General features: G+C 44.0%; 24 protein-coding genes and 2 long non-coding RNA genes across 52 annotated transcripts; 16 read left to right on the top strand and 10 right to left on the bottom strand.

The window, feature by feature from the left end:
• Positions 1–8233: 8233 nt before the first annotated feature.
• ntm (neurotrimin) lies at positions 8234–15969 on the top strand. 3 transcript variants are annotated; one of them, XM_085936235.1, is made up of 10 exons: positions 8234–8386; positions 12513–12606; positions 13145–13377; positions 13454–13579; positions 13643–13771; positions 13839–13959; positions 14035–14186; positions 14554–14589; positions 14788–14902; positions 14994–15969. In XM_085936235.1, the coding sequence occupies exons 1-9, from the start codon at positions 8326–8328 to the stop codon at positions 14874–14876; spliced, it is 1041 nt and encodes a 346-aa protein (XP_085792361.1). In that variant the 5' UTR covers positions 8234–8325; the 3' UTR covers positions 14877–14902; positions 14994–15969. The 3 variants fall into 3 exon arrangements, with proteins under 3 accessions (XP_085792361.1, XP_085792358.1, XP_085792359.1); XM_085936232.1 differs by lacking the exon at positions 8234–8386 and adding an exon at positions 9322–9524; XM_085936233.1 differs by lacking the exons at positions 8234–8386; positions 14554–14589 and adding an exon at positions 9322–9524.
• Positions 15970–17421: 1452 nt separating this feature from the next.
• opcml (opioid binding protein/cell adhesion molecule-like) lies at positions 17422–25492 on the bottom strand. Its single transcript, XM_085936236.1, has 7 exons — positions 25213–25492; positions 21750–21985; positions 20702–20827; positions 18770–18907; positions 18541–18661; positions 18304–18455; positions 17422–18014 (listed from the first exon to the last, which is right to left on the bottom strand). Exons 1-7 carry the CDS (start codon positions 25368–25370, stop codon positions 17905–17907), a joined length of 1041 nt encoding a protein of 346 aa, XP_085792362.1. The 5' UTR covers positions 25371–25492; the 3' UTR covers positions 17422–17904.
• A 1910-nt stretch (positions 25493–27402) lies between these two features.
• On the bottom strand, positions 27403–31021 carry LOC147042838 (pannexin-3-like). The gene is made up of 5 exons (XM_085935528.1): positions 30838–31021; positions 29460–29602; positions 29140–29354; positions 27831–28582; positions 27403–27622 (listed from the first exon to the last, which is right to left on the bottom strand). The coding sequence occupies exons 1-5, from the start codon at positions 31019–31021 to the stop codon at positions 27564–27566; spliced, it is 1353 nt and encodes a 450-aa protein (XP_085791654.1). The 3' UTR covers positions 27403–27563.
• Positions 31022–31487: 466 nt separating this feature from the next.
• Positions 31488–64575, bottom strand: LOC147042839 (homeobox protein PKNOX2-like). 4 transcript variants are annotated; one of them, XM_085935524.1, is made up of 13 exons: positions 53264–53925; positions 52234–52392; positions 45981–46062; positions 40178–40284; positions 38770–38906; positions 36402–36573; positions 35699–35887; positions 35508–35634; positions 34840–34937; positions 34336–34455; positions 34187–34263; positions 33462–33640; positions 31488–32997 (listed from the first exon to the last, which is right to left on the bottom strand). In XM_085935524.1, exons 4-13 carry the CDS (start codon positions 40262–40264, stop codon positions 32768–32770), a joined length of 1416 nt encoding a protein of 471 aa, XP_085791650.1. In that variant the 5' UTR covers positions 40265–40284; positions 45981–46062; positions 52234–52392; positions 53264–53925; the 3' UTR covers positions 31488–32767. The 4 variants fall into 4 exon arrangements, with proteins under 4 accessions (XP_085791650.1, XP_085791652.1, XP_085791653.1 ...); XM_085935526.1 differs by having other exon boundaries at positions 52234–52442; XM_085935527.1 differs by lacking the exons at positions 52234–52392; positions 53264–53925 and adding an exon at positions 64481–64575.
• tmem218 (transmembrane protein 218) lies at positions 53415–55630 on the top strand. Of its 2 annotated transcripts, none has more exons than XM_085935529.1 (3): positions 53415–53832; positions 54491–54593; positions 55201–55630. In XM_085935529.1, exons 1-3 carry the CDS (start codon positions 53723–53725, stop codon positions 55333–55335), a joined length of 348 nt encoding a protein of 115 aa, XP_085791655.1. In that variant the 5' UTR covers positions 53415–53722; the 3' UTR covers positions 55336–55630. The 2 variants fall into 2 exon arrangements, with proteins under 2 accessions (XP_085791655.1, XP_085791656.1); XM_085935530.1 differs by lacking the exon at positions 53415–53832 and adding an exon at positions 53889–54292.
• robo4 (roundabout, axon guidance receptor, homolog 4 (Drosophila)) lies at positions 56315–63570 on the top strand. 5 transcript variants are annotated; one of them, XM_085935519.1, is made up of 20 exons: positions 56315–56781; positions 57191–57319; positions 57958–58272; positions 58452–58609; positions 58777–58897; positions 58982–59120; positions 59241–59368; positions 59448–59563; positions 59732–59867; positions 59940–60061; positions 60163–60334; positions 60402–60599; positions 60679–60721; positions 60780–60874; positions 61008–61301; positions 61372–61476; positions 61546–61666; positions 61757–61960; positions 62028–62335; positions 62611–63570. In XM_085935519.1, the coding sequence occupies exons 1-20, from the start codon at positions 56550–56552 to the stop codon at positions 62781–62783; spliced, it is 3309 nt and encodes a 1102-aa protein (XP_085791645.1). In that variant the 5' UTR covers positions 56315–56549; the 3' UTR covers positions 62784–63570. The 5 variants fall into 5 exon arrangements, with proteins under 5 accessions (XP_085791645.1, XP_085791644.1, XP_085791646.1 ...); XM_085935518.1 differs by having other exon boundaries at positions 56316–56781; positions 59636–59867; XM_085935522.1 differs by having other exon boundaries at positions 56646–56781; positions 57207–57319; positions 59636–59867.
• Positions 64576–66705: 2130 nt separating the features above from the next.
• On the bottom strand, positions 66706–85119 carry robo3 (roundabout, axon guidance receptor, homolog 3 (Drosophila)). Of its 3 annotated transcripts, none has more exons than XM_085936243.1 (27): positions 84757–85119; positions 82845–83171; positions 77671–77828; positions 77479–77599; positions 76800–76938; positions 76577–76704; positions 75607–75731; positions 74928–75096; positions 74158–74363; positions 72903–72984; positions 72662–72830; positions 71838–72004; positions 71656–71777; positions 71366–71582; positions 71042–71166; positions 70784–70967; positions 70480–70719; positions 70334–70373; positions 69970–70109; positions 69651–69899; positions 69222–69366; positions 68944–69159; positions 68708–68811; positions 68508–68615; positions 68287–68427; positions 67905–68056; positions 66706–67459 (listed from the first exon to the last, which is right to left on the bottom strand). In XM_085936243.1, the coding sequence occupies exons 1-27, from the start codon at positions 84809–84811 to the stop codon at positions 67448–67450; spliced, it is 4041 nt and encodes a 1346-aa protein (XP_085792369.1). In that variant the 5' UTR covers positions 84812–85119; the 3' UTR covers positions 66706–67447. The 3 variants fall into 3 exon arrangements, with proteins under 3 accessions (XP_085792369.1, XP_085792367.1, XP_085792366.1); XM_085936241.1 differs by having other exon boundaries at positions 68708–68883; XM_085936240.1 differs by having other exon boundaries at positions 68708–68886.
• A 12092-nt stretch (positions 85120–97211) lies between these two features.
• Positions 97212–124718, bottom strand: LOC147042843 (uncharacterized). 2 transcript variants are annotated; one of them, XR_015068636.1, is made up of 4 exons: positions 124618–124718; positions 124378–124495; positions 109625–109799; positions 97212–97443 (listed from the first exon to the last, which is right to left on the bottom strand). It is a non-coding gene; the product is annotated as an uncharacterized LOC147042843 (long non-coding RNA). The 2 variants fall into 2 exon arrangements; XR_015068635.1 differs by lacking the exons at positions 97212–97443; positions 109625–109799 and adding an exon at positions 122810–123071.
• msantd2 (Myb/SANT DNA binding domain containing 2) lies at positions 102889–106905 on the top strand. Of its 5 annotated transcripts, none has more exons than XM_085935596.1 (6): positions 102889–103273; positions 103643–103781; positions 103877–104312; positions 104584–104842; positions 104926–104986; positions 105067–106904. In XM_085935596.1, exons 3-6 carry the CDS (start codon positions 103890–103892, stop codon positions 105941–105943), a joined length of 1620 nt encoding a protein of 539 aa, XP_085791722.1. In that variant the 5' UTR covers positions 102889–103273; positions 103643–103781; positions 103877–103889; the 3' UTR covers positions 105944–106904. The 5 variants fall into 5 exon arrangements, with proteins under 5 accessions (XP_085791722.1, XP_085791721.1, XP_085791723.1 ...); XM_085935595.1 differs by having other exon boundaries at positions 103883–104312; XM_085935597.1 differs by having other exon boundaries at positions 102889–103081; positions 103170–103273; positions 103643–104312.
• esama (endothelial cell adhesion molecule a) lies at positions 107307–124383 on the top strand. The gene is made up of 8 exons (XM_085935598.1): positions 107307–107515; positions 108229–108522; positions 120777–120931; positions 121008–121209; positions 121278–121433; positions 121493–121615; positions 121740–121875; positions 122164–124383. Exons 2-8 carry the CDS (start codon positions 108462–108464, stop codon positions 122681–122683), a joined length of 1353 nt encoding a protein of 450 aa, XP_085791724.1. The 5' UTR covers positions 107307–107515; positions 108229–108461; the 3' UTR covers positions 122684–124383.
• A 97-nt stretch (positions 124719–124815) lies between the features above and the next one.
• Positions 124816–130066, bottom strand: fez1 (fasciculation and elongation protein zeta 1 (zygin I)). The gene is made up of 10 exons (XM_085935599.1): positions 129930–130066; positions 128500–128851; positions 127416–127503; positions 127006–127092; positions 126760–126925; positions 126344–126675; positions 125815–125895; positions 125658–125733; positions 125521–125586; positions 124816–125444 (listed from the first exon to the last, which is right to left on the bottom strand). Exons 2-10 carry the CDS (start codon positions 128820–128822, stop codon positions 125428–125430), a joined length of 1236 nt encoding a protein of 411 aa, XP_085791725.1. The 5' UTR covers positions 128823–128851; positions 129930–130066; the 3' UTR covers positions 124816–125427.
• Positions 130067–130484: 418 nt separating this feature from the next.
• Positions 130485–135079, bottom strand: cfap58 (cilia and flagella associated protein 58). Its single transcript, XM_085935932.1, has 18 exons — positions 134828–135079; positions 134402–134684; positions 134187–134335; positions 133957–134107; positions 133694–133888; positions 133474–133611; positions 133234–133393; positions 133012–133094; positions 132758–132949; positions 132513–132674; positions 132296–132442; positions 132075–132215; positions 131789–132012; positions 131595–131703; positions 131388–131492; positions 131209–131328; positions 131021–131145; positions 130485–130944 (listed from the first exon to the last, which is right to left on the bottom strand). The coding sequence occupies exons 2-18, from the start codon at positions 134654–134656 to the stop codon at positions 130842–130844; spliced, it is 2559 nt and encodes an 852-aa protein (XP_085792058.1). The 5' UTR covers positions 134657–134684; positions 134828–135079; the 3' UTR covers positions 130485–130841.
• Positions 135080–137547: 2468 nt separating this feature from the next.
• On the bottom strand, positions 137548–153816 carry igsf9bb (immunoglobulin superfamily, member 9Bb). Of its 4 annotated transcripts, none has more exons than XM_085935929.1 (20): positions 153518–153816; positions 150798–150989; positions 149747–149893; positions 149521–149672; positions 149328–149445; positions 147491–147632; positions 146988–147133; positions 145513–145655; positions 145273–145413; positions 145088–145204; positions 144857–145007; positions 144671–144794; positions 143936–144111; positions 143586–143752; positions 143061–143145; positions 142807–142971; positions 142634–142679; positions 140575–142200; positions 138506–138633; positions 137548–138403 (listed from the first exon to the last, which is right to left on the bottom strand). In XM_085935929.1, the coding sequence occupies exons 1-20, from the start codon at positions 153612–153614 to the stop codon at positions 138189–138191; spliced, it is 4278 nt and encodes a 1425-aa protein (XP_085792055.1). In that variant the 5' UTR covers positions 153615–153816; the 3' UTR covers positions 137548–138188. The 4 variants fall into 4 exon arrangements, with proteins under 4 accessions (XP_085792055.1, XP_085792054.1, XP_085792056.1 ...); XM_085935928.1 differs by having other exon boundaries at positions 143586–143812; XM_085935930.1 differs by lacking the exon at positions 150798–150989 and having other exon boundaries at positions 143586–143812.
• Positions 153817–163134: 9318 nt separating this feature from the next.
• On the top strand, positions 163135–179965 carry jam3b (junctional adhesion molecule 3b). Its single transcript, XM_085935590.1, has 9 exons — positions 163135–163253; positions 175290–175358; positions 175424–175537; positions 175599–175751; positions 176299–176501; positions 177082–177181; positions 177522–177651; positions 177720–177774; positions 177900–179965. Exons 1-9 carry the CDS (start codon positions 163136–163138, stop codon positions 177933–177935), a joined length of 978 nt encoding a protein of 325 aa, XP_085791716.1. The 5' UTR covers position 163135; the 3' UTR covers positions 177936–179965.
• A 586-nt stretch (positions 179966–180551) lies between these two features.
• vps26bl (vacuolar protein sorting 26 homolog B, like) lies at positions 180552–183912 on the top strand. Its single transcript, XM_085935588.1, has 6 exons — positions 180552–180961; positions 181367–181523; positions 181654–181818; positions 181892–182067; positions 182137–182279; positions 182414–183912. The coding sequence occupies exons 1-6, from the start codon at positions 180739–180741 to the stop codon at positions 182540–182542; spliced, it is 993 nt and encodes a 330-aa protein (XP_085791714.1). The 5' UTR covers positions 180552–180738; the 3' UTR covers positions 182543–183912.
• A 378-nt stretch (positions 183913–184290) lies between these two features.
• arhgap32b (Rho GTPase activating protein 32b) lies at positions 184291–209863 on the top strand. Of its 2 annotated transcripts, none has more exons than XM_085935362.1 (25): positions 184291–184802; positions 187914–188200; positions 189492–189597; positions 191042–191139; positions 191294–191378; positions 195521–195607; positions 196642–196779; positions 197071–197163; positions 197297–197419; positions 197598–197675; positions 197883–197964; positions 198617–198667; positions 198904–198978; positions 203076–203225; positions 203310–203412; positions 203876–204020; positions 204144–204226; positions 204341–204448; positions 204523–204668; positions 204736–204937; positions 205019–205164; positions 205257–205331; positions 205443–206204; positions 206281–206885; positions 206993–209863. In XM_085935362.1, the coding sequence occupies exons 2-25, from the start codon at positions 188103–188105 to the stop codon at positions 209024–209026; spliced, it is 5673 nt and encodes a 1890-aa protein (XP_085791488.1). In that variant the 5' UTR covers positions 184291–184802; positions 187914–188102; the 3' UTR covers positions 209027–209863. The 2 variants fall into 2 exon arrangements, with proteins under 2 accessions (XP_085791488.1, XP_085791489.1); XM_085935363.1 differs by having other exon boundaries at positions 187918–188200.
• Positions 209864–210948: 1085 nt separating this feature from the next.
• On the top strand, positions 210949–214139 carry h3f3c (H3 histone, family 3C). 2 transcript variants are annotated; one of them, XM_085935364.1, is made up of 4 exons: positions 210949–211296; positions 212275–212419; positions 212546–212699; positions 213053–214139. In XM_085935364.1, exons 2-4 carry the CDS (start codon positions 212292–212294, stop codon positions 213179–213181), a joined length of 411 nt encoding a protein of 136 aa, XP_085791490.1. In that variant the 5' UTR covers positions 210949–211296; positions 212275–212291; the 3' UTR covers positions 213182–214139. The 2 variants fall into 2 exon arrangements, with proteins under 2 accessions (XP_085791490.1, XP_085791492.1); XM_085935366.1 differs by lacking the exon at positions 210949–211296 and adding an exon at positions 211644–212150.
• Positions 214140–216872: 2733 nt separating this feature from the next.
• On the bottom strand, positions 216873–219223 carry crx (cone-rod homeobox). The gene is made up of 3 exons (XM_085935733.1): positions 219127–219223; positions 217899–218050; positions 216873–217505 (listed from the first exon to the last, which is right to left on the bottom strand). Exons 1-3 carry the CDS (start codon positions 219221–219223, stop codon positions 216873–216875), a joined length of 882 nt encoding a protein of 293 aa, XP_085791859.1.
• A 3481-nt stretch (positions 219224–222704) lies between these two features.
• kptn (kaptin (actin binding protein)) lies at positions 222705–226432 on the top strand. Of its 2 annotated transcripts, none has more exons than XM_085936639.1 (12): positions 222705–223091; positions 223301–223383; positions 223452–223536; positions 223601–223655; positions 223728–223806; positions 223910–223983; positions 224055–224161; positions 224285–224389; positions 224626–224689; positions 224803–224938; positions 225078–225227; positions 225416–226432. In XM_085936639.1, the coding sequence occupies exons 1-12, from the start codon at positions 222902–222904 to the stop codon at positions 225560–225562; spliced, it is 1275 nt and encodes a 424-aa protein (XP_085792765.1). In that variant the 5' UTR covers positions 222705–222901; the 3' UTR covers positions 225563–226432. The 2 variants fall into 2 exon arrangements, with proteins under 2 accessions (XP_085792765.1, XP_085792764.1); XM_085936638.1 differs by having other exon boundaries at positions 225054–225227; positions 225416–226431.
• A 285-nt stretch (positions 226433–226717) lies between these two features.
• On the top strand, positions 226718–240700 carry nova1 (NOVA alternative splicing regulator 1). Of its 2 annotated transcripts, XM_085936636.1 has the most exons (5): positions 226718–226845; positions 226920–227099; positions 232695–232838; positions 236688–236854; positions 237539–240700. In XM_085936636.1, the coding sequence occupies exons 2-5, from the start codon at positions 226937–226939 to the stop codon at positions 238556–238558; spliced, it is 1494 nt and encodes a 497-aa protein (XP_085792762.1). In that variant the 5' UTR covers positions 226718–226845; positions 226920–226936; the 3' UTR covers positions 238559–240700. The 2 variants fall into 2 exon arrangements, with proteins under 2 accessions (XP_085792762.1, XP_085792763.1); XM_085936637.1 differs by lacking the exons at positions 226718–226845; positions 226920–227099 and adding an exon at positions 230048–230153.
• A 5868-nt stretch (positions 240701–246568) lies between these two features.
• Positions 246569–250227, top strand: capns1a (calpain, small subunit 1 a). Its single transcript, XM_085935417.1, has 11 exons — positions 246569–246738; positions 247540–247596; positions 247675–247711; positions 247795–247887; positions 248059–248116; positions 248187–248251; positions 248453–248525; positions 248802–248876; positions 248944–249060; positions 249137–249195; positions 249269–250227. The coding sequence occupies exons 2-11, from the start codon at positions 247550–247552 to the stop codon at positions 249293–249295; spliced, it is 651 nt and encodes a 216-aa protein (XP_085791543.1). The 5' UTR covers positions 246569–246738; positions 247540–247549; the 3' UTR covers positions 249296–250227.
• Positions 250228–250394: 167 nt separating this feature from the next.
• On the top strand, positions 250395–253651 carry LOC147042857 (uncharacterized). Of its 3 annotated transcripts, none has more exons than XM_085935414.1 (5): positions 250395–250640; positions 251394–251592; positions 251677–252099; positions 252190–252243; positions 252306–253651. In XM_085935414.1, the coding sequence occupies exons 2-5, from the start codon at positions 251466–251468 to the stop codon at positions 252725–252727; spliced, it is 1026 nt and encodes a 341-aa protein (XP_085791540.1). In that variant the 5' UTR covers positions 250395–250640; positions 251394–251465; the 3' UTR covers positions 252728–253651. The 3 variants fall into 3 exon arrangements, with proteins under 3 accessions (XP_085791540.1, XP_085791541.1, XP_085791542.1); XM_085935415.1 differs by lacking the exon at positions 250395–250640 and adding an exon at positions 250647–250894; XM_085935416.1 differs by lacking the exon at positions 250395–250640 and adding an exon at positions 250647–250837.
• Positions 253627–262750, top strand: dlb (deltaB). The gene is made up of 7 exons (XM_085935413.1): positions 253627–253995; positions 258965–259204; positions 259280–259337; positions 259407–259664; positions 260244–260605; positions 260721–260937; positions 261135–262750. Exons 1-7 carry the CDS (start codon positions 253627–253629, stop codon positions 261839–261841), a joined length of 2211 nt encoding a protein of 736 aa, XP_085791539.1. The 3' UTR covers positions 261842–262750.
• Positions 254796–256627, bottom strand: LOC147042859 (uncharacterized). The gene is made up of 3 exons (XR_015068616.1): positions 256272–256627; positions 256118–256201; positions 254796–256034 (listed from the first exon to the last, which is right to left on the bottom strand). It is a non-coding gene; the product is annotated as an uncharacterized LOC147042859 (long non-coding RNA).
• Positions 262751–262879: 129 nt separating the features above from the next.
• ppp1r14aa (protein phosphatase 1, regulatory (inhibitor) subunit 14Aa) lies at positions 262880–265371 on the top strand. Its single transcript, XM_085935418.1, has 4 exons — positions 262880–263173; positions 264334–264414; positions 264616–264648; positions 264891–265371. The coding sequence occupies exons 1-4, from the start codon at positions 262979–262981 to the stop codon at positions 265056–265058; spliced, it is 477 nt and encodes a 158-aa protein (XP_085791544.1). The 5' UTR covers positions 262880–262978; the 3' UTR covers positions 265059–265371.
• A 262-nt stretch (positions 265372–265633) lies between these two features.
• On the top strand, positions 265634–272855 carry exoc3l2a (exocyst complex component 3-like 2a). Its single transcript, XM_085936656.1, has 13 exons — positions 265634–265722; positions 266596–267151; positions 267591–267811; positions 268208–268955; positions 269026–269140; positions 269199–269309; positions 269393–269493; positions 269581–269691; positions 269768–269903; positions 269974–270096; positions 270169–270324; positions 271139–271260; positions 272139–272855. The coding sequence occupies exons 1-13, from the start codon at positions 265662–265664 to the stop codon at positions 272518–272520; spliced, it is 2943 nt and encodes a 980-aa protein (XP_085792782.1). The 5' UTR covers positions 265634–265661; the 3' UTR covers positions 272521–272855.
• Positions 272856–276043: the final 3188 nt, after the last annotated feature.

Raw genomic sequence — 276043 nt, forward strand, 5'->3', positions numbered from 1 at the left:
GAGGCAGGTCCAGAATTTGGGTCTCGTCTTTTTTAGAAAGGCACACGGCATCGATGAGCAGCCTGTAACTCACTTATGAATAGAGTGTGTGACATCGGCCAGTAAGAAGAAGCAAAAAAAAAGAGACATTTTGCTATTTCCCAGCTGTGCCATTTACGAAGCACAAGGCCAGAACAATGTTTAATGGGCTTCTAAAAATGATTGACATTAGTGAAGCAAATGCTTTATGTCACAGACATACTCTGCCTAATAGGTTAAATCAACTGGTCTGGATGGTGTTTTAAAGCCTTCAAATGACGAAATTTGTGCAGCAAGTGCTTTCACCCTTTCCTCCGTAAATGAATGGCAATTGTCACCCAGCTAGTGGATGCTGCCGCCGCCACCGCCGCCGCCGCCGCTGCCTCTCCTCATCCACCCATGAGACAGTTGTGGGGAGAAAAAGCTCTCCACTTAACTACTTAAATGAATATATCAAGAAACTAATTTAGCATTTTAATTGCATGCTTTAGGGAGACTCTACTTCACTCACTCGCCTTCCATCTCGCCTGATTTCCAGTGTGAGCGCACATTAGATTGATCTATGAAAGACTGCAGAAATCACAACACTTAAGCCTGTTTATTTTCTCTTCCTAATGAAATAATTGAAATTCTTGTCAGTGTCTGCACTTAAGGACGGGCGGGCGGGCAGGCGGGCGGGCTGGCTCTGCGGCTGGCTGGCCGTCCAGCTGAATGAATTTTCCAAAGCATGGATGTTTTCCCCTTTTATTGTTTGCGGCTTGTGCTTTTCTTTGTGTGATATGATTTCTAAAGTCTGCACAGGCCAGAAATGGTGCATGACTTTTCTTTTTTTTTTTTTTTTACCTTTACCTATTCCATTAAGTGATTGCTGGCAGAAATGGCAGGGGACTTTTCTTTTGATACGTTTTCAGAAAGAGTGCTGGCAGACATTAAGGACACATTATTGGGTCCCATTTTCTCTCAGCTACAAGGATATCCATTAGTGTGGCACATAGCCCTAAATTTTTCCATTTTCTCTCCCACCAAACTTGACTTTACACATCATTCCAGCTTGTGTTTTGTCATTTTCCTCCACAAATTATATCAAAGAAAAGCCATTTTGTTGTGTGTGTGTGGCCTGTTTGTTGTGACTCGATTCTGAAGAGTCAAAATGGGCCCATCGTTACGGATAATCATGATTGACACCAGAGGTGCTTGAAAGTCTTTTCAAGTTCACCGTAAACTTTGGTAGGTGGTGGAAAAAATCAATGTTAGCTTGCACAAATAGAGAACAGTGACACCTTTTCTGTTTGCTAAGAGGAGCTGCTTGTAATCTGCAGACATACTGTCAACTAGTCACAGTGTTTACAGTGTTATCAATAAAAGTGACATATCTAATGTTAGGAAATAGACAAAAACCTATGTGCACTTTTGCAGCAGATTTAGATGTTGTCCTGTTCATTCATGTGCGTTGTCCCTATTGTAAAATAAAAATAACGTGAAAAAACAAACAAAAAAAAAACATTCAATAAAGAAAGAAAGAAATGGGGAATACAAAACAGATGTGGTCATCTTTGGTCATTTTGCAAAGACATCAAAAACGCTGTAGGTTGGTTCGCTTGGAAAAAAAAAGGAAGTTTACAAAGCCATCATCAGATTCAGGTCAGAGAGAAAATGAAAGCATCCTTGTTCTCCAATCCAGTAAAAGCCAGCGTCCATGTTTGTTTGTCTGTCTCCGTAACGTAATGTCAGCTAATATCCCTCAACCGTTCCGAAAATCAGGTCAACTTGACCCCAAGTATGTTTTCCCACACGTTGAACAAGTCAACAATATTGCTCTATGAGCAGGACTTGTAAAATGCATTGAAGATCAGATCCAGCAAGAGGTCAAGCCTTTCTTTTCACAATGTTGTGCCGGGCACAATGGCAGAAGCGTCAGAAGGCAGCTTAAAGGCCACAGCGGCCCCATGCTGAGCTGACATTCTCATCGTGCCTTGCCCATTAATTCTGTCATTGTTGCTGCCCTGGCCTCCTGGAGTCCTATCAAAGACTCAATAACCACTGCTTAACCAAAGTCCATTGCCAATTCTCCTGATTGCTCTCTCTCTCTCTCTCTCTCTCTCTCTCTCTCTCTCTCTCTCTCTCTCTCTCTCTCTCTCTCTCTCTCTCTCTCTCTCTCTCTCTCTCTTTCTCTGCCCACCGCACATCGGCCGCACGGCTGCCTTTCACTGCAACGTGGCTTGGCTGAAAAGACCATTATTAGCCTGTAATTGTTGGAGTCAAACCCAATTAAGCAAATGCGTGTAGGGGCAGATGCTGCACCCCCCTTTTTTCGCTCACCACTTCATTGACTCTTTTCTCCCCGCTTACTGTTACTTCACGCACGCTGGCTTGATCTCTGATACCGGATGAACAAGTGGTGTTGTCTCTCCTCCGACTGACTCCCAGCTGGGTGGCGCATTGCTAATTGAGTTCTCGCTGCTCATTTGCTCCTACAAAGTGAGCAAGAAGAAAAAGAGAAAAAGAGCCTGCCGCCCTGTCTGCTCAGGCCATGGGAAGCAAAGCAAAAGCAAAAGCAAAAGCCATTTCATCTGCAGGGCTTATATGTTGGTTGGTTGACTTGCTGCAGCAGCAGGGATCCACGCTGGTCTCCAGCTCCAAAAGCAAATGCTCTCATTCAAGCATCACACCACCCCTGGGGTGTGACACTTCCTGTCTCTTGGAGGCTCACTTCTCAAATGAACAGAGTAGAAATAAACCCATGATCCACGCTTACATGGAGGGATCATATTTGTGGCGCTGCTTTCTTGCCTTTCAACCCAAATGAGCGTCTCGTAAGATAGACAGACGGTGGGTGGAGCCTGAGCCTTGATGAAAATTGCTAGAAATAGCTCTAGTTTTGAACAAGTTGCCGGCCAAATATAATCACACGTTGAGGCACAGACCAAGAACAAGATGGCGGCTAACGCTCAGCTTCCGATCTAAAGACATTCACAAGGACTGATTATGCGCCGGTGACATCATCACGGGTTCACTCTATGCTCCGTGTGCAAATTCACGTAATTGTCCTCTTTCTTTTTGCTCACTTGCCACCTGTTTTAGTCAAGACGTAATGGAAAGTGGGGAGCAAACGCAGCTCTCGAGGCCATCGGTCAGTAATTAAGCAGGCAATTTGACAAATGATCCTACAATGACTGAATGTTTTGATGACATTGGTAATAAGTCTGAATCCAACATGACAAATGTTCTCTTTAATGGAGCTTGTCAAATATCATTTTTAAATTCCTTCATGAGGTGAAGTGCCCACGTGGACCCTTTAAAATTTCCCGACAATTTACAAGAGGCTTTCAGCCACTTAAGCAACAAGAAACCAATTAGCAATTGGCATTTTATAAAGCATAGCAGTTAGAAAGCTCTGGCGCACCTTTCCTCTCAATGACCATTTGGAATAGATTGCCATGTTCTAGCTTATAACCTATAACAACAGTGGCTAGAAAGACAATGAAATCGTATTGTTGATAGAATTTGTCCGCGTTTGATACGTGCACTAAATATTGCTTTCTGCTACAAAATAATTGTTGCACATGATGAAGGAAGGCTTTACTTAGGCTATATCACATATTTACATTGCAGATTGATGTGAAAGGGACATTGGACTCTCATAAATAAATGAATAGATAGAAGAGCTTAACCGAGCTGTCATGAAAAAGGCACCCGTGCACCTCATTTCCCGTCCAAAAATCGATTGTGAATGCAAGCAAATATCAACATTTCCAAGTACTCTCAAACGATAAGGCTCCCAGTATGCTTTCAAATGCGGATAATGAAGAAATGGAAAATGGAATCCAAATTGACCCTTGCACAGCATGTTAAGTCCGTTTGTATGGGTACCTGGAGTGACTGTCCCCTTCCTATCAATAAAATAATTTAAGAACACATTAGACTCCTTTAAAAGGGCCCATTTGTCAGAGCAGGTGACTCTTAAAAGACCCTGTGGATTAGAGACGCCCTACGTCAGGTACTTTTAATTCTGCCACACACAATCGATATGACTTAGGCTGCTGCTGTTGTGTTCAGAGGCAATATTAAAAAAAATAAAAAATAAAATGTGTTTCCGGTAAAATACCGCTTGTCACAAATGGAGAGATCATTGTTGATTGAAATATACGAGCTGTTTCTTTGAAAACACATTCACAGTGGCACACTGTTGAAAGGAGGATACAAATGAGTATGCGATATACTCTTACTAAATATTGCAATTGTGCGGGGAGCTGTGTTTTATATGATTCCGATTATTCTAGTTTAGTGTCATTCGTGTCATTGAATTAAAAAAAAGGGAAACAAAGCAACAAAGCCCAAATTGTAAATCAATACAAGTCCAAAATCATAACAGTGAAGCGACCAATAGAAAAGAAAGTGACTCTTAAGCTTATTGCTTATTTGTTTGCTTGCTAATAGGCATGACGTGCTCTTCTGTCTTATGAGTGAAAGCTGATGTGGAAGCCAAGTACATGGTGATTTGGCATGTTAGCTAGTGTGTTGGGGCTAATCAGACAGAGGGGCCACTATAATGGACAGAATGTGGGCAGAATCACAGCTCCAGCCGCCGCAGTAATGCAGCTAATTTCGCCAGTGTCTCAGCCAGCGCATAGACACAAATGGGGTCAAGAAAGGTGCAGGCAGCGTGAAATGAACAGCTGTTGCCGTTCTCACTTCTCAGCGGCCAAGACACCTGTTCTTTGGAAATGCGCAAGAATGTATGGACAAATGAAGGGCAGGACCCATGCATATTGCTTTCAATTTTCACCCAAATATAGGTTACTCGTAGATTGCTTGGGCCTTTTTCCGTAATGGAAAGACAATTGGCTATTTTTAAGATGCCTCTTGTAGGGAAATGAGATCTTGCTGCGTACATGTACGTGCCTTCCAAAAAGAGGGAATATGTCTGCCTATGCATTCATGCAAATATTGGGCTGTTTACTTTCATCAAATCATAGACACCCTTCATTTAGGATGTGGCCGCCACATTTATTATCCATTCCAGAGATGGAATTCAGCTCTCATTTCACTGTATCGTCACTGTCCAATGAAGACTGTCACAGGCACAGTACGAATTTTAGCAGCGACGTATGGATTGTACCATTATTCCTCAAAATGTATCACCAGAAGTGTTCCTAGCCGTTTCATGGTTTGATGTATTGATTTATTAATGGATCATTTGATGACTCATTTCATGTCGATGTACATTTCGACTAGAAATTCCAACCGCTTTTAAGCATTTCAATAAAGAAAACATTTAAAAAAAAAAAAGTGCATCTGAAGTTTTAAAAAATAAATAAAAGGAAATAAAAATAAAAAAACGTATATAAAATGTACGGACATGCGCCTGCCTCAATATGCACAAAAATAACCCAAAACGCAATATTAAAAAAAATATACAGTTCCCAGATGTGATCAATGCAAATAATTGTTGACCGTTTTTCAATGCATCTTTCTAAACATAAGATCGTCAACTGCCACATGAAGTCCCATAATTGTCATATTTCCAGAAAGAAACCCAGCGAGTGAAATGTAGCGGCTTGGATGCATTAAAGCTTCCCCATTAGGAGAAGTCATGGATTAAAGGGTGCTGTGGCTCTGCAGTTTGCCAGTCAATGCTCTTTTGCTCCCCCCCCAATGCTTCCTACTCTGTTCTCTTCCTCCTGAAAGAAGTTGATTTGCCATCAATTGCCGTGGCCATTAATGCACACTCACAAAAGGATGACACATGGCATTATCACCTCAGTCCCTTTCAAATTAGAGCTGAGCGATGCCTGGGCGCAGCTTGTGACTGGTTAACAGTATCAGCTATTTGCCGGGATTGTTCTCTAATACGCAGTGTCTAAAGATTTCATCCGGCATTTCACCATGGAAATAAAGCGCTGCCCACAGGGAAATTGGCCTGATTAATGGAATTATGCTTTGCAGGGGAGTCAATATGAGCAGCAGACACTGGAATGACGATGACTACAGCTGTCTGTCTGTCAACACCAATTAGGACAATTCCTCACACCGCACTCCTACCTATGTATGTTGCTTAGCAGGAAAATGTTCTCATTTTCTTGGGGGAACAAACTTGCAATCCCAGCCACCTCTTTCCCTCATCTGCCCCCATGCAGGCAGGTTTTTTTTTTTTTGACTGCAAAAAAGACCTTCACTCATGATGTTTTCTTTACAAAAGGTCCAAAACGTTTCAAAGTCATGCGGCATTAAAGCTCAATTTTCAATGGTTGTGAAAAAAAGCCCATTGGTATATTAAGAGAGGACTACCGGCTTACTTTTTGTGTCATCTGACACATCCTTTTATTACACGAATCAATCAATCAATCAATCAATCAATCAATCAATCAATCAATGAACGAATCAATCAGTCAATAAATAAATAAATAAATAAATAAATAAATACGTGATCTTGCCAGGTAGCTGTTATTATTACCTTTAGCGATGCCACATTTCAATTCAACTATCATTTGGGGCAAGGCAATTTGGTTGGCACTGATACCACGGAATGTGATAGCTGCACATTTTTTTTCAAATAGTTTGACATCATAGCAGCATTGAAGGGTTTTTGCAATATCCCGAGAAAGAGAATTTTTCAAGCGAATCCTGTTACGAGGCCAAGCGTTTAACATGATTGAAGAGCAAGGCATCCCTCTAGTGGACGTAAGTTGAACTGATTCTGATGAACGGACTTCTTTGCGGTATCATCATCCATCCATCATCCTGAGGCACGTTCGGATGTGAATAGATTCAAATCATAGCACTGGTACAATATTAATAGTGCCGTAGGCCCAATATTAATGTATTCACCTAACTTGATTTTTTTTCATGTTGTAATTTCGAGCAATTTCTAATTATGTTCACATATTTACCAACTAAACTGAATGACATCAGTTTCAAAGGAAAAAGCCACTTTTGAAAATCGAATATAATTGGAAGCAATTAAAATAAAACATGCTTGTCTGTCCATGTAGTAAGGGGATAAGACATCTGTGATGTGCTTCACCCTAAAATCCCTTTGGTCACGCTTCTCTGTCGTAACCTGCTTTACTGCAGATCCGACTGGATTTCTCACTCAGAACCTTCATCCGCTGCTGCCCCCCTCAACCAACCAACCAACCAACCAACCAACCAACCAACCAACCAACCAACCAACCAACCAACCAACCAACCAACCAACCAACCAACCAACCAACCAACCAACCAACCAACCAACCAACCAACCAACCAACCAACCAACCAACCAACCACATGGGCACCCTGACCCTAGGTTTCAAGCTAGGGTTAGGAAACATGGATTTATCTCACAAAAGTGGTCCGCCCGCCGACCAAGTTGTTGACCACAGCCCCAAGCTCCCTTGCCGCTGAAAATGCATTCCCTTGAAATGTTCGTTCCCTTCCAAATCCTGTAATGTGATTACACGGAGCCACAGCGAAAGTCGACCAACACAAGCAGCACCGCTGATTTGATCGGATCGGACGGAGATAAAAGGATACAATAGTTTTTTTTTTTTTTTAAGAAAGATGATGGTGGTGGTGGTGGCCTGAGTCAAAATCCAATATGATTTAGTTTAAAAAATGCCAATTATGCATAGGGAAGACATCATCTTCATTTCGAAAGTAAATACAAATACAACATTTCATTGTTCGTTGCATTTGAATGTGTTGCCCGCATTATGCGCCCCAGTGGTCGCTGGTCAATAGAGGGCGCTAGAGCACTGCTCTTGGCCTGCCCCATAGCCACGGATTCAACTTGATTAAGGGAAAAATGTATTCCTAAAAAACTAAAATAATACGTCATCATATCTATTGGAAAGGTATGTTTGCAAATCCCTGTTCACATATCCCTTCGTGGTTGTGTTCGAACTTAACTCAAGGGGAAGTAGTCCGCTGCTTGATATCATGTGACAAATGTGAGCCATCTTGACACTATTTGAAATGGAAAAACATGATTGAAAAAATATAAATATGTCTTCGGGGAAACGTGCGAATCACACTGCAGTGCGTGTTCAGGTCATACTGCTGCATCAAGCTGCCAACACACATTCAGGAAATGCGGACGAGGTGGAAGCCGCAATTGCCTCATTCAACATTCTTGGTTTTACTTTGGAAAGAAACTCCGGAAGCAGTTTAGCGTTTGAACACCAAATCCAATTGCAGTACAGTTGAAGGAGACTTTGGAGCGTCGTCGCCGCGGCCGCCGCGGTGGATTGCCGACCCAAACAGGAGGACGCGACGCCTACGTGGGAAAAAAAAACACACACACAGAAGACAAACACATTCATAAAGATGACACAGCCAATATATTGGGCTATGCTGGTTGGGATGGCCGTCCTGTTGATAGGGCAAGGTCGGTAACAGTTTTTTCTTTTTTCTCACACTTGTCGCTCGCTCACTAACGCTTTGATTGGATGTCGCAGTAGCCGGCCAGCCGACCGATGGCACCTTCTCGCTCACTTATATACACTTCTCTTTTGTGGAATTAATTGACGCCTATTTGGGAATATTAGCAGACTGGTAGAATGTCAGCGGTTGCTTGGTGATTATTTGGACTCACGATAAAGCTCTTGTCTTGCCAAGGAGGTTCTCGCTGACAACTTAAGTCGTACTTCCTAATCCACACTGACTTCATGGTCAAGTCGTATCAAGTTAAGCCGTAGCAATGGGACTATTTGAATCCGGAGAAGGAGAATTCTGGACCTTCTCATTCTTAGACATGCAGTCAATTGTCAGTTGAGGCAAATGAGCGTCTTGGGGATGAGAAAGGCTTTCTAATCCGCCTTAATCAGTAACCCTTACTCCTTCCTAATGAAGCCATGATCCACTTTTCTGTCGGCATTTTCATCAGCACAAATGCCTCAAGGAAGTCCTCACGGAAGAGCAGAACATGCTCTAGAGGCCCAGGCAGGGCCACAGACGGACCGGTACCAGTCTGTGGATCATCAGCAGACACATTTCCCTCATGGTGTCGGTCTGCTTTCCTTCAGCACCACAAAGCATTGTTTTTATGGCCGCCCGCTGGTGTTGTTTTATTTTCTCGTATTTACCCGCCTCACCTTAAAAGCCAGGCGGTCCGGTCCTTGAGCTGTCGATATTTTTTTTTGCCCAAGTCTTGCGCTTTATTTGCATGTGAAAATGTCACTGAAATAATAACAAGTGGCTGCACAACATTTGTGAACTTACGTATCATTTACTGAGAGCTGGTTTCCATGGATATTCCACCTATGGCCTTGTGGCGACAGTGTCTACGTTTGCCTAACGACTACGCTGACTCAAATGTTGTGGTTGGTGAAAGGCAAATAAAATCCCTCCATTCACCCTTAAATAATCAATTCCGAGCATGATCCATGGGCAGCAGATGGCCGGCCTCCCCACCACGATGGACCTGAGGCAGAAGCCTCCCGTCCGTCTGAGAATGAAAGCACCCATTCATTTCACGTTCCATTCATTAGTGAAAATCATACGGGGCCACAACGAAGCCAAGAAAGGTGAGCCCTGCCCAGCATCCTCTTTTTCATTTATTAGACCTTGGTCTGGGAGGGAAAGTCCATTCTTTTTCATTTCATCCTTTTTTTGCCCTTTTGACATCACGTCGATAGTCGCGGCGATGCACCGGAGGATTAAAACATCCGCAGTGTGGCTCGAAGGTGAATTTGAGTGAAATGATTATCGCCCAGGTAACTGTACATTTATTAGGCCAGAAGGAAATGACTTCATTATTCATTAAGAGCAGAGTTCACTTTAGATTGGGATACTCCTTAGACTTGTTCATCACAAGAAAAGATTGTTTGAGAGGGAGAAAATTGGACATGTTGCTAATTGTCAAAATCATGTGGGGATGAAATGAAAATACCGTTACCATTTAAAATATATCTTTTCTCCACTAGGTGGCATTAGACTACTACTTAATCTACGTCATCTGGCTGCAAAAAAAAAAAAAAGCAAAATACATTGATGTGTTGCAAATACAAACGGCTCCATTGGGACTTGTGTCAGAATGTTACAGGTGCAGGAAAGAAAAGATGTTATGCAACATAAGAATGATTAGCATTTCCATTGGAATGACTGTAAAGTGATGGTGGTGTTGATTGCTGAACGCGTCTATTATTAGCCGAGCGTGACCCTGATGTAGGAAAAGTGAGCACAGTTAGGCAATTATAAAATCCACTCAATGTTCTTTAGAACTACGCTGGCCTCTGGCAATCAAAGAATATGTGAGTGGAAATGGGGAAGTATTTTGCTTGGTGGTGCATGAGGCACAGTCTCTCTCTCTCTCTCTCTCTCTCTCTCTCTCTCTCTCTCTCTCTCTCTCTCTCTCTCTCTCTCTCTCTCTCTCTCTCTCTCTCCCCCCCTCCCTCCTATGGCTCCAGCAGCACAGCACATTTCCTGTCCTGCTCCATCTTTCCAGTTGTCTCTGCTTTCATGATCCCAGCGCTGGTCCTTCAGCTCGTCGGTGATCGTTAGAGCAAAACCGCAAAGAATGGATTTAATGGCAAGATTGGCTCGATACAATAAATGCAGCAGTGCAGGGAAAGAAAAAGCTAGATCATGGACTGGCGTCAGACTCGGTCTGTCTGTCTGTCTGTCTGTCTGTCTGTCTCTGTCTGTCTGTCTGACTTTCCCACCTTCACACGGTTTATGCTGATTGATGTTCAATTCATTCCCTCCGCTAAGTGCCGTAAAGTGTCAGTGGGTAGTCATTGAGATGTTATTGCTTTTTGCCCTCACTCAGTTGAACAATTAAGGCGCACAGTTTGACTAGAACTCACCCCAGCCTGGCTGATGCAAAATAGCAGAAAAAGTTTCAAATGCCCCCTGCTAAAACTTTGTTTTTATTGTGGCTGGCTCTCCGCTGAAAAAAGAAAGTAAGGAGCTAAATATGAAGAGCACAATGCCCCAACTTCCCCTGGGTGACCAAAGTAAATATGGTGGCACCATATTGAGGTAATAAATCGTGTCACTCTACCAAGTTGTTTTTATTTTCTTTCTTTTATTCCGGCCGGCCGGCCGGCAGACAAGATGAGTGATGATGTCTCATCATCAGCTTTGGCATCATTGCCTTACTCCATCTTCCCGCTGGCAGTCGATTTGCAGCCACCGAAGTGTGAAGCTCTATAATGACGGCTTATTGACCCGTTTGCTGTTTGAGGCAGGAAAGGATTGTTCCTCTTTTTCTCCCAATATTTGTCCGCTGTGGGCAGTGGGACTAAACTTCATTGTTTGACGCCTCGGGAAACAAATTGAAAGCTTCATGGGATCCTCCGTTTTTAGGATTTCATTTGAGAAAAACACCAAATAATGTATTTGATTGGAACATTTTCTCTTTTATTCATGAATGATTTCATTGGATCAAAACACTTCAACTAAATAGTGGAACAATGTATTTGATTGAAACATGCGCCATGGTGGCCATTTTCTCCTTTTTTTTCATTGATGATTTCATTGGATTAAAACACTTCAAGGAAATCTTGCAACAATGTATTTGATTGAAACGCGCCATGTTGGCCATTTTCTCTTTTTTTTTTTCCATTGATGATTTCATGAGATAGAAACCCTTCAACTGAATATGCTAACAATGTATTGGATTGAAACATGGCGGCCATTTTCCATCAAAACAATCCACAGAGACATAACAATCTGGCCTTTCAGTAAGAAGCCATTTGATACGACTGAGCCAATGAGTGTGCGGATTCCCTAAACGAAAGAAGTTCCTCCCATCCAACAGATCTATGGGCCGGGGACGTGTCAATCTGTCAACCAGAGAGAGAGTCCATTCTATTGCCTGTGCTGAAATTGAATTTGCCTCTGGTGCCAACGGCATATCAAATGTCATGGCTTGTGCTCAGATGCACCATTTTTGTCTTTTTGGACAGTATATACAAAGAAAAGACAGATTGCCAACTGTTCAATTTTCTTTGAATATGTAAGTAAGTCAGCTGGGACCCAAATTAGAACAAGCAGTGTTGAAAAACTATCGCTATAAATCTCTCTGCATGAGCGTTTGATACTTATAGGGCACATACAAAAGGGCTTAGCGCTTTTCAAGTCAGCCTTCTGAGTAGAATTGTAGCAAACCTCATCCTAAATAGTGGTTGAATAACAATGTCAAATTGGAACAACGTCCTGGGTGGATCCAATTTTCAACACAGCAGTTGGAATGACGTTTACAAATCACGTTGGAATTCATTTCTTCACTATTAAGTGTGCTTAGTGAGACAGGTTGAAATAATAATCATTGATGGCTATACGTGGCTGCAATCTGTTGCTATTCTTAAAAAACAAAGTCCAGCTGGATCTGTGAGCCACAACTAAATGACAAGATTTGGATTAAGACCAATGAACAGGAGGCGGGCTGTAATAATCTCTTGTTCAGTGGGTCAACATGGACTCTTTGTTCACATGGGATCTAATGTGGGTGATTTTTTGCAAGTGCACGGCCCTTCTCTGTCTGAGGGCTTTGCTTCTTGTGCCCGCAGGCTTGCCCGCCGTCCGCAGTCAAGGCTATTCTCAATATGACAAACGTTTTATGGACAATATTACCGTCAGACAAGGAGAAACACTAACTCTCAGGTAAGTCAGCGCACTTCCAAATCGCAAAGAAATCAATCCGACATATTCTTTTATGAAGCTTTTTTCCAAAAGTGCTTTTGTAACTACAGCAGACAGAGATATGCGAGAATAAATGAAGATACCAGTGCAGGGGGCTGGAGCTTGCTTTTACGGATTGAAAAAAAAAAAAAAAAAAAGTTGTTATTGCACTGCCAATAGATCAGCAATTCTACTTTGTAGAAGAGATCGGTGACCTTTTCCCTCCTCTGTGCTTTCGGAGGCTTACGAGAGAGACACGGAGGAGGAGGAGGAGGAGGGATTTATGCCGCATTCAAATACCGTCGGTCGGGAAACTCGAACGTCGTTTTATGAAATGTAAAGGCTACCGTGTCAGTTTGTCTGGCATTTCTGTCTCGTCATCTGACCGTTAAATCATCCTGCGTGGACATTTAACCATTTGTTAAATGTGATTCACCACATCAACAATGGAATCATACTATGTATATCAAGTGATATATATTTGTGGTGGATGCGGCTGCTATTTTTCCACCTTGCGTAGGTGTGCACAGGGGGAAATTGTCACACACACGGCATGGCTAAACGGCTCCAGTATACTATATGCCGGAGATGAAAAATGGTCCGTGGATCCCAGGGTGAGCCTGGTGACACTTAATCAAGAGGAGTTTACCATCAAGATTGAAAATGTGGACGTGACAGATGAGGGCCAGTACGTCTGTGCCGTCCAGACCAGCAGGCAACCTACAACCAACGTTGTGCACGTCCTTGTTCAAGGTAACAAAAGAAAGTCACAATGAGCACATGCGCCAAGAATTTGACTACAGCTCAGCTCCTCTTTGAACTTCCACAGTGCCACCGAAAATCCTCAATCTATCAAGAGACATGGTGGTGAACGAAGGCTCCGACGTCAGCGTGCTGTGCCGAGCCGATGGGAAACCGGAACCTTCCGTTAGCTGGAAACTCATCTCACCTTCAGGTATACGTGCAAATGTTCATTTGAGTGCAAAGCAATACAGCTGAACAATGTCGCCGCGTGTAGCCGAGCGGGAAACAAACAGCGAGTACCTGGAAATTGCGTCCATCGGCAGACGCAGAGCGGGAACGTACCAATGCAGAGCTGTCAACGACATCGGCGCGGATACCCAAACGCTAGACATCACCGTCAACTGTGAGTGGGGAAAAGAAAATCCATGCTTTTGCTCTCAGCAGCAGACCATGAGTGCCTTTGGTTTCAGATGCTCCCACTGTGTCTGAGGGAAGAGATATTGGCGTTGGACTGGGACAAAGAGGCGTGCTGGAGTGTGAGGCTGATGCCGTGCCTGAAGCTGACTTTGAATGGTTTAAAAATGACAGAAGGTATTGGAAGGCCACCAACGGCAGCAGGATGTTGCTTCAAAAGCCAATTGGAAGTTTGTTTTTTTGAACCGTCAGATTCCTCAACGGCTTGGATGGCATGGAGATAGTAAACACTGGCTCGCTCTCCAAACTGACATTTTGGAATGTTTCCGACGGTGACTATGGCAATTACACCTGTGTTGCCGTCAACAAACTTGGCAGTTCAAATACTAATTTTATGATGTATGGTAAGTCTATGAATTTCCAATCGCTTGACCCAACAGATAACGTTTTAAAATCTCTTTCCTTTTCTTCCTAAAATGTTATTTTTCCTTGAGTCCCCTTCAAATGAGCTCCTGACTGTTTTTTTGTTGTTGTAATATTACACAAATTATGGATCCCATTGAGACTGGAGCAAAATCATCTCAGGAAAAAACCCCCATTAATAATATCATATGAATCATTTATTTGAAGAAATGTGCAATTGACCAGATGCAGCATCAATTGAAGAAAGGACCATCACATTGACTGATGTAGTCCTCGTATCTTAGCAACTCAAATTTGATGTCTTTGTTTCCCACGTGTTACTGTGTTTGATTTCTTCCCTCTTTGTAGTGGCAATTGAACCCACTAGCTCAACACTATTGCAAGGTTAGTATTGGATGGACACGGATGTGGCATTGTCCTTACAGCATCCTGCCATTTTCACTCATCTCACTTCCACGTCCTATTTGTGCAAATGATCAGTGTCAGCCCTTCTTGGTCTGAATGCCTTTTATCTTTCTTTTCATTTTTGCATGCTTTAAGTATCATTTGAATGATGTTCAAAGCACCATGTTCTGTGTTCAGTTCAGGATGGCAGCGGATCGGCATTGGGCGTGCACCTAGACACCTATCTCCTCTCCATGGTGTTTCTGCTCTTTCTGCTCAAACTTTGAAGAATGGATTTCACAAAGATACCTACGTACGTTTATTGGATACATATTTTCCTTTGAATTTGCAAAGTTGCACAGTTAATACACGTGATATCAATGTTCCATTTTGTTTCATTTTAGGTTGGCACAATTGAATTGGATTTTCTCCTAACTTTCAGAAGAATATTTGATGATACTCCAAATGACTGTGAATTAGATACATTGAATCATTTTTTTGTTGAAAATGAATCCTAAATACCTCAAGGTCAGCTGGAGAAGAAAAGTGAAATGGATTTAGCTTAGCCAGGAGTTGAAAATGCTTTCTTTTTTTTGTAAAATAATTTCATTGTATTTATTTATTTTTGAAAGTGGGGTTCAACATTTCAGTTGGAAATACAAAGTTGTATTTATATCGGCAAATATTTTTGGTTTTGCCAAGTCTTTGTTGTTCCTTTTGTTTTTACTAACAAGGATGTTTGCGGATGAAAATGGTGGAAAGCTCATTTCATCTCATTCAGCTCATCGATAAAGATGTCATTCAAGATAGAAAGAGACTGCTGGTATTTTTGGCTTTCAACTGTTGGAACACTAGACAACAATCATCACCCCTTACATACGAATGGATATGTTTGCTAATATGTACATTTTTAATTGAACTCAGTTATAAAAGGCTCTTTTTCATTCAACATTCCATGACTAAATATATCGTCTTGGTTATTTCTATAGCTACATTTGAAATGAAAATGTATTTTCTTCTCCTTCCAAGGCCGCTCGCGTTTGAGGCCGAATCACGTCACTTCCGGCGCATCCGGCCTTGAAACTGGCCTTTGTTTCCACGGCGACGGCGGCTTTATTTCTTATGATTCCTTTTTTCAATATTTACTTTGGAAGTCAGAACATACAAACACACTCTGTCCTAACCAGTGTTGGCCCAATCACTTCCAAAATGTAATTGGTTACAGTTACGTACTAGTTACCTTTCCATTCCTAGGGAAAGTCATTTTTGCATTGCTTTCTCAAAAACATTCAATCCAGTTGCATCCACCAATACTTTGTTTAACTTATTATTTATTGAACAACAATGTAAAATCAACATAAAATAAACAATAAAGTGTCACACTGCTTACTTTTTCATTTTTAAAGAAAAAAAAAGGTGCACAGAATGGCCGACAATTGGCTATATGCTAACGTAAACAGTACAGTCGACTGAAAAACGAACGAAACGACGTGATTGATGATGATGGTCGATCATATGACCATACATAATACAACTTGAGTTAATGCCAAAGCTAGTCGTCATTTAATGGCAAAAAAATTGACATCATACTTCTCATCAACACTATCTGAGATAAAAGGGGTCAGACCCATCGCTCACTTTGTAGGCTTTTGGATCTTCATGTCCAGTCGCAGTCTGGAGATTCACCGACACGACGAGCATATATCATCATCATCATCATCATGGTTGTCACAAGGAAAGCATTCCCACACACACACATCAGTCTCTTTGCTGTTGTTTTGTAATCGACACGTTACTCAATTTAAAGTGCACATGAGTTAACTGGACAACATCATATAACATGACTTCATAAATCACTTGTGCTGTACAATCTCATCAAATCAAATCAAATTCTTACCCAAGGCAAAAAAGGTGCTGTATTAAAATGCACCCAAATAAAGATCTACATCCAGATTGAAGTCCTAAGACACTCATCCATTCAAGTTTCCAAATCCACCTACATTCGTTGAAGATGACTGAAATCTTGTTTCTATCTTAAAGCCAGCAAATCAAATCTGAAAGTGCATATACAGTATCCCTTGTTTTGTTTTGCAATCTCTTCTCAATAACCTTGCCAGGATAATGACAGGTGAACAAACAACACTATTTGTCCCTTCTCTCAAAGAATAGAGGTGAAATGTATTTCTTCCACTATTTACGTATGTACTAACAATACTCATTCAAGATTACTATTTGTACACACAAGGCATTTTATTGACTGCAATTTTTCAATACCATACAGAATACGGGAAACACTGCTTGTTCAAAAATTCCCATACTGGTTGTTTTCTTGGTGGGTCTACAAAAAAAACATACTGTAATTCACATGGATAAAATGGATTCAATTCAAACTTTCATTGAAATTTCTTTCGAGCTTCTTTTGCGGATTGCATAAGTGAGTTGTGACTGACAAGTAAAAGAAGGACCTCATGTAGAAAATACACACACTGAGCACAATCATACAAACTGAGCGCATTTGCAGTACGTGTTCAATTCACACCCCAGCCAGCAGAGAGGGAAAAAAAAAAAAATTAATAAAAAAAAAAAGCTCATCAGTGCTTTTGTATGAATATGCAATGAAACTGCTGTGACACAAAGGGCAGTCTTTCTGTTTTATATCCTATACATAAACAAACAAACCAAATTATAACATGTTTCTCTTCTGTACAAGTCTATACATTTTTCTACACATTAATGTCAATACAATTTAGATGCATTATGTAGTAGGACTTGCCTGAGAATTCATTGTGTACTGTTTATTTTTTTTTTTTTTACTGCTTATCATGAAGTGTCATATTCTACTTTGCATATACTTAACTGTAAAAATACAGTCAGATTAAACTCAACAATCAATTTCCCTTTTATCGTTTACTTAAAAAAAGTTCAATTGTGTTGTACACGTAGACATTACACAATAATAATAATAATAATAATCAGAATGTGCACTCCAATATTGGGCAAGAAACAGTCAACCATCAACAGTTACATTTAATATTTTAATTTTTTTTTTTTCCACATACAAAAGTTTGGGGGATACACAAACTCAGGACCTTAACAGCATTAAATTAGTATGCACAATTGCGATTTTTTTCCCCCTTTCGTTCAGTTGAAGGCGCACATTGAAGCGGTTGACTCCGATGGCGACTAAAGAAATTGGATTGAGAAAAACTCAAAAGAAATAATAAACCACTGGTGCCTCTTGATTTTTTTTGTTGTTGTTCAATTGACATGACAACAGTCTGTTTTTTTCGACTTGTAATTTGTTCCAGTGGAACGTCAGAACTTCAGCAGCAGGTAGAGGAAGGTCATCAGCAGCAAGTTGCATAAGGAGAGTTGGGGCAAAGTAGCTGCCCTGTTGACATCATGCATTGCGCCAGCGCCAGGTCCTGATGGGCGAGGTGTAACTTGTGTAAAAAGTCACCTTAAACCTTGGGGACAGTCAGGCTGGAAGGGGCATATTTATAATATCCTACATCATTTCTAACAATATCTTGATACAATTCTAGAAAAATAGAGAATTACATGTCAGGGCCCCTTTCAATTTCTTCCAAGACTTAACCATCCTGATGAATTGAATCATTGGAGGAGGCAAACATCTCCAACGTGCAGGAGAGCGACACTCATACGCATGCCATTCAAAGAAATAGCAAATAGGAATGAATGAAATCAACTCACCATAAAGGATAATGCTGGCATTAGTGTTCCCCATGGTGTTCATGGCAACACAGGTATAGTTCCCATAGTCTTCTTCGGAAACATTGAAGAAGATGAGCATGGATTGTTTGCCTTGATTCTCGATTTTGATTCCATTTATTCCATTGAAAATCCTGAAAGAAAGACGGGAGCAACATTTTCCTAAAAAAGCAACGCCAAAGTGAGCCGTGGCCAAATTGCCAATGCAGCTCCACTCGCCTGCGATCTTCTTTGTACCACTCAAAATCTGCTCGAGGGACAGCAGAGGCTTCACACTGAAGAACTCCTTTTTGTCCAACTGCTGTGCCCGTAGCCCTTGCCTTAGAAATTAAGGGGGGATCTAGATGACACATGCAAAAATCCATCAACTGCATCGTGACGTGAATGATGCTAATTTGCATAGAATCAATTGTGTCAATATGCGGAATAATCTGCTGCTGCTGCTTACAGTTGACTGCAACCTGTACCGTCCTAACATCAGGGGCGGAAATGTCGTTTGAAGCGATGCACTCGTATGATCCGGATCGATCTTTGGTGATGGCGGCCAGCTCCAGATACTCTCCTTCTGTTACAAATGTGTGAGTGCCTGGAAAAGGGAGAGAAAAAAAAGACATCTACTGACCTTGACCATCAAAAAAGAGATATAGTTAAAGATCCACACAGATTCAGGCCATGGAAAATGCTTCTTCAATAGAATATGATCAGGACAGTTATCAGGCGGACGTCCACAGAACCTGCTGATGAGACAGCGCTCCCAATCATACTCCAATCATATAAGTAGGAAAAGAAACATCAAGTTTGTTTTTCTTAAGCTAGGTGTAATGTTGTTGCTAGGTTACTGTAAGATATTTCCCCTGTTACCATGGTATCTTACACGCCGAATAGAATAGGTGCCTGCAAAGGCCAGCCATTGTCGAAGAAAGCCCATCCAAATGAAGCCAAGAACAATTGGTGAGATTTTCCAATCATCACATCTGTTTTGTTCGATGACCACATCCTCACTTGGACATAACAACGGGATGCAAATCCTTCCAGAAATTCATCAAGTCATAAATAAGTGGCTTAGGTGTGTGGCTTCAGCCTGATAATTCCACTTGATGATAATTAATAACGAGCCACTAGCGACGCGTCGAGGCGTAGCATCTGCGGCACCCTTGTGGCATTTTCATTTTGCCTGCGTGAAGATGCCGCTTACACATGTGACTAACGTGATGTGAAGTGGGAATACAAATTGTTTTCAAGCTTGGACGGGTGCTTGGGATGCCTTCATAATACACCTTGTCAAATCAACTCAACTGGCGCCTTTGGAATGATTTCATGTCGGATCCAGTTGGCCGGCAGCGGCCATTAAGTGTAGCTTTAGGGACAACGGAACAAATGATTGCACACGTCATTCCGACTTTATGGATCAAATGTGAATATTGACTTCATGGGAATACTTCTTATTGTAGTGTGCGCCTCTGAATTTGAAAACGCATTCCCATTTACAAACATTGTCCTAATCACAGAGTTAAAAATGTCTCTGTGTAGATCTCAGGCTCCGAAATTGCTTTCTTCTCAAAGAGCCTGTTCACTGGCAACAAAGAAGACCCCCCCCCTCTTCCTGGCCCATTGTATAACATTTTGACAGAATGGGGGCAGTGCTTTTTTGATATATTGTGATAGTAAAAATTGCTTTCTCAGCACAGCAGAACAAATCAAATCATGTAAAATGATAACAGTAGCACAATATACTCCGTTTTTATCAAGGGGAAAAAAAATCGTACTGACTTACTGTGAACTATCTATTTTTTTTGCATTGAATACATCATTTGGGTCGAATGAAAACGTAGATGCGGATGAGAACACGAGCACTGATGAGCATGTGTAGCAGCAAAATGAAGTGACATATGCACAATTCCTTTGTGATCTCATTGAATAAATAGATTGGCTGACATCGGCCAGAGTGACCACCGCTTCCTTCCGTCGTCACATTCACGTCTTCATTCAATTTAGAATGGCATCCTTAAACTCAAAGTAGCATACAGAAATGATACAAAGCTGGCCAGTGTGGATAATGACAACACGGATAAAGAAAGAATTGATGTTGGAAGCACATCATCAGCTCAATTCGCAGCTGACAGACAAATTTAGAAGAGCACAAATCCTTTTTTAGCTCAACTTCAGGGTTGGAAGGTCTAAACAAAATAGAGCGGCCGAGTTTGCCAGCCAAATGAAGATTGATTAGACCTGAACGCACCGAGGCTGCATTTTGGAAAGCTTTGGGGAACGGACGTCGGGCTACGCAAGGTCTCGTCCGCAACGTTAGAAGTAAGATTTATTGTCATTCTTCATTTCTTTCTTCTTATCTGCATATATTGGAAGACAAAGGCAATCTTACCTCTTGGGGAGTGATGCCTCCATTTGATGCCGGCCTCTGGTCGACCCGTGGCCAAGCACACCAGGTTGACGTTGCTGCCCTCGTTGACTGTGACGTCCTTTGATATATTGGTGATCCTGGCAGGTACTGACAAGAACAATTAGACTTTGTGATTGACGGCCGGTTTGGGAGTCAATTAGCCGCCATTTGATGACAAATTCAGCGGCTCGTCGTATTACACACGACTGACTTGCTTCATTAGCAAAATGCTCTTTTGACAAGCATGCACAAATGTCATCTTGACAACTAATTGTTACTATATTTAAATTGGACGATTTCATGTGATTGAGCTGCTTGAGCTGACATTACTCTATATTGACTGAATGCATCATTTATTATACGCAAATTAAATTGCGCATGACCAAAAAAAAAAAAAAAAACGCCCTAACGTTTTCGGTTTGCGACAAGTAGGGCCTGACTCGCATGGTTTTTGAGTCGTCACCAATTCCGATATCTGCCAGATACACATTATTAAGCATATGACCTTTGCTATTCAATTCTCAAAGAGCTATTTTTAAACAGCAATCATATCTCACCTATTAACATTTTCACAACATTTTTGAGAACCTCAAGAAAGCCAAGAGTGAAAAAATGCACCCATTTATTGGCTAACCTAACACACCACAAATACAAAAGATGTCTTTGGGGCGGACACGAGGAAAATCCAAGCAGTCTAGAAGAAACACGCAAAGCCATTTCAAACAGCTGTTTGGTCACGTATAAATGATATTATCAATAATGCAGGCAGGTCACTGATTAGCCCCCCCCCCCCCAAGCAAGCAGACACTAGGAGTGGGAGTGTTTCCATTTCCATTCCAGTCTAGTGACAGGGAGCTGAAGATGGAGAGGCCAAAAAGAAATCTCTCAGGGGCACAAAAAACAACAAAAAAAGAAAGGGAGAAGGTGACAGACAGATTTTGCCAGGATGAATGAAAAAGAGCTTTTCAAAGTGCTTGAAAGAAAGTGGGTAAGTTTAGTCACATTCCATTTGAAAGAAAAACTCTTTTACCTTGAACAATGAGATGCACTTTTATGGATTTTGGTTTCTTATTGGAGAGGAAGGAGCAGACGTAGGGTCCCTCGTCATGTATGTCAACATTTTGGATCTGGATGCTGTATTCCGTCACGGCTGTATTTTCCAACAGAGTGACGCGAGGGTCCAGAGACCATCGATCTTTTCCGGCAAAAAGAATGGTGGTGCGATTCAGCCACGCCACCTTTGACACTTTACTGTCCAGACTGCATCTGGAAAAAAACAAATCAAGTCATTAGCAAAAGTCAAGTGCAGACCAAGAGTCCATCAAGTCTCCATCTTTTATTCATCTAGAGCCATTTCCAAAAAGGCCTCAATGATGATTGAAAAAAGACAACAAATCCCACACACACTCTTCCAGACTCACGGCCAAAGCAGCGATACAAATCATCTCGCGGCCTTCAATGGAACGGGGCGGCGTGGCTCAATGGTAGAGTGCTCACTCAGCTCCTACCTAACCCAGGGGTCAGCCATTGCAACCATGTCAAAGTGTCCTCCAGCAAGATCGTGTCATCAGTGGCTGAATGAAGTGCTCCATAGCATTTATTGTACCACATTGAACCGATAGGATGACTTGTGAAAAGAAATCAAAACTACATTGACAGTGTCGTAAGTGCAAAAGGATGAAGCTTAAAAAGACCCCCCAAAAAAAAAATTCCCCAGTGGTCAGTCGTGTCCCCAGCGTCAGGGAAGCGCCGCAAGGCTTCGGCGTATGACCGCGATGTGCCGTCGGCTCCCGGAGTGGCCCAAAGGATGAAACTGAGCTCTCCGTTGAGAACAAAAGAGTCCAGTGTCCAGCTTGCTCGATTTGCGAGGAACTACTTGTACGTATGTGTGGGCACGTAAGCGGAGGGAGATGAAGAAAAAAAAATCTAATAAAAAGCAAACACAAAATCCATGCACCGAATTTGAACCCACGACCTTTGCACTGTGGGACACACATGCATGAGAATAATGCAAGACTTGTAATAATTGGATCTTTTTAGCAAAGTCTGGAAATCATTTCACACCCAACCCCTGCCTGCCTGCCTGCCTGCCTGCACCATGTGTGACAGACTAACAAGATGTCTGAAACAGAAGGCACTCAGGAATCCAAATTGACAATTTGTCTGGGGCAGCGATAGCCAGATTCATATGATATAGCTGTCAATCACGCCACACAATGACTTTTTATCAATCTGAATGGGCAGAATCTGATAACGTGCAGAAAATCCTGGCTGCAGGCTACCAGGAATCCAAAGTCATGATTTGTTCAAGCATTGTGGAAAAGTCATCCAATGAAATGGATGGACAGGGACATGAAGAAACCTCCACACGGGAATGAAATACACCTTACAATATGGTATGAATACATCATTGAAAACAAGTAGGCTGTTCATCATTTTGCACATTGGGAAGGTGTTAGCAGCGAGCGCAACAACATTGGATGTTTTCTCGTCAGCTTCTTGGACTGCTTCCAGTGTTTCAGCAGATGCTTCTTTAAAATTTCACACACATCTGCTGCTAATTTGTAATGAAAAAACATCACTTTGTCCACATTCATCCGTAAATTAGCCATCCGTTAAAATAATGAAAAGGACTCTTTTCAATTAAGGGCGAACCAAACCCGGAGAATGTTTAAATACAAATACTTGTCACAGTATGAATTCATTTTGTGTTTAGGTAGGGCTGGCTGAAAAGGTCACAATTCATTTTTTCACATCATTGGATCTCAATAATTATGATGTTTTTTAATCTGTTTCCAAATAGCTAGCCTGTTTTCAAATATCTGCACTGAAAACTGACGAAAACACAAATCACTTCAACATATCAAATTGTACGCGCCCTCTAGCGGCCAGCGAGAAATACCGCGTGTTAATACACTGGTATCAAAATGTCCAAATAATGCATATATCGACTTTGCGGATTTCTGTTTTTGGCGGAGGGTTGTGGAATGCAAAAACCAGGCCACAAATAAAGCTCAGCTTGACTTTGGGTGGCATTTTTTCTTGTTGCTTGCTTTCTAAGAGAAGCCTCAGGGTGTTGTGACCACACTGCATGGGATTTGGAACCTTGATTTCATGAAGGCCTTTTCACATTGCACTTGGCAACATGCACCATGCTGCTGACAAAGCCATTCATTATGTATAGCCTGTGCTGTGCTGTGCTGGGAGGGCGCAAGGATGGAACACCATGTCAATGTGGGTGCTTGCTCCAAACGTTCCAAAAAATCTTACGTTGTTGTCAGGAAGTAGGAGAGAAAGAGAGAGGCTGCATGGCATGGCATGGCATGGCATGGCATGGCATGCCACGGCATGGCACGGCATGGCACGGCAGAGTGCTATCAGCAATGGAGTGGGGGAAATCCTCACTCCCTCCCACTTCCAAATATGGACAAGCTGTCAGAATGTCATTTTACCTGGATTTCAATGCAATAATGCCTTTGAGTTCATAAGACAACTTTTATGCTCCAAGAGGTCGCCATGTCAAAGTTGCACTAACTTTAGGGGACACTGCAGTGTTGACATACAGTAGCCTTAGTCAAGGTAGAAGAGAAACAGCTAGTCAACAGTGTTAGCACAAAACGTTCAGGCAAACTCAATATCGTTTTTAATTCCCCTCCCCTCAATGATCCCCTCAAACAAGGTTATGTAGACCACAAACAAGCATATTTAAGCAGGCAGGCAGGCAGGGGCGTGTTGACCTTTCATATCCACTGCATTTAGCGTCGGTCATTCTTCTTTTTTCCCCCCAACACAACAGAACACCACACGAAAACAACGCCTTAACGGGTTTATTGATTCCTTATACTGAGAGCAAAAGTCCATCTGGCCAATTTCAAACAAATACACCAAGCCAAAAGAAATTGCTGTGATTTGAACAAAAGATAGCACTAATAATATCCAATGGAAAAGCATGACAACACCTTCAAAGTGGATCTTTTTTCCAAAGTCCCTAACGCCTTGCCTAATCAAACGGCCCCTTTTCAATGAAAGGATTGGCCTGCCTGCCTACCTTGATATCACACGCACAAATCGATCTCAAGACCGACCACCCGTGCTGCTGCTGCTGCTGCTGCTGTTGGTGCTGATGCTGCTTAGGCTTTCTCAGCTCCTTGCATCCTCACCAAGCAAGACAATAACCAAGCGATCAATAACATTCAAGGGCAATGAACAAGGGAGGCTGACTTGTGTCCTTTGTCCGTGAACTTCCTTGCCAGTGATGCATGCAGAGCGTAAAACACCTATGTCGCATTCGTGTACGTTATGAATATCGTTTATATCTGCATGGAAGTGGCGTCATAGCTAACGCGTGCACGGTGTGGCTGGCTGCCTGGCTGGCTGGATGGATGGCCGCCTGCCCGCCTGGCTGCCTGGATGGCTGCACATGACAGACGGAAAGACAGCGGCTGTCCACGACAAGCAATGGAAGAAAAGAGACGCCACGCCACGCCACTCACTTTAACACGGCGCTGTCCCCTTGTCGCACGCTAATGTTGTCCATGAATGGAGAATCGGCGCTTCTGAGCGCAACTCCTGCAGGTACGAGGAATAACAATTGAAGTCCGAGCACGACGAGGCATTTCCCAGTCGCCGTCAAAGAGCCACAAATGCCCATCTTTTCCAGCACAACTCGAAACCTACTCCTTTCTTTTTTTTTTTTTTTTTTTTGGCGTCTTTAGCGCTGCGGTCGGTCCGCAAATTCCACTCGACAAATAAGATGCCTGCTAGAATTGGCGTCGGAGCTTCTCTCTCTCTCTCTCTCTCTCTCTCTCTCTCTCTCTCTCTCTCTCTCTCTCTCTCTCTCGCTCTCGCTCGCTCCAAGTAAACAGGCTTGTTATGAAACACCCGTGAGTCTATGTGTGAAGGAGAAAGAGCGTCAGCTGCTCGAGGAAACCGATTCCCGAGGTCGGACGAAGACAAGACAGAACAAGACAAGAGAGGAGAGGAAAGACAGCAGCGCGTCCTCAGCTTGAAATTGTCAAATGGATGCTCTTCCAAAGATGCATCCTCTTCCTCTTGTGGACTGAATGCGTGATGGCGTCAAAGGCAAGATAGGGTTTTGATTTTGGAATAAACAGGGAGCACCCCAAAGGCTATGTGGGAGCTTGCAATTCCTTCCCATTGTGGAAGTGTATTCCCAGTAAACACGGATCTCACTCCCAAAATCCATTCGTGATGCTAATGACAATTTGGATGGCATTTGAACTTGGGAGTTTCCTTCCCAATCAAAACAAGTAGTCAATGAATGACTACACCAGCCCTATCATTTCTTTCCACACAAGCCTGTACGCTGATGTATCTTTGGATCGTTGCTCCTACTTGAAAGATTCTTTAGCCTCCCGAAAATCCTTCCAAATTGTGACTTTTGCTGTTGCTATGGTTGCCAACCACAAAGATGATTATGGAATGGCTGCTCACTATATCCAACTTGTGAAGAAACCAATTTGTACCGTGATGAGCGACCCGGGATGCTGGGAATGACGTCATTGCTGGAGATTGCCCGACATTAGCATCTTGGTGGCTAAGCCCGTTGCTATGGATGTATTTTAGGACCTAGCTGAGAAGTACACAGGAGATCACAAGTTGACCTCACACTTGAACTCGAAGGGACTCGTATTGGAGCTTAATAAATACATTGTCTTGTTGTTTACTTTTCCAAACAATTGCGATGTGCTGGAGAAATCCGACAAAGATAAGACATAATTGGAACGATATCTCCATTGGACGCGCTACAGGTTCTTTTATTATGTGTGGTGCCGTAATGGTTTTTAAATGAACCTGACCTCAGCGAAATACAAGATATGTGCTCCTAATTACAGTCAAGAGTAAACACCACAAGCCAATAAGAACCATTTGGGGGGGAAACCAGCGCATTAAAAAGAGATGAAACAATATTTCATCATAATCACCTGCCTTTTCAACAACATAGGTATATTTAGTACAAAGCAATGACTTTTGGTACATCTGCTGACCTGGCCAAAACTCCACTTGAAGCAAAGGCCACAGACAATTAAGAAGGACGTTGTTTTGGGTACGCACACCTGACATATCAGAGAAACCAGGATAGAAACAGAGGTACAGGGAGAAAATTCTGGGCTTGCTTGCTTGCTTGAGATCCATTATGCATGCCCGAAAAGCAAATAGGCTGATATTGATTGTAAAATGCTCAATTCCGTTTCACTTCCATCAAGGTCTTTTGCAACATACCATACCATTCCATACCATACCAGAAGATTGTCTTTCATTTTGTCCACACGAGCAGTGACATTGGCATCATTTCCTGCCGCTACGCGTTAACATTGGCGCTTGATACGTCTAAACAATCACGGCTAATCTATATTCATATCATGCGAGCGGACGGAGCGCCAGACAATAGAGCGGCCTCTGACCGAGGCCGGCTAAAAAAACACGGACAGACTGAATAAAGAGCAGCCACTCAATAGAAGGCGAGGATTTACTGAGACGCAAACAATAAGCTTGTGTAACGTTTTCCATCAGATGAGCCACCATCTCAGTTGGTAAGGCAAAGTTGTGGCCACCCATTGCATTCATTCATTGCAATTGCTCTTAGAATTTGTCAAAGGGGGGAAAAAAAAGTCACATTTCAGGATTAAATTAGAGAATTTATTTGTAAATGATGGCAGAAAAGAAGTATTTGGTCAATAAGAGACACGCAAGGGCCGCTTTGGGAATCAATAACATGACCATCATCGCCATGGCTCGCTCCACCCATTTCACAAAGGTGACAGACACACTTAGCTCGACGGGATGATCCGTCCAGTGTTCTAACTTTCCCCATTGATTGGGCCTAATAATGACTAAATGGTGCAGTCTCCTTCAACTCATGGTACCCCAGATGGTTTGGCTCTGTGAAGAGACAGAGAGGCATTAGAATTTCTACAAATGCATCTCTTCCACATTCACCATGTAAGTGAGCAGAGCAATGGTACGTAAGCTTTTTATTTCTCGCTTGTTCACTTGTTGACTTAAAAAAACGTCTGCGCATCCCAAACGATGTAAGTGAAAATAGCCACGAGTAGAATGCGTTTGAGTGTGTAGATCAGTGTTGCGGTACCAAAACTCATCTTCTCCTCCACCAGCGGTCTTTGTTCACTGCTGTTTACAATCCTCCCCTGCGCCGCTCCCAGAATAGTCATGATATCCACAAGGTTGAACTTTCCTTCTTCTTTGGCTTCCCGCACCTCCTCGGCCAACTCCGCGGTGGCTTCGTCCCGCTCTTCCAGCTCCTCTTGGCTCAGCATTGCGTTTAGTCCTTGTCCTGCGCTTGTCTTACCAACCGTGGGTGGCGCCAGAGAGCACAAAGCCCTAACCTGCCCGTACGACTTGAGGTGCGAGACGTTGGCCCTCAAGAAAAGCAGGAGCACGTTGAGATCGTTCAGCGGACAGCCGAGCCTGCGTTTGTTGACCACGTCCAGGGCGGGGAGGACCTCATAGACGGAGATGAAGGTGGTGTCCCAAACAAAGAGTCGAATGATGCTGAAGAGCACAATTGGGGCCAAGAGAAGATAGATGGCGCCGTTGGCCACGCTTATAACCTGAAAGACCAACTGGCCGATCATTTTGCATTGAACCAGCTCAGGAATCCAGTTGTGATCGCGTAGCATACCGCTACGCACAAAGCAGCTGAACTCATCTTGCAGGAAGGCAGACAGGTGGAAGTAGGTCAGATAAAGACAGGCGGCCGTCATGAAGGTCAGCAGGAGGAAGCCGCGCAGGAAAAGCATGCTGACCAGGAAGTAGGAGTTTTGCTTGCACTGCATGTATCTCTCCAGTAGGGGGTACTCAAAGTAGCGCTTCCTCTTTGCTCTGCACGGCAACACAAGGAGAAGTAGTAGTAGGAGTTGCTTGCCACATAAATGTAAGCATGTCATGTAAAATGTCATGTAATGTTACCCTCATCGACTCAAGCCATTTTATTGATAGGATACTTTACAGAGGGGTTGCGCCTGTCCCAAATTTCGGAGTATTGTTTATGAAATTCAAAATAGCAGCATCGAATTTGAATAGGTCCCACATTGGCATCACTTCTTCTGTTTCTATGATTCTTACTTTTGATTGGAGGTATTACTGTGCCCCAATGCACCAAATGTGGTCCAGAAATACACGCTTGACTGAGTACTTGACCGCTTGGAACTTGTTGACCTGACCTCACCCTCATTATACAACTCGAGTAGTAATTGGGAGTCAGTCTAGGGTGGATGAATGGACAGAAAACCCCAAAGACACACTCCATAATCTTGGGGAAAAGTTTCTCTCTCTAAAAGCTTTTTGACAACGGCAAACCCGAGTCCATTTTTCCCCCCCATTTCTTTCTACCTTATTGGAAAGAAAGACAGCTGGTAATTGAAGAAATCATTTCTTACCTCTGCAGCTCTGCCTGAAATGTTAACGGGTTCTTGGTATTCTGACGCATATCCAGGATGCTCTGAGCCAATCGGATGGAGCGGTTGTACGACTTGTCCAGTTCGTCAATAATGAAGAGCAAGTCTGAGCCCAGTGAAGGCACAGCGAGCTGGCGCCAGATGAGAGCCGGCAGATACATTAACACCGCCATAGCCAGAAGAGAGTACGGGAACATCTGGGGGGGGACGCAAAAACAATGATGATCCAATTTCTTTCGACTTTTCAGGCCCGTCAGATTGCTAATAAATTGGCTTGATGGAATCAAATGAATGGCACTCACTTTGTGCACCCAAAGGGAGCGCTCCTCAAAGTTGCCATTGCTATCAAACTCGTGATGCATGAGGGAGTCCCAGCAGTATGTATCAACATAGCTGGCCTGCTTCACTGTGAAATTGCTGGGAGGAAAACAGCTGATCTGTGGGCCTGTGGGAAGGGGAGAGAAAAAAAAAAGATAGCAACACCATTAGCACCATCATCCGATAATATGGGGAATTTGAAATTGCTGTCAATTGTCTTGAAGCAAACCCATTGTCACCGGCTGACCTACATTGTGTTATCATTTGTAATATTGTCGCTCATCAAGCGCACACATACAAAGTCATTCTAAGGGGCTGCTGCCCTACATTCTAGAACATGCCCAAAACCTGCTGAACCAATTTCAAGAAAAACACAAGTGACTTTCAGAAAAGCGGACATGCTGAGCAGTCAGTCCCAGTGTGACTGACTTTGATCAAATGACACCACCAAAATGACTTTGTCAACATCAGATGCCCATTTTGGTATGGAAACGTCACACCACAAACAAGCAGGTGTGGAAAAAGTGCACACATCAAGTGCAGACTTTGGAAAGTTTGCCTTTGAAATCAGACAAAACGGCTTTCAACAACTACAAAAATAAAAAAAACATACGTGTGTGTGTGTGTGTGTGTGTGTGTGTGTGTGACTTCTTCCCAAATTTGGCCTTCTTCAACTTGTACTTTCTTTCACACAGCCACATATGTCATTTCACAAGTCGACTCCACCCAACTACAGCAAGGCAACACACACACACACACACACACACACACACACACACACACACACACACACACACACACACACACACACACACACACACGGGCTGTGCCCCATCACCACTGACTGAAGCTCAGAAGCAGAAAAATAGGGCTTCTATTTTTGAAACGCAGCCTCCACATCTGCTCTGTAAGAACTCTCTCATTATATCTTACGACGTCAGCTTGTCCAACTAATAAGAAGCAAATGTTACATCACGCTCCACAACACAGTTTCAATTTAAGCAACATTTTCAAATATATCTGACACCAGCTGGGAAAAATACAAATATACAAATATATATATATATATATATATATATATATATATATATATATATATATATATATATATATATATATATATATATATATATATATATATATATATATATATTCTGGCATTATTAGAAAACATAGTAGTTTTTTTTTATTTAAGAAGCTAGGCTCTCCTATTGTACTTTTGTGCACTGCAAAGTTTGGCAAGAATATGAGAGAGAGAAATTCAACCGCACTCTTTAATATTGATCAATTTCAGTACTTGTGTCTACGTCAATATATACTTACACCCTCGCAAATGGAGCGTAAACAAAGAGACTTTCTTACCGAGCGACACCTCCCGAGCAAAGGCCATGCAGACCAGCAAGAGAGGGAGGCCGACAGAGACGTATTTGATAACCCTGTCCAAAGGAAGTTCCAACTCCAGATGGCTGATCCGGTTGGGCACGCCACTGTTGGGCAACAGGGCGTCAGATAGCATGGCCCTTGCCGCTTCCTTGGCAATGGACATTTTCAACACCTGAAAAAAGTCCTGTTATTAGCGTGTTGTCTATTCCTCATCAAAATGCCACTTGACGGCAATGTAGAAGAAGCACCTACCTAGTGTATGTCTTCCAGCTGACTCCTGCAAAACAACAGCTTTGGACACCTTATGTACTTTGGGCGTGTTTCACTAAATGAGAGGTTGGATTTGGGTTGAACCAGAATAGGCCAGGTCCAAGTGTAATTACAGAGAAGACATTTGGGGAGCATGCAGCCACCCAAATGGCAGAGCTGTAGTACAACAAATGATACGGCTGTAATTCGGCATATTCCGCTTGCCTGACCACGCAGTGGTTTATTCAGCCTCTATCATTTAAGAGACTATTTCTACACTCTGCATGCATGTCAATTTACAGTACCAAGAAAAACCTATCAATTGGATTGACTGGATATGACATGCATAGAAGAAGAATACATCATCCACATCCGTCCATTTACATAGTTTAATTATTAAAATTGGTCTATTGAAACACAGTAGATTATGACAAGAAGTGTACAAATGAAATATAAATACTCCCCGTCGTCTATCAATTGCGCTGGAAGATCGAGTTTAAAAAAAAAAAAAAGCAGTGGAAAAAATAAGATTAATGAGCAACATACTTCACAGTCACCACTCAGAACATTAAATAGAACATGGGTTGTTTTTTTTCTTTTCTTTCGACTTTTTCACCATTGAAAGGAGTGAATCTCATTTGTAGTTTCGTACAAAACAGAATGAAAATTGTTTTCCACTTTCTTGAAAATGCTCGACTTTTCTTCTACAACTTGTTTGTCTTCTGCAAAATGGTTTTCTTCCTTGAAAAAGTCAGTTAGCAAATGATGATGGCTTAGTCAGTCCGATATTCCAAACAGTGTGATGAAGTTTGTGGGGGAGTTGCCATGTTCCAGCATCAAGCCATATCACGCAAAACAGCCAAGCAGGTCTGGAAGGACCGACCCGCCGACCTTCTGTCTGTCTGTCTGTCTGTCTGTCTGTCCGTCATGGCATCTTGCTTCAGCTGCCTTATGAGCCCGAGCAAAAACAAAAAAGCAAAAGAAAAACAAATTCTTCACCCATCAAGACACTTGCCTACCGTGTTCAAATTTCCAACAGAAAGTTCAAAGGTCAAGTTCAAGGATCATGCTTAATAGGCTTTCGGTAGCTCAAATATGTCGCGCGAGCGGAAGAAAAATGCTCAGTGTTTGTCCGACCTGAGAACCCATATTTTCAAAAGGTATTGTGCAGATATCGCCCCGTCCCGTCCCAGCCCACCCCCCTTTCTTTTGAAACCTTGAGTAACTACTGTTGGTACGCCATTTTTTGTCAAGCAAAAATATTGCATTTAGAAAACTTGTGTTTCTGTGCTCTGAGGAAATTGAAAATAGTCGAACACGTCAGGCTCTCCCAAGCATAAAGTTCTTTCACATTTGATGATTTGGAGCATTTTCTTTCGGAACTCGACTTTATTATGGAGCCCAGTGCGGTTGAAGTCAAATCGGGTCGTATTTGATTCTCAATAGAAGAAGTCCTGATTGTTTTGCATGCCGTCCAATGCATATTCAATATGGCAAGAGTGCAACGTGTCGGAATCCCAAATGAGCCACGTCAATGGATTTATTGTACGTCTTAGTCTAGTGTGTCCTTCCTTCCTTCCTTCCTTCCTTCCTTCCTTCCTTCCTTCCTTCCTTCCTTCCTTCCTTCCTTCCTTCCTTCCTTCCTTCCTTCCTCAGACTACTACTCCAGTTCCTCTCTGTGCTCTATGCTGCCATCTCTTCTTCCCCTATTGTTTTCATTCTCCTCCTCTTCCTCCTCCATTCCTTCCTCTTCCTCTTCCTCCAACTCCTCTTCCTCCTCCTCCTCGTCTGTGCCATCCATGGAGTCGTCAGCTCCCAGCATGGCTTGCTGCATGGCCAGAGTGGCAGAGTCCGATGACAGCGACTGGAGGCTGTCCAGGCTTAGCGGGTCTGAAAAAAAAAATAATAATAAAAAATCAAATAGTCGTAGCATTTCTACACACTTGAGAGAGAGCGCTGGCGCCCATCTCGGCTGACTTTGGGCAAAAGGCAGACGATACCCTGGACTGACTAACTGACTGACTGACTGACTAACTGATCGATTTGACAAGACAACAACATTACGGAAATCTTGTTGCCTGCATCTAAGATAAGTGAATATACTACAACATCAATGACCTATACTTCTTGCTTCTAATCAATCAATAGTGGCACCTAGTGGTGAAAATGCTGGCTTGATTTTTCATTCATTTGGTACAGTTCATTCATATACCTGGCCACATTTGGAATTTCTATTTTCATGATTGTCAAGAAAGATAATCCAACAAATCATTTCATTTTAGTACCTATGAATTTGAGATGGCAGGGAAATGTTTGGATTTGTTGATGAGATCATAGAAAGTATTTGGTAATACCGTCTGAATTGTTTCCCGTTTGAGATCTGTGTGTTTGCAAAACTCCAGCTACAATGGAGTCGGGCCAGAAACGCTGCGTGGGCCGATGCTGGGATTTCATTTTCTTTGCTTTAGGAGCTGGGTCAGGGTTACTGGCATCCAACATAGGCTGGAGGATACGCCGGCGAGCATTGATGAACCTGAAAACAGAGAGGTCAAATGAAGTTCCTGCTCCCCAAAAACTTTTCTCAACTGGACACTCAGCTGGCTTGCACTGTGTGGCACTTGCGCCACCTACAGGTCAGGTAGTAGAAAATATAGGCAAGCTCGCGAGTACCAGCTTCGGTTGGCCCGCTCGTACGGTACGATTAAACGCGTCGTTCTACATAGAAATGGTCAAGTCATGTCTTAACTAACTTAAGGCATAGGCGCTCATCACCAGCACCTCCCTGACCCAAATTTATTGAATAATACTGGTCAAGAAGTTTTGACTCAAATTTTCATTCGGAGATGCCGCCGTAAACTTCGGATTCTGAATTAGCATTGTTGTTTTTTTTTTCACTAGGGCATCAGTGATCGTGATTATAATAGGTTAAGTTGAATTTTTTGTTTTGTTTGAAATCAGCGTCCAAAATAAACAAAGGGACGACACAAAGGGCCTGATTCAAATTGGGCTCTTGACCAGTGCAGTAGAGACATTCCACAACCAGAAGATGGCAGCATAGGATAAGCACAGGACATCTTACCAGTTATTCACTTGCAAAAGCGTCAAGCTGGTCTGTGCTGCAATTTGCCTTTTCTCATCTTCTGTTGGGTACGGGTGCTGACAGACAAATGAGATGTTGTGGTCAGCCTCAACATCATGCCATTTGGACGTTTGGATTTCTTGCCTCACCATGAGATGCTGAAAGAGCCATGAGCGCATGATGTTGGTGGCTTGTTTGGGAAGGACCCCCCTCTTATTCCTGGACTTCTTGTCTTCGCTGTCCAATAGCGCCGACAGATCGACATTTAACTGTGGAACATTGACAAAAGGGGCAGTGCTGAGTCAAGATTGTCATATTTTAACACCAATGATACGATCTAGGTTTCCCTGCTTGAAACTGCATCCAAAATTCCTTTTTACGCTTGTCCTTGAATGCGACAGTCGGGCCGGCCAATCACCAACGTCGTTTCATGTTAGCCAATGACAAACAGCTGAGGGCGGGAGCAACCGCTGAGCCGTTTGGATGGAAAAAACGGAAAAGGGGGATGAAAAAACAAAAGACTGCCAAAATCTTGAGAACAATTGAAAAGAATTTAGGAATGCTGTCACTGCTCTGTCATTCCTATACGAGTCGACAAAATGCTCTATCAAGGAACAAATGTGTTGAGCAAACAAGCCACTGTCGTGCATTACTTGTGAATTCTGGATCTGAATGGTTCCCGGCGGCAGTGCCTGCGTTAACACTTGTCCTTGCGAAGTCACCATGGCAACCGGCTGATACAGCGTCCCTCCTGCCATGAGAAATGACTGGCATGAGAATCAAATTGCAGAGACATGCACACACAACTCATGGAGTGTCCCTACCTTTCAAATAAAATGCCTATATAGTGTCAATTATTCTATCAAATTGAATCAAAAGCAATAACAGTTGAATTCAGTGATTTTGTTCCTGGCTTGAATTAGCCTTGATCAAGACACAAAGTGTGTTGAAGCGCTTCAATGTACAGCGATCAAACGCTGACACATTGATTTATTTGAGGTTAAAAGGGAATTTCCAGAGGGCAGGATTAACATTTCACTCAACGCGCTTGACATTATGAGGCTCTGTCTGTCTGTCTGTCTGTCTGTCTGTCTGTCTGTCTGTCTGTCTGTCTGCCAGCCACGTACCCCGTGAAGGTTAATTAACACTCTTACTAAACCTGATTCAGAAAGCTAACAATGTGTGAACGCCAACCATTTGATGGAGTTGGAGATTGGAAACATTGGATACATTTCTCAATATTACGAATAATGATCATTGAGAAATAACAGCAATTTATTTCCAGCTTTAATCAGTCATTGAGATGAAAATTCCTTCCTACCTGCCACCACTTGAGAATTGATGGCGGTTACAGAAATATTGCCCTGTTGCAAAGCCCCGCTGGCTGTCACAATCCCCGTAGGGTTGGACACAGAGGTCATGGACGGAGACGAGGTCTGACTGAGTTCCTGAGAAATCAAACACAATCACAAGTCAAAACTAGTCAGAAGAGATATCGGCTGGAAAACTGACCTGGGCCATGGTGAGATTGGTGTGCGTGGGGGAATACGGCCCCCCCCCCAGGTCATTACGGAGGAGGTTGTCACTGTGCATCTTGGTTTTGAGGCAGGTGATGTATCGGTTGCAGAAATCCTTACAGAGTTCATTGACCTTCTCCAGCTCCAATAAGTGGATCCGCAACACTTGTATAGCTTTGACCATCTGGAAAAGCACATGGTCACCATCCAACTAGAATTTGGTCAACTCACACTTGTCTCTGCCATCAATCAGCCTTTTGATCCATTTTCTCATCCCTCGTCTGCAAAATGGCATTCTGGGAAGGACCGGCCGGCCGCCTTGTTTCAACATGCCACTAAGCTTTCCACGCTCTGTTACGAGGGAGGCCCTTTGGCTCTGCTCATATCTCATGTATGTGACTTGACACTCACTCGCTCACTCACTTATTTATTTCAGGCCAAATGCTGAGTATAGCTTTTGACCAGCTGTTGCCAGGTTACAGAGTCAGAACTTTGACTCAGTGCTGGCCAGCGGACTGCCCCGTTTGTTACGACAACGTTCACCTCGGGACAATCATTTGCCCGATGCAAAACTGGAGCTAAAACGCTATCAGAGGGGGGGGATGAGAAAAGTCGGGCTGATTTATCAAGTTTGCGGTCGTTGCAGCTAAGAAAATGGATGGAATACATCCGATATTTTGTGAAAGCATTGAACTCACCAAGTTGTCAAGCTCTGGATCTTCACTGAAGAAAGGCTTATGATCCCGCTCCTGCTGGTGAACAAAGTTTTCAATGTCCACGTCGAAGCTGGCGGACGTGATGCACTCGGATCCCTGCGTGGCCTGCTCGCATTTCTCAAACAATAATGCCAAAAGGGGGAACAACGGATGTCTGGGGACAAATACAGTGAGAGGGGGCCATCACATGTTATCTACAATTGGGATGTGCCAACCTGACAGGAATAAAAAGGGAGAAAAAAACAAAAACATGGATAGAAATGCTTTTTAAAGCAGCGTTGTCTTCCACTTGCACGGCTCGGCCCCTCCTCAGACCAAACCTGTGACTCTCATTTGCATCCTCTAATAGTGCTCTATATTATATTCTAATCTGCCTGATCCCAATTTCATGTCACTCCTTCAGTCAGACGTGGCCAGCATAGTAAGCAGGAGGCCTTACATGCACAGTAAAGAGCCTCAGCGTGTCTGGCGCTTTAATAACGTGTACTTGTGGAGAGAAAGGAGAACGGGGAAAAAAAAAATCACTTCTGGTGCTCTCCACATTGGTCAACATTAGCTGAGCTCCTCTGAAGGGTGTCAAAAATAGTGGATTGGAATGAATCAAATGTGTGATTTAACAAAATGAGCTTCATTGCAAAAAGGCATCAGAACTTTAGAGAACCTTGGAGCCCATCAAAAACAACATTGGAAATATTTCAATAAGTTTTACACACAAAGTCGCAATGAATACTGAGGAGATAAGCCGCGCAATTTCATCAATGCCAATAGAACTGCATGGCCATCAAAGTCCAATGAGCACTCGCTCGAGAACCCTGAGCCCTTCAACCCTAACCCCATCACGTCGGGCGCCATCAGCAGCTTGCTTCTATCTGCAGTGCGACAGAGTGAAGATCGCTGGCTAGGGGATCATTACAAGGGCCATAAAACAGCCATTTACAGGACAGCCAGCCAGCCAGCCAGCCGAGTCAGCACTATCCGCCGCCACCCTCTGGCATTGCGCTGGGTCACCCAGGAAAGAAAAGGTCCAAAACAGACAATCTCAGGTCAACGGGGTGGGTCGTCCGCCAGTATAGGTGTACGCCGCCGGCCAAACAAACCGCTCGCTATCAGTCCATATCAGTTGGAAACTATTGGCTGCAACCAGTTGGATGGAATGGCTCAGGAAGGATGACAATTTTGCTTTGGGAATCAAATGATGACACACATACATCATATTACAGGCTTTCCTTCCAGGGAGCGTTACATGGCAGCTGTGGAATACAAAACAATCTGTTCTTTTATGTTAGCTGGAGGCAGAAAAACAGAGATGGCTAAATTGTGCACATTGACACTTGCGAGGAAACCGAGAAGAAACGTGGATGTGAAAGAAACTACTAATAACCATTTGTCACAGTTTCTTGCAGCAGCAGCAGCAGCTGGAGACCAGCACCCCGTGACTTGCTGAAACAAAGAGGCATCGCCTATTTTGTGCCATGCAGCAACACATATTGCTAAAAATACTCAACGGTGCAGCTCAAATGCAGAAAAACGGGCGTACTTTCATTTGGCTATTCCATTCATTCAAAGCGTACTTATTGACATGGCTACACCAAAGCAGCCTTCATCAGCCACATCCTGCAACGGCAAGCTTGAAGAAAAGACAGGCTTTTCTTTTTTTTTTTAATAGGATGCACAGGCTCCAGAAGGATCTTTATAGTAAGTGCCACAACTCATTAGGCTAATTCCCCTATCACACATTTACTCGGCACCAAACAAAGGAGGAAAGAATGCAGCGAGGAATCCACATGCTCTGGTAAAAATGGCAAATCTAGTCATTAGTGGAAAAACAACAATAAATCCCACAAGAATTTGGGGGGAAAATGGGTTGACCTCTTTTCACTTTGATCAAATCTGAGGAGGGGAATGATTAGAACACAAAGTGCTCCGAAGATGGCTCCTCACATCAAAGCAAGCACCTGGCCTCAGGCCAGTGCGGTGCGGTGCTCGCAGCGGATACCCCGGCCGGGTGGGACCTGGGGAGCGGGTGCACTGTCATCATTATACAAGGCACCTCGCTTCTCATTTGCCCCCCCCCCCCTCCTAATTTAAATGTCTATACAGGAAGACAATCCAGCCTGATCAAAAAAACAAAAACAATTCTCAACATTATTTCATGCTAGAGGCTGATTATCAGGGTGCATCAATATTCGAGTGAATTTTGAATCAACCCACTTCAAATATGGATTGACGGCGAGAGGTGATTACTGCCATAGATTGGTGCCATACTTGGCGTCTAAGCGCATTGCTGAGGCCGTGCCATATTTGTGAAAAGACATTTTTCCTCACTGCTGGTGCAATGCGTTTTACCAACCTGTAAACAGCCCTCTTGTCAGACTCCAGTTGAGTCTGTGGGTCAAGGGTCACGCTGACAGAGTTATTTCCTCCCGCAGTGGCTGCCGGGATATGGACCTGTGGGGTCTTGTTGTTCTGCTGAGTTGTGCCCGTCATCTGTGAACATGTTTGTCAACATCGTCAAGCGTTATTCTTCCACTCGTGGCGCGGCTTTGAAGAATCACTTCCCAAACGCAATGGCATGCAGACTACAAATGAGAGGCAGCTCAAGAAAGTCAGTCAATCAAGTCATATTTAAGATTTGTGTCAATTGGCAAGCAACCTGAATTTGTTTACAGATGTTCATTTTCTCTTAAGGCGATGTGTGCATTCAGCACCCCACCCCCAGCCACTTTTCAGACAGGTTGGGGAGGGTGAAAGCTTCAAGTCTTAATCCCAGCACGGAATGGGAAATAAATGAGCTTCTTCACACTTAACTAGCTCTCATTTGCATTTTGCCAACATGCATAGCGCTTCTCTCCTCTCGCATTAATCCTCTGGGTGAAAGCAGACAGAGATGACGATGGAGGGGAGGATGAACCTGCCCTCGCGCTGTGGGACAATGGCTGGATCCGGATACATTCAGAGCTAATTCATTAACACTGACCTGTTGCTCACACAAAGCGTGACAGGCCATGCTGGTTGCTTGCTTCTTGAAGCAACATTTCAGACTATATATATATATATATCCATATATCCATATATATATATATATATATATATATATATATATATATATATATATATATATATAAATATATATATGTATATATATATAGTCTGAAATGTTGCTTCAAGAAGCAAGCAACCAGCATGGCCTGTCACGCTTTGTGTGAGCAACAGGTCAGTGTTAATGAATTATATATTATAATATATATATTATATATATAGATAGATAGATAGATAGATAGATAGATAGATAGATAGATAGATAGATAGATAGATAGATAGATAGATAGATAGAGAGAGAGAGAGAGAGAGAGAGAGAGAGAGAGAGAGAGAGAGAGAGAGAGAGAGAGAGAGAGAGAGAGAGAGAGAGAGAGAGAGAGAGAGAGAGATAGATAGATAGATAGATAGATAGATAGATAGATAGATAGATAGATAGATAGATAGATAGATAGATAGATAGATAGATAGATATATATATATATATATATATATATATATATATATATATATATATATATATATATATATATATATATATATATATATATATATATATATATATATATATATATGAGCCTTGCCTTGCTGTGGAAATTTCAAAGATGCGGGGGTCATGCATAATCACAGACCGATCTAGCAGTGGGATCAATGGACAGCCACATCCAGTGACCTTTTCAATGTCGAGTTCACGATTCACTTTTGGGTCTATTCCCACTAACCTGTTGGCTCTCCTGGTACGATGGTGGAGGAACGCGCTGGGTGGCCATCATTATCACTGCAGGTGCCGGAGACACATGTTGCATCATGGGATAGCGTCACATTGAGACTGAGAAAGACGGAAAAGATTTATTTGGGATACACATATAGCTATACCATTCCTAAAAGAAAGCGATAACCCGTCATCCTATTTAGCTAACTTTGTAGCGAGACAGCTGGCTTCATTGTTGAAGCGTTATCAAGCCAATCAAGAGGCTAATTAGGGCTGTTGCCAGTGGGCTAATTGCTATCGGCCAGGACCCCACACGGCTAAGTGCTTTACCCTGTGGAATGCCACTGTCACATTCACCCACACTGTAGGAGCTAATTGGTTCGGGGGTGCATTGCGACCGCGCGCGCACAAATAGGCCCCCTGCAATCAGCCCAACTTACTAGAGGCAAGCACAGCAGGCCAACTTTCCCCAAGCTACAGATAACCTATGTGCTTATGCCAGTGAATTTCAAGCTGAGGGGGAGTGGTCTTTTAGTAGAATAATAGGAATCACAAGAATCAATTCAATCCCAATAATAATGACGAGAACAATAAATCCTTAGACGCTTCAAGAAATCTAACAGCCAGCTTTAGTAAGGCTTAATTAAGAGATAAAAGCTATATGACATGGATTAAAGCTTGAAAAATCATTCCAAAAATAAATTCAACTTAAACACACTATAAGTACAGTCAAGAAGTCTTTTTGTTTTCAATCATTTTGTGTCTTGGTTTTTGTTGCTCTCATTCCAAGTGCTGAAAGGCATCTTCTCTGTTATCTCTTCTCATTTTAATTGCAAAATACAGCCAGTGTGTTAGTGATTGCAAATTGTGCATTCATTGATGAGACTGAAGATAAAGCAATTCCAATTATGGCACAGTATTTTAGAGGGGCTCTCAACTTTCACTATCCCTCCAAGGAACAAAACCGCAAAATAGCAATTTGGAGAAGAGAACAATGCCCGTCCATAAAAATACAAACACATAAAAACAGTATAGTACAAGCACGCTAGTCTCAAATTGAATACAAAAGTAACTTTTCTTTTAAGTGGTGAAATGACTTCATACATGACAGTATTACACAAATTGTACTATTTGAAAATTGCCTGTAGCAGCAATCAAAATTCACCAGTGAGCATTAAATGAAAAAGTCGGCATAAAAGTAACATCAAAGAGCTCTGTGAATTTGGATTGGAGGCAAACACGTCCTTTATGGATTTTACGCAGTACAGGGGGGGGGGGGGGGGATTCTCTTCAATATTCAACTTTCAGACAACTCCAAGGTGTAGACTTGAGGCTCTTGCCTAATAAATGCAAAATGAGTCATGATTGCCTCTGGCCTGTTACTTCAAACAAGCCGCCGTTATATAGCCGATCGGGTATTATGGATGGATGGATACAGCTTCATTCTTCTCAATGCTTCATTGAAACGCCAAGCAGGAGGCAACCACGCTGAAACCACGTCACGCCATTCAGACTGTCAGCTTTTAGCAAAATATCTTTTCGAGCACAAAGCGGCTTGAAAAACGGTAAAAAAAAAAAAAAGCCTAGGAAAGGGAGCCCACAATTACTGGCGACGTGTGCTACACACAAAACACCGAGGCTCATCCAAAATATTGTCCAAATTCACAGGTACATTGACAGCCAGAGGCAAATATCTTTGGGCCTCTCCAAGGTTAAGCTAGCTCAACATAAAGCCCCTTTTGGAATCCTGTTGCCACTCCCTAAGCACCTCATTAACCTGGACCTGTAGCAGCTTTCCATCGAGTCCACGTGTTCAACTACCTGCTCCTCAATAACCCACACTTAAAATTCATGCTGGTATGATTTATTTATCGGCCCGTGTTCACCGGAGCACTTTTTCAACACCAATTAGTTCCAGTGAGCTTTATGCTGAACACAAGCGGTGAGAGACTTAGCCCAACTATTTGATTGAATGTCTTTACACCGCATCATTTCATTTCAATCAAATAAAAACAATGCTTCGAAGATTTTTGCTTCATTTGGTGGTCTGTTTTCATTTCATACTTGAATTCAGTCAAACCTTCTTCACTTGATTTCTTTCTGCCAAACTTCTTGATGAATGTCCTTCATATTTTGAAATCCAGCAGTATTAAGACATCCATGGGTATTTCCCTGGGGTTTGCCAGATTCATGGTGTCCAATGGCATCAGTTGGCAATTGTTGTTGTCTTTTATGCAAATGTGGATATGACTGTTATATTGGGATTTTGCTTCTGAAAAGTCCATTCAAGTGAAACTACAATCGGCCAAAATTCATTGGAATTCCCAAATGACAAGAGGAATATATGCAGATAAACTCATTAACATCACTAAAAAGGCCTTATAATGAGATGCTTTTCCCTTTTCTTCGAAGAGGGAAACAAAGATAAAAATAATATTCAGATAGCACCACAAGCTTGATCAAGGACTACTGAATTGCCTACTCTGTTTAAAAAAAAAAAAAAAAAAAAAGAGACATCAAAGAGGAAAACATACTTCATTATGGCCAAATGGTTATATTCTGGGGTTTTTTAAGCACAAGTTTGCCTCCCAAAAGTTGGCTTTTGCTTCTTGGTATGCATGCATGGCTTAACCCCGCCCCTTCTCCTTTCAGATGGCAGGACATCTGGAGTTTATTTCAGCACCGACAGACATCGGATCTCCCCTAGGCGGCGGACTGGATGGGTGGCCGGCCGGCCGACCCGCTGCAGACCCCTTGAAGCTGGGCCCCGCTCCAATTTGATTGAAAGATACACACCTCAATTTGTACAACGGAACAATACAATCTACATTTCAGTGGAGGCTGAAATTGGCAAATCTATATTTGTGTGTTGGATTGACAGACAAGAAAGGAGAGGGGGTGTGGGTGGGGTGATAAATCCTCGCCAGAGAGTGGAGGAAAAAGTGAGAAAATGTGAACAAGTGTCCTTTGGAGTAAATGGCATCCATCTCCAATTATCTTTGCTTGCCATGCCACGGAGGAGCCTGACTTAATTAAAATGAGTTGAGAGGAAGGAGCTGGCGCTCGGTGATTGAGGGGGCAAGCGCTTGACATATCTGCAATAAAACACAAAAGCCGTATAATACGTCGCACGGGCTGACGACCGACCACTCTCCCTTTTCGATTGTTGACTTCAAAAGAGAGAAAGAAATGATTTGCACCAAATTGCTGGCAAATCTGGTGCTTTAATACAAAGGAATCATTCAAATGGCCATTGTTTTCATCTCGTCCAATTGTCTTGACACTGACCTTTTCACAGGTTTGTTTCGATGGAAACAACACACACAGCCCCAATTTATAGTGGGTGGTGCTTATTCCCCATTGGAGGGTACACAAATGAAAATCAGTCACCCATTTATTCAGGTCTGTCATGTCACATCAAAGTGCTTTTTTCTTTTCTTTTCAATTCAAAACAGCCTAAAACAATGGTGTCATGTGACACTTGTTGATTTTTCTGTGAATTTCCTTCCCCCTGGGATGAAAAAAAGATGGGTCTAGCTTTGCATCTGGATGCAAAGTTCAAGCCTCACTGACTTACTGCAGTGCAGTGCGCATGACTGAACGAGCAGGGTGTGCAGCCACTACGTCTCTGGGGTACACGGCTTTCTCCAAGTCCACAAAGCTCCACTTTTCACACACAAATCACACACATCCCTCTCTGTCACCTACTCAGCCAACACTCGTGTCACAGCTGTGCTTTTTGTCTTATTGTACAGTCCTGTATTTGGCGCTGAACATAACACAAAGTCAGACTGTTGAATCGAGCGTGTTTGCTTGCACAGAAGGTGGGTGGGTGCAAAAATGTCAACTTTAACACTGACAAATGCATTGTTTCTTAACGACTTCATACACCAAATATTTACATTAACAATTTTAGCAATAAATACATCTTTATAGAGTGCTTTGTCTATTTATGTAGATGATGAGGATGAAATATAATTATTGGGACAGCCATCCATCCATGCAATTTTTGCCCCTCTGTATTCCCCAAAAAATAAATTGGTGAAAAAGCAATTTGCAGGAACATAAAAAAGCTTGATGTAGATCGAGGAAAGGGAAGACTAACCTGTGCTTTTTGTGAGAATATTGGTGATTTAGCTCTGCCGCCCCCCTCCATCTGTTTTGTTTTCCTTCCATCTCTGTTTTTTGATGAGCTGTGTCTTCAGCCCCCATATAAAATCCCATTAGCTCTTAATGAAGTCGGGCTCCTAGCCTCTTGGCCTCACCTCATTTAGCACGATTGTCTTGCGGCCATTAGCATCCAGGCAATTACAGGCGTACGACAAGAGTAATTGGAAATGGCGACAGGAATGCTGAGAAATGAGAATAAATAAATAGAAAAAGATATTCCCACTAATAAGCTCCTATTCAAATGACACGGAGGGAGCCGCGTGTGTCTAAGTTAAATCAACATAATTACAATTAGGCTTGCTAGGGGTAAAGAGTGCCAGTGAGGCTAAGATTGATATGGATGGATTCTTACAGAAATGTGATGGGAAGAATTGTGAGCTCATACTGCGAACATAATAATGAAGAGCACAAGCGGAACCTTCAACTTTTGCGAGGTCAGGGAGGTCGTGTTTGCGAGCAGCGCAATATTGCTTCATTTGCATAGCCACGGTCAAAACTTTGGACAACTTTCTGGCTAATTGACTCATAATTGCTGGAGGGAGAACAAAGAGATTTTGGGGGGGGGATTGATCAAATGAAAATTCACTTTTGCGCTGCCTTTCCATCTGTTTTGACAAGAATATAGTGTCTATGCAAAAGAGCAATCTGTTTTAATTCTGGTCGAAACATGACTTGATTGTGTTAAGAGAATGGCGGCAAAATGTCAAAAGGTGATTGAAAATGTCTGGGTGACTAATGCAGGCTGGCCGCCAAATTGCAACGGCATCACTGGTGTTCTTCACTCGACTGCATTATCAAGCCAGCTTGGCCCCTACTTCATAAGCTGACTGACAGGTGGCAGAAACATGATCTGAAAAGACCTTCCATCGGGGAAGCTCCCCTACTTAAACGGAAATGCCGCTCTCTCGCTCGCTCTCTCGCCAGCCAACCAACCAACGGACAACAGCGCAGTGGTCTCTGCAGCTGAATGATGTAAGGGGGGCTGAAAATGGGGGACCTAGACTACAAAGGGAAAGACAGGGGGTGTAATGGAGTTTTTGGGCTGATAAATCAAGTACCAAAGCAAGACGCCAGTGTCCGAGGCTCAAACGGGAAATGCGAGGCCGGCTCCCACAATAGTGAGTCCCAAGTGGCTTGTCCACAATAGAACATCAACAGCAGCCAAGGTCTCATTGCTAAAGTAAGATGGAGCCACCCTGCTCGCTGCAGCTTTTTTTACACAGCTAATGCCGGCCGGGGGTAGTGCACCAAATGAAAATCTTGAAGAGGCACGCCAAGCACTTAAAAGCCCAGGGTTTGCGGACATTAGCTGTGTGATTAGTCTTTCCTTTATGGAGGAACACCAAAATGGCACAGTGTAACCAGACCTCCTCAAGCTTTCAGCTAAACATTGCCATGTGTGCAGCTGCCTCATAAGCTATCTTTTTTTTATTGTGTCTGCAGATGCCTTCTTTATATATACATTTATATTTACTGCGGTGTCATAGATCTAATTGTATTCAAGTCATTGACAAGATCAAGGTTTGGCAGCACAACATGAAAGCGTTGTCATAGCAAGTCAATGCTTGGTTTGAGTCCATTTGAAATGGCTATAGTATACTTTGAGTGATTCCGTTTTAACTGTGAGAGGATGTTTTACTTACAGTTAGCTGGCCCGCAGCATAACAGCAGCTTTGACTTGTGCTTGCGCCGTGGCGGCCCAGGGTCCAACTCTTCTCAAAGAGCCTGTCAACAGATGACCATGTTAAATACATCATCATTGGGGGAGAGATTTGCAAACAAACTAATTCGATGTGGTGAAGCGAAATGTGGTGAGGAGCAACTGACTGACGGGTCCTCATGAAGCGACACGCCACTAAAGTGGAGGTATGGCGCACATGCAAAACATTGAAGTTCAATCATGCATTCAGGGTAGGACACCTGATCTTTCGCTTAAAGCTCCCCCAGAACAGTGGGAGTACGGTCAGGGCTCACAACGGGCCTCCAGCACACACACACAGCCTCTGATGGGATGGTGTTTATTCACTTTAGCACTGCTCAGTGGGGACTACTGTGTGCTAGCTATGCGGGCACTACCAGAGGGTCTATGTCGACAAGTCTCTGTATTAGAGCGGCTAAGAAGAAGCTTTATTCTTCCCGTCATGTGCGCTGTGCAATGCTATGTCGCAGGCAATGACACCATCCCTTTCAAATCGAAACAATACCATTCAATAGAAACTCACCTTTGGTCCTTTACCTAATGCTGACATCCATTTGCACCAAAAGTAGTACATTGACCTTCCGTTTATTGAATTTTGCTTCATGCATAGGTTAGCTAGCGAGCAACGCACAATAGCGGGCACACAAAGGCAACCTATCCCCTTATGGGAGTGGTTGACTCATTGCATTTTTGCATTGTCTCATGGGAAGGCTCTTTAAGAGAAAGCCACTGTCTTAAAGATTCTCCTGTTTTGGGGTCAAAGTGGAAAAGAAGTGAGCCACCCACGAGACCGTTTTCCCACAATGTCTCTGCAGCTATGGCCCCCAGCTGTTCATGGACTTCCATAACAACAGCTGCACAGAGGTTTAGTGGTTCATGTTGCTATGACAACAGCAGGATCAATTGGCATGCACAGACTCGGCGCTAATAGCGAAAATGACATGATGCCATATCCCACCTCAATCAGACACTTTTTTTTTTTTTTTTTTTACTGCTTTGAGAGTTAATAGGCTTCTAAAGCAAGAAGATTCACCAGAATGACTCTTGGATAGTTTTGAGTATTGAACGTACATAGATCCCGAGCACAAAATACACAAAAGAACGTTACAATAGTTCAAACATTTATGCATCTTTTGTGTATATTTGCTGTTTTTTTCCCGCCAGCAGTCAATGCAGCATACAGGGCGTCAAAACAATGGCTTTAGCTAGGAGTCCCGCAGGGGTAACCAGAACCGGTGCAGCATCGCCACGGGAATAAGTCCAACATTTAACGAGCCTGCCACCGATAAGGACAGCTGTGCCAGACAAAACAAGTTCGCATAGTTCTCTGGTAAATTTCCAGCTTCAGCTGGAGGTGCCCTGACTTGAGGTATCATCACTTCAAAAGGTTATCTTGGCCTATCTTACTTAACAATAGGATGAAATGATATTTCTTTAGCCTAGATATGTGGCAAATTCATTCTAATTGAGATGAGTAGAAAGGAACTGCTCAGAGAAAATTGGCCACGCCACGCCACGCCGCTGTGTTCAAAGACATCTGTCCGTCTTCACATACTATGTCTTTTTACTTACACGTAACGGCACCATTGAACTGAGTCTGAGGAAGCTGGACTGTTCGAAGCTTGTCTGTTGAGTCGTTTTGCTGCGAGTGTGATTTTGCAAGAAGAAAAAATGTCAACTTTGTGACTGTTTGGGTAAGAAGAGAAAAGGAAAAAAAAGGAGAAGGAATTCTGGTGCTTGCCGCAGTGACCAACTTAACAGACGGCATCCTGCTGAGCCTGTCTTGTGATGTGTGGAAAAACATAGCGGTCAGGATGTCTTTGTTGAAACTCTTTCTCGCTCCACAAAGAAAAAGCTGTTCCAGATCTACTGATTTGTAATCACTAAGGTCTAGTGACGGTAGGTGTCCGAAGATTTTCCACACGCAAAAGTCTTACGTCCAAACAATGAAGCATAACATGACATGAAGCACAGCAGCAAATATAATACAGCAAGGCAGATTTTCAGAGACAAAAAAAAAAAAAAGACCCACTCCTTGTTTATTTTTCAGCATGTGCAATCAGAGCAGATGCAGCGGAAACAAACTGATTGATTACTCCAGAACAGTATTTTTTAATTGAATCCTACAGAAGTGAGGAAAACTACAAGAATTGAGTTGAGCGCATTCCAGCTGACACGCTGCGTCTGCCGCCACAAATGACACGACCTTTGTATACACAAATATTCACGCTTGCAAAAAAGGCTGACTATGAATATGTTTCGCAATTTTTTCAACCCTTGTGACAGCAAATCCCACAAAGAAAAAATATAAAACAATGAATGAATCCATTTTATGGTAATTGTTTGAAATTCCAACTTTCACGGTATGAATTGAAAAGCCAATGAGTTGCAAGTGCTCGTCCTGTAGAAACGCCTGTCAAAACAAATCAAGAAGACATTTTCTACCATCTGTGTCTACCAATGCTAATGCACTATGCAGTGGAAGTTACACAAAGCGTATCTGGAAAGTCTTTATCGAAATGGAACGACTTTAAACAGAAAATGCCGTGGTAAGGTGTCACCACGGAGAACTTGAGCAGTGAATTAGTTTTGACCCTGCAGCCTCTCCCTCCTAAATATTTCCTTTCAAAGCTACGTAAACAATCCAGATGGCAGCCGACACTATCCGATTTCCAACTTCCATTTGCACCACACTGACGATTAAGGTCGTCAGAGACAAGTACGTGCTTCCCACACGAGATTGAGGCAGAAAAATCAAGCGCTTTTGTCACATAACACCTCCAAGCTACTGTATTTATCCCTATGTGCTGCTCACCAACCTTTGGAGAAGAACCTTTAAATTAGAGCGAGTGAGCGAGCGAGCGAGTGGGAGGTGTGTGTGTGTGTGTGTGTGTGTGTGTGTGTGTGTGTGTGTGTGTGTGGTGCTCAGCTGCCATCTCTCTGCTCTTTAATTCAATAGTTTATTCGTTTATGAAAATGAAGTTAAGGATCATGACATAAAGCACCAAAAGCTCCCAACAATAAATAAAACTTTGGACTATTCTGAAGTTGCCTTCAATGGGCCATGACATCAATCCTATAAAAGACCAGCTAAAGCAATCTGTCCGTCCGTCTGTCTGTCTTCTCACGAGTGTGCTGGATGGAGCCCATCCCAGCTGAGTCATTTTTAATAGGGCGCACAAGAGGCAAACAGCTGACTTGTACCCAAATGACGTGCGAGTGAGCCCACGGGATTTCCTCACAACGCCGTGCTTTCTTTCAATCCATGAGCACATGATGTGAGCAGTTCTGTACCTTCTTTGCCGCAACTCCATACTGTAAATGTTTATATCCCCGGGAGACAAAAACCAATAGAGTAAAGTCATTATCAAAAGACATTCATTTAATGAGTTTGGAACTTCTGTTTACTTTGCAATAAAAGTAACAGTGGAGGAACAACAGAAACCCTGCTGCTGCTGCTGCCGACTATGAACACATCTCGGAACACAGACGAGCCAAGAGACGTTGCCGTCTGGATCGTGGAGTGACGTGACGGACAAACGCCAGCCGGAAACATCCGCGTGGGCCATCTACTTGTTGTCATTGTAACAAAAGCCATACTTGCCATGAGCCCTGCAACATGTGGAGCAACTAGCTCACGCACGGCATAAAAACACACCTAAAATGAGCTGACTTGAGGAAGACCACAAAACTCGACATCATTCTTAATCCCGGATGCTGCAAATAATCTTGTGAAGGATTTTAATTTTTTTTTCTAAATCTGCTTGCCAATGATCTGCTGTTCAATTGAATTCAAATATTTTGAACGTCACACATTTGGGCGGATTCTGGAGTAGAATAAATTGGGGATATACTGGAAGGCTTCATATTTGTGTGTGTAGAGCGCTCCTCATTTATTAGGATGATCTACATTCCACAAGAGATAAGAACCAATCATAAACTGTTGCTCATTTGATTTTGTGCTTGATCCTTGAATAAGAACTATTGATGTCTGGAAATAATATCCTTTTAAAAACACTCGACAACTGACGCCAAAGATTGGGAAATTGGCTTCAGTGTTTCACTTCTCGATCGTTCATTTGCATATTGACCGGCCCGTAGCTAAATCTCTCCGAACCGTGTGGCATACTTCGGATCATGCCAATGCAAGACTGACCAAAAGTAAAGCTCGCAGTCTGTCTTGAAGCGGAGGCGAGAGCCTTAAGCGGGCCAAAAACGTGCAACACAACCCAATTGACAAAACGTTTGCTGAACTATTGAACATAATAGAGCCAAACGCAAATGCTGACATGATCCCAAATGATCTCAATTTTGAACCAAAATAAAACCATTACTTTGGGAAAATAACAAGTTTGCCAATTTTCTGTCACCTTATATACACCGAGGTACTAACTGAATCCAAATGTATGCATGTTTGTGAACTATCAATTGAATAAAAATAACATCCTGTTTGTTCATAAAGGAATGGAATTGTCAACAATACATTCATTCATGGAAAACATCATTAACAGATTCAGTGAGTATTCAAATAATCATGAGATGCAGCCCGAATCAATATAATAATCGGCCCTTAAATGATTCCATGGCGATAGCTCAAAAAAAAAAAAAAAAAAAAAAAAAAAAAAAAAGCTACTCCCCATCAGAAATATGTAAATAGCGACAGAATACTTGCGGGCTGGGCTCTGCATGTCCAATGACACAAATCAATTAAGCTCTCAGCATGGTTGACAATGCAATGAACAAACATGGCCACGGGTGATTGCTGGGGATTCTTTTTAACTCGGGAATTTTGCAGTACGGTGCCACACTTTCATTTCTGTCGTGAAAAAGTAGTCACATGCTCATCCTCAGAAACATGTCAAATTTGTCTGACAGTAAAATTGAAATTTTCAAATGATTTGCTGTCATTGTTGTGATTCACCTGGCCTACCTATTTTACAACATACATTTAAGAGACATTTTCTAATTCCATTTCAGTTCACTTTGAGTTGCGAGTGTGTTTGTCATCTATTGGAGGTTAAAATTGCGGATGGATGAGCATGCTTCAAAGCTGACAATAAAGAATATAAAATCAATACTTTTTTTTTTAGTTCAAAGGACTAGCAGGTCAAAGTCAATCTGGGACTTGTAAACTTTCACAACATTTTGAATCCTAAGCAGACAGTGTTTACGTAAGTAGTCTAGTCTACCACTCCCTGACTTGGGCTCATCCGAGTCAATCAAACAAGGTTAAGACTAATGATGAGCATCCTAAACATGGTTATCAATAAAATCCATCCTCGGTGATATCAAGTGGTAAGCTCCCCGAAGACGGAGCATTTTCTTGGGAGTTTCTTTTAGTCCGGCACTGAATAGTAGTTTGATCATGTTCAAAAACTAGAAACTAAGCATACATTTACAACGGTGTGTTGAATGGCAGCAACAAAGACATGATGAAAAGATGTATATGGAAAAAAAAAACATCTAGAACAATTTTGTGTTGTTTCTTGGGTGTATAATATTTTGGGGGCAAATCAATGAAACACGGTCGAAATTAAATACTATTAGCTCGTGTCTATTTAGTATATTTTATAAATCAACAATTGCAAGTTTTCCTGTGACAAAAGCGTCCGAGCATTACTTTGGCGTTTCGTTGAATATTTGAATGATTTTGAAATATAAAGGATCTAACGCGCTGAAGACAAAAGGTTGAAATGCACAGCAATGACTCATTTGCAATCTGTTCTCCTGTTTAATTTGTTGGCGACAAATGCATTGAAAAGCAAACCAAAAACCAATCAGCCCGTCTACAACATATCAACAACAATAAAAGCCGTCGATAATACATCTGAAAAATCGCCGACACATAAATCCAGACGGAGGGGGGGGAAAAAAAAAAGAAAGAAAAAAATCCACTGGTCTGTCCCTCCAGCGCAAGAATACGTGTTCCCTCCTTTCCCTGTTTTCTTCCTCCCCTCCTCTACTTCCCCCTCCCTTGCTCTCTTCCTTCCTTCCTTCCTTCCTTCCTCCCTCCCTCGCTCGCTCGCTCGCTCGCTCTCTTCCTCCGGCCTGCCTGTCTGTCTGCCTGCCTGACTGCTGAGTCTATGAACAATGTCCTGCCTTTTGTAAGGAAGGGGGGTAATGGGGGGAAAGGGCCACTGAAATGTAAAGCGAGCCCAGCTCCCAAGCAGTGACATTGAAAATGAATGACAGCTTACCTGCATGCCAATCTTCATCAGACTGACACAAGCTTGACAGCACAGCCTATACTCCTCCACGCAGCGAGTGACGTCAGAGTTAGCAAGCCCCTCCCACTGAGCGCTCCGCTCCCCCATTTTCTCAGCGCATAACAGTCCGTCCGTCCGTCCCGCTGATGCCTTCAAGCGTCCATCGGAAAAACGCCGTTACTCGGTGGATGAACGATTTGCTGCACAATCATATCATCATCATAATAATAATCATATATTGTTGATCGTCATCGTAATAATAATACTCGGAACAGTGCTGGTGAGGTAGACGTCGTGAATATTCAATGTGTAAAATTTGACAAAGCAGCGACTCATTCATGCATGTTTTACAATTTTACAATCATGCATCTTCTCAGACTAATTTGTTACAGACAGTCAAATATATAAAGTTTCCCCCCCTTTCAAATAATTTCTTACGCTAATAATACGACAATGATTTGATTTATAAAATGATTTTTTTCATTTTGTTGCGATCATGTAAACGATATACAACTGATAAAGTAGAACGAAATGAACAATGGCGACGAATCGTAGTGAGAAAAACAAGACAATAATTCCATATACATGTTTGTGGGAGGAACAACTCGCTTTTCTTCCAGTTCATTCAAAAGCAAACTCTAGTCAGTTTCCCCAAACAAAAGCACATTTTGGAAGTTGATCAGGCAGGGCAGACCCGCCCCCTGCTGGCTCCATTCAACGACTACATGTCTTGAATTCGACATGAATTAGAACACTGCACTGTACTTGAGTGTACTATCATGTACTCGGAAGATGCAGCACGGCTTTGGATGGGAGTGGTGTCCCTTAAACAAACCTACAAATGTGTAATAAGAGTGCAGGGCCGTCTTTGTGTTCTCATCCCAAGTCATTTTGTTACCGACTTTATTCTACATGTATTATTATACATATCTTACGTATGCGTGCGTGCGCGATCGTGCGCGCGCCCGCCGCTTTGTATGCTGCTACACGTTTAGTTGACCGATTGCAATAGAATACGTACCGGACAAACAAAATGGAAGACCTCTGAGTTTAACCTTTGATGACTGTGGAAACAAGACCCTCAAAGCCAGAAGCTGATATTTCTCCAATCCCCACGAGGCTCGGGTATTTCAGCAACAACGAATTGGATAGGCTAGGCACGATTTGAGATAACCAATTACATTTGAGTTTGCTGTTACCAGGAAACGCTAGACGATTGGACGCGTTGGACGGGAGCTCAAATTTAGATACTGTCATGTATTTTCGTTTAGACTTAATTACTGGACGCACTAACATGAACAAGGCATATTTGCATCATCAAGACAGCACACTGGAAAGTATCGGAATGCGAATGTACCGTCGCCACTGTTCTGCAAGCCCCGATTTTTGCGTAAAGGCTAGCAGGCTCAGCTAACAGTTGTAATAGGACCGTAACAACGTTTCATAGTCAGAACGGATTTGGCCGACAAAGCGTCATCAAATGGCTACTACAGTCTTGGGAGTGGGCACAGGCGTTTTTGTCATCACTGCCGTTTGGATCGTGACTTTTGTGCTATGGTTGTTTCTGCTGAGGGCATCGGGATCATCAAAGTGAGTCACTCCTCCCAAATCTTGCGTGATGATAAACTAATGATCCAAGATAATCCAAGGTGCCTTTCCGAGCAATTCCGTCTGTGTTGTCAACCAAAGGAAAGATAAAGAAGTCAACTCTTGACGTATGTTCCACGGTGTTTTGTCGCGATGTATCCTCCCTCGTGTTGCGTGTAAACAAGGGAGCGAGCAGGTGACGATTTCTAGTGTGTGGCCGGCCTTCTACTTTTCCGTTTCATTTGGTTTACCAGTGGGAACAATACAGATGAGAGGTCGTGTCAAGATCATCATCAGTAATCAGTTAGAGATGAAGGAAATCGTTTGATAAGTGGCTTCCAAACTAAAGCAAAATGGATAGTCCGGTTCCCTGGGTTGGTCAAGGCATGTTCATAATTGCAGCGGTTCTTATCGTGACTCTCCTGCTTGGGTTTACACTGCAAAGAGCTACTGGATCACTTTTGTGAGAGCAGCATCAATACGCACGCACTCAATACAAAGCACAACTTACAAAGTACCATTACAAAGATGTGCCCTTTTATTTCATGATTGCTTAGTGTGATAAAAAAAAATGCAAATTGATATGACTTTAATTTGTTGTCTTCACAGTATGAAATGTATGTGTGTGCTTTTTATTTATTGATTCCCCCCCACCCTCCAGGCTAGGAGTTATTCCGGTCTTCCTGTTGGCTCTCATCATTACCCTGGCACTCGTGTTTTTCCCTCGAAGCTCAACGACCCCATCTGCTTTCAAAGAGAAAGAAGTATGCATTGCTTTGAAATGACATTTTCTGATGGCTCATTGTTATGGATGGATGGATGAATAAGAAGTATTTATTTGATGAAATTAATGTCTAAGATGCCATATCATATATGCCAGCCACCATTGCTAGAAAAGTGTCTCATTCATTTTTGGAGCGCACATTTCAATCATCTTTCATACTTCAATATATTCAATGAAATCATCCAAATGATTTTCATGCAAGAAACCCTAACCCTATGCATTGGCAGAGGGCAGTTATCTGAGCCTGTGGTAAATTGTTCAAATAAAGTCAAGGATCACAGTACTAATTAATTCTCATCCCAAGGGTAGTTGACCGGGCCAATTTCCTCTTTATGACATCCGCCCGCCTCACACACACACGCATGTGCTCAACAATCTATTAATAATGGCCCACACGTTGGCTTCCAACTTGCTGGCTATTGGCAAATTAAAAGGTGAGAAGCATTCAATGTCGCAAGCCCGCCTACCTCTTCAGTGTTGATTTATAAACGCACACTCACGTTGTCGTTCCAACATCTAACCTGGAAATGATTTTCTTTCTTGTATCTCATTTATGATTTTTTTTTCTTTTTTCCCCCCCTCCACAGATAGTGGACACTTTGTTCATCGCTCGCTACGCGCTGCTGGCTTTGGCGAGTGTGATCTTTCTCTGCGGGCTGTTCATGCTGCTCCCCTTTCATTTCTTGGAGCCTGTCTACGCTAAAGCTTTGAGAACGCACTAGAAGAATTGGCACTGCATCACAATGCCGCGAATGTCAACCACCCAAAAAAGAAGAAGAGAAGCCAAGGCCAGCGAGAGGCCCACTTTATCTTCATCACAGACTGTGGAACCCAAATAAGTGAAGAAACTTTCCCAGGCAGGGCCAAGTTCTCATTGGTTGGAGAGTGGCTTTTGCGTCAACATTTGTTATTTTCTAAAAGCCACGAGATAGAATAATGCCTTCACTGTCAATTGTGATCATTCCAATGTTCTATAAACGAGCAGATGCTTCTGCTCAATAAAACACTTGCCCTCTTCCTGTTTTGAAGCCTGACTGGAATTCCAACCAACCAGTATAATAAGAAGGAATCCAAAGCAATCCTATTAGTTCCGGCCCACATCTCTATACTGTGTGCAAAGCTATGCAGAACTTTTGACCTGGATGGGCTTTTTGTTTGGTTACATGGTTATCAGAGAGAAACCAACAAGAGTAAATGTCCATGTCTTGAAGACCGCAATCCCTAAAGAGCTGCTTTCCAATATCCAACGGTATCCCTTGGCTGACATTTTGTGTTCTTAGCATATGGCGGCCCCTTTTTGCTTCCCCCGTTTTCATTTTTGCGGCTGAGGAGTGGGAAAATGAGCAGAACAAAGCAAGTGGGGGGTTTGAGGGATCATTGCAAAGCGAGTCTTTGTGCCACGGCCAGCTGGACGTATAAAGAGACGTGGGCGGGAACATGGGAGAAAGTGAGGAGAGCGACGCGAGACGAAAAGCTGGAGAGTGTGAAGTTTGGAAAGTGCAAAGGGCTCTGCAGTAGATTGTGCATTCAGATGCACTCGAGCACAACTTCTTATTCTCCGCCATGTTGCCCTTGAATTGCGCTATGGACGCTACTAAGCCACCAAAATGCATTCATGTTTGGGGAGGACACAAATGTTTGTGCACTTATCCCAGAAGAATGACTCTCAGTTCATGTCCAATCAACCAGATAGCAATGTTTACCACTTTGCAGCATGGCTTCTTTTTTCTGGGGCGGAGGTGTTGGTGTTGGTGTAGCACCAACTTCTCCCTCCTCTTTTCCAGTTCCCAAGCCAAAAGGGCCCAATGAGGAGGATGAATGGGAGCCAGAGAGTGAGATAAAGGGTCCTCAGCCAGGCAGGCAGCCAGGCAGGGTTAGGGATGATGACGTTAAACGTATCCAGCGGGTTGGAATTTTGTAATTCACTCTGCTCTGCATGCGTGTGGCACCTCCATCCAACCAATGTGGCTTTTTTGGATTGAATATGAATGTCATCGTGTGGCTACTTTCTGTATCTTGGCTCTCTACGTGGGCCGAGTACTCAGACAGGTGCAAATGCCAAGATCTGTGCTCAACACATGCGGACAATGCGTCGTCAAAAGTGCATTTGCGCAATTCCCCGGGATCTCGGCACACAGCTCACAGGAGCAGGCCACACCGCCGAAAGGGTGAGCTCTTCAATTTTCACTCACGTTCGAGTCGTATCTCCACTTTTGATCATCGGTCAGAACTTGAATGATAATGTGTGGTGTGTCGCTGCTTTCTTCATTGTTTTTCGAGATTTATTTTTCAGGCTTTTATTTTGGAAACTCTATTTTTCCTCATACTTTGAAATGACTTGTTTCATAACAGGCATTATTTTTAAGAAGACCTTTTTTTTTTTAATTGAACATCAGGTGCGTGTAAAAACCAGAATGACTAATATTATCTTTTCAAATACTTTTCGGAGTACTTTTATTTTTTATAATCTGTGGGATGTCTCAGTTCTAATGGTGGCAAATCCAAAGCGTCGATGTCCCTGTACTTATGTTTTTAGTCTTTTATTTTGAAATTTGCCCTGGCAACACGTTGCTTTAGTGCTGCCGTTTTCCAGAGTATCCAAAAATAGACAATGTTGGCGGAGTGTGGCTTCACTTGGCCTGACCGCAGTGATGTCCAGAGGTGATTTGACGCTGCTCTACGTCATAACGGCACTTCTTTTGCCAGGTAAATTGCAACAGATGACATCATCAAATGAATAACGTGCCATCTTAGTGTGAATGTATCAAGTCCTTTTAATGAGGGGACATAACATCTACAATTAAGAGGGCATTTTTGTGGGTGTGCATATCGGCCGGACCTTTTGAGAAAAAGAGAAAAGTTGTTGGATTTTCTCTGTTGTAGCATGATGATTTGAATTTTTTATTCCTTTTTGTGTGGCAAGCACTACGATAGGACAATGTGGCTCGGTAGCCTATTGTTATCTGAGGCATTTCCGCTTTTCACACATGAAGGATGATGGCTCCTTAGTTGCGCAGTCACTGTTGAATAACATCATCTGTTTTGGATTTGAAATCTATCCAGTTTGGTCCATTTCACTAATATACATCGCTGCAAAAGGTTTGTACCTTCTTTAATTGTTGCGAGTATGCTGTTGATCAGGGGGTTCCCGGGTTCTTAAGTGGTTCCCGAGTTTCCTCTCCTATCAGGAAGCCGCTCAGACCCCCGCTTCCTCGGACGTGGTCATCCAATGCTGCAGGAAGTTCAAACAATAGCATTCGTGTTCTACACCCTGGAAACACTGTTTGGGCAATCTAGCAGAAAAATGTATCCCCATATAAGAATGTCAGAACTTGTTTTAACAGGCGCCAGAGTTTGTGCGGACGACGTGCCGCCCCGCATCGTTCACCACCCTTCTGATGTGGTGGTGAAATTTGGAAAACCCGCCACGTTCTCCTGCCGGGGAGATGGCAAGCCGTCGCCGAGCATCGAGTGGCTGCACAACGGCCGGCCTCTCCAGATCTCCGAGGGAGAGGGCCGAGTGCAGCCCATGGTTTTGTCAGATGATAGGCTCTTCTTCCTGAGCGTTGCTGGCAAATCCCATGAAGGTATCTACACGTGTGTGGCTAGGAACAGTGCAGGAACAGCCATTAGCCACAATGCGTCCTTGCACATTGCAGGTAAGACAAATTTGGTTTTCATACCAAATGTTGCAACATTAAAAACACACCCCAACCAAGCCCAGTATTCAAGAGGCTCCGATTGGCCGGTTGTCGTCGTCGTTCAAGAGTCTCTGATTGGCCGGTTCTTTGACAATCTTATGTTCTTCATTCTCACCCATTTGTCTGTCTGTCTGTAGCACTACAGGAGGCCTTCACCGTGCAGCCCAGTGACGTGGAGGTGGCAGAGGGGGAGGTGGCCGTTTTCAACTGCGTCCCCCCGGTGGGACACCCAGAACCGAACGTGATGTGGACAAAAGATGGCTTGCCCATCAACTACACTGATTTCCACTACACTGTAAGATATCATCTTTTGCCTCTTCCTTAGCTTCAAATCAAATGTTTTACTCAAGAGATGTGCAAAAGTCCACTTTTTCCTCATTTTTGCTGTTGTCATTTTGAAATCCTAAAACAAAAACAAAAAACTGAACGATACAATTTACCGAGTGTGTGTGTGTTCTACAGGAGCTGAACGGAAAGCTCATCATCGCTCCTGCAGAGAAGAACCACTCCGGTGCCTATGTGTGCGTGGCCAGCAACACCATGGGGGTGCGCGAGAGCAGAGCAGCTCGACTCACTGTGCTCGGTGGGTTAGACAGTTCCAAATTGTCGTATCACGTGATGGCATTTTGAACGCAATTCTAACTGGAATGGAACATTTTGACTGCAGCAAAACCCATTTTAGTGGTGAAGCCGGAAAATGTCTCGGTGAGAATGGGAGAGTCTGCCCAGTTCTACTGTCAGGCAAAGGGGGACCCTCCACCTGCCGTGGTCTGGAGCAGAGACCAGGGGCCGCTTCCCAACGGAAGGTCGTAGTGATTTTCATCCACTCAAACTCAGATTTGTATTTGAAGACGTGTTATTTCCCTTTGAATTGACGATTTGTCAGTTTGTTAGCTGCTCAGCAAAAAGTTGAAATTTGTGTCCAGATATCTTATGAATCCAGACCAGACGCTTCAGATCCATTACGTGACCAGCCAAGATGCCGGCAAGTACATTTGCACTGCAATCAATGATGTTGGTGTAGTCAGCGCCACTGCACAGCTGCTAGTTGAAGGTACGCTGCCACTATTTCACATCATTGACATCAGGAGTCCATCATTTGCCCGCTTGTAACTCGTTTGTTTTGGCTGTAGCTGCCGCCAGCACGAAACAGAAAGATCTCCATCTAGAAGTGTCTGCCCTGCGACTGGCTCTGGAAAATGTCACCATGGTAGCCCCGGGTTCCAACATAGCTCAAGTGCAATGGAAGGTATTTGTTTCACCGATATCTTGACATGACATGACACGATTCACGTTGTTGTCGTGTGACTTGATCATTCAGCTCCAGTCGGCGCCTAGTCAACCTCATTACCTGGACGGCTTTGAAGTACTCTACCGTTCCCTTTTTCCCGCCGGCTCCGACTGGCTCGCAAAAAAGGTGACGGCGGCCGACTTTCACACACACGTCGGCCCATTAAGGAGAGGCTATAAATACGAGTTTAAGGTTCGTCCTTACGGCGGCGCTTTATACGGCCGGGAGAGTAACACCCGGCTCCTGAGAGTTCCGGAGACACGTGAGCGATCCATGGTTCGAACCTCGTCTGCTTGCATTTTGCAAACTTTCAATTGAATCCTTTCTCTTGCAGTTCCCAGTGCAGCCCCACTGGCTGTGTCCATAACTATTAACCACGACGGCAATAGCTCCATCCACCTGAACTGGGAACCTCCTCCATCTGAAACTCACAACGGGATCATCCAAGGTTATCAGGTAATGCTAAAGTAAGATGACGTGGTTGGTCCAGACGCTACAAAGCAAATGCTTCATTCATTCATTCATTCATTCATTCGTTCGTTCGTTCGTTCGTTCAGGTGTGGTGTGTGGAGTCCTATGAGCAGCTGTACCAAAACTGGACTCTAGATAGCAAGCAGCACTGGCTTGATATTTATTCCCTACAAGCAGGGAAGCGCTACTGGATTACCCTTGCAGCGGTGAATGGGGCTGGGGTAGGGGTGCCAAGCGACCCCCATGGATTTGTCATAAGTAAGCTATTTGAAGCACTTTCTGTGTAAATGCGCTTTCTAATCCATTCTGTCTCACTTTCCCAAAGATCCACAGATAAGAATGACCTCGGAGTCAGAAAGCCTCAGACCGGATCAGTCCCCCTTGCTTACGCTGCTCCGGGACCCTGTATTGATTGGCATCGTTGGCGCCCTCTTGTGGTGTATTTTGATCATTGCAGCAGTTTGCCTCCTGAAACGCCACAGCAAAATGCGTCACCTAATACAAGGACGTGATGGGGCGAAAGGTGAGGAAATAAACAGCTCAAAGTGACTCCTTGATTGATTGATTGATTGATTGATTGATTGATCTTTGTGTGACTTTAGGTTTTCAAAGACAAGCCAGTGACGATATCTTCATCAATCACAGGTAAAGAGTGAGGTGAGGTGTTTGTTCAGACGCTTGAAATGTGATTCCTTCTCTTCAGGATGACATCTTCAGACTCTCCATGGATATCTGGGAGTTGGAGGCCTCCTTTTAACAAGAAGTACCAAGACATGTGGGCTCGAGATCACAAACCAAGTGAGTACTGAGGTCATTGGCTCATTTTGATGATCTTTAAGGATTGAGGTGGACTTTTCCAACAGCCGTGGAGCTATATTGAGTCATTCAGCCAATGATTGCTACGATGGTATCGCAACCCATGTTTCCTCAGAAGTCCCGAGCGAGAAGCGCCCGAGCTGCGTGGACTCGGCTGTTCCCATCGTGACTGACAACTGTGGCGTCTATGGCACCTTTTATGTTGACCTCATGGCAAATGGGCTGAAGACCTTCAACAGCCCCAGGCCTTTCCCAAAAATGCCTCATGCTTTGCCGCAGGAGCAAGGCTTTGAGACCATTCAGATATTCACTCCGCCACGCACGAGTAGGGAGATGTTACCGTGGAAACAGTCTGTACGGCCTCAGCCCAAAATGGGGCTTTTGAGGCAGAAGAAATACATCAAGCAAGGTGAGCCAGCGAGCAGACATAATGCTACTGCAATATGTAGTAGCTTGCAAATGACTTTTTCCCCTTGCAGAGTTGCATGCTGTGAACAGCGTCCCCATATTCCAAAGCAGGAGCCAGGTTCCTCCATCTTCTCTCAACCCACACAGATTCAGTCACGTTCCGTCGGGGCAGCTTGGTAGGCTTCGAAATTGCGTCACTCCACCCAACGATAATTGTCATCTAGCTGCTATTTCAACCTTTCCAGAGTATGCCGACTGTCTTCGGGGGTCGCACGATTCCGTGTCGCTACAAGTCATTGACGTGCGGCCGCAACTTTTCAACTTGGACGAAGCAACAGACACGCACAGTGTGAGCTCAGACGAAGGGTAAGACATAGATATAACGGATTATTCATAGCCTTTGCTCTCTATGAAACAAACCCCAAAAATGTCTGCCTCGTTCCACAATCTTCTCAGCTCCAGCCGCTCCACAAAGCTAACAATGGATCTGGGCTCTCTCCAGTCAGTGTGTGATATCTCAGGCGACTATCCGCAGCCAGGTTCCACCAGCAACACTAACTACCGCTCGTACCGAGCTCTAGATGAAGAACATGATGGCACATTGACTGCACAGGAAGCCACTGAGTATCTGGAGCTTCATCCACAAGTTGAAAAATCCAGGTAGTTCTTTGTTTGAAATGGCTTGGCTTTTCTTGAAAATAAAACCATTTTGTCTCCCTCCCATCAGTGCCCAACCTCTTACCACCGGCGTGGATTGCAAGCGGGAGCTCAAGCCTCGCGCCCAGATGGTCCCAGACACTTGGCCGGAGGCCCCGCCGGTTGGATTACGCCGAGCTCGCTTTCAAAGTTCACCTTCCTCCTGTTACAGCGACTGGGACGGCTCCCTGTGGAATACCTGGAGCTCCATTACGGATGGAAACTTTGCAAGTGCCCGCAGCAGCCTCATCAGCTCAGTAGAAAGCTGCTACACCAATGCCAGTAGCAACTTTGCCCACTTTCTGACAACAGAGTCAGTTTCTGGAGCTTCTCTGTCAGGTACGCAGAGGAGGGACATTTCAGTGCCATGATCTACATGGTTGACAGACTGACTGACTGACAGACAGACAGACAGACAGACAGACAGACAGACAGGCTTGCTAGCTTGCTTGCTTGCAGAGTAACGGAATCTATTTGAAGCCATCGCATGTTGTACTGTAGTTCTATATTCCTCCACTAGATGGCGGACTCGTTTAATTAGTAATGCCACCGTTTCAAGAGGGCATTTTGACAGATCGCTAAAAATAACACTTTTTTTTCTTTTGTGTGCTTAGACTTTTCTCCGCCAGCCTCCCCTCTCAGCGGCCTGTTTCCATCATTTTATACTGAGGGCAAGACACTCGGAGATGTTCCTGCGTGGGACTGGAGCATCAACTGGATGGAGGAAATGGAGGCTCAGTACAGAGCCCACTATCCTGCCACAAATACAAAACCCTTTCATATGTAGGAGTGTCAGGTATCTATAGTAAACCAGGGGCCGCTGTCCAGTCTTAAATAGGCCCCTTTTGGCTTTCCAAATATATGATTGATGGATGTGTGACCTGTGTCTGAGCTTGTGGTTTTTTTTTCCTTCCTCAGGTCACTTTACGCAAGTATAACTACTGTATGTAGCATCCCGCTCATGACTTTTATTGTGTTGTCATTATGGACCCACACCTTGTATTATTTTCACTCATTTGAGAGGCAGATGATGAAGGAAGCTCCCTTGGGATGTTCTCCCCTGATGTTTTTTGGAAAAAAAAGATACTGAGCCAGTGAGATTAAGCCCGAGAAATACAAAGTGAGCTTTTCTCACAGCAGATGTTTTCCGCAAGATTTTACAAGAGCTGACAGCCAGCCCCTAATATTTACTGGCACACATTCGGATTATTTTGTTCGTACAAACATAAAATGGTGGCGCCAGGGATTTGTGGCTCCATTCAAACAATCGGACTGTGGGGCAGTGGTTATTCAAATATAGCAAAAAGTTAGTTTTTTTCCCCACCGGCTTATTCATTTATTTTTCCAAGATTTCTATTCACTGTATTAATTGCCTTTATGCAAACTGTAGTTTTGAAGAAGTAGGAGATATCTATCTTTCAATGTATTTGCATGATATTGGACTAATCTGAGATTGGACATATTTCAGGAAAGATTTTCTACTCATTTAACAGATTTATTTTGTAGTTTTGTTGGAATGAAATCTTATTTGACATTGAATGAATTTGAAAAAATGGAAATGTTCCAAAATAAAACTTGTGGTATTTTTCTTATTTCCACGCACGTGAGAAATCTACGGCAGACTCGAGCCATCACGTTACTGCGAGCCTCTGGGCTAGCGGTGGGTGCCACGTGCCAGAAGAAACGTATGGCTTTAAGTGAAGGAGACATGAAGGATAATCCCTTTTGTCTTTTCGACGGACACTGATTGAAAATGCAGCAAAATGCAAATGAAGACTGATCGTTGTGTTTTCTCAAATGTTTTCCCGGTTTCACCTTTTCTCCTAATTGTCCTTCCAGTGAGACTTGGCGGACGAATAACTGGCAAAGGACAACGTTGTTTTTTAAATACCCCACATAAAAAGCTGATCCTGCCTGGGCTTGTGCAACGCAGCTTATAAATTGAGCAGACAGTAAAGCCCTTCTTTACACAATGTCCCCAGTCCCATTTGACCCAAGTGACCCAGATACAAGACAAGGATTACGGGGCTTTGCAATTGATGTCAAACACTAGTTCTGCTTTACTGGAAGAGTTGCTCATGATGCTGCTAAATTGTGCCATGGAGATTCTTCTCACAACTTACAAGAACTTATGTCAAGTGGGCGCACACGTCAACTTCAGTCCAAGAAGCCAAATTCCCTCACAGTAATTAAGAACACTTCTCGCAAACAGTCAAGTTAAGCAGTAAGCGAATGCTAGCGTTAGCGAAGAAGCTAACGAATGCATTCAACACATAATTGTGTTCCACAAGAATAAAGCAGCACTTTCTATGATACAACTCCTCAAAATACAGCCGCAAGTAGTAGAAAGAGAGCGCACATCGCTAAAATCAGCTGGAAGATGATGCTAATGCTATGCTAATGAAAACGAGGGCGGGCATCATAGACACGCAATAATAGAAAGGTGAAATACACTTGATCACTTTTGTGTCATCTCAAGCTTACCGCTTTACTGTGTCCGTCGTTTCAATAGATTGAATGAAGTGAACCCTCAATGAAACGCAAATCCTTCTCTCCACTTTGGCATCGTTGAGTCCTTCCAGGTAATAAAGATGGCGGATTGGCGAAACCGATTGGCTGCACCCATTATTACCTTACTTGCTAGTGACGCCCCAACGGATGTGACGTAATAGATCTGAAACGTATAGAAAATGGACAAAACTGCACGGAGTAAAAGGTTCATAGAGTGGAACCTTAAATTGCAAAATGTGTTTTCGTACACTGAAATAGACTCAGCCTTTGTAGTCTGTAATATTATTCGGGAAACAATCCTCCGAGATCCCCCTTAGTGCTGCTACAGATACAAGATGACTTCAAATCATACCATGCAACTATGTTTTGGGGCCGAAAGGGAAAAAAAAGCAATCGTTAATCCAGCCAGTGCTTGAACAGCAACACTGAATTGAATTGTCCTTATTCGTTTGCTTTCACAATCACATAAATGCTTTCTTTTAGTTTCCTGTGTCACATCATGGCAGCCAAAAAGTCACGGACGGACATCCATCCCGCCATCCATCCATCTCCCTTGTCAGCGGCAAATTAACATGGAAATTGGGGGGTTGCATTTTCGAGTTGAAATGGTGCAATCCCTCCCTTCTTTCTCTCTTTGTGTCTTTTCTCATCTTTCTGGCCAGCAAGTCTTTTCCAGTGGGCGTTTTGGCCCTGTCAACAGCCTAATGAACGAGTCAGTGATTTATAGCGCAGACGAGAATGGAAGGAAGGTGATGGGGGGAATTAAAGGATAAAGAGTGCGGGTCATTCTGTTGAAGGTCAGTGATGCAAATCTTGGTGCTTACGTATTATCGGGAGGACCTTTAAAAAAACGACTCAAAAATTAAAGTAAATTATTTATTGAAACGATAACATTACATTTGTAATTCCGGAGGCCAGAACGTCGCAATTGCTTCCAAAAGTGACTCAAAGACATCAGTACAGGCAACATGCTTCCGCCACATGAATTCGGCCAAATACGACTCCAAATGGTGACGTGCAGTGCCACAGTGCTTCTTGTTTCGCCACTTTGCCGATCCCCATAGGCGTTCCACTGTCTGCGTATGAGCCCCGGTGTTCGGATCCACAAAGTTGTACTTGTGGTTGACGTTGAGGTGATGAAAGCCTGATTTTTCCATGTGAAAAAAAAGAAAAAGTAAAAATCAAAGGTCCTCCCGATAATACGTAGGCACCCAAATCTTTTTCTTAACTGTCGTCCGTTGCTGTTGCAAAATAGAATGTGTTTATGGATCGAAATGAAGTTTTTCTCTCCCTGGAGCTTGAATATATTACTTGAAAGACTTAATAATCTGGAAGTGAAGTCGAAAATTCTCAATGAAATTGTCACTTAATTGAGTAATTGCCTATTTTGAAAAACACCCAAGGTTGTCAGACTCAATTTACAAGCAGTCATTAGGATTTAGACCAGGGTCGATCGAGCTTCGCTGAGTCAATCTCAGGGTTTGTGGCCAAGGCGCGCACACACACACACACACACACACACACACACACACACACACACACACACACACACACACACACACACACACACACACACACACACACACACACACACACACACACACACACACACACACACACACACACACACACACACACACACACACACACACACACACACACACACACTCGTGTGTGTGTGTGCCCTTCCACAACTCTTCAGAACAACAATGCTCTCAAGTTGTTGGTGTCAACACATCATGATGTAAGCTCTTATTGCCAAGAAAACCCTGGAGATACTTTGTGATAAGTTGTTTTTGCGAGGATGATGGCCTTCAAAATGGACTTGTGAAAATGAAACATGCCAAGGCAAAGCATTTTTGTAAAACATCTCATTCCCAGTGATTTTCCGTGCAAATGATTGAATGTTTAATTTTGTCCACTAATAAAATTCATTCGATGTTTTTTTCAACTATGATAGGGTTACATAAGCCACTGATTTAGAAGAATAAATTCAACGATAAGCTAATTTTCATGACTCACACTTTCACTTTTTTGTCAAATAAAACAACCCGGTCGTATCAAATAAAACAAATTGAGTTGCGGTGAAAGCAAATTGAGCAACACTCTCAGGGGCATTGTTGCTCAGCTTTGCTCTGTTAAAAAAAGAAAGCATTTAACAGCAAATTAAGTCAGCAAATGAATTTTATTGTGCATTTACAAAACGAAAATGGTACAAAAAGCCAGTCAACAGACATTGTTTATTCAGAAAAAAAAATTGAAGGTGGAGAGCGCAAGATAGAGAGAAAGATGGGATTCTACAACTGCAGCAAAGCGTTCCTCAGACAAAGTGAGGAGCGTGGAAGGGGCGGGATTACAATCAGACTTTACTGGGGCCTGCCTGTCTGTCTGTCTGTCTGTCTGCCTGCCTGCCTGTCTGCCGCACAGAAACAAAGGGCTACTGAGACACGTGGACATTCTGTTGGATTGCATGGGGGCAGGTATCCCAATCAGACCAGAGCATTCTTCCAGGAGCAAGAAGAACCTGCACATTTTGGCTTTTTCTTTTGTGCTTGATATTTTCCATCACCAAGAAGAGTAGTTAATGCAGACAAAGTTTACTTCCTGTAAGTTTCCACCCAAGAAGTTGGCACAATCAAAGATGAGCTTTTACTTTTTTTTCATTTTCAGTACTCATAAATACAATATAACTCTCTTTCCCTGTATCCAAAGCCAACAACACACAGGTATTTACAAATCTGATAGCTGGATAAAAAAAAACAACAACCAAAAAAACAACCTCATAAATAATCAGAGAAACAAATCACTAAAAAAGAAAAAAATGCAGAGTCTGCTTTTGTTCTTTCACAAGGATGACATGAGTCTTATTTATAGATCACAGTGTCCACAGTTGAAAGATGATGAACAATGGAGGCTTCAGAGGTGTCTTCACAGATGGCCTTATCTAGTTTCCTGGAGAAAGAAAAGACAATAAACACAAATAAATAAGAATCATATTAAATCAATCAATCCTTTCTGACCAATCATGTAAGGAAAATGTCTCATACAAATCCATGCGCCAAATGTAAGCCGTCAAATGAAAGGGACAGCAACAATGAGCCAAAGGGGCAAAAGGAAGGAGGCGACCTAAGCCTGTGAAAGCAATGAAGCTTTCATGTTCTCAGCAAGGCGGTGGCCATTCCTCACCACTCCACTTTGACCTGGGCAACAGCAGACGTACAGGGGAGCCAGCCCAGCCCAGGCCAGCCCTGTCTTTGCACAGTCAGCAAGGGCTGAATCACAATTGAGCTCGTTGCTGATTTGTGTCAAACTTCTCCAATGAGGCGTTCGACTTTCTTTCTTGTGCTCATCACGACGCGGATGCTTCAATTATTAAAGAGAAACGATTGTATCCTACCTCGCTGCTTTTCCTGGCCGCGCTGATCCCCCGGGAGCCCGTCGAGCCCCGAGACGAGGAGCTTCCTGTGCTCGAGCAATTACTGGACATGTGATTCCTGGGAAGGTAACCGGCTTTACCGGCGTACGGCATCACCTCCTCGCCATGTGCAGCTATGGAATAAAGTCAAGCATTTTTTTAGTCACGGCTGTGCCACGGCGGCTCCACCTTGCTTCAATGTTAAGTTGAAGTCCAAAAGTTACTGCTTTGACATTGAACTCTTCAAGGCATGTCAAATCATTTGCAAGGTGTAAAAAGCGCAGAGTGGAAACATTGATTCAGGGCTCGGCCAGTCCGTGTCAAGTTCATTTAAAAAGAAACACACGTCAGCCCAGCGTTTTACTTTGGCCGTGTCTTTGTCTCGAGCCTTTGCGTTTGTGGTGGCCGCCGCTGCCGTCGTACTCGCTCCTCTCCAGGGAGGAGAGAGAGCCATTGGGCGTTTTACCAGCCTCCTCTGGGGGTGGTTCTGGAGGTGGAGGCAGGTCTGAGGAGAGAAGCACAAACAGGATACAAATATCATGATTATTGGCTGTCACTCAGCGTACAATGACCAAAACATCCTACCTCCGTGTATTTCTCTCCTGTAAACGGAAGTCTTGGAAGGCTTTTTTTTTACGCGACCTTTTTGGTTGAGTGGAGAGCACGTATCTGCCGGTGATGACCGGCTATGCACTGAACGAGAAGGAAAACAAAAAAAATCAAATGTACTTTAGCCTTCATTCCAAAATACTTGAGGAAATCAACGTTTTGTGTGCACACTATACCGGGTGTAGTGGCGTTGACGTCGTCGTCTTCATTCTGTGGGCAGCGCGCCGTGTGACTTTGGCACTGGGACGGGCCAACCTCCAACGAGGCGAGATGCTGTTGGCTAGAGAGGCTGGACTGGGTGAGCGGCGCGCTCGGTGCCTGGGGAACTGGCACCGGAGCGCACGGTAGCCTTCTGCTGCAAAGGCGACACTCCTCAGCTCAGACCCAAAGCCCAAGGATCCACCTAACCTACCGCGAGAGGTGATTTTCCTCTGGTTGCCGGCGCAGGTCACGGGATGCTCGCGTCTCCTCGTCGGGCGACGGGCTAAGCGTGGCGGTCGACCGGTGACTGTAAGAAGTCGCCGGAGACGAGGCGGCCTTGTTGTTCCTGTGGGAGTAGATGTCTTCGCAGCCTTCCGTCAGGTAGGTCCTCTCCGGGAGAGGAGGACACCATTCCTCTTGGTCTGAGCTGCAAGCAAAAGGAAAGGGATTGGAGAAGATGACAAAATCATCCCATTTTTGAAGACTCACCCGATTTCCATGTCTTCATTCTCCAGGGGCTCCTGGTCACATTGCTCCAACTCTCCAAGTGGGGGAGGTGGGGGCAATGCCTCCTCCATCCATGTTAAAGATGGCGTCTTAACAGCCTTCCCCATGGCCTTCTGCTTTGGCTTAGCTAGAAAACAAGTCGCTCTTTGTTGATTCAAAAATGAAAAGTAAAAAGATAGGAAAGAAAACGTCTGATTGAAGAAAAGAAGGAAAAAAAACCCCCAACATATTGTAACATTAGCATCGAAATGGAGCGACTAAATGATCAATCATTCATGTATCACGATTACACTGCAAGAAATGGCTTTCAACACTTGTCTTAATTCGTGTCGGGTTACCAGAATTGATCAATAATTCTTTCAAGCAGTCAGTGTAGGCTCACAATGAATGATTTGGATCTTTTGTCCTCACCGTTACAGCGATCCGGTTGAGCGTACTGAGGCCCCGAGATGATCCAGTGGCCGTCATCTTGCTCAGCGCCATGAAGTGGGCTTTGCGTTTGCTTTGAGAAGGGCATGATGGTGGTGGAGGCATAGGGAGTGGTGGTGAAGTTCTGAAGATCCTCGCCGCTGGCGTCGATAGTGCTGTAAATGGGCCCCTCGGTGGAACCGCTCGTGCTGCATTTCTCCGTCTGATTCAGGTAGTTGGAGATGCCGGCTTCTACGCAGCGTGGCAAAAGAGTACAAGCTCACCATTGAGCGCGTTTGGCTGAAAAAGACACCTTTTCTACCATTATAATAGCGCTCGGCTGTGTCCTGACTGCTGGTGCAGCACTTGACCGCCTCTTTACCGCTGTGGACCAAGTTGGTGCTGGGCCAAGAGTCTGCCAGCCACGGGTAGTTGCCCACGCTGCCACCCAGCACGCCTGGCCTACACACACACACACACACACACACACACACACACACACACACACACACACACACACACACACACACACACACACACACACACACACACACACACACACACATTGTGCTGTTGGGCTGGGGGACATCCACCAGCGTCCAGATGGGAGCAGAGCAGCGGGCACGACATAAACAGCACGGAAGACCCATTCTGTCCTTCTGGAGTCCCTGAGTGGCTGAGAGTACCTTCCAATGTGTCCAGATCCGTCCCCATGAGGAAATCCAACTAGAGAAGACAAAGAGGATGCAACTGACACGCACGCTACAGGAATATGAGTACATCCACGTGCTTGCCCTGTGGTATCCCACAAACTGCAAGTAACTCCGCTAACCTGCTGCCGTGTAAGCAAAGGAAGCAGTGTAGTGGCTCAACTCCTTTCTCTTTTTGCGTCGGCAATAGATCCAGACGCTAAAGCCCATGAGGATGAGCCAGCAGGCCCCGCCGATGCCCGCGATGAACGCCGGCTGCTTGACCACGTCGGTAATCTGCTCGGCCAGACTGGCGTCGCTCTCCCCGCCGTCGTCGGCGCCGCCGCCGGCGCTCGCCACCGACGGCTGTTCGCTGGCCGTGTCTGGGAGGGAGAAGCCCATGGAAATAATAGAAACGTGGATAAAGTTGACATTTTCCCCACTCACCGATGAGGACGGGCAAAGGCTGACTGCGGGTGCCCACGCCGGCGCCGGTAACGGCCGCCACCTCCACTTGGTAAAGGACGCCAGGCGTGAGGCCTTTCAAAGCCGTGGACAAAGAGTGCCCTTCCACTGTTTTGTTGATGTAGTAGCGTGTCTGGTTGCTATTGGCAGCGCTAACACACCAAACCTGTTTGCAAGCAAAGATGAGCACAACGAAACGCTTTTTGCTGCAAGGTTGCGGTGCACGTCCGAGGTGTTCACCCTGTACTCTTGGATGATCCCGTTGTGCATGTCGCTGGGTGGAGGCTCCCATGACACCATGATGCTGGAGGTGTTGCTTTGCTTCACCGTTGCCACTGTAACAGCTCGTGGCGGGGCACTCGGCACTAAAAGGCATCAGAAGAAAGACAGAAAATTCTCAATGTTGTTTTTAATCGCAACTTTTTATCAACCAATAGAAGCCGGAGCTAAACAATCAAATAACGTGTGGAGTATTAAGCCAACCCAAAATGAGGCTGATAAAAGATGACACTTGATTGATTGATGACATTTCTGACCTTTCCCAAGGTTTAGCAGAGCCATTACCTTCTTCTGGGGTTCGAACCAGTATTGTACGGCTGTCTTTCCCCTGAAATTCGTCAAAATAAGGCCGGATCTTTAGTTCATACTCAGTTCCTTTAAGCAAGCCGGTGAGTACGGTGCTGCGCTCAGAGGGGGAATTGATGTCTTGGAGGAGCCACGTTCCTTCACTGGGGCGATAAAAGAGACGGTAGCCTTGCACGTACTGAGATTGACGATCAACCTAGAGGAAGAAATCACACACGGTGACCTTGCCCGGAATAATGAGGAAAAAAAGAATCAACCAAGAGTCTTACAGCCCAGGAGACTCGGATGGAGGATGCGCTGGGTCTGATGGGCTCTTGTAGTTGGACTGCCACCTCCCCCAGTTCTCTCTGCAACTGTCTGTGGTCCACTCCCTGACCGGTGGGACTCACATCTGAAACAAACACGGGCCGAGATTACGCTGGGGTTCGCCTTCGATTCCTTTCCGACCGACCTTGTGTTCTGACGGGCTCAGAGATGGGACTCGGGTCGCTCAGGCCGTAGGCGTTGACGGCTCGGACGATGAATAAGTAGATGGTGTTGGGGAGAAGGCCGGTGATTGTGTGCGTTTCCACTTTCACCATGTCCGCTACAGTTTGCCAAGTGCTGCCGGCTGATTGGCTGGAATAGACGGTGACAAAACAAATGAGCTTTTAATGCATTCATGTGCGCACAACGAGATTTGCCCTAGGATATGCGACCGCTATTTTATTCACGTTAAAATGGCTACCAAGACAAATCGTTGCTTAAGGCTCGCTCGCATGGCGTGTGATGTAACATTCCAAGAAAAAGATGACATTTCTCATGTCACAAAAAGATGTGCACTGCATTTGTGAGTGTGCGTGTTTTGCAATATTCATTTGCATTGGCAGGAGTTTAGAAACGGGCTGTCAGTTTAACACCTTCATTCATGACGCTGCAAATTAGCGTGCTATCATTCATCTTTTGGGGCAAGCATTTTTAGCATTTTGTTTCCTAACAGACAAAAAAAAGGCATAACACACCTTTTTAGTGAAGAAAGTGAAAACGTTAGGGACCACCGAACTACATGATGTTGTTGTCAGCTCTAGAAAAACAATATCTCCCATTTCCAGAGCAAAAATACTCTCAAATGTTCTTTGGAATTGAGTAAGAACTTGAGAACTATCAATTAAGTTCTAAATTACAAGTGCTACATTTAGAATACAATAGTGCAAAAGCATTCCAAGGTTTCGACCTCAGTATGACAGTACTGCTTGCTGTCAGCATTAGTTGTCGGGAACGTCATTTGATTGTCACCTGAAGGCTTCAACGATGTAGGAGGTGACGGCAGCTCCTCCCTCGTGAGCATTTGGTTGCCATGTCAGAGAGACAGTGTTCTTGGACACATCTGTAACAATGGGTTTGTGCGGCGGACCTGGCAACTGGAAAGGCTCGGCGCTCTGAGCGACCCACGGCTCGGCATTCTCTGGATTTCAATGCAGAAATACTTCTCATCTTAATTCATTGGCACATTTGCATAGATTTGAAGCACGCTCACCTTTGACTGTGAGCACTCCGCTCCAACTTGTCTCCCCGCTGGAGCTGGCGGCCAGACAAGTGTAAACGCCAGAGTCGGTTTCCTGGCAACACAAAACAAAGAGGTGTGTGTGTGTGTGTGTTTGTTTGTGTGTGTGTGTGTGTGTGTGTGTGTGTGCCTGGCATCAGTTTAGTCCGGGTTTTAATGTTAATATACTCATTAGCGGCGATGTGACAAAATGACATATCGCTCAAAAGCAGAAAGCGTCGCGCTTGGTCGAGCGTCGAGGAAGTCGGCAGAACATTGAGACCTAATTAACGGCCGACTCTGAGACTGCATTTTCAGCGAGAGAAAGAATAATACCGTAATTTAAAAAAATAGAAGAATGATAATAAATGGTGATCATTCTTATCAATCAATCAATCAATCAATCAATCAATCAATCAATCAATCAATCAATCAATCAATCAATTGCTTTTCCAGTTGCCATTTTTGTCATGTATGCTTCATTCAACTTGGATTGGAGTCAATCAAGCTTGTGCCTTTTCTGCTCCTCATCTACAGTAATCCCTGGCTGCCAGAGCAGGAGATTTAAAAGCAGGATCAAAGAGTGAATTTTAATGACCAGTTCGAAATTTCTCAGGCACCTGTCTTTAAACCCGCCCGACAGCTACTTGATATTCAGACCAAATCAAATCATCCCGTGTGCAATAAATCTATCTAGCCGCTGGTGCACAGATGCCACCTTTTCAGAAGATAGCTACATAGATGAGCAAGGATGTTACACAGACTACCGTGAAGAATCACAAAGGGCTTTTCTAAGAAATGAACTTTGGAAAAACACCTTCGAGAGGCTTCCTCTAGTTCTTTCAGCCCTTATCTTGCTTCTCTATATCCAGCTCAATCTTTTATTCCCATCTCAAATGTCCTGAGAATTTAATTACAAGTATGAATGATGGCTAGTCGTGAAAAATCCCGCAAGCAATCAATGAATCAATCAGTCTCCTCCTCAAGTTGCTGCAATGCAACGGTGACCTCAGGTGTTGCTTCTTATCCAAGAGTGCCAAATGGATTTCATTAGCGTGGAGTACAAAAGCACAAATGATTGCTAATGGCCTTGCATAATCATGTTCATGCTGGTCACGCCTCAAGGCTGAGAATATTTTTCCTGCTCTCAGTGACTTACAACCAAAATACTCAAGAGTGCTACGCACGGATACAAAAACAACTGCGTATTCATCTAAGACAGGGAATGATTGAAATAAAAGGGACATACCTGAAGATTGGCAATTTGGAAGGTGCCGTTTTCCATCAGACGGATTCGAGCATCACTTGCTAGAATCCTTTGGCCATCTTTCTCCCACTGAATAGTGGGAGCGGGCTTCCCCATCACGTGGCAGTGTAACTGTGCCGTGGAACCCGGTGCATACGTGTGATTTGCCGGCCCTTGCCGGATGATGGGGGGAACGTGATCGGAGGGCGCTGTTTCAAAGGATGATGAACATTTTATTCCTCGCTTCTGAAGTTTCCAAATTTCTACATGTTCATGATAATCATCAGTCGCAACAACGACAGCAACAATGTTCGACTATCGGAGTAGAAACCAATCGGGGATTTTTCTGGAAGCGACTAATCATGTGAAAAGTCCATCAAGGAGTGGTGACGGACGAAAAGCCTCTTTGAGAGAAACATATGTTGCACTTGGTTTATTTGCATGGTGCCACTTGTCTGCTTTGATTACATCCTCAAAGACCCCCTCCCCTGCTGTCTGCTCATTTGGGGGAGGGGGATTTTCATTTGAACCATCTTTGACTTTACATCAGTGCACATTGAAAGGAGATTAAGCATTATGCCTCCAGCCCAGTGGGAGATGGGGGGGTTCAATGTATCTGTGAACCTTCTGCTCTATCTTCATTCTTCAAAATCAAACAGTCAACCAATTAGAGGAAACAATCTTACTTGCCTATGCGGTGTCGGTTCCACTCGCCTACATAGAATCGTGTGTGTGTGTGTGTGTGTGTGTGTGTGTGTGTGTGTGTAACTCACCACTTTCCACCTCTAGTAAGGCTTTTGTCAGTATGCTGCCCGCCACGCTGATGGCCTGGCAAATGTAGTAGCCAGAGTCCTCAACGCGGACGTCAATGATGGTTAGCTCCCCGCTAAGCGACACAGAAAATCGCCCTTGTGAGTGTTCCTGAATGGGAAACAGCAAAATCTGGAGGGAGGCAAAACAAACAACAGGTGAGTGAATTCATGTCAGATCCATGTTCAACATCTGATGCTGGCTGTTGGATCATGCTCCTAGTTGAAGCTGGCTGGCTGGCTTTTTCATGAAATGTTATTCATACAGTGAAATATAAAGCTCGCCACAGCACCTACACACTCTCGTCATCTCATCCTTCGGTACATTCCGACCGACACGTTGGAAAGCTGATCACACACTTGTGCAAAACCCACACACGGAGAGACGGACGGACACATTTGTACTTGTGCAAGCCTACGCACATTCGCGCTATGATGCTGAGTGAAGAAAAAGGATTGGAAGGTGTGTGCGTGCCTGCGTGTATGAATGTGTGGGTGAGTGTCATGCTGGCTGGCGCAATAGCACACACGGCACGCAGAGCAAGCAAAGAATGAACGCCTATCAAGTTCTTCATCAGGCATATGCGTCATCATAATCAAGCTGCATAGATTTGAGAAGAATCCATGTGAAACTCTTTCTTACCTGGCTTCCTTCTTTTTGCCAAAAGACAGCCGGAGGAGGGTTTCCTTTTGTGCCACACAGAAAGGTTACAGTGCGACCCGGTGCTGTGATCTGGTCCCGTGGCCGCACAACCATCTGAGGGGGCACTGGCGAGAGAGAGAAAAAAAAAAGGATTTTTGCAGATGACACCCACATGCGCCAGGCCATTCATTTGAATTCATTTCAAGTGGTGTAATATACGCTTGTATGCTCTTCCATTCTATTCCACATTAGACATACTCAATTAAACTTGCATTGCAAACTGCTGACAACACACAATTGTGGCAAATAACGTAGCCTCGTATTTGGCTGCTAATTATAGTTCTTCCTCCCAAAACGACTCTCTCAAATGGCATGAAATGAGATACTCACTGGATGAGCCAACTGCAATGGAAGGAAGCAAAATGGGTGGAAATGAAAAGAGAGAAGAATGAGGAGATGTTGAATGGGGATGTGAGACAGTACATGAAATAGACTGGACATGATGGCGCGTCATGAGTTACAGCTACACAAAAACAAGTTCTTCTTATTATCCTGACGCTGCAAGCATTCAATCTGGATATTTATTCAGTTCAAGTGGAATTTCTGGAACTGTGGGACAAATACATAAAGGAATAGCTTCAATGCATAGATAATGCACAAACAGGGTGTATTTGCCATTGCAAGTACTTGAATGTCCTTTTAAAATGTCAGCATGTTGTCAGTGGAAAATGTCGCTTGAAATATTCCCTTTTATCACGTCCAATGAGTGCATCTCTTCAAGTTCGAATGTAATTTCAGTTCTTTTTCATCTTGCCTTTCTCTCGAGAGGCATGAACAATTGAGACTTGAAAAGGAACTTAAAGCCTGACTTTTTTTCACTTTATCTCTCATATAGTCTTAGCGAGCCGTCCGTCGGTACCCAGCGGCACTTTTTAACGATGCAGACACAAAGGCTCTCTCTCTCTCTTACCATGGACTTGCAGGGAAGCCGCCGCCTCGGCTTTCCCGACACTGTTCTCCGACACGCACGTGTAAGTGCCCTCGTCTTCGGCTCGCGCCTGCTTCAGGTGCAGACTGTTGTCGCTGCGGATCTCGTATCTGCAAACACGTATCTGGGGTCATTGACTCATTTTGCTAAGCAATAGCTTGTGAAGAGATTGTCCAGAAAAAAGTCCAATGAGTGTCTGCGTTACCTTCCTCGAGGCAGCTCCCCCTCCTCTCTGCGCCAGCGAATCGTCGGAGTTGGATCGCCATGCACCTCGCAAAAAAAGTCCACCGTATCATCAGCCAACACCACTTGGTTCACCGGCTGCTTAGTGAATACTGGCCTCTCTGAAAGGAAAGACAAGAGTGGAACATTGGATCGGATAAACATATAGTGTCACACTTCCAACAACAAGAACCAGAACAACAAACACACTCATTAGCACAGCACTTGAATTGGATCCCATTAGATTCTTCTAATGCGGATTAAAAAGACAACACGCAATCACACTTCTGGATTTGTGCAATTGCTATTCTTGCAGGATCATGATCCAGACAATGACGCTAAACCCAACTTGCTGAAGTCACTTTACTTTTGTATCATTCAAACCCCCCAAAAAAACCGATCTACCCATGAGCGTCACGATAATCAAAGAAAGAGCAGTTAGGAGGCAGAAATAAAATGTCAATTTTCTCCTCGTTTGCGAGGATCAATACACACTGGTCTGCTGAGAGAATAGGGGAGACGTGAAAAAAGCAAGCCAAGAAAAAACGCCAACCAGCACAGAAACATTCGACGACTGCTGCTGAGAAAGGGAGAAAACAAAATATTTTTTTTTGTGAAGCTATTCAAGATTGCCATGAAAGAAGTACATCTTTAATTCTTACCAAATACTACCAGTTCAGCTGGATCGCTGTCTTTTTCTCCAACCATATTGGTGCCAACACACACGTACATGCCAGCATCAGCTTTTCTGGTGTTGGAAATCATGAGTTTGCCCCCTCGGATCTGAAAAAGGAGTGCAACAATCAGAAATTGGAAACCAGCGCGTAGTTTCTGCCTGGATAGCGTCAACTTACTGTGATCCTGTCATCTCTGTCGTTGACCTGGACATTATTTCTCTTCCACGAGATGGTGGGCTCAGGATGTCCTCTGGGAGGAATACACTCCATGACGGCCGGCTCACCTGCCGCCACCACTACATCGCTGGGCGTCTGGCGAAAGTCATCTCTTAGAACTGGGGGGGGATGTATACAAATGTGACATTTTTCAAATTCTATCCAAACCTTTATCAAAAAAATATCTTTACTTCTCATTAAAATAATGTGAACATATCAAACTATAAGTCGGGAAAAAAACTGTGAATCATCCTTGAATTCATTTTGTGTTATCTTTTCCGTTTACTGTCATTGGTGCACATGAATAATGAAGGTAACTAAATTATTCACTCTCATCCACACCATTTCCCCTGGCAAATTCACGTGCATAAATCCATTGCAATACTGAGAGTGGGTCGCTGCTGCATACAAATTCAGACAAATCAACGCCACTGAGCGCGCGCGGCAAGAGAATAGAAAGATCAGAAAAGGATTGGCTCATTTCTACCTTTGTGTACCTTTGGAAGGCAATGGGGCGGTTTTGTAGTTGCGCTTGATGCCTTCATACCAGGATGAGGCCAAAGCCACAGAGGCCGCCGGCCAGCCCGGCCTCTGCCCGCCCTCTGCCCGGCCTCTGCCCGGCCTCTGCCCGGCCTCTGCCCGGCCTCTGCCCGGCCTCTGACCGGCCTCTGACCGGCCTCTGACCGGCCTCTGACCGGCCTCTGACCGGCCTCTGACCGGCCTGCCTGCCTGCAGGCTACAAGTCGGGTCTAAGCCACTCCAGGGATTCCACAAAGGAGGAAAAACCAATGGATCAGTTTCTACGACATTCCTGCCCTAAAAGCTTCCCGTCACTCTAAAGCGAGAAAACAGATGGCAAAAACGGCTCGTCGTGTCACAAAACTTTCCTCAAAAACGATTTTCCCTGCTGCTCTTTGATGAGAGTTGAAAATGTTGACATCAAGGCGATACGGGATATTTCATTGATGCCTGGGGGATATCATGATTGATTTACTTACATTACAGAGATATGAGTGATATAAATAAGTCATCCTGATATGAAAATCTCATCCGCATTTAGATTTGCCAAAATATACAAATGTGATGCTACTGCTCACTCACTCACTCACTCACTCACTCACTCACTCACTCACTCACTCACTCACTCACTCACTCACTCACTCACTCACTCACTCACTCACTCACTCACTCACTCACTCACTCACTCACTCACAATATATCTGGGTGGAAATAGGGTGAAAAGTTTATTAGGTAGCGGCAATTACCCATCAGACCCTTGAGGACGCATATCAAGCACGTGCACTTTGACCTTTTGCTAAAAGCCCTTCCACAAAGCCAGAGTAATCCCCATCCGGCATGCTTTCATCAGCGTCCAGAGTAACACACAGGGGAAAAGATAAGGATTAGGGGCCCTATTTTCATAGCTAGCTAGCGTGAAGTGCAGTCTAACCGTACGCATAGGGTGGACTTTTCTTTCTTTTAGCATTTTGCAGACAGAAGAGGGCGTTTGCGCCGTTGGGGGAGCAAGCGCCTTTCAGCCAATCAAAAAGGCTCCCAGTTTGCTTCCATTAAAGACTTTCAGAAGGAAAGGAACTGCAAGATGGCCGCCGTGGATCCCTGATCATGCATCTTGTGTATTTCAGACAATGTGAAGCCAAAATAGATTTCATTTTCACATTTGATTGGACACATCTGGGGTGAGCTGCTGCTCACTTGTAATTACAGAGCTTTATTGCTGTTTGTGTTGCTCCTAAGGATGGCGTGTGTGCGTACATACTTGACAGCAGCCCCCATCGCCCCAACGTATAAATATTCATACGCGAGATAGAGAATGAACCACAGTCCCTTTGCTGGGAGGGGGCGGGGTATCAAGATAAAAAAAAAAAAAAAAAAGATATGGGCAGCAGATATTGCTGGTCATCTGTTCTCTCCCAAAACCAAGCAACCTTCTTCAGCGTAACCCCACATGACCAAATGTTCCGTTCTTGCTCCATCCATCCATCCATCTATCCATCCATCCATCCATCCATCCCTATTGTTCCATGATCATGCCTGCTTAGATGCACACAAGCACGTCATCTCTGTTCTCTCTGGGCAATATATGTTCAGGGTCCCAACAGAGGCCCCGTCTGGAGCTGCTCATTATCCGGAGTGGACCCCCTCTGATCCCTATCAACTACTGCACCATGATGAAACGGGCCCACACAGGATATTGGCCGAGGGAGCGTCAAGAGAAATGGGGAGGAAGGGGGGTGGGGGGCGCTGTTGATCGGACAGATGTCGACACTGCTGAGCCCATGTGAGCGTTTTCCACGACATCAAATATCCTTGTTGTTGTTTCTTCAGATGTTGACACTATCATCTGCTGATTATTTATTTCAATCACGGGTATCTATTCCATCTATTCTCCTCTCTTATTTTTATTTATGTATTTAATTGTGAATTGATTCCTACTAATATTAGGGCAGGGTAACTTTAGCAGAATGTTGCCAACAATCAACACCTCTCCTCTTTTCTTCTGACAGAGAGCCATTCAAATGAAATGACCTTGTCCAGTCCGTTTGATCCAGAGGCCGGTACGTTAGTGATTAACACCACAGACAGAAAATACAAGCTTATTTCTCCCGGTAGACTTGTCGAAATGTAATTATTTGCCACCGGGCTGGGATAACGCTGAAATTAAATCTACAAGTCAGTGTGATGCATTACAAACAGATGTTAAGCCCGCGATTAGCATAGATAAAACACTTAGCGCAACATAATCATCAGGCAAAGGTTCAATTTAATTTTCGTGCCACGCTCAGATCCTGTTTACAATGTTTTAAAATGTTTCATCACCGTGGCTTGACTTTTTGAAATGGAATTAATATGAGCTATTGCCACACAGCGGTGGGCGATGATGAGGTTATCTATCAAGGTGTGATGTTTCATGGCTTCTTAAGCGCTGGTAAATGGCCAGGCCTTGCTCCACAGAGAGCCGTTCTGTCACATCCAGAGTGCTGAGATGGGGGAAGATGGCGAGATGGAGCTCGGGGTTATTTGGCAGCAGCACAGACTGCAGTCTGTTTCTCCCCCCCCCCCCACTCATAATAATATATCTAGAAATGCGGTTGGCAAAGTCACGCATGCACGGCCACCGCTAAGGAGCGCAATGGCAGCCCTTCCTTCCTTGCTTCCTTCCTTCCTTCCTTCAGCCTTCAGTAAAGCAGAGGGCCCCTTCACAGGGGTGGTCGAGCCTCCTGTGTGTGGTCAGCTAATAAAGCAATTGTCTGGCCCTGAAAAGAGGATTACTTTCATCTAGAAACAGCGGATGTCGTGTGCCCCATAGCATCAGGCTAAGCGGGTCACTGGAAATTGCAAAAAGCTCCATTGTGAGGCAAATGACACCCTCCTTGTCTCCCTCAACCTTCGTTTGACTGCGAGGTCACAGACGGACACTGTCCACTTTTGCCACCTCATCATGGTGTCTGTCCTAGAGAGGTGAGGCACGTGTCTGACTTAACATCTCTCGTATGCTGTGTCAGCAAACGGCCAAAGGATGCCACTTCAGATGGCCAAGGCCTCAGATTCTGCCCTTTTTCTTGTTTGTGCAACACGGCACATTTCGAATGAAGACTAAAGGGCTGTAGGAAGGACAATGGTTTTCATTTTCCAAGCTGTCACCAAAGGCCCAAAACCTATGGACCTTGGAGGAGAAATCAATTTGGCTCCAGTTGAATGACCTTTTCTAACTCTTAAGGTGGCTGACCGTCTAATAGAGAAATGAATCCTCAACAAATACACACAGCCAAAATCAATAAGCATTTTGCACAATTGTTTGCCCACACTTACAATATTTCAGTCTATTGCTCTGGGAGAAAAAAAAAAAGCAGGACAAACGACTCTCTGCTCAGGTTCCTTATGATAGAAAGCTCAGTGAGACACAAAATAAGGGGCGATTGGTTTCACGATATTATGAAAACATACAATCAACATACTTCTTTAACAAATACGTATGGGTGAGGAGCTCCTTTGTATTTGTGTAGAAAGGAGCAGTTATTTAGCGTGTCTGACAGTGCAGCTCACACAGATAATGAGGATCAGTTGGAGCAAGGCCACTTTATTGTTCTCTGCGGCAGGCACCACGTCCTGTGTCCTTTGGAGGGGGGGTTAAATCGCCTCCTCACACCCACCACCTGTTGTAGAAGCACCAGCCAGCAGCCAAACCCCCATCAGATCCACCCAACCGACCCCCGAGTTCCTCTCTGTCTTTGGCCGAGGTCCAGATCATGCAAAATGGGGGGGGGTTAAGCTCGTGGCCTCACTTCAGCCATCTGATCGCCCTCTTTTAAACCTGTACAAGCGACCATATGAAGCTGTAATCCTATTAGTCAAGCATGAAAACACATCTTGCAGAGAGACATTTTTAAAGGCACACACAAGGTTTTTTTTTTTTTTTCTGTACTGGTCAACTTCATGTACGTGCAGCGGTGCGTGATGTTTGGTCCAAAAAAAAAGACAAACCAGACTGCATTGCTTCAAATGGCGTGCATTCTATTATCTATTCCACAGCCTCTTTAAAAAAAGTGATGGCTAGATAAAGTCAAATTAAGATTGTCCAGTGTGTTTATCGTTTAGTTGGCCTACTGTCCCAAAGCAAATATCAAAAGTGGCTTTTGGCTGGCAAATGTGGCATTTGAAAAATGAACTAACATCTGTTCCGAAGAAGCTGCCAATGAGCGGTGACCTGCATTCCTCCTCCTCCACCAGAACATTTTCCAGCAATCCAGCAGCAAAAGCTATTATGTTTTTTGTTTTTTTTTCTTCCCCCTGAGACAAAGCTGTCTACCACGGACTTTCATCAGAGTCGAGTCACAACACGACAGAGGTCGCACTCTGTAAGACATATACAGACAGACTATGTGGGCTATTGTTTGGGTCCTTGGGGTTCAAACTGTCAGGAGACGTGATCCTGAGGTCAGGGGTTGCATTCTGAGGGATGATTATAAGAGACCAGCGTGAAAACTGCTTTTGCAGGCTAGGCTAGGCTAGCCTTGTTCCTTGTCATCTGTAACTTGCAAGTCATATGTTTCCAATTTCATCAATACAAAAATACAAATAATTGGGAAAAAAGCACTTCCAAGGTGCTTACTTACGCGCCACTTCCAGAGATGCATTGCGACTGAGCGCCTCCCCCAGGTAGTTGCGCGCTACGCACACATAGATCCCTTCATCGGGTTTGCTCCGCCGCCCGTGCACAATTCGTAGGAAGAAGAGCGAACCGCTGGGTAAGAGCATCCTGTGAGAGCGAGGGTCTTCGCGGTCCGTCTCCACACGCTCGCCATCTTTGTACCATTCCACCATGGGAGTGGGACGCCCCTCTGCTTTACAGTTGAGGGTGGCTGGCTCCCCCTTGGACACAATCAAATCAGATGGATGCTCGACGATTCGCGGAGCAGCATCCTCTAACCTGGGTCGAGATCCTGCAACAAGGAGAAAAGATTCTGTTCACTGTTGCCCTGCAGGGAATATGAAATCAAAAAGGTCCTCACCCACCGAGGAAGAGAAATGGCATAGTGGATAGAAAGTCGGCTCTCTGCTCGATTCAAACAGAAGCATCTAGATAGGATTGGAGTTTTGAAACCTTTGCTTTGCCCACAAATGTGCTGCTTGTTTAGTACGTATCTTTCCCTCCATGATTCACTGCAACCTCGCATCCCGGTCGACCGCACGAGATTTTATTTTCAAATATACGAGACGGGAAGTAGATTCCCAATGATGACGATGGTAAAATGATTGATTTTGGGCTCCCATAAATGCCTCAACCTCTGCTGTTTGTTGTTTTACAGCTTCCTTGCCAAACTCCTCCTTAAGGTTTTCCCTGAAAGCCATGGGAATTGACTTGCAAATTCAGTCTTCACAATTAAATTGGCAGGCTTGTACGTTTTTTTTTTTTTTTTTTGCTGCAGCCACCTCGTCGAGTCCTTGACCCTGCAGGCATGGCAAAAAGAGCCACTTACATGAGAATACAAAGCACAGCGGGTGTGCATTGCTAAGCATCTCAACCACGCAAAAGGAAATTGGCGCTTTATGATGCATCTTTGAGGGCCATCCAGAGCTTTGTGCTCATGTAAATTTGGTGCCATCTTTGCAACTAAGTTAATTATGAGAGTTGGATCCAAGGCAGGCTGTACGCTTAGCCTCCCTCAGTATGGATATCAAGGTTTGGTGTTGTCTGTTTGATCTGGGTACTGGCTTGTTTGGGGTCGTCCCACAGTTATTGCATTGGAGAGCAAGGCAAACAAAGTCTGTCCAAGGCCATGAGGGGAGACACAACGGTGTTGACTGATGCTAACAGAGATGAGTGAACATTTCACTGTCCCCTTACTTGGGCAAACACTTGGCTCCACATGTAGGGCATTAGAATGTCAGCACTAGGTCATTGGAGAGACTTGGCAACACTTCCTGTATAACAATCAATACATTTCCATGTGGCTCTTCAATAAATCGGAGTGGTTACCTTTTATGTCTGCATTGCAGCAGCAAATAGAAGCACGGTGGTGGTATTATGACATCATTTGTTTCAGGTCGAATCAATGATTGCATTTGTAATTTGTCTATATGCCTGCCTACAATGGTAAAGATGGCACGACTGTGCAGAGGAGGATGTACCATCTCATAATGGGCCGAGTCATATAAATGAGCAAAAGTGACTCCCACCCATGTCACATTTGAATTGGGGGGGGGGGTGGGGGGGGAGCAGATGCTGGTCAGAATCTTCGATCCCTTGGATCCCGGCTTGCACATGGGCTCATCATATGGCATCATTGAGAAAGATGAAGCATTTTGGCTTCAGTAAACTTGTTCTGTTTACAGATGTCCATTTAGAACCTTATGCCAAAAAAATAGAAGCAAACCAATGAGAGAGCTGAGACGAACGTTTTTTTCCGATAAATTGCTGAATTGAAATCCCCTCTATTTTAGATGGGCCGTCCACTTGTTTGGAAGCTGATGATGTGAGGGAAGCGCATCTGTGCAAACATCACTCAAAGGCAAAATTCAACTTACCATAAGCCCAACTCCACAATGGACATAAAACCAGTAAGGTTAGTCGATACTCCATTATACACCGGAACGTTTCATAGGTGTTGGAGGGAAAAAAATCCAAGGCTGTTAAAAGAAGTCTCCATCAATAGAGTCCAACTCCACAGGTAGCACCATAGCCACTGCTCTCATCAAAATCACACTTTGCACATCCCAAGGTAACTTTTCCGACACTCTCTAATCCGGTGTACAAGTCGCAGGCAGGTCATGACAGAGCAGCCAGCCAGCCGGCAGGCAGGCAGGCAGGCAGGCGGCAGGCAGGCGGCAGCCGGCAGGCAGGCAGCCGGCAGTGATTCCAGGCAGCGAGCGAGCGATCTCGGTTCTCTTGTGTCCGCTGCATGAGACAGACTGGCTGGTCAGAATGTTCGCAAAATGTATACAAGAAAACAAGAGCGTGCGGAAATGGTTTCCGGTATTATTTTCAAAATAAAGTATAATTCCACATGAACATAAAACACTGCCATTCACGTGCGATTCTTTTTCTTCGCCGGCGGGACGAATTTTTAATCTATTTTTGTAAACTTTAGAAAATGTGATTTTTTTACAGTACAATACTTAAGGCGGCCATCAAGTGCTGTTTTACGTTGAAGACTTTGCCCTCGCTTTACGTCCAGCACACTTGACTTTTGGTGATGCAATTCTTAAAGGGCCAGCTTGCAGAAACACGGAAAGGAAGAACTGCTTGTTGAAACAGATTGAGCCTCCATCCATCCATCCATCCATCCATCCATCCATCCATCCATCCATCCATCCATCCATCCATCCATCCATCCATCCATCCATCCATCCATCCATCCATCCATCCATCCATCCATCCATCCATCCATCCATCCATTGTTTCCAAGACGTTGTCTAACAAAAAGAAGACTTTCCTCTGGAATCTGAATGCAACGTGAAGTACCACTTGATTGTGCTGAATGTGGTGCTATTTAAACAAACCATACAGTGGAAAAGAAATGCTACAGCACTAAGAGACAAAAAGACACTCCACATACACACTGACTGCAATTTATCTGCGTGTATGCCTGCTCTTGATGAAAAGCGAAAAGCAATATCACATGTGCCAAGAGATATGGCAAGCTGCAGCCAATGAGTCCTGACACATCAAGAGCCACAATCCTGCATGATTGTCTTGGACGGCCATTGAGGTGAGTACATATTAGGGTTACACAAACCTAGTAAACATGCAATGGATTGCTCCACACCTGGATGCAGGCAAAAAATGACTGAAGGAGCCATTGCGTACTCTATTTTAGAAATCAGCAAACCCCCCCAGATGGTTGTTTCATATTTGATGCATGTTGAAATTTAATTGGTGAAACTGATTAATTGAGCATTGCGCTTTGATTGAATAAAACATGATGAAGCTCTCCCACTGTACGAGCTTCCGCTGGGCTGTGACTGATGACGCTACTTTACTGCCTTTGTCAAACATTTGCCATTGCTGTCGGTGAAATCAAGTACTCCACAAATTTAGACTCATTATGCAGTTTAGCAAGTGAATTACAATGACAAGCCATCAGTGAGTTTTGGTGCAGTGCGGTGGCTGAGTAATAGATGATATGCCATCTCTTTATTCAATTGCCTGATCGGTTCTGCTTTAATGAATGCACTTCCAGCTAGACTTTTGTGGGAAATGTATTCAATCATATAAACAAGAGAAATTCTTCTGGATCCTGCCTCCCTTTTGTACTGTGGGTCGCAGCCAATCCAATTGAAAGGCAGATCAAGAAACAGCTAGATTGTCATCTCATCACGCCATTCAATTCATCCATAATAGGGGGCCTAGCCACTTATTACCAGTTCTGGCTCTGGGATGTTGGGGAAAAAAAAGAATCAAATAAGACAAATCAAAAAGAAAATAATTTTTTTTGTTGTGAGACATGTTTCCATAACAAATGTAAGTACGTTTGAGTGAATGCACCCAGTCAGTGTCAGACTATCTGGATTCCCATCACTGTTGTACAAGCAATCATTAGAGCTGCTTTACAAACAGGAAGGAAAGGAGTCTGGAGATAACAACTTTGGTGTCAACAATATATGTCAGACAAACGACAATACACCCAATGTATTTCTATTTTGAAATGAAAGCATTCCCATTCTGTCATTCCACACATTGTTCACGCATGTATATTCTGGCAAAGGAATCCTCTGTAAAATAGCTTTCCACCCTGGCTAAGTCAGAACAGCGGGTCAGCACAGACCACAGATGTGCTTTGGGATCTGCTCTGTAATTTAGCCTACGCTCCGCTCTGTGGAGCTCCCATCCGTTGCTCTCCTTGGTGATGAAATGACTCTTGCAATTTTCCAAGTGTCCACTGAGGCTCTGGGGAGGGAGGGAGGCAGCAATTACCGCCCGCCTCCCCTCCAACACACATGCAATGACAAAGGTGGCAGAAAATGGTCTGCATTTCATTCAGGCCGCCACTCACCTGGCTGGTGTTGGCATGAAGCCCTAGCCTGACAGCAGCAGGCATTCCAGCGTGCCACTTTGCTGCCATGTCTGAAAATGCATTCGTGTCACCAATGACATTAGCTTCAAGGAAACAAACAGGCAGACTCTTGGTGTGCATATGTCTTGATGGCTTTTGAAATAACAGACATATTTCAATCAAACAATGATTCCAAACTTGACACTCAAGCAGTTACACTAAAACACATGTGCTAGATTATGGCCACATGCATCTTTCCAATATCAAGCCAATCTTATGATTCATGCTCTATTTGGAGCAAAACTCTCTTTTCCAGGGCAGAGCTGTTGTCTCTGGTGAACTAAAAAAGGGAAACATAATCATTCTTTGAATATACGCAGTCAGCTGATTTATTTTGGAAAATACAGCTAATAAAGGACACAAGATATCTTCTCCTTTACCTGACACAGCACGATACTGATCTGGTAGAGTAGACATTTTCTAACAATAGCTCCCGTATCTCCCACCGGCACAAAAATAAATAAAAATTGCCTTTATAGCCAGAAATGTAGCAAACAGTCTAGGGGATGGACTGAACGAATACGTATTTTAAAAGTCACTGCATTTTGTTGTCATTTTTTGAACAGTGCTGCTTGAAAGTTGTGCAACTAGAACAAGAAAACGTAAAAAGTACTAAGTAGGGCATATTTTTCCTTGTCCTATAGAATCTCATCTGCTGCTCCACTATGAACACTCCCCGAAGGTCCCTCAAGGATATTTCTGTTTTTAAACTCTGTTTGATTCCAGACCTTTAGGCAGTCAGTCTCTTTCATGACTCTTCTCCCCCTCCCTCCCTGTCTGTCTGTCTGGTGCAAAAATGTGAAGGGCGAGCGATCCTGGTGAAAAGTGGCACCATCTCAAGCCTCTTTGCAAGCTGTCAGGGTTAAGCTTCACTACCCTGAGGGGAAAATGTGAGATGATTGGTGAGAGCCTCCATCCATCCATACTCTTGTGAGAGGTCAGGGAGAGAAAAGGTTTGAACATTCCAAAAGGCTTTGTAACCTCAAAGAAACCAAAGACCCCAGAGGGACACTCATTCATGTAAGTGATACCGAGGCTTTTTTTTTTAAAAATCATATCCTACCCCGTGAATCTACATATAAATAAATTAAATACTGGACACGATTCCTGCCTGGCTTTGAGGAGGTTGAGAACTGCTTTTTGGTGCCCAAATCACAAGCCTGAGTGACGGTGGGAATCAAGATGAATACAAAAACACACCAAACCATGCATACGCACATGCACACGCACACACTTGTGCACACCTTTCATCAGAGCTGCGTGACCCCTTGCCTCTTTTCATGATTGTAAAAGATGGCTCCATACATCCCAATGAGAGCAAGGACAGTCCTTGCCCCAGCCGCATCGTATAGTGCAAGGAATTTGAATCCCTTATTCAGAGAAAATGATTGCTGGATTATTTTGTTTCAGCTCTGCCGCTGCGACAAAGCCACCTTAGCTGAATTGATGGATGACTACATATTCATTGTTAGCACCCATCTGTTTGCCCTCCTCTCTTCCTGCCTTTGTTTCCCTTCCCTTAGCCAGAGATGGCCAGGTTCATAGCGTACAGACAGGTTCCCACTTTAATGTCTGCTCCCCTTGCTCTCTGATTTACAACGTCCCCAGCGGCTGATGTAGTGAAGGGACAGAGCATTGTGTATCTTTATTTATGACGTCTATGGCATGAGCAGAGCAGAGCGTGGCGTGACCTCGGGGAATGTACGGTCCTTAGCACATTGTCCCAATGTGCGTTGTGGCTTCTTGACTGATCACATGACAATAGCCGTGCCATCCCTTTTCACGCAGTCACTTTGGTGGCTGTGGGGACTGCATAGTGTTGGATTGAAAAAAATCTTCCATCCAACACAGATGTAAACAAAATCATTATCTGTGTGTGTGTCCCGCTGTTAACCCCCCTTCCCCCACTGACTCACACTCACACACACACACACACACACACACTCATCCTCCCACACAAATATCACCTCCCCCACCAAAACAAAAAAGATCTTCCATTAGAGTAATTGACCAATTTACGTGCTGCTGCAGTTGATGAGGGTTCTATCCAACTGGCTTTTTTGATCAAACAAATGATCTGCTACCTGCATACCTAACGAGTATCTCTCAGGCAAAAAGCTACAGCATAATCGGCCTTTTTTTTTTTAACAACACAATCAGATTATTTTCATTATGATGATGATGTCGCTTTTACCCACCTCTTTCTGTTCATTATCGTTTGTGTTATTTAGTGGCATCAACTTTTGTCACCCTAGTTTTGTGTTTGTTTTTACGTCTATTTGCTCCTCACATGAACATACATGCTGAGTTCAATCAAACTTTTGTAGCCATCACAAACCAGAATTTCTGTTCCATTCCGGCCATCCACCACAAATGTGAATTTGTATTATTTCCTGTCTCTTCCTTTCCAGTTGTGTTTGTAACCTACCTGTGTGGCAAGCCATGCAGTGGCAACAAATAGGAATGACCTGTTTGCACCTCTGCTATGGTTCTTCTCCACTAGCTACAATCAAAGCCTATTTTAGGCTACAGCACTGTGCTTGATTTCAATCCAATGCGCTTTCTGATAAGCAGCGTGATCGTCAGACAACGGCTGGCTCACATTTTGCTCTGAACAACACCATCAGGGCTGTAAAACGTCTGATAAGATGGATTCCGTTCAATGTGATGAAAAGCAGTATTCAGGTAATAGTCATTCCATTTCATTTGCCCACTTCTTGAATGCAAATGATATGAATTGTCTTGGAGTCTTTTCTTATCTGACCTCCGTGTGAGTTGCAAAAAGGAACATCATTTCACCCATCCGATGGACTGAATTCTTTTGCACTGACTGAGTATTTGTGTCAGCTTGTTATTTCCAGCAAGCTCTTTTGTGTTATTTCAGAACACAGCGCAAGTTGTTTTATTAATAGGATGATAGAGACGCCACGGAGCAGAAGACAAGTAACCATCATTCTCCAGTGTGCCGTGTCATTTCCACACTGCAATCATTTATCCTTTGCACTTTGTTTGTTTGTCTAAAAGTAGGATTCTTTTCACATTTTTCTTTTGAATTCCATATTGAACACCGGTATTGCAGTAACTTCTGCAACACATTCAATAGTAGTAAAAATAAAAAGCTCGGACGTCCTGCTTGCTGTTGCTATCTAAAGGTAGCCAGGACGCACTTCCTGTAGCCTGCATCCTTTGCTCAACACCTGCTTGAATCATTGTCAAAATGGACTCTGATCCACAACATTTTGGTGAACAAGGCTGACTTATGTGAATAATTGGTGAAGCCCACAGGAGCGGACAATTTGTCATCATTATTGCAGATGGTGCAAAAGTTGCGACCTACTCATTTCAATGTTGAAAACAACTTTGATGGGAAACGCAAACAATCCATTCAAGGTCGGATTGCCTCTGGCTGTGATGGGGATTGCGCTACTGCTGAAAATAACATTCAGCCAAGGAGGCAAAATTCCATCACGTCTTCCGTAAGTCATCAACGCTTGACTGCCTACTACAAATATAGAACGGCAGAAGCTAAGTCCATGATTCCAACTGGCTGCTAAAGCGCTGCAGCGCTACGGCCAGACACCAGAGAAACGACTGACCCAAAGCAGACTATTACAATGGGAAGCATGAGAATGATTGATGAAGCGCTTCACTTCGACCTCTTGCATGAAATATCTCCATTCAGATGACATTTTACATTCACATCTCCCCTAAAGTAAATAGCCCCGCAGGCTACGGCAAATCACTCATCTATTTGAAATGGAGGGGGGCGTTTACAAATGCCACGATAGTGATGGATGGAAAGCTGGCTGAGGCTGGCTGAGGCTGGGATGGGCCAGGAGAGTCTGCAATGGGTTACGCCCTCTCACCTGCGACACTCCACTGAAGAAAAAGAAAGCCAGAAAGCCAAGCAAATGTGTCAAAACATCAGAGCAATTCTAGAATGAACATAAACCACCAGCCCATTGCTTCAAGTTCTGAACTGCAGATTCATCTGCCCATCAGTAGCAAAATCTCTGTCTTCCTCTAGTGGCCAAAAGCTAAAACAACAAAACTTGAGCTTGAAGCCGGACTTTTCACTTAGCATTGAGGATTGATAGTCCGGTACTGACATCTGCTGTTCAAAATAGATATTACAGGATCTCTACATGCTTTTCAAAGACGCCACTGATGTACTACTACACTCCACCAGAAGTCGCACTTGTTCTTTTATGCAAGTCTAACTGATCTGGTTGAAGTGATTTGCACTGAAGACAGTGATACATATTCACTTCCTCTTAAGTACGTAGCATTTTTTTTCTTTTTTGTCTCTGTTCTTTCTGAGATGTCTTTATCCTTGTAGAAATACATTTGCTGCAGACAGATGGAGTGAGTCACACAAAGCAACTAGGATGACGTGATGCTGCACTGACTCATCGCTTCATTCTTTGTGTCCAGGTGAGCACAGGTGACGTGACCTGATGCTGTGACATCATCTCTCATCCACTTCATATGAGGATGAAGTCATTCAAAGAGGGCCTGCTGCTAAACTGCTCTTCTCACCATACCTGTTGACTTGAAAATTGAAATCAATAAAAGGAGGGTTGGGGGTCTTTGCCACCCACCCAATGAGGGAGTCCCACCAAAGAAACAATCGTCATATTTGTGGTAAGAGTGAGCCGAAGAGTGATTGTACCTCTGACCATGAAGCTCTTCCAGCGGTAATTGGCTGCCCGCAGTGCAGTTTCCATAGCGACTTGGCCTTAAACTTCTGCCATCCGTCCGTCCGTCCGTCCGTCCGTCCGTCCGTCCGTCCATCCATCCATCCATCCATCCATCCATCCATCCATCCATGTTTTCCCCGCCCGCCTGGTCAATGTTGCTCCCAGTGTGGGAAATGAGGCTAATAAATTGCTTTATGGAAATCAAGGCGCTGAGCTGCCAGTCTTCATCTATGTATTGGAATGGCTGAAATGGGCAGAGCAGAGCAGAGCGCCTCGTTGCCCTGTCACCACCCACATCCTTTTTCAGTCACATATGTGAAAGGAAGTCTTTTTTTTGTGCTGCTCAACAAATGTTGTCTTTCAGCTTTCTTTCTTGCTATTTCCCTTCTTTACAAGTTTGGGGTTCAGACCCTGACTTTTTTTCCACTCACTGAAGTACTATTAAATTATTTTGGCGCTGTTTAATCACAGTGCACAGTTTGAAGGAAGGTGATATCATCTCAAAGATTCCAATTCTAAAAAAAAGATATCCTTTTTAATATATCATGAAAATATCATAAGAATAAAATGTTAAGATTGAAAAAACAATCTGTAGTTTGGATCAGTTTTTTTTTTTTTTTTGAATACCAAATCTTCCCATCTGTGCACGCAAACGTGAATTAATATGCTGCAAGGATTGAGTGGGATCAGAACGTATACATCACAGTCACCATCTTACGTATACGTGACCAATTGTGCTGATCCTCCAGGGTTATCATTAACATGATTCTTCGGCAACAAAGAGATTCAAAGGATTACTGACGCTACGATTTGGATGATGTCAAAGGGATTTGGACTGGCACAGCCATAGAATTTTGCTGCAAGAGTCCTCAAATGATGAGTAGATATTCTGCTCAAAAGCATCATCATTGATTTAATCATATTCAGGTCATCATTGCTGTTTCTTCACAAAATCTAAGTGAGTTGATGAGCAGCGGGCGGGCAGCCAGCCAGCCAGCCAGCCAGCCAGCCAGCCAGCCAGCCAGCCAGCCAGCCAGCCAGCCAGCCAGCCAGCCAGCCAGCCAGCCAGCCAGCCAGCCAGCCAGCCAGCCAGCCACCTGAGTAATGATGTCAAGAGGGGATTTGAAGATGGGTTAAGGGTTGTGACCTCTCTTGCCACCCCAGAGTCATCAGCGCACTTAACCCCACGTTTTGATTGACCCCGCTGCCCCACCACACGCTTTTGCATGAACTCCGCCTCTCACAATGGCTAGCTTTCTTTTTTTTTTCCTAATAAGGAAGGCACTTATTGAGACGGAACACTGATAGATGGGGGTTTTAATGACTGTTGAGTGAACGCTTATTCTGATGATACACCATATTTCATCATATTATTAAGACTCTTATAGAAATGGGGCAGTTTTCAATCAAACACCAATAATATGGATATATGTTATCATTCATCATATTGATGTATTATATCATGAAGAATTATTCGATATGATATCATGAATAATGATTATTACATATTATATAAGTAATCATTATATTTATAGCGTTAAAGAATGGCTAAGGATAAAAACGGTGACTCTTGGAAAGTGGCTTTTGGTGAGCCTTCTTCTTATTCCTCAGCTGTGAAAGGTGCAACATGCATTCCGGAGAAGACAAAACCGGAGTTCAAACCTGAGACGCTTTGCTCACGTGGCGTGATCATCCAGTGGGCCAAAATACCTGTTGACAGTTGCACAATTCTCATCATTTTTATCCAGGCCATATTTCATTTTCAGGCAAAATCAATGATTTCTTTCTTTCTTAGACGTTTGCAAACACTTCTGCATCATATGTAAGCACGGTCTTCTCTCCTAATCCCATCCTATCCTATCCGCCTGTGCTTACCGGCGGACAAATCCTCGCCATGATGGAAAAAGTCATCCGTGCTTATTTGCATATGCAGAGTGGCGCTCTCCTGCTTACAAAGTGGAAAACCTTGCCCTTCCTCATCTTCTTCCCTACGTGCTCTTCACCACAAATGCTACCTCATGTCAATTCCTGCCCGCTGGGCTACAATACACAAAATACAATTCCAATGATAGATTATAAGACAAAAATCATATTGACATGTGAATAATATTGATCTTAATATTTTTGGAAAAAAAAGTACCGTCAAGACAAATCATAATTAATTCTTTTTAATTTATTTCAAAACCCAAAAATGGTGCTGTTTATGAACTTTTTTTTAATTCTTCATATCATCAGAATTATTGTTGTTCAAATGAGCACTACCCAATTAGCATATGCTGCGCAGCTGCGGCCTGATATGATCCAAATGAAGTCATACTGTGACGAGAATCCAGTCAACACCACTTAGTAGCATCCAGGCAAGCGCCCTCTCCACAAAGCTCCTTTTTTAAAATGAGGTGATTATCTTTCCCTCATAGTGCATAATTGAGTCCAAAGCAGCTTCAATTCAGGATGGGCATCATCAGTGTTGTCGCAATAGATTGGAAATAAAAAATGCTCATTGATAAGCCTTTGGAGGATACAGCGGCCTAGGCAAGGGCCTTGCTTGATGGAAACTCGGATGAGTAGGCTCAAGCTTAGAGCTGTTGAAAATACATCAAGATCCTTTGATGGTAATTGGGAGCCTTGCTCGACCGCTGCTGAGCACCTCCTGATGCTCTTTTGCTACTGTATAAAGCCCACGAGCCTCCTTAATGAGAAACACGGGAGGGAGGAGCAGATGGACAGATAAGGTGAAGGAGCGCTGGATGGATGCAGGGATGGAGGAGAAAACGGGCAATCAAATGCAAATGGCTGTCCTTTTTTCCATTTGACAGTCACATTGTTGCCAAACGAAAAAGTCAAGGGGAATTGGAAATGAGGTGAATGTGCAAAATAAAGATGGCAACAGACATTTGACATGATGATGAGTTGGATAGTCTGCCTCACTTTTTACCAATGGGTGGATATGGGAAAAGTACATCATACTAACAATAGAAAAGGAGAAAACATTCAATTGGAGGCTTGAAGGGGTGCAGGTTTCATGCCTGCATAGCCCAGAAGGTACATATCATGAGAGGATGCATTACAGTCCACAATAGGGGTTTGTTTTGGCCAAGGTGGGCCATCAAGCCCCCTCCCCTTCTGTTCTCCACCGTAGGTGTCCGGCCAGCCGCGACTGAAGCCTCCCCAGTCATCAGACGTTCCCTTTTGATGCTACTACAAAGAGCCAGTCTCAGTCGCATTGCATTGCCAACATCAACAACGGTGTGTGTGCTGCTGCTGCAAAAAAAGGTCATTTTTAATGATCCAAAAAGGCTCCATATGAGTCTTGCTGTGACAGCTAACGCGGCACGCTAATTAGCATTTGAATTTCACGTGTCCCAAAACTTGCTCTTGTGGAGTCAAAGTGCGCTGAGAAACAGAGGTGGACGCTCCATATGAATAAACATATCTGGCCACCTAAATACTCCCCAGAAATCCATTATTAATGCATAGAGCCAATCAATGAGGACGAAGCTTGAAAGCAGCAGAATGACACACATTTGTATGCTGCTGTCATTGGGTGCAACAGGTACAGCAAGGAGTCAAACCAGCACCGCGGGGTTGCCTGCCTGCCTGCCTGGGAAAGAAAGAAAGAAGGAAAGAAGGAAAGAAAGAAAGAAGGAAAGCAAGCTAAGCCTCCCTTCTTTCACTTGCGCCTGCCTGCCTGCCTGCCTGCCTGCCTCATGGGCACCATACTGCTAGTCTTTCTTCTGTAAATCCAATATTGATTTTTTTTATTCCACTGTCAGCTTTGCAGAGATAAAACATTACAGAGTGTGTAGTATGACACGAATGTAAAAAGATTTTCTTGCTGGTTTTATTGTGGTTGGGGGCGGACATGTTAGAAGAATGAAATATTAAACGATAATTACAGGGTAAATATGCACACACAGACTTTAACCAGGGAGAATATTAGTTCAAGAGCAAGACGTGGCTTTGAATCAATAGGTACTTTTAGAAAAAGTCAGAAAGGTTCAAAATGATTTGGATTATTCCACTTAGTGTAGGGTTGTGATTTCAACTCATTTGAATTTTCCAATCATTCCTCTATTACTTAGCATTAATTGCGTGACTATATTGATTGTCACGCACATAATTAGTTAACAGGCAGTCCCCATGCGTCATTTGAGGTTGGGGGGGAAAAGAAAAATTAAAAATGATGGGGCCGAAGGGAGCGTGAACAACGCCGACGGTCTACTTTTGTAAATTGTCCATCCTAAATTGGTTATTGGGCCTCACTGATTTTCATTTGGACATCCAGGATGAGTCAAGCTGTCCTTCTATTTTGCTTTGGCAGACTATTCTTGCTGGTTTGGGAAAGACAAGAAGAAAGAGAATATGAAGCCTGACTCAGACGAGGCACGTTTGTCGTCTATCTTAATAGATTGATTGTGACTCCGTGTTTGAGCTCACGTTGGACACCACATTCAATCTACACTCCATTAATAATTGTGCTGGCTTCCTGTCCTCTGTGACACAACGCACACAACCAAACTGCGGGGACACAAATGTTCAGAAACAACAAAAATTAAATTATTTCCAGCACCATAAAAAAAAATAACAGCAACCACTTTTAGCGCCTTAAACTTTACTTTTGACTGAGTTAAAAAAAAAAAAGTACAAGTCATATTTTGTAGTATCATCCAGCCAGTAACTTTTAGAAACAAATTTAAAATGTAAAAAAACAAAAATCATATTCGGGATGGTGTTTGAATTGAATGTCATTTCCTCTCCTGGCATTTCCTTTCACTTCCCACTGCATTAGCAACCCAAAAGACTCAACCTGTCCTTTTTTTTTTTTTTTTGCATTGTTCTGCCCCGAGAAAAGGTGAAGCCAATTTGACTCTTACCGTTGAAGCCGCCGCTGAAGTTGCCCCAATCCAGCAGAGAGCTGTTGAAGGACGGCAGCGAGGTGTTGAAGAACAAATCGGTGGCGTTGTTGGGGTTTCGGATGGTGTCGGAGAACAAGTTCATCTGGAGCAGGGTCTTCAGCAGATAGCGCAGCATCTTGACAGACACTCACTCCAAAAAAAGTCTGCTGCACAACTTTGCTGCCTCCTTTTTGGCCAAGATCAAATCAAGAAAGCGGAAAAAAATGGATTGAATCGTCAGGAAAAATGGAGTTGATCAATTGATTACAGATGGGGGGGGGGGCGACCACCCAGCCACCGATTGAGTCCAGCGCTTTTCTTCCTTCCTTCCCGGCATGGGATTGTTCCTTCCTCCTTTCTTCTTTTGTTCTGCAATCACATAACTTCACATGCTGTCTCCTTTCACCCAAACAAAAAAAAAAGGCTCTCAGTGGTGTAAAAGAATCCACCAATGTGATGATGACCCCTTTGGATTTGCTGCTCTCCTCTCAGCAACCCCTCCCCTCTGGCTCCTCCCTCTCTTCTTGTCTCTCGGGGGTCCGGAGGAGAGGAAGAGAGCAGGTGCTGTGGGCAATGAATGTTTAATTATTATATTAATAATCATCCCAGGAGGCTTTGAATAAGGGTGGTAGCGGACACTTGACTTATTGTCTCTGTCACTACTGTAAATCACACAAATGCATACGAGTTCTGTCAAGATGGGAAAAGCCCAGTTCCTGCTGTGTTTGTTTTTCCTTTATAATACAACCAACAATTTCATCCTAGATTCCTGAAATATTTGGATGAATATATGATGATCAAATAAATAAAAACCTGCAACATATTTCAAAGCATTCCAATCTTTTTGTCAACAATAGCATGGCTGCAGATTTTGGTTCTCCACTTTTGAGTGGCTTCTTCTATTTAAACACATTCAAAGTGAAATGAATGAGATTTTTTGCCACTTTAAGTGTCAGTCGACAATGTAAATTTCTCCGACTGTGCTCATCATAAAGTTGATGCTTGATGTGTGCAGACGCATATTGATGAAGCCACAATAACAAATCATCATTGACACATGGAAGCAGTACGGTCGCATGTGGCCACTGGACTCCCCCGCTGACAGTGTGACTCCTAATAATCCCCCTCTATTGGGGTCCTGCCACACTCCAAAGTTGCTGTGACGACCCCCATCGCTCACCCTTCGGAGTCTTCAATTCATGAGACATCTCTGGCAACTTCATCCGCACATATGGACACATATTAGACCAAATTCAAGACCTTTTGTCCAAGGGACCACCATTGTATGTTTATTTTGGGAATCTGGGCTACATTTGACATCATTTGGATGGGGAAACGATTCACAAAATGAGATGGAAAATGAAATCCATTAGAATTTTTTTTCCATTTGCAATTTCACGAACCACCTGCAATACCGTCACAGACCGCTAAAGGGCCACCAATTCCAAATCTCTGTTGTAAAATATCAGAAAGTGCATGTTTACAAAAATGTCTGCATTATTCATGAATCGTTTTCAGCTTGAATATATCCTGTCTTAAAAAGTAATTCATTTTTCATAAGAGAGAAAAAAAAGACTTGGTGTCAGCTGTTGACTTGCTATTGCTGCCAACACCTGCATCATAGACAAGGTACCACGCTGGAACATCTGCGGCCACGTCTGGCTTTCGCCGCTGCAGTTTGCCCTTTGGGATTAAGCTCGCAGGGGCGGGCAAAGACAACCATCTCCACTCTCCCAGCTGGACGCTTGACGGCGGGCGAGCTGCCAGCCAGACTCAGTTCGCCAACTGGGCAGTTAGTGAAGACTAACTTTGTATGTGCAAGTGACCTGTAGTGCAAAAGAGTTGGCAAGCACCATCATTAGAGCCGCCCATATGCCAAAGAGGCCTAATTGCCGCCTCCGTCATATACATTGAGCGTGCCGGCCAGATGGAGCCATCCCCGAGCAAAATGGCCAGCGTCTCCCTCTGGGATTCTATGTCAACTCAGCCCCCCCCCTGCCCCAATGAACACTAGAGCTATCCCAAAAACTTCAGCCCCTGTTTAAAAGACATATTGCTGCTCATTCTGTTACTTCAGGACTTGAGCTCTATTGTATTGATTGAGAAATGAGAAGAGGAAATATGTTCTCTTTAAAGGGAAGGGAGGTGCTTAAACAAAGCCACGGCAGCCCACCCACCAGCACTTTTACCATGTAAAAGCTGAACAAACGCTGGGTAATTGCACTACAATACAACAATTAGCCGTAACCGGAAGGATATTGAGTGGGAAATGATGGATCTGTCACATATTTGCATCTCATGAATTCATTTATGATCAAATTCATTCTTATTGTCATAGCATTACATTTCCAAATGAATGCAGATAAATGCAAAATATTCATTTCAATATGCAAAGGTATTATAATGTAAGCTGGCAATTTAGGCAAGCAAGTCTGGGACCTTATCTGCCTTGAGGCACCTCCAATTTAAAAGCTGATATCTGAAAAGCTGTGGCCACGTAAGTCGGCCAGAGAAACAAACAGAAATGCTTTGCCATTCAATACGTCTGCTGCTTTGCGTTCTCACAATCACTCCGCAAAATGGACTTGATTCCAATCAGCGCGAGAGCCAGCAAATATGGCGGGCAGTGGAACAGTCAAGAGGCCGGCCGGCCTGCCTGCCTGCCTGCCTGCCTGCCTGCCTGCCTGCATGGCTGCCTGCATGGCTGCCTGGCTGCATGGCATTGATTGATGCTGCTGAAAAAGATGACTTATTTGTCAGCCCCCCTGAATTGGAAGAAAACTTTGGAGCTTGATTGCTATCCCCAGGCGGACAGGCGCACTTCAACACACTCCAGGGAAAAATCAATGGCAAATGGCAGTCACAATTTAATGAATGCTCTTACACTCACATACACAAGTACGGAAGAAGAAAAATACGCACTGATACTGAATAGTGACCACCATTACACATATGGCGTTGTTCATTCCACATCTCCATGAGATGGATGGACAAAGCACAGAAACAGGTAGACTCCCCCAGGTGCATGCATGCAACTCACTGTCTTCATTAACCAAAGAGGCGGGGCCGTGGTGCAAAAAAAATATCATGTCTCTTTTTGGATGTTGTTGTGAATTATGGATTTGAAGCATCTGGCCTTGAAGGCAAACGATATGCTTGACGGACAACATTAACAAAGACGGGGCGTGTCACACGCCAGCTAAATTAGAGCGGCGTGACTGCACTATTGTGTTCCGTGATAGCTTGCTTATTCACAGCTGAGGCTGCCCAAATTGTTCTTTTCTTCTATTTTATTGAAGCCAGAGGCGTTTGGGGAATGATTAACAGACAATACAACAATATGTACCTATTGTCGCCCTGTCCGTCTTTATTTAGTCCAGTCAATCCATTTATGATCAGACTTGGTTAAGTTTGCCTACACTGGACAGGTCCCAGCAAATGACTTGGAATAACAGTTTGTTTATATTTGCTGGACATCGGAACCACCAAATAGGGTACAATTTCAGCCAATCATTAGGTGCCATTGACAGTTATAGACGCCAAAGCTACGAACTGTGAATGAGCTAATAGTTAGCTGATTTTTCCTTGATGCAACCCTAGACTTTGTTACTACTTTCCTTTTCTGGGGCTGCAATGTTTTTGTGTTCCTCCCATATGGTGCGAATTTAGTCGCCAGCCAACCTCCTCTGGCCCTCAAAGGGCAGCAGCCTGTCCATAAAAATGAGCTTTTCCTAGCAATTAGGACAGAGACCCGAGCGTCTCTACCGGACGCTGTTACAAGTCACTGAAAGGCACCAAAGTTAATTGTGGCTCTGTCAGGAAATGAACGTGATGTCGTCATTAAAAAGCTTCTGATCAGAGACAGACTTTTTATGAATACATGCCTTCAGGCTCCAAAGGAAACGGACAAGCACCTTCTTGATGAGCGCTTTCGGATGTTTGTGCCTTTGCCTACTTCTCTCTAATGACGTACTTCAAAACCTCAAGCAGAGCCTGAGTCACTGCAGAAAAAGAACATTCAGATCAATATTTTTATTGTCCATGAAAACAGTGCATCTGATCATAAATCTAATCCAACTTGATGGATTGATCTCTTTATGTACTTCAGATCTCACCTCCAAAAGTATGATCTCTTTCAAGATGTTTGTATATTTATGAATCCACACATAAGTCATGTCTTTGATCTGGCCAATTCATTGGAATGGGTAGCCCTTTAATTAGCTGCGTCTCTCTGGGGAACCATCACTAAAGGGGGATCTTGCCCTTCTTTATTACAATGTTTTAATATGAATTAAGGTCCGCCGCACACCCGGCCATGCAGCCGTAGATGAGTGAATTGTACCAGCGCCAAAAAAGAAAAATGTCGGGAACTAGGCAAAGTCACCAAATTGTACTCGCAGATTCTCTTCCAATTTCATCCTGAAAGCAATTCTTTCACCTAATACTTTTCTCTTCTCGTTTCGTAAAGGACCCATCTGGGGTTGTTTTCCCAATGAGCTGCTCATTTGAAATGGTGCCCCATGGAGAGGTGATGGCCTGCTCTCCAGTGCAGACTAATGACCGCCCCTGCCTAAGCATGTTTGGGAAAGAAGCATTCAAGAAGATAGAATCAAAGTGAGCGACCTCCAAGGTCGAATTATTTGAGGGATTATGGACCAACGTCACACTCGGATGAAAACAACAAGCCGCTGTGTGCGTGCATGCGTGCGGTTTGACACGTTTTTGCATGTTTCACGAAAAGTGTATCCAATTAGAATTCCAATCCAGAAACCGATTGGATAAAAAAATGGCCAGTGTCACGTATTTTGTCCTTTCCGTATATGATGGAAATTCTCTCTCGAGACAGGCCTGGGTTGTTCAGCTGCTCCACACCTGAGTTTTGGAAGGGCTGAGCTGGATGGAGCTGTGTGGATGGGCAATCCTTTGTAAGATAGCCATCATCCCCCAGCTTCAACCTTCATGAACACTTGAGGTCAAGATTTTGTTTGATATTTCATTAAATTGTGCATCAGCCAAAACTAAAGAAGTCTGTCTTATTTGGACAAATAAATTCATTGCAAATATTCGATAAACACATTCAGTCGGAGAATGGATTTTTTTTTTTGGGGGGGGCGTCAAAGATGGCCACAGACTTAACGTAAGTCTAAAAAGAATGGGACACAAAGTGAATCATGTTGCCATGACAACCCAGACAGCTTCTGCAATAAATGAAAGGGCTAAAACAAAAGCAAGACATTTTTATTCCAATTTAGCATTTTAGTTGCATCATAAGTTATGTAATCACCAGCTAATGATGTGTTTCTTAATTGTATATGCATGAGATGTTGAGAAATGTCCCTCATTTAAAAAGCTGTCTGTGATATTTCAATAGAATTGATTTATGGCACCCAGCTGCTGCCCTTTTGGAGGACCTTCAAAAATATATCACTGCATGTATCTTTGACTTATTTGGAATTTTTGCTCATTATTATTGTTTTGGAATTAGGAATTATTGAACAAATTAGGTTTCATACGAAATTATTTCTAAATTTCAAACCCAATGAATGTTGGAGCTTGGAAGTAAAAGGCTCCATTTTTCTTTGAAAGCGCACAAACTTGGATCTGCTCAAGCCGAGGCGTTTACTGAGGCGTGACATGACTTTGGCCCTGACACGGCGAGCCTACCTGGATGTTTTGTTTTTGTGCTGGTGGAGATCAGATGTTTTTGCTCATGACATGGCCTCTCATTAGGTTGGCCGTCTCGTCCAAAGAAACTTAATGAGACAGTGTTTAATGTCCATAGTCCCTCTCTGCCCTTGATATAAGGAGGGCGTGCGTGTGTTAGGGTGCGTCAAGCCAAATTACCGAGACATCTCCTTCAGCCGTGGCACCTGGTACCTCCTTGTCGCTCGGGGGAGGTTAGCTCAGGGTAGCGGAATCCACTGGGACGGAGGCACGGCAGGGCCCAGCTGGAGGAAGTTAAAGAGCTAAATGCTGATTGGGGTGCTTCTGATGAGAGAGACAGAGAGCCAGAGAGTTTCGGGATCAAGGGAGTCTGCAGAGGACCTTCTTTTGTTTCAGAATGTGTGGGAGAATTTAACATCAGTCTACTGAAGGCCACAATAAGAGCATTCAATTGGATAGAATATGATAGATTTCTTTTTTCTCATAAAGAACTAACATTTAAACAGCTCGTGACAACTCACTGACAGCAGTCGTAAAGGTTGCCCCTATTGTTTTTCTTGGTTTGACCTTTATTTGGACAGCGAATAAGCTTCATCTGAAAAGAACACAAGTGTCTCTTTGGCCAGGTCAGGACCCCACAGGCCACAAAAAGGTGGATGGACAGATGGCAGAGCAAGCAGAAGTGGGTGGGCAGTGGTCCCTGAAGGAAGCCAGTCACACCAATGATGAAGTAAACAATGACATCATCCATCAACTACGCCGTCAAATGAGCAATTATTGCCTGAAAATCCAATATAGGGTCTCGTTGACTGCCCGACGATGACACTATTGTGTCCTTCCTTGGGACAGGAATGACTTTCTGATGATAGAAATGACGGATTGAAGCATTTTGGGAGCTGAGCATGTGTTCACTTTTTCATTCATTTCATTTGATGGAACATCAGTAATATGAGGATGATTTGACATAGCAGTGTTTTTAAATAAATCCAATGAACATAAGAACTGTATGCCTGGTCAGGTGTTCTCAAAATGAGAGGCCGGCCTAATTCGTTCATGATGTTCCCTTCCTTTCTGTGCATCACTGCCACCCTCTTTCCAGCGGAGGTAAAGCAGCAAAAGAGAAGAAGACGAAGCAGTAACAGGAGTACTGCTAATCATGCATGGCCACTTCTTCGTATTCTAGAAGCTCGATTGGAAAGGAAAGAGTGCAATTTTTGTCGCTCGCATCAGCCTCCACGGTGGGTTCCGCACCGCATTTTTGTCCATGCCTGACCTGAGCTGAGCGTCGCCTTGCCTCTCTCTCTCTCTCGCTCGCTCTCCCCCTTGCTCTTAGCAACAGAGTGAACATGGCGGCGTCCGGCAACGCAGAACAATCGCCAGAACTCTCGAGGCCGTTAAAGATCCCGAAAACCGAGGTGCCATCCCCCGAGTCGGAGGAGTCGAGCGACCAGTACCACTCCGGTCCCTCCACCCCCAACCGCTTCTCGCCGCTGAACGTGGGTTCGGTGGGTGGTCGGGCGGCGGCGGCCTCATCCTCCAACAACTCCACCGCTTGTCGCGGTATGTCGTGGACCCCTTCGGAAACCAACGCCCTCATCGCCGTGTGGGGGAACGAGAGGCTAACGGAGGCCAAGATGCAGCAGTTGGAAGTGGCCGGTACCATGTTTACTGGTAAGGCCCCCGGCCCTGCCATGTACGAGCGGGTGTCCAGAGCCTTGTCGGACTTGGGCTACGAGAGGACCCCGTCTCAGTGCCGGGAGAGGATGAAGGTACACTGGATTGGATATGGAAACACACACCCGTGTTGTCTACTGATCGTTAGTTGACACGCTGCCCGCTACTTCATTACGGCCCCGCTCGCCGATCAACTGTGGGTTGACTATGACGTCATCCGCACTTCCGGGGGGAACCTCTAGTAAACGACTCGAATCATGGTGATTTTGGCCTTCAGCCTTGAGCAGGATCGTCTGTAAAGCGAAAAGACTCCCTGTTTCCATGAATATGACTGCACTGATTGGAACCTTTCTCCCACTGGCACAGACACTTCGCCGTTGCTACAGCCGCGTGAAGGAGCACGGCATCGGCAAGAGGAAGAGCAGCTATACCATCGAACAACTGGAGAAGGTGTTTGGTCAGGGAGGCTGGGATTCCCAGACCTGTGCTCCGGTGCTGATCAACAGCAGCGGCCTTTACCAGGACATGGAGTCTGACGCCAGCGCCTTGGAAGACTTCTCGCACGAGGACTGGTGCAACCAGGTGCTTGATTCGGCTTTCCAGGAGGGTGACGTGGACGCCGCCGGTGGGTTGTTGTTATTATTAGGTCAGGTCGCGTCCGTCCGACGTTTGGAACAATGCTTAATGATCTGCTTTTTTGGCTCGAAGAAATACATATGGCGAAAAGCAGAGCTCTTCGGATTCAAGCCGAGCTGTCGGAGCAAATCCAGTAAGTGAGAATTCGAACCGCTTCGCCGGTGCATTATGGAAGACGGGCGGCTCTAATGGTCATAATGCGTTCCTTTTCAGAAAAAAGGACACGACGCAGACGCTGATACGTATCCTGGAGTCGGTGCAGCTCAAATGGGAGCACTTTCAAACTTGGACCGAGTTTTCCCGCCTGCACCTCTCAAACAAGCTAGCCATCTTTGGCGTTGGCTACGACACTCGCTGGCGAGAAGACGTGCGTTACCATTATGCCGAGATCAGTTCGCAGGTACCCCTGGGAAAGCGGCTTCGTGAATACTTCAATCCGGAGAAGCCTGAGGGCAAAACCGTCATGACCAAAGTTCAAAAGATGAACTGGAAGAACGTCTACTACAAATTCCTGGATATTACCATCAGCGAAGCGCGCTGCTTAGAGCTGCACATGGAGGTGGATTGGCTTCCGGTGTCCTTGTCCAGGGAAGCAGGGCGCAGCGTGTCCACATCGCACTACCTCCTCCCCGGGGATCTCCCCAAGACGTACGGACTCTACGCTATCGGTTACAAGGCGGCGGCGACGTCGTCGGGTCGGACCTCTCCCCAAAGTGATCTTCAGAACTGTAGCTTACCTCAATGTGACTCAGAGAACTGTCAGACTGACGAAGCGGCGGATAGTGACAGCACTGGGACCAAAGTCACTTACTGCTACCTGGGCATCGCTGAAGATAGGACCATTCAACAGTCTCTCTTGGAGAATTTTCAGATTCCTGCCAAAAAATACTTCCAAAGCGAGGGCTCCTCGCTGGCTCGTTTTCTTCAAGAGAACTGTCGCAACTGGGTCTTAAATGAGCCTGGGTCTTTGGCAATTTACACAAAATTCATAGAGGTGGATCTGGACTTCCTGTCTGCAGGTTCCTTAGTGGAGTGCCTGGAAACTGCAATTGGTTATTCTTTGAAGTACAACAACACTGAAGCATTTTAATCCCTCATATTTGAAATGAGTGGAAGCAAGCAAAGGTGACTGGACCTTGAGACTAAAATGACAAATCCACAGAACGGTTCCATGTCTGTGGAAATGAGAACATTTCAAAAGCTGTCACTCTTATTTATTTGACTCGTTTTGTCCAAATGAATGCATCGGTCTACCTCAGTAGAATTAGTAGTGATGTATGTAACAAGGGACCATAAGAAATATATCAGATTACTAGTGCTCAAACTACAGACTCATGAACTGCGGGGCCTTAATTCAAATCATATATGTGTCACGAGGAATATTTGAAACTTGAATGAAGTCAAGAACCTTCAGCCGCAAGTGTAGTCTGGTATCCCACCCACATTGCAAAAACAGGTCAATTGAGTACTTCCCCTTGGCTATGTGTGTTGACCCGCACTAGAAAATTGATGGATGTAATGCAAAGTACAACCAACCACCAGTATACATGTTCTTATGGTTTGGTTCAAGAAAAAAAAAAAAAAAAAAAAAGAGTTCCGAGTTTATGTGCAATGTGCCAGTCAAGGACTGTCCAGAGTTGATTCAAAGAAAATGGGAAAATTCTCTTTTTATTTGCAATCCAATTCATGTACTGTATATTCAGTATAGATATAAAATATACCTTATATTGACATTAACTTATATAAATAAATAAATATCTCTATATACAGTATATATGTGCATTCCAACTTTGGAAAATGTTGATCTGTTTTGGTCCGCAATACCAGTCAACAGTGTTTTCTATTTTATTGTCTTGATTGTTGTCATGTGTAGGTCACTGTCATTGTTCAAAACAATAAATGGGCCACTGACTTTTTATTTGCTACACACTGATTGTGGCCTTGTGTGGAAATGTGAAAAGTTATTTGCTATGCAATTGATTGCATTCATTTCATATTTTGTTTCCTCAAAGCACCCTATACTAATGTGACATTTTGAACTGGATCTTTTTGCAAATGGCATACAATTAAATGAAGCATTAGTATACATCCTGTTTCCGTTCTGGATGAACATTAGTTGTAGTTTACCCTGACGACCACCGAGCGGCAGACAAGAGTCATCATTGAAAAAAGAACTGGAACAGCGTAAATAGGAGTTACGTACTTAAATGCACCAAGTTACACACCAAATATGATCAGAAGATTTGGAGAATAGAGGCATTGCAGCCCTGGCAAAAAAAAGAGAGAAAATAAGAATGAAAAGAGAAAGTTGCCATAAAGTATCACGTTTGATGTAGTGTACAGACCACAAGGTGGCAGATGTTTGATCAACAAGATTTCAATTGAATCCAAAAGTTGATGTTTGGCAAATGTGGGCGCACGTGATTTGCTTTCAAGTCCTTATACAATGCAATGTTGTTACATCATTGTTTCTTTGATACTTCTTCCGGGCTGACAGCGACTTCTCATCATTTAGCAATAGATTCTAGGCTTGCTGCTCGTGGAAAGAAGTCGGACGTGCGTGCGTGCGTGCGTGCGTGCGTGCGTGCGTGCGTGCGTGCGTGCGTGCGTGCGTGCGTGCGTGCGGAGTACCACTGTCACAACGACCCAGCCCTTAAGCGAGGTAAGTAAAAAGCAGAGGTGGGCACATTTTGCCAGTCTGTCCTTCATCCTTGTCCAAATGATTTCCCCAAAGTTTATTTGGAGCTCAAACAATCCATCTCCTCCTCAAATGGATAAAAGGCCGTTTCCTTCCCAACATGAACCCTTATTCACCTTTGATAATTGAGCAATCGTCCTGCATTAGCATCACCTCTGTTGCCAGGACAACACGTTAACCTTAGGAAAATGAAAGCAAGGCACTCTGACCACTTCTGTGAACCATATTCCTATTTTGACATTGGCTGGGGGCTCATCTGGAAAAGTGTTGAAAGCATTTTAGGCTTTGGTTATTATCCATGTATTTATTGATGAATCTTTATTTAGTTACACCACTGCACCTTGATAGGCCTAAACATCAAGTTGAAACATGAAATATGCTGTCACTTTGCTTTCAATAAAAAGGCAAATTTGTGCACGCTCAAGCTACAGTGGCTCTCCCTCTCGTTCTCTCTGTCCCTCCCTCCCTCTCTCTCTCTCTCTCTCTCTCTCTCTCTCTCCCCCTCCCCTCACTGTAAAGAACTCGCCGACGACAAGTTGCCGAGTTTCTCGTTCCTACATCTGTGAGAGAGGTGTAGCGCACGCACGCACGCACGCATGCACGCACGACGCGGCCAGTGGTGAAGCTGCTGATCCACCTGATCGCCTTTTCACTTTTTCCTCCACCTTTCTTTACAGTCGGGGGCCAATCAATCATTGCTGGACTGAGGGTGGCTCAGGTGGCTTCCATATTTCCTCACCTGAAGTGTCCCTTAATCGTCTGACCTGTGCGGGCGGGAGGGCGGGCGGGGAGGCAGAGCCAAGCACCTGGAGTGCTGTGCCCGAGCCCACCCAAAAAGGAGGGAAGAGAAAAAGAAAGAGCACCCCAGACTGCCTGAAGGAAGGACCGCGAGACGGTGGCTACCTGAAACATGGAGGCTACTTTGTGGAAACTTACTGTGCTGTCATTTACCTGCCTGTTGGGCTTGTCAGGTAAGCAAAATGAAATGTCAAATCGACTAAAAACAATGCCATGCAATAGGATAAGAAGAAGAATATGGAAAAAACGGAATCATACAGTGGTGTCAAGAAAGTGTATTTTTGCTGGTCGTGCCAGTGGGTGGAGGGCTATATTGAAGTGAATAACTATTTTGATTTGTCAGGATTTGGAGAAAAATGTGTTAAACATGATTATGTCTTCCAGGGACAAATAATCCCTTTATAGCTTCTGCAACATTGGCTCATCCGCCACTCTCGAGCAACGTATTAAAACTCCTACTTTGCCTGATAACTATATGTAAATGCGCCCCCCCCCCCGTCATCTTTCAGATTTAGAAAATTGGGACATGATACAGATGCTCAAGATTTTTTCCAAATGTTTTATGAACGACAAGCCATCAATTATTCATTTTGGAGGGCTGTCTGAGAAAATGATCATTTATCTTGGTTTTTCACTGCCATTATTTCTTTCTTTCTCTTCAGTAAATTTCCATGTAGTCTCCCCCCCAATAAACTACATGGCAAGGTCATTTCAAACAATCTGCTGCTGCTAGAACAAGCAAAATCCCAATGGGGGCTTTTGTTTGATGCTCATAATTGTGTACGTAGTATCATGTTTTGAGGGTGGCCATTTTGGTTGAGCAACATTTTGCACTGCTACGAGCTCTGAAAGCATCCAATTCTCATGTGGGCTAACTAGGACACTTAGTTTCAACTTTCAAGAGACAAGCCGGTCGGTGACTCTCAGACATGAAAGAAAGCAAGCTATCGAGCACAGCGCATTTTCCTTGACACTGTTGCCAAAACAATGTCATGAGCTGACACGGGCAATCTCAGGCAGGCTGGCTGGCTGACTGGCTGAGTGGCTGAGTGGCTGACTGGCTGGCTGGCTGGCTGGCTGGCTTGCTGGCTGGCTGGCTAACTGGCTTGCTCCTCCTCCTGATGGAGGGAAGCAGGTCACCTGCTACCTGATTCTTCCCACCATGATGACTCCATTAGATCAATTACCGCTGGGCTATTTTGCAGGTACAATTTAGTCATAAACTACTCTGGTCATTTCCATACACAACAGGACATTGGAGTCACAGTGGCTGACCTTGACAATCAGTTGTCCTGCAGGTGTGTCCGGAACAGTTAGTGGCCAGGCAGGATCAGGCTCCATGGAGGAAATGCTCATGAATGGCGCGGCGCCCTTTGGATCCAGGAAGGCTCAGTGCTCCTTAAGACCACGTTGTTGACGTGTGCGTTAGAGCAGGAAGTCAGCAAACGTCCTGCAACATACAAGATAAGACCTGAATTTGTGATTTTCCTCCAAAAAAGAAAGAAATACCACACAATAATAATACAGTGCAACAACCTATCTGGGCCCCGTGTTTGACGGCGACGCTATAGTCGATTCCGTTATCCTCCATATTTGAGCTGCTGATGAAATATGGGACTGTTTTATGCTGGACATAGCATCTGGCAAAAGCACATCTTCATTTGTTTTCCAGGTGGGTCCAGGATGGACTTGACTTATTTAACAAGGTCAATCCACACAAGCTTCAAAGGCTCCATTGGGATGAGGAGGGCAAAGCTGCAGATTGTCAGTGATTTACCAGTGAGGGGGTTGAAAGTTATTTTTAGCCTCATGTATTTTTCCAAACACACTTGTAGGACACTGATCCCCTCGCCCGTTCCAACTTAAAACGCCTACTTGCAAAACATCCCATTTGACAGACAAATAAGGCCACGACGACGACGACGACAGGAAAGGTCAGAGACGGTTGAATTGACAACCTTATCACTAATTGCCTATTTCTTGGTTTCCTCCTAAATGGATGTGTAGCAAAGCCCCCTTTCCTTTTCCACTTTGAGCTGGGATTATGGCTGTTTGAAGCCTCATGTGTGTCCCCAGCAACTGGTGCAATTTTGATTGGAGAAAGGATTGGGGGATTTATTGTTACATACGTAATGACACAGAAATACTTTTTTCCCTGCGGGCCAGTTGACTGTTTGAAACTCTCGTGCCGCTAGTGATCCTTTGTCCTTCTATACGTCGGAGAAGTTCATCCTCACTGTGGCATTTTTCACCAGTCAGTTCCAAAATATTTCCAAATCCTCTTTTCTTTCATATTGCTTCTTATTGTAATTATCTCCGTCTAATTTGATCCCCTTAATGAAAGCCCCATTTACCGGATTAATGATGTCATTCTATTAAATGGGGAAGGAACACGGGTGCTATTAGCAGAATCCTACTAAATGGGCTTTTCATATTTTGACCTCAAAAAAGCATTTTAAATGAAGTATTGAAAATAGCGAAACGGACTATTGACGAGCGAATCTTTGCTAGGACATCCCATCCACCGAGTCAGAAGGAAAAGGCCTTTTCTTGGGGGTCATGAGAAAGTTACGACTTGACTTTCCCATCATCAGACTCTGGTTTCTGCACTCTCTTAAAGGCACACACACTTCCTATCTTCTTCTATTTTGGGGCTTTCTCGCTGTTCATCACTTTGATGATGTTTTGATATTTTGCTTTGCAAATTCACTTCATTAGCAGAAACATTTTTTGGGGGTCTATTGTTATTTCAAGCACACTGTTGTCATTTGATTAATAATAGTTCCTCGGGATTCCGTCTCACTGCAAAAAAGAAATGCAATGCACACCGTTTTTTGGAAAACATAGCTTGAGACAAAATTATAAGACAAATCTGCTGCTGGATACTAATACACAGTTGGGCGTGACAATATTTTGACTAGACTTAATGAATAACTATTAACTGCTTGTCACTCAGATTTGGAATAAATATTTGAGTTGTGGCTGTAATCAAGTGAGACCAAATTAATTTTCTTATTTTATTTTTACATTTTTACTATAGAATGTTTCTTGTCCAATGAAAGCCTCTAACTAAGCTGTTGCATGAATAAATAAGAGATTTTTTTTTTTTTTTTTTTGCTGAATGCGAGCAAGAATTGCCGAGTGAGCAAACGATCCAAGCTGCCCGTGGCTTGGACAGATGTTGCAACCAGAAGTCAACAACAACTGCCACCTTACATCCCTTCGACCTGTCCGTCAAAAGAAAAAAAAGTTAATAAAGCCCACGGCAGACGGGAATTGAGGGCACTGGCTTAGACAACATAGGCTGTGTTCAATGACTCTTACTTGAGCTATTTCAGTGCACTTATGACATCAGGCACATTGACACAATCCTCCAGCCAGTTCATTCATTGCTGTCCTATCGCCATTTGTTTGGATAACATTTTGCTTTTAGCTCCCTTGCTTGTCATATCAGATTGCAATAATAATAACACATAAAAGATGTAAACATTTTTAATGATATATCTATATATATTTTGTTTATGATGATTATTATAGCAATCTAATGTGTCCATCCACACCATATCCAAGAGTAGAATGTACGAGGCAGACGTTTTGCGTGTGAGGTAATGCTGTCAACAGGCAACAATGTGGAAAATAAAAAGTCATTATAAGCAGGCTATTAAGCAAAGGCCTTTGGGGCATTTGAGCTGTACTGAGTGAGGCACAACTAGGAAAGAAAGAAACACTTTCACACAATTAGATGTACCCCAAAAGGCTTTGAAAGATTTATCTGCTGCATCCAAAAGAAATGAAACAAGATATAGAGAGATATATCATGACAATATGCAGCTTTTTTTAAATTGATTAGAGCAACATTTGCAGCTTCATCAATAGACACACCACTTTTTGTTTTTAATGATGAATATTTCTAAATATGTACTTTCTTTTGAAGACAGATATAGCTGAAGTAAATTCTCTTTAAATACGACCCACTCTTTTGCTAACAAACTCTTGGAAGCAAATGTAGACAGGAAGTGAGCGAGCGAAGGAGCGAGCGTTCACCTTCACACGGCAAACAATAAATGATCATTGAATGTCGAGGCACAAGTCTTCATGAAATATAAAAGACGAACATGCTATTGTAATTTATTTATATGGCGATGCTCTCAGATTTGGGAATGAATCTCTTAAGCACAAGGACATCCTTGTTCCCTTGAGAGGAAGTCTGTTGCCTTGTTCTTCCCGTCACACACAATTTCGATGTCAAACACAGTGACTTTTTTTTTTTCTTTCCTGCATTTGGATACGCCTCACCTCTATAATCCAGCTAGCATGCCAAATATATTTGAATGAATATTAGCCCCGATCCCCCCCGCTGGCCTTCTTTTATGTTTGGGCGCGCACACACAAGCAGCATTTCTTTTGTCTTTTATCAGTATGATTACCTTCCTCCCTCTGTCCCTCCGTGTGCTGCTCTTTTGCTATTTTTTTTTCTTGGCAGCTTCTCCTCCCCTCCTTGCGCTCATCTCCATCCAATCTCTCCCGAGGGAGGGCTGCAGCTCCAGCATCTCATCAGCATCAGTGTCTCAGGTCAGCCGTGAGGGTTAGAGCACCAGGGTCTTTGTTGCACCAGTCTCTTTTTATTTATTGCCACTTTTCATTGGCCACCTCCAATGTTGGCATCTAAGTGACTGCCTCCTCTTTTCTCATGTACGTATGAGCTGACTGAGTGGTGCATGTAATTATAAGTAAGCTCTTAGCTATTTTTCTGTCATCCGCAATGAGACTCCGAGAGCTCAGTTGATGTCGGCGTTAGCGATAAAGGCCGAGGGGCTCGCACAAGCTCCCGGCCGGCGTCACCATTAACTGGTAAACGATTGCTGTTTATTCTTACTTTTGTCTTATGTATTCTTGTGTGATATGTTGCAATGTCCTGCTTTTAGGCTCCTTTCTAATTGGATTCAACTTCCCTCCCTCCGTCCAAGTGACCACACCTCTTGTTTAAACAATAGCCGCTTCAAAAAAACAACTGCAAAATGAAACATAACCAGTCTCATGAAAAAATAAAAATATATATATCTATGACTGAAAAATGAAATATTGAGAAACACGTCATCCATCCGCTTAACACATGGCTTTCCTTGAATGTGTGACGGAGGATATTTTCTGGAATTGTGTCCATAACAATGGAGCAAAAACTCCCAAGGCAGGAAAGTGTACAATAGCGGAACTAATGACCAAAATAGAATTCTTTGTGCCGTCTTGACGTCACCCCCCCCGAGTGTTTGCGGTGTGACGGAAAGGAGCTCTTCTCCGTCACTCTATTCCATGTAGAGAGCCACAGAAAGCCCTCATAATCTTTCCTCGTGCATGTTTGAAGAGACCCAACTGAATGCTAAACAGGATCTATCAGGATTACATTTAGGTTTGAACTTGAGCAGCTTGCTGACTCTTACTGATATGGAAATTTGCAAGAAGGCACCTGAAGCTCAAAATTTGGGTTTTCGTCAGCATTTCTGGAAGCCCTATATATGTATTTATATATGGGATATTTATTTATTTATTTATTTATTTCCTCTGGTAACAGTAAATGGGGTGCTTTTTCAGTCCAGCATCCCCATTGATCTTTTTAACCTTCATTAGTGACTCGTCATTGCGTTCACAGATTTTTTCTTTTTAACCTTCCATTCATGAGGGCCATTAACTCCCAAACGCTGGATGTAATTAGTGCTCGCTTGCTGTACTTTGGCTTCGACACTGGATTGTTTTTGAAAACATCTATTTGTGTAATTTGTGGAAGTCCTTGTGATCATTTGCTGAAACATACAATAGATACAATAGAAAAGCATTAAATAGGGAAAGGCTGAGGTGGTTGTAGCAGCCAAGTGCATGGGGGGGGCGGGGGGCAGGAACACTCACATGCATTTATGTGCATACACACACACAATACTTAATAAAGTATCTCCATCACGCTGTCATAAAAAATGAAAATTCTCATTTCCATGCAACATGTTTTTGAGTCATTCTCCATAAGGAAAAGAACAAATTCTCATGCAACACGGAAGAAAAGTGGAGTCCAAAGTCATGCTCGACTACAAATTTGACATTCTCTGGAAAATGCAGGCTGGTAACGAGTAAAAAAAAAAAAAGAGCTATAACAAGCGAATAGCGAAAAATAATGAAGACAAAGCAAAGATTTTCTGCCCAGTCAAGGATTGTGCTGGGAGAAAAGGAGGACAAGGAAGAAGGAAGTTAAATGAAGATTGCATCAACTGGAGATTTGACTGTTTAATCGAGTCGCTGAGGATTAGAGCGGGATTATGAGGAATCTTGACATTGGAGCAAATTAGCAGGCTACAGTTAATCTGAGAGGCGGACCAGGCCTAAGTACTGGACCAGACAGGAATGCGTGTGTGTGTGTGTGTGTGTGTGTGTGTGTGTGTGTGTGTGTGTGTGTGTGTGTGTGTGTGTGTGTGTGTGTGTGTGTGTGTGTGTGTGTGTGTTGAACAGATGTAACAAAGTGATAGACACTTGTTTCTTTTTACCACATCCCCTTCTAATAAATCAATTTCATGACTTCATTTGAGTAGATGGGCCAATTTATGTGCCATATTTCCCTCATTTATTTCTTTATTATAGTCCTGTGCGTCTTATCTATGGATGTTGTGTTTGTGTAATCTAACAAAGTAGTAAAGCAGCAAACCAGAAACGAGTGCTTGCAAACTTGCAGCCCAAAAAGAATTCTAGTCCTCCCATACACGGCGCAATGACACGTGTGTGTGCTCAGCTGACTTCTACAGTAAACATTCGCTGCTTTTCACAGCCAGTCAATTAGAGCAGCTTTGTTTACTGGCCATGAAAAGTCTGACTCGGCGCTTCATTGTAGCTGCATCTTTTATTCATGTCTGAAATGTGTGGCAATGGATGGTGATCACAAAGGACAGGTTGCTTATATAACAGCTCATTTCCAGGCAGTTGTAGCACCTTGGAATTGTATCCCCCTGCTGCGTTGCTTTAAGTCGATTCACTCCCGGCCCCTCAAGTCGCCCGCCGCGTGTCCCCTCGAATCACGGGACTCGTGCGCTTTTGCTACCTCGGCGCTCGGCAGGACTCACTAACAGAACGGCCACGTCGTCTCGTGTTAGCGCACGGCGCCACGCGCGCACAAGTCACCAAAGGGATGGTGCCACTGCAACTTATTTAGCAAATGAAGCCATTTTCCAAGACAGAAAACAAAAGTTTGGCGGAAAGTTACAAGAACACATCAATTCATGGCCATCCATTTTTCAAATTGTGCCTGATTATGAATTGTTTGCAATCGTCTCTTACTATTGCTCAAAGGTTCCTCTATCAAATCTCTCCATCTGCATTGCTGGGTTGTCCCTTCAAAGTGATAATTGCTCCTATCCCAAGGGATGACTGGGCAGATCAAGTGCAAGTCCCCTCCCTCCGAGACATCAGATCATCACCATCGCAACTCGCCACTAGCCAAATCTCGAGAGTAAAGGGAAGGTCTCGGAAGGAGCGACCAGATAGAGTTCTTCCATTATGCATGCTGGCTGGTTGTTATTTTCATCACATTGTACTTCCTGCCCTGTCAGCAATGTGTTGACAGATTGCCTTATTCCCTCCATGGCCACTGAATCCAGCCATCCTACTAGAAATGGACCTATTGGGTTCCATTAGCTGGATTCTGTTATGGTGACTTGAAGTTGAGCTGCTTGTTGTTGGCCACTTACCATTAGGCCACTCAGGAAAATGAGAGTGACAAAGTGGCCCTAGTCAGGAGTCCATGCATTATTTCACACGCCATGTGACAGACAGACAGACAGACAGACAGGCCGGCCGGCCGGCGCATAGACGCAAATGCCGATAGACGTTGGGTGTTATTCCAAAACATACGCCAAAGAAGGCAATTTTGTGAAGTCTTAAAAAATACCTTGTTCATTTGTATAGTATATCCAAATCGATAGCCCTTGCTTTTGTAGCTGATATGATCTATAAGTCACATAACGCAGGAAAGGGCCGGGTCTATGCTGGCCGCCTTTGTGTGTGTGTTTGCGTGTTTCTACTTCCTCTTTCCCTCCTGACATTCCACTTCCCATCCCAGCAGCCTGGTGGGCTGAGATAAGGCCTTCCAGAAACATTCCTTCTTCCTGATGATTCTCTCCTCCCTATCCAAGCACTCAATCCCGCTAATGTGTTTTTGCTCACTCGCTCGGCGGCGGCGTTGGAAAGAAAGTTGAGTTGGTCGTGAGCTCCTCGGCAAGCACAGGCTAATATTTGAGATACAGTCAGCTCCTCATCTTTAGATTACAATTCAGTGTTTGCGTGTGGCCGGAACTCCGCCCATCCTTCCTGCAACTAGATCCCCACCGTCCGTCTACTTGTTAATGAGGCGGGGGCGGTCTGACCTCATGAAGAGAGCGTTTGTGACTTGTAACCTGTCTCCTGTTTCTTTTCCACTTCAGAATCACGCAGCTTGGTAACAGGAGTCTGCCCATATTGTCCACAATGATAGGATTCAGAAAATGGGGGAGTCCCCCAAAACAAAACAAAAAAAAAGTAGATCCTTCTTTTCTGCTGGAGTGTTAGCCTTTTCAATCATCTCGTGGGTTTCTTCTTAAAGCAGAAAGGATGACTTTTTTGGAATAGGTCTGTTGTTGCGTATTTGTAAATCTACTTTCTTGAATGAACTGGTAAAGAAAGTGGATTAACATCATTGGTGTTTGGAAAGTCAAGTTGTTATTAGATGCGGCGTCCTCCTGATGGTAACATCTCTCCTCCCCAACACCAGATGTGATTGTTTCCTCGGGGAGCTTGGCTGCCTGCGTGGCTGCCTTCCTTCCTGCGTGGCTGCGTGGCTGCCTGCATACCTGCAGCATGCACTAGCTCCCATTGAACGCTGATAGGATTAGTAGCGTTGAGGCTTATAGCAGCAGAGTCCTGGCAGCTTCGCCATCCAACCCAATCAAGTCTGAGTGCAGCAGAGACCAAAGCTAAAGCATGCTGCCACCCTTCGCGTATTATCCCAGAGTACTCGTGGAAAGTAAGAATTGTATTCTTGCGCGGACGACATAAAAAGTGACAAATGTTACGGCTGGCCTGTGGCCGCAGTGTCAGCCAATGCTATTCCAGCAACGGAGGCTGCGCTAACTAAGATCATTTGAGTCACAATAATGGTAATTACAGTGTTGCTGGGGGTGGGGGGGGGGGGTAATTTTGCACTGGATTCAAAGACGTTTATAATAGCTGAACCTGATCTCCCGCTAGCTCACACCTACTATAACTGTATATCATTAAATGATTATCATTGTTGTATTATGCTCATCATTATAAATAGTAATGATGACCTCAGAGCAAATTCCCTTCCTGACATTTTTATAACCTTGGCCTTTGAAATCAATTGTAGGGTTGAGCAATGATGGAAAAAAATCATCCAAATCATATTAAGATCATGATTATTTATTGATTTCAAAACAGATTTATTCAACTACTGAACTTGAAAGAACAACCGCAAGATTATTAGCAAGTAATATGAATATATAATAAGTCCCCCCCCCCTCACTAATGAGGCAACTCGCACAGATGCAGCCATGAAAATATCAGCATCTGTCCCTGCAGCATCTCATCGAAAAGAGGCGGAGCTTAATGCTCACCGGGAGGACGTCATTATGGATTGCTCGACGGACGACTCGGTTCATGAACAGAACCAGCAATCATTTGGAAATGCAACAGAGCCAGCCGTGTGCTTACTGACAAGTAGTACAGATCACAGCCAAGTGAAACATCCTATAGCGTCTTTGTTTTGTGTCCGACAGATAAGAGCTGAACACGGTTGTGCTTTTTTCAGAATAATGTCGATTAAGCCCATACAAGCTACAGGTCGGGCCGAGGTGGCATGATATTTCTTAATCTATGGCTTAATGGTTGAGATGGAAGCTTTTTCACGAGCGACCTGTTATTTGTTAGGTACACAATATATGCGGCGCCGGTGTCACAGCAGCAGAATTTTGCCTGATATCTGTATGGAAAAGAGGCTCAAACGATTTCTTTCCATTGTAAATACATCTTACTTGCGCGTGCAAGGAGAAAAATCCATATTTCACTGGAGATATTGCAGCTACGAATAAATGGAAAAGCTAAGCTGATGGTCAAATCTGCATTTGAAATGACAAGCAGCAGTCAAAGGATTGATTCCGACCCCTCGGCCGTCCGTCTTAAACATCTCCCTGAAATGGCTGCCGCTCCGTCGGCATAGTTATCAGATGATGACTTTCTTTCCAGCGGCCCTGAAATTGCACAGTCCTGCATTGGCCGTGATGAACAAAACAATAATGGAATTTTGAAAATCATCTGAAGAGATGAGTCACTATAATGAGATGAATTGGACATCCCGTGTGAGGAAAGAGCTGTGTTTTGGGGCTCCAGTGGGAAGATCTGGAAAATGGCCTTGCTTTCATTCCAATCCCCAAAGTGAAAAGCTGCACGGCTGCGCTGCCAGGGCCTGCCTTCTTCGTATGATGTCAAAAATACAATTGGGACCCGATTGCTCAATAGTGCTGCCTTATGATGAAATACCTTTTGTTCTGACAATGTCAAATGTGTTGCTAAAGATGCACTGGGGGGGACCAAACCAAACCAAACCAGGCTCTTTTTAGTAGCCTCAAGTCAGGATGAACACTACAATTGAGTTCATAATCGTTTTGTCATTTCAAGAAGAATTTCAAGAATGTCACCAAATGAAGATTTAATCCACATGATGAGTTCAACAACAAAGCAAACTTTTTTGGAATTACAAAAAAGAATATTTCAAAGTCATATTTTAAATCATGTCCTCATGAAAGCCACTGTTGACTACAAAGTCCCCGATAAGATTCTCAGAGGAAGTGACCAACCCACTCCACCCCAAGCCAAAATTGGTGGCATCAAAATAATGCCTTATCTGCACTTGGGCCTCAAACAAATAAACAAATGATATCCAAAGCAGTTCTTGTAATCACCGGCTAAAAGATTCGCATGTTCACACCCAGGAAATACTTTCATGGAGGGAAATAACACTTGGAGAAAAAACAACAACAAACAAACTCGAGTGTACAGTACACACTTGACGCTGAAGCTAATTCACTCAACAGAGGAACGCGATGACACTTTAATGTCATTCTCAGCGCTGATGTGTGGCTTTCTGTCCTCTCCCAACAATTGTACGTAGCGTCCTCATTAGCAACACGTCAACTCGATGGGCCAACAGCTCGGAAAGCACAAAGTCAGTGAAGCGTCGAACAGAGCAGGTTTTTCCGGAAACTTTGAAGTAGCATTCAAGCTCATGACTCTTTAATGCTTCACTACTCTACCTCGTGTATTGTCAGTTCAAATTAATCGACTTACACATCATCCCTCATGTTTGGATGGCAACAATGTTTGTGTCGCATCAAATTTCCAACAGGTTGTTCTACCCATTTCACGATGGCCGTGCACTCGAGCAACCAAAACGTGGCAGCTTCTTTTCCCCGAGTTGTCTCGTTGTGTGATCGCAGAACACGTGTAAGCACACGAGAAGGCAGCCACCCCACCGGTGCTGCAACAAGCGCTTTCCATAAGCAAAGAAAGCAAATGTCCCAAACTGTGAAGCTCATCTCTCATTGCGCCCGAGTGGCACGGTCAAATGCTCACATTCATGCCATGGCGTCTGGCGCTTGGTGGCATTTTTGCTTTTCTTTTATTCCGATCTTTTCGATGTCGTCGTTGCTGGGCAAAAGCTTCGTTCATGTCACTTAATGTATCCGCTCTCACGCCTCTTTTGGTGATGAAGCCTCTTTTTTTTCGGTCAACATCCAACCCGCTACCCGTCATTCTCGGTCATTGGTTCGGCAAATCTCCCCTAAGCGAAATTTCCCCTCCCTGCAAAATATTTGCTTGCGTCATAGCACTTAATGAATGCAATTATCTGGAGAGTTAAGCCTACGTTCTCACTCTCCACTGACACTGATCTGCTTCATTTGTCTCCAGAGTGGCAAGGAAAGTGATAGCTACACCTACTCGCTTCAGATCTCTTTCCATGGGGCAATGTTGCACTTCCATTGATCGAATGTTTGACGGAGTCTTCAACAGCATGAAGTGCATTGCATCTTTTTGGGATACTGACAACTTGACCTTATTTACAGATGATTGCAACATTTGATGGCATCAAAGACTTTTGCGTCTTCCATGTCATTGATATGGTGCATGCAAGATGATGAAGTATATGAAATCTTTCAGTCAAACGTTTGCATCTGAGCGAGATCCAGATTATTGCAATGACCTTCGATTGATAGAGTCGCAGCTCTGCGCTGCCCCCCTCTGGAGTTCCCTTTACATTACAGCCTAGAACATTTGCGCTCGAATTGGGTCAACGGATTCCGACATGTCTTCCCAAAACGTGACTTTTGTGTCTTTTCCCCTGAAGGCATTTGGGCAGAGATCCTGATGCCCCAAACTCATATGGATGTACTGCAGGGTCACATGGTCGTCTTGAAGGCTTCGTACAACACGGTGCCTGGCAATAATGACCTGAGCACAAACACCATCCTCTGGAACTTTGTTTCTGACAACACTCACCTGGTAAGAAATGAATCGCCACAATCCTAGAAGAAGATGCAACGGAAATGTCCGACTGCTGTTTCTCGGTCCCGTTTAGATCATCGCTTACACTAAAGGCTCCATAAGTGTGGGGAGCGTTGCGTTCAAGGGCCGAGTTGGATTCACCTCTAGCATGCCCTCTCGTGACGTGTCTCTGTTCATCAACAACACCCGGGAGTCAGATTCAGGGCGTTACCTCTGCCAAGTCATCATCCCGGATCAACCTGGCCTCACTGCCGAGCTCAGCCTGGATGTCAAAGGTAAGAAAGGACGGAGACAACTCATGGAACGTTTGACTCCAACAATGATCCCTCACGTTGCTCTTCAGTGCCCCCTGCTGTCCCAAAGTGCACTTTATCAGGGGAACCGGTGCAGAAAGGAAACGTGACTCTGAGCTGCAAGTCCAACAGCGGGAAGCCGATTCCATTGTATAAGTGGAAGAGAACAAGTCCCAGCTCGGAGGTTTTCTTCTCACCCATGCTCAGTGAGTAGAGAGCGTGTCCGTCCATCCATCCATGCCTACATGACGCTTGTCCATTTTAGATGAGAAGACGGGCATTCTGAAGCTGAGTAACCTGACCAGTAACATGTCAGGGAAGTATGTGTGCAATGCCAGCAATGAAGTCGGATCTGAAATCTGCTTCATCAACCTGGAGATTTCCAGCTGTATGTAAAACTCTTATGATTACCATACAGTTACTTTTGATCCAAGTACCATCTGGAAATACAAACAAAGCATCTTCAGTTGCGTTCTCCATGTATTTGTTGTGAGCTCTGATTTTCTCTACAGCCAATAAAGTTGGAGCGATTGTTGGCGCCACTGTGGGCACAGTGGTTGGCATCCTCTGCCTTTTACTCATTTTCGTGTTTTTCCTTAAGAAGAAGAAGCAACGGGACAATGAAGATGACCTGGCTAATGAAATCAAGTGAGTTGACAGAAGAGTCAGCGTCAAGTTGTTGCACTTAGCTACCAAAGTTGCAGTGCGTGAATAGTATTAGTCAGATACACATCAAGTAGACAAAGTCCATCTTATGTTGGGTCAAATGCCAAAAATCAATCCAAGCAAAATCAAACGACAAACACTTCATTTGATGGCATATTAAGCGCTCTGATCCAGTGGCAACTTCTGGATCTCGGGGCCACTAAATGACGCAAACTAGAGAAGAGCTCAGATTCAACCAAACTTTCCTTCACACCTTTGTCCACAATTCAGAGAGGACGCTCAGGCTCCAAAACGCGTGTCCTGGGCTAAAAGTGGAATGGGTTCCGATATCATCTCAAAGAACGGCACCTTGTCCTCCATCGCCTCCAGCCCGCAACACAACCACCAGCAGCAGCAGCAGCAGCACTTGCAGCAGCAGTACCCCCAGCGCCCTCCGTCCGACACGGCCTCCGTGGTCACGGCCACCGGCAGCGTAGCCGGCTACCGTCCTTCCCGCCATCAGGGAGCGTCCACCCCGACGCACTACGGCGGCTACAACAGCGAGGCCACCCTACCGCGCGACTCTTCCGAGGCCAACGGGGGCTCCCAAGCCAGAGCGGAACGTTACACCCAACTGCCGCAGGCGCAGATGCTCCCACAAACCTTTAGCCATCCTCCTCAGTTCCAAGTTCAGGCCACTCCACCACCTCCGCCGCTTCCCTCGTCCACACTCACGGGTTCCAACATCAGCCGCATGGGTGGGGTGCCCATTATGGTGCCTGCGCAGAATCAGGCTGGATCTCTTGTCTAATAGCCATGACCTAAGGTCCCCTTTACCTTCCTGGAAGGGTTTTCCATGGAGGACTGGGTTCTTGTTATTTAGCTTGTTAAGATTTTACGACTCACTCCTGTTTGAAGTATTTTATTTATACTCATTACGCACTGTATAGCTAGCTACATTGTTCAATCTTTTCTACCTTACAATTTTTACATTTTTTTATTGTGTCATTCAATTTCAACAACTTTTATCTGTTATATTTCTGACATAGTCGTGTTTTTTTTCTTCTTCATTTGAACACATTTATCCAGCTAAGCAGAGCACTATTATGGGTTGCTCAGTTGTAACTTGACACGTGGAGGCCTTCATGTTGTGTTCGCTTTTAAGCTTCAGCGACTCCACCTACAATTGTGAAATGTCACTTGTTCAGTGAAAAGACAAAACGAAACATTAAATGTTAAAACTATGACTCATTCATCTTGAGGGCATTGCAGCAAAGTTGTACAAACGTCGTAATACCCCTGACATAGTTATTTTAAGTTGCCACCATTTGATTTGAAAGCAGCACAAGAAATGTAAATATGCTATTTATTTTATTTTTGTTATTATTACAGTGAAAAAAGTATGAAACCTGCAAGAGTTCTGCAGGTACAAACTGAGATGATGTGTTAAGTTATTTCTGCCTTGAACACTGGATACTGAACCAAAGAAAAACAATAGAAATACTTATGTTCATTACATGCTTTGTTTGAACTTCTTTTCAGTAAAGACATTTCTATCTGGTTAATAATAAATTTAAAAAAATGCATTAAATGTGTGCGGCATTGTATCAAATGATCCAATATTGTATGTTGTCTTGACACTGGCATTGTACTGGCCCCTTCGTTTTTTTTCCTTCACTGGCCCTAATCCTCTTCCGTACAACGCTGTGCAGGAATGAAAAAAAAAAAAAAAAATCATGCAGCTACAAATCATCAAAGTCAGTATTTGAAATTTCAAACTGTATTGCGAACAATAGAATTGATCAGTATTTTTGGATGTTCTGAAGAAACCCTGTTTTTTTTATGATCGATTGTTTCTCTTTTCTTTTCTTTTCAACTGAAGTGCTATCAACTAAGATGGATGAACTACTGTGGACAAACTGGAGGCCAAACGTGTTTATTGCTAACGGTGGTCTCAGTTTTAGACAAGATGTGCACTAGTATCTTCCATATTCTTGTTTGTAAAAATGCTTTGTATCATATTTTCAATTAAAAATTCGAAGTGTGCGCGCGCGCACGCGCGCGCGCTGCATCAACACATTTGACTTTGTGAGCTGCAGCCTGGCAATCTTCTATTTTGTTGCTGAACATTTATGTCGTGTGCGGGTATTAGTTAACATTTAGCTCCTTCAGTTCTGGTCTATATCATGTGCAGCAGCGACTCGGAGCAAGCCGTTTTGGTGCGGTCTCTTTAAATGGAAATAACAGCCCAGCCAGACATGTTGGTAGTTTTTAAGCCGTAGGTCACACCCCGTCAGACATTTTTGTAGTTTTTAAGCGGCGTACTTCTGCCACAAACGTTCAAACAAAATATTCATGAACACGTCTTGTAAACAAGCACTGCAGTCAAGTTAAGCCAAAGAATGCATTTAACACCTAATTGTGTTCCCCAAGAATAAAAGAGTTGATCTGATAGAATGACTCAAAATCCATCCATCCACAACAAGTCAAAACTTGGAGCCTTACCGTTATACTGCGTCCGATGATTCCATGGATTGAAGAAAGTCAACCCTGAATGAAACGACGTCTTTCAGCAAATCCATCTTGATCTCTCCACTTGGCATCCTTAAGATGGCGGATTTGCCTGCAACCACTCATGAATTACCTTGATTGGTAGTGCCGCCCCAAACATTGTGAGCAAATGGATCAAATTAAACCGAGTCAAAACTGTCCCTCAAACACATTATGAAAGTGTCTCTGCACTACCTGGGGGAATTTGATGAAACTTTCTACATTCCTGGAGACTCCCAAGTGCACCAGCAAATGTATTTAAAAACTAGAAAAGTGGATTTTCCATTGTGTCATCTTTCGCGCCATCTAGCGGTCAACTAAGCCTCCTTCCTGTATGGTGAGGCGTGAAGCGGGTACTGTAATAATTGGCCCCACTTGATTAGGGTAGCATGTTTATTCGAATTTGCAATTTAGCAATGTAAGATTCGTTGACTCATCACATATGCAAATGTTTCCTGGACAACTGGAGCGAGCGAGGGTCGCCATCCAAGGTCAAATGGGGAACAGCTGTCACTTGGGTGACATCAAATGAAAGTAGAAAAATCTGTTTCAATCAAATGTTTGATACAAATGAAAAGAGATTAGAAAAGCTACTGTGTATTCACAGTCAACCAAAGAACGGGAAGGAAACAAGAAGCAAATAATGCACTGCACCTCAATGGATGGCTTGCGGAGTCAAAGAAAAGAAACAATACAGGTAGGCTTGGCCTTTATGAGTGCATGAAGTATGACTGGAATAAATAGGAATGGGAGGGATCAAATGCAGAAACACCATGTCGTGTGCGTGTGCGTGTCATGCTCCGTGAGTGAAGTCCTTTAAAAGAGGGATCTGGCTGTCCCCCTTGAAATATTTCAGTGGCTGGCTAAAGCATGATTAAGCAATCATCATAGGTGAGGTGAATACGTATAAGGTTGATGCTGCAGCCCAATAACCACCAACGAGGAGAAGGCTCATGCTGCGAGCGGAGATAAGGAGGACTTCACACCGTGGCCTCGGACCAAGCTTTAGGTAGGACACAGAACTGCGGGAGGAAAGCGGTGGATAGTCCGATTGGAAACTCATGGCCTTATGGTATTTTGAAATCCAAGTGATGGTACCTTTTAATATGTAGTCAGTCAGCAGCGTCGGCACCTTCTCGCTGTCTTCTTTGATGGCAAAAAGAACTACGTGGGAGGGGGAAAAATAGAGAACGTGTTTGCAAGCAATACAAAAGAGGATTTTTGAAGGAACTTACTTTTGGTTAGCATCTGCAGGTCATCAACAGACGGTGGGCTGCTTTTCTTCTCATAAGGAATGACTGTGTTCAGATACTAGAAAGACGTTTTGAGCAAATGATATTGGGACTTGAATGGTGAACTACTTTGGCTAGCGTATCAATCCATTTTGTTTACCTGTTTCTCGTTTCCTGTGCTTCCAAAAGTCTGTCTTATGCCCGTCTGAAGGATGTTGGATAGTCCCTCCATACTGAAGCGCTGCAGGCAGGTCCACACAATTCAGACACTGTCACTCAAACTGAGAAGGAGTCATGATGTTTTGCTTTGCACAGCAGGAAACGCCATTAGGTTGTTTTCCTTGAACATCATTCCAGGAAGATCCGCTAATGGCCTTGAGATCCATTATGCGGTTTCACGTTTCTCTAACGCAAGTATTCAATGAGAACATTTAGGTGGATGGACATTACATACACAAGGAAATACGGATATAGATTGAAGAATCATTGCCTTCTGTGGACAAATTGCAGTGAATGCAGAAATATGGAATGATGTGGAATGAAATATAGATGCATTTATCGATATGGAATCTTTTTTAGATTATGGAAAGACTTGAGTTGAGTGAATTATGTCCAAATAAAAGGTGTCAAGTCTGACTATTTTCAATGTTGTCCATCCACTCAAGTTGAAAGTGCTGCCTCCACTTTACCTTGACAGGCATGCTTGGCGTTTTCTCGGCACGAGCAGCGGTGCCAGTATTGGGCGGCGCTGGCACGGGCACGGGCACGGGCACCAGAGCCACTCCTCCCTGCAGGCTCAAAGCTTTGTCCCGGCGTCGGCGTTTGCTGTTATCTCGCTGCTCCTTCTGCCTGTTCTGCACGTCTATCAGGGCACCGATGAAGGTGTTCTTCACTTCTTTTTCAAACTCCAGCTCGTCGCGCCGTGCCAGCTGACTGACCAGTTCCTCCGAGTACTCTCGGATGGCGGCCTCCACGCGGTGCAAGAGTTCAACTAGCGTGGAGCTGGGCATCAGACTCAGGCCTGCAGAATGGAGCGGGAGATGATGATGTTGTTGTTTTTTCCTTAGAAGGCCAATGTATGATTGGAAAAGCCTTGCATATGTACCTTCATAAGAGCAGTTGTTGTTAGAAGCTCGGGACAGCTGTCGGATCTCCTCCAGCAGGGAAGGCTGAGTCCCGGAGGAGCAACGACTGCTCTCCTCCTCGTCCTCTTCCTCCGTTTCACCAGGGTCTGGGGAGTTTTCCATCATCTCTGCTATCTCCTCAATGACCTAGAAGAAAACAACAAAAAAAAGGAGGATACTTTGGTTTCGCTACGCTGATCATTTGAATGCATGGAAAGTATGCAAACCTGATCTGCTGTGATGAGAGGCTCTTCGCTCAGACAATTGGCATTGTCATTCTTCTCATTCATTTCTTCCTCCTCTTTTTCGTGGATCTGGACAAAGAGAGAAGAGAAAGTTGTAGAAACAGTGACACGAGTTGACATGACATGTTTTTTGGTATTCAAATGGAAATGTTATCGTGTTTACCGGTAAAAGATGAATTATTTCCCCATTGTGGTATTTGTCATCGTTTTAATTAGACTAAAACCGACAATGATTGTAAAACATTTTATATTCACTTGAAATACTTTCAATATATTCCTTTATTTATTTGCTTGACAATACATTCATCCAAAAATATTGAATTAATTTCATAAATGAAGCATTGAATTCTTTCATGAATAGATGATAGTTGAACGTGAGTGTGCCTGCCTACCTCTTTGTCAGAAAAATTGGCGTTGAATCCTTCGGAGTCTGGACCGTCCCATGCAGCAATGTAATTGTCAGTTAGAGCATCCCACACACTGCAATGCAACAGAAAGAAGAAAAAAAAAATTGAACAGTTCCAATAGGTTTGAACAGTAAAGCGGATATCTCAAGCTTTGGTTTCTACTTTTGTCCATTCAGTACCCGCCCGCACTCAAAATTCAAACTTTTGCATTGGGCTGCGAAAGAACAAAGCACATGAATCAAATAAACATTGCAAAATCGCTCGAAATGGAGAAATAGATTCAATAGCGCTCACAAAAACTTGTGCCAGTGCTTTCTCTTGTCCTGCGTTTGAGGAGGAATGACATCAACTGGGAGAGAAACATCCTTTGTTTTGGCCATTTTTTTCTTTCTTTCTACTGAGAGGGCGTTTCAGGAGCCGCTTGGTGCTGCCCACGCTCAGCTGGCTCACATAGTGGACATTATTCACACTCTGGAAGCACGGTGGCATTCTCAGAAAAAGATTTGTATTATTCAATGGATGTATTCATGGCTTTGCAGTCCTGCTAATAGTATGTACAATTTGTGCTTTGACCATAACCTGGTCAAAATATGACTTTTTTATTCCCCCCCGTCCTCCTTGTGTCTACAACAATGCTATTTTTAATCTGCACAGTGTGACGACACACGCTTGCGGCAGGCCAGGCCAGGCCAGGCCAGGCCAGGCCAGGCCAGGCCAGGCCAGGCCAGGCCAGGCCAGGCCAGGCCAGGCCAGGCCAGGCCAGGCCAGGCCAGGCCAGGCCAGGCCAGGCCAGGCCAGGCCAGGGCAGGCCAGGCCAGGCCAGGCCAGGCCAGGCCAGGCCAGGCCAGGCCAGGGCAGGCCAGGCCAGGCCAGGCCAGGCCAAGCCAGGCCAGGCCAGGGCACGGCACGGCACAGCACGGCAGCGCCAAAGACAAGGAAAGCACACAACGCTGAATAATTCAGCGTGTCATCTTTTTGACTGACGGGAATTTTTAGAACCTTTAACTGTGTGTGTGTGTATATAGAAAGCTGGCGATGGACCCGTCATTAGATGTGAGGAATGACTCACTCTTCATCCCGGAGCCGCTCCTCATCCTCTTGGTTTTGCGACTGGTTGCGTATTGGCGCCAGGCCCTCGGTCTTGGTGTTGTAATTGTGGAAGCAGACGTTGAGTTTCTCATCAAACTCGTTGACCAGGTCCTCCATAGACTTGAAGCTCATCATCTCGGAAAAGTTCTCCAGCTCAGAGAAGTCCTCTCGGGTGATGGAGACCGGCGGTACGCTGGTGGTGTAAGAGGGGTGCTTGAGCACCGCCGGGTGGTCAAAGTCATCCGTACGGCAAGGCCGGAGGTCCTCAAACTCCTCATCCAAACACACCAGAGGGGCTTCCATGGTATCCCCTCACTTTCTGAGTCCAAAAGCTGTTGAGAAACAATAGAACTGTAATGTCGGTCCGAGGTTTCTTACTGTACCGTCCGTCTATGTTGCATGCCATCTTATCTCACGTTAGCTATCGCTAAGAGAATGGAAGTCCGTAAAGCGGCTTAATCTTCAATTCTCAGAGTAGGGCTGAGTAATACAAAGTTGTCTATCTGTCTGTCTTTCACCAGCTGTCCTCTTTCTATTTTTATAGCTGCTTGCTGAGTTGTAGCAAAATCAATTCTTTCTCAATCATAGTCATTGAAGGGATGTCTTTCCAAAGCTCATGACAAATGGCACGCTGTTGTCGGATATACCACAAGGGAACTGTGTCCCAAAGGGAATCCAGTGCTAAAACCACAATTAATGAAGTATCTTCACGGATTGTAGAAAAGGATATTCTAGCCATTTAACGATGGTGAGTGTTATTATGCTTATATTGAACCATATTTTCACACACAGGTCATTTCTTATTAAGAAAAGCCAAATAATTCATAAGAAAGCGTTCATTTCACTATATCTTCAATATTGCAAACTTTCCAAATTTCTACGTCTGCCATTCTGATGAATGAATCAAACTTCCAGCGAACATGTTTCCAATTTGTACATAAAGAATGAATATGATGCACATGTCTGAGCTATCAGCCCCCTAATGTGTGTCAGCAGATTGATCCACAGTGATTCAGGGATTGAAAGCGCCAATCACAGTCAGAGGGACCTTTTATTTGATATTATTATTATTGTTATTTTGCTATCATGATTTATTTTATTCCCCACCACCACCACAATGCCTAAGAACACCTAAGATGGATTCCACTTTGTATGCAGAGGGAGGTGCAACTTCAAGCTACTAATGGATGACAAGCAAGTGGATGTCATCAGCTCATTGGGGAGGGAGGAAAAAAAAGGAATGTGGGGGGAGGGGAGAAGAGAAGCAAGAATTGAGGAATAAAAGATGGAGGAAATGAGGAATACAAAGCCCCCCCTTTGAAAAGATGGCGATGCAAGACAAGAATCTCAATCACGGCCCGCCCGCCCACCCGCTCCCGCGCTCGGTCGGTCACACTGATGCTTGCTTACCTGCGCTGGATGTGGATGTGATGGTCCTATTTGATGGTAGGCAGGACCACAATAGGCGATGAGGGGATGCTACATTCAAATCAGAGTGAAAAAGAAAGGAAATGGCTTGAAGCTCCTTCGCTATCCTTTCCCTTGCTTCCTCCCTCAGTCCCCCTTCCGTGTCCTCCCACCCACAGTCCCTTGTTTTGCCATCTATCTATCTATCTATCCAGCCAGCCAGCCCAGCTCATGCGGCGCCTGCGCAGCAAACATGACATCAGCGCAGCCCCTCCCCTCTCCTGAGCATCTCTCTCCCCTTTGTCAGTGCAAGCTTTCATGCTCACATATTCATGAGGCGGGCGGGGGGAAGGGGATGTTGCAGCGCATCAATCCAATCTGAAATATAAAATGATTGCAGCTCTTTACTATGTTCCATGTTCATTCCAATTTTTTTTTCATTCATATCACTTTGCATCTTACAGTTCAATTCCATTTCAAAAACAAACTCTAGAACTAAAAAGAATCTGTCCAAAATATGATTTCAAATATAAAAATAGCAGCAAATCAGGAGGCATCATCATTCAGTATCTTTATTTCATGACAGAGCACAATTATTTCAAATGGCTCAGAAGAAATATATGAATTATTGTGTGTACTTTAAATCAAAACACACACAGCTCCGCATGTCATAATAACACACTTGTACAGTTGCGTGCACACCAAAAATGTCAAATGATTAAAAAAAAAAAAGCATCAAAACTATTCTTATCATCATGCTTTGAAGATTTCTTTTCCACTGTCCCTGGATATTCAAGTGCTTCAGATGTAACATTAGCTTTGAAGGCAGCTGAGAAGGGTCACTTCCTGAGAAAAATCCTACTTTTGTGAGATTCACCTATACATTTGTTTGAAACAAATCCAATTGTTCATTGATCATCTGAAAAGTTCATCAAACTTGAAACCTCCACCAGAGTAATGTGGCTTGTTGATGAGCTGAGGTAGCACCAACTGTTCCGCCTTGCTTTTGGACTTGTCGCTGAGACGAGACACAGAAAATAAGACAAAAAATATAAATAAATAACAACCAAGAACAGAGATTACCATTTGCTCACCTTTGTAGCTTTTTCTGATTGAAATATTTCTTCTTGAGGTCGGCCATCTCATTGATCAACTTTTGATTCTCGCTTTTGTACTCATTCAACTTTGAATCCAGCACTCTCACCTCGGCGGTCAGTGCCTGTGGAATCAAATGGGATTTTTCAAATCCAAACTGCGCTCGGCCTATGAAAACCAAACTGACCATTAACTTTTTGGTCCTTTCCCTCAATGTCCACTGGCAATGCTGAAGCTGCTCAAGTGCTTCGGCGCCCGGCTGCCGAGCCAAAAGTTGCTGCAGCTCGACGTACAGCTTCTCCTTTTCCTGTGAGAGAATTGGAATCAATCCAAGACTTAACAATTCAACCACTTGAGGGAAATCACCTGCAATAAGAATTCTTGTTCTTCAAAGTCTTCCGTCTTGTTGATAAGTCTTCTCTGTAAAGTATGAACCTTCTGGATCAGCTCGTACTTGCAGGGGTCGCTGCCCTGTCGTCGACAATCGTTTCATAGGCGTTAATGCTTCCGACATTTTCCACGTGCTGACCATGAAAGTGGATTTGATTGGCGAGAAGATTTGGATTGATTTACCTCCAGTCGCCTCCATCTGTGAATATTGATGGGGTTCAGCTGTTCCTCAAGGACACCGTTCCTTGTTCTTTCTCTGGCGAGTTCCCTTTGCAGGGCAAACAACTCTCGTCTACAACACGGCAAAGATCAAATTAGTTCAAAAAAAAAAAAAAACTTGAATCTCCAAGCAATGATTTCCCTCCTTTCTTACTGACTTGAGATCATCCGCGTTGGGCACAGCCTTGTCCAAGATAATCTTTTCCCGCCTGATCCTCTTGATTTCCAATTTGAGGAGTCGGATGTCTTCCAGCTTCTGATTGTGGTGAAAGTCCCTCTTGCATATGATGGATTGCTGGATCTTAATCTTCTCATACAACAGAGCTCGTTCTTCGTCGCGTTTTAGCAGCTGCTTACCCAAGTTGTCCCGTTCCCTGATCACCTGGAAACAAAAGTCGACGTGGCTGGCGCTGCAATCCACGCCAAGTACGATTCATGTCTTACTTGATCGATTTGCTTTTTCAGTTGCATGTATTCCATTTGCTTGTCCGTTATGATTTTCTGAAGTCGTTCTTGTTCCGTTTTAAGATTCTCAACACGTCGAATTTCTTCCTCCAGTTGCAGAGTTATTGTCTTCATCTGTCCCTGGAATTTTCAAACAGCGGGAGCACAGCATCAATAAATAAATAAATGAATATAGTATGAAGAAAAAAATGTTCTGGTACCTTGAGATTGTCATTATCTCGCCCTAAGCGTTTGTGGTGCTGCTGTTCTTTGTGGATAGTGGACTCTTTTATTTCGATCTCCTCCTTCAACTGAGTATTCTGGGTGTTCATGGCCCTATTCTTTATCTTCAACTTTGCAATGTCGTCCTGGCATACAAGCATCACATCCATCAAAGGAGCGCACAAAACAAGTGCGCAAATACCCGGTCATTCTTGCCTGAGCATCGACGAGGCTTTTGCTGTAGTGGTTCCTTTCGGTGATGACAGAATCCAACAGTTCCTCTTTTCTTTCCAGCTTGAGCTCTTCCTCTGCCACTCTCTTTTTCCAGTTATGGACTGCCATCTGGCTTGTTTCCAGTTCATTGACTTTTTGTTGCATCTTTTCCAGCAAGACAAAAAAAACCCGGAATTAATTCCTTTGACAAAGAGGAACGGAACCTGGCGTTATCAGACATGACCTGCCTTTTGCAAGAGGTTGTTGTTGTCATTGATGAAGCGGTCCCGTTCCTTTTCCAGGTCCTGGATAGCCTTGCGCAACTTCTGTCCATCCACGCAGTAACCGTTAATCTCTTGTTGCAGCACCCTTTTGTCCGTCTCGAGCTCCATCACGATGCACTGCTGTTCCTCCACTGCATCTGTCGCTTTGGCTACGTTCTTTCGATTGGAAGGGACAAAACATGGGTTAAGAAGCAACAATGACGTGATGATTACAATACCTTTGACAACATGTCTCGTTCCCTGGTCAGGTCAGCGATGATTTTCTTGTCAGCTTCAATTTGCTTTTTTGTAGCTTCATACTCTGCAGAAAGGACAAGTTGGCCAGGCACTTTAGGTTTAGTTGGACCCCTAGATTTTTTTTTTTGGGATCATTTGTCAGTGTAATACCGATTAGCATAACCCTTGACACTTTAGCTCAATGCATCATCATGATGGCACACCTTTCTCTAGACCAGTGATCCGAGTTTTCAGAATCCCTCTTTGTACTTCCACGTCAGCTTTCTGTTCCTCCATCACACGGAACTTCTTTTGGTTGGCCTCTTTCAATTTGCGTTCTTTGGAAATCTCATGGCGCATCTGATTGATGGTTTCATCTTTGACCTGACAGGTGTGGGAGGACATTTGATGAGGAAGTAGGAAGACAAAACCATTGTACGATGTTGCTCATGTGTACTCTGCACCTTAATCTCATTTAAATTCTTCTGATTCTCCCAAAAGTGGTGTTCTTTGAGCGATACAAGTTGATCTCGGTCGCGCTGCAGCTTGTTGGTTTTGTTTTGCAACAGCTCCAGATCTTTGGTGAGTTTATCAAACGCAAACTGTTGGGGGGGGGAATGAATTCATTCATGCTGTCATTGAAATGGAAGCAGCGCTGAAATGATGGATGTCCGTGATGATGACCTTCATGGATTTCAGTTGTTGCGCTAATCTCAGCTGCTCATCCTTGGAGGTTTGGAAATCCTTTTGGATTGTTTGGATCTCTCGAACTTTTGCTTCCAAGTCAAGGGACATCTCATTCAACTCTTTTTCTAGTTTTTCTTTAAACCTCTGCTCACGGGAAATCTCATTCTGTTGTAACTGAACCTCATGTTGCAGCTACAGAGAGAGAAAGGAACAATTTGCTTGACGGAGAGGATTTCATGGGAATCTTTTTTGCCCCGTACCTGGGAAATGGTGTTCAAGGCATCTTCCCTTTGATTCTCTGCTTTCTGCTTGCCTGCACCGGTGATGCTCAGCTGTTCTCTGAGACTCTCCACGGTCGTCAGAAGACGATCACGCTCGTTGGTCAAGTCTTCGATCATTTTCAGTAAATCACTGAAAAGACATTTTGGGGGACAAATGAACACACGCTCGCCATTTGGAAGCATTTGTACAAATGGCTTGCTGGACTCACCTCTGATCTTGGTTGGCAATGGCTATATTTAGTTGTTCTACTACCTGTGTTAGATTGGCAACTTCTTCTTGTAAATTTTTGATGGTCTCCAAATGTATTTGCTCTTTATTGTAGGCATTATCCACCATTTTCCAAGCTTTATCTAATTCCTGTGGAAGTGATTTGGGGTTAGCTGATTCTATGGGTGTACAATCATCAACTCATCTTATATGTACCGCTTTTAGTGAAGTCATTGTTGCATCATCATCTTGAGAAATCTTGCGGGAAGCTTCTAATTTGTTTGAGGCTGAGGCCATCTCTGCACTAAGTTCCTTGCATTTGCCCATGAGCCTTCTCTCGTTGTTGTACGACTTAGTCAGGGCATTGAGTAGTTTCTCGTATTCTTCACGGATCTTGACCAGGTTTGGTTCCTCTTGGCCCTCAGTGAGCTCACTGAGGACCACCTGGAACTCTTCCAATGATTCAGCCATGTCTTCTCTTGTTGGATTTATTTCCAACCTGTGAACATCAGCTCATAGTTAGATCTGGCTTTTCAGTTGGTCCAATTTAGTTCAAATATTCAGTCTGTATTCAAGCTGACAAATTTCATATTTTCAAATGTTGCTATTAATTGTAAATAAGTAAAGCCCGAGACGACTTACCGCAATTTACGATCCAAAGAGCGAATAAGAACCTAGTGCCATTTAGAAGACTGTTGATGCTCAGTTTATGTTGGTTGCCAGGCAACGGCCAATCTCGCGAGAGAAAGTTGGCGACCAGGAAGTGACTCTTTTTTTTATTTTATTTTATTTTATTTTATTTTATTTTATTTTATTTAAACCCCCAGTTCAGATGTTCTCTTTTGAATCGCAGATTAGATAGATGATACAAATATAGTCAGGAAGTCATTCTGATGTCACACTTGATCAAATGACTGACGTGACGTGTCGAGCGAAATCCTTCGTTGTAGTTTTGGTTACATTAACGTCACCTTAATATTTACTTTGCGTGAGAAAACAGCCTGCAGTGCTGTGAAATAAATGCTCACTTTGTGTTTGTGCAATAACATACATTGTCGTGGAAAATTGAAACTTTTTTTTAATAAATAAAAATTGATGTAATATACACCATTATGAATTTACAACTACAGTTCAAGCATACCAAGACATTTGAAAACACAAATAAAACAACTGACAGTTCAATCCATTTTTCATTAATTGGGGTGAAGAAGAATTGTAAATGTCTCAAAGAAGATCTAGAAAAACAAAGAATTTGCAGCCAATGAACAGACTAGAAGCGCTTGTTACGTTTCTGGATGAATTGCACAAAGAGACATTTTGAGGTACTGAGTTGTTTGAGTTATTGTAAGCACACTCAAAACTGACCAAAATAAAATGGAAAACCGAACTACAGCGATTAGTTCGGCTTGTCCTTCTTCCGTAGTATTGCATTTGGTTTATGGATTCAAAGGAAACCCTAACTTTTCATGAAGAAAAAAAACAAACAAACCACAAACTAGTTTTCAGACTGAAGTTTGGCTTTCATGACCTTCAGAAAAATATTTTCCAACGATATATATTTTATTGAATGATTGATTTTCCCCCTCTACAATAATATAATGAGAGACACCTTTATGGTTGATGGGAGTTAAAAGTCATTTTTTCACGATTTATAATGTTTTACTTTTTAATGCAGAGCTGTCGCCGTCTAGCGGTGAGTTTTGGATGTGCACAGACTCCAACTTCCAATTCATTCAGGGTAATGTGGAAAGCATATCCGAATAAGTTTGAAAACAAATCTCACAAATAAAAAGGCAATTGGTCACGAGGATGACTTTGTAATTGTGTCGTGTCTCAGAGGTTCCACAAGTGTGTGGCTACATTTTGTCTGAAGCAAGGAAATACAATGAATTCAAAAAGAACAAAAAAGCACCACAGCTGTTTGGAAATAGCACCAGTCTTCAGAATGTTCAGGTATATGTCGTTTGGCAATGTAGAGCACTGAATTGAATGCCAGCCACCAAGTGTGTATTAAGAAGCTGCTGAACCAACATCACGTGACCCCAAAAACATGCTCGTGCTTCAACAGAAAGGAGAAAAAAGACATTTGGAAGTGGCTGCCTTACAAATGATCAATACATGCATGTAAAACCATTCCACTTGAAGTCAACAAAGAAAGAAATAGAGCACCATCCAAAGGGTAAGCGTGCCATCTGATCTGTAAGCCCCAATTGTGGATACCATCAACTAATCAGAGTAATCGTAACAATCTCCAAAGAATAAAATCAAGACGATGGCCCACAATCAAACTCGTATTTACTATTCATGGCAAGCAGACGTTGCTATAAAAATAGGTTGCTGTGTTTGTATACAGTACAGTGAAATCCATTCGAGTGCACCATTCTCTTCTCTTCTCTTCTCTTTGTTTTTTTTTCCCCCCTACTGCACTGCTACCATATAAGCACAGATGGATATAAAAATAAATATCGACTCGTACATTCTCTTAAAACATGAAGTGTCCTCAAATATATAGAGAGCCATTTGGGCCCCACACATACATATGTATATTATATTCATATAGAGATAGTTTATATTTCTTGGCTCCCTAATAATCAACTAATTTCTATCTTGGAGAATGTCTTTTACTCACATTTTGACATTGGTTTGTTACAAAAGTATCACGGAACCTACACTAAGATCCCCCACTCGACTTTTCAACATGTGCATTCTACCCAAAAAGAAACAAAGATGTCTGCTTATTGAAGACGTTACGTATATATACAAAGCTATGGATTTTGTTTGTTTTTTCTCCATCTGTACACTGAAACAAAAGTGATACTTTATGTCATCAATACTTTTCCTCTTTGTTACTTTTATCATCAGTGATGTAAATAAAGTGAGTTTGTCAGCCAGATGAGGGAGGATCTTTGTTTGCGGGGTAGCCGTCAAGCCCCTTTTGCTGGAAGAAGCTTGAGCAACACGTTGCATTCCATTTGTAGGTAGTGTACTCGGCTTAAAGAGAAAATGCATTTGACAACAATACGGAAGTAAATGTTGGACTTGTGCAGCATGGGTTAGCACCAGGTTGTCTACTCGTTGTGCCCGTAAAGCAGGTGAGATGAAATCCCGTGTGATACAGTACTGAGATTGACTTTTAAGTCGTCTGACTGAATGTAGTAGTAGTAAAAGGAATGACAACTTTGAAACCATACAGCCCACCGAGCGGGAGGATTTTTCAAAATATAGTTTTGTATGATTCTAATATTTCTTTTCCTTCCTTCCGCTACACAGAAGGCCGTTTGTTTGTAGTGCTATTCACATCAGCAATATCCTCACAGCTATTTTCTAGTTTTATGAACACAAACGAGACAGCAGTAAGTCGATTTTCTTTTTTTTTTTTTTTTTACTCAACTATTTTAGAAGGGAACTTTCATCTAATCTTCATTATGAACATACAATCTACCGTTATTGAGCGCAACCAATAACTAAGTCAAACGACAATCCAGGTACAAACATATTGACGCTTCCTCATCAATTGAACAATAGTTTGACATTTTACGGGTTGGTTGTATTTGGTTTTCATGTTTGTCCTGCCACAATATCATATAACCTTTTGCAGACTGCTGTCACATGTTTGGATAGATTTGAGGAAAAACGCTCATCAGAGAAAGAACCTTGATGTGAGAAGTAGAAGCAACACATACGTAAGTCACAACCTGCTCACCGGGCAGCGCAAGCTTGCGTTTCACTTTTGCACATTTTTCTCGTCGTCGCTTTTTTGCTCTGGAGAAAAATCTCATTTGATAAACACAATTATACCGTGAAACGTGACCATCGAAGGAAAATGGAGATGAGCGCTTTGAATTTAGAAGTACATCATGCTTTTGGGATTTTGGAGGAATTGTCATCAGGGTCAAATCAATATTGATGTGAAAATAAATATCCATCCCATTCCGGTTTAACCCATCTAAATGCATCAATGTTACTGTGTGGTCATGGAATATACGCATATACGACCTTATTTTCAGAGGAAGGTGGCCTGGTCTAGTTCTACGTTGTCCATACAAGCCAAAATAGCCTTTTGATCTTCCGGAAGGGGCCGGCGGTACAGCAGAGCAGAGAAGCGATTGGATGGATCGGGAATCCGGAGACGTTTCTTTTTCCTGTGGAGGTAGAGCGCTTCGTCGGGCTGAAGTACCTGAGTGATGTGAGCCTGCTGGGTCTGAGAGCTGGAGACACCTGCAAACATATTCCATGGCCAAAGACTAATATGTGTTCACGTGGATGGAATTTGGAGCATTCCAAAAGGGTGGCAAAATCCGTGAGCGCGTTGCAACCTACCTGCTTTCCTCCTGGCCTTGGAATTATTGTTATTCACGGTCACCTTCTTAGCCTTTCTAATACGTTGGTATTTCAGAGCATCCATCCTCTCAGACCCCGAAAGGACACTCGGCGCACCTCGACGTTTTCTAAACAAGGACAAGAAAGAGGGGAAAAGGGGCTAACTATTTTCAAGGGCATACAATTGGATCCTAATTCTAATGGAGTCCCGCTTGATCCATGCAACACATTGTTAAAGAATAAAGACGAGACACCTGATTTGCATCTGTGAAATACATCTTTCCGTAGACCTATGACACTGTTCGTTTACACCAAAATGTAGATACTGACTATGTATTTCTTTTATTTTGAAATGCTCCCTTGGCGCGGCTTGTCAGTGGCACATCCAAATAGGTGTCTCTCTTATGAGCTTTGGGGTTTTTTTTGCCACTCACACTGCTACCAGCACGGTATTTATGCACGGAAAACAAAAGTGTGGCGGCCGGCCATCTTTCCACAGTGGCTACAGAGAGAAACCAAGGATCATTAGAACAAGGAATAAAAAAATCACAGCTGCGCAACAAAGCATTATCAATATGTATTCATAGACATGGAAACTGTCTACAATGGGCTTCACCATGCTGACAGGGGGAAGAGATGGCTGGAGGGGAAACAGTCACATCATGGAAAATAAGCCAAAGAAAAGCGAAGCACTAGGACAAGAAATGTAACAAGAATTCATCAATAGAATTGTTTGGGTTTCTTTTTTTTTTTTTTTTTTTTTGAAAACGGAGGATTTAGCAATGGCATGCATGGCAGTTTGCACATGGAACAGAACTTTAAAGGGGAATACATTCAAAAAGATTTTCATCCATCAGCTCACTTGAACTGAGATACTTTTTGCCCTTTCGTGTACAGTGTGCCACCTGCTTGACACATTTCCGATTTTCATTGAAAGCTATTCAAATGGGTCACCGTTATTTTTTATCCTGCACGCAGACCACTTGAAATGGGATCATACCACATGCGTGTCTCGAGTTAGCTTGGCAACGCAAGAGAGGGAAATCTGGACGGATGTTTTTCCACTGACAGAAGCTAGACATGCAAAAACAGAACATTTACTGGATGTTGGGTTTAGTTCATTTAATAATGAAAAAAACCAAAAACAACGCAACACCGCAGCCGACACATCACGCTTAAACGAGCGATTGACGGCTGCCGCCAAGTCTTCAAATTCTGGAGATGACACATTTGCTCCGTTTCTATTCAATGCACTGGGTATGAATGCCAGTGCTTGCTTGGCAAAAACAAAACGGAACTGAGATGACCTACAAAAATGGTCTTGTATTCCCCTTTAAAGGACGAACGAGGTGATCAAATAAAGCCCCACCTGCTAACCCCTCCCCCTTTCAGACATGGATCCAACCCTTACCTATTGCGGTGTAGACGACTTGGTCACAACAACGCTGCCCAGATAGCTGAGATCAATAAAAAACAAAGCACGTAAGACTCCAGGATCTATTCAAAGCCACTTACCATACTGACCCAAAGTCATCATGATGACAACAAACACGGCGCAAAAACACGAGAAGCAGACAGGCAACTTTTAAAGGGATCGTTGACAAACACGAGACTGGGAAAGAAAGATGTGGGGAAAAAGGCGGAGGGGGAGAATTGATCACGAAAAGTGGCTAACTCGGGGCCTGCCGAGGACGGGCCGCGGGGCCTGCCGAGGACGGGCCGCGGGGCCTGCCGAGGACGGGCCGCGGGGCCTGCCCAGATCCGTAAAGCATCCCTCTGCGTGACACAGGCATCCTCATACGCTTGGATCTAGACGTAACAATGGATATTTATCTGGGGATTCAATGCCATTCATATGAGCTCCTGTTAGGCGGAAGCGAGTTCATGTATTTTCCATTTCTATTCATATACGTCGAGAAAGAATGGTTTGACAGAGATATATCGTTTTGTATGCACGTCAGTATGTCGGTACAGTTAGTCGATGCAAATTCGATTGAAAGATGATTGATTCGATTGCATCCGAAAGTCAAAGCATCATGGGTCAAGCAGATGAATCGCTCCCTACCTACCCTGAAGCGGACAACTGGGACGGAGAGGGCTCAGACGGAAGGATCTCCTCCTCAGTTCTCCTGTGAGATGGCACCTGCCCAAACACGTTGCTCCTTTCCATGGCTGGTGACGGTGACTGCGAAGCCGGATAGCTGCTCGCGGATGAAGCAAAGGCCATGTGGGAACGATAGCTAGGACTGGATCTTCTGCTACCCTGGCCTAGTGCGGGTGAGGAAGAAGGGGAAGATCTCCTTGAGAAGGTGGCTGCGGAAGGAGGGAGGAGGGTAATCTCAGACATCCCCGGGGGTACCATGTTCGGCCGCGGTCGGGGACGTACGACAATCTCGGGAGATCCCCGGTGAGAACTCAAGGGGCTTTGGGTGAGAGGGGAAAGTCGAGAGGGCTGGAGAACCACCTGATGCGCACCCGGGTCCATCCTACGAGCCTGTCTGGGACTGAAAGCGGGGCCGGATTCAAACCATCGGGTATCCAGGCTACTCAGGGCGCTCGGGCCCAGACGGGCCGTCGGATCGGTGCTGTAAGGCAAAACCGGAACGGCCATAGCGCCGCGACTCGTGTGGCGTCTTAGCTGAGCTAAATGAGCCTCTCGCATGGCTAAGTGCCTGGCTGGAGAGCCGTGAGGCTTGGCCTTGCCGGGAGACTTGCTGGAGTAGCTCTGCGCCGCTTCTAGCGGCAATACGGACGGATAGGTGGGCATTGGGAGAGAAGAGGTCTGGAAAGCACTCAGTGGGAGAACAGGGGGTGGGGGGGGATAGGGAGAATCGTGGCGATGGAGATGGACAGAGTGGCGCGGCGGGAAAATCAATTGGGGCCCCTCCACCGTTGAGAAGGTCAAATCCATTCCCCGCCAAAATTCCGGCGAATGGGACGAAGAAGCCAGAGTCAGAGGATAAGGGAAGCCGGAGACGGCATATTGTGTGAAATCAACGTCCCCCATTTCTTCTGGAATCATAGGGTACGCAAAGGGACCTTCGCTCAGGTACGGAGGGGAGGACATGACGGAGCTAAGGGGACTGCTATCGGTCATATAAAAAGGAGGAGGCTCGTGATCCCCGTGGGAGCCCAGGTAGCCGTAGAAAGCCCTGTGATGGAGAGAGCCGCGAATCTGCCCCGTGGCCTGCAGACGACTGCTCTCCATGATGGTCATACCTTCAAAGGGCTTCTGGAAACGAGGACTGTAGGCCGGAGGCTGGAGGTAGGATTCGTGACTGGAGATGGGCGAGATCTGGTGAGGCCGAAGAGGGGCCATAACCGGCGGGAGAGGCCGAAGGTCGTCGTTCTCCTCGTCCGACTGTCGAAATTCAGGGTAGAGGTCGGATTCTTCCACGAAAGGAAAACCCTCGATTCGCCGGGGCTTGACGGAAAACTCGGCATCTGCCGGATCCGTGACAAAACGCCCGTCGGGGCCGCGGCTGATGAGTTCGATAGGCGTGGTTGCTTGGGCTTCTTGCTTGGAGATGGTGTATCTCTTGCTCGTTATTGCTCTTTTGGTCTTCTTGTAGAGAGACAACTCCTCTTTCTTGGCTGGACTTAGGGAGGCTTTCTTGCCGTGACTATCGTCGGATGATTGTGACAGGGATGCCTTTGAGCCGATGCTTTCCGGACTGGCCTTTCCTGAAGATTGCCTATAGAGAAGAGCGTCGTGTCAAGATGTCATGCAGTCATCTGGAACATTCATAAGCAAAAGATACGGGGCCCGCCGCTACAATCAAAGAGAAACGGGAACATACTTTAAGTAGGAATTCGATCGTGTCAAATATTTGCATACGTTGCCATTTTTGGGCTTTTGTGACAAAACCTGAAGGAGGTTCACAAAAAAAGGCAATTGCTTACCATTCATGCGTCACAATGACGACAACAAGTTTGTCAGTACTCGTGCATTGAAATACCTTTTTTTTTTGATGATCGGAGAGCTAGAGTCTAATCCGAGATAACCTCGGCTACCGTGACCGATGTAATGCTTCTTGATTCTACTTAACTTACAAAGTCATTTATTGTTGTTGTAATATTAGGGAAGTGATGATTTATTCTTGTTTCAAGTGAGTCGCGTGTACTTACGGCGTTGCCATACTTTTTCTTAAGTGGGTAATAGAAAGAGGTGGATCTGAAAGAAGAAGAAGAAGAAAAAAGAAAGACATTCCTACATGTCACTATTTTGAACAAGTCAAAGATTTGGTAAAATGATACATCTAGCGGAAATAAATGGTCAGCCATTTCTAAAACTACCTTACCTTTTTTCCTTTTGAGCTTCCGTCTCCGCTGCTTATTGACAAAGCAGGCCGCCATGGTACTGAAAAGGATGGCTGCGGCCAAGAAGCAGATGGTGGCCACGATGCCAGCCACAACTGGTCGCGCCAAACCTGATTCCTCAACCATCTCTGGCGGTGGAAAAAAGTCTACAGAGGAGGTAGGAGAAGAAAAGTCATGTCAGTCGTGAGAAAATAAAAAAAAAACACACAAAAAAACACAAAAAAAAACACCTTACCTGTACTGGACACGCCGACTGTGTTGCTAGGCTCACTGATTGTGTCATCCATGACGGCCATGACGCGAAACTCATACCAGGCTTCCTTAAAAAAGAACAAGAATATTGAGTTGAAACGTCAGCTCCATTGATTTGGGTTCATTCATGATCAAAACAATGAATATCATTTCAGAGGTACCAGTCGTAGAAAAGGTATCTGAGGTAGCAGATGTGGCGTGATGACGTGCAGGAGAAATGTGAGTGGGTGGCTGAGTGAGTGAGGTAGCACATGTGGCGTGATGACGTGCAGGAGAAATGTGAGTGGGTGAGCGAGTGCGTACACAATGGAAGGCATCAGCATGATGCCACTGAGTCAGAAGCTCACACATTATGTATCACGCACGGCAAGATGGTTTCATTGAAGAGAAATCCATGTGACATGAAGATGAAAGTGTCAGAACTTATTAGTCACCCGAAAATATGTTCATTTCATTTTCAAAAGCACTCGTCGTAGTTGAACCCGAAGCTATTCCATTGGCGTTTTACCTGGATGAGGTCACGAGCAAGCATCTCCGTGTCGCCCGAGGGGACGCTGTCATCCAGGACCTCCCATCGCTCCCCCAAGCGAAACTCCATCACGTAATGCTGGATGGGTGCTGTGTGATTGGCGGGCGGGATCCAGGTAAGCAGGACTCCCTGCTGCGTGCGATTGGCTGTGAGGCACCGTGGTGGGGTAAGTAGCACCAGTGGTTCAGGGGTACTTAGAGGAAATACTGGAAGACAACGTTTGGCTTGAAATACACAACGCCAATTGAATGAAAAGATTCCATTGAATTGAATGGGAGAGACATCAGCGTGAAAGCAGGGCACAAACGTATGCACAAAAATCTGCTCACCTAATGTGTTCACAGTGACAACCTCGCTGAATGGTCCCGTGCCAAGTTTGTTTTGGGCCAGGACGCTGCACTGGTATGTTGTCTCGGGCTCCAAGCCAGGCACCACCATCCACTCTTGGCCGCCTGGCACGGGTACTGAGAGCCAATCGTGCGGACCTAAACGCTCCCTTTTTAGCCTGGACGACAGTCGTGGTTGGAGGTGAGACACAAGATCTACCTGTCCATTTGATATCAACGTTCCATATTTGATAGCCATTCAAGTGAAATACTTGTCAATAGTGATTGAAAATGAGCCACTTTTCCACACACACACACGATACGCTTATCACATCATCAATTGCACTTTGATTGGATGATCAGCCCATGCTGCAGTTAGCTTTGCATTTTGCCCTTTGTCCAGAGTTGATATGGTCACCAAAAGAGGCAGCACATGCAGCATTTGTGCTAGCAAATCTTACACAGCGATATCATTTGAAAACTATTCCTTCATTTATTGACCATTTCAATTCAACGTGAATGTTCCCATCCATAGTGGGATAAATATTGTCAGGTTATCAAAATACGTGGAGAGCACACAGTCAAGCAGAGCAAAGCAGCAAGAGCAGCGCTAGAGGTAAAAGAGAGGGGAATTCACATTTTCACCTGACTGAGATCAAAAAGGCTACCCACAAAAGGCAATCTCGACATTTGCACCGGGAGAAAAAGCAGGAAGCCAAGCAAGCTGGGATGACTCACACATGGCCGTACCAGACTGAGAATGTCTGCTGGAAGCCTCCGTCGTAGCCCACCTCCCACGACACGTTGGTCCAGGTGGAGGATGCCACCGCATGGACGCCGGTGGGCGCGTGAGGGCTTGTGCCTGCGGGAAGGAAGGCCAACCGAGTAGTTGACTCGTGACCGCTCGGCCAAGCATACCTTTACCTAGAACTTGGATATGCGTGCTGGCAGTGATGCTCGTAGCGACGTTGGTGGCGACACACTCCCATTCCCCGTGGTCCTCCTTTGAAAGTGACTTGAACTGTAAGCTGCCGCGAGGCAAAACGTTGTGCTTGCTTTTGTTGGACTTTCCCACCTGAAAACGGCACCACTGTCTGTCATCCAACAACAGATGGCTGCATATGATTAGCGAGGATACGGCTGACGGGTGGGTACCTTCCTCCATGTTATATTGGGAAAAGGGTCTCCTTCTGCCTCGCATGGGATAACCAGTTCCCTCCCAGCCTCCTGTCTGTACTCCCCTCCAGGGACCACTGAGAATTTGGGGGGGTCCTACACAGGTTGACTCAGATTAGGTGCAATTTTCTTTGAGATTCTCGATCTCAATTTGCCACGTATACCTTTAGCACCAGGGGAGCAGGTGGGGACCATCCCGTGGAACCCAGGGCATTGTAAGGCATGCAGGTATAGGTGCCCAGAGAGTCCTCCGTCACCTCTGCCACACGGATGCTCCCGTCGTCCATTTGGCTCCAACCAGGGTACTGTAAACGTCAGTCATGGCCGATTCTTGATTGCCCTCATCGCAATAGTGCACTGGAGTGAGGCTTAAGATACACCAGTGCTTCCTTCCTTCATCTTACCTTGTCTATCCGGAGCGGGAGACCGTCTTTCTTCCACTTAACTAATGTTACAGGCGGGTTGGCATCCACGGGACATCGGATAAAGCCCGGCAAACCGATGGCCACGTAGAGTACGGATGGCATGTTTACAACACGAGCGGGATCTACTCAAACCCAAATCACAAGAAAGGACATGGAAAAGATTTCCTTTTTGATTTACTGTGCAATTTCTGAACACCTTTTCTTCACCGGGGTCAAAATGCAACCTTAATTAGGGCAAAGAAGATATTTTCAAAGTCATAAGGCAAACGGGAGTGTGAAGAGGCAGGAATGAGTGAAGAAAATTGGCATGGCAGAGGAAGGACAAACGAGGGAGAGCACAAGCTGGAGGTGAGAGAGAGAGAGAGAGAGAGAGAGAGCGAGCGAGCGAGAGAGAGAGAGCGAGCGAGAGAGCGAGAGAGAGAGAGAGAGAGAGATGTTACGGATGACGTAAGGTAGAGAGAACCCAGCAGAGGAGGTAGGAGGTGGTGCTGCGACTGTGGAGCGTGATAATAACCACATCTGGTATTGCGAAAAAGTGGAGATGGAAAAAGCAAAAAAAAAAGGATTGCGTTAGGGTGGAGCCCAGCAAATAAAGACATTGTTGTGACATTCCATTTGTAAAGTTCAAAAGGTGGGCTTGGCAGCGCTGTGGTTAGAAAGAGCCCGGCCGGCGGAGGAGAGCCGCGAGCAGCGCCACCAGACGACAATATCAGCCAAGTTTCTAAAAATAGCTCACAGACGCAGCAGCCGCTGCTCGCAGACCCCGCAATGGCTCACGACCCACCGCTTCCCACTGGAAGATGCAATTATTTACTAGAAAGCAAAATCATGAATTGAAAAGTACAATTAGAAGACCAGATGGCGTTAATGGAGAAAGAGAGAGAGAGCCCTCTGCAGTCTTACAGAGAAACATACCTGCTCTAACAGCAATGACGTAATCTCATCTCTCAACTCTCTCTCTCTCTTTTTTTCCTGCTTCTGTTTGTCACACATGGCACACGCTAATGTACGTAAGAGGCAGGCGAGTGAGGGAATGCAAAACATCTGTTCCCTTGACTACTGCCAGGAGAGCATTCCCATTCTGCTCCACAGAAGATCCCAAGTGTCAAAAGCCCGCCGGCCAGTCGGCCAGTCAGCCAGCTGGCCAACTGGCCTGCCTGCCTGTCAGGTTTTCTCTCGTTACTTGCAACGAGTACTCGTGGACATCGTGAGAACACGAGGAGGCGTATTTTTAGACCCGGTGTTCATATTTGACACAAATGGGACGGTAGCTCATTTGAAATATCGTATCGCCGTCCAGACATATAGCTGGAGTGGGTTTGAACCTTCTGGAAGTGTCGCCATAGTTACCGCTAATGGCAAACAAACACAGAGCCGCCAGAGGACCAAAATAAACATGTGAATTTGGAGGTTTTTGAAATTCCGTCAGGTACGTTTCTCGCTCGCTCACTCACATTGCACAGTCAGGTAAGCAGAGGCAGTCGGCGGTAGGCCAAGGCTGTTGCTAGGAGCACAAGTGTATTTCCCGCCATCCTCTGGCTTGACTTGGGCAATGATAAGGGAGCCGTCGATCAAAACACTGACTCTGCGCTTGAGGTCGCTGCGGAAAAGAAAAGGAGATTTTTAGCGTCTCTTCGCTCAATCATTCAATTCTCTTCTCTGTTCAAAAACTGCAATTGTTTGTTTCCATTCCAATTGATCTCGTAACAAACGCCAGCTGTGATTCCGAGATGACATTTTCAGTCATCCCGTTGACATCCCATCGCCCTCATTCTGGTCAGCGGAGACTTTAATCTTGCTCCTTTTTCCGTATCTACACACAGCTTCAGAAAGGACTAAAACTCTGCACCTCCTGTCTTTTCAATATTTTGTTTAGTTAGCATTTGTCATTCAAATTATTTTTTTTTGTGTGTTGGGTTGGAGTGGAGTAATGGGTGCACTCAAAAATGGTGTTTACTTCTTGAAAAAGACATTGTCCTCCTCCCAGAACCAGGTGTAGGTCAAGTTCCGGGGGTAGGCCTCCGCCTGGCAGGTGAAGAAGGCGTCTTGCGAGATGTTCACTGTAATGTTGTCTGGCGGTGCAACAATGAACGGAGGGCCTGGTGGACAACAGCACATGACAAACAACAGGTCCAATTTTCTTCATGCGCTTTTTGACCTACTTTTGTCACAGTGTTATAAAAAAAAAATGTTGAGGCTACAAAAGCAACATCTTTTTTTTTTTTTTGTCATCAGTGTCATCACAATGATTCTGCACTCAGAAAAGGATTATGACAATTTTACAAGTGATCCTTGCACTGCCAGATGGATGATGCTCGCTCCACACCATTTAAAGTGTCTCGGGGGGGGGGGACCTGTTGGTGTGTCTTTCATTTGAATCACATCACTAACCTTTACTTATTCATAGCAAATTACAAACACTGGATCAGGAAATTTATCAGAGGTATATGGCATGCAGTTAATATTCCTCTCACACACACACACACACACACACACACACACACACACACACACACACACACACACACACACACAGATTGCTAGTCCCATATGTTAGTTTTGATCTGTGGTCCACATTCTGATCCTTTAACAGGCAGAGTATTTCCATCTGCCACCCCTGAGCCAGACAAGCAAGCAGCGAATGTGTGCTAGTGTGTGCTAGTGTGTGTGTGTGTGTGTGTGTGTGTGTGTGTGTGTGTGTGTGTGTGTGTGTGTGTGTGTGTGTGTGTGTGTGTGTGTGTGTGTGTGTGTGTGTGTGTGTGTGTGTGCCAACCTGCCCTATTTGGACCCAGCTGAGCGTTGGAGATTTGCTGGCACTGTAGTTGATCTGCAGCTCAATGGCTTTCCAGGAGGACCTCTATTAATCCATCTCTGCTATAAACTATACAGAGCTGGTCAACTGAACATATCGTAGCTTATCTCGGGCTTTGTATTACTGGTTTAAGAAGAAATGATATTTTCAGGGCCTGGAATATTGGCCGGGCACAATCGATAGCATTTTAAATATGGTCGGGTTAAGGACGTGAGCAGGATGAGTCAAATACCTTGAAGATCACTGAAACCATTTGTATGATTTTTGGAAGTCAACATGCTTTTGCCTGAAAATCAATCTGTTGAAAATGTCAACATTTAATCCTGAGAGATTGCGTCATACTTTGCAGGGGTTGACTTTTGCTTTGGCCAGCTTTGGCCGCAATCTACGAATTAAATGAGGTGGAACATTTGCAGCACCATCTGTTTTGGTAAAGAGGAGCAAATGAAGGGATCCCGTGAAACAATCTGGAAAAAACACCAAGAGCTAGTCTCTGGAAATGTAAAAAAAAAAGCACAGAGGTGTGTTTGTTGTTGTATTATGTATTAAATGAATTATTCATTTTTTTGGAGTTTTTGCTCAACTTGATCTATTGCTTAAGTTACAAAAGCTGACATTTCATTCATGGCTCTTTTTTCTTTTGCTAAGGCGCCCCAAAAAACAGAAACTCTTAGTCTTGCTGACTAAGGTGTTCCTTAAATGACAGAATCACATCACTTATTTCACGATGAATTGAAATGAATAAGAAAGGTGCGCTATGACTTGGCAATTTTGGAATGATGCAGCGCTGACTTCACTCTCCTCCTCCTTTTGTCCTTGCTTTTTAAAATGTGCGTGGCGCTCGACAGAAAACCCACAGAGCAGTTAATGACATTGCTCGTTCTTCTCTTCTTATATCGCATTGAGCGGACGGTGGTTGCTCTTCTCAATCCCTTCCGCGCACGTTGATACAGTGGCTAAAAAGAGCTAGCTCCCCACCCACCTTGAACTAGCAGCCGCGTTGTGTGAATGGCCTCTCCTTGGGGGCTAAAGGCTCGACACGTATAGGCACCGCGATCTTCTCGGCCGACGGACAGCACTGTCAAACTTCCGTCAAATACCTGAACACACAAACGTGCAACCGCTTTGACATTTCTGTGGGCTTGCATTCAATCCATTCAGTTTGTTTGGGATACCTTATACTTGGCACCGGTGAGCAGAAGGTTGCTGTCCCGCAACCAGCTGACCGAGGGTTTGGGGTTGCCAAAAGCGATGCAGGTCAAAATGATGCTTCCTCCCTCCTTGGCCTCGACATACTGAGGTGGCGTATCTGTGAATGTGGGAGGGGCTTGAGAGCCACGGAAAAAAAAAATAGGAATTGTTAGATTTCAAATCAGGAATACAACAACAAACTTGTCTTACCATTGACAGTTAGATGCACCCAACTTCCATTGTAGAAAGTATCATATTGCTGCTCCAGCATCAGCACCTTACACTCATACCAGCCTTGGTCGTCCGAACGAACATTTTCTATCCGCAGGGAGGATTTGCCGTATAGACTGGCCCGGCCTGGAGAGAAGGGGAAAAAAAAGAAAAAAATACAGATGAGATCAGCAGGAAGGGAGCCGGCTGAGTTGAATGTAATGAGGAGGTGAGAAGTGTACTGATCAAAAAATAAAAACACGTCAAAGGATAAAAAATGCCAAGTGAATATGAACAAGCTTCAAATAGCTCAGATATAAATAGGCAAGGATTGAAAAGTGTAACATCAGCGTGTGTCACCTTTTTGGGAACAGCACCTGCAAGAGCAAGAGCAAGAGCAAGAGCAAGAGCAAGAGCAAGAGCAAGAGCAAGAGCAAGAGCAGTAACCCAACATCAAAGTGCAAAGAGAAAGTTGTCAGCTTCGGTGGGGCTGAGATGTTCTCTTCACGGGCACGCCACTTTGTGGCGAGGGCGGGCACTTTGCCGTAACTTACGCTCATGAGTGGCAGGTCGGCAAAATGTGATAGCACATCGTGTCGCTGGATATTCGTACGCAACAGCATATCAAATTTTGACAAGACGATTACAGGCTTGCTGGGCAAATGCCTTTTGCTCCATGCCGACTGATAATTGCATCATAGCAGATGGTCCGCTATCAACAAGAGTTCAACAAAGGATTTCTGGGACTCAAAAACATCAGCAAAGCCAAGCCAGTCCTCAATAATCCAAACTACTTTAGGCCATGAGACATCTTTTTGATTGATTCATATCATAATGAATCATCCTTAATCATAATCAGGATCATTTTTTATTATTTTGAAAACCTAATATGCGGACCGATTCGGAATCGGTACGTTCACCAAATACTAAACAAGATGTCGTAAGAATATTAAACTATGACAATAACATTTGAATGATGCCTTTTTTTTTTTCCCATTTCACTGTCCTTGAACAATGTGAATAGTCACTAAATATCATCAACTCGTCTTACCAGCATACTCTGGGTCCACATGTGGAGGATAAAAACGAAAGTTGATGAAGAAGGGGATGGGCATTCCATATTTAAACCACTCCACCACGTAGGGCTGGCCATTCAAAGGGTGGGACACATCACATCCCAGGATGATGTTCTCGCCTGCACGTGCCGTCACAAACTGGGGCTCCTCTCGCACTCCGTGGGCACCTGCGGGAAGGGACCGCATCAAATGCTCAACTTGGACTTTTAAGCATCTGTCGCATTTGTCATGTTAAAAATGTAATATACGAGAAAAAAAAAAAACTGGATTTTTGCAATTCAAGTCAATGTTGTGACGTTGTAGTATTTGTCTGTTTCGTGACATCTAATTCCACAGCTAGATCAGAAAAGCAGCAAAAGTGATATACTATTGAGAGTCTTTGAGGGATTATTTGGATCTGATAAGAAAAACATATGCTAAGCTTTAGGTTCTATCAATCAGGATTGTAACACCCACCCCACCTCCTGGTCGTGATCAATCAAGAAGCCCAGATGAAGGCCTGGATTACACTTGAATGTGAGCAATCGAGACACAATCTTTTCATTTTGTCTTGCCCTTATCATTTTTGCAATCGGACTTGAAAGAAGCCAAAGCAGGGAATAGAACGAGAAAAGAATGTGCTTAGTACTGCAGGGGATCTTTGTTTCTTTTTTAATAGAACTGCTTGAATGCGTTCACTGAAGCCAAATAGTCCATTCAGAACCATTTTTAAATGAAAAATAGTTCACAAATAGGAGATGGCTCATGCTCGCCAGTAGAACCAGATAATAACTGTGTGCACGCTCGCTATACCCAGTGGTGGAGAACGAACGCGCACACACACACACACACACACACACACACACACACACACACACACACACACACACACACACTCTTTCAAGCTTTACAATGTGTTGATTGGCTGCTGGTGACATCATCTGAAATTGCGCACCAACAGGGCCCTTGGTGCTATGACTTCAATGTTGATGATGAAAGCGGGAGAGAGAGAGAGAGAGAGAGCAAAGGATCCAGATGGAAACCCCAGCCAAATTTCCTCTGCCACCACCTCCCCTCCTCTCCCCTCCCCGGCCGTCCCAATTAGGATTTAGTTGATTTACAATCAAATACCCAAGGGAATATGCATAACGATCGGGGCAATGATCCAAAGAAACAAAGAAGGAAAGATAAATGGAAAAAATCAGTTCCAGTTCAACCAAAATTTACAGGAAAAAAATATGCCTCTGAACTTTCACAAAAACTTTGGAGTGAGAAACATCATTTTTCTGGCGTTTTTGGAACACTCGTGTGATGTCGGCCAATATCCAAAGATGATTTTTTTCTTTTGTACCAGACTTTTTTCACTTTTAAGGGCGCAGAAAAGTAAGCTTGTGTAGCATATGGAGTACATGTCATCATTGTCCAATGAGAACCATGACATGAAACGTACTGTCTCTGGAAAATAAACATCACATATGACTAAAAGCTCAAGATACACCTCTTTTTTTGCAGCCATAACTGTGTTTCATTTTCTTATGTTTGGATATTTTGCTGTTTTGAAGTCAGCGTCCGCAAAACATCTGTTTCATCATAGCTTTATGACGAAATGAATGGACGTTTCCATCTTGATAAATCATGTGAACGTTTCGATTCATCTGCCAAGTAAACCGGGTGAGTTGTGGAAGTTAGATGACTTTGTCCTGGTTTTGAAATACGACAATCTGCTCGTGTAACTAAAGGCCAGACAATGACATGTATTGTGCTCTACATATGCTTCTCTGTTGTTCTTCTGGAATGTGGTGGTGCTTTTTGAATTTTCCTATCCATAATGGCTTTTGAGCTTCTTACCTCCTGCTGACTGGTAGAATTAGGCCAAACAGCTGGGAGTGGATCAGTGAACAATTCATTGAAGAAAGCTCACCAACAAGCACTCTGAATTCAAACATTTGCACAACACAGATTGACGTCCAAAGCTGTCGTGCCAACGTTTGAATGTCACTTTACGAGGCGCGACGGCACAATAAACATTGTTGTGTCTGGATCGCACGTTGAAGTGAGACAGCTGGTGTCTGTCCTGGCCAGGTTTTTGAAATGGATCGGGCTTCCAGAAATGTTTTTGCTTGTGAATGACAACGGCAATCCGTGTGCCAAATCTTGTGCAGATTCTTCTCAGTCAATCGCTGTGCAAACACAAGGTCAGGGTCAATAGCTTGATTGAACGGACTCAAGCAAAAGCTTTGGTTTGTCGTTTTCACATTAGAATGGACAAGAGCAGCTCCGATGACCCCAACTTGAGGAGACGCAGCAGTGTCCAGGCTAATTATTACGTCAAGCACATTCACTCACTCACACAGGTAGTGTTCCCTCTGGCGGACAAAAGTGGTAAAACTAGGGCAAGCCACCGTGCAATCATATTCGAGTACATTAGCACTGACGTTGACAGTCTGGAGAGCCAGGTGCATTCTGCAACCGCTGGCTCACCTTCCACTTGGCTCAAAAGCCCTAAATTGCACAAAACGCGACCACCACAATGCGCATTGTTGGAAAAAGCTCCATTTCAATGTACACGTTATAGCAAAGATCCAAGTTGGCCATTTTAATCCCCAAACTATTGCAGAAATGGTGAAATCAATCCGTGGCCGAATGTGAAGGGTTAAACTTTGAGCAAGAAGTCTCCGCTCGGTCCATAAAAGCTAATGTGCTTCGTTCGACTCACCTTGAGCGGCCGTTCCTCGGGTGCTGCTGCCGCCGCTGCCGCCGGTGCTGCTGCTGCTGAATACACTTGCTATCAAAGTGGCCACATACCAAATCATAGTACTATTCCCCAGCGGAAAGAAAGCACATCATATCTCAAAGTGCCCCATTCGGCGAAGCTCTCATCGTCGAGTGTTCCAGATGATGTTCAAGGTGGCCGCCCGCCCGGTATCTTTTTGGAATTGAAAGCGAGCCCTGGCCACTTGAGCGTTCCCCTCTCTTCCCCTCGCCGCCACTCTCCTCTCCTCTCTCATCCCGAGACAGATCACCTGCGCCAATGGGACTACAGCAAACGACTCTTGGAGACCGTGCAACAATCATGAGGTCATCAAGAGCCCGCCTTTCCACTACCCCTATTGGTGGATTTGGGAGTAGGCGAATCGTTCATTGGTTAGCCGCGGTGTCCATTTCTGTGCCGGTTTGATGCGTTCAACTTTTCGAGCGACTCGGAGGTTCTAGACTCCAACCTGACGTCAAACACTAAATGGTTATCTTCACGCATTCTAAAGCTCTTATTACTAACTGTAGCCATGTGGACATGAAGTAAAACGTGATTAAGCTGCTTGTAATATTCACTCTCGGCCTTTGTATAAATCACCAAATGAATGTATACCTTGAAAATATCCTCTAGATATACCTGGAACAGGAATACCTGACAAATCCCGACCGAGATATGAATCGAGAAATTAATATCGTTCTTATTTATTTGACAAGATTTTTGAGGCTGCACATGAACGGTTTCCCTGACAGATTGTCAGATTTCCATCCGAACGCTAACGCAACATCAGAGGATGCCGTTTCAAGGTGGGTTGGCTTGTGAAGCCTTTGCGGAGGGAGCTGCACCATCATCCTGCGCAATAACATGAGCGGAAACCTCCTCCTGTTCGTCATTGCTCTGTGAAATCAAATTGGTTCAGTCAAATGTTCACTCAAGGTGAAGGAAATATTTCCATTGTGAAGTGCAGTAACTATGTCAATTGGTTCTGATTCATGCTGTTTGATGCACTTGAAAAAGTGTGCGTCAGCTATGTAACCCAGTTATGTCTAAATATGGACACTTTGCAATTCCACTGACTCAGTTGCCGTTGACATCAGACAGCCTGTTAATGCATTCTCATTTAGAAGCCGTCATGCTGTCTCTGCTCTGCGGGACTCCTGGAGCGATGGAGGGAGGGAGGGAGGGATGGAGGGAGGGGAGCGCTGCTCCCGGGTCAATGCACAGGAAGGGCACAAAAATAGGATCAACTGGGTGGACAAGTCCGGTGTAAGCACTTTTTGACATTCATTTCTATTTTGGCAGCATTGCGAGTTGATGTATTTGCTTTTTGACAAAACAGAAAACTGTGTTGTGTTCATTGCCATGTCGTTGAAAGTAGTCAAGTTTTTCGTTGTTTTCAAGGTTTCATATGTCCACTCGTGTATGCTTGAGAGTTTTACCCCCAATCTGGGCCTGGCATCACTCAGTCTGGGCCAGCAAGATCAATGGCGTTTTAGTTACAGCTTGTCAATATGCTTTTTGTCTACCGCCCACCACAACAAAACTCCATATTGTTAAAATGTCATTGCTGATGTCTCTGTAACATGTATTGCAAAAGCATTCGTATGTTACATTTTGCTCAAGTTTAAATCGACATACATTGATTAGACAGAAAATACAAAACATGATCGTTTCTTAATTTGGTGTGTTGAATTCTTGTGACAACGCCCACGATCCTGACCCAACCTTAAAATGGTTCAAATGATTAAAGGTCATAATGTCAGCAGACGTCTGACTGTTTTGGTGACTATCTGTCAGCAGAGGACGCCATTGCTTCATTTTTGACTTGCCACCGCGGATGGAGAACTGTCTCATGGGATTCAAAGACTGAACAAGTTTTGATTGTTATTATTCCATCATAATATTATTTTACAAGCAGAATTGACTGGCTTCATGCCTCATACTATTAAGTCACATTGGCCTACTTGTCCAATGATTGTGGGTTAATTCAGTCAAGTGGCATAAGATCTTTCACCGATTCTTGCCAACCACAGCTCATTTCATTTGGATTGAAAATGTGTATCCCACAATAGCTTGTGTTTTGATGTAGTTACATTTTCTTTTGACATACCTACCTTTTGGATTGCTCAAAGTTCTCAACACACAGCAAAGGAGCAAATTCCCAGCGGATCCTGCTGTACATCTGTTCAACAACTTGACTCAGCCCACGCTGAGGTCTTTGAGGGAACAAGTACTGTCGTCGCGCCAGATTGCAAGCTACACCCCGACCGCAAATAGCACTTGGTGGGTCACCCTGTCTGCTCTGACAGTAGACAACAGACCCCACCGTCGCCGCTAACGCCGCTTGGGCATAACTATTGCACAACACCTTTTCCATCTTTTCTTACTTCACTCGTATTTGTGTCTTCTGTTCCATTGATAAGTCAAAGATCAGGCCAAGTTCAATTATTTATTCAGTGCCCCCAAAGCATCTTGTCAGATGACCTGCGCCTCTTTTGGATTCCTCTGCAATGCATGAATACTGTACACTCCGAAGTCACATTTTGGCCCATGGCGTAAAATGAAATAAATAAAAATAAAATCAAACGGCACAACTCAATTCATATAAGGCACTCAATAGGTAGGTGGTGATCTGGTTCAGTTCTGAGGTGAGAGCTTCAATTCCATCTCTAACCTTCCTGCGTGGAGATGCGCCTGGCTCAACTACTCATTTGATTTGACAAGCGACTCCATATGATACGATATGATATGCAACCCCCCCTGAACTTCTTGCTGGGGTCATGAGGTTCATTCCCGGGCGCCGTAAAGGGTAGAAAAGTAATCACGATTCAGGGCACATGACTGACAGGGGTCCTATCAAATACTATTTCCAGTTTGCAGGAGTGAAGTAATGTGGCCCAAAGTGACTTTTTTCCCCAATCATTTTGTGTTTGACGTGTTTCCATTGCCTCACCACAAGAGGGCACTATCTTTAGAAACAGCCTTATAGCTTTGAACGGAACTATGCATAAAAACTCATTTGAATATATGCTAAAGATATTAAATTCACGCAATGGGGGGGGGGGGGGGGGGTCTTTCAGGAACCAGCCAAATAATATGCAATGTTTTAAAAAACCCAATAAAATCCTCAAAGGTTGTCTTTATTTAGGTCTATAAATAAATGATGCTTGCATTCTTTCCCTTGTGAGATGAGCAGCTGACCATATGAGTGAGAAAAAGAGCACCTGCCTTGGTGCGTAGCTTGAAAATGAATCAGACCAGGCAATAAGACTTAGGAGGCTAAAATAAAATCTATAAATCTCAGGGATATTACACCTTGCCAACCTTGACAAGTACATCAACTCAGGTTTGGCTTCTTCCACCTCTTCGGGTACCCAGACTGACAACTCGTGGTTTTGGCTCTGGGCAGGGAAGGCTTTGATTGATCAAGACAGAGCAATTAAATCACCTCCACGGGGTTATCTGCTTGCAAAAGGAAAAGAGACTGCACAATCGTTTTGCTCTCTGGCATTTAGGCAGCGGCTAGCTGAAAAGAGTGGATTAAGGAAAAGGTCAAAGCCTTGCTGGTGGGATTTTTCTGAAAATATTTTCTCCCCTTATCACAACAGGCCAATTCCTCTATTTTTGCTGTGTATTTGGGCTCCACAAAAGCTGGATTTAAAAAACAGTAACACAGTTAGTTCCAGCTAGGGTCATTTAAGCACTGGTACAGATAAGACCCTCTAGCTTCAAATAAGCGCATCAAACAATAGTTGTAGGAATAATTATGATATTCAGATTGTCACAGTTTGATTTGATAGACTTTAGAATTCGAGTTCCAGCAATGCAGCTAGCTTTCTGTTGAACTGAACATCAGATCCTGACTCAGATTAAAAGCACATCATTGTTTAATCTATAGTCTATACATCGTATTGTTGTGAAATGTAAAAGTGGAGCATTGTATCACGTGACACGTAATCCAGGGATCAGAAATAGACATTGTAAACAGAAGGATTTGTTAGATGATTAACATTGGGGAAATGATTGCAGTGAAAAGTAGCGTAGCTTCACAATCAATGTACAATTAACTGGCTACAGCGTGTAAAATTTCACAAATACGTACACTAGATTCCATCGATGACTATCTGCACATTTTGTGGTGCTTTAGAATTCCACAATCCTGATCCACAACAGAAGCTGGCCTAGTTTGGAGGCATTCCACAATTATCTCAGTACATTCTCATCACCATATCAACACACACACACACACACACGCACGCACACACACACACACACACACACACACACACACACACACACACACACACACACACACACACACACACACACACACACATCCTCATACTCAGTCAAATGAACAAACTCGTTGTCATTGCAACTTCAATTCAATATTCCATACGTGCATCCGTTCAACTCTATGCTTCATCTATTGACTCAATGTCCATTTGGATGTTTCTCTGTTCTTTCTTTATTCTGATCACTGACTGACACTGAGATGTGGCAAAGCATCTGGAAGACAGCCACACAGCCAGTTGATTTTATATCTGAAGCCGACTCGTGTTTTTGCACAGATGTTTGCACATTCCAAACATATAACAGTGAGGTCGGCGGGCCGGCCCACAGGCAGCTGGAGAGGACCCAATTCTGGCTAGGTGCCTCACTGGAGGTGGCGAGGCAGCATGACGCCGCCACTGCCGCCGCCGTCAAGTGCTCACTCAGATTTAACCAAGCAGGCAATTTGTTGGCTGTGCTGTGCTGTGTAGCATGCAAGCCAAGAATGCTGGGATTGGTGACAGCTGCAGGCAAGGAGTGCACACATGTTCAAGAACCAAGGACAGGTGGGGCACGCCACATTCACTGCCATTGACGCTGATAGACGTCAAAGATGTGAACTGGCTTGGCAGTGAATGACTTCACTGGTAACCATGTACATGATTTGTGATATTATTCTTTTATAATCCAACGTCATTTTCAGTTATTGATCCCCTTTCTATGGCCGCTCCTCTTCCTCTTTGAGGTGTACCCACCTGCCCTGCGGACATCGGGCCAGCAAAATGCCGCTCGTAAAGACCCATTGAGCCCTTCTCGCATGTGTGGCTCGCTCATGCCTGCTGTCAGCTCCCATTACCTAATTGGAATTGAGATGCATCTGGCCCGCATTTTTGGTCCGCTGCATCGGAGAGAGATTCCGTCACCTCCCCCCACTCGCAGTTTTCCACACCATCCCACTAGAAAAGAATCTCTCTACCCGCACATGTGGTCAAACAGGACTTTGAAGGAAAAAAAGAAAAGATCACAGGCGAGCACCGAGAGACAACTTCTGCGGTTCACTTTAGTTAATAAGAGCATTGTTTAATTCATGAGATGTGTCATGCTACAGTGGTTTCATCTTCACTCTTAGTCAAATTTACAGGAGCTCCCACTTCAAAGTCTTTATCTGTCAGGATCAGTGACCTGGCATCTCCCGGTTCAGAGATCCAGAGTGACATCTCGGCAGCTACGCTTCCAATCCGCACGGCTTGGAGCATCATATGGAGGGAGGGAGGGAGGGAGGCACGACCAGCGCACGCTCACATGATTCACAATCATTTTCTTCCCTGCAGAAAGTCACTCATATCAAATGGATTAGGGCTCATTAATATCTGTTCATTTGCCAGAGAAACTGGGGACATCAAAAACTGGAGCATGGGAAACAAAAATCATGTTTCTTTTCTCCCATTTTATCTGGATGGAACTGGTGACAAAAGTTTTTTCATGAACCATTTAAAGAAACTCATTTCTTAGCTGAGCTGGATTAATTCCTTTAGAAATAATGAACTCGTGTTAAGTACGACCAATTATCAGATGTTTTAAAGTTCATTCACTTCAGGTCCTTCCTTCCTTCTTTCTTTTCTCAAGTTAATCCTCTACGTCCCTTCCGAGACTGCTCAACCACATCAATGTTTCCACATCCCTGAGGTTGCGGGTTCACTTGCTTCCAAATGAGCCCGAAATAGCTTTCCGACGAGCAAGTGTAATACAGCACGAGATTTACGGCCCGGCCTTGAATACGGAATGGTCCTCGGTCCTTGGAGTGAGAGTGTTCATTTTGCACGTGTCCATGTTGGATACCCATCTTAATTGTTTTTCAGAAGGAGCCTCTGCATTGCTGCTTTAAAACGAGGTTGACAAATGAAATCGCGCCTTTTGCCTCATCAGCCTCTAATTCGATTTAAATCATGTATAAATTCATTAGAAGGCATAAATAGGAAACGGTAGGAGTGAATAATGTGATAAGTGAATGTGGCATCGTGTGTATCCAAATCATTGTGCACCTGCTAAGAACTTTGAGATGCTGCACAAGTATGTCAGCGTTGCATTAAATTTAATAGTGCTATGTATGTGCACCTTGGGGAAAGCAAACATTCCGCATTCATATCAACGTTTATTTGCTGTGACATTCTCCTTTGCAAACACTGAATAAAAAGATGTGTGAAATGGGTGGGGGAGACAGATGTGGCGGCAAATCAGCAATATAATCAGTGTCAACATGGCATACTTTCATGTATTTTTAGCATTGCAAGCAAACATTCCTTTTTCTATTTGAAAGCTTGCCCTAAATGGCCTCTTTCTGTAGGAACGCTTCTGTTTTGCTTGGACAGCTCTGTCATCCCATAAGGCTAATAAGCGTCTCGGTGGTCGGTCCCGGCGCTCCTGCAGGGGTTGTGCGTCTTCCTCCAGATGCAGCGTGACTAGTCCTTTTTGCAGCCGCCACTCGCAGCTTAAATGATGTCTGCGCAAGTGTTAAAATATGATTTGATACATATCTGGAGACATGGTATCGGATTCCATTCATATTGGTTGAATCCAAATGGCTTTATGAATGAAATACTTTTGCACTCATTTATGCCTTTAATTAGTCTACCTATTTTTGCAGGGCCTGCAAGAGAGAATCCATTTATCGATTTGATTTTCCATTTGATTTATTTATATTGATCAATCGTTTTTGTTGCAGCACTCATTTATACCTCTTTTTGCAGGGCCGAGAACAGATTAGATTGCTTAATCGGCAGCACTAATTTATACCTAGAATGATATCTATTGTTTTTGCAGGGTTGCTGTTGTTTCCTGATTATCCTTGTAATCCAATCTCCAAAATGCATTCATCCAAGAGAACCGATGATGCAAAAATGCCAGTCGGTCCATTGGCTAAAGGCTGCGCATCCTTCTTGTGGTTGCAGTAGCAATACGACAAAAGGTACGTATGTGTGGGAACAATTACAAGTGCTACGTGAAAACGTGTGCGAGGAATGACAAACGGCTTGCCTAAAGCAGCAGAAGACTTGGCTCATGTGCAGTCAGTCTGGTGGCGCGTGCACATGCCTCCCTCACTTTGGGCTGTAATGAGGACACCACTGTGCCACAGTTCACATTGTTTACAGTGACTGGTGGATGCCCCGCAAGCTCCACCATACATGCACTGGACTACATGCAAAGGTCTTGGAACAGTGTGCTCAAATTCAGCATTTTTGCCGGGTACACGGAAAAGTCGAATATCAGACAAGAGGTCATTCGTTCATCTTGTACGTATGTCCAGATATTTACCGTACAAGGGACATGAGCAAAAAACTATTTGGTCGATCGACTCTTAGGCCAGCTTTTCGAAGCGTTGGAAATAAATCTGAGAATTCAATACATCTCAAGTCACTTCTATTATTCAAAAGACACAAGGAACACAATGGAGGGGTAAAAAAGAGTGTGTGTGTGTGTGTGTGTGTGTGTGTGTGTGTGTGTGTGTGTGTGTGCGTGCATGTGTGTGTGTGTTCCAAAGTTCTATTTCTTCCCATCAAGCTCAGGAAGTAGAAAGCTTGATGCATTTGGTGCATAATTTAGCTATGTTGTATCTGTCTATGCTCTGGGGGACGTCAACATCATTGTTCCATGGAAATAAGTGAAGTGCATAAAGTACATGTGCAGGGCTAGCTAGATAGATAGATGTCTCATAGTGTACCTGTTCACTCAAAACAAGGCTGGCCCGCCCATTCTGTTTTCCTCATCGAAAAATATGCCTAGCACATCATCCAAAGGCTTGGAAATTTGCTGAAAACTCCAAAGTGACCATAACAAATGTATATTGTCTCTTGTTTTTTTTGCAAGCATAATTCACACAATCAACCCAACTTCTTTGTATGGACTTCATAAATTGCTCCTAATCTCAAGAGTTTCTCCCAAACCACCATATGGCCAAACTCATCAATGTTCCAATCTAAATCTAGAATACAATAATCAGCTTGTTATTATTTTTCTTTTATATGAAATCAATGCAGGTACAAATCTGTAATGTATCTTCTTTGAATAATTCTATGCATTTATACTAGAAGGTTTATCCCAAAATGTTGATAGAATTAAAAGACCAGCCCCAGTTTCAATTTAAAAATGCAAAACCACATTTGCTACACTTTTGTTTGTGATTTTACTGTTTTTTTTTTTAAAACATTTTTTATAAATGATTGGCCCATGATTAGGAATGGGCGGGATTCCGTTCTATCTCTTCTCATCCATTTTCTAAATCAAAGTTCTACTAGTTGTAGTTTGGTCCTGGTGAAGGATTATTTTGGCATTAAAGCAATAACAGACAAGGTCCATTGGGATGCCACGGCCTATTGCCATCTGGCCGCTTGATCCACAAAGGCTTTCTATAGTCATTCAAGCTCTTATAGCAATAACAAATGTCATTTCATGCGCTCACATAAGAAAACTAAAAGTATCTCTCCCTGTCATTGTCAGTACTGATGCCATCTTGATATTTTAACAATAAAAAAAAAAGTTCAATTGAGAAAAAGTATCATAGGCGCTGACATATTTGGATTTACATCCAGTCCATTTACACGTTGAGTCGAAATTGAGCAACAACAGCAAACAGATGAACAGATTAAAGTTTACCAAAGAGTAATCACAATCTTATTGACTTTTCCCTCAAATCCTTCATAATAATTTGACACACACAAACATTTTCAGTTGTACAACTTGGGAGATAAGTACACGAAAGCACCGAACGAGGTCGAATCGAACGTTCAAAAATGCAGATTCTGTCTTCAGCCGGAATACACTCGTGACCCCCCGACCGGGAGAAGTGACCTTAAGTTTGTTTAACTTGACTGTATTGTTTTACTTGTAATTACATTCCACTTTATTTTGGTCTCTGGATAGATAGCAGACACTTTCTACGTCAGGAGTTGGAAGTCTCAGTCAAGATGAGTTCCAGTCGCTTTTTTTTTTTTTTTTCTTATTTCCACTGGGCTCTGCTTCCTCCCTGGCGCAACTGCAACGTAGCACAAGGCCACATTAGTAAAACAAAACAAAAGCCTCACACTTTGTATCAACTATAAATTCTTGGCAACTTGACTGATGCTTTCCGGTAGCTATGGAAACCTACTGGAAATCCTCCCCCCTCCCCTCGTGTAATACCGCCCCCCCCCTCTCTCTCTCTCTCTCTCTCTCTCTCTCTCTCTCTCTCTCTCTCTCTCTCTCTCTCTCTCTCTCTCTCTCTCTCTCTCTCTCTCTCTCTCTCTCTCTCTCTCTCTCTCTCTCTCAATCCGACCGATGCCAAATCTGTTTAGGCTACTTTGCGCATGTACTGCGGGTCAAAGCGAGCATAGCGTCGACTCCAAGATGGCGAAAGCGCGTCTGGCTTGCCTCCTGACTCTCCTCTCAACTCACTGTAAGTAGGAAAAAAAAAAAAGAATCAATCCAGCAGACTCACGGTTGTTGTATTTTGTCAACAAGGAGCGCGTCATTTTAAGTCGAGCTACTTGTGCCGCTGTTTGTTCGTGATTTGAGTTGAGCGGAGGATCCCATCAGACAAGGTTCGTCAAACTAAAACTCACATCAGACGTACGAGAAGCTCTACCTTGGAAAAGAGACGGACTTACTCGTGTTTTTACACATATATAGTCGCCATTTTGGTACAATTTACTAACAGACTACAAAGTAAGCAGGTCGAGTGTTTTAAGCCGCTTTTGATCAGTTCGCCCGAGCCATCGTTTGACTCAGTTTGCTCGTATTCATCGTTCGCCCGCCTGCATCGCACGAACGAACGAAGGAAGGAACATAAACGCCATGGTCACTTCTAGCGTGTGCACCCCATCGCGTTTTGGTTACTTTTCGAAAAAGTTTGTCTTTTAAGTTCAAAGGACGCCCCGGTGCTTGTGAATTAAACATGGTCGTGGACGTGCCGTTAACTATTTAGCGTGGCTGTGGGGGCCGCCGCGGCGGCGATGTTCGAAGTAGTGATGCGAGATAACGGTTTTTCCTGCCGGCTGAATAAAGCAGGCAGGCGGGCGGGCAGGCAGGCTGGCTGGCTGGCTGGCTGGCTGTCCGCGGGAGGAATCGGGCCAGTCAGTATCCTCTGCTCTGCTCCTTCCCCCGCTCTCTCCTGTGAACTCTTTTAAAAGCGTTTTAAAACAAGCCAACAGAATCGGCTGGCTCGATCTGTTTTCGCCGCCGTTTTATCAGCATACAGCTGGAAGTCATGAACCCACACACACCTGCGGAGGCGAACTCTGTGTTTTTTTCTTTCTTTCTTTCCAGCAGTTCGAACCATAACAATGTGGGAGGCGTACGGGTTTGGAAAGAAATATTACAGGAACAAATCATCTTCGTAGCCGCGTGGTTTTAAATAAGTCATGGTTAAATAAGCCACTTGTTGCTGAGCTACGTGAGCAGCCATTCTGGGAATCGGCGCTGCTTACGTGACCTTTTTGAGTCTTATTTAGTTCGGACCAAGCAAGAAAATCCCTAACAACCATATCCTAGTCCAATCCAGTCGTTTGGGTTTAGCGGTGATAATGTAGCTTTAATATAGAGCAATATCACAAGTTGTCTTGTTTGAAACACTGCTCCTAACCTGTTTTGACTCAAGGAAACAAACCTTAACATGAGTTGGCATGAATTGTATGTCTCCGTCTTACCCTTGGACACAGGTTCATTCTCAGGCATGAGTGGGACCAAAATAGTAATCAAAGTACAGACATGAGACCCTCCTGGGATCATTCAAAGGGATGATAGACATGAAACTTAAGGGGTCAACTTTGAAACATAAAATACAAAATGTGACACGTAATTGAGCGTCTACTTCTAACCTGAGGCGATGGAGGCTACTTTTGATCGGGTTTCCCCAAAGCAAATCTGTGACAGGGCATGGCAGGAGAACAATTGACATTTTCAGAGAGAGCAGTGAGCTGGTGAAGATTTAAGAATTTCTTTTGTCTTGCTCGGACAGGGGCTTAGCCATGTGGTCGACTGGCTCTGAGCCAGCATTGCCCGTCCGTGTCTTTAGAAACAGCATTAATCTGGCTGGCGAGATTCAAGCTGGCTAAAGGCTGTCTTGTGAAATACTAATAGCCACGGATAGGCCACCACTAATTGAAATACATTTCTTTTTGGAGTCACGCTGCGTCAAAACTTGTTTTTTTCATGCGCATGTCTCGGGGCCACGCAAGCTTGCGTTATATGGATTTATGGTCAGATGTGCCTTTTAGTTGCAATTTCATTCCGTCGTCTGCACGGCCTCAGCTATTCCAAGTGAAGGCTAAAGCCAACATGACTGAACATAGCTGCAAATATCATCCTAGTCATCTGTCAACGGAGCACAAGACACAGGCCATTGTTATTTTAAGTGCACATGCTTACAGCAGACTTTCCAATCGGACCTAATGGAATGAACGCATTGACATTTTAGGCTTCATCCGAGCACTTTGCCTTGGAATATTCCGTAGAAGAGCGAGCATCTGCTCTGTCTTTGCCAAGAGTGGATGGAATGGAGCAAAAGTATGTGAGACTCTGGACGATGCTCAAAGTGGATTCGTTTGAATCAAATACAAACTTTGAGCGGACTACTTTGACTCGAGCATCATTGAAAGTTCAAGATTCAACACTATTTTCTTGGACGAGCGGCAACACTTTATCTTTGTTTTCATTCATGGATGACAACGAAATCCAATCGGAGCCATCTCTTTATCTGCATGATGAGAAAAGTAAAAGAGCTGCTTGTTGTTATGTACTCTGCTGATAAGCCATTTCATCACACGACAGCGCTTCTCAACGTGCTACTCGTGGACTGACGCTACCAAACCCGCTCTTTGTCCAAAAGAGAGCCGAGGCTTCTCTCATTGTTTGGCGTGTGCAGCCGAGCGCTGGCTTGGCGAGCCAGGAGTCAATATCCCCTAAGATGACTGCAGATAGTCGCTCCCAGAGGAGCCCGTATGTTGTCAGATGTTTCCTGACCCACCCAAAGCTTGCGAGCAAATGTTTGGGGCACACAGAGAATGGCACGCAATGCGGCGCTGGCTATGGGGCAGCAGGCAAACCCAAAGAAGTGCCTTAATGCTCTGCATTTGTTTGTTACAAGTCAGGAGTTATTCATATCAGAAAGCCCTGAGTGAGAGTCAGCTCTGGCATATTGACATTTTGCTCCCGGCTCAGATGTCACAGCGAGAAAGGAATGATTTTTCGCCAGAGACCACCGAGTACTGCTCACTCCAATTTGGACAATGTTGATCATCAAAAATATCCCTTACAGGCTGTCATGAATATTTCTCTATTGCGGAGCCCAAAGTGTATCAAGCGAATGCGGCGGCACACGGCTGCTTACTCTGGAATTGGCCGAAACAGCTGAGCAGGAGTGGGTGGAGGTGTTTGGAGCTGTGGCGCAAGCAGGCGTCACCAGAAATATCTACAGCGTCCCTCCCAAAGCTGAGTGTCCATGCAAGCAAATGTAACATTCCAAATGAAAAACACATGGAGCTTGAAAAACCTCCTCCATAAGGTGCAACAACAACCTGTTTGCCTGAAAGATCAAAAGAAAGTCTGTCCGTCCTGCCGATAACAGCAGAGAGGAGGGCAAGCTGTGAAGAAAGAATCCAGACGATATCTCAAAATGGCCGCTACCTGCTTTCAATTTGAAAAGCAAAATGAAAGAGTAGGAGGCCATTGAGCACAAATGTTTTCTCTGGATGCACTGAACCGTTAAATACGTATCTGTGCACAGCACACAAATGACTTCCTGTTTGATGATATTTATCGGAGGATGGGCTGGCTGGGGTGGTGTCACATGCTCCCTTGAGGGGGGAAAACAAAGTAGATCCTGCTTGTATCTTTACTGGATAGTACATCCATCAATAGGTCAAACGAGGCCACCATGGATCAAACATCGGGAAGTTAGCAAACTAATTAGCCTTTTAATTTTTGCCGAGGCAATGCCCAAGATGGATGGAGCTTAGCCCCGAGAGACTTTCACACTAACATTCAAAACCACAAAATGGCTCTGGAACCGTTTAATTTCTTTTTTGGTTTGCCAGGCAATTGCGGTTTAAAGCTCAGGTGTTCGCCATGAGTTATTTCCAAACCATTGGGCCCACCTGGAAATGGGGTCTTTGATAATACTTGTGAAAAAGGACTTCTCTCAAACATCCATCCATCCTTCCATTCATTTTCTATGATGAATATATTTATGGTTCTTTAAGGATAACAATCAGGCAATGTTGTTTTCGGCAAATCATTTGGAATAGATGACTTTTTGGCGACACGGTATCTTTCATAATGGCATCGCTAGGGAGATCCCGAGGGGCAGAAATTATACATCTCTGACTTCATTGCACAAATGAATGACTCAGTGCATCCACACTTGGCAATGACGGTGTAGTCGAGCGCTTTGGGTTAGGCTCCGTGCAGAAATCTCGGTGCCCAGTTAAATGAGTTATTAGTGGTGTGTGTGTGTGTCTTCAAGAACACTAACTCACGAGCACAATAGGTCAAGTGTTGAACTACAGCTGAGTAAAGTAACAACCTAGACCAATAATTGGAATGAGATTCTATGAAACGTGTGGGACAGTATTTCCAACGTGATAGAAACCAAACGCCAGCTTCTATTTTTGCTCAAAGATGTACTGTCGAGCACATGATCCCATATGAGCTTGCTCCCAACCAGCCGTTTTCACACTGGACAATAATTGGGGAGGTAGGTGTATGACCTGTTTTTGGTTGTTCTTGTTATTGCAGAACCATCACATGTTTTGATGTCGGATGGCCTTGACTCATTTTCGGGAGTGAGTCACGACAACAAATCACTCACACGAGGCGACGTATGCTCGGGCACACATGAAACCTCAAGTCTGGGTCATTTTTTGGAGAATGTGCCCCTGGCCACGGTCTATGCTCACTCTTGGGTTGTTTCAGTCCATACACGAATGGCAGAATTGCACCATTAGCTTTTGGGTCAAATATTCAATAGCTGTTGCTATCTTCAAATATCCAATGTTGATGGGAGCAAAACTCGTTGTATCAAAAGTTGAGATGCTGGCTAGTAGCAGCATGAATGCACTTTCTTGATTCTGTCACAAAACATCACCTGTATCCTGAATGGTCTGTATCGGGGCTAATGCATGACTTGAAGCTCAGATACAGCTCACACACACACGCACGCACGCACGCACGCACGCACGCACGCACGCACGCACGCACGCACGCACACACACACACACACACACACACACACCACTTGCCACGTGTGTGTGTGTGTGTGTGTGTGTGTGTGTGTGTGTGTGTGAGCGCATACTTTGTGGTATGTAAGTGCCTGAAATAGTTGTCAGGATGCCAGACATAGGCGATGCGTTTGTAGCATGGTGGCTGGCCTCTGTCTGAGCTCTGATAGAATGAAGGGCTTTACATGCGGGCTCTGCTTGCTTTTCCATGTCATAGGAACCAAAAGTGAAAAGGGAAGCTATTTGGGGGGGTTTCTATCACTTTATCACGTGTCATCACAGTCATTAATAACTCTTAAGTTGACTGGGTTTCAGCCCGAGATAAAACGTAACTGGAAAAACAAGAGGAAGGATCTGACGGTCAAACATTCTACAGACTGAGGAGATTTCCTGATTCTATTTTTTTTGCTGTAAAGGTTCTAATTGTTGTTGTTAGCAAACAATTCCAAACATTAAACTTCACATCCTGTCATCCCGAGTAATAGCCCAAATGAGCACGTTATCGCAAATGCCATTTCCTCGCTGAGACTTTAATTGAGACATGAGCATAAATTCCACGGTCATTAGCAACACGTAAACATATGAGCTTAAAAAAATGCTCTACAGCAGGGAGATGCTTCCTTTGAGCGCCACAATTATCGGACCTCCCATGACTTGCAAGTCCAGTTTTGTTCTTCTGTTTAGCTCGTCTATATTTCATGGAGAAATTTGAGATGTTCATTCCTTCATTGCCTTGGTGATGTGTGCCAAATGGCGCCTCCCTGCGAACTCGAGTCACAAGAATGCGCTAAACTGTTGCAAAACTGTTACTCTTGGGTCTCTGCGATTAAAAAAAATAAATCATTTTTTGTACCACAAAAAACAGCGCAATGTTTACATTAAATGACTAAATCATCACCAGCGAAAAGCCGAGCAATAATTTGAGAAAATAGAAACAGCCGTATAGCATGAAATGTTAACTTGAAGACATGTGCTTTTTGTGCTGCTGCTGCCCTGCCCTGCCTCCTCACGCTGCTTCTTCTTCCCCACATGAAAGTTTCCTCACCGTTATTCCTTTGCGCATACTGCTTTGAGGTGTAGCAATTATCTATCGTCTGCTTTTATTAGCTTTCAACCTGGCTTTCAGCGCAAATGTGCATCTCTGAAAAATGAGAATAGCAGCCTCCATCACGAGGGATCCAAACTCATAAGTGAGTCAGTGATGCCTCTAAGAAGATTGCATTTTTGACTATTAGTCACGGCTTATTAGGACCGGGTGTGTCAAGCGCACTCAAAGAATTCCATGCAGTCTGAATATTCCTTGCAGGCCGGGGGCCCGTCCCACACATTGCTAACTGATGGAATATTTGACACATCAACTATAAGAGATACATTATGTAAGGAATTGAAGGCTGTAAAATGGAGGTTCAGGTGTGTATCTGTGGCTTTTCCAAGTCGGTCTGGTATTTCCGAGGGAAACCCACGAAGGATTCCACTCGGAGCAGGTGATGGAAGCACGGCTCCGGGAATTGGGGGGGGGGGGGGGGGGGGGGGGTCGCTTGTGGTGCGCAGCATCAAAAGCCTGGGATTGTTTCCTTTCCCAGCTGTTGTCCAAGTTACATTCCCTATTCCACAACTCAGCAAGCCTTCACAAACTATTTACTATTTAAATCTTTGTATGAACATTTGTTGTCTTAAGGGGGTTGTCGGTGTTCTGAAGCGAGGAACAGCCCTGATTTGGTCCCAGGGTTCTTTCATCATTGAACTCGGCATCCTGATTTTTTCATGAAGGTACTACGGCAGACTCGTACATGATTTATTTTCATCATTTGACAAAGTTGAAGCTGGAAATGATCCTCAGGGCAGGCCAGGGCAGGCCAGGCCAGGCCAGGGCAGGCCAGGCCGGGCAGGGGATGCCTGCCTTGTGTGCTCTGTGAGATTGGGTGCCTGCCTTTGCATGCATTTACTTGATGGCATGAGAAAAGTGTCCATGCAGGCAAATTAAATCAATGAACTACTGAATCCGACGGAGCCTGAATGCACAACTCATGAAAAGAGAATTAAAAGTCAGCAGAGTTGTGCGAGCAGTTGTTGTGTCCGCCCTTTCAGTTTAGCCCTCGACGGGCGTCCTTAGCCCACGCAGGAAGTCAGGCAGATAAAGCAGATTGGACCTGCTAAGTCAACACGTTTCTGTTGTCTGCCTTTGTGTGTGTGTGTGTGTGTGTGTATTGTTCCGTTGTGAGTTGGGCATGAGCTCATGGTGGTTCTCTACACTCAGTCCATGCTGATGTCTGCAAAGTGGTCAACTTGCTTAGCCTGTTGAGTGTATTTTTTGGGGGGCAGAGCTTTATTACGCTGGAGTGGAATTATTGGTTGATTCACAGTGACGGACGGCTTGACGTCAATGACGTTTGCGTTAGAAATTTTGAAGCGGTCGAATGTTCTCCACAACATTCCAACTTTCATGCCATACAAATGGCTTTCATGTGATGTAATGTTTCCTTCGCTGCAGTCATACACACTTATTTTCATCATGCTGGAAAGAGGCCTGCGTGGAAATTGCATTCCTAATTAGGATTAAGAAAGGGGTCGGGCAGCCCCCGACTAGAATGCGAAGCATTTGTAATGAGCGCGAGTGATGCCATCTGTGTGCAGCGTGGCGAGGAGCTAATTCTGGCAGCGCCACCGGTGTGATTGAACACAAATTTTTCATGATAGCGGTCCCCAATCCAGCCTGGCATTTCACTTCAACTCCAGCGGAAAAAGTGAATTATCCAAGCCCCGCTCTTGGGTATCAAATGGTCCTTAAAGTGATGCCACGGAGCTCACCGATTCATGTGGACATCCAACATGTGTGGCATGTCACATTGTTCGCATAACTGAATTGCTGCGCCAGGGGAGGCCCGCTCACACGCTTGGCTTTGCGCCCCAAACTGTTTTGACAAGGCTTTTACTGTCTCCTTCAAGTGTCAAAAGGAGCGGCCGATTATTTGCTCGTTAGATTTGTCAGAAAGGCTGCGGAAGGTTGAAACTTTGCGCTTCCTCCCCATCCCAATTAGTGGGCTGCGAGGGCTCACTCTGGTGCTGCTGATCGACTATTTATAGAGTTGACCTGCACTCTGAGTTCTTTCGTTGTCCTTATCAGCAATGAGAACTGGACTGAAATGGTGTCATCAAAGATGGATTGATGTCACCATTCTTTTTTGAAAAGTGACGGACGGGGCAACAAGCTCCCTTAAAACCAATCACTGCTGGTTAGCTTTTTTAAAGCCGGCCCTGTCAACTGTGATGTCGACAGCAAGAGGCAAAATGGATAAAAAACGGGAGAATTTTGCCGCTTAACTCAATTGCCACAAACAACATGAATCAGAACGCTGTGTTTAGACACATACGACACTTTTTATTTGGGGGTCGTGTTACGTGAGGCCAATGAAGTAAATGAGTTAAATATAACATAACACATATCAGAGCTGGGGTCACGCAAAGTGTCTTTCTCCACAAGTATTTGAAATGGACACAAGCATTTTTCTGTTAAATGACGCCTGGATTCCCTCCTCCCATCTAAAAATGTGTGGCTCTCCATTGGCCCTCTTGGCTGTTTAGAGCATGTGAACGCAACTATTCTTACACAGCATCAAGGATCTGATAAGCTCTGTACCAGGATGTCTCACATAACTGATCATTCTGTGAAAATTGTTGATACTTTGATTCACTTGTGTCAGTGGAAGCTTTGTTTTTACAGGGTGCACAAAAAACTTCATGTGGACCATCAGGACGGCCACTACTAATGCTACGGTTGATATCAATGTGCACTGCTTGTCAAAGACGATAGGAAGACTTCTCTGACAGAGCAAATTAAGGGCAGAAAAGCATTTAAATGTATGCCCGGGAGGGAGGCTTGCTGATGGCGAGTCAACCTTCTGGACTTTGCCAGTCAGTTTGAATAAAACCATTCAGGGAGTACAAATATGTCATTCTGTTCTTACTTGTTTTTTTGGTTCGGGTTGTTGAATTGAGAAATACACGTTTTGTGATCTGTTTGTTTTTTGGTTCTGTGAAATGCCACAAAGCCAGTGATTTTGTTGGTGTATTTGGCCACCCCTCGAGCATCAAAACGTCCATGATCTCAAGGGCGAGGCCTTTTGTGAAATGTGGAATAGTAGTCCAAGTTGGCTCCCCTTAATCCAAGCCTGTGAACTTGCTGTAATTGTTGGAAGTCAAAGCGGCCACATGCAAGCATTAACGCTGACATAAAGTGACAGGTTCCTAGGCATTCGGTGACACCATCACCTCCCCCCAGCTCCCCTCATTGGCTCTGGCGGAGTATTTGACCCCGCCGCCCTCAGAGGAAGGCAAAGGCTCCGGCCTGAATGGGCTCCCAGATAACTGCCTCCGGTAACGTATGTAAATGCGGCATAAATGCATACGCAAAGAGGCCCGGTGGCAGGAAACTGCACCTTGTTAGTCGACACCTGGATAACGTGAAAGAAATTGGAATTACCTGCCGGTACTCTGATTCATCTGTTACCAAGGCTTATCCGATTCAGTTGCGAGTCACTCGTGAGTCACTGAATATTTCGACAAATGGAAAGAAATGAATGTGGCGGTGTAACCTCATTGAATAATATCCCATCATATCAAACCTTTCCATGATGTCGTCCTTGGCCTGTGGTTGGCATCCATCCCTGTGTTTAAATTGGGAGTGTTGCAGTGAATAAACGGGCTATGCTGGACATGTGGCGTTTGTGCAAATACACGCTCCGCATGCACCTGGCGTCCAACGTGTTGCCAAAAGCACATGCTCCCTTTACCTCTCACGTGAAAAGGCGGTAAAACCTCTGATAAGTTCAAACAAGGTCAGACATTTTTAGGCACCTCATGTCATTCTTATATGTTATATGTTTGTTTGGAACCCACCGACACTCATTTTTGTCAAACTAGTTGAGAAAATTAATCTTCTGTGTACATTTATTGAACTGACTGTACTCAGCTGGATGAATAATATAATGGATTAAAACATAAAATCCCCAACTGCTCCATATTTGGTCATAACAAGAGCTCATTTCATCCTAGACGAGCAGCGCTCGCATTGAAAACAGCAACTGGTTGATATCAGTGTGTGTGTGTGTGTGTGTGTGTGTGTGTGTGTGTGTGTGTGTGTGTGTGTGTGTGTGTGTGTGTGTGTGTGTGTGTGTGTGTGTGTGTGTGTGTGTGTGTGTGTGTGTGTGTGTATACTTTGATGTTCATGCTTTGATAGGGCGTGGGAATAGTCTTTGCACGCACGAGGCAGGGAATATCTCGAGGTTGCTTAATTGAACCTTTCTATTTATGATACCAACCTCACCATCCCAGCCGACGGTGTATTTTTCCCCAAGGGGAACAACAGAACAAGGTTGGGATTTATTACATACACCGTGCGGGAATCAAGAAAACCTCAGTCAGTGATGTCAAACCTGAAGGAGAGAGACTTTAGAAAGGAATTAAACCAGAAGATTACAGATGGTGGGGTCAGCAAGTAAGGATTAAAAAAAAAAAAAAACTTTGATATCCATTTGTTGACTGGCAGATTTCACTCAGCAGAGAAAAGTCATCCCAAATATGATAATGTACGTCGCTCATCTGCAAAACAAATGATACGCAGTGACGTAACATTTGGGTGTAGTTATTTAAAAAAATATATATCCTTGGCATGGTAGCACTCGCTGTTATGAGGAATTTTGTCCATTCATCCAGAAGAGTCATTTGGAGGTCAAACATTGATGCACTTTTGTGCTTCATCCAAATGGTGCTAGATGGCTGAAGAAGGTCATCAGAAGTGAAATGGTTTGATTTTTTCCATGGCACGCCAAGGTGGTTGGGAATCATTGTGTCAAAAATGACATTGTCTGCTCTATTCCATAAAATTATTGTGGGGGGTCGGGGGTCACGTGCCACACATTACATTTGTGTGGCAATCAGAGTCTGTATTTGGTCATCATTGCATTCAGGCTGCAATGGAGATAGCAGAATGAAGATAATGTGACATGACAGACAGACTGTTTTCATCAAAGTAGATGAACAAATGGTTACACGGTTACCGATGACGGACTTTAAAGTGCCATCGTGTCTATCCGTCTTAGATCATATTTTAAAGTCCTGGTCCTTAGATTTGTCCTTTTTATTGGCTCGATGAATACGTTGAGTGATCTTATCCTTTTGTGCAAGACTTTTCACGTCAAGCTTTTTATCTCCGACCATTCGGGCACCTAAACTCGGCGAATGAGTGATGAGGACACACCTTTGTAGTCCATAGAGGAAGCTGAGTTCCACTGAACAGAAAGTTATTGTCCTAAATGAATTACGTTGGAAGGAATCATCTTTGGTTTCTATTTCATTCTGATATTTTGGACTCCTAAGCATGCCTGGCCTAGTTTGATGTCAGATCAAGTTACACAGTACATGTTGTGCAGTCCTGCGTCACATGCACAGGTTTGTGTCAAAAGGCTTCCAAATATTTTCAAGCGTCTGTACTAAACAAGCTGTCGTCTTGTCATGAGCTCCAAAAAAGGCAGTGGGATAATCAGCTTAGATTGTCTGCTTTAGCAGGTGACCCCCCCCCCCCCCCCCCCCCAGACACTTGCCACGTCTCCAGTTATCCTATCCGATCCTTTTTTGATTAAGATACATACTGTACATAATGTCACTGCCACTGGCCGACATAGGGAGGGGGCCGATATCCTTGGGCACCCAGTGACCCCCCCCCCCATTAGAAAAATCCTAGCTCTGCTACTGGTCGCTGCTGATTGTCGGCCCTCCCTATTCGAGTCAGTGTTTTTTTGAAGCATCAGGCAATAGCATCGGGCCCACTGAGAAGGAAGGGAGGGAGAGAGAGAAAAGGGCTCGGCAGCCAGTTGAACTACTGGCATGGTAAGCTTGCCCTGAAAGAGCACATGCCTCCGTGCACAATTACCCAGTGTATGGAAACAACTCCCCCACACACACACTGACAATATAGTTTGACAAACACAACTAGAGATGGAAGAGGAACATAAACAAAAGAGGATCATGATATGGGATTGACATTCATCTCCTTTAAGGCATTTCACATGAGCATACGTATCCCCAAGGAGAGAGAGTCTTAAAATGAACTCGGCGCATGTCAGCTGGTATTGTGCAAATTAGCGTGAGATCATCACTATCACGAAGATTAATGCAGCGGAAAGTCTTATTTCGCATGGCCTTGTCTCTTTGTTTCGAAGGCTACTTCAGCGTGTTGGCAGTTGTACTCAGGACGGACAACAATTCGCCGTGGACGGATGAGTTTGACAGTAAGTGGAAAAACAAAATGATTTATTGCTTGTGCTGACACATCGTCTTTTCGTCCACTCTGTAGGAATTGAATTATCGTGTTTGATCGACTCCATTTCCACAAACAATCCGAGAATCGAGTGGAAAAAGATTAAAGCGGAGGGACCGAGCTACGTGTACTTCAACAACAAAGTTTCAGGTAAAGCGGTCGTACACAAATTCAGCCGTTTATTCACTCGTTGACGTTATTCTTTGCGCAGGTGACTTGGAGAACCGGGCGGTGATCCGAGAACCTGCCACATTGGTGATAACCAACGCCACTCGGTTGGACACGGCGAAATATCGCTGCGAGGTCACCGCTGCCGAAGACCTCAAGTCCTTTGACGAGATTGTGATTGATCTTGTCGTCCGAGGTACGCTCAATCGGTGGTTCCCGATTTTAGTCGACCGGGTTTGCCCCTTTTTTTTAATCACAGACAAATGAACGTATGAAGCACTTTTTTTTCCAATAATAATCTTCCAATATGTGACATCGCGATCTAGTGAATGACATTCATGTCACCCACCGTATGGCGATATGAATACGGGAGCCAAAAAAGAGGATTCCAAATTTGAGGCTAATAATAACCTGATTGAATTTTGCCCTTAAAAGAGAGAGACCTTGCCCGGTGAGTTCACACTTTGGATGCGGTAAGATGACACCGTGTTGTAGGTCGCACCAAGCCTTTGGCATACATGTGAGGATGTGTTGTGACCCGACTGGACCTACCCAGCTGCAAAGGCATGTTCTGGGCTATAAGGGGAAACCTCTGAAACTGCATCTGCTTTGAATCGCAGTGCTAAAGAAAGCAAGGGCCGCATGTTTTGCTTGCATTTTTTGGCATCACTCAAAAAATCATGAAAGCATCTCTCATTGGATGCTGCGCTCTGATCTCATTTCCCTTTTTTTTGCCACCGCAGTCAAGCCGGTGGTTCCGAAATGCAACGTCCCCAAATCGGTACCTTTCGGGAAGTCGGCCGAGCTGAGTTGCCTGGAGGAAGAGGGTTTCCCTAAGTCTCAGTACCAGTGGTTCAAGAACAGGGAGGAAATTCCTGAGGACCCAAAGAGCAGCATCAAGTTCTTCAACTCGTCATACACGCTCAACTCGGAAACAGGAATCCTGGTTAGTATGTGTGCGCGTGTGTTTTGGACAAGGACACGCATGAGCCAGGAGGGTGGGGCAGGCAGGCAGGCAGGCAGACAGGAACGGTGGCTGGACGCCCGCCTAGGGGTGGGCGGGATATTTTGGGTAGACAGTTGATGGCGCAGGAGGGCTTGAGCCACAAGGGGAATGAATCTGCTGTCCTCGCTCGCACATTCCTCAACGGACTCGCTTTGGAGGTCGGACGCTGCTCCGCTAACTCACCCGAGCGATTCCACGCTGGCCTGGTCTGGTCTGGCCTGGCCCGGCCTGGCCTGTAAGATGCCAAATATCACACCGTACTGCAGTCAAACTCCAGAGCCAGTGTTAGCATTTGAAAGTGGCAGCTGTAAACGAATGAGGTTTGGACGATACTAGTTCTTTTTGCACCTGTGCCCATCACCATTGGACGGTGAATTCTAGACTGGTGGGAAAACAATGCAACAGATGGATCACATGAAACCATTGACATCTGAGTGCTACTAAAGATTGTCAGCATTCTCTTTGGATAAGTGAAATGGCTACACACTGACTGGCTCTTTTGTTCTTTCCTCTCGTGTAGACCTTCATCTCAGTCAGAAAAGAAGACGCCGGCGAGTACTACTGCCGAGCAAAAAACGATGCAGGATATGCTGAGTGCGCGCCGCAGAAGATGGAAGTCTGTAAGTGCTGCATCAACACATAGTTGAAATTCAGATTCCAAGAGTTCATCGGGGTTCGTGGACTACTTTATTTATACAGTACTCGTGTGGACAGAATTGTTTAACCCCCTCCCCTCCGGTAATGAAAGTCAAACCCACAGTAGCCATTGAAAGCACTAGAAATCCCATTGAAGCCTTCAAATCTGAGATAGGTGGAGCGCTTTGCTAATGAAGAGTGGATCGTAATGCCTGCTTAGTGGCAGAGAACGTGAGAAATCATTTGAGCGCAGTAATTGCCTCAAAAGGATGTCACTTTTGTTGCGTGTCTGTCTGAATCCAATGCAACACTGTCTGTCTGCAGATGATATTGATGTGGTGGGGATTGTCCTGGGAGTGCTGGTGGTGGTGGTGGTACTGATATGTATATCGGCCGGGATCTGCTGCGCGTATAAGCGGGGTTACTTTGCAAGTCAAAAGCAGGCAGGGAACAGGTAAGACACGGGCCCGAGACGACTTGTTGGACACGCACGCATTCACCTCCACGTCATCTGTGTTGTAGCTACAAAGTTCCAGCCAAAGGAGACGGGGTGGACTATGTGCGGACGGAGGATGAGGTATGCGTAGGATTTATTTGGGATATTGGGACATTCACTCATAATGTCCCATCATGATTTGTCTATTGTTGTGTCCGAATGTAAGCGCGCTGGATTTCAAATGGCCTCTTTCGTCCTTTTTGTAGGGTGACTTTCGACATAAGTCGTCATTTGTGATATGAAAATGACGCGAGGGTGACAGTGGGAAAGTGCCAAGTGAAACCAGTGACATGTGCGGCCGCAGTCTCGGCGGGCAGTCTCGTCACGGAGTTCACGCTCTGGAGCTCTCGACGTGACTTTTGCCAAAGGTGACCAGATTTTGCAGGGTTTGCAAAAACCTTTTCATATTCAAGCGTGGATTTGAAAGTTCTTTGTCAAATCCACTTGGCTGAAACACACAGTCCCGCCAAAAGCAGTCAAACATGACACATTTCTACATGACGCTTCAAACCGTTTGTCATTTGTATAACCTTTATTTTCTACTGTTGAAATTTGTCAGACTATTTTTGATGGGATATATTTTGAATGCCTATAGATAAAGGTTTACTTTTTTAAATATTTGTAAAATACTAACTGTGTTTGTTTTTTTTTAATTGTAATTATTATTTGCTTGTGGGTTTAAATATGTTACTTTAACCACTTTGCATCCACCTGTAAGCGTTTCTACCTTTGCCACCGGAAAAGAAAGAACGTTCTGCATATCAACATGCGCTTGGTGAGCAGTCTTGCATATTGAACTTTGTCCGCTGGGATGGCCGCCGCGCCCAGGTTCTGTTGTCAAAACACAAACAACAAAAAAAAGAATGACCTCTGTTTTGTTTGTTGTCTTAGAAAGAGGTTTTGAAGAGTGCCAGTCAAATGCTGTGAAACACAATCAGTGCTGCGTTTTCTTGATTTTTTTAAGTGTCCTTCTCAGCTTGCTGTTCATCTTGTATATAGAGAATTTACTGTTGTGCGTCATTCACTATTACATTATCACAATACAAGTTTGACAGGGTGTACGAGTTAGCCTTCCAGACCCCTCGCCCCTTCGGAAAAAAAAAAAAAAAAAAAGACAGAAATGCAACCAACAACCCCGCCTCCAAATCATTTCAGTTGGGATTTTTATTCCCCAAATTTTTGCTCATGCCCTTTTCATTTCATTTAACACGTCAGATTTCTTTGCGGATGGGGCGGAGAACATCATTTGAAATGTTACATTCATTCCTTTTAGAGCTCTGGAAGGTTAACACTTTTACTGATTGTATATAGATAGGTACTTTGTGTCGTTTCATCCTTTAGAAGATAACGAAAAATAGATCCGATTAGAAAAGGAGTATGGAAGTTTGTATTCAAAAGTAACGTCATAGCATGTGGTCAGCAAAATGTTACCCCACACCTTGTTCTAGTGTTAACTTTCTTCTAGTTCTTTAACAGCTGAGCAATTCACGTTCACCATTTTGACATTTTTCTTGGGAAATGTTCACTCACCAAATGTAATCCATGGTCGAGATGATGTGCCCAAACATTTGCACGTAGGAATTTGTTCATACCGCCTTGTTAAATTATTAACACAGTCAAGTGAGTTTCAATACCACAAACTCATTTGAGATCACTAATGGATCCAACCTGAGGTGAAGGAGTCACGCAGGCTCCACCTTCATTTCTACCAATTTCATTCCTCCCAAGTGCCTTCTGCCGTTAAAATAGATCTTTCTCTTGTTGCTCATTCAAACATGGTGTTTGAGAGGGATGATGTAACCCAAAATGTATGCTTTCCGTCTTTACATATCTGCAAACATGTATATATTTTTCCCCCCTTAGATGACACTAGACATGCTGAAATAGACATAGAAATATATATATATTACTGTTGTGCCTATATATAGTGGAAAATATTTTTGGTAAGGACACACTATTAGGCAAAAGGATACTACTGGCTTGTGTTGACTGCAGTTTGTATATAAAAAAAACACACTTCTTGCCGCATTGTTGCAAATGAAGCTCTTTCATTAAATTCTGCTTTTCACAAAACATGTCAGTGTGAAATGGTAAAATATGTAGGATTTGCATGTTGTTTCACACGGAAAGGAACAATGTTAAAGGTTCTATTATCACGCTGTAACTTTGTTTTTTTTTTAGTCAAGGGAAATCCAAACTGAGCTGTCATTTAGCTCCAACTTTGTATTATTCACTCAATGCCAAGAAATAAATGCTGTCATCTAAACTCTGACATGCTTTTCCAGGGCTTGTTGGGTGGAGGGGATTTGTCCATTCACTATTCGTGATCAATAAAATTCACTTGTAATATTAAGAGCGATTGCTATGGCTTTCGATCCATGCATGCTTCCTCACATTTTTGTTTAGTAGCACATGCAAGTGAACACGTGCAGAATGAAATAGCATGTGAAAGGGTGATGGGAGGAAATCACAATTGACACAAGGATGAGACCCATTTACCAAATATTTCAGTCTGACATGATGACGTGACACATTGACAAGATGTGTCTACTGCTTGCATTCTCGACAACAACTCGGCTGGAGCTCGAGGGGGGTTTCTTGTATCATGTTGGATGACTTGATCGTTGCGCTCGCTTCCTGTCATTTCAATGACATCGACTGTTCAAGTTGGACCTCTGCAGGCGCGTTTCTGCAATTACATCTTCAGTTCCAAGTTGAATCCATTGATCGTCCCACACTTTTTTTGTGTACGATAAAAAATGGCTATTGCATGTATTCAACAGTATCCAACATATCGTGGACCTTGCATCTATGAATGGAATATTCTATTTGATGAGGGAGGGAAAGATGCTTGCGGAAATGGTAAGAGTCCACCTGACTGTTGACGCATGCGTAGTCAGTGAGTTGAAACTAGTAGGGCTAGTCAAACAAGTGAGAAGCTACTTGGACTATCCAAACAAACGATCGCTAGCTATATCAAGGAGCACATTTGCTTACAAATTCGATTGACGGAGGGGGGGAAAAAAACAAGCTTGACCAGCAACGATGAACTTTTTTGGTTTTGGCCAAAGTGCGGACGTCGATATAGTTCTCAATGATGCCGAAACAAGGAAGAAAGCTGAGCATAAAAGCGAGGACGGCAAGAAGGATAAATATTTCCTCTTCTACGACGGGGAGACGGTGTCGGGGAAGGTCAACGTAACACTCAAATACCCTGGCAAGAGGCTGGAGCACAACGGAATCAAGATTGAGTTTGTCGGCCAGATAGGTGAGCCAATGGCGGCCGGGCGCCCGGCCGGCCGGCCTGCACCTACTGCGACTTCGCCGCTTGCAGTCCCGCCGAAAGTCTTGACAGGCGACGGCGGAGAGTCACTAGTTCCCACTCTCAAAGTCACTTTGCAGGAGAATGTATGAAACGCTTGGCGGCCGAAAGTGTCAGGCCTGGTCTCGTGACAGATGTGCTCCTTCTCGCTCGCTCACTGCACAGGTCACCTGACAGTCTTTGGCTAGCCATGTCCAAGCCAAATTACGAGCGGAAACTTCCTGTCAATTTTGCCATCATTAACTGTCATTTGTTTTGCATGGTCGAGCCAATATTTCATATACCAAAGCTGGCTAATAACAGCCAGGTTTATTGCTAGCTATTGTCAGACGTCCACCGCATCTCTTTCAGAGCTCTACTACGACAGGGGAAACCACCACGAGTTTGTGTCCCTGGTGAAAGACTTGGCACGGCCAGGGGAGCTCACGCAGTCGCAGACATTTGACTTTGAGTTCACGCATGTGGAAAAGCCCTATGAGGCTTACACTGGCCAGAATGTCAAATTACGGTGAGTCGCATTCCCGAGCCATCCAAAATATCGGCCGGGACCGACATTTAGCTGCAATAACGTACAGTATTAACAATGTGCTTTGCCTACAGCTACGTATTTCTATTTCAAGACAATCTTTTGCCTCCAGCTATTTTCTGAGAGCCACAGTCAGCCGCAGACTGAGCGACATCATCAAAGAGGTGGACATTGTGGTTCACACGCTCAGCACTTACCCCGACATCAACTCCTCCATCAAGATGGAAGTCGGCATCGAGGACTGTCTACACATCGAATTTGAGTACAACAAATCCAAGTATGTTTACCTTTCAGTGAGGACGCCCGTGGCCGCTTGAAAGTGTTCTCGAGGGTGTCCGCCTCCTTTGCAGGTATCACCTCAAAGACGTCATTGTCGGCAAGATTTACTTTTTGCTTGTGCGAATTAAAATCAAGCATATGGAGATTGACATCATCAAGCGGGAAACAACCGGCACCGGGCCCAATGTCTACCACGAGAACGATACCATCGCCAAGTATGAAATCATGGACGGCGCGCCGGTCCGAGGTAATTTCAAAGGATGTGGAACAATCACATTACCATCTCTGCTGGCCTAACAAAGTCTGACTTGTGCAGGAGAGTCCATCCCCATCAGGCTGTTCCTAGCAGGCTATGAGATAACGCCCACCATGAGGGACATCAACAAGAAGTTTTCGGTCCGCTACTACCTCAACTTGGTCCTCATCGATGAGGAGGAGAGGCGCTATTTCAAACAGCAGGTATTCTATGGCTAAAATCCCAACGCAAGTCATTCTTTTTGCCTCATGGAAACATGGTGTCTAATATTAGCAGCACCTTTGACACAAAAGCAAGTCAAATTCTGTCATGGTTTCAAACAAATCTGGTGTTGCAGGAAATAACCCTGTGGAGGAAGAGCGATGTCGCAAGGAAGAGCATGTCTCATCAAGCCATCCTTGCCTCCCAACGATTCGAAAGCTCCTCCAACGCAGAGAAAAACCAGGCTGATGAAAAGGACGACTAAAAAGCTCCGGCCGCAGCAAGTTGTGAAAATTGGTTTTTGTGCATAGGGAATGAATGTGCTCCACTCAAAATTGTACTTGCAACTTATTGTTTTCCTTTTGAAAAGCAGCCACCAAATGGAGCTTTTTTTTTTTTTTTTTCTTTCTTTCTTCTCCCCCCCCCCGACCAAACCAATGTTCCCTCGTTACTTTGGTTAGTGCGGCTTAAATCTACGGTGGCACTTAAATATACAGTCATGTGCAAATACAATGTCCCTAATGTGACCTTGAATTCTTGCCAGCTTGCAGCAGTGATCAACTATAAATCTCACATTTATCAATGAATCATTTGATTGCTGCCTTGGAAGTCGAGCCAACTTTTATCTGCTTGAAGTTCAAGAGAAAATGAACTGAATACGAGTGAGCTGAACATTTTCATACATTCCACCAGAAAAGACTATTTATTTTTTTAATAGCATCAGATATGCTGAATGCCTTACCTAGTGTAGATGTCACTTTTGATGTGACGCTTTTAAGTTGAAGGAAAATACACAATTGACAGTGAAGTCATCCAAAAGGATTTTTTGACAAAAATATTTTATTCGAATGAAATAGTGATGATGCAGCGGGGTGCAAAAGTAGGTCAACAAAAAGAAAAAAGAGGGGGGGGGGGGAATCTTGTCTACTTTTGCACCCCCTTGTAGAAAGAATAACATTTACTGTATATAATATGTTCAAGGGTACACTGTATTAAAAGCCTGTGGATCAGAAATATTCTCTTTACTTATTTCTGCTTTATCAGACCAAATGATGAATCATGTAATTCATGAAATTGTTAGTTGAGCTCCAGTGTGAGCATCGCTTCATCCTTTTTTGGCTTTGTTCCGATGACTTTTCACGTACTGTACCTCTTTGGATCAGGTCCACCGCCTCCAATCGATCGTGTCGGTGTTGGCGGTCGCCTTTTGATAGTTAAGTCTTCTTTGTGCCTGAGGGTTGATTGCCAAAAAAAAATAATTCTAATAAAAAGCCTGGGTAAAACTGAAAATGCATTGTTAACTTTGAAATACATATCATTCAAGTTTTATATTCCCATTCTGAAAAAGAAAAGCACAGAGCTTCTTTCATTATGGATTATATTGAAGTACCCTCTATTTTTATATTACACATGAGTCCTTTGAGTAAAATGGCACATTGTTGTGTTTAATTTGTGTGTGCTTATTTGCTGATTGATTTTCACTGAAAATACATTTGAGAAAGTCTGGATCAGCTTGCCTGTGTATGTTTAGTTGTGTATTTTATTTTTTCCAGCCCTGATACAGACAGAAGCCTGTCTAATGCTGTTTATAAAATAGTCATATTCAATTGAAATAGAATAAACCAACTATAAACGAACAAATGTGTTGTGTTTTTTACGACATGGATTTCTCTGCAGACAAGTCACCCTCTTGCCGCTCTCCAAAAAGTCCGTTGATCGAGGTACCGGTGGAGTTTCCTCTATGAGCCACTAGAGGGCAGGTTTGTGTGAAGAACATTATTGGGTCAAGCGTTTCAGACGCGTTTCATGATGCTGATGGCTTGAGCATTCCAAACTACTGTATTTCCACAAACACGGCATTGTCTGTACTTTGACTTGAATTCATATCATACGTTTCAACAAAACTAAGCTTTGATTTTCCTTGATCTAAAGCGACTTGTGACGATGCATTTTAACAAAAAAAATGCTGACATCGAATGTACCGTTCAGTTCAATTGAAATAAATGTCAACGTTTTGTCACACTTGCTTGAAATGCGCCACTTTCTGTCGAAGCTATTATTTTCGAGTCCCGCGAATGCAACACTGCCTGAGCGCTGCTGCTCCCGCTCGGAATCACTTTCCTTTCCTACTTGTGCTCACATGGAGGGACGCGACGCGACGCGTTTTATTCTAAAGAAAGCTGAAAAGAGCCAAGTGTGAATCCAAAGGAAAAGCCAGCCAGCCAGCCCTGTTCAAGCAAGAAGATACGCGATTTGAAAGAAATGATTCCACACGGAGATTTGGCTGCAAAGTGCTGATGAGCCCCGGGGGACTCTTTTTGTTGAGTGTTTGTGTTGGCTCCGTTTCATTCACTTCACCTCACCTCACCTCCGTGGGAAACATGAACATACTCGCACTTTTTGGACTGAAGCTGCGATCGGCGCTAAAAGAACCTGACGCAGACAGTGAAATCTAAACTGGTCTCGCCATCCGACGGGTGGTCGTCGAACGGACGGCGCCTCAGGCAGGATCAAGCTGAAGTGAGGTAGGTACTCGTGCTTCGTGTGCTCGCTCGTGTTCCCTCCCTCACGTGGATTGTGTTTGTTCTCCATCGCAGCATACATCTTACTTTCTTTCTTTCAGCCGAGTCTGCACATGTGAAATGGCGTGCATGTGTCAAAGAGTCTCGAACTCACCCCACTCATGGATCCAGCCAGCAGCAATGGGGAGAGGACCCCTTTATTTGAGCTTGTCTTCTTCTATATTACGATTGGCATTGCTGTTGTTATGATGATAGTGCTGTTCATGCTGTCTATCTTGTTGTCAAGCAAGTGCGAGGATTAGTCGAGACTGAAATGTTGACAGTAAGGTTGAATGATTTTGCTCTACTGCAACTTCTTCAGATGTTATTACTATTTGTGGAGCCCTTTCAAACAACCATTGCTGCATGCAAAGTGCTGTCCATGAAGCAAAGGGTAGTCGTACAACTGAGACGGTTCTAAATAATACATGAAGAACTAAAATGCCAGCATGAGACATGGCGTTTCTCAGTCTGGAGATCAGTAAAAAAAAAAAAAAAAACAATTCAGCCGTATGTATCATGAATGAAGTGAAGAAATCATATCTTTTTATTGGACAGTCTCTTTTCAAATCTTTGAAATACGGCCCTGGATCTCTGAGCGAGTGTGTTATTTGATCCAAAATTGGTCAGGCTTCTTTTTCATACCATATTAAATGAGGACCGTTAATTCTTACGTTTTCTGTGGATACAAATCCAGCGATGATCTGCTCAGGCATTAGGAAATGCCTTGCTTAAAGGCACGCAGTTGCGAGCAAAGAATTCTTAAGAGTACAAAGTGTTTGCCAAATATTTCCCCTGGTGCAAGTCTTCGTAGTTAAATGAATGACTTGCTTGATACAACCTGCAGCGCATAGCGCTTCTACCGTGATTGCAGCAATACTTGAGGAGCACGCACGCTCGCATGCTCGCACGCACGCTTCATCAGGTTTTTTTTTGGCGTCTAGGTCGCGGTTCTGTATGTTCTCGGTGTAACTGCGGTGCTCCCCTGAGAGCCATGTTAGCATTCCAAGCATGTTGAAGCTTGATGTGATTCAATTCCGCCCTTTAGTTGAATGTGTCTCTTTGATCCGGAGTTATTAATCCTTCAGTCTGTACATGTACCCGTATTGTTATTAAAGTTACGCAGCCATCCAAAGATTGCTCTGAAAAGCAGATGAAACATTCCACCAAATTCACGTTTGCTTTTTTTGATGTGAGGACTTTTTTTTTTCTAAATGGTCTTTCTTTTCTACACAAAAGTGGCCAATCTGAAAGCTTTCCTTGTCTGTCTCTGTGTTGGAGGCCATGCACAAATCCAGCCTTGACCTCTGACCCCAGGCTTTGGATACTGCTGCATTGTGAGGGTCTTGGCATGCACCGCAGTTCCTTTGCTCATGTTCTTAAATTGTGCCAACCGGCCGGCCGCCCGGCCTTCAGACGTTCTCCTCTACGTGCAAAGAGTCTTTGCAAAGGCGGTGTGAAAAAGCATCTCCCGCCGGTGGCCTCCGAGGGGGTGCCGTGACATTCCCAAAAGAGTTGCCAGTTTCCCATAAACAATCCTGGCATTGACTCAGACGCTGATTAGGAAATTGTCAAGGTGTCCCCCCCACCCCACCGCCGCCACAGTGGCGGTGGCTGAATGAGATCAGGATTCAACAAAATGGCGTCCATTCATGGCAACGACTTTTGTTAGTCATTGAAATCACCAGCTTTCAGGCGCTCATTGAATTTTTTGGAACGAAACAACATGATGTTTGACCATGTCAAAAAGTATTAAGAACATTTGAAACACTCTAATTATACAAGTTCTTTTTGGACCAAACAAAATGAGTTCTTCTAAAACAAAAAAGTGCAACAATAGCCTTTCAAGTACGCTTTCCTTGTAGAAACAAATAGTATATTGAATATGAATGCATCATAATGAACGATTATGCCAATTTCATGAAGAATAGAATGACAAACGAATCGAATTAGCTTTTGTTGCCTTGTGTTGGCTGTCGCAAGATTGACTTTGCTTTTTCCTCTGCATTATTACAACTCACTGGCCCTTTTGAAATCTTATAAACTCTGGTCCACATTTAAAGAGCAGTTAAGGAGATTTTTTTTATTGATTTCAACTCTCTTAGTGTATGAATGTTTCCCGCTTCATTCTTAGTGTAACCTGAAATGCTTTTCTAGACGGCGGGCGATCACGCCTTGCTAAGTGGAGCGGTCTAGTTGCTCGCTATCCGGTGGCCGGCCTCATTACTATTGTGTGAATTAGGTTGATGGGTGTCGTGATGCATTCGGGTCAATATTTTATGCCAATGGTGTCGTAGCGCTCGGCAAATATTGGATTTCCACCTGAAATGGTTTACTGCGTTTTTTTCAGAAACAATAGAGTTTCCAGCTATCGAAAAAAGTCCATTAAAGTGGAGCAAATTGTAGTCCTGTGAGACATCTAAACTAAACAAGGCAGCAAATGGAGCATGCTAACAGAATAGATGAAGACTTGTTGGTCAAGTCTTCCATGTTTACACAATACGTGTGGTTACGTCATGGCTGAGTTTATGGATTCAAGTGACAGTTGGCTATTTTTTGAAAATCACAAAGCTCAATAAGAAGCAGCCGCTTTATCGTGTTGTATGTGGATTCTCTCTCTCTCCCTCCCTCCCTCCCACGCTCCTTGCCCCCTCCCCTACTTGGCGCGCGTGTGCAATGCATCGTCATTGATGAGCAGGAAAACCGGTGTAGGCTTTTCCCTTTTTATACGTGCAGAGAAATTCTCAATTTGAGATGATTCCATTTGTAGGCAGCAGGCTGCTAGAAAGAATTTGGTCAAAGATAGAGGCAGACGTCAGGCAGTACCAAGCTGTGCTGCTAATGTGTCTGTTTAATTGTTGATTGATACGCTGGAGGACTGATTTCATGCATATGTTTTTCTTTTATTTCAACACAAATGACACTTTTGCCATATTGTGTGTCTGTCACAATGATAGACACCCCCCAGCCTTCCTTCTTGCGTCTATATCGATGATTTATTTGATCTCATCTGTCTTTTTCCCTCCCTTCCTCCCTCTTTTCTCTCTATTGCTCCCCCTGCCATTTTTCTGGCAGGCAGGCAGGCAGCCACGCAGCCAGGCAGGCAGGCAAACAGGCTGCACATCTCTCTCTCTCTCTCTCGCTCTCTCGCTCTCTCGCTCTCTCGCTCTCTGTGTCTCTCGCTCTCTGTGTCTCTCTATCTTTCTTTCTCCCTCCCTGGACCTCTCTGGCAGGCAGGCAGGCTCCACATTGCGGTGAGTCAGTATGATGGAGGCAGGCAGCGGGGCTGCCGCAGCGGTGGGGAGTGCAGCACTTGGACTGCTGGGAGCCGCATCCACGTCCAGCCTTGACATCTTGGACAGGTAAGGCCACACGCAGCGCAAACTCCATTTTTGCACCATGACCATAGCGGAAGTTAGGAGAGGACCACACCTAAAGGTTAGGCTTAGTTTGCTTGGTGGCTGTCACAAGTGCTCATTCCCTATGATTGAGAAGCAGATGTCAGCTTTCTGTTTATGTGTTGATGACAGGAGAGGGAGGGAGGGAGGCTGTTATTTGGAATTTCAAGGAGAAACGATAGCAGCAATATCTGCATGCAGGGGAGGAGGAGAAGGTGGAGGTTGCCCCACATGGAGCTGAATTAATCCAATGAATTTGCACAGTCACCATCACAGCCACATCCCTTCAAGCAAGTCTTCTTGCGAACGAGCAGCTCAATTACCAGCCTCTCCAAGTGTAGACGTCATTGCTACGCTAACACCTAGTCATCATGCGTGCAAACTCAAGCCTTTCCCAAATGCTTTATTGCTCACCCCAAAAATTCCGGCAGGCCCAAATAGTGTTGGCAAAAGGGGCCAGTGAAATTCATCTGGTTTGTTTGCTTTGGAGGCATTTTCATTGACTACTGTGTGCACGTGGGATATGGTCACATCCAGATTACATTTCATCCCAACTAAGCTCTCCTTTGAAATGGCTTTCCTTTTGACTCCCCTCACTTACTTTCAACCAATGACTGCATATTTGAGCGGGGTCTGTAAAACGAACCTACAATTGTTCTTCTTCTTCTTCTTCAATACATGCCAGTCTGTAGTCCCCACCTGCTCTCAGCTCATTGTTACAACAGTCCTGAACTAAATCGAAATCCTGCCCGGGGTTACCATGGCAGCAGTAGCTTAGCATACATGAAATAGTAAAAATTGAAGGGGGGGATGAATCGGACGGGGTCAAGGTGCAGGATGTCACGTTTCAATCCCTTCATCGCCATTCAAACGTGCAATCCAATTCAAGCGGTCGTTTCTATTGAATTGAATTCAGTGCGTTTCCATCAAATGTCACAAGTTTTTGGGAGTTAAATGGGATCTTTTTTTTTTATTTATTTTTTGCTGGCCTTCTGTGGCTGCTGCGGCAGCAGATGGGCTCCATTGAAAATGAATGAGGGGGCTGCGCTGCGTGAGCATGGCCGAAGGCACTTTTGCTGCATCAACAAAAAACAAAAAAAACGCTCCATATAAACCTCTAATCCTTTTTTGACTTAAAAACTAGTTCACATCACAGAGGAGCTCCTATTTGCATTGAGTGCTCGGTCATCTGGGTGAAATAACCCAGTAAACTCTAGCATACTCAAATCATGATTCTTGTGTTTGACGCACGCAGGGGCCTTGGTCTTGGACGACATCTGGAGGACGACGATACAGTGCCTGAACTGGCTCACGTTCATCCCAGAGAGAGACCTGACTGGGAAGAGACAATTAGTGCCATGGTTAGACACACACGCACACACACGCACACACACACACACACACACACACACACACACACACACACACACACACACACACACACACACACACACACACACACACTCGTATCCTTGGTCCTATTTTATTGAGAAAGAAAAGATGATCGGCTGTGCTCTGCTGCTGGAAACACTAGCTAGCTAGCTAACCGATGCCTTGCTCCTCTTTGCACCAATATTGCTCTACTTTCATGATCATTTCATGATTTCAACAAGGTGGAGAGAAAACCCGTAAGATACGGCAAATCAACAACGCTAATCATTTTTTTCCCAGTCTCAGGTTTGGGTTTGACTTCTTGCAAAAAGTATGGTGAAAATGAGGCCGTCTCCATGGTAACCTGCAGACGTGCGTTGTTGGAATCTATTGCCTTCTTTGACTGGGCAAGAGGGAGAGAATCAACTAGCACACCGTGCTAATGAATATTGAAGTTAGAGGCCGTCGACTTGTCTTGATTCAACATTTTATAGTGCACTTAGTCTCTACCAGAGTAACTTCCATTATTCATATCTCTTAAAGGAAGTGACGAGAAACGCTCAGCAACTGTTAACTGACACGGACGGTGTTGCTTTCCACTTTTTTTAAACCATAGATGAGCAATTGCTGTTATTTTCAATGAAACTATTTATTTTTATACTAGGATATGTTTAGGCACTTAAAATGGTCCTTTTTTTTTTCTCTCTCTCTCTCAACATGACCAATTAATTTTTCAAAAAATGCCTACGCGTTTCCGACTTAGTGGGCCTTTGTCTGCGTAAGATGGAGTGCACCGCCAGTGAACTGCTTTTCTACAAGTAGGTCATTTGCTCCATGTGGGCTGCTGGACACATCCAGTCAGCTGCTACCAAAAAGAAAAGATGAGTGTGCTAGCAGTATCTCTCTTTTTTTAAAAGGGAAGACAATTTGCAGTTTTAGTACTGCCATGAATTGGATTTGTCTTGGCGGGCCGGATCTGGCCACCCGTGAATTCAAGGTGATGTCATCTACAGTATATCTTACGTGGATTTAAATGGACGGGGGAGATTTTGCCGCTCAAATGTTTGGTTTTCAGGTCAACACCTAATTCACTAATCCAACGCTGGGACTAAAATGTGCTGGCGTTGTCAGATAATGCAAGCGTGGGCTATTGCTGTGGCGGGAACTGGAAGGTAAAGAAAACACATGGCTTAGCTTTAGAAGAATTGGAGGCGTTGCGCGTTGGCTACATTTCTATCCACGCTGGGGAATTCGTTCTCGCGCATTGCTGCGGAGGTTCCGAACGTTGGGCTAAGTTTCACAGTAGACCCTATGCCAATGTCATCCACTTTTCTCAAGCATACAATTTGAAAGTGCGCTGCCGACACCATGAGCACAAACGATGCTGAGCCACTTGAAGGTCATCCCGACGGAATTTGTTTTGTGAAATTTCAGGCCAGAAGCGCCGAAATCCCCGAGATGCGGAGCGAGCCGCTCCTGCGCTCGTCCTGCAGTAGCAGCACAGCCAGCATGAAGGTCAAGAATGTTAAGAAGTGAGTAGACACAACAGCCTACTTACTATCTACGTGCCTCCGTTCTTTGTTTTAATCATGGCTTCTCGCATTCTATTTCCATCTGCAACCTCTTATTACTTTCACTGTATTGCACTGGAGTGTTCTGACTGACTCTATGTGCTTTTTCATGTAGACTTTGCTTTACCAAGGGCCACTTTCCCAAACTGGCAGAATGTGCTCATTTCCATTATGAAAATGTGGACTTTGGCACAATACAGGTAATAGCATTTTGCTTATTACAATATGGTGTACTCTCACAATCATTCTTGTGTCACAATTCATTGCTAATCAAAATAAAATAGGATTATTTTGTCAAACTTTGTCAGTGGCTTCAGTGCTTCTAGGCCGAAGCCAGTAGGGGGCAGCATTTAGCTAATTTGATGTTACTTGAGAGTCCGCTTCACCTGCAGCCGAATTGTTGCTGTAATTTGGGGGATAGAATTGGATTTATTTCTTGTGTGTTTTAAGTGCCGGTTAATCGTTGACCTAGTGCTTCTTGTAAACTGCATTCCTGGGCAATTTTGCTGATGTGATTTTGTAAAGGTTGCAACTTCCTCCCCCCCACTGTGTGTTTTTATTGTCAAATTTGTGCTTACGACGTGACAAATGTAATGACATTAGCCTGTGTTGTCCGTACATTCTGTTCAGTTGCCGTACACGTAGTTAGATTTGACTGACAAGCCAGGACGGAGGCATTCGAGTTTGCGATTTCTCCTCTTTGCAATCAGTGATTCCCTCCTAAAAGTCTTTTTGTTGAATTTTGAAGCCACTGAAATGAAGGCTTTATGTAACGACTCAATGAGTCAAGCCTCTGCATGTGATTCAGCCAAAGATGGAATATTTGCTTCAGAACACATACCCTGAATTTCAATAACAGATGTGGAAGGAAGGAAGTGCCTTTTTTTCGCCACTCTTTGCACCATTATATATATATTTTTTTAATATATATATAGCTTTTTTTGTGACTTGCATCTGATGTGACAGGTTTACCTCGATTGTCTGTGCACTTGATTTTGTCTGCGCTCTTACCGGCCATCCATCTTTCTATCGATCTTCTCCTTCCTCATCCCATTGGCTGAGCAACATGACCACATGGTTCACCCTCATGCACGCACGCACAAAAGACCAAGGGGTGACGCAAAGAAATGAATTCCCTCCCTTCCCCAATCCATCAACTGTGCCGTGTTGCGCTGAGGGAGGCTCGCGCCTTGCAAATTACAAACACCAATTGAAGCTAAAGGTCAAACACAATGTGAATGCCTTTAACTCTCCATTGTTGAGTCTATTGGCCATGTAGGGCTATTGCCTAGCAATAAGATGATGTTGAGCCCCTGTCACATGTTCTCACAAAAGAGATCTGTGGATTTTTGTTTTGCTAAGGATGATGTAACTGTTTAGAGGCAGCCAGCAGTGACCCGCTTGGAGAAAACAAAAGAGCCGTTGGCGTGCACTCATTCGCACCCCCTCCTTTCCGTGTCGCTATCCCTTTTATTGTGAATGCTTCTCATGCAATGTGAGGATTGTGGAAGGGTCAAGTGAAAATTAATTGATGATCAAATTCATTGATTGATATCATTTTTAGTACTTTTTTTGGTTATATTTGAATTGTTTTTTTATTTGGATAAAAGTTCAATTGTTTTGATCATTTCTTCAATCAATAATTGTCTATATCCTCTGAATTTCAGCGTATATATATAGTAATTATTGTCCCTTTTTTGTAGCCCTCCATGAAACGGAGCCAATTACGCTATATAAAACTGATTTATGATTATTATTAATTGCCTTTGTGTCGAATCCAAATCAGGTATTTGCTTTTCATTTTGAAAACAATGACCAACATTTTTGCACAGGCATAAATGTGACATTTTGGCAGTTGAACGGGCCAAAATATTTTCCAAGCAATACCAGGAGAGAAGTATAAATCCTGTGTTGTGTCTATGATCCAAAAATCTTTCTCTCTCAAGGCCATGCGCATCCGCTCTTCCATGATCTTCCCAGGATTTGGCCACTCAACTGACGCCCAGCTGGTCAAGAAGAAACCACTGGTGCAAAAAAAAAATAAAAAAAATAATAATCCCTCGTTGTTTATTTTGACATTTTCCAAAGTTTTGTTTTGATCTTTAATTCAATGTAAATGCCGGCAGGCGGGCAGGGCTGTGCCTGTCCCAAAAATGTTGCTTGTGCCTGCATATGTAATCTAGTGGTGAGTCTTTTAGTCTCTGACAGATGTTTTGCTGAAATAGAGTAGACGCTGTCTGAAAAGCTTAGCGGATATCATGTAAGATATCCATGTCTGAAGTATTACATTTTCTGAATGTCATATTACACGCTTGACTACTGAGTCAGAATCACTTGAATATTTTATAAAAGACCTGCAAGTATTGCTTTTTTTTTCTCTCGTTTTGAGTTATGCCTACTTGCGATTTCCTTCATTCTTGAAATACTGTATCTGAGAGGTCAGGTCCCTTTTTTTTTTTTTTAATATCTAAACTGTATCTCTTCAAGCCATCTCTTAACTGGGTCAACATTGGATTAGCATTTTGATATTGTCAAACAGATTGGTGCTGAAGAATAATTTGATTTACCTGCGGCCACTCAAATCAAAATCACATTTCCCAGGAACGCCGGAGCAATTTTCCTCGACATGGTTTATTGTGAAAGGGACAAATGCAGTTTTTCTGTCTCTTTCTTTCTTTCTTTCTTTCTTTCTTTCTTTCTTTCTTTCTTTCTTTCTTTCTTTCTTTCTTTCTTTCTTTCTTTTCACCCCCATTTACCTCCTGCCCCCTTCATGTCCTTGTTCTTTCGGGCTCTCTCCCTCCATCCTCTCTCTTTGTCCCATCCAGGGAGAGGAAGATGAGGACACAAGAAGGGGGAGGGGTGGAGTAAGTAGTATGTCAGACAGGGTTGAAGAAGAGGAGGAGTAAGAACCAAGAGAGAGAATAGCGTGTAGGATTGTGAACACGCGTGGCAGAAACTGCAGAGAAAACAGCCGCAAAGTTTTTGACTCTCTTTCATTTCTGTTGCTGATTTAACGTAGTGGCCACTCGGTATGATTTTTTTTTTTTTTTTTACAAGAACACCCAAAAGCAAAGGAAATAATCAGGATTGATGGTCACAATGGCGCCAAATGAAGGAGGTGAAAGCTGTCCTGTTGAGGAATCTACCATTTAAACATCACCTTTGTTCCGTCACCAGCTGCAATTATTCCTTCCTTTTGGAACAATCCAGAAGAGGAGAGCTAGTCTTGAACATTGGAATTGTGTGCCTGAAACTGGACTCTGTGGGACGGTATGAGAAAAAGAGACTGGAGACAGGTGTTGGGCACTAAAGGAGGGGGGGGGGGGGGACGTGTCGGTGTGAATCTCCACTGCACCAAGGAGAAGGAAAGGAAAGGAAAGGAGAGTGTGCCAGCTAACATGGCTAACACATGAAAAGCACATTTGACATTGCTGTGAGTACTCAAGTGTGTGTTTTTTCTGATGAGCAACATGCTCTTGCTATTTTATGGATGGTGTGGCAGTGAGCATGACTTTATTGTACCTAAGATGGAGTCACTTGAGATGAAAAATCCAAAGGTTGGAAAGTATACGATTGTGCTGGCTGGCCAAAAGCAGGAGCACTCGGTGGCAAGCCTATAATGTTATTTCCATTGGAGATCAAATTGCCGTTTTGAGCGGTCTTGTGTTTATGGTTTCCTGCACCGCTGGAAATTTGAGTGTATCTTTAGAATAACTTTTAATAGCATGTGCTTTTAGGGCGCAGCTGTGAGTCAACCTGCTGCTGTTGCTGCTGCTGCCTTTTTTCTAGGTAGGCACAACGATTTGAACACAAGACAGGGCCGACAACTGTCATTATGGACATTTTAGCCTTGAACTGCTCAAATCATTGACATACATTTTGACTTTTGGAAGGAAGGAAAGTGAAATTGATGCCAGAAGGTATCATGCTCACTTGCAGTGGTATTTTTCTTCCAGCGCCTGCCTTGATTCTGTTTGTGAGTGAAAGCAGGCCAAGATGAATTAGACAGCCAAAATCATTTGAAACAAGCAAAGCGGAACTGATTTGAACTTGTCGTCTTGGTTGAAAAGAGCCTTTTTAGAGCTTTTGTCTCTCGGTAGCCACGAAATATTTTAGATGTCTTTGACTCTCATCTTTTAAAAAGCATTTCTCAAAGCAACACCCCAGAAGAAAGTAGAAAAGAAAATCCTTTTGAACAAAAAAGTCAAGCTGATGGGGAATGCAGCTGGTCCCATCTGATTAAGATGTCATATTCCAAGTGAGGGACGCAAGATGAGAGCGAGAGAGCACATCTTATTCACGTCAAACAATAACAATCGATCATAACTGCGTTGTCTTTCAGTTGTCTCTCGGCGATGAACAGAGTGAAGTTACGCGCAACAGCCAAGAGTCCAAGGAGCTTGTGTACTTGGTTCATATTTCCTGCCAGGTGAGCTTAAAAAAATGACACAATTGACACAAACAGAAGAATTCATCCAAGGGATTTGAATTCAGAATGACGACCATTTTTACTACATTGGTTGTGGGGGGGGGGCTCCTGAAATAGTTCACAATTATTGTGACGATCACTAGGGGTGAAATGTTTACGAATTCCAAGTCAGTTTCTTGCGTTTCCAACAGAGCATATTTGGACTTCATGATTTCGAATGATCCAAAAACTGGAAGCTTGGTTTCATGTGCTCGCCTTCATCTTCCCATCGCCCAGTTGAAATGTCTGTTTACACGGGAATTTTGGCATGTGTAGAAATGAACCCAAACAAACAGACCTAGTCCAGCTGCAGAGTAGCTTTGCCCTTATTTCCTCCGCTGACTTTTTTTTTTTTTATTCCATTCGCAGAAGGTATTCCTTTTCCCCGTCCTTGACAATGACACACAAGTATGTAGTTGGAAATTCCATCTAGTACGAAAAGCCACTGGAATTTTTTTTTAAATCTTCCTTTATAGAAAAAGAGACTGCAGCTCACAAATAGTTTTGTTTCGATTTTGAATAGAAATATTGATTGTTGCAGCATAGTTGAGTTCTGCCAACTGGATTCCCAGTATGAAAGCTTAATGTGTGTTCACTGAGCCTACGGAGACTTTTCAGCCCCGCCAAAAGAATCAGTGGCTTGAGTGCTCACATTTTGGCCCCGGTACACGCAAACTTTTTTAGGCCACAAGATTCTCTCACTTGGTTAGGCAATTTGGAGCTTCGCCTTAGTTGGCGTCGAAAGAGACAAGAAAAATGGAATGGCAGTGATGACGCTAACATTAGCCTCTGCTAACCCGCATGTTTTTGGAATGTGGGAGGAAGTGCCGCAGGAAAAGCCGAGCTGTGATTCAAATGAAAGCTCCAAACTCAGGCAAATGTGCCGACCACTCTGCAGCTTTCCACAATGTTCCAGAATAAATGGCAAGCTTTGATAGAAATTGTTTGTCACACCCAAATGAATCATTAGTCGACTCTCACACCCTTTTTTTCAGGGTCGCAGCTGGATTGTGAAGCGTAGCTATGAGGATTTCCGTGTGTTGGACAAGCACCTGCACCTTTGCATATATGACCGGCGTTTCTCCCAGCTGCCTGAGCTGCCCAGATTTGACACTTTGACTGATCAAGCAGAGGTGAGTGAGTGAGCTCTGTGCATGCGTGCATCTGGACTGGACTGGAAAGAACTCCTTCCAAGGATGTCGCATGACACTCTTAAACCTTTTCCAGAAACTCCATTATACACTTGTAGTGATCCAACAAACTGACTCATAGTCATAAAGTAAAAAAATGTCAGAAAAAAATGTTTAAAAAAAAAAAAATCCTATTTAGTAAGCTTTCAGCAAAGTGTTTTTTGTTTTGTTTTTTAATTTCAAACTCCCTCTTTAATTGTTTGGGGTTTTTTTTTTTCTTCCCTTCCACGTTAGTCTGTTTCCCAGATGTTGTTGAGTTACCTCTCCCGGCTTTCAGCCATTGCTGACAACAAGATAAACTGTGGGCCCGCCCTCACGTGGATGGAGGTACATTGTACACACTTTCCTCATTTTGCAGAAGAATCAGTGAGATTCAGTAGAGATGATGTGGAAGGAGACGGCTGCCTCAGCAGTTATTGTGTTCCATCCATAAGTCAATCGAGACGTCTTTGTTTTGCAGGTTGACAATAAGGGTAATCATCTTTTGGTCCACGAAGAGTCATCCATCAACGTGCCGGCAATTGCAGCTGCCCACGTGATCAAGCGCTACATTGCGCAGGCTTCAGACGAGCTGTCCTTTGAGGTGACACTCGTACACAGCGCACAAAGAATGCATTCCATTCCACTTTATAGTCCTCAAGAGATAGAAAAAACGAGTTGCCTCTTCCAGGAGCCCTGCTCAATTTTACAAACCTAACAAGTTTGCCAGAGAATCCAGTGGTTGGTTGTACTGGCTTTTGAGCATTTTCTCTTGCCTTCAGGTTGGTGACATTGTTTCAGTCATTGACATGCCTCCGAAAGAAGACACCACATGGTGGAGGGGGAAGCACGGCTTTCAGGTGGGTGAGCAGTCTGCTTTTCTTGATGGCCCATGAGGAAGCAAAGTTTGAAATGAAGGCTAAATGGACCCAAGCCCACTTGACATTTTTTGCCATGGTTTGACTTTTTTTTTTCAATTTACAACTCAGCTGTTTCTCAACCCTTTCCAACGTTCCTTAGTGCTGGAAGTCTGTTTTTATTTTTGTGCCTTCTCTCCCTTTCTCCAGGTTGGCTACTTTCCCAGTGAGTGCGTGGAGCTCATAAACGATAAAGTGCCGCAGTCCGTGACCAACTCGGTGCCGAAGCCAGGTAGTGTTTGCCCTTTACTTTCAAAGCGTTTCGGGAAATGTTGTCGGAAGGAAGCAATGGTTCACGACATTTGAGAGATAAGGCTGGATTTTCAGGGAGCACTTTTTATTGTTGATGTCAAAAATAGGACTGGGATATTCAAATACATATGTAAGAAATCTTGAGAACAATATTCTGGCTACTTGTAAATTTCAACACCAAAGGCTGATTGATGATGAAGAATCTGTCTGGCCTTGGAATGAGACGATTGCAGAAAAGAGCACCAAGCGCCTGATGAATCAGAAATACTTGTCATGATGTTGTAGTCAGATGTAGCACATGGACAACACACAAGTGAATATTTCAATTGATATCTGCACACGCTCCAGCTTTTTTCAGTGTGTTTGGGTTCTCTTGCATGCACATGGTGCATTTATTCCCACCAGTTTGTTTTTTTTTGTTTCTAAACTCTGCTGCTCCCAAAAGCATTATTAACCTGAAAGGGCAGAGCGAGGCTTAAGTTGATTGTCAGAAATACAATCCGCATTGCTTGTTCTCACCGCTTTGATGCATCTTTAATAGCGTCGTCTCCTCACACACACACACACGGAAGTGTACGGATGCAGTACTTGCATGTGTCTTGATGTGTTTGACTTTGACTCCTCTGCCTCAGCGTCCCCGTGCTCTGGCTTGCCGCCCGCCTCATGGAGTCTCTTCCCTCCCTGTGCGTGTTGGTATACTTCCACCCGCTCCATGCATCCCTCGCTCACTTACACATAAAAACTGTGATTGTCTTGCAGTTTGTCGGTCGGTGGGATGACACATGATTTGAGATACATTGTTGTAATGGAAGACTGCTTCTAAGTGCTTCTCTCCCTCTGCTGCTTTTCTCATGTGTCCATCCGTCCATCCATCCGTCCATCTTTCTGTTGGTCCATCTGCTCGTCGGGATGCATGCAGATTTGGAGATGGAGAGTGTAATACAGGACAATGCATGGGTGGCCGACCCACTTAACCACTACAGCCTGAGTTCAGGTAGAAAAAGCTCCTTGTTGTGCCGCCCGAAACGACAATCGCTTCAAACCCACTGTAATGCTTGTTTTATGCTACACTCAAAGCAAATGTGTCACATTAATGATGGTTCTATTTCTACGTTTTGGTGAGAGTCATAAAAAAAATGTTCAAATATAAATTGATGTTCAAATATCAGTGTAAACATAATCTGGCGGTTGCATAAATTTGTAGGCCCATGTGAAAAGAGATTCCAAAAACTGCAAACAATAGTCCTATTTGCATTTAAGGTTAGCCCTGCCCATCAAGCTCTTCTTCTTTGCATAATTATCTTTCAGGTTTGTCACAATAATCGTTCCGGGGATCATCGTATGCAATTTGTGTATAGCCGTACGCTGGCTGAATATAGGAGTTGCATCCCTACTTTGAAAAGGGTATTCAGAGAAGAGAACAATCTTGTCTTCAGTTCTCTTTCTGTCTTGGCCCCTAAAGGTGCTATATGCAAATGAGTTGAAGGGTGAGCCAGGTTACTGGAGCATTTCTCCAAAGTGCTCAATGTATCCTAAGTCTGGATGAGGTCCAGCTGTGTTTGTGCAAGTCCAAAACTGAAAGAGCTTGGTAGTGGTGTCACAGTTCTGGGTCCTGACTAGCCATGATTTATTTTATCCTTTCACAGCAAGGGGGGGGGGGGGGGGGAGGTCTGTAAACCCATCCATTGAGTGCTAAGCTTTGTTCTGCAACAGTATGAATCGCTGTCTCCCTCTCCATGGCGACTAAAAGAGCACATTCCTGTCGGGAGCTACAAGCACTGAAAAAAAAACATGTACTTGCTCTTCCTTGATCCAATCTGTGCTTTCCAAAGCCCCAGTGCAATGATGGAAACTCAGATGACACTAGATCGTTCACCGTGATAAAAAGAAAATTGAGGTGACTCCAAATGCAAATGATTGTAGCGAGCGGACGCTCGGGCATTTACTGTAGTCGCCGTTCATTTGATGATGAAAATGCATATTCAGCTTTTTTTTTTTTTCCTTGGACACTGACTAGTTGCTGAGCCAAATGTAGAACAACCCCCTCATTTCCACGCCTATTGTCATCATGTCTGGGGACATGTGATTTGGGCAGCTGCTTGAGCACAAACTCAATGAGCTCAAACAGCTGCTTATGTGAAGGAGGGAGGAAGTCATTGAACACAAAATGTGTGAGACGGAGAGTCGGATTTGTTCCCAAGGATCCCGGCTCATTTCCTGGGCTGTGAAATTCTCCAGGTCCCTCGTGTAATGAGTAATCTTTACGACTGCATCTCACTTTTGGTGGAGGAGGCCGGTGATGATGTATATCGTAATTAACACCACGTAGCACTGTAATGTGTTGTTGGGCAAAATTGGTTGAAGTCACATGAAGTGGAAGAGTCTCATGATCCTGGGCCATCAACAAATCAGTTTAGCTTGACTTTGAATCCACATGCCTCCTTAACAGCTCATTTGAGGAATTACAAACATTTCTGGGAAGCAGCGGGGCCCCGATGGGGGAGAAAGTCCAAAGGTAGTCGAAATGTATACAATTGAAGTACAGTACACCACAGCGTGACCGCTCATATAGCATAACTAATCAGTGTTTCATTTGTTATTGTTGCATTTGTCTGAAAAAAGATTTAAGCTGATGATGTTCATTTGAAATTCCATGACATCTCTTCCTGTTAACACACAAAATAAGCAGTTGTTTTGCATTTGTTCCCTTTTTGTAAGCTGAAGTGTGAACTTAAAACAACAGTATGTACTGCTGAATCAGCATTTCTTGCATACACCCATAGCAATTATTTACAGCGCTGTTTCACCGTAATAAGTCACGAGGTCAACCTTTATGCTATTCTTACTATGGTATTATGACGGTAGAAAAAAAAAAAAAACTATGACACTCGGTCACCTGCTCATATTACCCATTTGGGGTAATTGTTCTTTTCTATGAAAAACTTTGGAATGTTCTAGTTTTTCATGTCAGAAGTAGAAGTTGAACCGAGTGTAGGTCTGGAATGTTCCACACATGTTGGAGCACTTGAAGGCAGCACGAGTCGATATGGAAACCAATGCCTGAGCGCAGGCGCGCGCGCGCACTCGCACAAGCACGCGCACGTCTTGTATAGTAAGCACGCGCGTGGAGTTATTAGCTGACAGAGCAAAGAGGACAAAGTGGTCTGCGTCTCTGGTTCTTTCCTTCTTTTGAATATTTGTATGTAGCTGCGAATACAGTCTTGGCCCACTTTTGTCCACTTGCGGAAGAAAAAGACGATTTATTTGGTTAGAGCCCGGGGGCGAGCCTCGTACTGACTTTACTGTGGAAACAAGGTAAGAAGATAGACCTATTTGTATTCTATATTAGTAGTACATTTTTGGACGCATTAGAATGCCCATTTTAGAGTCGTACTTCCCGGTAATTAACTCTTTGCTTGGCGACAGAAGTGAGGGATTTGCGTGTTGGAATGAATGGCATTCGCCGTAGAAATGAAATCTGGTCAAAGATGTTTATATTTACTATTTATTTCTAAATGTCATGACTGTTCATTTACGCCTGGTTTTCCAGTTGCACAATACAAAAGAAAGCGTTGAGAGTATTTGATCTTTGCTTCATTTTGTACCACAACCGATCCAGTAAATGGGTTACAGTGATTGTCTTGGTCTGTAAATATTCAATTACTTATGACGACATACGATGGAAACGTGATAATCACCCTTAGCAAACGTAGCATAAATATTTCTTTACCCTGAAATCTGTTGATAGAAGAGAATACATCAATTTTTTTTTTAATTGCAGCAGTTCGAAATGACGTCACCAAGCCTGTGAATACATGAATATCAAGAGTAAATAATGGCTATTCTGTCCACCTACTGACCAAAATTCCTGTCGAGTCACCATTCAAAGTTGGAAGGCCTGTTATTGGACACGTTTATTCAAACAAAGTGTGTGTTACTCATGAGTGTGGGTCAATAGGGAGACCCTACGCTGTTGTTTACACAGTCTTTGCAATGCAGACAGCAATGTTTGGAAGCACCATCTTGTGCTTTCTCTCAACCATATACGTACACCTTTGCTTTCTAGCATGGACTTTCTTGGCAGAATAATACCGTATGTTCCTTTTCTTGTTTATTGCTACAATAGAAATATCTGTTAAGTTTCCCGCTTGAGCACCAACAGTAACTGGGTGTGTACAATTGTTGAATCCAGAGGGGGTTTCGGCCTAACTGAATAGACTTGGCCCTTTTAAGACGATTATGTTGATTTTTGTATTCAGGGCAAGGTGGCACACAGTAGTTGTATCAGATAACTCGGGCTCAAGGCTTTTCTTTGTCTCTATGGAGTCGCTCTGTAACATCACTGGTGCGTTTCTATGGTGCTGGAATTTTCCTGCCCAACTGCTTCCTCTGAAAAGTCTCTCTCTGATTACATTGACAGGGCTGTGGCTTTGGGGCTGAAGCAGGGAAAAGAATGAACATTTGCCATTACGTGGATAATTGTTTTCTGCTGTGATGCTTGGCCTGCCCCCCCCCCCCCCCCCCCCCCAGCAATAGCCAAGCCTCAATGGGGAAACTTTTTGTCACACACAAGCTTCAACTTAAAACCTGCCAGTGGACCTTTTTAGGCCACAACGCCTTCTGAGTTGTATCTGTTTAGTATTCAAATGCCAAGGAAGAGCTGCAGGCTGAAATTTCCTCAGCTATCATCATTTGGATCCCCACCCTACACCAGAGGCCGGCCACATGTCAAAGATTTATGACTGTTTGAAAAATACCATCTGATTCGAAGCAACTTAACTGTGTTTAAAAGTTGACTTGGTGGCGAGGCAGGCGGAGTTTAGTCCTTTATGTGTTGCTATTATTTTCTGTGGTTTGAGTTCAAATGTTTCCAGCTTGAGTAGTAGCTGTGATTTTGTCACATTCCTTGTTTTGAGGAGGACCTCCATCAGCCTGGGTAAATCTAACCAATGATGCAATATAGGAATGACATCATGGACAATTGCTTCAAAGAATTTTTACGTTAGAATGAAGCCAAAATGATGCAAAAGTGAGCTGCTGGTGTTTGATGTGGTGGTTCTCATATGTGTCCTTCCTACTTTCTGTCCTCAGTGTCGAAGAAGCATGGCAAGCTGATCACCTTCTTGCGTTCCTTCATGAAGTCCAGGCCCACCAAGCAGAAGCTGAAGCAGAGGGGCATCCTCCGGGAGAGGGTGTTTGGCTGCGACCTGGGCGAGCACCTCCTCAACTCTGGACATGATGGTGAGAGAGTCGTGCTCCAAAACATCACTGAATTTGGGTTAGTTTGTTTACATTCCTTTTTTTTTTTTTTTTTCCCGTCTCCAGTTCCCCAGGTACTCAAGAGCTGCACCGAGTTCATCGAGAAGCACGGTGTGGTGGATGGTATCTACCGCCTCTCTGGAATTGCCTCCAATATCCAGAAATTGCGGTATGAGCCTGATTGAGCCAGCATTGTTATTTATAGTTCATGTGGTCTCTCGTCTCTGCTTACATGTAAATATATATATATATATATTACCTGACTGGAATGTGCTTGTGTATGTGTGGGACAGATCACTTAGAGGGGTCCAATTTCACTTTTCAGTCACGTTGCACGTCTTCCTAAGGGAACATTAGTGTTCTTTCCTATTTATTGCATTCCACTGGGAGGATCCTAAGAATTAGTAGTCATCTTCGATACTTAAGATCTCAGCAACATTCTTCTGTGGTGTTTGCCATTTAAAAGAGATGTGTTAAAAAAAAAACAGCTCACTTGATGTTAGTTTTATTTTAGTACAGAAGTTGCAGGTTTTTTTTTTTTACTGACAAGGAAAATAAAGAAATAGTTTGTCAATTTTTGTTCTTTTTTTTTTAAAATCCCCTCTGTCTTTGTGATCTTTGTTTCTCATCAGGCACGAGTTCGACTCTGAGCAAATCCCCGACCTGACCAAAGATGTTTACGTACAGGACATCCACTGTGTTGGCTCGCTGTGCAAGCTCTACTTCAGAGAACTGCCCAACCCCTTGCTCACCTATCAGCTGTATGAAAAATTCTCTGTAAGTTACTTAGGAAGTGCTTCCTGTCCACTTCAGAGTCCATTCAAATATTAACCAAAGGCTAGATTGTACTGTTACTGATCTGCAAGATTTGTCTGAGTAACAACCGCTTTGTGTGTTTAGGAGGCTGTATCAGCAGCAACAGACGAAGAGCGACTTATTAAAATCCATGACGTCATCCAACAACTTCCTCCTCCACATTACAGGTCAGAGTAGAAGCACGCTGCCCTCTTGTGGCATATATAAGGAGTGTGGCTCATCTATTCAATGAGTTGGGGTAAGAGAAAAATAAAGTTAATAGACTGTGTTTGCTCTTGTAGAACACTCGAGTTTCTCATGAGACACCTTTCCCGCCTTGCGGCATTCAGCTACATCACCAACATGCACAGTAAGAACCTGGCCATTGTCTGGGCCCCCAACCTGCTGAGGTACGTGGAGCATCTATTTCTGTGGAGCATTTCCTCAACAAACTGTCTCAATGTGTCTTTGTTTGCTTTCTCAGATCAAAACAGATTGAATCGGCATGCTTCAGTGGCACGGCGGCCTTCATGGAAGTCCGAATCCAGTCGGTTGTGGTCGAGTTCATTCTCAATCATGTGGATGTTCTCTTCAGCACCAAACTGAGCTCACTCATTCGCGAGGGAGCAGGTATAACCATCAAAATTTCCCATGACTCACCGTTGCCTCTACTCACACGCTACGTACGTGTCCACAGGTCATAACTCATTGTCACGACCCAAGTCCCTGCTGGTTTCATCCCCCTCGACCAAACTTCTAAGTTTGGAGGAGGCTCAGGCCAGAACTCAGGCTCAGATCAACTCTCCAGTCACTGAAGATAGCAAATACATTGAGGTTGGAGAAGGTCCTGCTGCCCTACAGGGCAAGTTCCACACGGTCATTGAGTTTCCCACAGAGAGGTTTGTCTTTTGGTGCAACTTGTCATTTATTTATTTTTTCAATCTGTTTTGACAGTTTTCTTTTGTTTTTTTTACTGACAGGAAGAGGCCTCCTGTTAAATCAAAGAAGTCTCCTGTGGGTAGTTGGCGTTCTTTCTTCAACTTGGGCAAGTCTTCCTCTATGTCCAAACGCAAGCTGCAACGCAACCCCAGTGAGCCCAATGAACTCAAGGCCATGGCTCTAGCTGGTGTGTCTTTCCTTTCTCAACTTTTTCACATTGTACCAAATTCTATATTTCCTGGGCTAGACTAGATGCTGATCTCAAATTGATTGTTTTAGGAGGTCGAGGAGATACAGCCACATTAAGATCTGCCAAAAGTGAAGAGTCACTCAGTTCTCTGCATAATGTTGAAGGTAGCATACATTTCTATGTATCTGTTCAATCTTACTTGGTTTAAAAGCGATTCTCATGGCTCTGATGTTTTCACGAAGCTCTGTATTTGTTTGTCTTTTCGTTTTTCTCAGGAGAGTCCAAGGTGTACCGTCCCCGGAGACCGCGATCGAGCAGCGACGCCCTTTCGGCCTCATTTAACGGCGACTTGTTGGACGGTCGACAGCACTGCGACTCGTACGACGACCTGGGCGCCACAGAGGACAGCGACGGAGATGACGGCCCCATCTGCGTACCTGCTCTGATCTCGCCTCCGCGCTCAGCCGGCGAAGATGTGGACCTCAGCCCACCAGACATCGGCATGGCCTCCTTGGACTTTGACCCCATGTCTTTCCAGTGCAGCAGCAGCAGCAGCCTCCCCGACGCCGCTTACGCATTTCCCCCGCTTGATCGGCACACGGGAGCGGAAGGCTCCACTTTAAAGAGGGGCCCCGGCAGCCTCTGGGGAAAGACCAACGGATCTGACCTCCTGCCTTCATCCTTGTTGCCCTCAGATTCGAACCCGGCTGCAGTAGAGAAAGCAGAAAGCCAAAAACTCACCACGTCTTATTTGTACGCTGACAAACCCACACAAGCCGTGTCCCCCATTAGAAGTGTCAAGACCGCCACTTTGGAGATATTTCCCATGGAGATGCCTGAAAGGACTCCCGGTGAAGCGGCGGGACCTCCGCAACCTTTTTCTCCAAAAGACTCTCCTCTTTGTGTCAAAGCTGAGCTGTCTCGAAATGAAGCTTTCCAAATGGAGCTCCAGTCCAAGTTGGCGAGCGTGGATCGTGAAGCGCTAAAGCCAGAGGACAGCGTTCAACTGGTGTCACGTGAAAGCCACGAGCAACAAGGTAAGAAGATCTCCATCGTAATATTCCCGCTTGACTTGCCTCCCTGCAATCTAATCGATTTTTTACTTGTTTCCAGATTCAAAGGATTTCACCTTTCCACATTCCCTGGTCACTCCGGCAAACACTTGCGCTGCCCCCCCTCCTCCTCCTCCTAAGGATGCCACCCTCACGCTGGCGCCGGTTCTTGCTGAGTCAGCACATCACACACAGCCCCAGCATCGGTCTGGCGAGACCCCGACGCCGCGTGTTTCTGACGGCTGCGCGTCATCGGGTCCGCATTTCCAGACGTCCAATGAAGAGGGAAGTGAGAAAATTAGCAATGTGTCGGTCACCGCCATCCGATGCGTTCCCTCTTCGTCAAGTCCGTCGAAAGAACAGCAGGCGCTCGAGTTAACCGGCGTGACAACCAGGCCGCCAGAAAGCGCCACGGGCTTGACCGCTCTTCTCGAAACCCCCCCTGAAATGGACTCTATTCCTTCAGACACGCGTAATCACAAAAAGGTCACCCCTCAAAGCACAGCCAACCTGAATTTTCCAACTAGGATGGCGGAAAGTCAGTCCTTGGTCGCACACGACCCGGTGTGTACCAGCGTTAGCGATAGCAGAGTTAGCACCAGTGGGAGCAGCGCCGCCATCAGCAACAGCAAAGACACCGGAGGCTCACGACAACATCTTGCTGAAGTGAGTGGAATCATTCTGAAAATATATTTAGAATCATTGTTTGTTCTCTCCGACAGCGTTGTGTGATTTTGACTCCACGCAGCTTAACTTTGGTGTCGCTTTCTTAGGTGAAGCTCCCAAGTGTTGCAAAATCCTCATCATCAGAGCAGCAGCCTCCAGCAGCTCCAAAAGCCAAAAAGTCGCTGTTGTCACCAACACAAAATCAGCGCCAGCAGCAGTCCCACGTGCAAATTCAAAGTCAGCCACTATCAAAGGCTAATTCAACAGCGACACCGATCTCTTCGGAGCACGTGGATCGGCCTTATGAAATGGTAAATCCAACACAACCCTGCTGCCTGGAGTCGGCTAAAAAGGAGCCCACTGGATCCACACCTCCAGCCCCTCCGCTCCGCACCATGGAGAGCAAACTCGCCACGGCTGCACTCAGTCAGGGTGAAGCTTCTTACCATACTTCCGAGGCCCTTCATCACCATCCCGTTTCTCCTCGTAAATCTTCCGCACATCCCTACCACGGCAAAAGTGAAGCCTTCCTAATGGAGCCTCAAGGAGTGGCGTACTACCACCACCACCACCAGAGACCCGTTTCGATGGGGCCGCATCCCGTGCCGCACCACTACAGACCCAACAGTGTCCCCTCGCACCTCCCCTATGCGTCAAAGTCCGAACCTCAGATACCTTACAGTGCCCGAGTAGACAATAAATACAGCACTTTAGGCCCAAGGTCCTACCACCATTCTATGAAGGCCAGAGGAAACACCCGCAGCGTTTACGGAGCCGCCGGCCATTCGGGTTACAGCCTTGAGCGAAACCACGGCTATCCCACAATCCGCAGAGTGCACTCGCTCCACGTTCCCGCCGCCATCCGCACCGTACCCATCCAAAGGACGGAGGTTCCTCCGGACGACATGTTCTATTACCATCGACCCGTGTATCAGTGCAAACCCTACCAACAAGCCCCGCAGCAGTCCTTGCAGCAGGCCGACTATCACGTGACTCAACTGCAACCTTATTTTGAGAACGGCCGAGTCCAGTACCGCTACAGTCCGTATTCCGGGGAGGGGCCTTATTACGACCCGGACCCTTACGGCGCCAACCGTGGCCGCCACGTCCACTCGGCCTGTACAGATTCCGGGAGCGTTGTTTGCAGAGCCGGCGGAAAGGCCACAGGGTACCACTACCTCGCTCGCAACCTTCTCCCACCCGGAAAGGAGCACAGCTTTGTGAGCAGGGATATGCCACCCGCTCACGGCGTGAAGGAACTTCCTTCTTACCTTTCTTGGGACCCCGAGGAGTGGGAATGTTTGCGCATGCAGTCTATCCGCAGACAAAGTCGGGCCAGGCAGAAGATGAAAGGTCCGGTGCTCTCGCAGTACGACAACGTAGGCTCGTTTGCGTCATTTGACGTTGCCGGCTACGACACCCTGCACTCGCGCAGCAAGTCCGATCCGGGTAAGGCTTTGTCGACTACAACCGAGAGCAAAGACGGTCGCTATCTGCCCAGACACATGGTCTCGGACCCCGACGTCCTCAAATGTTTGGAGAGCGACAAGCGAGGTGCTCCGACGCGAGACAGGTCGGACGGTCCGGCCAAGCAAAACGGCTCCAAGAAATGCCAATCGTCTCATTCCGTTCCCGCCGCCCATCAGCAGGAGAGCGGCCAACATGAAGCCAAAGTCAAGGCTTCGGGTGAAAGCGGCGGCCGCTCCAAACACTGGCAGCCGGAGCACACAAACAAGAGGAGCTTCCAGACACGCTACGAGTGCCACGATGCTGAGCGCCACCACGGCAAAGGGAAAGCGACAAGCGCCTATCAGGCCGCGGAAGATTTGCCCAAAGAACAGGCGGCCCACTGCAAACCCGATCCATCACAGCACGGCAACAAAACCCAAGTGGATGGAGACTACTCTTATCGCAAACCGGTGCAATCCCACTACGACAATTTGGACGATTACCACCCAGTACCTCAGCCCCAGGGCCCGGTTGAAAAAGGCGGCGGCGGCGGCTCTAACTCCTCCTATCCGCCGGCGGCGCCGCACAACAACAACAACAGAGCGTCGTATTCCACAGCGTTAGGCCAGGGAGCCTTCCTCCAAAGTGAGCTGGCTATCCAGAGGCCAGAAACACAAATATGTACGGAATAATTCAAAAGAACAGAAAGAAAGAAAGACTTTGGTTGATCAGCCTCTGCAGGACAGTGGACTGTTGTACCGCCTATATTTTTTGCTCTTCTGTATTTTTAACAAATTGTAAAGGAAAATGGAAGACTTTTTACACAAAGTCCCGAATGTACCAAGAGCCCATTTTTGCTGTGTTCGTCATAATGTATAACATGAAAGATGTGAGCTACGTTAAACAGGAACCACAAATGTCTAATAAGATACATAAAATAAGATATTTTATACACACACACACACACACACACACACACACACACACTAATCTATAGTTGAAGGGGATGTTTTTTTTTTTTCGTTGGATGTGGCTACTGGGTTTGAGCATAAATGGGAACAAGTTTTGCATTTCAGAAATGCATGCACTTACTCACTCCATTACAGAACAGTCCTGTGTACGTCACTGTTCATGACTTTCTTTATTGCAGCACAAGGTCTGAGTGGAGGATCGTGTTATCAGCGTCACACCCAACCAACCCACATGCACGTAGGTAGGTAGGCAGGCAGTACACTGTGTCCATGTTTGTCTTTGGAAAATACCTCTTTGTGAACTTGACAAGAATCTGGCAGTTGTTTTTGCCATTTATGTTCTTTGTGTATGTACATTGACTAAAATTTCGGATGGAATGTTTTGGTACTTCATTAGAAGGGGGCAGTAAAAAGCAAAAGAGATGGTCAATTTTAGGTACAGATGTGAAAGAGTTTTTTTTTTTTTTTACATTTCATTTCCCCCATTGCGTTGATCTATTTGTGAGATCTGTTCTATCATGAATAAAAGTTGACAATTTGTTTTCCTCTAAAACAACATCCCACTTTGTAGAATTGTTTTTTGGGGAGTTAAAAAGGTATTTTACTGCTCTTGCCCATATTATGCAAACCACTTATGTAGTTAATTGTTGAAATGTGTATTTCAGGCCGAAAAGCTACGTATACATTCATTTGGTACTACCCGGTGGAGTTCAGAACAAACGAGTTGTATTCTGTCATGGTTTTATGCAGTATATCGCTTGCAGATGTTGCCTTACCTTAAGCCTCATTCTTTCAAGTTGGGCAGGCCAGAAGTAAGGCACTGTGTACTTCAATGTGAAATACGTGTCTCTAACCAATGGGTACTTTAAGTTTAGATCGAAAATAAAGAAAACTCTTTGGGAATAGCACTTAACAATGTGTCCATGATGTTTCATGTTTTGTTGGGTGACAGACATTCAGGTACTGATGACCCCATGTCGCGTACGGACAATTTCATTTTCAATTTTGTCTTTAAAGGTACATCTCTGAGCGCAAATGCCATTTTAGCGTCTGCTCAACAGGAATTCTCAATTGAAAATATTCACCTTTACTCCAGCTACATTTTATCTCTATAATGTATACATATAACAAGACATTTAGAGCAAGGATTATTTGAAATGTAATGGTCGAGGGGGCAGCAATTGCCTTCCAATTCTGAAGTCACCCATCTATTTATGACGTGTTTAAGTCAATCTAGATGAACAATTCAGTCCAATAAAAGCTGTACAGCGTAGTCTGTGATGAATCCATGACGCAGGTTTGCAGGATTCGATTTTCTAAGGTAATTGTGTTGACAGCGTCAACCTACAAGCTTTATAGCAACAATCCCATTTCGTTTTTAGCTAAACTGCATTCAAAACATCTTTACACGTGCATTTATTGCACTGATCAATCTCATAAAATGAGCAAAAATGTCCCCGAGCATCAGAAAGAATGTTTACTCTCTTAATTGCCGCGATCCACGTTGCTTCCAACACAAATATATGCTGACATTTATGCCATGTGGAGTTAACATAAATCGTTTGTATACGCAGATGAAGCAGCCTGTTACGGATCAGGTTACACGTCGTCATAAGTCAATGTTACATTTGGCTTGCCTTGAACTTGCTTACTTTTCCTAAACATACATGCAAACGTTTGATCCGTTTTGTTTCGTGAATGCAGCGATTAACCAATAACTTCCTAAATACATCGAACTATCACAACATTGTAGACTTTAGAATGCAGTTGTCCGTATTTGCCAGTGTGAGGTAAATCAAGTGCAATTGCACCGTTTGTTTACACTTGGTAGATGCATTGTGGGAGACATGATTGACACGGGCGCCATTTTGCTCCCCCCGCTCGCTCACTCGCTCGCTTCCTTCCTACCATTGTGTACGAGATAGTAAATATCTGACACTGCAACAACACGCTCGAGTCACTGCGAGGAAACTCGGCTTCAAATATCCTTGGTGAGTCCATTTCGGCGATATTTTCATACCGCGACTCAACGCTCACGTTTATGTGTGAAATGTGTCAGTATGATTTTGTCGTTTGTGTTCAAAATGTCGACGTTTACGATCAAGCGGAGCGGAAAAGCTCGGGTACAACTAAGGAAACGGCTCGGTGCTTCGAAACGCCGATGGCTGATTTTTCTCCTGCTGCTTTGCTTCAGCAGTCGCTTCACATTGTTTCATTGGCACTGGCAGTTGTTTTTTACATTATAATGTTGGTGTTTTTGACATTGAATCCTCAGCAAAAGACGTGTGCGTCCGACTCAATGTTAATAGTCTTGAACGTGTGGCCATAAATCCTGCGGTCCAGAGGCCAGCGATTATTCGGTGTTCCGCCCACAACGACAGCAACATGACAGCTCATTGGTTGTTAGGCGAGTGAAAGACGACGCTGATTGGTGGCTTTCAAAGCGTCACAATGGATTGGAGAAATAAACACTAACCACCATCCGAAAGCAGACAGTTTATGAAAAGTACTTTTTTGTTTGGGGGGGGCTGTAATTATGACAAAGAAACCGTAGGAACACACACAGAACACACGAATGGGTGTCGTCACCGATATGAAAGACATTTGTAATCAATGTTATTTCCAGGCGCGTCAACGTTGTCACCTTGGCAACAGTCACGTTAGCTTTCCTTTGGATGATTGGAAAACGTCATACAAACGCGTGCGTGCCAAATCAATGTAGCATCCATCGCCTTGTTGTTTGGACTAGCAAGTAAAGTTCAGAGTTGAGATCGAGTTGACTTAAGTCATTTCAAGGTTCATCAACTTCAGTGACAGTTGTTGGGAAAAAAAAAACTTCACAAGTGTAAATATAGAGCTTTGCTCACATCATTGATATTTTATCCAAATAACAGTGACGGCTGTATTGCATTATATGAAGTCATGTTAGAGTTGTGCATACGAGTATTAATGTGCGATACCTCTTCTAGGTTGATACTCTGTGGTTATGGCTCGTACCAAGCAAACCGCCCGTAAGTCCACAGGAGGAAAGGCTCCTCGTAAGCAGCTGGCCACTAAGGCTGCTCGTAAAAGTGCCCCCTCAACCGGTGGTGTTAAAAAGCCCCACCGTTACAGGTAACCTTGACAATGATTTGAATACAGACAGCAACCAATCAGTAGAAGGTTCGACAAATTAGTTAGAGGAGGTACATCTTAAAGTGTCTATTTACCAAGAGCTTGCTATTGTTTTTTTGTTTTCAGGCCCGGTACCGTGGCTCTGAGGGAGATTCGGCGGTACCAGAAGTCCACAGAGCTGCTCATCCGTAAACTGCCCTTCCAGCGCTTGGTCAGAGAGATTGCTCAGGACTTCAAAACTGACTTGCGTTTTCAGAGCGCTGCCATTGGTGCTCTGCAGGTGCGTGTGTTTACCTAGATGAGTTTTGGGAGTTTTCAATAATTATAATAATCACTATAATTAGATTGTTTTATAAATGAAAGATATTGTTTCTGTTTATGGTTTGATCTTTTACCTGTGTGTGTGTGTGTGTGTGTGTGTGTGTGTGTGTGTGTGTGTGTGTGTGTGTGTGTGTGTGTGTGTGTGTGTGTGTGTGTGTGTGTGTGTGTGTGTGTGTGTGTGTGTGTGTGTGTGTGTGTGTGTGTGTGTATGAATGTGTGTATGAATGTGTATGTATGTATGTATGTATGTATGTATGTATGTATGTATGTATGTATGTGTGTGTATGTATGGATATATGGATATATATATAGGAAGCCAGTGAGGCATACTTGGTGGGACTGTTTGAGGACACCAACCTGTGTGCCATCCACGCCAAGAGGGTCACCATCATGCCCAAGGACATCCAGCTGGCCCGCCGAATCCGTGGAGAGCGTGCTTAGAAAGCACCTTTTTTTGACATTTGTTCTCTTTTTCTTTCTTCACTCCCATCTCAGCTTGTCAGTAAATTCTTAAAAGGTAGATTTACTTTACGTCCACGTCTGCTCTCTGGTCTTTCATCGTCTTCACCAAATCTTTGAGGGTACCTTTTTCGTGCACTTCCACGGCGTTGATCAGACGAACATGGGCATGCGTATTTGACCATGCTGGCTTTTAGGGGGAAGGGCAGGGCGGGGCGTATCCAGACACCACCAGTCACACCTTTGGGTCCTCGTAGATTCCTGGGCTGCAGAGGGGCTAGTCTGCTTAAGGGGAGCTGCAACTTCCACAGCAGGGTGCTATTAAAACTAGCCCCAACACTTCTGCCCTGTCTTAGACCCGCATAGTCTGTCGTCAGACCCCCCATTGCAGCACACTAACTTGTCAAAGCACAACTCTGCCTCTGAAATGTGTGCAGCCAGCCAGTCGGTTTGTGTGCATGTGTGAACTCTGATCTTTTCAACCAGCTGTAATCAGAAAGCAAAATATTTTAGGGTTATTGTGCTTATGGTGTCTGTTTTTTGCTTTTCTCATCAATATCACAAATGATCCCTTCCACTTCCAGATTCAAAGCATGAAAACTCCAACATGGTGAAGGTGTTTTTTTTGGGGTCCCTCTGAGTTTTCAATTTTTTCAACTTTCAGTCATGAAAATCAGGACATCATTAATAGTTGTATTTGCAAAGTACAGCCACTAAGGGGCGACATTTTACCAGCAGTCGTTGCCTCGTGGTCAAAGCATAGTTTTGGATTTTCACATCTCTCACTTCTCTATCCCCAAGTTTGTAATACACACTATAATCTCATTGCTTTCTTTTATATTTTTCGTAAATACTCAAGGGTTTCAAATGTATGAATAAGCTGATCTTTGTATTTTCCAAATTTCTCATATTGTAGCATTAAATATATGTCAAAAAGAAACCAAGGTTCATGTGTTTATTTTGCTCAAGTGGCATTAAACATGATTTGCTAACAGCATTTACAAAATAGCACCGTGTATGGAGTAATGCCACTAGGTGGCAGTGTAACATCAGGCCAAGTCGTTTGACCAGTAGTCCGACCTGCGCAACGTCCACACCTGCTGCATTGTTTCATACACCCTAAATAATGCGAATTCCATGGTGGAAACTGCTGTTCATATGGAGCGACACCTATGCTCTAGATCGCAAGTTTGAAGACACACTATGGTCAAATTAATTTCAATCTTTTCCAGAGGTACTGTCATGTTTTTATCTCTGATAGCCTGCAATGAGCTGACAATACATTTGTGTGATGTTGACCCCATACTTGTGGTCAGAAAAGTGCATCATTATTAAAAAAAAAAAAAAAGTTTGTTCAATATTGCAAAATATTCTAAGAAGCAATCTAATGTAGAATTTCTTCCTGTAGTTGTTTTGCAACATTTTTTGCGTGCATACGTACATTCAATTTATCGTCTTGCTCTGCACTGTATCCCTCCCCCATCACATCTGCTCCTCCCCAGGATTACAGTACAAATGTCTGTCTGTCTGTCTGTCTGTCTGTCCCAGAGTGTGTGTGGAGGGGGGCACAAATTTTATGTGCCCTCTCTGAGGTTAACCAATCAGGATGCACAGATGCAGGGATTAACCAATCACACCACACAAGGAGGGTGGAAGAGATTATTTTGTGCACAGAGTGGGATTAAATCAGTGCGGACTGCAAAAAAGTGATTTGAAGTGCTGCTCGTCCATTTCTTTTCCATGGAACTAGTCAAAAAATAGTCACTCCACATACAAAGTAAAATCAGGTTTTATTTATATGAAGATTACATCCAACATCTCTTTGGAGTGATCCATTCACGTCAATTTAATGTACATTTTTTTTCAATTGATCATTCCTCTATGCAACGACACAATAAAGCGAAATAAAATTGACAAACGTGGCAAACGTAATGCTTAAAAAGTCAAAGATATAGCTGGAGTTGGAAGGATTGGATGAATGCGACATACAAACTTGTTGTCGTATGTATCGGATGTTTGCGTGGCTGTAATCAGGTCATGTTGGGATTACCAAATTGTCAGAGGAGAGGAGTGCGGCAATGGTCGAAAGAAGGGGGAGCGCTGAGACTCATAGCGATAGGCCTTAGTGGAAATGTTTCAGCCACTCTAAAAAGTACTTGAGTTTGATGATCATAAAATCATCGACTGTCATCGAAGGCGTGCGATTAAAACAAAGGACACATCAATAGCAAATGAAAAAAAGACAAGATGGAGGGAAGGAAGGAGGAAAAGCAAGAGACCTGGGAAAAAGAAGGAGAGGAGCATAGGATAGGCAATAATCCTGACTAATTTACTTAGGGCATTGCTGAAGGGAAGCTAAGAGGATTGGGACACTTCCAGAATCAGATCAACCAAAATAACCAAGACGGTCGGAGCAAGGAAATGACGAACATGACGCTTTGGACCTGACCACAACACCGTGTGTTCGTACTGACCTCTAGCTAACTGGACCAAAGCGTCTCCTGAAGAATGATTTTCAGTGCACAATAGCGTATACAGAATAGAACACTTTAATATGACACAGAACTAAAAACAGAAGATCCTACTCGCCGTTTGTTCATCAAACTGACACTAAACGCAAACATTGTAGAACAGCACACAAACGCTCGAGAATATATAGTTGCGAACAAATGACATCGAGAAAGAAAAAAAAAAAAAAAAAGAAAGAAATTCACTCTCAATGTGTTTTCATGACCAGGTCTCCTAGAAATTGATAAAGGCTTTTTGATCTGGTGGTTACAAATATGCTTTTAGCTTGGTAGCCTCTGCTGTCTTCAGATAAAAAGCTTCTCTAGCAAGCACGTGCACAGACTGACCCCGACAGAAGACGACGATGCTCCGGCACCAACCCTTTAAGCCCTTTAAGAAGTGGCCCTTCTGCTGACACCCCCCCCCCCCCTTCAAAAGCAAATATTTGACATTAATTCTTGTTCTTGTGAAAATTGTGCACCTTGTGGATATGCTGCCCACATACGATTTTTTTTTTATTGTCATAATATGTTACTCAAAGATTTATTTGGTCATTTTTTGCATATGACAACAATCTGGCCTTTGATGGGGCGTGTGGACTTTTTCTATCCATTGTAGCTTTCCTCGACATTATTTCTGTACAGTTTTGAAATTGACAGTATTAGTTGTACTAAGTTCATTCTGTTTCCTTTTTTCAATCACTTTTTGGTTCTTTTATCACAAAGGGTATTTTGGTTATATTACCTGACATGTTTCGGCATGAACTTCCGCCTTCATCAGAGAGTCTCTGATGAAGGCGGAAGTTCATGCCGAAACATGTCAGGTAATATAACCAAAATACCCTGTTTGTGATAAAAGAACCAAAAAGTGATTGACAGTATTAATTGAGAGCTAAATATATCCACCATTTATATTGTATGAATAACACATACATTATTTCTGTACAGTTTTGAAATTGACAGTATTAATTGAGAGCTAAATATATCCACCATTTATATTGTATGAATAATTTTGCCGACGGGTGCCCGCTTTTGAGCCCCCCCCAACCCCCAAATGTCTATGCACGTGCCTGTTCCCTACATGGCTAGCCTGGTAGTAAAATCAAACTTATACAAAAGAAAAATCAGCAGCTTGCCTCACACTAACAAAGTGAACGCCGCGCTTTCTAGAGCACCTGGAACTTCCAGGAGTTTTGGTCCTTATGGTCCAGGCAGTCCATTGTAGTGAATCCCAGTTTCCAGGCCTGCTGGTCCTTGTAGTCCAGACAGTCCACTGAGGTGAAGCCCAGGGAGGAAGCGGTGCTGTAGCCCTGCGAAGAAAGCGAGGCGGGCGACTGGCTTAGGGAGCCCCCCATGGAGGGCACGGTGATGGGGCTGAGAGCGCCCCCGGTGCCAGATAGCTGCGAGTGCATAGGGGACAGGTAGGCGCTGCAGTCCAGGCCTGTGAAGTAGGAGGTGGTGCTAGCGTAGCCCTGGGCGTAGGCCGACGGCTGGCCGTAGCTCATCGGGTAAGGGGAGGGCCTCTGCATGCAGGGGGCCGTGGAGGAGGCCAGCGGGTCAGGGAGGGGGGAGATGGCCGGGCTCCAGATGGACACGGCCGTGTTTCCCGAGCTCTGGACCAGACCGGGGCCCGACTGGACCGACGAGGGGCTGAAGGAGCCCGAGGGGTTGGGAACGGGATCGGGGGCGCTGGCCTCCTGCACTGGGGAGGCCTTCTTCTTAGGGGGGCGGGGTTTGGACTGCCCGCTGCTCTGCTGCTGCTGCTGACGACACTTGGCCCGTCGGTTCTTGAACCATACCTGGACACAGAGCATGCGTTGTGCCTGCTTACTTGAAGAGGAAAACCAAATGTAAAATCCATCTCTTTTTTTCGATAATGCTTGTCCTGGTCAGTGTTGCAAGGACATGACATTTGTTGCCAATCAATCAATCAATCAATCAATCAATCACAAGGCACATTTATTTTGAGACATTTAAAGATATTCATATTTACACCATTGGTTGACTTAGAAATGAATAAATGCGTGTTTTCTATGGTTTTTGCTTTGATCGCTCTTCCTTAAACAACAGCTTTTTTTGTGCCTATATTTACAATGTTGTGAATAATTTGTTGTCACTCTGACAGACAATTTGGAATCATTGAATGCATTTGAAGGGCAGGTCTTGTTTCAGCGTTAATGTTCTTCCTCTACCTGCACACGTGACTCGGGCAGGTTGATTTTGAGCGCCACTTCCTCCCTCATGAAGATGTCTGGGTAGCGCGTTTTGGAGAACAGGGCCTCCAGGATGTCCAGTTGCGTTCGAGTGAAGGTGGTCCGCTCCCTTCGCTGCTTCCTAGGCGTGGCTGCAGATAAAAGCAACATTAATGAACGATTTTGGGGGGGGGGGGGGGGGGGGCGGGGGAGGACATGTCAGCATAGAGATGCGCTTTCCGTTGTTTTCCTGAAGGAGCTCGGCGTAACAACAAACAGACAGCCAGACAGACAGACAGACAGACAGACAGACAGATAGACAGACAGTTGGGAATCTCCTCTAATGATCTTGACTTTGCTGCGAGGAACGTTTCGCGAATATTTGCTCATTATCCTGAAATATTTAAGCCTCAGCTGTCAGTTTCCCCCTGAGAGGGAGAAAAACAGTTTCGTTTGCGCAGTCAAAGTCCCACCACCTATTTGTCCTCCGGGGCGCCACGGCCAAACGCCTCAGAGTATTTGTTTCAGAACGAGTCAAGTGAGGAAAACGTGAGAAGAAGCGTTTGGCCTCCCTCTCTCTCTCTCTCTCTCTCGGCGACATTTAACTGAACATCTACATCGGGAAAATTGACTGCAGGCTTGAATTAAGAAACAGAAAGACGTAAAGCTCATCTGATTTATGATTGGACACGCATAATCGAATCTGCTTTTCATTTTTAAAAACAGGCTGAATTGTTTTTTTCTTCTACGGAACACATTTTAATTTCACCTGTTATGTTTCAGCAACGTTAAATAAGAAGCAATTATACGTATATGTATTATATTTAACAGATTTCAACTTGTTTTTTTATTGTTAAACACTCAGGTTTGTTGTGTTGCGTGCAGAAGCAACGGAAAGATAGCTAGACATATATATATTCATAGATATATATTTATATATATATTCATGAAAATGAGAAGATGAAGAAAATTGTCTCCGGCCTAAACATTAAAAAAAATAAGCATTTGCTTGTTCTCAATATTTTATTCGTTCAACACAAATATCTTTGCCTAACTGGATTCAATTTAAATCAAATATATGGCTGGATGGAATTCAAAGAAATGATTTTTCAAACAATGAAATGTTTTCAAATGTATGTTTAGATAGAGCTTGCGATTATTGATGCAACATCCACAGAGGGAAAGCAAACAAACACAATGAAAAGAATATCAAGTTTTTTGTACTTACACGGATAAGCGACAGTTGTGTGCAGCACGTCCATCCCCGGGCCGGGCAAATTTAACCCGTTCATGGTGTAATGAGGTTGTTTTATGTAGGACATCATCTTGACTGCAGCCTCTTAAATCCCGACGCTCTTGTTTGTGTGTGGGATGGATGCAACGCAACGCAACAGCTGAGAGGCGCACAATCCCCGTGATTCCAATCGTGCGCTTTTGAAAGGAAAAACTTCACTTGGTTAATTTGGAGGAAGTTGGTGAGCGCCAAGCAAGCATCCTTCTTGGTTTCTTCTTCCGAGTTGTTGCACAGGTTGTCACGGCCTCGAGTTTGACTTGATGGCTAGATAGAAGATGCTCGACTGACTCGCTTCGCCCGCATAGGCTGCTAATTAGAGGGCGCAAGTTGGCTCCGGCTAACCCCGCCCACCGCACCGCACCGCACGCACGCACGCGCAGACGCAACAGGTGGAAGGCACACTTGTGCTCGTTTGTTGAAACTCAGTGGAAATATTTCGTCGCCCACTGATATATCAGTCATGGAAGACGAAAAGGCAAATTATAGGTGGAAATTGTTCAATTGCAGAGGCGCACGCAAAATGTAATTACTTATTTAGCCATTTTCAGCAGTCAGAGGTTCATATTCATTTGATCATTTCATTCATCTTTATGCGCAATTATTACTTTGAAATAGTTTCCCTCTTGCTGTTGACTGACATCCCGTGCTCAAAGCTCAGGTAACAACCAATCACGGTTCAGCTTGCAAACGTCACATGACCATCCCCAGAAAACAGGTGAGTCAGGCCCAAACGCTGTTAGAACCACAGACTGACATTTGCAACTGAAATGGTGCAAACTGGCCTTGACATTCAAGGGGAATGTATGAGGCTAGGTCAAGCAAACATCACTCTTGCTGGCTGGCTGGCGTGTTTAAACCCAGAAAGTGACTTTTCTGAGCATAGAGCTTTATGAGTTAGCTTCCACAGACCAGAAGGAGGGAGGCTCTTAAGTAGCATTTGGGGTACCTGTACGTATGTGTAAGCAAAGCATTATAGATACTTTGAAATCTTACATGGCCAATGGCTTTAGGAAGTGAAACTATAAATACATTTTTTATGATTTTCAGCAAAACCAGGAAATATATGATATATTTTTAGATGCGATTATGTTTTACACCCAACAGCCGCGTTCGTGTTCATTGTCGCACTCACGTTCACAAACACTTGGTTGCACAAAACCGACAAAGCTCATTTGATTCATCATCATATGCTTTATCTGAAAAGTCTCTTATCACCAGATAAAGTAAGGGAAGACAGAACAATCCTTTCAGTGGTGAAGCCGGGACACAAGCTGAAAGGAACTAGTATTGCCATCCAAGGAGGGAATTTCCCAAGGAGGAAACGAGAGCAACATACATATGGATCATTTCATCTCATCAAAGGAAGGAGAAAGACAAACTTTGGATCGTTGCAGTTTTGGAAGCTTTGCTCAGAATATCAGAAAATGGAATTTAACGGATGTATCGTTGTTGCTGTTTTTTTTAGATCTTTTTAAACTTTGAAATAATAATGCTGAATTATGAAATTGAATGGAAAACACGTTTCGCTCAAGCGAGTTTCACGAGGTCATTGAAATACGGTTAGATTTTTTAAATTGGAAGGTTGCCATCTTCATTTTGTTAACCTTTTCCACATGAACGATCATCACGTCTACCATGTCCAAGTGGAACAGCTACAACAGACAAATGTGGAAGAAGACTGAGCTGCTCTAATCCTTGTTGGACTATATCCTCCCCCTAACCATGGACTAAAAGCAGCGGTCGGTGCAGGCAGGCCATGATGCAAGCTTTGCTTGATTGGTTATCTACGTATAGCTCTTGAAATGGGACCAGCCTGCGGTACAAACGTGGATGAAGAACAGAGGGGAAACACAGGTAAAGATGAAGGGAGGGGTGGAGATGGAAAGACTGACAAGAAGCAGGTGAAGGGGCAGAAAGAAGATGGGGGAGGGAGGATCCCACTTCCCGTCCGTCCGTCCGTCTGTCCACCACTGACACACTGCTGTAGTTAATCCAGATTAGAGCGTCTAAAGCAGGTCGGCTAAATCTGCAGGCCAGCCAGCAATACAGAGGCCGCTCGCTGTCAGTCCCAATCACTCACTCACTTGCTCGGCACGCACGCACGCACACACGCACGCACGCACGCACGCACGCACACACGCACGCACGCACCCACGCACGCACGCACGCACGCACGCACGCACGCACGCACGCAAACGCCGTTAATCTCCTCTGGGCAAAGCAGGTGCCACCAGCAGCTCAGCAAAGACTCGTAGCATGCAGTCAGCCACGCAATCCCCATTTCTAGTCTAGTTTGATATTTGGCGTTCTTCATTCGTTTTCAGCGATTTTCAACATTTACGCAAGATAGATGGAAAAGGGGAGAGAAGGTTGCCTCAAAGTGGGACTGATCAATTTTCAAACGTAATTGTCATATGTATTTATGGCCCTCAATATTGCAATTTTTTTCTAAGGTTCTCTTCCCATGTATTTGTGAACAATTATAAACAACAAATACATCTATTTACAACAGACGATAACATATTCATTGGACATATATGTTTTTATGTTAATTAACATAAAAAACTGTTTTTGAAAATCTACGTCAATATTAATTTTTGCAGTTTTCTTTCAAAATACTTTAGGCATGCATTAGAAAATTCAAGTGTGGCATAAACCTAAAATAGTCCCATTTGATGACAATGATACTGCAAACACATCTGTTGCATGATGCTAGCTAGCTATATATTGTTTACCTACACGTGTATATGTGAGCATAATGAGTCCCGAGTGCGGTGTGAGTTGAGGTGTGTCAGTGGGGAGGATGAGTGATTACAATGGACAGTAATCCTGCAGATGGATTAGCAAGTGCTATTAGGAGAAGAGGGGGTGTAGCACACTGTCACCTCTGAACTATCACAATATGGAGCAACAGCTTTACTGTGTGCCTGACACTTTGGGATGGATGGACAGACAAACCAACCGTGCCTCTCCTGTGCCACAAATATAACACGCTACCCATCTCGGAATATGAGGTGCGTGCGCTCTCTGGTCTCTTAAAAGGGATTTGGAGTCATTTGGTCTTCCTAGTGTGGGTCCTGCATGGACCTTCATGAAGTGACAATTATTGTTGTGGTTGGGTCATTTCTCATTTAATGACTCCTTCTTCTGGAGTCTGGACCTTGAAAAGAATGAAGCCTTAATAAAAGTGGAGAAAAGTTGATGAGTGAATATTTACTGACATCTAGTGGACAGACAATGCAACTTTTGACAAGCGCAAGTGAGTAAAATCAAATACGTAGAGTAAAAAATGATAGACATTAAATTTGCGTTTTAGTTTTGTTGGTATGTTTGTCTTCTGTCAACTGAGAGCAGTTCACATTCTAAAAAAAAATCTGTCAGTCATTTGTTTGACATTAATCAGCAAGTTACGGCGTTAATGCATTGCCTTTGACAGCCTTGTTGCCCCTTACAAAATGGCCGCTATGTGGGCACGTTGGTTCGCTTGAAGAAGAAGAAAAGAAGAAGAAGAAGACGCAGCAGAAGAAGTAAAAGAAGAAGAAGAAGAAAATCACGTTATCCGAGATACAAATAAAAGATGTTTATTTACTCAAAGTTTGTTGTTTGCCATTGAGTGCATTGTGGGTTGCAGCCAGTAAACGGGAGTAGCTATTAAATGAAAGCGATGCAAAGTGAGAAGACTTGACTTTCCTTTCCTGGAAAGGAAGAGATGTATCCCTTCGTGGAGGACAGTTTTAGCCGCTTCCCCTCCCAGAGTAACATTTATGGACTGTGTCAGGCTGGGGAACAAGAGCTGCTCGCGGCTACACTCAAAGGGAAGGTTGTCAGCTTCACCTACCAAGAGTTGCAGCACAAAATAAGACCAGTGGCCAAAGAAGTTCAGTTCACCTACATACCAGGTAGATGTATTTGTGATTCAACTTTTCCCCCAACATTTCGAAAAGAAAGTCATACCTTTGAAATCGTTATTGTAATTGCCCCCGCCCCCCCAAATACCTTATTTAGCTGGCAGACGAGCTAGATCGAAGCCAAGTTCTAATCATGTTGATGATATGATTGACAATGACTTTTCAAACAATATTGCTAAATTTGAATCTCATCTATCTAGTTGATGCAGAGATTGTGTCAATAGATGCGTTCAACAAGTCTTCACCCAAAAGTGGCCTTGTGGTGGGCATCACATTCATAAAGGTAGATATTGCAAAGTCAGTATATGTTGACTTGATTAGAATATTTCAATCACTGTTATTTTCCAACAGGACTCTGGGGACAAAGCCACCCCATTCCTGAATATCTACTGCGACTATGAGCCTGGCTCAGAATTCAACCTGGAGTCAATTGCACGTGAGTAAACTTGTGCCCACTTCAACTCAATCTCCTTGTCAAATGATGCATCTGATGTTGACAGAAAGTTGCCTAAATCTGGAGTTGCAGTTCACACCCTTTCAGCTGTACCACACAGAGTAAGTTCCATAAACTCAGTCCAGTCACCAACAGTTTCATTCAATCTTTCTGTTCTATTTCTCTTGTACTAGAGTGCAGAGTGACGATGGAGGCAGAGAGACCGTCTTTCTGCTTAGTGGTCACGACCAGAGGATCCACCTGTACAAGGAGGTTGGTTTGTGTGCTGGTTTGCGTGTGTGCTGTGGGATATTCCACATTCCAATATTTGGCTTCCATAAGTCAAAATGAGCTTGACCCATTTGGTTTTCAACAGAATTCCTCACTCCACCAGTTTGAAGAACAGCCAGTAGAGAGACTATTCCCAGAGCTCCAGCAATTGCCCAGCAAGTTCGTCTATACATCTGTATTTTCTCTCTCTATATATTCTCTTGATTGTCGTGTTTCTTCCCCCCTCACAGTGTTTTATGGATGGACATGTTGTGTATACCTGATGGCCGGAGACTGTCTGCATTTGGCTGCCAGAATGGCTGTGTTGGACTGGCTTTAGTCAAACAGTGGGAGCCAGGTGAGGCAACACGAACAATTATTATTATTCCCCCCCCACTGGAATTGCAGCGGTTCGAGTCACATTCTTTGAGCTAAGAAGTGCACGTGTCTTTAGTAAATGGATGTCTTGTGTTTTTAACAGAGGTTGTGCAGAGCTGGCGCGTTCAGTTTGACAGTCCAATCTCCATTGTGCTGCTTTTTCCTCTCTTCTGCCAAACAGAGCCTGATATGCCCGCCGGACAAAAAGGTAATGGAATATTTCTTGCGATTTGCCCACTTTTTTCTTTCTATTTTTCATGGGAAATCATCAAAAACAAAACTGTCAATTTGTGTGTTTGTTAAGAGAACACAAATAAACAAAAGTAGCTTGCTCTTTTGAGCTAACATACTTGGCCCCAAAAATAAAGTCAAAAGAAGGATATCTAATATGGCAACTACCACTCAAAGTGATACTATATGGAAGTCTCTGTTATTTTCTTTCAGGTTTTGGAGTTGAAGGTTACAACCTTCTAGTAACTAGCACAATAGAGATGGCGGTTGTCTACAGGTGATCCCATTGATCATGTTTTGGTCATCAATTACCAAGTCATTTGAATTTGTGCAAAGCAAAAGTACATGTATACTATCACACCAGAGTTTCACTGCCCTATTGTTTTCTAGAAATGTCCACGAGAGAGGCTTGTCCCACTCCCTATGCCTCGCCGACAGTGACCAGTGGGATGCTGTGCTCTGTGCTCTGGTTATTGACCTGGATTTTGATGGGCAGAAGGAAGTGCTGCTGGGAACATACGGACAGGTCAGAAAGTCTTCACATTTTTTCTTGAGGACAACCAGTATAGAAAATGGATGGATGGGTGATGAGAGAGGCCACATGAATAAGTGTGCAAACTGTTTTTCATCCACCTGTGTAGGAACTTCTCTGTTATAAATTCCAGTACGGGACCGGAGGAGAAGAAGGACACTTTGAGTTGTTGTGGCGACGGAGCTTCAAGAGTCCTTTGCTGTCAATCATCTACTTGGACTTGACCGGGGATGGTTTGAGAGAGTTGGCTGTCCTCACGCTGAAGGGACTGCACATCTTACAGGTATGCGCTGGCACATAAGAGATTTAGGATTGGAATCAAATCCACAGCCGCTGTTCTGCACCTCTGGGTAGACTTTCTCGCCAACTCAGCACAAAAGTGGAAAAGTGTATTGCTGACCTCAAATGAGTACCTGGAGAATCATATCCTGTTGACTGTTCTTTTCTTTTGTGTTGTCTGTGTCATTGTAGCATAGTCTCACCAGCACTGCTGATCTGGTCTTGGAGCGTCTTGCCAGGAGGGTGGCAGCTCTGAGTGTTGACTCCAAGCCAAACTCAACCGAGGGTCCACATACCCATGAAAAGGAGGACATCACTCTTCATACATCTTCAAATTAACAAAAAGTCTTTTGGTGGTACATTTGACAAAAATGGGATCAATATCATTTTGCCTTCATATTTATACTCATAACTTTGTAAAGGTATTCAGCATCATTGACAAAAACGTTTTGTCCAATTAAAGCAGATGTACGGAAAATCCACTTTTTAGCTTTTAAATACATTTTGTTGTGCGCTTGAAGCTTCCAGGATTGTAGAAAAGTTTCATCCAATTCCACCAGGTGATGCAGACATCCTTTTATAATCTGTTTGGAGGATATTCTTTTAACCCTCTTCAATTTTATCCATTTTCTATTGGATATTTTTGAGGTTTTACGTCAATGTTTTTGGGGCGGTACTACCAAACAAGGTAAAGGGTGCAGCCAAACGGTTTCACAAATCCGCCATCTTTATTGCAGTCCAATCAACTCAAGGATGCTGAAGTGGAGAGAAGGATTTGATTTTCATTGAGGGTTCAGTTCCTTCAATTTATTGAAACGACGGACACAGTCACTGAGATGACACAAAAATAATAGTTCACTTTTATATCAATCATATGTTAAATGCATTCGTAAGCTTCTCGCTAACGCTAGCATTAGCTTACAGCTTAACGACTGCAGTGTTTGTTTACAAGACGTTATTGTGACATTTTATATAGACCACAACTGAAGAAGTAAAATGTAAAAAAAATAATGCTTCATAATCATGACATGTGAGCTTTAAGACTTTGAATGTGCATGTATTTGGGTCAGGTTACATTTCTGTTGCCCAAAAAGCCCAATTCATGTGTAAACTTCTGACTACACGTATGGTCCGTTTTCATTTTTCACAAACTGTCAGAGAGCGTCATATACACGTACAATATCTCACAAAAGTCAATAAATATTTTTTTTAAATGATTTTTAGGTTCCCCAACTCCGTTTCTACGTACAATAGAAAGCTGCGCTTGAGGACATGGAAGAGAAAGATGGGGTTAAGTAAAGGTACAAATATCTTCTTCCCCCTCCCAGTGTCGGAGCTTAGTTTTAAAGGCTTTATCTTCGTAAAGTGCCGCCACCCCCATTATTAGAGTTTTTTTTTTTTTTTTTTTTGTGGGAGGAGGGCGCAGGTCTGTTTTGTTTTGCGCATCAACAATAAAGAGCGCGCTCTTGGAGAGCACGTTGCAGCCCGCCTGTCCCTCAATGGAATTTATATTTAGCTCAGTAAGGGACGGCGGCGGAAAGTGGCGTCCCACTCGAAGCATTCAAGCTCCCAAAACTTGTTCATTTGGCGGTGCGCGTCATCCGGCTGTGCCGCTGCTGCTGGTGAGGGCGCTGTGTGAATGTGTGCGCGCGAGCGAGCGAGTGTGAGGAAGGGACGAGCACAAATTTATCTCCAGCTCCGGGGGAGGGAAAGATGATGGCCGGTGGTGGCGAAGCAGCAATGGACCACAACGGGATATACTCAACAGCTAACCTGCAGCAAAGCCACATGGAGGCGGACAACTCGGACTCCCGTAAGCGACCGCTGGAAACTCCGGCGGAGGAGGCCGGCTGTACCAAGCGCACCAATACTGGAGGTAAGAAGAAGCCAATAACAAGCAGCTCTTTCCGTCGCGATTCTTCCATCCTCCCCATCGACAAGGCTTTTGCGATCACTTGTGGAACACCAATTTGCGCTCTTGCATGTGAACCCGCTGCTTGCAAAACAAGCCAGCGTAGCTTCAATGCACATTCACGCAGTGTGTTCAACCCCCCCTACGTGCTGCACCTGTGCATTTGGCGCTTTTTTTGGGGGGGGATTTGTGTGTGTGTGTGTGTGTGTGTGTGTGTGTGTGTGTGTGTGTGTCTGTCTATGTGTGTGTGTCATGCGGTTGTTACTTCAACACGCCTTGACACAGTGGCCTCTTTATGGCAGGTCGCTTTTGGATATCAATCCAGCCCCCCACCCTCCTCTTTGCCCCACACGTCCATTCAGAGCAGAGGTGATGGGTTCTATTTTGCAAAGTCTTTAAGAACATTTGAAGTCATCTTTTCACCGTTAACCATCTGTTTCTCCGTTCAAATTCCTCAAGGTTTGGCAGCAAGAAAACAAAGATGAATACAGTTTTAAATCTCCCTCTGCAAATTTCAATGATGCTCAGTGTGGAATTAAAAGAGAATAGGTTTGACAGTGCAGTGTCTTGTGAGTCCTTGAGGTCAGACATCTGGCTGGAAGTTCACGGAGAGGTGACAGCCCACTTGAACCTAAACACAAATGCTCTCAAGTGCAGACAGAGCATGTCATAATAATAATAAAGTGAATGGGAATCATTGCTCACAATGCCAAATTGGATCTTTGACCTAGAAAGCAGGTTTCACTAAAAGAACTTGTTACTTTCATTTTTTGACGACATGGCGGATCCCCTCTTTAAATGTTGTGAACTTTTGTTTCCGTGCCAGTCTGCGTGAGTGTAGCTCCTTCCCCCCCCCAGGTAATACCATTACAGCCACGTAGTGCACTTCATGCTGCCTCACTACACATTTATCAACAATCAGTTGACAGAATGATGAACCTCTATCTCCCAGCTACTCTGTCCATTTTGTCTCCAAAAGGAGTACTTTATTTTTCACCTCTCCTCTAAAATGTCATCTCTTACTTTATGTCATCCGTCGGATCCCGTCTCCATCTGTCCTGCATTAGCACCCCTGAAATCATAGGTGCCGAGAAATCACACGGCGTTCTCACTTTGCAAGTTAAGAGTTCACACTTATTTCTTGCGAAATTAATCAATGTCAATTTGCAAGTCATACGATGACATTTTCGATTAAATCTGCTGGAAAGTGCACGCATGCACGCATGTCAGCCATGCAGCACAGTACTACAAATGCGTCACTATTTAATCCAATGACATTCATTTGCGTTAGCGCATCAATTGCAAATGCTACGTAGCGCTTAGTATCAGCTCCCATGACACGGCGTAAACATAGGATTGGACGACAGACGCTACTGAGCCAGCGCTTATCTGCATTTGATATTGATCATGTTCCTTGTAGCAAACTGATCATTACCATGACTGTCAGTTGTAACAAAGAAAAGAGTGCCTGTGCTCTTAGAGCCGAGCCCCCCCCCCCGTCAAGCGTTAGAAGCCAAAGACACGGCAAATGAGGCTGATCCCTCTTCTTTTATCACCACTGCCCTCCTCTTCTCAAAATGAACATATTTCATTCATTTCGGCCGAGCCTGTGTTTCTTGGCAAGCGCGCGTTAATCTACAAAATGCTCGTTTGACTTGATTTTAGGAGTACAATTTTTGTCGCTAATGGGGGTTTGGCACAGGAATGTGAGGCGTACTTGTTTTTTTGTTGTTGAATTTTTGGGTGGGAAGGACACAGGTGCCCTTGCAGAGCGATGTGACGTGAGCGGACTGTGAATTTGCCAGGTGGTGGGGAAAGAGAGAACAAGAGAGAGAGAGAGGGGGATAGGAAAGAAGATAGAGCAAAGTGAAAGCTCCATGGAGTCTACGGGGAAGCTGTGTCTATATACAGTCAGTATGACACTGGTCAAATGTTGTAGGAGGCTGCAAGAGCAATATTAGGCCTGGATTGACGATAGATGATGATGCAAAAGCACCTCCCTTTTTTTGCCGACAGAACGTTGTGTGAAACGGAGCCGCCGCTGTGTCTACACGCAGCCAGTTGAAAAGACACGCACATTGCGGCTCTTTATGTGCACTCTCTTAAGATCCCACTCGCTGTGGGGATTTATAGGCGTAGTGATTGGCTTCATCACCCCCCTCCGCCATTCTGCGGCACTGCCATTTGCAATGGTTGATGAGCCCCTCCGCCCTCTCAAACATGGCCGTCTAAGGGACCGGGGTGGGCGGGTGGGTGGGGGGAAAGGCGAGCGGGCGGCGTACGGCAGGCACGCCGTCTCCGATCACTCCTCCTCCACATTTTTTTTTTTTTTATCATCTAGCCTAGGTTATCAATACACCGCTTGGGTCAGCGGTGAAGGTCACGCTACATGCTTGCCCGTTCACGGCCCCCCTTCTCAATGCTTCACCTTGTCGGGTTCCACAAAAAAAAGTGAGGGAAGGGACTGCCGTACTTTATAGTGCTGCGTCAAAAGAGGCGGAGTATGGGAAGAAAATTCAATTTTTGGGACTGGCTTTTTGGGGGTGGGGACATGACGCGGCGGCGAGAGGCGGCCACCCATTGGCCGAGCCCAGCGTCATTCGGGCGCGTTGCCGCAGATGGACAGGCCACTCGATGAATATGGATGAGAGCAGCGAAAAGGGTGATGCGGCAGGGAAGACCCCCCCCCTCCTCCTTCACACCGATGCAGGCTCGAACAATGCGTGCCGTCTTTCACTGAAAACACTGAGAGTCTGCATTAGCATTTTTGCAGACAATTGAGGCTGTGGCCAGCTGCAGGCATGACTCGGACGCTGCGGTGAAATCTCTTTTTCTGCACCCGCCGATGAAACAGACCTCAGTGGGGAAGGGAGAAGAAAAAAAAAAAAAGCGGCCACATTCCTCAACACTACGGTCGCACCTATGCCGAGGGTAACGTTAAGACACCCTTTTGAGATTGTGTCCCGGCATTGATGGCGATCTGACACAGGACCGGAGAAGCAGCAGATCTCAGAATGGGTAAGCCCTCCAAACTCTTTTTTTTTAATTTTTTTCCCTCTGACTTGTTGAATTGATCCATCTCCAAGACATCGACTTTTGGTCACTTCATTCATGTGTCCGTTAGCGGTCATTTTGCTTCTGCCTGCTTTTAGTGGCAGCTTAGTACGTAGATTGAGATGCAGAATGAGGTACCTAGCGGTTGTAGGAAGGAAGGAGGGAGCGTGGACGGACGGCATCTCCTCCTGACCCACCCCCCTTGGATGACTTAACCAAATGTATTTGGCTCAGCATCTCCTCCCAGTATTGTAAGAAGGGCTTTGAACTAGCACCCCCACCGGCTCAGCGTCCCAATGTGCCCCAGCAACAGATTGCCGTGTTTACTCTACCACATGATGCCATGAAAAACCTGTTACTGTGATCTCAGACACTAGCTTGGAATTAATTATTGACTAATGACTGCAAACATGACCGCCAGGGTGACGGAGAGAACCGTAGTGGTTTCCTCGCCCTCCCTGGGGTTTAGTTGATGCCAAGCCGAAAGTTACGCAGTGGGTTTGGGCTCGTCTGTCAACAACAGGTCTTTCGACGTCTGGGTTCCGCAACCGGCTTCGTCGTTGCCTTCAAATTCTCGCCCTTGCTGACATTTGATAGAATTTCGGCGATAGTAGTCGCAGCTTCAAATACTTGGCAGCGACCACGTCGATGGTGCGTGATCTTTCTTTTTTGCACCAAGGTCATTTTATTGTTTTTCAATGTGAGGATTGCGTAGGAACAGATTTCACGTCGTGAAAATCCAAAGATTTGGCGATGCGGAAAAAAAAAGACACCTATTGCTTACAATGATGTTAGAAATAGCAAAAGGAGAGAATCTGGTTGATTGACCTGGCAAATTCATAAGCTGTAGAAAATGTGTCCATAATTCTCTTAATTGTCACGTACATGTCTGTGTTTTGTGGAAGCTTTCATGATGGGTGGTACGCTCCAAACAAATGTGTGTCTGAATGGAACATGAGGGGCATATTAATGGCAAGTGAAGACTATGGCTATGCACTTTCTTTATGATCAAGAGCCATGTTCTCTCAAATATCTTCAATAATGGTGGCAACAGGTTGCTTTACATTCATTGGGATCTACTCGTATCCATTTGTCTTTCTCCTGCCACCATTGATTGTGTGGATGGGGGGGGAATAACAGCGAGAAAAGGATAATTCCCCATAACAGCGAAAAAAGGATAATTCCCCCAAAAACATAAGCTTGTTTCTTTACATCTCTGCCCATTTGAAGTGGCGTCACCCTTGAGGCAGCCGATCAAGAGTGAACATGACGTCACCGCATCGGAATCGGGATGCAGGGGGATCGTTTGTAACGGGGCTCTAAAATACGGTGTACAATCTTTAGAATGACATCATCATGATAGATATCTATTCATTCTTTCCGGACAAAATTGTTGCCACACTCGGGATTTCTTTACGTTCAAGGTCAATACAAATTTAGCATCCTTCTTATAGTCTGGATTTTATTGGCAGCAATGCATTGTTGTCAATTTCTTACTATTATGGGAAAACCTGAGAAAGTCATTTTGCAGGCCCTTTCAAAATGGTAGCAATCTCAACTCATTTGTGCTTTTGGCTGCTCTGCATTCCTCTCATGCCATCTTATTTTGATAGATGGCTATATTGCTTCATTCATTGCATTGAAAAGGTCCACATCCTTCCTTCCTTCCTTCCTCCCTTCCTTCCTCCCTTCCTTCCCTTTCTAATAAGCAAGTAATGGCGAGTGACATTGTTATGGCTTTGCGTTTGAACACAGCCTGGTTAAAAGCCAGTGAAAACGGCTTAAATGAGGCCCTTGCAATCCGGAAAGAAGGTCATCATTTCCTCTGAAAAAATATCTAGGACAGGACACAGAACACACCACTAGACTGATTTCAACGTTAATATGTGTGCTACTCAAGCTGTTTGGCTGTGAAGGTAATGAGACCCAAGTAGGGTGTCAAACATAAGGCTGCTGAACCAAAAGTGGCCTGCTTGAGGGTTCAGCGTGGCCGGCTGGATGTTCGCCCGTTCTGTGAAAATGACTCTTTGGTGTGGTTAGGGTTTAAAAATGTGCAATTCCATATTTGCTTCAGTGTGATGGATTACTATTGTCCATGAAATATGTCTACGTATTTTTGATTGCATATACATGGAGAATACATTTTTAGGGTCGTGATGACTTACTTCTTATATGTATGTTTAAAATTGTTCTCACTCTATGGTTCAGGACTCAATGTAAGCTTCCATAATTATTATGAACATGGAGGGGAAATGAGTTCTTCAATTTCATAATTGTATTTCATTTCTGATTCTGTATTTTTTTTACTTCCAAATACTTCTGAACCGCAAATTCATTTCTAAAGAAAGCTTTTTTGTGGTTATTGGGAAATGATGATTTGATGTTCCTGGTCTGGCCCACTTGACATCAAATGAGGCTGCCCGTGGCTCCTGAACTACTGATGTAAATGGGCAACTTTATGAAACATGAGCCCTTTTTTACATTCCGCCTCTCTCTGTCTCACAGAGGAGGGTGAATACTTCCTGAAGGTGCTGATTCCCAGCTATGCAGCCGGCTCTATCATCGGCAAGGGCGGCCAGACTATTGTCCAACTACAGAAAGAGACGGGTGCCACCATTAAGCTGTCGAAATCCAAAGATTTCTACCCAGGTAAGAGGTCTTTCAATCTTGATCAAGAGGGATGTGGTGAAACACAGCCATTGCAACAAGTGAAGGATGTTCTATAACATCCACAAATACCCGAGCCGTAGAGGAGTCTGTGTTTGTCCTTCATGCCTCAGGGGATGCTTCAAAACGCTGGAAAATAACAAAAGTAACAGGTGCTGTGCACCTCACTGCTTATTAGGTCCAGATGTTTATACAATGATGCAATCAAAAGCATATCATCCCTGTACTCCACATATTTAGAACACAATTTACTGCGTTCAAATTGGAAAATATGTCGTGGCCACAAAGACCAATGGAAGACATCTCTTTGTATCGGTCGTAGGCCGCCACCTGCTCGGCCCGTTTGCTTCGCCCCTCTCATAATTGTGATGGGTTGCCGGCCCACACAAGTAACATCAAACAACTGCTTTCATTCCAAATCGCTCGATGTTTGAACAAAGAGATATTTCTGCGACGTGCTTTACCTTTGGTGATAAATCACTGGGCATTTTGGCTGATGTAGCATGCTAATACACTTACACACAGATCACGCCCTCATCTGTCTTCCTGCGGCACTCTGAGCGCACACCAGCAGCAGTACGATCACTCACGGGAAAAATCAGGGAGACAACAACCGCTGCAGCCATTTTCTCCTGCAGGCAGGCAGGCAGGCAGGCAGGCAGGCAGGCAGGCAGGCAGGCGGCAGGCGGCAGGCGGCAGGCGGCAGGCAGGCAGCAGGCAGCAGGCAGGCAGGCAGGCAGGCAGGCAGGCAGGCAGGCAGGCAGGCAGCAGGCAGGCCTCACCTCACACTGACCGCCGTCAGAAACATGAAAGTCCTGATGGCGACTGTAAAATTAGGCCTCGGTGTGGATGGCAGAGTGAGTGAGTGGAAATAGTGAAGAGTGGGGATGATGCATGATTGTATGTGAGAGGGGACAGGCGGGCCGGGCCGGGCCGGGTCGGGCCGGCCCAGAAATAGCCTGTTTGAGTCTCTCTCAGTAGACGTGACCCCTCTCCCAGCTGTAGTCCAGCTCCTCCAACACAGGCCAAGTTTCCTCTTCTTTAACATTTGCTTCTTATGATGACCTCATACTAAAATCTGAAGTCTGCCATGGAAGACATTTTTTCTTTTTTTGGAACACGTTTGGCTTGAAAACAAATGTTTGTTTTACAAGGCTCCCCTAGACTGTTAACACCTGGTAGCTCACTAAAGCCAGGCCCGGGCGGCTTTTATGGCATTCAGGGACCATTAACAGCGGACTCTTAAAATGTTGTCCTTTCACCTCTCAAATGTTGTCACTTGTCACAATGTGTATTAGTTTGAAAGAGCTAAACCTGTTGCAATTAGCGGCTTGTTCACTGCATATGGCGATATCCTCATAGTGGATGTTATGTTTTCCCCAATTGATATTTTTTTACACGCTGATGGGAACAGCTTCTTCTTCTACTGTCAGTCGTGGTTCTGATTTAAATGCCCCCCCCCACACACACACATACATCACATGAAATATTCACTCATAAAGTAAATGTGTCAATTCACTGCAGAATGCATGTTTGTCAAATAACGATCGAACTGTTCATCGTTTGATTATCACATCATTTAATTTACCGCGTGAATGGAATTTTTTGTCGCATCATAAAGTCATCTTACAGTCAATTTAAAACTGCGGCGGTATTACATTGGTCTCAATGATCTCTTAGGCAACTAAGAAGAAGAATTACAATCCAAACTCTAGATGAAAGAAAATCACGGCTATCTTTGACAAAGCTGCCCGACTGAAACTCTCAGGAACATTTCTGTACCCCCTGCGACTCAAGACCTGAAATATTAATAGCGTAGCTTACAGAAGATATTGCCAAATGGATCACCGACAGTATAGGGCAAGGCTTGAGGTGGTCAAATAGATCATTGTCCCGTTAGATTGGCACATGGGCATCTATGCTAGCATGTAAGGCTGCATGGCTTCAGATGATCACACTGCTTTGGCAGCCGCAGCATTTCTCCACAGCACGCTTGCACGTATCCTCACTATAAGTTCCTCTAGCCATTTATTCTTTATTTTTGCTTCTGCCAGCAGGCAAAAATGTGATGATGGCTATAGTACACAAACGCTGTTTTAATATTCATACACAGTGTGGTGAAAGCGCTTTTGTTGGACAATTAGTGTTTCACGGATGTGTGCGGCGTATCTTTTTCCAACTAATGAAAAGCAGTGTAGAGGATTAATAGAACATTACACCCGCAGTTTATTTTAAAACGTACCCTGGATTTTGCATTCCTTTGAACATGGCTATAAAGCAACAATAGTTGAACTAAAACAGTGACGTGTTAGGAATTGATGCGTTGACATAAAAGCGCACATTAGGTTAAAAGCCGGTGGTGGCTGGCACGCTTCCCTCTGTCACTTTTTCACTTCAAAAATGACCAGCAGGTGCAACAGCACAGACTGACTGTGTGGTCCCATTTCATTTGCTGCCTGCTTATTTGCTTCTCTGCATGCCTTGTGTTTGGATAAATACGCAAACTGGCTCCTTTGTCGAGGAGGATTTATTCAGGCCGCCGTGGATATAAAATACACTCGTGTAATCATATGCAATTCATCTCTCTTCATAAAAGTGATGAGTCAAGAAAAGGCAAATTGTTACCTTTTTTTCCTTTGATGTTCTGAGAAATCACAAAGTCAAGTCAAGTCAAGTTTATTTGTATAGCCCTAAATCACAAGCAGTCTCAAAGGGCTTCACATAGACAATCAATTGACAATAAGAAAATTAAAACCCAAATCAGTCACTGCTATTTTCCCATGCTGACGATACGGGCGAATGCAAGGTTTAAGATATTTTTGCTCTAGATTCCCGTGACAGTCGCGCCGCCCCAGAGATATTCTAAAACTAGCACTTTGTAAAGGGCCTGACATATACCCGAGACCCACTGGAGTTTGCTCTTGAGCAACACAGAACATTATCCGCACGGGTTTCACACACCCACATTCCTAATGTGATTTTTTTACACACACTCACTTTTACATCCAAAAATGGCCGTTTGCTTGAGTGCCGGGACTTTGCTCATCATTTGTAACTCACATTCTGATGACGAAGGGCAATTAGAGGCTTAGAATAACGCTGGGGGTTGCGCCTATACAGACATTGGAGCCATGACCGAAGAAAAACTTTGAGAGCTTTGAAAATAGGTCACATTCACGCTCCTGTGTTTTGTCTCTTTTGCTTTCTCTTTGGCAGACTAATTAACTAATAACCATAATATGTCTGTAAAACCAGCCTAAGCAATTTCCATTTTCTCATTGTCGACGGGTGGCGAGGTGGGTCGCGTGGGCCAGAACCCATCAGCTGCGCGCTTAATGTGTCTGGATATTCACATCATGCCCAGTCCGGCAGAAATGTTCAGCCTCGGAGGTCCGCAATCTCCCGAGTAGCGTTGTCTTTTTCTGAGCGACAATAACATTGAACAGAGAGCAAGGCGGGAAAAGTTGATACAAAAGGGCGAATGTTTTTGAAAATTGAGCGGAACAATGTGGGTGGAGAAAGAACCCAAGAGGTTGTTGAGCCTCTTAGAACTGAAAAGCAAGTAAGACTGAGTGAAAGAGTTACATCACTGAAGAGGAATCCTTCCCCCATGGCTCACTAACCAAGCGTGCTTCTTTCTTTCAGCTGTTTCTCCGTTGATTGTGTAAATGGGGGAAGGAAGGAATAGCTGGGTAATTGGGTCGCTTTGTAGAATGTCAAGGAACATTTTCTTCCATTGCCAGGAAGTCTTTATATGAATGTAGATTGAGGCAAATCCCATCAATCCATTCCAAGTAAGTGATCAGTTGTGTTTGCATTCTGTCATTGTAGGAACAACAGAGCGCGTCTGTCTGATACAGGGTACCGTTGAAGCCCTCAACGGTGTCCACAACTTCATTGCCGAGAAAGTCCGAGAAATGCCCCAGAGTGCTCAGAAGCCGGAACCCGTCAGCATACTGCAGCCGCAGACCACCGTCAACCCCGACCGTATCAAACAGGTGCGTTTGGGTCAAGCCGAGACGTTGCGTACGACAAACGTGGTCGGGACATCACGGGGGAAAAAAAAAGTTGCTGCCCGCTTGGCAAAATGGGCCCATTCTACTAAGTTGATCTCATTATGACTCATTCACTCCCATTGACGACCATAGACGACATCAACTGGGCCGGCAGTGACTGGGTTCATCCAAGAGTCTCGCTTATGGACTACATTTCAGCCTTCCCCGAGAGGCCGATTGAGATCTTGGCCTTGGTGGGACTTGTCACCTCATCCATCTCTCTAGTTGCGGTGCAGAAGGCGCAGTTTACAACTTTATAGGTTAGCACCGTTAGTCAGTCTCTGAGGCATGACCCGCAGGCTGGTAAGGTCAGGAAAAAGTGAGGGTATGGGGCTATTTTTACCTGCAGGTTTTCATAGCAAGACAGAGCCATGTGACAGCTGTAGCTTAAACCCCCTAGGATTAACAAATGGCTGAGTGCTAGCAGGTGCTAGCAAAGCGCCGAGCGACTGGGTGCGAAGCGTCCCTTGTTTTGTTTGTGCTCTTAAATGGTTCCATTTTGCCGCCACTCTATGTATATATATATATATATATATATATATATATATATATATATATATATATATATATATATATATATATATATATATATATATATATATACGTGTGGTTTATATTTTTCTGCAGGCCAAACTGATTGTGCCCAACAGCACGGCTGGGCTGATTATTGGCAAGGGAGGAGCTACAGTGAAAGCCGTGATGGAGCAGTCAGGGGCTTGGGTGCAGCTCTCCCAGAAGCCGGAGGGCATCAACCTGCAGGAGCGAGTGGTAACAATCAGTGGGGAGCCTGAGCAGAACCGTAAGGCAGTGGAGATCATAGTTCAAAAGATCCAAGAGGACCCTCAGAGCAGCAGCTGCCTCAACATCAGTTATTCCAACGTCTCCGGGCCGGTGGCTAACTCCAACCCCACCGGATCCCCGTACGCCAACACGGCCGAAGTGCTGCCTAACGCAGCGGCGGCAGCCGCCACCGCCTCCAGTCTTCTGGGCCAGGCCGGCTTGACGGGAATGGGTGCCTTCCCTGCCACCATGTCTAGCTTCTCTGGCAATGACCTCCTGGCCATCACATCAGCCCTCAACACGCTGGCCAGCTATGGCTACAATACCAACACCTTGGGCTTAGGCCTTAACCCCGCAGCAGCCTCCGGTGTCCTCGCCGCAGTCGCGGCCAGCGCTAACCCGGCGGCCGCCGCCGCAGCTAACCTCTTAGCCTCCTATGCTAGCGACGCCTCCAGCAGCGCCGGCCACCCGGCGACGGGGCTGGGCGGTTTCTCCCTGGGTTCTCTGGCGGCGGCTACAGGTGCTTCCAACGGTTACCTAAACGCTTCGTCCCCACTGATGGCCTCCTCCCTATTAGCCACAGAGAAGCTCGCAGACGGAGCCAAGGACGTGGTTGAAATCGCTGTACCCGAAAATCTGGTGGGTGCCATTTTGGGCAAAGGAGGAAAAACGCTGGTGGAGTACCAGGAGCTAACAGGAGCCCGCATCCAGATCTCCAAAAAGGGAGAGTTCATCCCTGGTACTCGGAACCGTAAAGTCACCATAACAGGGTCGCCAGCAGCTACACAAGCGGCGCAGTATCTGATCAGCCAGCGGATCACGTATGAGCAGGGCGTGCGTGCTACCAACCCGCAAAAAGTGGGTTAAAAGAGAGAAGGAAAGCAAGGAAAGAAAGGATGAGGACAGAGCTAGAGGGGGAATTCCTAGAGGGTCACAATGAGGAAGAAAGGGAAATGTCCAAATATTTCTTTAATATTACAGAATCAAATGAGAGGATCAAAAAAGGAGGAGGAGGGGGAGGCACCGAAGACAAGAGGGTGTGTGTGCGCGTGTGTGTGCGTGCGTGCGTGCGTGCGTGCGTGCGTGTGATATTCGAATGTGTTTTAGGACTGAAGCGTCCTGATGTTTTTTAAAAGTTTGTGTCGAGTCCTTTCTGATGATGGCGATCAAAGTGAGCTGAAGTGCTCCACTGCCAAGCTGCAGATTCAAGGGTGAGATATAAAGTTTCACCTTCCTCTAAAACCTCATTGCTGATTTACTTTTCCTCTTAGTTCGTTTTTTTTTTCTTTCTTTTTTAATCTCGGTTCAACGGTTTCGATGTCAGTTGCAGACCTCAGCTCCCGGTGAGTTGAGTGCGTCCAGTGAGGTTACAGCCAAAATAATGGGGCTGTTCCACAAAATCTTTGTATACAATGCAGAAGGCACTATTATGAGGGAGCCGTTTTACAAAAAAGCAACAAAAAAAAGCAAATTATTTACCTATGTTGACATTTGTTGAAATCTTATATTGTCATTGAAATTTCTAAATTGGGGTATTTTATATTTTTAGCCATTATTTATTAATATGATCAAATTGAATTCAAACATTTTATTTAAACCTGCCAATGCAGGTTGATCTGAATGTAAAAAAAAAAAAAAAAAGATTTGCCTATTTTTTATTTACAGGGATCAAATGTTTTGCAGTGAAAGAAATGTAAAGTCAAGCCCAGTGTGAACTAAACAAGTGCAGTTTGCGAGTATAGTTCAGGGGCTCAATAATCCATGTGAGAGGATAGAGGAGACACACAGGAATGTATCAATATAGATATATATTTAACACATAGCTCCCACAAATGCACAAACATTCAAATATATCAAGTCATGGCAACAAAACCCCCGGAAATAAGTTCTTTTACCCTTTATCGGTGCTAGCGGATTTCAGATATCCCTCCCCCATTATGGCTCAGCCCAGATAATGATGAAAGCATTTTTGATTTGGAAAAATTGGCCCAAAAATACCTGACAGTGGTTTTTGCCTTATGGTGGTGTCCGTGATCCCTATAATTAACATACGTATGTAGGTAAATATTGCGCGCTCAAGTTGTAAGTAGTGTGTCCACTGTTGCACTTCCATAAGAATCCAGCCACATCTGTGAACAAACAAAAACCATTGCCTTTACATTTAAGGGTACCAAATATTCTTCTCCAGAGGCATCCTCTAATGAAAGGGAAATCGAGTGACACTTGAAAAGGCTCGCTCGCCCGCCCGCTCGCTCGCTCGGTCACACTTTGCGTGAGCCGTCCTTCTCGATTTGCATGGAGACAAAAACGAGTCTTTTGCTTCAAGCCTTTTATCAATCCCAAAAAACACATGGGGCAGAGTATCTCGTCAATCTTTTTCAATCACTGTCTTTCATGAGATAATAGTTAATCTAAAGTGGGGAGGCCAACTATTTTGAGCATTTCTCAGCACTGAAAAGAATACCTTGGCTTCCCTCTGTGCTGCTATCCATTGTGTTCATCTTGAGTACTCTTGGTCTACGAAGACTGCACTGTGAGACATTACGAACACAATGTGAAGCTTGTCTGTCACTTCTGGGATACCTGCCTGCGTGCGTGCGTGTGTGTGTGCACATCTATGTTACACGGAGCTGAAGATCTGACAAGAGGGACATCATAAATATCTTCCAATGCCGTTGGCACGGGCACAGCGCTCTTAAATTAGAGGATGCAAACTGCTTTCTTTTTACGCTCTCAAATTGGATGACAGCTAAGCCCCGCCCCCAAATACAACATCTTCCACTCAGTTGTCTGAACAAACCACGTTTGTGTTTACAGCTGAGTAATATCCAAGAAATGTTATTTTTGGGGACATTTTTTTTCCCCTTTCTGTCCCTCCCTCCCTCCCTTGACTTTTTTTGGACAGAAGGATGGTCCGAGTACCGATTTCACTTCCTGAACTTCATCACCAATCTGGCTACGTGTGAAATAGTAGAACATTGTACTGCCCAGTGGTTTAGCATAGTCAAATAAAATACAAGCACAAAAACAAGGGGGGGGGGGTTGGTTTATCAATGCAACTGGACTGCTTGATTGCAGGGAGCTTATTCTTCAAACCTCTGTCAAAACAGTGCCAAATACAATATCTCTCTGCACCTCATTAACTTTCCTCTTTCTCTCAACATCTTATTCTCCCCCTCTTGCACGTTTGTCGTCATTCTCGGGTTCCACCTGTGACCTAATGGCTAGCTAGCTCTCTGTGCTTTTTTTTTTCCTTATGCTTCTTTCTTCCCCCTCCTACCGTACAGTACACTGTGCTCTCCTCTCCCCCTCTTTCTCCTTTCTCCTGTCTCGTCTTCTCATGAGCGGTGTCGATCGGGTGTGCTGCTGCTGGTGGGAGTTATGCACTAGGTCGAAAGGGTACGATACTATTTTGCCAGGAGTTCACCGGGCTTAAAATGCACAGAAAAACACCTGCCTCCAAAAAAACTGTGACACCCACTACTAGACCAACCAGCAATTTTAACTAAAAAAAAAAAGTGTCCAATTCAGTCAATCTGAGAACAGGTAAGATTTTGAAAAAGAATGGAAGCGGACTTTTTTTTTTTTTTTCCTTCCCAGATGAGAGCAGATATGGGTTGAGCATTCATGACTATTCATATGTCGGCTGAAAAAAAACGAAGCTCATGTCACAAAAGCGATCAGAACGCATACGTTGGACGAAAAGTACGTGGGGAACTTGTTAGTGACCTCAAGCTGAAACAATGACATCCTTTATGCATATCCTCTTCTCTGAAAAATGACTCCAATTCATTTCTGTGGAATACAATATGTCACGTCATATGATCTATATGTACTTTATTGTAGCTATTCTAGTTTGTAGTCTAAATGCAGTCCAGCGTTGTCAATACAATGTGAACTATGTTATACTTGTGTGGATGATGAGAGTGCCAACTACGCCTGATTAAGATTAGCTTTGCGATTTGTTTGTGCATTATGATGACTCATCAAGCGGTGGTGGTGGTGGTGTCCATATTCCTGTCACTGATGATTTTGTTTGACAGTAAGAAAATGTAAAGAATATTGGAAGCAATATAGTAGCATGTTGTCCTGTTTTTGTGTTTTATGTCTGTTGTATGAACCTTTGAAGTTACAACAATTTTTGAATGAATAGGTTTACATGTACGATTTTCTTTTTTTTTTCTAAGTTATGAAGATGCTGCTATTTGATAAGTCAACTATACAAAATATTTGAGTTGAAAAGATGTCGGGCGGGTCAGTCCATCAGACATATGCTCCTCCAAACGGGAAGCACGCCACAAGGTGTATAGAAGACCATCTGCTCGAGTATTGATAAGAGAATAAGTAATAATAGACTCCATAGTACAACCTGTGCCAAACTAGACCTCTGCAGCTTCTGAAATGCTAGGTGTGCGATCAATTGTTCAATATCAATAACTTGTTTAGAAGTGCTGATCAAGTGCCAACCAAACACTGTCTTTTAAGTTGAGAAAAGATAATCATGATGTAAGAAAACAAAAAGGACAAGAAACTGTCTGTGCATTGTTTTGATCCCTTCCATAGGTTACATACTAGAATACGAGTAAAAAGATTGTGATTTTTATGGATCCATGATGTTTTACACTCCATGCATCCCTTGCGTGTTTGTTTGACCTGTGGCTTAAGTACTGCTGTTTTTTCACAATGTCTCTCTATTGGCCAGCATGGACTAAGCATAACATGTTATAAGCATCCATAACATAGCCATTAACAATCCAAAAAAATGTGTTTGTGGAGTTAGGTGTTATCTTTTTGCACGTCTTCTAATGCATGGTATCAAAGAAAAACATTTTGGAGGGAAAAAAAAAAAAAAGTCGACAAAAATTGGCGAGGCGACTTGTACGTAACATTCACGACACTGCATGCGGTCAAATGTAGAGTACTTCAGTTTTTCTCGCCTCATGTTTTGATGAACTTGTGTTTTTAATGTGGTGAGTTGGAAAGGAGTTTATTATTGTCATGTTGGCCCAGAAAAACAGCACTGACACAACAGCACCCGTATCTCAGATTCAACTCCATAACTCCAGACATCATCGGTTCAGGAAGACGTTGAAACAAAACAAACTAAACAAAGGGAAACAAGCAAATGTGAAAATGTAATTGGCTCCTTGTTTTGTCTCTTTTTTTTGTTTGTTTGTTTTTTAACCTAATCAGACGCACACGGCTGTTAGACATCCATTTATTGAACCAACGGGTTGAGCCTCATATAACATGTCAAGCTTCTACTTCTAATCTATGAATGTATCCATGACTTTTGATTTCATCAGGAATGTCACAACCATGTAGAGTTAATATCTATGTCCGATTTCACCTCTAGTCAGGTAGGCCTCTCACGGCCATTGTCATGAACCAGATATGTTGAACCCAATTTCCACTTCACTCGCATTATGTCATTTGTTTGGTGTTGCATAATTGCACTTTACTGATTATTCGGTCATAGTAGGTGTGAATTGAAGCAAACCATTTGGGTTTTTTTTTCTATTCTGATGTAATTTGTATTAATTAATCCTGTTGGGTGAATGATGGAAAGGGCTGGAGTCTCTGACAAAAATCGAGAAGTAGCACACGTTTCTTCTCTCTCTCTCTCTCTCCAACGCATTGTCCTTCACATTCCCTTCAGCAGATGTTTGTGTCAATCACCGAGTGCTTTGTTTTGAACAAATGTGTGAGAGGGATCTATAGTTTGTCTTTTTTATATCTATCTTTGTTGACTGGTCTTGAAAATTAGAAAATACACATCATTTATCCAGCTCATTTTCTTTTGGGGGGGGGGGGGGGCTGAAGGCAACTAAGGGATGTGTTTTTTTGTTTTTGTGTTTTGTTTTTGTTTTTTTATATATTACAGTCAAGTCTGAGAGGTGTAATCAGCACCAGCAAAAATGATGATTCTCTCTGCCACCTCGACATGACGAAAATAACGAAGGAAAAACAATTTGAACGCTGAAGGCCGAGTTACATGAGTGATATTTGTGTGTGGTTCTTTTAGGCTTCCAGCCCCCCTTTGCATTTACTTCTCCATATCTGAATGCCAAATGAATTACTGTATCATTCCAAAAAAAAGAAAAATAATAATTCTATTCACTCCACGTGTTCCGGACATTGGTCGCCCTTTCACACGACAGACTGGCTAAGGCTGCTTGCCCCCCACCCTTAAAAACCTCACCTACCTTGCGCCTCAGTGTCAAACAGCCGCCTACGCAAACGCGCTGTTTGCGTTTCACTTCGATGAGCACACGATACTGTGTTCACCCTTTAAATGGTATTTCTGACAACAAAGAAGATTGTTGCCAATCGGCAATGGTGGCCATTTTTTTTTATTTTTGTTTGAATCCTCCCATGAACTTGGTTGACTTTTTCATCCCCAGGAACTCATGTATACTTTGGATATATTTCACCATGTTTACTGTCAAACTGCTATGATTCTTTTTGCTTTTCTTTCTGGTTCTTTGGCTAATGTGCAGGGTTGAACACTGAAGGGGAGGGAGCATGCCAGTACATCGCAACATGATATTCGACATTTTGATTTGCTTTTTGTTCAAACTTGGGTTTGTTACATCTCAGAGGAAGAAAAAAAAATGGACTGACAGCATACACGCTAATTATTCAAGTCAAGCAAAGTGATGTATTTTGATTGGGAACATTTCTTTCTTTTTGTGCCAAGGAGAATGTGAGAAGGTGACTGATTTTCACGGCCTAAATTTTTCCAAATGAAAATGATATTCACACACATAAGGACGATGCCTTTTCGTGCCATTGCATTCTGGGGAGGAAATGTGTGAAAGGTTTTTATGGCAATTGTCTTTGTCAGAATGAGTGCCAAATAATTCTGCACTGAGCCAAAAGGCAGCAAGCCTACATACTAAGTTAACGTTAGTGGATCGGAACGGTTACCGGATCCATTCCGCGTGACAAACATCACGGTAATTTTCAAACATTCGAGCTCAGGCGCCATTGTTATGCTGCCAGTCTGTTTTCGGCTTTTGTCAAAGAAACATCTCAGAAGCAGAGTGTTTTCGAGATGATTACTGTTGAAGACAAAGAGAGTGGTGGGAAGATTTGAAAAAGAAAAAAAAAGTCTCATTGTTTTATGTGTTTATTTGAACATTATTCATAAATAGATTTAACGATAATGACTATTTAATGTAACTGTAGTACTGTGTTTGTAAAAGAAATTCTGTGAGTTGTGTTTTATGACTCGTGGACTACCAGTGAAGTCAGCATTTCAGTGTTAATAATGAATTGTTTTTTAAAGATTATTTTTGCGACGGCAACAGAGTCATTATAAATGTTCATTTTAACATCACTTGTCTTGTTTCTTGGTTTTCTCCACCTTGTCCTCTCCAAGTCTGTCTTGACCTAGAACAGCAAACAAGACATCTTATGAAATGTTATTGATTTCTGGAGTGTTGCTTCTGAATCATGAGCTGTAAACGAGCCAAACCAATAAATAAATAAACCAGTGCAGACTATACAAACTGGTCATAACAAATTTTAAATTTAACCTTCATTTTATGTAAAGACTCTCATTTGAAATGCCGGCAGAGATTTGATCAGTTATTATATTGGCAAATAGATCATATACATCCTTTCAGCGCAGAGGTCGTGGGTTCCATTTTGGACTCTTCTGTGTTGAGTTTGCGTGTTCTCCCCGTGCCTGCGCGGAGACTCTGCTTTCCCCCCCCCGCATTCCAAAAAGACGCCAGGGAGGTGAATTCACTGTGGCGTCATTTTGAAGCTGTCCTACGACATCATCTTACCTCCAGATTGTTTCCCTGCCACAAATACATCAAATGCTTAGCTCAAATACTCACTGGATATTTGAATGCAAGACACATTTCAATCTCCCTAATTCAGTAGTGCTTTCATTTCATGCCTAATGACTATTTGTATATACACTCGTTGCAAGTATGAATGAATTTCCCAGGCTGCTTGCCGCACATCCTTCCAGTCCGAGCTGTGTTGTGAATCCCTGCAGCAAGAGAAATCCAAGCCACATTTGATTCGTGCTTTGAGACAAGGTAGCAATGGGCTTGAATGATAAAACTGCGTTGTCAAGGAAACAGGTTGTTCTGAAGACTGCAAATATGTCGCACCGGGATGCTACCATATGCAATATTTCACCCCGCAGCCTCAATGCCGTCAAAATAGCCAAGCTCATCATTTCAATCCTTCAAAGTCACACAGGTAATTGCCCAAGTAATATTTGCATTCATAATTCAGAGATGTTTAATAAGCAGTCTATCATCAAAATGATTGAAACCATAAACTGCAAATCTCATTCTTGAGGTGAAAGGGCGATGTATTCAAATGATGAATTTGGGGTGGGGGGTAATGACTGCTTGAGAACAGACATGCACTCAGGCTCTCTTAACATGGCTCCTGAAGTAACCATGGATACCTCTGTTTCATGGATGGAGTAATTTTAGCTGGAGTGGGATCTGAAGGATACATATCCCTTTCTGCACTGCACGTCACATACTATCAAACACAGCTACTAGCTTGAAATTCTAATATTTTGATTAACATTGCAATATAGTATGACCAGTGTTAATGCGGATTGAACTGGGGCAAAAATATTCATTCTTTCACGTTTGCCCCGATATTTGGGTCAAACATACATCACAACGATGGCTTTTAACAAAAATAAAATACAAAATACAATATAATAGGGTTGTCACACAGCTTGTATTTGTCAATGATGCAAAGATGATTCATCCTATTTGAAAAAAGAAACCCATTGGACATTCGGTTTTAACTTTCCATTTGTCGTGTTTACGGTTTGCTCTCCTTCCAGTAGATGGCAGTCATGTAAGAGTGAGCATGCCTAAATAGGAAAGAGGTGCGGTTCTGGCAGAAGGACGGAAACAGTTTGCAACTTGTAGTCCATGTTCTCGTCCTGCTTGCTCCAATCGCCTTGTGTTTGTGGTGACGATCTTCAGTGCCAGGCCAGCTGCTTCCAAACTTGCCCGACACCGGCCTACTTTCTAGCTAACTACTTGCGCACTGCGGTAAGTCTTTGCGCGTGTTATGTCATTGTCAAGCCATGCAGGGCTGGCTGAAGAACCTTTAGCGCAAAGGAAAGCAAAGGTTCGTCCACTTCAACGCGCAAGGTCGGTTGCGCCCCCGCTAGTAAACTAGCTAGCTCCGTGTTAGCCATTAGCCTACTGTATTTGCTGCCTAGGATTAATGTCGCTGTTCGATCCAAATTGCCGATACTGTATGTTTGAAAATATATTTTTTTCCGCAATTTATTTCAGCCAACCAAAACATCACGTTACAATCTAGTTATAAAGCGTCAAGGAATAACTTGTAGAGATGACAGTTGGCTGTTGAAGGCTTATTGGATTTTTCAACTTTGTTGATCGACTTTCAGCGCTTGGGGTGCGGCAGCGTTTTGCCACCCAGGAAACATTTGGTGCTTGTGGGCGTGTCACTCCAAACTTAACCGGACACGCCAAGTTCCATCTTTTCTTTTACAAGCGGCAGGCCGATTTATTGTTATCTTTACACGGAGGTTTTCAGTCATATATGCAATGCTGAGTTTTCCTTAAGACAGTTTGTATGTCCTTATTTAAACGACAGATTGAAGGTTTATTTGAAACACGAGCTGACGTTCCTGATAGTCATTCTGGAAATGACGTCATTGCTGTCAGTAGCATAGAACTGTGAAAGAATGACTTGTTTTGGAAGGATCGATCAAAGGCAAGGAACGAGAGCCAGCCTGCACCTTCATCAGTCTCTGCAAATAGTGCTAGTGCACCGCCATGCTGGATTTTTGAATAATCTGCGTTCCTTTTTGATCTTCACAGCTGACTAAAGATGTCATTTGCCAGTAAATTCATTGGTGGCCTAATTAATGTTATCGGGTAAGATGCTACACAATCATCCAATAGCAAAACACAGTGTGTCTTTTTTTGAACTTGTCATTTGAATTGTGCTTGCAGCAACATCGACCCAGCCGCGTTCATTCCCTCACAACCTGTGAGTGACAGGCGTTTCCTTTTTAGCTCAATGTGTGCACGATTAACTCGGGACTAATGATAATGTTTGCAATGTTCTCAAAGCCCGCACCTCGCAGACCTCTCGCATACACTGAGCAGCACGAGAGCGATGAGGAGAAACAGTTCCGCCGAGTCTTCCAGCAATTGGCCGGAGATGTGAGTGGATTGCCCAACTCTGTTTTATGGTTGAAACTGTCTCGTCGTTTAGCGCATACTTTTTATCCTCCCCCCTATCATCTGACCTTGATTGTTCTAACTTCTTTTTTTTTTTTTTTTTTTGATCGCATGGTTGCACTTTAAGATGTTCTCCTTTTTGAATTCTCACAGGACATGGAAGTGAGTCCCTCTGAACTCATGAACATCCTCAACAAAATTATTGGAAAACGTAAGTTCATCAAATCTTCACGATATTATATTGCAGAAGGAAAAAAAAAAACCTTGTGTGTGTGTTTCAGATGGAGACCTGAAGACGGATGGTTTCAGTATTGAGTCTTGCAGAAGCATGGTGGCAGTCATGGATGTATCCTTTCTTTCTTTCTTTTTTTTTTATTTTTATTTTTTTTAGGGCTTTATCTGATGTTTCACAGGTGACACAAAAGCTTTTGAAAGATAAGTCACCTAGGTGCCATGTGAACTGGGTGTGTATGCTCAGTAAATTGGTCTGAAATACACCTTAGGCAAATATGACTTACGGTATTTGATGACCTTAATGATGTTCCAGAGCGACAGCACTGGAAAACTGGGCTTCCATGAATTCAAATACTTGTGGAACAACATCAAGAAATGGCAGGCATGTATTGTGAACAGCGCATTTATTCTACATGGGTGTTTCCTTTCTTTGCCGTTGCATTCCTGTGGCCACTGTTAATCCTTACCAGTGAGTCACAGAAAAAAAAAAAAAAGTATTGTGCAACAATGGCAACTCAGTCCAAGTATTTTTGGAATTACACTGCAATCAAGTAACAAATCTTGATGCCGTTTCAGTTCTAAATTTGGCAAGTTGATTTACAAGATTCCATTTTTGAATGGATGTTTGAAAAAATGTACGTACGCTCTTGTTGTTTAGGGAGTGTACAAGTCCTACGATACAGATGGCTCTGGGGTTATTGGGGCGGATGAATTGCCCAATGCTTTCAAAGCTGCTGGTGAGTTTTTTACTGTGTGTGTGTGGATAAAAGTTGAATTTGATGGATTGAATATGGTCTTGTGCAGGCTTTCCTCTCAGTGAGCAGCTGTTCCAGATGATCATTCGCAGGTATAGCGACGAGAGCGGCAACTTGGATTTTGACAACTACATCGGCTGTCTTGTAAGGCTGGACGCCATGTGCCGTAAGTTTCAAAGAATGGGATTTGACATTGTGATGTTTCGGCCGGCGCTCGCACTAAAATTTACCTTTTTTTTTAGGTGCCTTTAAAACGCTGGATAAGGACAACAACGGGACTATCAAAGTTAATGTTCAGGAGGTAATCCCATCTCCCCGAGAACTCGGTCATGTGATGAAATCTCACATTTTCTCTGTGCTTGTGTCTTTTCCAGTGGCTTCAGTTGACCATGTATTCTTGAGCCGAGGATAGTCCTACTTTGGTTACGTGGTCTGTGTGGATATAGCTATATATATATCACCATCTTCCAGCAACTTCCCATTTTATTCAGCCCACTCACTGTCTGCAAATGTTCGTTTTAAAGCATCGGGTGACTGTTATCGTATCGTTGAATGTGCCATATTACTTGTAAAGCAGATATGGATGCTGTGTCAATCCAAAGAAGCACAAACCTTCACAGACAATGGTCACACCGCTGAAGAGAAAGCTGTTAGCCAGCATGATAAATTGCATGCTGAGCTTAAGTCGTTAGGTTTGACATTTGCTTTTTGACTGGACTCGAGTCCAAATGAAATGTGAAGCGCTAAATCCAAATTATAGACCACATCAAATGTGACGTCGTTTGGCTGAATCAAAAACATTTCAGTTGGCAAAAACATGAAAATTGTGAAAGTCAAGATCCATTTGAAAGGGCAAAACAGCCATAAAGATGTTAGTTGTATGCCTTTTAATTCAAATTTTATTTTGCATGACATCAACTACATTGTTTTAAGCCTAGCCTGCAAATGTGTGTTGTATCGTAATCAATTCATTTTATGTAGATATATATAAAAAAATAGAAATCTGAACTGTTCTCTATCCTGTCCACTCCTGATAGCACGCTGTCTCATAGAAACATTGTTTTGGTTTACAGGTTGATAGCTGTTTTGTCATTTGATGTTGCATATTAGTTATTGCTGTCCTTTTACATTTACCATTTGTTACAACTCTACATTGTGGGGATATGCCTGAACCAGCATAATGTGTGAATGAATACACAATACAGATGTGTATCCTACGAATGCATGCAGCCAACAATTGAGGTGCCTTTTAAAAGTTTTTCTCATTGTAGTTTGAACCACTTAACTGCTAGACACGTGTGCTGTATTGGAAATAAAGGTGTGATCAATGTGTCTTGATTTGAATTGAATTGATCAACTTTTTAAATTACCAATGCCATTTCATCAACAATATTAAAAAAAAAAATCTCATTTATTTATACAGCTCTCTCGGAAGTGATTCTCCTTCAAAATAAGAGCTCTTTTACAATCGGAAAAATGCCATCAAAAGACAAGCAAACCAAAAAATGTGTCTACTATTTTGGACATATCTATGGGAATAGGGGTCGTGTAATCCAAATGAAAAGTTTTTTTTTTTTTATTTGTCTTCTGAGTGAAAGATGATTGCGCTTTTCTGTAAGGCTTCTTCACCTGAACTAGTCACCGGACATAGATCTGAATGGGAGTCTTCCCGCTAGCTTTATTTTAGCTAGCTTGTTGATAAGGCCTTTAAATACTTCCAGAGCAAATCTACATTTTTGGACTCGGGTGAGTTAATCATTTTCGAGTTGCGGTTTGGAAGTTGTTGACCTGCCCTCCAATAGACAGCATGTGCGAATACTGCGCTTTTTGGGGGTTAGCTCAGGACTAGCATTAGCCTCGGCTGCCTTGCTGCAAAGAAAGCATCGCTGAGCTTGAATAGCAGCAGTGCTGCCTTAAAACAACTTCTATCCATTTAAGTGCAGGTATGCTATGTTGATGCCCTATATGCAATAAAGACAGACGTTCATCTACTGCACGAGGTGAGAATAAAAACAGTGCATTATTAGCTGCGAACCCGAGTCAACGTTAGCTTTAGCCATCAATGCTTTGGTGTACTAGCCGAGCTGAAATAATGCAAACGTTACCAACTCTGACGTTTTTGACAAAAGTATTTTGTCTGATATATGCATATGGTTATTTGTAATCAGTGTCTGTAAAGTTTATTCATGTGTGAGGTCATGCGAATGAGTACTGTAGCCATTTATTGATGCTAGGCTGTCGCAAGTGTAGTCAAGCGCAAGTTGTTCTTTGCTTCTCCGAGAGCAAGGTTACGATGCACTTCATACTTTATGGAACTTAGCCATGATGTTAAATGCGGGTAAAATAGACCCAAGTAGTCAATGCTGCTCATCTGGAATGCGTGTAGGTTTATTCTCACCTTGTGCTAAAATAGCACGAAATGTTAGCCTTGTGGTTCACTTCTTGAATTTTGAAAAATCAAAACAAAAAAATCCAATATCATGATCAACCCTTTGACAGACTCATCTGGAAATTGGAGCTGAGAATCAATTACAAAGCAGCTGAAGAACCACTGACGCTGTTTTGTGGAGGATGTCTTCAACGTTACTCTTCAACCAAGACAGTGTCATACGCTTCAAGAAGAGGAAAGCCCGTTTCACATTCAGTGAGGTCCACATACTTTTAGATGAAGTGAGGAAACATCGCTCTGTGATTGTGGGTATGTCTCCAAATGCTCATTCCAAGCTGCTCCGTTTAATAGCTGGACCAATGTTCTTGTGACAACAATATCAACCCTTTTCAGGAAAATTCAACCGTGGCGTGCCAACAGACGTGAAGAAGCGCACATGGGCTGAAATTGCAGCTCGTGTCAATGAGATCGGGGAGTGTCAGCGAGAGGTCATTGAGGTCATTAAGAAATGGTCAGACCTGAAGTGTGACACCAAGCGGAAAGTTGCTGCCATGCGGTCAGGCAAGGTGCCAAACCGGGGCATCAACTCGCGGCTCTCCAAAGACCTTAACCAAACGGAGAAAGTCGTGCTCCAGATTCTGGAGATGGATCAGGAAGATCAGATCAACAGTGACTTAGGCCCTCTTTGCGATGACGACGACGTTGAAGAAATGGACGAGGACGACATGGTCGGAATGCAGAGTTCGCCGAACGGTGCTGACGAATCGTCACGGCCTCCGGCAATGTCCCAATCTTCGGGTGGATTTGCACAGTCAGGTAGCAAAGAGGATCCAACTACTGCTTTGGGAATTTGATTCACGACTGTTCATCTTATTGTCATATGTTTTGCTTCATTTCATTTTTCAGGGGACTCGTCACATACTGCCTTTGACGTGCAGTTTGAAATACCTGCATCAGAAGGTGAGTTGTCCATTTTAAAAGACACACCTTCATATTTCAATATGTCTGCTTGTCCCCCCCAGACTGGGATGATGACTCCAAACACGACGCGCTTCCTTCAAGTTTACCAAATAAACTAAGAGGGGATCACCAAGGAAAGAATGGCCTTCATAAACAAGAACAACCTCATACTTCCTCTGGCGTTTCAACCTTGACAGCCTCAATTCCGTTCAGCGGTCTGCCCAGCGCAAACGTGAGGGAAAGCATGCTCCAAAATGCTTCAGCCAGCCTCCAGGAGCAGCACGCCACCAACGTCCTGCTAGAAACGGTTTCCCGCTCGCTTGAGCTTCTCTCAGAGTCGGTGCAGCAGCTGGCGGAAACTCAGCAGGAATTTGTGCGCGAGTCCCTGCAGCTCCAACGAGAAACTGTCCAGGTGCTTCGAGACTTTACGGGCAGCACCATCACGCTCATGCACGACAAGCTCAACGGACGGCCAGCGTTATAGCATTAAGTTGCCACATTTGACCCAAGACTTGGCCACATAAATTTCCTTTGGATTTTACACTGGTTACTGGTTTGATGACAGTACTCGACTCCATTGTGACGGTACACCCACCGTGCAGAAATATTAGGCAAGTGCGTGTTTTGACTACCATCACTTTGATGGCTGTTTTCCATTTCAAGTGATGTGTATTTGGGTTATGAGAGGTGCATCATTATTAGGCAGCTTGTTTTAAAGGAGGCAAAAAAGACACAACTGTTATTAAAAAGAAGGGCGACTATAGTGATCATAGATTATTTTTTTCATGTGAGTCAATTTTGAGTTCTTATTCTCACTTTAACAAATGAAAATAAACAAGCGAGATGGGAACATTTCCATTTTGACCCGAGTTGCATCATAATTGTGCACACCTATAGTTGCCTAATAATTATGCACACTTAGAAAATGAAAGCCAGATTCTCACTTTTACTCTCTTAAATATTCAAGTTTAAGGTTTATTCATTTTTTTTCAGTGACTGTAGTTGTTCAAAACCCAAATCCAATTTGCCTCCTAATTCTGCACACGCTGTATTGTCGGAGCGGTTTTTGTGGCTTTGCTACTGAAAGTGATACTTCTGTCATTGCATTGAAGCGAATGTACCACTTTTGAAAGCATTTCTTTGGTTTTATTGCTGACATTTGAGAGTGAGACGGACATTGAATTTGAAAGGTGTCAAATTCAGTGCGTCGTGTCCATAAGTGTTCCCTTGCGTGCGTGTCTGGAGTATCACTCGTACTGTAACCTTGAGTAGTTTTCAGCACCTGACCATTATATGGTCCATATACCTTAAAGCTACACTTTACTTTTTAATTTTACATTCATTATATATTAGAAATTTCGTAAAAGAAACTTTTTCTTTCAGATGTTCAATAAACGATCTGTAAATATTTTGGGCTTCCCCCATCACTTCAAATTTTGGCACTACACATACCATGGAAAATCTTTTTTTTTTTTCGCTTTTCTATTCATTTTATCGTGCACCTGGAGTCTCCAATATTGTAGAAAAGTGTCAGTTAGCCATCTATATAGAGATACCTTTATGATGTGTTTGGGGGGTATTCTTTTAATCCGTTCAGTTTACAAACAAGGAGATAATGGGTGCAGCCAAACGGTTTCACAAATCAGCCATCTTTATGACTCGGAGAGACTTTTGCAGTGCAAACAAGTCAACGATGCCGAAATGAAGCGTTCGCTTTCTTCGACCTATGGAAACGACGGACACAATAAAGCGGTAGGCTTGAGATGACACAAAATAATCAAGTGTATTTCACCTTCATATTATTGCATGTCTATGATGCCCTCCCTCGTTTCATAGCATAGCATTAGCATCAGTCTTTCTGCAGATTCTCGAGCTGTGCGCTACATGCGGCTGTGTTTTGAGGAGTTGTGTCGGATGGATTGCATCGTTGCTTTATTCTTGCGAAACAATGATGTGTTAAATGCATTAGTAAAATAAACCTGGCTGCGTCCAGTAGTACATCGTACTCGCTATGTCCACTAGAGGGCGCTGTGGTAGTTAGTAAAAGCTGCCAACGGATGAGGAGAGAGAGAGCACAGTCACCCAAATGAACATGTCAGCATACACGTCATTGTTTCATCATGGTAAACATTTTGATCTGATCATGAATGTCAGACGATCAAGCGTTCAAAACACTTTGTGGTTGCATCACGTGTCAGGAGTCCCAAGAAAAACCCAAAGGAGCAGCCCAGGACGACTGTTATTATCTTTAGTAGGTCAGCACAATCATTTGAAATGCTACAGAATGTAAACTTTGTTTTTGAATGATTCATGGATCCATTGGAACGTTGGCTCCTCTGGTTAAACAGCTGCTCTAACTGTGTGCTGCAGTTGAATAGAAGTTCAACATTGCATAGCTGGAAGGCATTGGGCAGCCAGCTCGTGTCTCGCTGGGTGGGGTCCTTAACAGGCAGCTGTATTCTTTTGCAGAAGCTCCTTAGGGTATCCTAGAACACTGGATTTAAGCTTCACTGAAAAGCTATGAATCTCTCGGAGTGTCTGTAAAACAGCATTGTACTGAATTGTAAGTTCTTCCTCTCTACAAAATAAAAAGCACCCCCCTTCTCCTTTAAAAAAAAAAAAAAGCATTAACATCAACTTGTAATTTTTTTTTAAATTTAAAACATGCCTTGCAAACAATCCCAATACTGATGATTTACTTTGTGTCATTATTTTTGCTTCATATCAAGCTGGTTTAAAAATAAAACAAAACAAAGATCACATAGAAATGAACAAAATGAGTGGCACAGCAAATTATTTTGCTTCCAGTTCCCTAAAGCTGAAAGAACTTGTTGACATCTGGATTTCGAGGGGCCCAGTATAAATGGGCAAAATGTATCTATCGATCTATCCTTCTGGCCCCCCATTCCCCCCTCCTTTCCATTGCCACAGTTGACCAGTGTGACCTTTCCTTGTCTTCAGTTATTATGCCTGTTGTTTGCATGCCTTCCATCCTCCCAGCTCTTCCTTTCATCCCCCATCTGCTGCAGAAGCGGAGTCTGGCTCGGGGACCAGCAAAGGTGGGACTGAGGCGTGCGTGCGTGGGGGAGGTGGGGGAGGTGGCCTTGCCTTGTCTCAAATGGTACATCTGTCGCTTCTAGTCAAACACTTCACTTCCACTGTTGGATTAGGAAGGAGCAGTATAGCTTTTCTGGGCTTGCCGTGATTTATTTTTTCCTTTAGCAACTGTTCAATAAAAAAAAAAAAATCACAATCTAAATATTTCATCTAAACTTTTACAAAGAAATTACAAAGAAAAATGTTGAAAGTCATTTAGTAGGCAAAGAAAAATGTTTAAAGTCAATTAGTAGGTAAGACCATTCGAATGCCACAAACGATAAAGTCCCGAATGAAACCATCCAAACATGCACATAGCACGCTCATACAACTTGGAACACAGCACAAATGGATCCAATTCTGAGTGGCAAGCAGCTTTTTCTTCTGGGTGGTACTTATTGTCAGTGCCGTGTCCTTTTCTGGCAATGTTCTTTGTCAGTGCCGTCTCCTTTTCTGGCAATGTTCTATCTCCCTTTTGAGGACGGCTTTCTTGTTTGTGAGGGTGTCTGTCTCGGTGATGAGGGTGTTTCGCTCCGCCTCAAGATTGGTTTTCTCTTTAGTCAGAAAAGAGATGTTGGCCTTCAACTGAACGTTGCTTTCTAACGACATGTTGTATATGTCCTGCAGCTGCAAATATTGTGAAGTGAGCTCGGGGCAGATGGGATCATTTTTAGGGCTAGGGCACGCTCCGATGTCTGCAACAAAACAAACACATTGGTAGTGAGTGTCCGTGAGGCTAGCGCAGACGCCATTTTGAAGTGGTCGTCACGTCACTGACATTGGCCCATCATGGCGATGATGACAGCCAGTTGGAGAAGAGAGAGGATCCCCAGTCCTACTGCAAGAGCTTCAATCCACCATACTGAGTCACGAATGAAACCATTTCAAAATAACATGAGCGCTGTTTATCGGTGAGTGAAAATGTACTTTACCTGATTTGGAGATTCTGCTTCCCTGCTTTGATTTAAATTCCAATTCATCTCCGAGAACCACTCCCGAATTTTGGGTAAATGTCGCAGTCATGGATTTAAATTCCAGTTGATCTCCGTGAACCGCTCCCGAATTTGGGCTAAATCTCGTAGTCATGTATGTGACTTTTAATGACACCTTCTTGGATGTCACCCTATTAATAAAAGTGCTGCAAAAACTAGTGGGTGCAAACCAAGGCGCGGATCAAGGATGAGGCACGCCTGTAGCCATTGACATTAATGTTAACAATTTGACATGGATAAGTTGAGCTGCTCGCCCTCGCTCCCTCCGTCAACAGTCTGCTTTGTCACCCAGCTTTGACGGCGCACCCAGCTGCCTGAATTCAAAGCAATAAAGCCACCCAAAAAAAATCAAAGTCACACACTTTTTTGGTTTTAAATCAAAGTCACACATTTATGTCCCAGCTGGCTTGTGTCACTTGGACGCCGTGGTGCACGTCGTTGCTCGCTGATGTGGGCAATTTCGTCAATCACCTAATGCCTCTTGGCTGCACTGTGTGTGATATTGGCTGGGGGAGTCCCAAAAATCGAGAAAGAATGATTTTGTTCGGCAATAGTTAGTGTTTCTACTGTTAGTGTTGCACGTGTTTGTTACATAAAAGCGTTCCTTAAGTCTTTACTGCTTTGTATTCCACTTTTGAGACGTTTATCTAAAGATGCAACTCATGAACATCAGACACAAAGCCATGACGGTGGATGCTGCCGCAGCAGGCTGGCTGCCTTTTCCCTGGAGAGCCTGCCCGTTTGCCGCGCGGGTCAGGTTTGCCGCAACTCCCCCTTTTCCTTCCTTCACGGGACCTCAGGGAGAAGGTTTTCAAGCTGCTCTCAGAGGCAGATGCTGGCCTCTCTAATGGGAGGTCCTTCGGGGAGGGTGACATGACTCTTCTCCGGTTCCCATGCCCCATGCATGGCACGCTCATGTCACACTCATAATACATATGATAACAGAGCGGCTGCATTGTCCATCTGCTCAGTTAGGCATCGGGCGCTGTTGATCCATCAAGCACATTATTTCATTCCCTGTTATAATTCTGCCACAATCAAGAAGTCAATCATAAGACTGTGGCACAATCAACAGGCAGGAACTGGCTGGTATATTACTAGGTGCACGTTCCGTAGGGGTGGCCATGTTAGTAGGGGCATCGGATGATTTTACAGGACTGCAGCACATCAATGCTGATAGCACACACACAAAAAAAAAACATCCACAGACGGTAGGTATACTGGAACCTATGGAAGTGAGACGATAAAAACATCCTTTTGGGAATAAACACAAAGACATCTTCTGGTTTATTGTTCATGTTGTAAGGAAGTCGGTCAGTATACTTAGGCACGCGTCCCCCCCTCATTAGAATATGAATAGCGCTGCCTTCACATTTCTCTTATCAAGCGAGAACGTCCCCCACCCACCCAGCCCAGCTGACTTCAGGCATGGGATGGTCTGCAGGCACAGTAGTCTTTTTTGGTGAAAAATAAGTCAAATAGCAGCAGCTTTATTGAGTAAGACTGCACGCACACACTATCTCTCGTCAGTTTCTAGCAATCAAGGCAGTATGAAGCAGCTTTCTAGGATGTAAACAACACTTGAGGTGTTTTTAACCTCCAACGACAGGTGCAGCAACGGCCAGCCCACCCCGAAAAATTGGATTTGATGAGTGTGTGTGTATGCGTTTGGGGGGGGGGGTCACGCTCTGGGAAGACAATAGCAGCAGGGATGGCGCCGCACACGACCGACCATGTGCCGTTTATTATCATACAGCTGTTCACTTGAGAGCCAGACAAAGGCAATGTGATACAGGCGCGCGCGCGCGCACGCACGCACGCTTAAGGGCGTCTGAATAGCCTTTAGTTCTATCCAGGGACCCGCCCCAACACACTTTTTGTCTCCCCCACACACACGCGTCAGAGCAATTAGAAGGTTCAGTGGACCATATGTGCTGTACTTTCTGGTCTGGTCAATGTATGTATAATATAAGTCAATATAATTAATTAATTAATAAATAATTAAATAAATAAAACTTTGCGTTGAACACATGTTCGATGCGATTTTTAGGCGTGTAATAGTGGGGAAAAATGCAGAAGTATTTTCGCATCCTGTTGTCCTGCAGCTATTCCTATTTGTTAAGCCACCAAATCCATATCCCTCTAAAACGCACCCACATTAGCTTCTTATCCATACAAATGAGTGGAGACCAGATGTATCTAAATCTCCCCTGAGGTCTCCTTGGACTCCACCCACCTCTTTGGCCGTGACGCGCGTCCAACTGGGTATAAAAGCTATCATCACACAGCCGCATCCAGTACCAAGTCGAGTGTAACGTGTAAAATAGGCTTAGAAAACGCAAAAGGAGGACTATCCTCTAGCGTCATTTATGTTTTGACGGACTCTTATCCTTTTTCGGAGAATTTGTGTGTGTATGTGTGTGTGTGTGTGTGCGCCTGCAACCATAACCATTTGGAAAGCCCGAAAAAAGTCCGAGAAGAAATGGCACATGCACACCTGAGATACCTTTTGGGGTTGGCCTTGGTGCACGTTGTAAGTGGATTCTCTCAACTGGAATGATCTAAACCTCTTGTCGAATTTGTTTCTATATACATATATATATATATATATATATGCTGCTTTGTCATTTCAGGTGTTATGCTCCGGAGTGTTTGAGTTGAAAATCAACTCATTCCACACGGCGCAGCGAATTTGCAGACGACATAGGGACTGCCACATCTTTTTTCGAATTTGCCTCAAGCATCCGGAAGATGTGATCTCCGCAGAGCCTCCGTGCACCTTTGGGACCGGGCAAACCAATGTCATCAGGGCCGATCACACGTCCATCTCCAGTAGTGCCCCAATCCGGGTGCCATTCCACTTCAAATGGCCCGTAAGATCAACATCCTGATCAAATGATTACAATGGCGGCCATTGGATGGTTATTTATTCATCCTGTATTTCGTAGGGGACGTTTTCCTTGATTATTGAAGCATGGAACGCAGAATCCCCAACTGAATACACAGGTAGGTGAAATTGTTCTCCCATGTGAGCTTCCCGTGATGGCAATAATTCTAACTTAATTTGGTCTGCAGATAACCAAAACAATCTAGTGAATCGCCTGGCCACCAGGAGGAGACTGGCCATCGGGGAGGACTGGTCCCAGGATGTGCACTTTGGAGAGCAGAGCGAGCTGCGCTATTCGTACCACGTCTTCTGTGACGAATTTTACTTCGGAGACGGCTGCGCCGAGTATTGCAGGCCACGGGACGACACGCTGGGTCACTACACCTGTGACGAGGAGGGCAATCGCATCTGCTTGGAGGGGTGGAAAGGAAACTACTGCTCGGAACGTAAGTCAGAAAGTGGAACCCTAACTAAGATGAAGCATGTGACAAAAAGGAGTTTGGCACCACTGAGAGAGAGAGAAAAAAAAGCACTTGAGGTAAAAATCAACTTCAACTTTTCAGTTGTTCAAAGTCAATTATTTGAACAGAGACAAAAGTTTGTCCCTTGTGGCAAACAAATACATCTAACATTTGGGAGCTGCTAAAGAGAGACTTGAGACTCCTCTTTTTATGATAAAAGTGAGAGAATGGTGACATCCAGTTAAGGTGTGTTTTGTAAATGACCTCATGTTTTCTGGTACACAAAAAAGCCATTGCGGTTGTGATGACACAAAACATTTTCAAGGTGATCTGTTTGTATGGAGTCAGGAGATAAAAAACAAAACAAAGAAGAAAGTATCCCCAGGCCGTGTGCCTTGCCTGCCAGCTGCTCGGCTTAATGCTTAACCAACATTGAAGTCTGAAAGGGAGGGGGGGGTGGCTAGGGTCAGACAGGGGGCGGACCCCTATATGTGTGCCTAAGATGTATGCAAAGGCGTGCCTATTGTAATCACCCCCCCCCCCTTTTTTCTTTCCTCCCCCTAGCCATCTGCTCCGCGGACTGCAACGAGAGGCACGGCTACTGCGAGGCCCCAGGGGGCTGTAAATGTCGCATGGGTTGGCAGGGTCCCTCCTGCGGCGATTGCGTGCGCTACCCGGGCTGCCTCCACGGCACCTGCAGCCAGCCTTGGCAGTGTAACTGTCAGGAGGGTTGGGGGGGGCTCTTTTGTGACCAGGATCTTAACTACTGCACCAACCACAAGCCGTGCGCCCACGGCGCAACCTGCACCAACACCGGTCAGGGTAGCTACACTTGTACCTGCAGGCCTGGTTATGGGGGAACCAATTGTGAGCTGGAAACCAATGAGTGTGACAGCAACCCCTGCAAAAATGGAGGCAGCTGCAATGTAAGTTTGAAATCAGTGTCTATGTCAAGTTGGAGCTTCTGCATTTTTCATTGGAATACAAAGGGACAATGGAATGATTTGGCCCCTTTTGAATGCTTTGGTTGTTGCTCCTTAGGACCTTGAAAACGACTACTCGTGCACCTGCCCGCAAGGATTCTACGGCAAAAACTGTGAAATCATTGCAATGACGTGTGCGGATGGTCCCTGCTTCAATGGCGGGACGTGTGTGGAGACCATGACGGGGGGTTACACCTGCCGCTGCCCTCCCAGTTACACTGGCTCCAATTGTGAAAAGAAGCTGGATCGCTGCAGCAATAGGCCCTGTTTAAACGGTAAGTTGGCGCCCCCTTGTGGGCGTATACAACAAAAATACTGGCGGTCAAATGCTGCTTTCCTTGCTTCATTTGTTTGTTTGTTTATTGATTTGCTTCTTCATTTCTTTATTTGAGCACACGCAGCATTTTTAACCGCTTCCAAGCATTGCATTGCAAGCATTTGAGTGTGTGAACAAGTGCTTTTCCCCTCTCAGGTGGCGAGTGTCTGGACCTGGGCCAGAGTGTTCTATGCCGCTGTCAGGCGGGCTATAGCGGTGCCAACTGCCAAGTCAACGTGGACGACTGTGCCTCCAACCCTTGCCAGAATGCTGGGACCTGTCAAGACGGCCTCAATGACTACATTTGCTCCTGCACCTTGGGCTACACCGGCAAGAACTGCAGCGTGCGCTCAGACGCGTGCGGCGAACGTCCTTGTCAGAACGGGGGCACTTGCTTCACTCACTTCACAGGGCCCGTGTGCCAGTGCCCGAAAGGATTTATGGGTCCCAGTTGCGAGTTCACGCTCCAGCCCAGTTTCAAGCCGGCTTTGCGTCAAAGCTCGCGGCCCTCCTCGGCCACGTTGAGCATCTCCTGCGTTCTGGCCATCCTGGTGGTGGCTCTGGTGGCCGGTATCGTCATGCTGAGGAGGCGCAGGAGGCTGCAAGGAAGGAAGCAGCTCAGCGACACAGCGGTTTACAATGACCTGGAGACGGTCAACAACCTGGGAGGAAGCGAGAGAGACTCCTTCCTTGGCCCAAACGGTCTGTTCAAGATCAGCAACAGCACAGCCCGCCTCAGCTTTGCGCCCTGTTCGGAAGGAAGGTCAGGGTACAGACACAACCCTGCTGAGAGCAGCCTGGCCAGGGCGGAATTTATATGGAGGGATGAGGCAGGCCTTGGGTCACTGACTGGGCTAAGGTGAACGCAAGAAAATGAAGATGAGCGCTCGTCGCTCCTCTGTCTTTGTGAACACGAGGAGCAGAATTGACGAGTTGAAGAAAGCCGCAAACGATGGACTACTCAAATGAAGATCATTTACAAAGATTATTCCAAAAAGTATATGGGGCATACCTCTTTGACGTTTAAGACCCAAAGAAAAAACTTCTTATGATCCATCTTTCGTAGGACCTACAACTCAAACCAAATACATGAAGTTAGGAGTACCGAACTGCTGGAAAATTTGCCTCCGATGTTTGACTTGGTTTCTGATTGTCTTTGACATTGTCTTTTGTTGATTATTTTTTTCTTTTGCTTTTCAATCTTCCTTTGCTCATTTTTTCCTTATTGTGCGCACCATCATTTTTATACTTTATTATTTATTAATTTGGAAAAACATTGTTTATGGCTTCACTTTGATTGTCACAGAAATATATTTATATGATCCTGAATGAAGACAAACATTCTGATTTTTTTATTTGTTTCGTGGGCGATGGAAGATAAAATGTCCCAAAGTTATTAATGGCAGGGATGGAGGGAGAAAGCGATCATCGGTTGACTGTGAACTGTCATGTGCCATTGTTTGTGTTCATGCCAAAGTGAGTGGTGTTGTGTTTTCATCATTATTTAAGTTGATCATCATGTCGAGTTGTTGTGAAATAAAAACATGTGTGATGTAATGCAATGAAGTTGAGACATCTAGTTTACAAGTAGATTCTCCTTTCATTTAGAAAACCAGATGATTCATGACGCATTTCAAAAACGAAACTTTCATAGAGTTCATCTGTTTGTTTTTTGAAACGGGAATTGAACAGTTAAAGAAAAAAAAGTTACTTTTGTAGTACAACTACGTAGTTTACGTAAAGGGAGTTATGTTAAACAAATACCATGAACGTTAATGGGCTTCTATATAAACATGTGATGGAAGCACAATTTGGAAAAGAAAACGCACAACTGTGCCCTGTCTGAGCTGTCGTCGCCTCCCAACGCAGAGCAGCGCAACTCTACGATCCACTTCAGCTTGTTCCAAAAAAAAAAAAAAAAAAAAAAAAAAAGAGAGAGCGAGTGAGCGAGCGAAGAAGAAGACGCGAAACCAGTCAGACCAGTACACAACAGAGACGACATGGCATCCGACCGGAGCGGTACACAAGTTGGAGATGTTCATTTAACAGATGAAGATCCGTTTGAGGAATACAGCGGCCATGCCCCCAAAAGACACGCCCGGGTTACTGTCAAATACAACCGGAAAGAGCTGCAGAGACGCCTTGATGTGGAGAAGTGGATTGATGAGCGTCTGGACCTGCTCTACTCTGGTCAGGTGGGTCGCAGGAGAGCTACAATGACCTGTGCTGATTTCCCTTTTCATTCTTTAGTTGTTGCCAAAGAATGATTTTCTTTCACCTGAGCCACAAAATACTTTGGAATTGTCATTGCAATGAGGCGACAGGGGTCATTCAAGATTTGACGGTCCTGACTATCTCGCGGTCCATCTGGGCAGGTCGGGTTCTCCTTAGATGGACACCTCCTTCACTTTCTCCCTCCCTTTCGTTCAATTGTCCTCTATCTGTAATCTGTCTCAGGAGTTATTTCCTTACATGGCCTGTCTGCAACTGGTAGGCGTTTAAAGCATGAGGCAAATAAGGAAGGGAAGGGAAGACAGGATGGAGATAAACAAGTGTGCATCTCTGCTGATACCGTAGCTGCCATTTGGCTTCTTTTATTTGACTCGGAAAAATCTTCTAATTGGTCTTGAGGCATGCATCCAAACCAAAGAGGAAAGAAAGAGGGACACAGAGTACAGTGGTGAAGATGGATGAATGAATGAATGAATGAATGAATGAATGAATGAATGAATGAATGAATGAATGAATGAATGCATGAATGAACGAATGCATGAATGAACGAATGCATGAACGAATGCATGAACGAATGCATGAATGAATGAACGAATGAATGCATGAATGAATGAATGCATGAATGAATGCATGAATGAATGCATGAATGAATGAATGAATGCATGAATGAATGAATGCATGAATGAATGAATGCATGAATGAATGAATGCATGAATGAATGAATGCATGAATGAATGAACGTGTCTTTCTCAGGCAGACACAATAGCTACAATGGTCATTTGTTCAGAGCTTCTGTGGTGCAATTATGGCCAAACAACAGTGTTAGTATTCAAAGGCACAAATGACTGACATGCGAGCTTGACTTTTCAGATAGCTTGTATTCAAGCTCTGTGAGTCTTTGCAAGTGAGCAACATTTCTCATTTGATTGACCCAATAAAAAGGGAAAACAAGAGCTTTTACAAATCATTTCAATTGGTCATGAATCTGTTCAGTTGGACTTACTTGTGTACCGCTCAGAACAAACATTAGTCAGACTTCTGGTATTTACCGCTCCACAAGATTTGGATATGGATGTGGCCTTTCCATGATAACCTTTCAAATGTTCTGATGTGGTGCTATCAGGAAGAAGATATGCCTGAAGAGGTGAATATTGATGACTTAATTGACCTTCCTGATGATGTGGAACGCGTGAAAAAACTGCAGGTAAAGAAACTTTCTTAAAGGCTCAAACATTTGATGCCATTATCTACAATGAATATGTCCCACATTGTAATATGAAGGATTTAGGTCACAAGAGCACAGACAAGTCAAAAGGTTGAATCATACAAAGTCAAACAACAGGCTGTTGCTTTTCTTCAACTATATTCCACCGCATGTAACGTTTTGTATTTCTGTTTTTCACAGGAGCTTCTTCAAAAGTGTAACAAAGATACTGGGGTAATATTTTGCTTTTATTCCATACATCATTTGTGATTTTGTCCTGATCAGCTGTTGAGGGCTGTTAGTATTTTAACCCCAGACAAGACGGTGGCTGGTCCACAATTTAGAAGGAGCATTTCAAATATGAAGAGCAAAAAGCAAATATACAAAGCAGAAAAGACTGGAAAGTGAACACTAGCGCTACCTGTAGGAAAATCCTTGCACTTGATGTGACACAATTGTGCTGTGTTCTTCCCAAGACCTTTGTCAGAGAGCTGGTGGAGAAACTAGAGGGAGTTCATAAGGAGGAAGAGCTGCAGAGTGAAGGCGTGGAGCATCCCGTCATCGCTCACAGCCACCATCGCCATGAACCTTATCACTTCAACAAAGCACACCATTTCCACCAAGGCCATAACCAGACCCTTTGACAAGCTGCCCCAACCTCAATTATATACACACATATAACACTCTTGTATTTAATTATCCATATGATTTGTTTTGTCAAATCCTTGCAAATGCATACACAAAACATTTGCAGGTGGAGAATTTTCTGTCTGTCTGTCTGTCTGTCTGCCAATGACGTGCTTGTGGCACAGAGAACTTCAAACTTATTACCATTATCTATTCATTTCAAAGTGTTGTCAAATATAACGCATGTCTGTTTTTACATATATATATATATATTGTCAGATCATAGTCATGTTTAAATTGCCTTTTTTCAAGTATATTAAAATGAAACCACCAAGCTATCCTTGCAGTATTTGTTCGTTGACTACAGTATATATCACGTTATGGGACGATGGTCATTTACCAAAGTGTCCACTAGACGGCAGAAAGCAGAAACAAGAAGTCAGCACCGTATCTTGAACGCTTTTGCCATAGAGGAGTCTGGGTATGGTGTTCCACCCTCCCTCCCTCCCTCCCAACCTCCCTCCCTCCCTCCATCCTGTTCAGGGTCACAAGGGTCGCTGGAGCCTATCCCAGCAGCAGACCACACCCTGAATTGGTCGGCAGCCAGTCAGAAGGTCCATATGGAGATGAACAAGCAGCCACACCCACATGCACACCATCATCATGGAGCACTCCAGTCAGGTGAGTGGACCATCAATTAGCGTGTGATAAATAATAATTGATTTCACTTCATTTTTTTTTTTTATTGAACTGTTATATCTTGCCCAAGCATGTACAACAAAGAACCATCATGACGTCTGTATCAACTCCTATGTTTTGGTGCCTTTTCTGATAAACAAATGTGGGTAGACCTCAAACTAAAAAAAAATGTCAGGCACCAACAAATCTCCGTCAGTTTCTTTTATGTGACGATTATTACGGCAATGAAGTTATGTTACAAACAATATGGCATCAACCCAAGTGTCTATCATCATCGCTGCTCACTTCCGCTACGTTGCCGCTGATGCATGAATGGAATTTGCACTCAAGGGCATCCATTCATCCTTCAAATTCTGCGTTAGAGGGCTTCATGTAACTGGCTCTGAAGCTTTGCTGGTGTAGGAGGGGTAGAAGCGACAGGACAGGCCTTTCCTCAGGAAAACATATCACCTTCCACCACAATAGAGCTGGCCAGGAAACCACGGGCAGCCACATTGCTCTCTTGAGTCCACGAGTACTTTCAGACACACTCTCGCACTCATCAGTCACAAACACACACAAAGCCTGCACACTCCAGGATGACGCGCTACTGAAATACTGCAAGGATCATTTTCTTCTCGGGTAAGACTGCATTTTTGGTGGCTTTCACATCACTCGAATGTGGATTATTGGTGTTTTCTGAAAAATTCATCCATACAGGTGGGATCCAGGTAACGTTGCTAATAGATGAAAAACCTTGCTTTGTCTATTATTCCAGCATCAAATACAGTTGAAATCAAGAAGTCAAGAAACGGCACAGTTGCAGTGATAGACTCATTTTTTTTTTTTTTTTTGTCCCTTGTTCTTGTTCAACAGTTCAAATCTCAAGTGCAAACATGCCCATTCTAAAGAAGCTCCCAGGTAGGTCAAAGAGCTGCCACGAGTTCCCCGGAGTGAATGGTGAACTTATTCTCCCGAGGCTTGACCTGGACCTCAAGGACTTGAATGATCTGAATGAGTTGCACGAACTGAAGGATCTGAAAAAGAACCTGAACCCCTTTGAGGACGTTGACTTGGATGAGGATGAGAGGAATGACGGTGACACGGGGCTCATCATGGGGGAGGTCAGGCGTAACCTCCAGCTCAGGTCCTCTCGAGATGGAGAAGAGGAGGAAAACGAGCTGAATGCAGAGAGGCACGGAGCGGGAACTCTTAAAGGAAAGCCACTGAGGGGCACCCTGGAGCGGATTTGTGGTGTGTCGCCACTGAAAACCCTTGGAAAATTGGGCAAGGGGCTCCGCAAATCTGGACGGAGTGTGTGGGGACACAGTTTGCCCCACTACAGCCCCGGAGACTCAAACACACTCCCGACACAACGGGAAAAAAGGAAAGGACCACGCAGAAGCTCAGAAGGAATTATGACTTTATTCCGGTGAGGATGGCCACACACAATTGTTGTCTATATGTCTGTAAAAATATAGATGTATTTTTTTATATGCATATATATATATATATATATATATAGATCGAAGTAAAATATGCACTACGTTCAGGTCACTTTCATCCAAATTCCAAACGAGTTGATGAACTTTGGTTCGGGTTCAAGCCGAGCCTTTATACTGTAAGACATTCGTCCTATATAACATAATAAAGGTTCACGCGACAACAGGACAAAGCATACAAAGGAAATGGCAAGTGCATAGGTGATACATTATGGAATCCACAAGCGATACATCGCAAAAGCACCAAGTGTCAAGAAACAATCGAAGTACTTCTAGCACCAAGCCATCGATTTGGTTATGTGTGAGGCCTCTTCACTCCCTCCCTCTCTCCCTCCTATTTGTGTTTTCAATTTTGCGCCTCCTGTGCAGCGTTACTGGCGGCCGTCGCAAGGAGGAGCGCAGAGAAAGCCTGCCCTGTGGGAACCTGAGTGCAGACGGTGAGGCGGAGGCATCTAGACGGCCCTCCTTCCTCAGGATGGTTAGCCTTGGCAAGATGAAGAGGGAATCCATGTCTGACAAGGCTTCACAGGAGACTGATGAGGAAACCGAGGAAAAGGAACCAGTGGTCAAAACCAGAGAGCCCCTCTCAGGTAAACAACCAGGATAGCTGTGATCACAAGTGACGCTATGACTAAAACCTGATTGTGTTGAATCCAAAGCTCGTTGCTCCATACATTTGAGCTTCCACAGTAATTCTTGGGTACAACGAATACATTGCGACTGACGTGAACTCCACATCATCCTGAGTCATTGGACTCAATCAACAGTCTGTTAAACCAGGAAACGAGTGCACTTCCTATACCCTCGTTCAACGTATTTTTGCTCGACTGACTCCACGGGGAACAATGTTTGCCATGAAAAGAGACAAAAATAGATCCGACTCAGGAGCCTTGGTCCAGGGTTTAGTCTGTAGTTCATTCATTCATGTATCTGAGATCTTTTCCAGACCACTGAAACCAATTGAATCTATGCTTTCCTCTCAACAGTACTGGAGATTTTACAGTTAGTCAACCATCGAGATCTGCTCCTTGCTGACACGCATATCCAGGAGCTGGAACGAGAGTGTGAGCTGCTGTCTCTTTTGCCGTCAAGTCCCGTCGTCAGTCCTGCTCCCTTCGGTGCTTCTGGCATGATTCCTTTATCGTGTTCATCCTTGGACGAGTCACTCAGCTCCAACGCCACTCTGGATTCAAGCCGGCGTAAAGAGAAAGACGTGGAGCTTCTCTACGAGGCTTTGATGAGAGAGATGTGGGATGTGGTCCGCGAGTCTCTCCGTCAGCCCAGTGCCGGACACAACCTCGGGTATGTGGTACTGGTTATTCAGCAGGAGGAGAATGCGGATATGGCCTGGGCTCTCAGAGAGAAGAACAAGCCAGAGCGAGATCTGGACGCAGCTCCCCAGATCCAACAAAGCCACCGTCCACGACGATTGAAAATGAAATGGAGAGAAGCTGTGGCGGAGGCTGCTGACTGGAGCTTGCCTAACCAGGTGGACACTCAGGCGGGCCAGCTGGCCTCGTACCTGGAGCGTCTGAGGAGTCGGATGGTGGATGACCTGGACGCGGCCAAGAGGAATGCCGTGTCCATTTACCCCGAGGAGTTTTCTGCATTCCAGGTGTATGTGGAAAGTTATCATCAAGCCGTGGCTAAACGTCTACGAACGCTTACCCGTGGCCCGCTGCAGATTACCGATGTCTATTCACTGTTGGATTGGTTCTACAACATCTACAACCGGTAGAGTACATCAGTCATAGGGGGAAAACCACTCAAATACCTTTTTTGAATCACGTTTTTCTCTTCCAAGTGATGTCCTGGGAACCATTGGCACCGCAACACCAATCAACTATGGTTCCCTGGAACCTCTTCTGTCTCAAGGCACGGTGGACCAATTGGAAACGGAGTGTCTTAGCATTGTCAAGGTAAGAAAAGGCTTTTTATTTGACTGCCCCAAGGCTCATTTGTCTATTGGATTTGCAGGAGAAGGTGACCAAAGAGCTCATTCAGGTTCTGGATGACGAAGAGAGGCGATGGGCCCAGACTCTACACATCGAGGAGTATCAGTCCCACCTAGCGCCGTCAGTCATTCAGGTCATTTTTTTTTTTTTGGGTCGGGGGACATTAACAGACTTGACTACTATGACACATAACCGTGAGGAATTTTACAATTCCAGAGGCTGAAGGTAGATCTGGACAAATCTACTTCTGTGAACCAATTCCTAGGGGCAAGGGTGGCTCGCTTTAGTCTCATCGGTTTGGCTGACTTTCTTCATAGGTGAGTTGAAAAATTAGGATCCGGGCTGCTGGACGTAGCTTTGTTTTTTTGGTGGATCCGGATTTTCAAAGCAAATGTCGTGTGCAGTTTCCAAAGGAAAGTGCAGATGTTTCACGAGACCCAGGCAGAGTTTGGCGATCGGGGAGATGGATATGTTTCCAGGACCATAGCGCTAGTCAACTGCTGCCCTCCTCTCAGGTCAAAAAACAAACTAGCTTGTGATTTTGGCTTTCTGAATGTGAATATTCATATCCTTCCTTGCTGGACACGGTAGAGCCTTTGTGGAGCGCTGCAGGCAGTGCGATCCGCAGGCCAGTGAGCCTTCAGCAAAAAGAGCCAACTCCTCCCTGGACAAGATCATCAATCATTCTGTGAAGGTGCTGGTCGATAGACTGTTTGAGCACATTAGGGTGAGCAACCATTAACGTGGTCGCGTTTAGTCAGACAGCTCCCATTGTAACCATCCATTGTCATTTGCAGCCGTTTTTTGACAAAATGATCAAGAGAAAATGGCTGACCAACACGGATACCTTTGAGGCCATCGAAGCGAGCATTAAACAACACTTCAAAAAGTTCCGAAGGATGGATCCTCCACCGTATCAGGTATGGATTGTTGGACCAGGTTTAAAAGAGAATATTTTCATTGGATTATTTTTTTTTTCTTCAACGACATAGACGCTGGTGGGTGAGGTGCACCGTCGGGTCCTGGTTGAATATGTACGAGCCATCATGCGGGGACGACTCATTTGCACCTCGTCCAAAATGAGAAAGAGAATGGCTTTCCGCTTACAAGACGAAGCCAAACAGATTAAAGGACTCTTTCAGGATTTGGTGAGTCTGTTCTTCATGCTCAAGAATTTGTAAAGTCTGGACTGGGACGGAATAGAATGGCAAGGATGGTTGATGAGAAAGGAGCCTGCTCCGCCAACTTCCTGGACTGGGACGGAATAGAATGGCAAGGATGGTTGCTGAGAATGGAGCCTGCTCCTCCGACTTCCTAAGTCAGGACGAACCAAGCCAGACAGTGTTGATACAGCAGTGAGTTGTGAAAAATGGTTGCAGCCGGCCGGCCAGCCTGATGGAGATGGATGATCTCAGCTTACGTTAGCACTAACCCGAAAGGGGAAGAGGCTGTAAAACAACTTCGCCTGACAGCGTGGCATTTGCCCTCTTTCTGTGCCCGAGTTCAAACAAGTGTCCGTCACCTCGCTTGACAACAGGAAGCTGCTGTGTTCAGAGGGAACTTCCTGTTCCTGTCAGCTGGCTGACTTTGAAGTGAGTGCGGGATGGCCTTGATGGCCTTTTTCGCTGAAGAGGAGAATGAATTGACTGTGAAAAATGGGAACTGGCCAGCCAGGGAGGGAGGGAGGGGGCAGATTTTTAGTGACGGGGTGAAAACGATTATTTTTAGCAAATGTCAAACCAAAGAATTCCGCTGTCTTTGGAGGCAAACAATAGCCAGGAAAAAACGGAATTTTATTATTCACTTAGTAAACATTTTTGCTTCCCCTTTGAGAGACTTTGACTCATCTTTATCTCTTAGGCAAAATCAAAAAATAAATCATGGTAACGATCTAAACGCAATGCAAACATAAAATGTCAACCATTCTGATGGTAACAAATCCAATTTGCACGTCTGTTTCAGGAATCAAGTTCATCTTGGTTGGACAGTCTCATCTGCCACCTAGCTGAGGTTGTTCTCCTGGAAGACACGCCTTCCATTCAGATGGAGGTTGCCGTACTGGTTAAAGAGTTTCCAGATATTCGGTAGGGCTCCAACACATTTTCTTGATGGGAATATATCGCTCAGGATGTGTCTATAAGAACAATTTCGCAGTTGCTTTTGGCGTCCAGCCAAGGGAAATGTACGAGTATGTATGTTTTTTTTGTCACAATGGATCAAAACAAGGAAAGGAGCATGAAAACATATCATCCATTAACTTTGCTATTTTTGGATTGGCTATTCTGTTCTGAGAGCGAATAAGGCGACGAGGCCTGGGCTCAACTGCCAAAGATGTTTGTTCACAGATTAAGACTGAGATGACACTTGGCAACCTTAGCGCCTGTGACGCAGAAGTCTCCAAAGAGCAGACAGGAAGCTGCTGCCGAGTACTTCCTGTTCCTGCCACCCAGCAGGAGACAGACTGGTGCCACGTAGGGAGAGATAGTTAGCTCCATAGACCTGAGGCCCTTTTTGTTTACTCTCGTTGGTATTTGCGGACATTCCTGCTTCATGATGCTTCATCATTTCTGACTGGTTTATCTTTTGGGTTTCATCAAAATCTTTTGCCCATCAATCCTGTTAATCAATATGGATCAACAGTGACCTCAATGATACTAAAAATATTTTTTAAGCTAAAAAAAAATTCTGACAAAATGAATCCAATGATTCGATTAATTGATGGAATAATCGATAGGATAATCCATTCTAAAAATATCCAATAGTGACTGCAGCCCTTCTGGTAAGTGTCATCATATTTGCTTACAGCACATGTAAAGCATTAAAAAAAAAAACACAAGTTCCTTCCCAGAAACAGATGACTCAGACAGATGTGATGCAAAGTCATTCCTGTCCGTCCTAATGGCGCCCACGGCATCACCTTCCACTCACCACCTCCGTCCGTCCGTGTCCTTCCTCACACCAGGCAGAAGCACGTCTCCACCCTGCTGAACATCCGAGGCATGATGCGCCAGACGGAGCGTCTGGAGATCTTCAACATAGTCAAAGACTTTCAATGCGGCTCCACTTTAATCAGCCGGGATCACGCCATCTTCTCTGATATCCCCATAACTTCGGAGATGCACTGCATTAGCCTGGGATTCCTGCGTCTCGCCATGGCTGTCACCAATTGGTTCTCGGAGCACCGACCGAAGCGAAATCGTCGAAAAGGTGGCACGAAGGCAAGTGGCACGAAGGCAAGTGGCAGAAAGGCAAGTGGCAGAAAGGCAAGTGGCAGAAAGGCAAGAGCTCAATCCGCTGACAATCACTACGTTGATGACATGAATCAATTTAACAGAGAAGAATAGAAAAATGGTGTGAAAGTGAAGAAGAGCAGTTGCAGTCAGACTGTGATGAGATGAGACATAGACGCACCTTGACAAAAAATGGAGCGTAAAGAAACTTGACTCGAGGTACTGCTCCTTCTGATCACGCTCGCATAACACAACATGACCTTTGGTTTGATTTCTGATCTCAACAAGTCATTCACTGCCAACCCAGTGAATATTGTTGACGTCTATAACCCTCAATGGCACTGAGAAAATTCATCTTCAGCTTTCTAAAATGCTTATGCCATCATAGCAGAGGCAATTCAATATGATGCTTTGTTGTTTATCATTTATTTACCTGCCAATATATATATATATGGATATATATATATATATATATATATATATATATATATATGGATATATATATATATATATATATATATATATATATATATGGATATATATATATATATATATATGGATATATATATATATATATATATATATATATATATATATATATATATGGATATATATATATATATATATATATATATATATATATATATATATATATGGATATATATATATATATATATATATATATATATATATGGATATATACACACACACACACACACACACACTGTACCCACGTTTGGTTTATACACAAGAGTGATGTGTTGAACTCTTCACTGTGAATGATATGGATCTATTGCTGGAAACTTAATAAAGACCCATTGATTGGGTAGATTGAACTGCTTTTATAAATATCTTATTGATATCATAATTGATATGTATATCATTTTATGATAATGATGAAATCATGATGCTTGGGTGTAAAGTTGAGGAAAAGCAGCTTGAATATTTCTCCTCCTGTTCCCTTCTCCCTGCTTCTAAGTTGAGCTGTTGTGCTCCCTGAACATGGGCGTGTCAAGCTGCAGCTATTTTCAACAATACATATAGCAAACAGAGCAGGTTGTGACGCAGAAGCAACACCGCCTCAATATAAACACAAATTGTTTATCTTAAGGATATGGCAGATCTTGAAATATAGGGCTCCACCGACCTTACTTGATGACGCTCGCCTTGTGTGTATCAAGAAAGGTCACACAACCCCGAGGCCAACAACGGGATGTTTTGCCGTAAACAAAGATTTCCTGTTGTCCTGCGAGGTGCCAACGGATGCTTTAATTGGAGCCAAGTTTACGTTTAGCCCTGGGGGGAATTTCCTCTCGGCCACTCTGAGTGAATGTGCGGTGAATGTGACTTTTCTTATTTCTTTTATTTGTTTTTACGTCAAAGTTGCTCAAGGGCCCGTAGACTCCATATAGCACCCATGTCCAAAGTCCGGCCCGCGGGCCAATTGCGGCCCGTGGTCAAATTTCATCAGGCCCGCAGCCTCTGTGATAAAATCTTTAGTATGTGGCCCGCCGCCATTGTTGACCAGCGCTTTAATACACACGTACCAAAGCTATTTTATATTTATGTCGCAGAATGTAATCTCGCGCGACCCGGCGTGATTTCGCAGCGAGAACATGACTCCAGCTGTCCTGCTATGCGGAGCATGCGCAAGTCAAATGCGGAAATAAACCCGTTGTAAAAAGGGTACGCGCGAACCGGCTGCGTGAACCCTGTGTGAAATGTTCATGAGGCGAAAATAATTTTAAACTCATGTAAATTTAAGGTATTTCATACAGTTTGTTCAATGTTATCGTATTTTATGTATTACTTATAACTCCTGTTTAAAATGTTCATGAGGCGAAAATAATTTTAAACTCATGTAAATTTAAGGTATTTCATACAGTTTGTTCAATGTTATCGGACTCTTCAGATATGAATGAAAGGCAGAATTTGTGTTTTTAGAGTTGTTCACATCTGCCGGAGTGGCTTATATTTGGTTATTTTGTCATTTAAAAAATAAAGACAATTGGGAGAATGAAATTTGTTTTATAACAGTGTTTATTTGGATGAAATTGTAGTTAAAAAATGTCCGAAAAAACTACTGGCCCCCGGGCCCCTTCACTTTATCAAATCTGGCCCTCCTTGCAAAAAGTTTGGACACCCCTGCCATATAGGAATTCATTTGGATAATAAAATCAATCTCGAGACTGTTAAACTTGTCGATTGAGTCTATCACAAAAAAAAAATTCAATATCTTAGTTGTTAAAGTTTAGACAATTCAATTCTAGATGACATATTTTGCCAAGTTGTTAACCTCTAATCAGTGCCTCATTATTTTTGGCCCCAGTTGATACAGTAAAGTGTGTGTGTGTGTGCGTGAGTGTGTATGCTTTAACAAGTTCCATGCACCCAGAGTACGGACAATGGTAAAACATTAAATAAGAATCACTTGAATGTTGGCTTTGGCAATGTCAATTGTCTGTTGGATGTTTCTGCGAAATCATTATCAGACATCCTTTCATATATCAAGATAATGGCGGATGCCGGCCGGACGCTATGTTTTTCAGCCATCCCATGTGGGGAATTGCATTTGCCAATGAGAAAGGCAGGTAGGAAGAAATTCTTGATGGAGGTTTCTCGATCTGCGAGCTTTGAAAGAGGAAGAGTCGTCAGTATCACAATGCAATCCCTGGGAAGTACTCCTCTACTTCCTCTCATTAACACGGCCGGCCATTTGGCCGGCCGAGCGGCCGAGCGGCCGGCCGGCTCTGCGATGGAAAATCCATCTGGCTGGATTTGCTGTTTGTTTTGGGAAGCAAGCATTGCCCTGTCTTTGTTTTCACTGTCATGCAATTTCATGCGTGCAGACTTTTCCCTTTGTTTGCCTGCCTGCCTGCCTGCCTATCATTCTTGGTATATCTTTAAGGACACGATCCAGTGCTATCAGGATTCTTTGCTTCTAATGACTCTTTCTTCCTTTGTTGGCTGCTCAAAGTCCATACACATGCATTGTTTTGCAATTTCTTGTGCATATAGCTATTGATGTTTAGCAGTCTGCCTTAAAAGAGAAAGGAATCTCAGCTCGGTCTGATTGGATAGATGTGTCATCAAAAAACAAACAAACAAAAATATATACGTATATCATATTTAGCAAAATGCGAGCTAATGCGAATGAATGTTTATGTCTGATGCGCTAAGGCAAGTTTGCCTGAGGTGTGGTCAAGTTCAGCAGACACATTGCGCAACACACGTAAACGTCTGGTTCCGGCAAGATGCAAAAGCCAGAAGCTAGCGTCCTCACCCACCCAGAACATACTGTCACTCAGGATGGCTGCCCACTTGAAGCAAAACAATGGTAGACTTTGTCACTGCGGGTGGGATATCCTGATTTATGTTATCTGGGGTCTCCATCAAGTGCAACTTTATTTAGCAATGCCCCGTAAGATTAGACATGCCAAAATGTGCATTTCACTGTGAGCAGACATTAAATCAGAGCGAGTGCAGGAAGTTGACCTTTGTTCAAAACTGGACCTACAGTCGAAAATAACCTCTTGGAAAGTATTCCTATGAAATTAGTCATTCTTGGAATTTATGACCAAAACATCTACATGAGAATTTTGATGAATCCCCAAAAGAATGTCCTGGGTGGACATGT

Source organism: Syngnathus leptorhynchus, chromosome 17, assembly GCF_054491065.1.
Source record: "Syngnathus leptorhynchus isolate UIUO chromosome 17, UIUO_Slep, whole genome shotgun sequence".
Lineage (NCBI taxonomy): Eukaryota > Metazoa > Chordata > Actinopteri > Syngnathiformes > Syngnathidae > Syngnathus > Syngnathus leptorhynchus.

What these genes read in the sequence shown, in the direction of transcription:
- ntm (XM_085936232.1), top strand. Translation starts at nt 9,377, where the DNA reads ATGATCCATGGGCAGCAGATGGCCGGCCTCCCCACCACGATGGACCTG. An exon ending in GAAACTCATCTCACCTTCAG is followed by an intron (nt 13,580 to 13,642) that starts GTATACGTGCAA and finishes CGCCGCGTGTAG; the next exon opens with CCGAGCGGGAAACAAACAGC. An exon ending in TACTAATTTTATGATGTATG is followed by an intron (nt 14,187 to 14,553) that starts GTAAGTCTATGA and finishes CCCTCTTTGTAG; the next exon opens with TGGCAATTGAACCCACTAGC.
- opcml (XM_085936236.1), bottom strand. Translation starts at nt 25,370, where the DNA reads ATGGGCATTTGTGGCTCTTTGACGGCGACTGGGAAATGCCTCGTCGTG. An exon ending in AGTGCATCTCATTGTTCAAG is followed by an intron (nt 20,828 to 21,749) that starts GTAAAAGAGTTT and finishes TGTTCTTGTCAG; the next exon opens with TACCTGCCAGGATCACCAAT. An exon ending in TGCCAGCATTATCCTTTATG is followed by an intron (nt 18,015 to 18,303) that starts GTGAGTTGATTT and finishes CTCGCCCATCAG; the next exon opens with GACCTGGCGCTGGCGCAATG.
- LOC147042838 (XM_085935528.1), bottom strand. Translation starts at nt 31,021, where the DNA reads ATGTCCATTGCCAAGGAAGCGGCAAGGGCCATGCTATCTGACGCCCTG. An exon ending in GCTCCCTTTGGGTGCACAAA is followed by an intron (nt 29,355 to 29,459) that starts GTGAGTGCCATT and finishes GTCCCCCCCCAG; the next exon opens with ATGTTCCCGTACTCTCTTCT. An exon ending in TTTCAGGCAGAGCTGCAGAG is followed by an intron (nt 28,583 to 29,139) that starts GTAAGAAATGAT and finishes GTTGCCGTGCAG; the next exon opens with AGCAAAGAGGAAGCGCTACT.
- LOC147042839 (XM_085935527.1), bottom strand. Translation starts at nt 40,264, where the DNA reads ATGATGCAACATGTGTCTCCGGCACCTGCAGTGATAATGATGGCCACC. An exon ending in ATCCAGAGCTTGACAACTTG is followed by an intron (nt 35,888 to 36,401) that starts GTGAGTTCAATG and finishes GTGCTTTTCCAG; the next exon opens with ATGGTCAAAGCTATACAAGT. An exon ending in CAATTCTCAAGTGGTGGCAG is followed by an intron (nt 34,938 to 35,507) that starts GTAGGAAGGAAT and finishes TTCTCATGGCAG; the next exon opens with GAGGGACGCTGTATCAGCCG.
- tmem218 (XM_085935529.1), top strand. Translation starts at nt 53,723, where the DNA reads ATGGCTACTACAGTCTTGGGAGTGGGCACAGGCGTTTTTGTCATCACT. An exon ending in AGGGCATCGGGATCATCAAA is followed by an intron (nt 53,833 to 54,490) that starts GTGAGTCACTCC and finishes CCCACCCTCCAG; the next exon opens with GCTAGGAGTTATTCCGGTCT. An exon ending in CTGCTTTCAAAGAGAAAGAA is followed by an intron (nt 54,594 to 55,200) that starts GTATGCATTGCT and finishes CCCCCTCCACAG; the next exon opens with ATAGTGGACACTTTGTTCAT.
- robo4 (XM_085935518.1), top strand. Translation starts at nt 56,550, where the DNA reads ATGCGTGTGGCACCTCCATCCAACCAATGTGGCTTTTTTGGATTGAAT. An exon ending in GGGCCGCTTCCCAACGGAAG is followed by an intron (nt 59,121 to 59,240) that starts GTCGTAGTGATT and finishes ATTTGTGTCCAG; the next exon opens with ATATCTTATGAATCCAGACC. An exon ending in GATATCTTCATCAATCACAG is followed by an intron (nt 60,722 to 60,779) that starts GTAAAGAGTGAG and finishes CCTTCTCTTCAG; the next exon opens with GATGACATCTTCAGACTCTC.
- robo3 (XM_085936240.1), bottom strand. Translation starts at nt 84,811, where the DNA reads ATGGAGTATCGACTAACCTTACTGGTTTTATGTCCATTGTGGAGTTGG. An exon ending in AGCCGAGCGCTATTATAATG is followed by an intron (nt 69,900 to 69,969) that starts GTAGAAAAGGTG and finishes CACGCTGCGTAG; the next exon opens with AAGCCGGCATCTCCAACTAC. An exon ending in TCAACCGGATCGCTGTAACG is followed by an intron (nt 69,367 to 69,650) that starts GTGAGGACAAAA and finishes CTTGTTTTCTAG; the next exon opens with CTAAGCCAAAGCAGAAGGCC.
- msantd2 (XM_085935593.1), top strand. Translation starts at nt 103,573, where the DNA reads ATGAGAGGCCGGCCTAATTCGTTCATGATGTTCCCTTCCTTTCTGTGC. An exon ending in CGCTCGCATCAGCCTCCACG is followed by an intron (nt 103,782 to 103,876) that starts GTGGGTTCCGCA and finishes CCTTGCTCTTAG; the next exon opens with CAACAGAGTGAACATGGCGG. An exon ending in GGGTGACGTGGACGCCGCCG is followed by an intron (nt 104,843 to 104,925) that starts GTGGGTTGTTGT and finishes TTTGGCTCGAAG; the next exon opens with AAATACATATGGCGAAAAGC.
- esama (XM_085935598.1), top strand. Translation starts at nt 108,462, where the DNA reads ATGGAGGCTACTTTGTGGAAACTTACTGTGCTGTCATTTACCTGCCTG. An exon ending in TTTCTTCTCACCCATGCTCA is followed by an intron (nt 121,434 to 121,492) that starts GTGAGTAGAGAG and finishes TGTCCATTTTAG; the next exon opens with ATGAGAAGACGGGCATTCTG. An exon ending in CAACCTGGAGATTTCCAGCT is followed by an intron (nt 121,616 to 121,739) that starts GTATGTAAAACT and finishes TTTTCTCTACAG; the next exon opens with CCAATAAAGTTGGAGCGATT.
- fez1 (XM_085935599.1), bottom strand. Translation starts at nt 128,822, where the DNA reads ATGGAAGCCCCTCTGGTGTGTTTGGATGAGGAGTTTGAGGACCTCCGG. An exon ending in CCAATTTTTCTGACAAAGAG is followed by an intron (nt 127,093 to 127,415) that starts GTAGGCAGGCAC and finishes CTCTTTGTCCAG; the next exon opens with ATCCACGAAAAAGAGGAGGA. An exon ending in CGCCAAGCATGCCTGTCAAG is followed by an intron (nt 125,896 to 126,343) that starts GTAAAGTGGAGG and finishes ACCTGCCTGCAG; the next exon opens with CGCTTCAGTATGGAGGGACT.
- cfap58 (XM_085935932.1), bottom strand. Translation starts at nt 134,656, where the DNA reads ATGGCTGAATCATTGGAAGAGTTCCAGGTGGTCCTCAGTGAGCTCACT. An exon ending in GATCACTGGTCTAGAGAAAG is followed by an intron (nt 133,095 to 133,233) that starts GTGTGCCATCAT and finishes TCCTTTCTGCAG; the next exon opens with AGTATGAAGCTACAAAAAAG. An exon ending in ACAACAACCTCTTGCAAAAG is followed by an intron (nt 132,675 to 132,757) that starts GCAGGTCATGTC and finishes TTGCTGGAAAAG; the next exon opens with ATGCAACAAAAAGTCAATGA.
- igsf9bb (XM_085935928.1), bottom strand. Translation starts at nt 153,614, where the DNA reads ATGATTTGGTATGTGGCCACTTTGATAGCAAGTGTATTCAGCAGCAGC. An exon ending in GGTGCATCTAACTGTCAATG is followed by an intron (nt 149,673 to 149,746) that starts GTAAGACAAGTT and finishes GTGGCTCTCAAG; the next exon opens with CCCCTCCCACATTCACAGAT. An exon ending in TGTCACTGTGAACACATTAG is followed by an intron (nt 143,813 to 143,935) that starts GTGAGCAGATTT and finishes GTTGTCTTCCAG; the next exon opens with TATTTCCTCTAAGTACCCCT.
- jam3b (XM_085935590.1), top strand. Translation starts at nt 163,136, where the DNA reads ATGCCAAATCTGTTTAGGCTACTTTGCGCATGTACTGCGGGTCAAAGC. An exon ending in GATTGATCTTGTCGTCCGAG is followed by an intron (nt 175,752 to 176,298) that starts GTACGCTCAATC and finishes TTGCCACCGCAG; the next exon opens with TCAAGCCGGTGGTTCCGAAA. An exon ending in ACTCGGAAACAGGAATCCTG is followed by an intron (nt 176,502 to 177,081) that starts GTTAGTATGTGT and finishes CCTCTCGTGTAG; the next exon opens with ACCTTCATCTCAGTCAGAAA.
- vps26bl (XM_085935588.1), top strand. Translation starts at nt 180,739, where the DNA reads ATGAACTTTTTTGGTTTTGGCCAAAGTGCGGACGTCGATATAGTTCTC. An exon ending in TGAGTTTGTCGGCCAGATAG is followed by an intron (nt 180,962 to 181,366) that starts GTGAGCCAATGG and finishes CATCTCTTTCAG; the next exon opens with AGCTCTACTACGACAGGGGA. An exon ending in GGCGCTATTTCAAACAGCAG is followed by an intron (nt 182,280 to 182,413) that starts GTATTCTATGGC and finishes CTGGTGTTGCAG; the next exon opens with GAAATAACCCTGTGGAGGAA.
- arhgap32b (XM_085935362.1), top strand. Translation starts at nt 188,103, where the DNA reads ATGATGGAGGCAGGCAGCGGGGCTGCCGCAGCGGTGGGGAGTGCAGCA. An exon ending in CAACTCGGTGCCGAAGCCAG is followed by an intron (nt 197,965 to 198,616) that starts GTAGTGTTTGCC and finishes CCTCTGCCTCAG; the next exon opens with CGTCCCCGTGCTCTGGCTTG. An exon ending in TTCTCTGCATAATGTTGAAG is followed by an intron (nt 205,332 to 205,442) that starts GTAGCATACATT and finishes CGTTTTTCTCAG; the next exon opens with GAGAGTCCAAGGTGTACCGT.
- h3f3c (XM_085935364.1), top strand. Translation starts at nt 212,292, where the DNA reads ATGGCTCGTACCAAGCAAACCGCCCGTAAGTCCACAGGAGGAAAGGCT. An exon ending in AAAAAGCCCCACCGTTACAG is followed by an intron (nt 212,420 to 212,545) that starts GTAACCTTGACA and finishes TTTTGTTTTCAG; the next exon opens with GCCCGGTACCGTGGCTCTGA. An exon ending in CTGCCATTGGTGCTCTGCAG is followed by an intron (nt 212,700 to 213,052) that starts GTGCGTGTGTTT and finishes ATATATATATAG; the next exon opens with GAAGCCAGTGAGGCATACTT.
- crx (XM_085935733.1), bottom strand. Translation starts at nt 219,223, where the DNA reads ATGATGTCCTACATAAAACAACCTCATTACACCATGAACGGGTTAAAT. An exon ending in CACAACTGTCGCTTATCCGT is followed by an intron (nt 218,051 to 219,126) that starts GTAAGTACAAAA and finishes TTTTATCTGCAG; the next exon opens with CCACGCCTAGGAAGCAGCGA. An exon ending in TGCCCGAGTCACGTGTGCAG is followed by an intron (nt 217,506 to 217,898) that starts GTAGAGGAAGAA and finishes CTCTGTGTCCAG; the next exon opens with GTATGGTTCAAGAACCGACG.
- kptn (XM_085936638.1), top strand. Translation starts at nt 222,902, where the DNA reads ATGTATCCCTTCGTGGAGGACAGTTTTAGCCGCTTCCCCTCCCAGAGT. An exon ending in TGGGCATCACATTCATAAAG is followed by an intron (nt 223,384 to 223,451) that starts GTAGATATTGCA and finishes ATTTTCCAACAG; the next exon opens with GACTCTGGGGACAAAGCCAC. An exon ending in AGGGACTGCACATCTTACAG is followed by an intron (nt 225,228 to 225,415) that starts GTATGCGCTGGC and finishes GTGTCATTGTAG; the next exon opens with CATAGTCTCACCAGCACTGC.
- nova1 (XM_085936636.1), top strand. Translation starts at nt 226,937, where the DNA reads ATGATGGCCGGTGGTGGCGAAGCAGCAATGGACCACAACGGGATATAC. An exon ending in CAAGCGCACCAATACTGGAG is followed by an intron (nt 227,100 to 232,694) that starts GTAAGAAGAAGC and finishes TCTGTCTCACAG; the next exon opens with AGGAGGGTGAATACTTCCTG. An exon ending in ATCCAAAGATTTCTACCCAG is followed by an intron (nt 232,839 to 236,687) that starts GTAAGAGGTCTT and finishes CTGTCATTGTAG; the next exon opens with GAACAACAGAGCGCGTCTGT.
- capns1a (XM_085935417.1), top strand. Translation starts at nt 247,550, where the DNA reads ATGTCATTTGCCAGTAAATTCATTGGTGGCCTAATTAATGTTATCGG. An exon ending in TCCAGCAATTGGCCGGAGAT is followed by an intron (nt 247,888 to 248,058) that starts GTGAGTGGATTG and finishes GAATTCTCACAG; the next exon opens with GACATGGAAGTGAGTCCCTC. An exon ending in AAGGCTGGACGCCATGTGCC is followed by an intron (nt 249,061 to 249,136) that starts GTAAGTTTCAAA and finishes CTTTTTTTTTAG; the next exon opens with GTGCCTTTAAAACGCTGGAT.
- LOC147042857 (XM_085935414.1), top strand. Translation starts at nt 251,466, where the DNA reads ATGTCTTCAACGTTACTCTTCAACCAAGACAGTGTCATACGCTTCAAG. An exon ending in GGGTGGATTTGCACAGTCAG is followed by an intron (nt 252,100 to 252,189) that starts GTAGCAAAGAGG and finishes TTCATTTTTCAG; the next exon opens with GGGACTCGTCACATACTGCC. An exon ending in TGAAATACCTGCATCAGAAG is followed by an intron (nt 252,244 to 252,305) that starts GTGAGTTGTCCA and finishes TGTCCCCCCCAG; the next exon opens with ACTGGGATGATGACTCCAAA.
- dlb (XM_085935413.1), top strand. Translation starts at nt 253,627, where the DNA reads ATGTTCAATAAACGATCTGTAAATATTTTGGGCTTCCCCCATCACTTC. An exon ending in ACGACGGACACAATAAAGCG is followed by an intron (nt 253,996 to 258,964) that starts GTAGGCTTGAGA and finishes TTGTCATTTCAG; the next exon opens with GTGTTATGCTCCGGAGTGTT. An exon ending in AGGAAACTACTGCTCGGAAC is followed by an intron (nt 259,665 to 260,243) that starts GTAAGTCAGAAA and finishes TCCTCCCCCTAG; the next exon opens with CCATCTGCTCCGCGGACTGC.
- ppp1r14aa (XM_085935418.1), top strand. Translation starts at nt 262,979, where the DNA reads ATGGCATCCGACCGGAGCGGTACACAAGTTGGAGATGTTCATTTAACA. An exon ending in ACCTGCTCTACTCTGGTCAG is followed by an intron (nt 263,174 to 264,333) that starts GTGGGTCGCAGG and finishes TGGTGCTATCAG; the next exon opens with GAAGAAGATATGCCTGAAGA. An exon ending in AGTGTAACAAAGATACTGGG is followed by an intron (nt 264,649 to 264,890) that starts GTAATATTTTGC and finishes GTTCTTCCCAAG; the next exon opens with ACCTTTGTCAGAGAGCTGGT.
- exoc3l2a (XM_085936656.1), top strand. Translation starts at nt 265,662, where the DNA reads ATGGAGATGAACAAGCAGCCACACCCACATGCACACCATCATCATGGA. An exon ending in AGTGTCTTAGCATTGTCAAG is followed by an intron (nt 269,141 to 269,198) that starts GTAAGAAAAGGC and finishes TTGGATTTGCAG; the next exon opens with GAGAAGGTGACCAAAGAGCT. An exon ending in GACTGTTTGAGCACATTAGG is followed by an intron (nt 269,904 to 269,973) that starts GTGAGCAACCAT and finishes TGTCATTTGCAG; the next exon opens with CCGTTTTTTGACAAAATGAT.